The sequence below is a fragment of the Elephas maximus genome, chromosome 3, assembly GCF_024166365.1.
Source record: "Elephas maximus indicus isolate mEleMax1 chromosome 3, mEleMax1 primary haplotype, whole genome shotgun sequence".
In the NCBI taxonomy this organism is placed as follows: domain Eukaryota; kingdom Metazoa; phylum Chordata; class Mammalia; order Proboscidea; family Elephantidae; genus Elephas; species Elephas maximus.
Window position 1 is genome coordinate 33,021,056 of NC_064821.1, and position 231,293 is coordinate 33,252,348.

Genomic DNA, 231,293 nt, shown 5'->3' on the forward strand with positions numbered 1-231,293 from the left:
TCATGTGGCCCTTTCTGTGTCTTGGGCTCGTAATCGCCTTGTGTCCTTGGTGTTCTTCATTCTCCTTTGCTCCAGGTGGGTTGAGACCAATTGATGTATCTTAGATAGCTGCTTGCTAGAGTTTAAGACCTCCAGGGGCTTCTTAGTGCAGGGTCCCATATCCAAAGACACACTCTGCCCTTGGCTCTTCCTCCTTGATGGTGGTGAGTTCCCCCCCTTCCTGTCTCTGGGATGGCTCATTGTAAGCCTAGAGGGATGGCAAAACCAACCGAGTCCATTGGTGGGCCACAGTTATCTTATTTTCACAGTCCCACCCAATGACTTAGGTGGGAGGCACAAGACCATGGCAAGAAAGGCCGCACAAAAGCAATCCATCATACCGCACGCCACCCCCTGGCTTTCTAGAGTGGTTCCTTCGTGTTGTTGTTGTTACGTGTCATTCAGTCAGTTCCGACTCATAGCGACTCCAAGTATAACAGAATGAAACACTGCCCTGTCCTGTGCAATTCTCACAATCATTGTTATGCTTAAGTTAATTGTTGCAGTCACTGTGTCAATCCATCTCATTGAGGGTCTTTGTCTTTTTTGGTGACCTTCTGCTTTACCAAGCATGAGCGCCTTCTCCAGGGACTGATCCCACCTGACAACATGTCCAAAGTATGTGAGACGGAGTCTCGCCATCCTTGCTTCTAAGGAGCATTCTGGATGTACTTCTTCCAAGACAGATTTGTTTGTTCTTTTGGCAGTCCATAGTATATTCAATATTCTTTGCCAACACCAAAATTCAGAGGCATCAATTCTTCTTCCGTCCTCCTTATTCATGCTATTCATGGTGGACAGGGTTCAGCTGAACTTCCAGACTAAGACAGACTAGGAAGAAGCACCTGGCAGTCTACTTCTGAAAAAAATAGCCTGTGAACACCTTATGAATAGAAGCAGAACATTGTCTGATGTAGTGCTGGAAGATGAGCCCCCCAGGTTGGAAGGCACTCAAGAGACAACTGGGGAAGAGCCGCCTCCTCAAAGTAGAGTTGACCTTGTTGATGTGGATAGAGTCAAGCTTTCAGGACCTTCATTTGATGATGTGGCGTGACTCAAAATGAGAAGAAACAGCTGTAAACATCCATTAATAATAGGAATGTGGAATGTATAAAGTATGAACCTGGGAGGATTGGAAGTCATCAAAAATGAAATGGAATGCATAAACATTGATATCCCAGGCATTAGTGAGCTGAAATTAACGAGTATTGGCCATTTTGAATCAGGCAATCATATGGTCTACTACACCAGAACAACTTGAAGAGGAATGGCGTTATATTTGTCATCAAAAAAAAATTTCAAGATCTATCCTGAAGTACAACGCTGTCAGTGATAGGATAATATCCACACACCTACAAGGAAGACCAGTTAATACGACTATTATTCAAATTAACGCACCAACCACTGAGGCCAAAGATGAGGAAATTGAAGATTTTACCAATTTCTGCAGTCTGAAATTGATCGAACATGCAATCAGGATGCATTGATAATTACTGGAGATTGAAATGTGAAAGTTGGAAACAAAGAAGGATCGGTAGTCGGAAAATATGGCCCAGGTGATAGAAATGATGCCGGAGATCGCATGATAGAATTTTGCAAGACCGACAACTTCTTCACTGCAAATACCTTTTTTCACCAACATGAACGGCGACTATACACATGGATGTCACCAGATGGAATGCACAAGAATCAAATTATCTACATTTGTGGAAAGAGATGATGGGGAAGCTCAATATCATCATATAGAACAAGGCCAGGGGCCGACTGTAGAACAGACCATCAGTTACTTGTATGGAAGTTCAAATTGAAGCTAAAGAAAATTAGAACAAGTCCACGAGAGCCAAAGAACGAACTTGAATATATCCCACCTGAATTTAGGGGCCATCTCAAGAACAGCTTTGATGTGTTGAACATTAAAGACTGAAGACCAGATGAGTTCTGGAATGACATCAAGGACATCATACCTGAAGAAAGCAAGAGGTCATTAAAGAGACAAGATAGAAAGAAAAGACCAAAATAAATGTCACAAGAGACTCTAAAACTTGCTCTTGAATGTCGAGTAGATAAAGTGAAGGGTAGAAATGATGAAGAGTTGAACAGAAGATTTCAAAGGGTAGCTCAGGAAAACAAAGTATTGTAATGACATGTGCAAAGACCTGGAGTTAGAAAACCAAAAGGGAAGAACACACGCAGTATTTCTCAAGCGAAATAACTGAGGAAAAAAATTCAAGCCTTGAGTTGCGATATTGAAGGATTCTATGGGGAAAATATTAAACGACTCAGGAAGCATCAAAAGGAGATGGAAGGAATACACAGAGTTACTATACCAAAAAGAATTGATTGATGTTCAGCCTTTTCAGGAGGTACTGATGAGCAGAACCTATCGTACTAAAGGAAGAAGTCCAAGCTGCACTGAAAGTACTGTTGAAAAACAAGGCTCCAGGAATTGACAGAATGCCAACTGAGATGTTTCAACAAACGAATGCAGCACTGGAAGTGCTCACTCATCTATGCCAACAAATTTAGACAACAGCTGCCTGGGCTAATGACTGGAAGAGATCCATGTTTATGCCTATTCCCAAGAAAGGTGATGCAACAGAATGTGGAAATTATTGCACAATATCATTAATATCCCACTCAAGTAAAAGTTTGCTGAAGATCATTTAAAAGTGGCTATAGCAGTATATAGACAGGGAGCTGCCAGAAATTCAAGCCAGATTTAGAAGAAGACTCAGAACCAGGGATATCATTGGTGACGTCAGAGGGATTGTGACTGAAAGCAGAGAATACCAGAAAGATGTTCCCTTGTATTTTATTGACTATGCAAAGGCGTACAACTGTGTGGATCATAACAAATTATGGATAACATTGCAAAGAATGGGAATTCCAGAACACTTAATTGTGCTCATGAGGAACCTGTACATAGATGAAGAGGCAGTCATTTGAACAGAACAAAGGGATACTGAGTGATTTAAGGTCATGAAAGGTGTGCATCAGGGCTGTATCCTTTCACCAAGACTATTCAATCTGTATGCTGAGCAAATAATCCAAGAAGCTGGACTATATGAAGAAGAACGGGGCATCAGGATTAGAGGAAGACTCATTAACAACCTTCATTATGCAGATGACACAACCTTGTTTGCTGAAAGTGAAGGGGACTTGAAGCACTTAAACTGATGAAGATCAAAGACCACAGCCTTCAGTATGGATTATACCTCAACATAAAGAAAACAAAAATCCTCACAAGTGGACCAATAAGCAACATTATGATAAACAGTGAAAAGATTTAAGTTGTCAAGGATTTCATTTTACTTGGATCCACAATCAACAGCCATGGAAAGCAGCAGTCAAGAAATCAAAAGATGCATTACATTGAGCAAACTGCTGCAAAAGACCTCTTTAAAGTGTGGAAAAGCAAAGATGTCAGCTTGAAGATGAAGGTCCGCCTGACACAAGCCACGGTGTTTTCAATCGCCTCCTACGCACGAGTAAGGAAGACTGAAAAAGAATTGACGCCTTTGAATTGTGATGTTGGAAAATGATGAATATACCATGGACTGCCAGAAGAATGAACAAATCTGTCTTGGAAGAAGTACATCCAGAATGCTCCTTAGAAGCAAGGGTGGTGAGACTATGTCTCACACACTTTGGACGTGTCAGGAGGGATCAGTCCCTGGAGAAGGACATCATGCTCGGTAAGTAGAGGGTCAGCAAAAAGGAGGAAGACCTTTGTCATGGATTGAACTGTGTCCCCAAAAAATATGTGTATCAGTTTGGCCAGGCCATGATTCCCAGTATTGTGCGACTGTCCACCATTTTGTCATCTGATGACATTTTCCTATGTGTTATAAATCCTATCACGATGATGCTATGAGATGGATTAGCGGCAATTATGTTGATGAGATCTATAAGATTAGATATAAAAGACAGAACAAGCAGAGAGACAGGGAGACCTCATACCACCAAGAAAGTAGCACTGGGAGCAGAGTGTGTCCTTTGGACCCATGGTCCCTGTGCCTGAGAAGCTCCTAGACTGGGAGAAGATTGATGACAAGGACCTTCCTTCAGACTCGAGAGAGAGAGAGAGAGAAAGTCTTCCCCTGGATCTAATGCCCTGAATTTGGACTTCTAGCTTACTAGACTGTGAGAGAATAAACTTCTGTTTGTTGAAGCTATCCACTTGTGGTATTTCTGTTACAGCAGCACTAGATATCTAAGACAACTCTTTATGAGATGGACTGACACAATGGCTGTAACAATAGGCTCAAGCACAACAACGATTTTGAGGATGGCCCAGGACAAGGCAGTGTTTCGTTCTGTTGTACATGGGGTTGCTATGAGTTAAAAGTGACTGGACGGCACCTGACAACAATGGATTGAATTGTGTTCCCCCCCCAAATTTGCATGTCAACTTGGCTAGTCCATGATTCCCAGTATTGTGTCATTGTCCACCATTTTGTCATATGATGTGATTTTCCTGTGTTATAAATCCTACCTCTATGATTTAATGAGGTGGGGTTAAGAGCAGTTATGTTAATGAGGCAGAACTCAATCTACAAGATTAAGTTGTGTCTTAAGCCAGTCTCTTTTGAGATATAAAACAGAGAAGTGAGCGGAGAGACATGGGAACCTCAAACCACCAAGAAACTAAAGCCAGGAGAATAGTGCATCCTTTGAACCTGGGATCCCTGCGCTAAGAAGCTCCTCAACCAGGGAAGATTGGTGACAAGGACCTTCCCCCAGAATTGACAGAGAAAAAAAGCCTTTCTCTGGAGCTAGCACCCTGAATTCGGACTTCTAGCCTCCTAGACTGTGAGAAAAAAATTCTCTTTGTTAAAGCCATCCACTTACGGTATTTTTGTTATAGCAGCATAGATAACTAAGGCAACCCTGTTAATAATCACCACTCCCAATTGAATCATATAATCCTATCAACATCTTCCCCCACCCTTTCTTCCACAGACCCATCAAGAAAAATGTACTCAGTGAGAATCCTCACTTGGTCCCTTATTTTGAGTGTGAACACACTCATGAAAGTTTGTAAGCCAACCACTTCATGCATTTATCTCCCCTCATTTTAGATAGCCAATGTTTAAATTGCCTGTCCCTATCAAACCAGTACTCTGAGGAGACAAGCATTGTCCTGGTCTTGAAGAATCTTCAGTTTCAATTGGAACTTTGAGCATCTGCATCCATAAGCAAAGTTCAGTCTGGAGCAAACCATCAAATTCCAGCAATCTACACCAGGTCCTGGTGTCAAACATCATTCTCTTCATTCAGTTGGGTTCTGGTCAACTCATCCCTAGCCATCCAAGCTAGGTCACAATGGGTAGCCTCTTCCCTCTCTCTCACCCATAGCTCACTTGGACTAGGTCGATGGGCTCCACCCATAAACTCAACGATCCACACAACTCCCTGCACTTCTGATCAGCCAGGCGTTTCCCTCTCTCTCTCTCATCCCTGTCCCTGCAGGCTAGGCTAGGCCAACAGGTGGCAAAGAACATGTCCAAACTCAGCCCATCTCTTCATTTCTGCATTCCCCTCACTTCCACCCACTGAGTGGATCCAGATGGCCACCACAAACCAGAAAACCAAGCTGTCTACTTGCCAGCTCTCTTTAACTTCCAGTCCTGGAAGGGGGTTCCTTCTGATGGGCACAGACTTTTCCCGCCTCAGTGCACCAAATGTAAACACCTTTGTTGCTCAAAATTCAAAGAGCAAAACAGTCATTTGTTTTTCTGCAGGTCCTTCCTTCAAATCCAAATTTTCTGTTCTCTGCATGTGTTTCAAATACAGATTTCCTGATGCTCAAAGGGTTCAGGTGAGGCTCAGGTATGTGAAGGCCAACTGCATTCCAAACAACAGCCTGTGTTTCCCTTAGGCAAATCTAGTTCTCCTTTAGCATATTCAATCAAGTACTGGCTAAAAGCAGCATTACATGCCATCTGTAATTTATAATACCCAATATTCATTTCTATCATACATATAGGTCTGTTTTACAATACTAGGAGGAGAAACATTCAATATCTATAGTACATTCAAATAAACACATAATCCTAAACATATAACCCTTTCTAAAAACATTCCAGTTTCATCTTCTCCACCCCATCCCTTGAATATCTTCCCATTGATATGCATATGGTCTTGGGCCTCTGACTGCATGGAACCAGAAGACCTGAACTCCTATTAATCATTTAACTGGCCTGGCCCTTGGAGAGCCACTCCAGATGCACTTTTTCTCCCCTCAGCTGTAGCATAACTTTCCTTTCAACTATTAAAAGTAACAACAACCAAGGTAATCTTCTAAGAATCAAAAGTTTCACTACCCAAACCTCTTTGTTTTTTCTCTTACAAAGTCCCATGGTTCCATGAGTCTGGAGCCATTGCAAAAAAAAAATCCCACTTCTGACACCAACTGTAAAAATGGAGTGACGGAGGTATCTGATCTCCTCTAACTTCAGAAGGAAGGAGAATCAAGATCAACAGCCCAAGGCTGATTCCTAAGAAGCAAAAGTCAGATATGCTTCTTCTCTCCACCATCTTTACCAATTCTTACACCAACTGTTCCTCCCATGGCACTCTCTACTTCTCAGCTGGGTTTGATCATTCATTGCAATGGCTACACAGAACTCACAAACCACACTTATAGTTGCGAGGTTTATGAGGGAAGTAAACCAAACCAAAAACCAAATCTGTTGCCATTGAGTCGATACCAACTCATAGCGACCCTATAGGACAGAGTAGAACTGCCCCATAGAGTTTCCAAGGAGAACCTGGTGGATTTGAACTTCCGACCTTTTGGTTAGCAGCTGTGGTACTTAACCACTACACCACCAGGATTTCCATAAGGGATGTAGCAGGTTATAATTCAGGTTCAGGATGGTTCAGGATATAATTCTTGCATCAGGACAGCCTATTCTCAGTCATGCGTACAGGCATGCCTCTCTCTGGCCCCTCAGCCTCTGCCCTGCTTGCACAAGTGTTTTAGCTTTGCCTAAAAGTGCCCAGTACATCTCAGCCATAAGGTGCTCAGCTCAGTCCGTGGGTCAGCAAAGCTGGCTCCACCAAGTGCCCAGAGGCACCCTACTCCCCCCACAAGCCTCCTGCCCAAAGGCACTCAACATTCTCACTCCTTGGGCTGGGAAGCCCACTGCACCGTCTCCTGCTGCCATTTTTCTGCCATTGCTTCTCACCATCTCCAATGTTATAGCTCTCTCCCTCTGTCTCCTGGTTCCAGGAACTTCTCAGCACAAGGATTCTGGATCCAAAGGACACACTTTGCTCTTGGCTCTTCTTCTTTCGTAGTTGTGAGATAACCCCCTTCCTGCCTCTGGGATGGCTCATTTTAAGCCTAGCAGGATGGCAAAACCAAAAAATCTCCTTCGTGGGCTACAGTTACCTTATTTGTACAGTTCTACCCAATCACTTGGGTGGGAGTTACAAAACTGCGGCAAGAAAGGCCACGGAAAGTGACCCATCACACCACAGGAGAAAATATTTCACTTGGGTCCATAAACAATGGCTATGCAACCGCAGTCAAGAAATCAAACAATGTATTGCATTGGGCAAATTTATGTCAAAAGGCCTCTTTAAAAGGTTAAAAAGCAAACATGTCATCTTGAGGTCTAAGGTGTGCCTAACCCAAGCCATGGTATTTTCAATTGTTTCATATGCATGCAAAAGCTGGACAATGAATAACGAAGACTGAAGAAAAATTGATGTATTTGAATTATGGTTTGGTGAAGAATATTGAATATACCTTGGACTACCAAGAATGAACAAATCTGTCTTGGAAGAAGTACAGCCAGAATGTTCCATAGAAGCGAGGATGGCAAGACTTTGTCTCATGTACTTCGGACATGTTATCAGGAGGGACCATTCCCTGGTTAAGGATATCATGCTTGGTAGAGGGTCAGCGAAAAAGAAGACCCTCAATGAAATGGATTGACACAGTGGCTGCAATAACAGGCTCAAACACAGCAATGATTGTGAGGATGGTGCAGGACTGAGCAATGTTTTGTTCTATTGGACATAGGGAGTTGGAACCAATTTGACGGCACCTAACAAGAACATTGGTTGGGAGTTGACAAGCAAGTCATACATGACAAGCCTGATCCAGCCTTCCAATCTCTCTAAGCCACTGGTATCTTCCTCGACCATCTTTCAAGAAAGTTCTAGCATTTCAGCTTCATTTTGTGTAGGTCACTTTTGGGTCCATGTCTCAGCAAACAAACTCTGAGGGCTGAAGTCCTAAGAGGGATAACTTCATTCAAAAAGTCTAATGAAACCAGTTAATCCAAGCTAACCAGCGTGTCTTAGTTATCTAGTGCTGCTGTAACAGAAATACCACAAATGGATGGTTTTAACGAACAAATTTATTCTCTCACAGTTTAGGAGGCTAGAAGTCCAAATTCAGGGCACCAGCTCCAGGGGAAGGCTTGCTTTCTCTCTCTGTTGGCTCTGGGGGAAGGTCCTTGTCATCAATCTTCCCCTGGGTCTAGGAGTTTCTCTGTGCAGAGGCCCTGGGTCCAAAGGACTCGCTCCACTCCTGGCTCTTCTTTCTTGGTGATAGGAGGTCCACATGTCTCTCTGCTTGCTTCTGTCTTTTATACCTCAGAAGAGATTTACTCAAGATACAACCTCATTCTGTAGACCGTGTGAAGATTTTTACCAACTTCTGCAGTCTGAAATTGATCAAATATGCACAAAGAATGTATCAATAATTATTGGCGATTCGAAACAAAGAAAAAGGATCTGGAGTTGGAAAATAAGGCCTTGGTGATAGAGATGACACCGGAGATTACATGATAGAATTTTGCCAGACCAGAGACTTATTCATTGCAAATACCTTTTTTCAACAGCATAAACGGTGATTATACACTTGGACCTCACCGGATGGAAAACGCAGGAATCAAATCAACTACATCTGTGGAAGGAGACGATGGAAAAGCTCAATGTCATCAGTCAGAGCGTGGCCAGGGGCCAACTGTGGGACAGACCATCAATTGCTCACATGCACATTTAAGTTGAAGCTGAAAAAAAATTAATAAAAAAAAATTAAAATGTGAGCACCAAAATACAACCTTGAGTATATCCCACTTGAATTTGGAGACCATCTCGAGAATAGATTTGACACATTGAACACTAATGCCTGAAGTTCAGATGAGTTGTGGGATGATATCAAGGGCATCATACATGAAGAGAACAAAAGGTCATTAAAAACACAGCAAAGAAAGAAAAGATCAAAAAGATGTCAGAAGAGACTCTCAAACTTGTTCTTGAACATAGAGTAGCTAAAGTGAATGGGAGAAATGAGGAACTAAAAGAACTGAACAGAAGATTTCAAAGGGCAACTTGAGAAGACAAAGTATTATAATGAAATGTGCAAAGACCTGGAGTTATAAAACCAAAAAGAAAAACAAGCTTGGCATTTCTCAAGCTGAAAGGACTGGACAAAAAATTCAAATCTCAAGCTGTAATATTGAAGGACTCTATGGGCGAAATATTGAATGACACAGGAAGCATCAAAAGAAGATGGAAGGAAAACAGTCACTGTATCAAAAAGAAATGGTCAACATTCAACCATTTCAGGAGGTTGCATATGATCAAGAACTGATGGCATTGAAGGAAAAACTCCAAGCTGCACTGAAGGCATTGATGAAAAACAAGACTCCAGGAATTGTCAGAATACCAACTGAGATGTTTCAACAAACGGAATCAGCACTGGAAGTGCTCACTCGTCAATGCTAAGAATTGTAGAAGACAGCTACCTGGCCTGCCAACTGCCTGGAAGAGATACATATTTGTGCCCATTCCAAAGAAATGTAATCCAAAGAAATGCAGAAATTATCGAACAATATTAACATCACATGCAAACAAAATATTGCTGAAGATAATTCAAAAATGGTTGCAGTGGTGCATCAATAGGGAACTGCCAGAAATTCAAGCTGGATTCGGAAGAGAATGCAGAACGAGGGATATCATTGCTGATGTCAGATGTCTCTTGGCTCTTGAAACCAGAGAATACCAGAAAGATGTTTACCCGTGTTTTATTGACTATGCAAAGGCATTTGACTGTGTAGATCATAACAAATTATGGATAACATTGCAAAGGGTCGGAATTCTGGAGCCTTGGTGGCACAGCGGTTAAGAGCTATGGCTACTAACCAGGTCGGCAGTTTGGCAGTTCAAATCCACCAGCCGCTCCTTGGAAACCTTATGGGGCAGTTCTACTCTGTTCTATATGGTCACTATGAGTCAGAATCAACTTGATGGCAACATTTTTGTGTTTGTTTTGTTTTAATTTTGTTCATGTGGAACCTGTACATAGACCAGCAGGCAGTCGTTCAAACAGAACAAGGGGATACTGTGTGGTTTAAAATCAGGAAAAGTTGTATCCTTTCACCATACCTATTCAATCTGTATGCTGAGCAAATAATCCAAGAAGCTGGACTATATTAAGAAGAATGCAGCATCAGGATTGTTGGAAGATTCACTAACAACCTGCAATATGCAGATGACACAACTTGGCTTCTATAAACAAAGAGGACTTGAACCACTTACTGACAAAGATCGGAAACTGCAGCCTTCAGTATGGATTACACCTCAACATAAAGAACACAAAAATCCTCACAACTGGACCAATAAGCAACATCATGATAAATGGAGAAAAGATTGAAGTTGTCAAGGATTTCATTTTACTTGGATCCACAATCAACATCTGTGGAAGCAGCAGACAAGAAGTCAAATGATGTATTGCATTGGGCAAATCTGTTGCAAAAGAGCTCTTTAAAGTGTTGAAAAGCGAGCATGTCAGTTTGATGACTAAGGTGCGACTGATCCAAGCCATGACATTTTCAACCACCTCATGTGCATACGAAAGCTGGATGATGAATAAGGAAGACCAGAGAAGAACTGATGTCTTTGAATTGTGGTGTTGATGAAGGATACTGAATATACCATGGACTACCAGGAGAATGAACAAGTCTGTCTTGGATGATGTATAGAGTGTTCCTTGAAAGTGAGGATGGAAAGACTTCATCTCACATACTTTGGACATGTTATCAGGAGGGAAAAGTCCCTTGAGAATGACATCATGCTTGGTAAAGTAGAGGTTCAATGAAAAAAGAAGACCCTTAACGACATGGATTGACACACGGGTTGCAACAATGGGCTCAAACACAACAACGATTGTGAGAATGGCACAGGACTGGGCAGTGTTTTGTCCTGTTGTACATAGGATCGATACGAGTCAGAGTCAATTCAAGGGCACCTAGCAACAACAACATGGCAAAAGGGAAAAAGAGGAATATGGATACTGTCTTTATTTGGATTTTTTGCATTTTTTTAAATATTGTATTAAAATAATGTTTATCTTGAGTTTTTTGATGCTCAAGGCAAGTGCCTTGCTTGCCTCACCCTAGGCTTGGCCTGGGTTTCCAGCCTTGTTCTGAGTAGTCTAAATATAGCAACAAATTTACTGCCCACACCAAGGCCACCAGGTGAGTGTATTAGCATCCCCATTGCCAAGTAAGTGACCTGAGGCCCAGGGAGGAGAAATACCAGGCTCAAGCTTGCACAGCCAGTAGGGATTCACACTCAGGCTATCTCCTTCAATTAGACTCGGTTGCATCCTCTGAAGGTGGAAGAGACAGATTTTTAAGCCAGGTAACTGGAAACCAGTTTCCCCAAGGGAGAGGAGGTGCCCCAGGAAAGCAGGTGGGAGGTGAGTTTTGAGTAATTAGATCATCTAAGATGAGGCTCTGGAGTCCATTATGGAGATCTGGAAAAACAGAAAAACAACCAGCATACCCACCATCCATACAGTCAGGGGACCGTCTACTTTTCAAAAACAAAAACTAACATTTCCTTTTAACACAGAAAAAGATCAATTTCCTAAACTAATCAACCCCTCAAGATTAACAGATGTGAATATTTTGTCATACTGGCTTGATAGATTTAAAAATTTTCTTTAAGATGTAAAAGATTTAAAACACATCCACCTGAGTGTCTAAAAAGAAAAATGACTGACATTACAAAAGGATGGAGAGGCTGTGGAGCAACTGGAACTCTCATCCACTGCTAGTGGGACTGTAATATGGTAAAACCACTTTAGAAAACAACTTGGTTAACCAGGATTTCTGAGGCTTGGCACTTTGGGGCCAGATCATTCTCTGTAGTGGGGACTATCCTGCGTATTGCAGGATGTTTTGCAGCATCCCTGACCTTGACCCACTAGATGCGAAATAGCACCTCCCTCCTAATCATGACAACCAAAAAGGTCTCCAGACATTGCCAAACACAGGGCAGAGATGGTGGCAGTGCAAAATTGCCCCAGTTAAGAACCACTGCGTTAAACAGACACCTAGTCATGCGCAGTACTATGGATCATTTGTATGCACTGTCTCACCATGGTCTTGTAACTCCCACCCAAATGATTGGGTGGAACTGTGCAATTAAGGTTAATTGTGGCCCACCAAGGGAATTGGTCAGTTTTGCCATTCTGCTAAGCTTAAAATGAGGCATCCCAAAGGCGGAGAGGAAATGTTCTCACCACCAACAAAGAAGAAGGGCCAGGAGCAGAGAATGTCCTTTGGGCCCAGGATCCCCACACTGAGAAGCTCCTGGAACCAGGAGACAGAGAGAGAGACAGAGACAGAGAGAGAGAGCTGTTTAACACTAGAGACGGCAAAAAGCGGTGGCAGAGAAATGAAGGCAGGAGACAATGGCAGGATACTGTGTGGTGAGCTTACCAGTCCAAGGAGCAAGAAAGCTGAATGCCTTTGGGCAGGAGGCTTACTGGTGGAGTGACTGCCTCTGGGCACTAACAGACAGAGCTAAAAGAGCTTTGTAACACTTGTCCGAGCAGTGCAGAGGTGGAGGGGCCAGAGAGGAGGCTGTCCGCGGGCTGAGAAAGACTGTCCTGATGGAAGAACAGTATCATGAGCATTCCTGAACCTGAGTTATAACCTGTTACTTCCCTAATAAACCCTGTAACTGTGACTATGGTCTGTGAGTTTTGTTTGGCCGTTGCAATGAATTATTGAACCCAGCAGAGACATAGAAAGCGCTGTGGGAGGGACGGTTGATGAATTACACCTCAACATAAAGAAAACAAAAATCCTCACAACTGGACCAGTGAGCAACTTCATGATAAATGGAGAAAAGATAGAAGTTGTCAAGGATTTCATTTTACTTAGGTCCATGATCAACGCCCATAGAGGCAGCAGTCAAGAAATCAAACGATATATTGCATTAGGCAAATCTGCTGCAAAAGACCTCTTTAAAGTGTTAAAAAAGACAAAGATGTCACTTTGAGGACGAAGATGTGCCTTAGTCATGTATCATGGATCCAATTGCATCCCCTTCAAAATACCTGTCAAATTGGCTAGGCCATGATTCCCAGTATTGTGCGATTATCCTCCATTTTGTGAGGTGTTGTAAATCCTAACCTCTGCCTGTGCTTAATGAAGCAGGATTAGGTTGTGTTAAAGAGAATTAGTTGATGTTTGTTATGTTAACGAGGCAAGATTGGGGGGGATGCAACACCCTTACTTAAGTCACTGCCCTTACTTAGGTCACTGCCCTGATCAGATGGAAGGGGACTTTCCCTGGGGTGTGGCCAGCATCACATTTTATCTTACAAGAGATAAAAGGAGAGTGAAGCAAGCAGGGGGCGAAAGACTTCAGTACCACCAAGAAAGAAGGACAGGTAGTGGAGTGCTTCCTTTGGACCCGGGGTACCTGTGCTTAGATCTCCTAGACCCAGGGGAAGATTAATACCAAGAAACATGGAGAGCTCCAAGGCCCACATATGTTGAAAGGAGACATGGATCTTCCCCCAGGGCTGACAGAGAGAGAAAGCCTTCCCCTAGAGCTGGCTCCTGAATTTGGACTTCTAGCCTCCTGACAGTGAGAGAATACATTTCTGTTTTTAAACCTGTCCACTTGTGGTATTTCTGTTATAGCAGCACTAGATAACTAAGAAACCATGGTATTTTCAGTAGCCTCATATGCATGTGAAGCTGGACAGTGAGTAAGGAAAACCAAAGAAAAATTGATGTCTTTGAATTATGGTGTTGGCAAAGAATATTGACTATACCTCGGACTGCCAGAAGAATGAACAAATCTGCCTTGGAAGAAGTACAGCCATAATGCTCCTTAGAAGCAAGGATCGCAAGACTTTATCTCACATACTTGCATGTGTTATCAGGAGGGACCAGTCTGTGGAGAAGGACATTGTGCTTGGTAAAGTAGAGGGTCAGGGAAAAAGAAGAAGACCCTCAACAAAATGGATTGACACAGTGGCTATAACAATGGGCTCAAATACAGCAATGATTGTGAGGATGGCGCAGAACCAGGCAGAGTTTTGTTCTGTTGTACGTGTGGTCACTATGAGTCAGAACTGACTCAACGGCACCTAACAACAACACACCCAACAGTGAATGAAACACTTTTGTCCACAAAAAGACGTAAGGAACGAGCATTCTTTATTAAAAATGGCCCCAAACTGAAAACAACTCAAATATCCATCAATAAGCGAATGGATAAAGAAAATTGTCATCTATACGAACTATAGAACGCTGCTCAGTAATGAAAAGGAACAGGCTATCCATACAGGCAAACTTATGGATGAATCTAAAAACATTATAGTCTTTGGGAATATACTGAACCCCACTGGACTGTACACTTTCAAGGAATGAATTTTGTAGTATGTCAGTTATATCTCAACAGACACCGAAACATGATGTTGAATAAAAGTAATCAGACACAAAGAGAACATACGGCGTGATTCCATGAAGTGTGAGGATCAAGAATGGGCAAAATTAATCTATGGTGATGGATTGATTGGCAATGGGCATGAATAAATTTCATGGGGAGGCTGGAGTGGGTGGTGGTCTCAGGAGAATATACATATACTAAAATTCATTGAGTCACACACCAGATCTGTGTACTTTTAAGTATATAAGTTGTACTTCAATCAAAATAATTCATAATTAAAAACAAAAGAAACAAAAATTACAGTTAAAGTGGATATCGCTCGTGTTCATCTCCCAAATGTGTTCATCTCCCAAATGTGCTCACCTCCCACCCCTAGAAACAACATCCCAAATAAAAATCATGAGACTGAACCATTATGACACACCTGTGTGTGTTTTACAGTATCCCTGGGTGGCGCAAGTGGTTTGCAATAGGCTGCTAACCTGAAGGTTGGTGGTTCAAACCTACCAGTGGTTCCTTGAGAAAAAGGCCTGGTCATCTGCTTCTATAAAGATTACAGCCAAGGAGACCTACTCTGTAACGTAACTGACTTCATGGAAACAGCTTTGGGGTTTTTTAAGCCTCCCAGCAACCCTATAAGATAGGTGCTGCTATTATCATCTTCCTGTACAGATGAAGAAACTGAGGCACAGAGCAGTGAAGTAGCTTGCATGAGGCCCCATTGCTAGTGTGTGGAGGCAGCAGGACTTGAACCCGGGCAGCTTGACATGGAATTTCAGGCTGCACAATCGCACTTTTACTCCCTACACATTTCCTAAACTATATAGTTTCACTTTCTGTTTTTAAGTCCTTGATACAAGCTGTATCACATTATATCATTTTTCTACTTGTTTTCCCCCATCCCCCTCAACATGATACTTTTGAGATTAGTCTTGTTGATATATTTTGGTTTTCAGGCTTCCGGGCGTGTACTCTGAAATCTATCCCCATTTGATTCTCTGCCTCCTACTGCGGAATAGCTTGGTTTCCAAAGAGGCTTCATCTTTTGACAAACACAGTCCTGCTCAGGTTCCTCTCCTGCTAAGAACCTGCTGATGGCTCATGCTGTCCTCAGGGTCAAGTATGAACTCCATGGAGGCTCTGAAGCCCTCCCTCCCCCGACATCTGCAGCATCTAGAGCCCTCCCCCACCACCACACCCCAGCCATCCCCTATGATGCCAAGTTTGTTCTTCCATCCAATCATTCAACAGCTATTTATTGAGCATTTACTGTGTGCCAGACCCTGTTCTGGGAGCTGGGGACCCAGCAGTGGACAAGATGATGGCCCTGGTCCCAGGAAGCTGACAGTCCCTTGGGGGAGACAGTGGAGAAAGAAAATAGTGAATTTATTAAAATTTGCAAGAAATAAAAATCAAGTCATGTGAGGGGTAGAGGGGGATAGGGATGGGGTGGGGCTGTTTTAGGTGGGGGTGTGGTCAGGGAAGGCTTCCCTAAGGAGGCAACATTTGAGCAAAGATGGCAATGAAACAAGGCAGAGAGCATGCCAAGATGAGAAGGAAAAGCATTGCAGGCAGAGGGAGCAGCCAGTGCAGAGGTCCTGAGGTGAGTACAAGCTTGGCATGTTTGAGGAACAGTAAGGAGGCCAGTGTGGCCTAGTGGAGTGAACTAGGAGGGTGGGGTGGGAGATAAGTGTAGAGAAATCAGGAGTCTCCAGAACATGCCGTGTTCTCCCTCACTCTGTTCTGGGGTTTGCCCCTTCTGTTCCTTCTATCAGACACTCTTTTCCTCTTTACCCACCTGTCTATTTCCTTACTTGTCTTTTACAACTCAACTCCCATGCCAACCCTTCTGAGAAGCCTGTACTTGCCGGCTCCTCCACAGTGGGGTGGCGGCCTCTTCCAGGCCCCCACAGGCCTGGGATACCTCTCACCTGACACCTTAATGTGTCCATTCATTCATTCCACAAAGATTTAGTGAGCATGGGCCAGGCACTGGCAATTTCAGAGAGGAGTGTCGCTCAAAAGAAATAAAGTAGGGTCAGGCCAGACATGACCAGGCATTGGGCGTGACCTGGGAAGTTCTCTTTGATGAGGTGACATTTAAAGAGAGACCTAAATGATCAGAAGAGCCAGATTGGGGAGTAGTGATGGAAGGGCGTTCCAGACCAGGGAAGAGCCAGTGCAAAGGCCCTGTGGTTGAAAGTAAGGTGAGAATATTTGACATGTTGCTGGAAGGGGGTGAGGAGAGTGGAGAGAGATGAGACTGGACAGGTGGGTGAGGCGTGGGGTAGGAGTTTTTTCTAATATTGCTGAGGAACCAGGGGAGGGTTTTCCAGCAGGGAGAGGTGGGATGTGATTTAGGATTTCCAACGCAGCTATCATATTTTGTTGCAATTGTACAATTAGCCCTTGGCCTCCTGGTTTCAAGCCCAGAGTGCCACCAAAGCCCCCAGCACACATCGATAAGTGTTCACGGAGTGCATGTGGGTAGTTGGCAGGGTTTCCCAGCTCCATCCCAGGAGGCGCCTGGAACTTGGCAGGCAAGAGAGGGCCTGTCCCTAGAAAAGGGGAGCTCCCGCCAGCCCAGTCCCCGGGTCAAGTCAGAGCCTCACTCTGCCTAATCCTCTTCATCTGTAAAATGGGTCTGCTGAAGAATTAGAGGGAGACACCATATCCCTCAGGGCAAGGGTAATAAACATCCAGGTTCCATGACTGCAGTGAAGGGCTACTCTCTGGGCCTCAGTATGTTCACAGGTGAAAAGTGGGCGGGCTCTGGGTCGGCTTAATTCTTCTTTTTCTCTGTTAAAATTCCCAGAGAGTAGCTCAAAGAAAAATGCAAAGAGAAAACACCGCGCCTGGGTCTCTGGGACAATGTAAACCTCCCAGAGCCACGCGTAACCAAGGTACCTGCAGCCGTCTGTATTTCAGCAGGTCCCGGGAGGACGCCGACCGCATGCAGGACCCACCGCCAGGGAGTGCTCCTGGCCCGAAGCCTGGAGCCCAGAGCCCGGATCCTGGGGACCTTGGAGAAATTCCCCTGAGGTCTCGGCTCTCCCCAAGGGTAGAGCCCGTATTTATGGAGCGCCACCTGCATATGGGGTTCCTTGCAGACCCCATCAATCTTCACAGCCGGCCCCCAAGAAGAGGTTTGTCCACATTTTACAGGGAGAAACTAAGGCCCAGCGGCCACAGGGTCGACAGGGCCTAGAGTCAGCAGCTGAGTTGAGATTCGAACCCCTTCTAATAATATTAAAAATGACAGCAGCTAACATTTATTGAGTGCTTACTGTGTTCTCAGCACTTGACATGCACTATCTCTTTATTTTACCAAATCCCAGAAGTGGGTAAACCCTTTCCATGCCTCAGATGTGGCGCCTTAGGGGTGTGGGTCGTCCTTGAGCCTTAGGGATTTGAACCCAGATCTGTCCAGAACCGTGATTGTCTTCGGGCAGTGGGGAAGCTCCCGTGCCCTTGAATGGCAGACTCTTCAGCAGAATGGGTCCAGGAGGCCTGAGTTTGCAAACGGAGGGGTTAGGTTAGTTGTTATTGTTATTTTTTGGGTTTCGAGGGGATCCCCGGAGGCCCAAAGGGCCCTCCCGGCTGGAAGCGGCTCGCCCTTTGCTTCAGGCAGGGTGAGGAAGTTCCCGCGCGCTTCAGCGCGGGACCCGGCGGCAGGGCCAGCGTGGGAGGGACGGTCAGGGGGGCGCAGACGCTGGACCCCACAGCCCCAGGGGCCGCCGGGAGCCGCGCCCCCTCGCCCCGCCCCCTCCCCGGGCGCCGACCTCGGCGGTCACGTGACGCGGCCGGCCGCTGGGCCCGAGGGCGCGGCGCGCGGACGCGGCGGCCTGGCCGGGCAGGCCGGAGCCGAGCAGGCCGGAGCGGGCCGCGCGCCCAGGGTCGCGCCGCGCAGCCCCTCCGAGCCCCGCCCGGGCGCACGCGCGCTCCTCCGCCGGCCCCTCCCTCCGCGGGGACCCCTGGCGGGCGGCGCGAGGACATGGCCAGCGACGCCGTGCAGGTAGGCGCACCTGCGTCGGCAGCGGTGGGGCGGCCGGACGGCGCCAGGACCCCCGCCCGCGGCTGCCGGGGCCCCCAAAGTGGTACGGCAGGGCGGGGCCTCCGAGCGCCCGGTGCCCCTTCCCTGGGCCGGGACCCCGGAGCCAGCGCGGCCCCCTTCTCTGCAGGTGGAGGTACGGACTGGGAGGGTTAGGGAGGACCAGGAGCCCCGCTGCACCCCAAGCTCGGCCCGGCCCCGAGGACCCGAGCGGGCGCGGTGGAGGCGCGACTTCGGGTGGTTGGTTGGCTGTGCGTCCCGGTACCTGTCGGCCCCCATCTTCCCCCTCCGCAGCGATCAGTTCCCGGGAGATGCAGCTCTCCACCTGGGGCAGGTGGCTGGCGCGATGCCCGGGGAGGGAGGACACCGCCCGGCCCCTCCCCCTCCCCCGCACAACAAAGCTCCAGCGGCCCTGCCTCCGGACTGAGATTTACGATGGTCCCGACGCCACCCAGATTGGCACCTGTTGGCAGAAATGCCCGAGTCACCTAATTAGGTCGGGGGGACGGGGGACCCTCAAGCCTAATCTCCGGGGTACCGGCTGCGGGGTGGGACCTTACCCAGGTGGGCTGTGTCGGGTCAACAGGGAGTGCTCCAGGATTTGGGATTCTACCTGCCGTCCGTTGGCATCAGGGCAGGTTCACCCTGTATACACATACACACACTCATGACTGGCACCAAGCTGCCAGCCAGGGTCTCCCCTGGCCTCCCTGTGCCACCTTGAGGATATCACTGCCTTGGACTCACCTTCCACCTCTGGGACAAGTAGGGCCAGGTTGATCTCCGACTTTCTTTGGCTCAGTGATCCAAGTCTGAGACATGTCCTGTGCCTAGAGGCCCCTTTAGCATCTCACCATGCAGTCGGTTGTCCTGTGGTCTCTGTGTAACAGGTTTTCATCTCCTTTTGCACCTGCCCCATTCCCTCTGTGTCTCCCCATGATCCCCTATGATACCCCCCCCCCCAGTCCTGCTGATGGCCTGCCAGCCTTGCCGAGGAGCTGGGCGTATCTGGTGTTGCCGATCACACAAGGTCAGACCTTGGGGTGGGGTGGGCCGAGGTCCCTGCCTCCACCCCCGGCCCAGGAGGGCTGTATAGGAGCCCCCCTCCCCCGCGCGTGCATGCGCTTGACATGTACCACACATGACCCAGATGAAGGCTGTGATTCCTGCCACGAGGCTCCACCTGTGCCTGGCTCCCCCGCTTTCTGCCCCCGCCCCCCACAATTCCATTCTTGTGGCTGCCTGGGCTGCTGCCCTGTCCCTCTGTCTTCCCCGATGTGTGCCTGTCTATTCTGTGTCCGGCAAACGGATGTCCTGTGCAGATTCCGGAAACTCCCAAGGCATTGAAATCTCCAGACAAGGGGGTCTAGGTCCCAGACTGCTCTGGGGAGAGGGGGTTCTGGGAAGTGGGTGCCCTCGGCTTGGAGCCTCCTGCTTCAGGGTGAGGGGGAGCAGGGATTCTTTGAGGCCAGGTCAGGCCCCTGTGTCCTGGGTTTGCCTTCTTGGCCCTCAGGTGACCCCTCGTCCCTGGGTAGGAGTGAGTCACCCCAGAGAGGAGGGCCCAGGAGGCTGGGCCTCCTGCCCTCCCTCCCTATTCTCAGGGCTCAGTGGCCAGAGGTGGGCCCAGAGCAGCACTCCTCCTCTCTGCCTGGACTTCCCCAATTTAAGCTGGCCTCGCTCCTGGCTGTACCCCTGCTCTGCCTGCTGGGGAGGGTGTGGGGCTGGCCTGGTTGGGAGGGGGTATGTGAGTGCTGTCACTTCCTGTGTGCCCTGGCCACAGTGCCTTTGCCTTTCTGAACCTCCATCCTCCGTTCTGTCATTATAAAAATGGGCTAAAAAAGGTGTTTGCAGAGGAGAGAGACAGATACGGGGCCACTCATGGCAGATGGGGCTGCTGTCAGATAGCTACTGAGGAGCAGTGATGGTCTGGGGTTGAGTCTCTGTCATTTAACCCAGGCTTTCTCAGTCTCGGCCCTCTTAATGCTTGGGGCTGGATCGTTCTTTGCTGTGGGGGACTGTCTTGGGCGTTATAGGATATTGAACAGCATCCCTGGCCTCAAGCCACTGGATGCCAGTAGTGTACCCCTTGGTTGTAACAACCAGAAACATCTCTGGACATTGCCAGGTGTCCCTGGTGGTGGGGTGAAGTTGCCCCTGCTTGAGAACTGCTCTTACCTCTCTAAGCCTGTTTCCTCACCTGTAAAGTGGGAGGATGATAGCAGCTACTCAGGGTTATTGCGAGGGGTGGTCTTGGCCTGCAGCAAACCCTCTCTTGGGAGCAGCTGGCCTTGAGTTTGAGCAGCAGCTAGTGATGACTTTCCTCATCTGTGAAATGGGTTCTCAGAGTGGAGGGAGATAACACAGGTGCAGCACTTAGCCAGTGCTCAGATACTGGATGTTCCTTTTAAAATCCTGGCCTGCCTCCTGCTGGCTGAGGGACCTTGGGGCAAGTTACGGCACCCTCTGGGCCTAATTCCTCATCTAGATGATGTGGTGAAAATAGTGCCTACCTCGAGGAGTTGCATTAGTTGACCTGGGTGGAGCTTCTAGTAACTACTATGGTTAATAGTTGTATCTGAGCATTAGTGCGTGGTTAGCAAGTGTCTGTGGGCTGCTGGTTTTGTTCCTTATCCTAACCCCTCGGTGCTGTCCCCCACAATGTGTTGGTCTCAGGGAGACGCACTGGGCTGGCTGGGTCCCCAGACCTCAGAGCTGTGGTCAGCAGCAATGGGCAGCTGGACTGGGAGGAAGCAGGAAGTTAGACAGCCTATGCCTGCAGGAAGGGGCCCCGCCTCTGCAGAAATTGCTGTACCAACCCCAAAGGGGAAGTCGGGGACAGGGGGCGGGACAGGGGGGCCTGGCCAGAGGGACACGTGGAGCCGTCAGCAGGGCTGCAGGCCCTTGGGAGTGTGGGCAGGTTGTGGGGCTGTGGGGAGCATGTGTACATGTGTGAGGGTGTAGGCTTGTCCACACGGGCAGATGAAAGTGTGTATGTCCAGGTTCTGCAGTGACTCCTGTACACACTCATAGGTGTGTGCATGCAGGTGTAAATGTGAGTAGGTGTGAGAATGTGCACACACTTGTGAAACCTGTGTTCCATGAACACACTCACAGGTGTGGGAGAGTGCACACGTGTGAGCCTGTGTTCTATGTGCACACAGCCATAGGCGTGGGAGTGTGCACACACTTGTGAGTCTGTGCTGTGTGCACAGACATGTAGATATGTACATGTGCACTCAGCCTGTGTTCCTTCTGTACACCCATAGGCACTGGAGTATGCACACGTGTGAGCCTGTGTTCTGTGTGCACATCCATAGGCATGGGAGTGTGCACACATGCGTGGAGCTTGTGTTCTACGTGTACACCCATAGGCATGGGAGTGTGCCTGTGTTTTTGAGCACACCTGTAGGTATATGAGAGCATGTACACATCCAAGTCAGTCCCTGGAGCCTGCATACACTTGTGGAAGCCTGTTTGCCATGTACACAGTGAAGTGCACACCCGTGTACCTTGGGCACCTTCACAGGACAGGGAGTGAGCACAGTCCCCTGGTTGCCTCTGGGAAGCAGGCTTGACCCTGGAGTGGGGCTAAGGGGAAGCTCCCCTGGATGCCCCAGAGCCCCAGAGCTGGCCGGCCGCGGGGGGTGCTGGGAGGTGGCAGGAAAGAGGAAGTGGTGGTGAGAGGCCCTGGCAGGGCTGAGGCTCAGGAAGAGGGCGGGGCCCTCACCCTGGACCCAGGATGGCGGAGCCCTGTCCCCCTTTGGACCAGGAGCTGGAGGTGGGGGCCGGGTACCTGTGGTGGGCTGGTGGTAGAGGACCCCAAATGGGACAGGCTAGGGTGTGTGAGAGATGGCGCCCTTGCCCTCCACACCTCTTACTTTTAGACCAAGGAAAGGAGATGGGGCCCTGGCCTCAGAGCTCTCAGTTTGAAGGAAGGAAATATTTACGGCCCTTTGGGGCTCCCAGGTTTGTGGGGTAGAGGAGGAAGGAGGCGGGGCCTCTGCTCCGGAACTCCTAGTTTGGAGGGCAGCGGAGGGGCAGTGGTCTACCTTTGAGACCTCCTGTGTAGGGAAATGGGAGGGAAGACCGAGCCTCACCTCAGGACCTCCTGGTTTGGAGGAGACAGCAGAGGGTAGGCAGGGTCTTCCCTTGAGACCTCCTAGTTTGGGAGGACAGCAGAGAAAATTGGGGCTTACCTTCGAGACCTCCTAGTTTGTGGGAACAGCAGAGAGGAGATGGAGTCTGTAATCAGGACTTCCTAGTTTAGGGGGAGGACAGATGAGAGATGGGAGCTACCTTCACGGCCTCCTACTTTATGGGGGATAGCAGTAGGGCCACAAGACCTGTCCTAGGGATTTTCTGATTTGGGGTGGAACAGTAGAAAGGAGATGGGGTCACTTATTGGGACTTCCTACTTTGGGGGACAGCAGAGGGGAAATAGTGCCTACTTTCGAGACCCCCTAGTTTGGGGGGACAGTAGTGGGGCAGTGGGGTCTGCTTCCCAGAATCCCACCGCATGAGGAATAGATAAAGAGAGACAAGATTGTCCCTTGGGGACCCCTAGTCTGTAGGGATGGGGGAAGGGAGCAGGCCCTGCCCTGGGCCCTCACAGTTTGAGGGAGTTGAAAGCAGGGACAGGGCCCTGCTCTCACCTCCCAGTTTTGGGGCTCTGAGGAGGTAGAGCAGGCTCTGTCTTTGGGGGTACCTAAGGAGGCTGGGCCCAGGTTGGCTAAGGTGGTCTGCATCCCAGAGCCATCCCCCACTGACCCTGTTGCATCCTGCAGAGTGAGTCGCGCAACTGGTCCCTGCTGGAACAGCTGGGCCTGGCAGGGGCGGACCTGGCAGCCCCTGGGGTGCAGCAGCAGCTGGAGCTAGAGCGTGAGCGGCTGCGGCGAGAGATCCGCAAGGAGCTGAAGCTGAAGGAGGGTGCGGAGAACCTGAGGCGGGCCACCACTGACCTAGGTCGCAACCTGGGCCCCGTGGAGCTGCTGCTGCGTGGCTCCTCGCGCCGCCTCGACCTGCTGCACCAGCAGCTGCAGGAGCTGCACGCCCACGTGGTGCTGCCCGACCCTGCGACTGCTGCCCGTGGTGAGCCGGGGCTGGGGATGCAGGACTCCAGGGGCTCCCACTACCCAGGTGTGCCCCCACTGCCCTCGCAGCCAGGCCTGCACGAGAGGTTCAATACCATCTCCACTGGCCTCAGAGAGACAGACTCTGTCACAGCAACTCTGAGTCTCCAAACACAGTCATAGCAAAGAGCGAAGTCCACATAGCCACCTGACACCCAAAGACTCACATCGACAACCAGACGTACATGCTGTCAACACCCGGTCTCACACAGTCATTCCAACAACCAGACGGCACCCAGAGATGTACCTGCTGTCACACCAACACCCTGACACTCATGCACTTAGTCACACCAACACCTGGATGACACCCCAAAGGCTTTATACTGTCACGTGAATACACAGAGACTTTCACGCACGGTCACACCAGCCTCCAGAGATTCACACACATGGCCTCACCAACACCAGCCAGCACCCAAAAACTTATCCACTGTCACATGAACACTCAGAGACTCCTGCATCCTGCCACACCAACACCTGGACAACACCCGAAAACTCTCACACACGTCACGTCAATGTCTGAAGACTCACACACAGTCTCACCAACACCCAGTGACACCCAAAGACTCACACACATCACATCACATCACATCAGTATCTAGAGACACACGCAATCTCACCAACACCCAGACAACACTTGAAAACTCTCACACACGTCACATCAATGTCTAAAGACTCTCACACACAGTCTCACCAACACCCAGTGACACACAAAGACTCACATACATCACATCACGTCACATCAGTATCTAGAGACACACGCAATCTCAGCAACACCTAGACAACACCCAGAAACTTACATTCTGTTGCATAAATACCCAGAGATTCACACAAAGCCACCCAGCGTGTATGGACCTATATAGTCCACCAACAGCCAGAGATGTCTGTGTACAGTTATAATGCCTAAGGACTCGTCGTCACTTACACCAACACCTAGCCCTTCCATTCACCAGGGCACATCAGCACTCCAAGACAGAGGAAGTTAAGCCCACACGCAGGATCACATACAGTCACGTGATACCTGGAGACCCCCTCACAGTCACACCAATCTCCAGAGACTCCCCCACACAGCTGTCCAGCTCCCAGAGATGCACCAACACCCAGACTCCCACACAGTCATACCAGCACCCAAAGATCTGAGTGCATAGCTGTGCTCACAGTCAGGAATGTCTGCTGTCACCCCAACAGCTGGAATCCCACACAGCCAGGGCCGGATTAACCAAAAAGCAAGGTAAGCTTGGGTTTACTTGTGTGTACCTAGTAATCTGTAGTGAACAATTTCACCTTTTTTCTACCACGTCAGTGATGTGGTTAAACCCTTGTGAGATTGTTCACCACGGATTAGTAAGTAAACACAGGTAAGCCCATGCTTACCTACTTACCTGGCTTAATGTAAGCCAGTGAGTACCTTGCTTACTGGTTAATCTGCCCCTGCACACATCCATTCTAACATCTGGAGCCACCCATAGTTACATAGCACCTAGGGGGGCACACACTCAGTCGGGCCCACACCCTGCGATTCACAGACATAATCACATGCAGCCATGTAAATAGTTGGGGATTCACAGTCACACCCACACCCATGGACTCACACACACCTGGAGACTTGCTGAGCTCTGTCATGCTGGATCCTGCACCCAGCCCTGAGGGGTTGCCTGGGAGGACCAGGGTGCTTGGAACCTTCCAGGCACTTGCCTTCCCCTCCTGCCTGTCTGCTGGCCCACCGTGCCTTGTCTGCCTGAACCTTGGGGGCAGGAGATATCTAGGCTGGGCTGAGGGCAGATCCTGCGAGCTAGGGCAAAGCCCCCGCCCCGAGGAGACCAAGCTAAGGGCCTTGGTGACTCTCTCCCACTCTTCCCCTCCAGATGACCCCCATTCGCCAGGTGTGGGAGGCCCAGCCTGCTTGGCCACCAACCTGAGCCGTGCGGCTGGCCTGGAGAAGCAGCTGGCCATTGAGCTGAAGGTGAAGCAGGGGGCGGAGAACATGATCCAAACGTACAGCCACGGCAGCACCAAGGTGGGGATTGCTTGCGTGGATACCCCCGTGTGTGTACAAACCTCACATGCGTCCTCGTGTGCACACACATGCGTACCTGCCCACACATGTGTAGACAGTGGGAGGCAGAGGGCCACTTACAGCAGCTCCTGTGGGAGGCTGGGACCTTCTGGATTGGGGACAGAGGGGCTGACCAGGTGACTCAGAAATAGGACTGGGGAGTGGGCAGCTCATGGGGGCATATGGAAAATGGTGAATGTGGGTGATGTCAGACAGATGCACAGCAGAGACTGTCCCCAACACTCACTCAGTCACCCCAAGAGACTCAAGGACACCCATAGTTAGGGCAACACACAGACTCTCACTGCATGTGGGGTGTGTCTCTCACACACATACACACAGCCATGTCAACACTGGGACACACAGACACTCGAAATCATAACAACACCTAGACACACACACATCGTCCTAACATCTAGAGACACAGCGTGGATAACCACGCATAGTCAAATCAGCATCTAGATGCACATAGACACATGCACCATCTTGTACTACCCAGAGACTGACCATAATGGCAGCTAGACACACACACATTAAATTCACACCAGAGTCTTGCATTGTTCCGCAAACACACACACATCCCTGGTCATAGCATCACCAGGCAACACACAGAGATTCTCACCCAGCCAGACCTACAGCAAGAAACTGGATGTGTTCACGCTGTCAGGAGAACAGATTCTCAACCACACGTGGTCACATACATGTGCTCATGTAACTGAATATTGCATCGCAGGACACAACACTCGGATTATTTTTGTACCTTTTATTGGGGTGTTAATGTATGTGCAGTAGAGTGTACAAAATTTAACTACACAGCCCAATGGATTTTTACTTGTGCATGCATCACCCACATCAAAATATAGAACATTGCCTGTTGCCCAGAAGGTTCCCTCATGCCCCCTCCAGTCAATACCCAGACTTCAGTTGCCTCAGATTAGTTTTGCCTGGTTTTGAGACTCTTATAGCACGAATCAGGGGCCCCTGTGTGGCACAAACTGTTAGCATTCAACTACTAACCTTAAGGTTAGTGGTTCAAAGTACCCCATGGCACCACAGAAGAAAGGCCTGGCAATCTCCTTCTGTAAAGATTAAAAAAAAAAAAAATTACAGCCAAAAAATCCTAAAGTCCACAAGAAAACTTCTAGAGCTCATAGTGGAATTTAGCAAAGTTGCAGGGTACAAGGCCAGCAAACAAAAATCAGTTGGGCATCTATATAGCAGCAACAAGGAAACTGAAAGGGAAGTTAGAGAAACAGTTCCATTTAGAATAGCGTCTAAGTAGGAATAAATCTAACCAGGGATGTGGAAAACAGTGTGACGCTTCCTCAAAAAACTAAAAGTAGAATTACCATATGACCCAGTAGTTCCACTCCTAGATACATACCCAAAAGAATTGAAAGCAGAGACTCAAAAAGAGACTTGTACGCCAATGCTCATTGTGGCACTATTCACAATCACCAAAAGGCAGAAACAACCTAAATGCCCATCAACAGATAAATGGATAAATAAAATGTGGTATATTCATACAATGGAATACTACTCAGCCAACAGGAGAAATGAAGTCTTGATACATGCTACAGTACAGATGGAGCTTGAAGACATGCTGAGCGAAGTAAGCCAATCATAAAAGGGCAAATATCGTATGACCTTGCTTATATGAAAAAACAAATGCATAGTGACCAAAGTTTGTTAGTGGTTACCAGAGGTGGAAAGGAAGGGGAAAAGCGATGGAAAAATTGCACTGATTAAGGGTAGGGTTGCCCAGTCAATTACTGTAAGTAATGTCAGTGAGTTGTATACCTGTAAAAAGTTGAATTGGCAAAAGTTGTGTGAAAGATATATTTATTAAAAAAAAGAGTAGTTGCTGAGGCTGCTTATATACAACCAGACACCTCATGGGATTTGGTTCCTTGGTTTGGAGGTATAGGGTCATGGTTTCTTGGGACATCCCAGTTAATTGGCCTAGTAACATATCTAATACTTCTATGTCTTAGTTCATTGCATAGTGCCTGGAGTCTCAAAAGCTTGCACGGGGCCATCCAAGGCTCAACAGTTGCTCTCTGTTCACTTGGATCAACAGAGAGAGAGAGTCAGGAAGAGGAGGAGGATATGGAATGTGTGGCTAATTGCCTCCATGAACAACTGCCTCCTTTGCCATGAGACCAGAAGAACTGGATGGTGCCCAGCTACCATTACTGAACATTTTGATCAAAGATTCCATAGAAGAATCCTGATCAAAAGGGGAAAAATGCAGAACAGAATTTGATATTCTTATGGACTCTAGACTTTTTCTGGAGCCATGCAGGTTAGATGAACCCCTGAAACTGCTGTTCTGAGATAATCTTTAAACCTTAAACCAAAAATACCCTGTGAAGTCATCTTAAAACCTAACAATTGTTTTTAGCTTAACTGGTAAAAAAGATTTTCCTTGAGCTTTATGCTGTTTTTAAGAACTATGTATACAGAATCAAACTGATAACAATAACTCAGAAGATTAGATGGGAACCTCAGGGAGCAGTAAAGTTCATGTTAATGAGGGAGGGACAACTCAGAAAAGGAAGATCAGAGTGATTGCACAGGTGGAGGGATGTAACCAGTGTCACTGAACTGTACGTGTGAAAATTCTTGAAGTGGTTGGTGTATGTTCTGCTGTGTATATTCTCAACAACAACAGAATAAAATTTAGGAAAAAAAAAGGATTACAGCCAAGAAAATCCTGTGGAGCACTATTGTCTTCTGTAACACACGGGATCGTAAGGAGTTGGAATCAACTCGACAGCAACAGGTTTAGTTTGTCCTCTTTTCCTGCCCTTAGTTGTTGCTCTGGGTTTATTGAAACAGCCAGGGAACACCTGCCTTGGGGTAAGGATTCTCTGGGAAGTCCCAGCTCTCAGCTTATGAGACCTGGTGAGCTGGTTCCCGAGTCAGGGCCCGGGGTTTCCTGGCAGCACATTCTTGGGGTCAAATGGTCCAAGTTGTTCATCACCCCAAACAAACTCATCTGTCCCTTGAGCAATAACTTCCCGTTCTCCACCACTGTCCTTCCCCCCCTCCGCCCTGACAACCTCTAATCTATTTTGTGTCTCTAAAGATTTGCCTGTTCTGAACATTTCATGTAAATAGACTCAAAATATATGGCCTTTTATTTCTGGCTTTTTTCACTGAGCTTAATGTTTTCAAGGTTCATCCACGTTGTAACAGCTACCAGCGCTTCATTCCTTTTTCGGTCAAATAGTACTCCATTGTATGTCGATACCGCATTTGTTTATCTATTCATCTGTTGATGGACACTTGACTTGTTCCCACCTTTTGACTATTGTGAACAGTGCTTTTATGAATGTTGGTGTATAACTTTTTGTCTGAATATCACTTGTGAATTTTTTTTATTACAGTAAAAATATATACAACAAAACCTTTAACTCAACAATTTCCATATGTACAAATATACTGTATGAAGTTTTTACACATAAGCCATGTATCTGTTTGTGTACTGTGTGTGTATGTATGCTTTATACATAAAAAGAGCAAGAGTTTTTATCCCCCCAGTTCCAATTTCCACTCCTTTGGGGGTGACATAAGGAGTCCTGGTGATACAATGGTTAAGTGCTCAGCTGGTAACCTAAAGGTTGGTGGGTCAAATCCACCAGCCACCTGCAAGAGAAAAGACCTGGCAGTCTTCTCGCATAAAGATTACAGCCTTGGAAACTCTATGGGGCAGTTCAACTTGGTCCTGTAGGGTCACTGTGAGTCAGAATTGACTTGATGGCAATGGGTTTTTTTTTTTTTGGTTTGGGGATGACATGACCCCATTGTGCATGTTTGGACTAGACATAGTGTCTTATCTAACAGAAGCATAGTACAAAATAGATGAAAAAATCCACAACCAATATTCCAACACAGGAGGTCATGGACTGTGTCTGGTCATGGCCATACCTTGAACCCCACACACGGCCCCTTGCTTATTGCACACTCCTAGTCATTCTCGGAGACTCACCCACGTGCTGCAGCCAGGGCTACCCCGGCCATAGGGACCACCCTACCAGGTGCACGCCATCCTAACAGCTAACAGACATGGTGCCTGCTGTGTGCCAGGCTGGCTCAGCCCTACCCTCAGATCAGCTTCTTCAGTCCTCAGTCAAGGGGGGGGGGAGGGTCGGCGCTATCAGTATCCCCATTGTACAGATGAGGAAATTGAGGCCCGCAGAGGTTGAGTGGCTTGCTCAAGGTCACCCAGCTGGGAAGTGGCTGAGCCAGGATTTGAACCTGTGTGCTATATCACTCCACCCAGGAACGTGTAGAACATGACATGGATGTACATATTGTCATACCCCAACACATGGTTTCCTGGGGCCTGTGCTGTGTGAACGAAAGGGCAGTAGTCCAACCTTGGCCTCCTAGCCTCCCCCTCACGCCCATCTTTGCCCCCAGGACCGGAAGCTGCTGCTGACAGCCCAGCAGATGCTGCAGGACAGTAAGACCAAGATTGATATCATACGGATGCAGCTCCGCCGGGCGCTGCAGGCTGGCCAGCTGGAGAGCCACGTGGCTCCGGACGAGGCCCAAGGTAAGGCCCAAAGTGAGCCCCTATCCTGAGACGGCTGCCCTGTGACCTGCCTTATAGGGCTCAGCTCCCAGCCCATGAGAGGCCCGTTTTCGAGGCAGGGAAGTGGGTGCTGTGACTCACTATGCAACTGGACCCTGTTCCTGATGCTCTCTGGGCCTCAGTTTCCTATTTGTCCCAGGCGAAGTTTGGGACCTGTTCCTGAATCTCTGGGTCTTTGTTTCCCATCTGTCCCAGGTGAGGCTTGGACTAGATCAAGTGTTGGTAAACCACAACCTAGGGAGCAAATACTGCCACATTGTGTGTTTTTTTTTTTTTAATATTTTATTGTGTTTTTGGTGAAAAGTTTACACAGCAAATTAGGTTCTCATTTAACAAGTTCTGTACATATTGTTCAGTGACATTGGTTACATTTTTCACTATATATCAGCAGCCTCATTATTTCCATTCTGGTTGTACTGTTCTCCATAATCTAGCTTCCCTGTCCTCTCCTTACCTTCTCATCTTTGGTCTAGGGAAAATGTTTACCGTTTGGTTTTACTTAGGTGATTATTTAGAGTGATACTTTTTTATGAGCCAAGCTGTCATTTGGCTGAAAGGTGACCTCTGGGAGTAGTTTGAGTTCCAAGTTTAAAGGGTATCTCAGGGCAATAGTCTTAGGGGTTCATCTAGTCTCTACCAGTCCAGTAGGTGTGGCCTTTTTGTTTTTAGGAGTTTGAGTTTTGTTGTACACTTTCTCCCATTCTACCTGGGACCATCTGTTGAGTCCCTGGTTAGAACTATTTGTAGTGGTAGCAGGGCACCATCTAGTTCTTCTGGTCTCAGGGTAGGTGAGGCCATTGCTTGTGTAGACTGTTAGTTCTGTAGACTAGTTTCTCCTTTGGTTTCCTTCTTTCTCTTTTGCTCTGGATGAGTAGAGACCAATAATTGTATCATAGATGTCCAATCGCAAACTTTTAAGATACCAGGTGCTGCTCATCAGACCAGGTTGTATAACATTGTCTTTATGGATTATATTGTGCCAATTCACCGATGTGCCCCATATGACTATGATCCTAAGCCCTGAAACCCAGTAAACCAATCCCATGAAATGCTTGGTTATGTCTAGTAAGTATCCATAACTGCACCCCCACGTGCTTTATTTATATTTGAAAATATATGCAGCACACATAAACACGTATATACAAATGCCTGCAGTTACACCTATACACGCACACCCGTATATTCGTATGTGCCTTCCTGTACATATATACATACATATCTATGTAACCTTATATTGCTTAGTTATTACTGTTGTTGCAAAATTGTATAATGCCCAATAAATTTTTTTGGACAAATTTCCACACCAATTGTTCACTGACATTATTTACATGGATAGCATCTACATTTACATTTTAGCAATTCAGTCTAGACCCTTCTATTTGTGCTCAAACACTTGTCATTACTGCGGCTGTGCTGTGCTCACTACTTCCACTCTAGTGCCACTTTTCCCATCACAAAAAATATTAAGCCCCTATGTTCTAAAGCACCTGTCACCTATTTTTGTAAATAAATTTTTATTGTATACAGCCATGCCCATTTATTTACTATCATTTATGGCTGCTTTTGTGCTACAGTGTGGAGTTAAGTGGTTGTGACAGAAACCATGAGACCCGCAGGCTCTTTCCAGAAAAAGTTTGCCAACCCCTGGACTAGATGGGATGGTTGTCTTTTCATGTTGGCCTCATATCTGTGGGTGTCCACAGTGCGTGTGCGTATGTATGTGTGTGTGCACATGTGTATGTGTCTGTGGATGCCCAGAGGTGTCTCACATGACTGAATGTGTTGAGATCATCACCTGAATTTGTGATGGAGTCTTGGTGTATTATGGGCAGGGTTGACTATATTTCTGTGTGTCAGTATTGTTGTGGCTTTGTGCAGACCAGGGTCCTGTGTATGCCCTTGTAACAATAAATGGTTGTGGCTGTATGCCAGTAAACCTTTGTGTGTCCTCATGATGGGAGGACCCTCAGTTGGTGGAGGGGCTTATAACTGGAATGACAGTGTATGTGTCTCTGGGGTTATCAGTGTGACTGTCCGTATTATGAATTTCCCACCACTTGTCTGTCAGTTTGTCATACTGCAGTGGCTTGCATGTTGCTGTGATGCTGGAAGCTATGCCACAGGTATTTAAAATGCCAGAACAGTGGACAGGTTTCAGCAGAGCTTCCAGACTAAGACAGACTGGGGAAAAGGACCTGGTGATCTACTTTGGAAAAAATGGATCAGTGAAAACCTTATGAATAGCAGTGGAACATTGTTACAGTACCGGAAGATGAGCCCCACAAGTTGTAAGGCACTCAAAATACCACTAGGGAAAAGTTGCCTCCTCAAAGTAGAGTTGACTTTAAGGACATGGATGGGGTAAAGCTTTCAGGACCTTCATTTGCTGATTTGGCACAACTGAAAATGAGAAGAAATAGCTGCAAACATCCATTAGTAATTAGAACATGGAATATATGGAGTGTGAATTAGGAAAATTAGAAGTTGTAAAAAATGAAATGGAATGCATGAAGATCAGTATTCTAGGCATTAAAAAAAAAATAGTGAGCTGAAATAGACTGGTATTGGCCATTTGAATCAGACAACTCAGTGGTCTGGGAATGACAAATTGAAGCAGAATGATGTCACATTCATCATCAAAAAAGACCATTTCAAGATCTGTCCTAGAGTACAACGCTGTCAGTGATAGAATAATATCCATATGCCTACAAGAAGACCAGTTAATATGACAATTATTCAAATTTATGCACTAACTGCTAACGCCAAAGATTAAGAAATTGAAGATTTTTACCATCTTCTGCAGTGTGAAATTAATTAAACATGCAATCAAGGTACATTGATAAATATTGGTGACTGGAACGTGCAAGTTGGAAACAAAGAAGAAGGATCAGTAGTTGGAAAATGATGGCCTTAGTGATAGAAACTACGTGAGAGATTGCATGATAGAATTTGGCAAGACTAACGACCTATTCTTTGGAAATACCTTTTTCAAGCATCATAAATGGTAAGCATACACATGGATCTCACCAGATGGAATACACAGGAATCAAATCAACTACATCTGTGGAAAGAAGCAATAAAGAAGCCCGATATCAACAATCAGAACAAGGCCAGGGGCCAACTGTGGGACAGACCATCAATTGCTCATATGCAAGTTCAAGTTGAAGCTGAAGAAAATTAAAACAAGTCCACGAGAGCCAGAGTACAGCCTTGAGTATATCCCACCCGAGTTTACCGACCATCTCAAGAATAGATGTGACACATTGAATACTAATGACTGAAGACCAGATGAGTTGTGGAATGACATCAAGGACATCATACATGAAGAAAGCAAAAGGTCATTGAAAAGACAGGAAAGAAAGAAAAGAACCAAAATGGATGTGGGAAGAGACTGAAACTTGCTTTTGAATGTAGGGTAGCTAAGGCAAAACGAAAAAATGAGGAAGTAAAAGAGCTGAACGGAAGATTTCAAAGGGCGTCTCAAGAAGACAAAGTAAAGTATTATAATGAAATGAGCAAAGACCTGGAGTTAGAAAACCAAAAGGGAAAAACATCCTCGGCATTTGTCAAGCTGAAAGAACTGAAGAAAAAATTCAAGTATCAACTTGCAATGTTGAAGAATCCTGTGGGCAAAAAATTGAATGACGCAGGAAGCATGAAAAGAATATGGAAGGAATACGCAAGGTCACTAAACCAAAAAGAATTGGTTAACGTTCAGCCGTTTCAGGAGGCAGCATATGATTAAGAACTGATGGTATTGAAGGAAGAAGCCCAACCTACGCTGAAGGCATTGGCCAAAAACAGGGCTTCAGGAATTGACAGAACACCAGTGGAGATGTTTTGACAAACAGATGCAGAGTTGGAAGTGCTCACTTGTCTATGCTAAGAAATTTGGAAGACAGCTACCTGGCCAACAGACTTGAAGAGTTCCATATTTATGCCCATTCTAAGGTAAGGTGATCCAACGGAATGTGGGAATTATAGAACGATATCATTAATATTCATACAAGTAAAATTTTGCTGAAGATAATTAAAAAATGGTTACAGCAGTACATCAACAGGGAACTGCTAGAAATTCAAGCCAGATTCAGAAGAGGACGTGGAACAAGGAATATCATTGCTGATGTCAGATGGACCTTGGTTGAAAGCAGAAAATACACCTCAACCTGTGTTTTATTGACTATGCAGAGGCATTTGACTATGTGGATCATAACAAATTGTGGGTAACTTTGCAAAGAACAGGAATGCCAGAACACTTAATTGTGCGTATGAGTAATCTGTACATAGACCAAGAAACAGTCATTTGAACAGAACAAGGGGATACTGCGTGGTTTAAAATGAGGAAAGGTGTGTGCCAGGGTTGCATCCCTTCACCATACTTATCCAGTCTGTATGCTGAGCAAATAATCTGAGAAACTGGACTAGATGAAGAAGAATGTGGTGGCATCAGGATTGGAGGAAGACTCACTAACAACCTTCAATATGCATATGACACAACCTTGCTTGCTGAAAGTGAAGAGGACTTGAAGCACTTACAGATCAAAGACCACAGTCTTCAGTACAGATTACACCTCAACATAAAGAAAAGTTTTCACAACTGGACCAATAAAGCAACATCATGTTAAATGGAGAAGAGACTGAAGTTGTCAAGGATTTCATTTTGCTTGTATCCACAGTCAACACCCATGGAAGCAGCAGTCAAGAAATAAAGAGACGCATTGCATTGGGCAAATGTGCTGCAAAAGACCTCTTTAAAGTGTCAAAGAGCAAAAGATGTTGTCTGGAGGACTGAGGTGCCCCTGACCCAAGCCATGGTATTTTCAATTGCCTCATATGCACGCGAAAGCTGGACAATGAATAAGGAAGACTGAAGAACTGACAACTTTGAATTATGGTGTTGGTGAAGAATATTGAATGCAGTGCCAGAAGAATGAACAAATCTGTCTTGGAAGAAGTACAGCCAGAATGCTCCTTAGAAAGGAGGATGACGGGACTTCGTCTCATGTATTTTGGATAGTTTATCAGGAGGGACCAATCCTTTGAGAAAGGCATCGTACTTGGTAAAGTAGAGGATCAACAAAAAAGAGGAAGGCTGTTAATGAGACGGATTGACACAGTGACTGCAACAGTGGGCTCAAACATAGCAACAATTGTGAGGATGACACAGGACCAGGCAGTGTTTCATTCCGTTGTACACAGGGTGGCTATGAGTCTGAACCAACTTGGTGGCACCTAACAACAACAACATGAATATCCACGTGGGCTTCTCCATAACTGTGTCATGGTCATGTTTGTGTGCCGCTGATGACATAGTAACCATGGGTGACAGTGTGGCTCTGTCCCTGTCAGTGTAAAAGTCTGTGATTGCCTGAGTGCTATGTGACAGCAGGCCTGGGGTGACAGCGTGATTGTGTAAGACACTGTGCCTGTGAATATCAGGGTTCGTGTGACTCTGCATTGTGAGTGTCCAGGTGAGTGCCACATACCTGTAGGTGACAGGTGTGTGACCCTATGACTGAGTACCACCGTGTGAGCCTGGGCCATTACACAGGACAGGGAGATTGCCCTAGTCACTCTTAGCCATGGTGTGACTGTGACCTTGTGCCTATAGGTGATGATTTCCCTGTATCTGTGTGACAGTGTGTGCTTGTGCCAGTGGGTGATGTGGCTGTGTGCTGTGTGGCCTGTGACTGTGTCCCTGTGACTTCACGCTTTGTGTGACAGCCAGCCTGTTTCCCTGTGGCGTAGGGTCTCTGTACCTGTATCAGTGACACTGCCCTGCCCGTGTGACAGTGTAATGGCATTTCTTTGCCTGTCCAGGAGCCTCATCCATATGGCAGGATGATGATGCTGCTAGGACCCTCCCTGGGCTGAGGTTACAGCCCTGAAGGTTTGTGCACAGTGTTATTGAGTCCTTTTTCTTGGCCCTGTGCCTAGGCACAGAGGTGTTGGTGTCATTGTGAATGTGTCCCTCTGCCCCATGATGGTGTGTGTCTGTTTGCACAGAGTGATGAGGCTGTGTCTGTGTGACAGCAGTTATGGTGTTCTTGTTCCCTCGGAGTGGAGGGGATGGGGCAGGGGGTGACTGGTGATTTGTCTGTGTCACGTGCCTATTCCTGCCAATGGCTATGTGTCTGGACCAGAGTTAGTTGATCCTAGGCCCCAGGCTGGCCTCACAGTCCCATTTTCGCAGGAAGTCCAGACCTGGGGGCCGTGGAGCTGCGCATCGAGGAGCTGCGACACCATTTCCGAGTTGAACACGCGGTGGCAGAGGGCGCCAAGAACGTGCTGCGCCTCCTTAGCGCCGCCAAGGCCCCAGACCGCAAGGCAGTCAGTGAGGTGAGGGGTGGGGCTTCAGCAGGGACAGTGGCTTGGTAGACGTGGGGCCTCAGCAAAGGGGATGGGGCCTGGGGACCTTAGCTAGGGGGGCCTCGGTGGGGCGTGGCCTCAGGGAGGGGCGGGACCTCTGCAAAGGGGTGTGGCTTCATCAAGGAATGGGACCTCTCCTCTGCTGAGCCCTGAGCGGAGGCCTAAGCCATTGGCAGGTGGTTGCAAAGGAAGGGACCCTGACGGGGGGCGGGGGGGGCAGGGGGCGGGGGGGGTAGAGAAGGCCATCGTGGGGAGGGGCCTCAGCGAGGGGAAGGGTCTCCTTTTGGAGGAGCACATGGCTGGGATCCAGGCCTCTAGGGAGAAGGCGCCTAAGACTAGACTCAGCCACTGTGGGACGGGGCCTGGGTCTGGGTCTGTACTTGGGGGCGCCGCATATAGTGCCCCCAGCCCGACTGCCCCCCCAGCCCAGCCTCCCCGCCGCAGGCCCAAGAGAAGCTAACCGAGTCCAACCAGAAGCTGGGGCTGCTACGGGAGGCGCTGGAGCGGCGCCTCGGGGAACTGCCCGCTGACCACCCCAAAGGACGGCTGCTGCGCGAGGAGCTCGCCGCTGCCACGTCCTCCGCCTTTAGCGTCCTCCTGGCTGGGCCGTTCCCTGCCACGCACTACAGCACCCTGTGCAAGCCAGCGCCCCTCACAGGTGGGCCTCGACCCCCCCCAGCTTTGGACCCACCACCCATCCGATTCCCCCAGCCCTGAGACTCCTGGCCCTGGTAGTCCAGGACCCCCAGCTCCAGACCCCAGCACTCCCATCTGGGATTCCCACCATCCACAGCCCTAGGTCACCACTCTCCCCAACATGGGACTCCCATCCTACTTTCCCCTCTTCACCATTCACCCCAGCCCTCTAGCCCTAGACCCCATTTCTCCAGGCCACACACACCCTGGAATTTCCTCCCCACACACCGCACCTGAGCCTCCAGACCAGCCAGTCTCACCTTCCTTAGATCCCCATAGCCCCCACCCCTCCGACCAGCTCCACCCTAGACCCCCCACCCCCAGATCAGTCCACCCAATCTCACCCTGGACTCTCCCAGTTTAGGGCTTTGAATCTGTCCTTCCCGATTCAGTCATGGCTGACAAAGTGAAGTCATAATAGACCCGAATTTTTAAAACGTGGATGAACCGGAATAAGAACTGGAATGGGAAAAATTACAGGTGGAAACACTGCTAGAAACATAATTTCCCTCTTAGAAAACAAGGACAGCATGGGCATTGCATAGCAACCAAATCTTTTGACTGGCATAGTGGGAAACAGTGTTGCCCAGCTCAAAGATGGCGGCCGACTGCAGTGCTTTGAAAGTATGTTGCCTCCATAGTCCTGCTGATAATCCAGCCTCCCTCTTCAGGCTCCTGAAAGGGCTCACTATGTCTCTTCTGAGTCTCCCATTCCAGGGCTTCCACCTGTAATTTTTCCTGTTCCAGTTACTGTTCTGGTTCACCCAATTTTTAAAAATTTGGGTCTGTTGTGATTTCACTTAGTCACCCATGACCAGTTCAATGGCCTGCCCCAGTTCTACACTGCTACACCTTGCCAGGACCCCCGGCCTCTGCCCTGAACGTCCTCTGTCCCTAAATCCCAGCATCAAGCACCCCTCCTCCCCTAGCCTGGCCCACCACAGTCTCAGTCACCAGGTCTCTTGTTCTGTATTTCTGGCATCCAGGCACAGCTGTGCGTGCCCCTCAGCCTGCCCCAGATGTAGCCCCCACTAAGTCTGCCCCTTCCACAGGGACACTGGAGGTGCGTGTGTTGGGCTGCCGGGACCTCCCAGAGACCATCCCCTGGAGCCCATCACCCTCAGGAGGGGGACCTGGGGCCTCTGACAGCCGCACCCCCTTCCTAAGCCGCCCAGCCCGAGGACTTTACAGCCGAAGCGGGAGTCTTAGTGGCCGGAGCAGCCTCAAAGCAGAAGCTGAAAACACCAGTGAGTGGAGCATCACAGGGCCTTGAGGGTTGAGGTGTGGAGGTTGGGGTCCTGGGATACCCCTCATTTGTAACACTTTAAAAACTAATGCATACATACAAAAAATGTGTGTAAAAAGAAAGAATGACAAGAAATAGAAGATCGCCAGATCCTCAGAAGCCCTTCATGCTCACTCAGTTCTGTCCTAGAAGTAGCCAATCTCCTCCTTTATGATTCTCATACCCTTGCTTTTTTTTTTTTTTTTTCCAATTTATTGTGCTCTAGGTGATCCCTTGCTTTTCTTTATAGTTTTAGCTCCACTGTATGCTTCTCAAAACACTATAGTTTAACTTTGCCTTGTGTTTAAACTTGATATAAGTGGAGTCATACAGAATGTTTTTCATAGTGCTGGTTTCTTTCATTCTATGTCATTTGGGAAACTCACCCATATTGTTGTATGAAGCTATTGTTCATTCATTGTTATTGCTGTATAATTGTCTGCTGTATTAGATGGAGCCATGTCATATTGCTAGATATTTTTAAAAAATAGTTAAATACCAGCAATTTCATAGTCCAGCCCTAACAAGACTGTATAACTATTCATATCTTAATTCTCCTGTTAATGGACAGTGAGATGTTTTTAGTTTGAGGTTATTATGTAAACGTTATGTATACGTGTGTCTCCTACTGTACACTTGCATGCATTTTTCTAGGGTAAATACTTAGAAGCATATTGCTGGGACTTCCATATCAAATAAAAATTAATTCCGATCCCTACCTCACACCACACACAAAAATCAATTGGAAATGGATTAAAGGCTTTAATGTCAGAGGCAAAACTATAAAGTTTTGACAAGATACCATAGCAGAGTGTTATCAGGGGCGTAGGGGATAACCTCTCTAACGAGGCACAAGAGACCCTTCCCCCAGCATTTTTTGATGTCCTCTCCAGGTGAGGTCAGCACTGTTCTCAAGCTTGATAACACAGTGGTGGGGCAGACATCCTGGAAGCCATGTGGCCCCAACGCCTGGGACCAGAGCTTCACCCTGGAGCTGGAGAGGGTGAGCCGAGTTGAGGGATGACAGGGATTTTAGGAGGAGGGGTTCTGAGCCTCAGGTGCCCCAAGTGACAGCCCTTTTCCTCTCCCTCAAGGCACGGGAACTGGAGCTAGCTGTGTTCTGGCGGGACCAGCGAGGCCTTTGTGCCCTCAAATTCCTGAAGCTGGAGGATTTCTTGGACAACGAGAGGCATGAGGTGCAGCTGGAGATGGAACCTCAGGGCTGCCTACTGGCTGAGGTATAGCCCTGACCCCTGACCCCCAAGACACATGGAATCCCAGGGCTGCCTAGTAGCCAAGGTACAGCCCCAACTCCTGAGAAAATGCTTCCTCCCTTCCTGCCCTCAATTTTCTAGAAGGGAAAGATATTTTTTTCATTTGGTCTCTGCACTTTGATAGAAAACTACATATAATCTGTCACATCAATGATATGATTTCAGCTGCGATTGATTTTGTCCTGAGGCAGACTATTTAAAAAAAGACAAAAATTTTAACAAGCCAGAAGAAACAAACAGCAACAAAGAAAAAACAGGTATTATGTCATGGAGATTGCTACCAGAACTGCAGTCAAGTAGAGAGGTATTCTTCCTGCAGTGGCTTTGGGGTTAAGGTCTGAATCGAAAGTTCCCCACCGTGGTGCTATAGACATTTTGGGCTTCTCCTTCTCTTTGGCGGGAGCCGTCCTCTGCGTTGTAGGGTATTTAGCAGCATCCATGTTCTCCATCCACTAAATGCCAGTAGCATCCCTCCCTCCCCAGTTGTAACAACCAAAAAAAGGTCTTCAGCCATTGCTAAATGTCCCCTGGTTGAAGACCCCTGATCTAAATAATACTATTTAGAATAATAATAAAATTATTAGTAATAACATTATCAGCCGACCCTTTACAGCATGAGCCAGGCCCTGTTCTAAGTGCCTTACACACATGAACTTACTAATTCTCACAACAACCCAATGAAACAGGGACTGTTACTGGTTACATTTGACATAGGAGGAAACAGGCACAGAGAAGGCAAGGAACTGGTGCCCTCATTTAGCCAAAGTAATTCTAGAAAATTCATAAAATTTGCTCCTAACATACATGTATGCTCCATTTTACATGTCTTCCTTTAGCCCTATCCCTGTGCAAAAATTCTTACATGATCCAATAATTGAGGACCGCTGAAAGGAAGGAGCACAGAGAAAGTCTAACTTCAGAGGGCGGGGCGGTGAAATTGTTCTTCCATTGGGAAAGCGATCTAAAACCAAGTGGGGGATGGAGGTGGGTGACCTAGGGGACAAATTCTGAAGGATTCCTGCTAGCCTGTGAGGTTTACGTGCAGGATTCTCTTTTATTCTCACGCCTCTATCAAAGTGCCATCCAATAGAACAACAATTCTGTTACGGAGGAGCCTGCAATAGATGGGTTCTGTTGTTGATGGGAAGGTTCTATAACTGTGCTGTCCAATACAGTAGCCGCCAGCTAATTGAAGTGTGGTTAGTGTAACTGGGGAACACTGAAGCTATAATTTTACTTAATATAATTCTTTAAATAGTCACACATGGCTAGTGGAGACTATATTGAATACCGACTGCAGTTCTGTAATGTTAGCACCTTGTAGAAGATATGTTTGAGTTGGGAGAATTAAATTAGAACAGTGGTTCCCAAATGTGGGTGGGCATCAGCATCACCTGGAGGACTAGTTGGAACAGACCTCCAGGACCCCCAATCACATCCTCCTCCTGTGTTTCTGATCAGTAGGTCGAGGTGGGGGCCGAGAATATGCATTTTTAATGTGTTCCCAGGTCATAGTGATGCTGATGCTGCTGGTTGGGGGCCACACTTGGAGAATCACTGCACTACATATTGTAGGACCTGTTTGTAGGATTTGGATGTCCATCTTAATGGATCAGACCCCTCTCTGGTTGCCTACTTCTTGCCTTTCCAAGATGGCACCTTAAGCGGTTGCTCGCTGGACAGTGGATTGGTTTTATGACTCCTTAATAACATCCCATGGCACTATGGGATTGGATATGATCCCACAGTAATCTGAACCCCCCAAACATTGGGTGCACACATCTGTCCTCCTAAGGCTTCCTCCTTGAACTGCTCAGTTGTAGGCAAGGAGTCCTTACTCTTCCCCCTCTCCCCAGGTCACCTTCCGGAACCCTGTCATTGAGAGGATCCCCCGGCTCCGAAGGCAGAAGAAAATCTTCTCCAAGCAGCAGGGTGAGGGGGTGGGCCAGGATGAGTAAGGCCTGGGCTTCTGGGCAGTGTCACGGAGGGTGACGCCTGCCCCATCCCCCCAGGGAAGACATTTCAGCGTGCCAGGCAGATGAACATTGATGTCGCTACGTGGGTGCGGCTGCTTCGGAGGTTCATCCCCAATGGCACGACCACAGGGACCTTCAGCCCAGGGGCTTCGCCAGGGCCCGAGGCCCGGTCCATGGGGTAAGAGGGAGGGCCCTGGGGTCCTGGCTGCCCCTCGTTGCTTCCCAGGGTACTGGGTCCAAGACATGCTGCCCCTCCCTCTGCAGCAGTGACATCTCTGTGGAGAAGCTGAACCTTGGGACCAACTCAGACAGCTCACCCCAGAAGAGCCCGTTGGAGCCTCCTTCCAGCCCATCAAGCCTGGTGAGTGTCCCCCTCCTCCCCGCTAGGGCAGCAGCTGGGGCTGGATGGTCCTGCTCCAGGCCTTCTTCTAACTCAAGGCTCAGAAATCTCTAGGAAGTTCCGCAGGTCACACAGCACGTCTCTGGCAGACATGGGCCCAATAGCTCAGCTTGGGAGCCAGGCTGCCTGGGTTCCCAGCCCTGCTCTGCCACTTCCTAGCTGGATGACCCACGGCAAGCAGTTTGACCTCTCTGTGCCTCAGTGCACTGCCAAACAAGCATGTTTAAAACACAGTGTCGATGATAGAAGTCAAGATAGTGGTTACCTCTTGGTGGGGATATTGACAGGGAGGGGGCACAAGGGAGCCTGCTAGGGTGATGGAATGTTCTGCATCTTGATCTAGGTCACAGGTCAGCAGACGTTTTCCGTAAAAGGCCAGATAGTCAATATTTTTGGCTCTGTGGGCCAGACGGTCTCTGTCATAACAATTCAACTCTGCTCGGGTAACACAAAAGCAGCCACAGACACATAACCAAATGGACGAGGCTGGGTTCCAGTTAAACATTTATCACCAGTTGCTGTCTAGTTGATCCTGACTCGTGGCAACCCCATGTCTGTTCAAGTAGAACTCCATAGGGTTTTCGATGGCTGATATTTTGGGAAGTAGATAGCCAGGCCTTTCATCCCAGGTGCCTCTGGATAGACTCAAACCTCCATCCTTTTGGTTAGCAGCCAAGCATGTTAACCATTTGTACCACCCAGAGACTCCAAAATGTTGATGGACACTGAGGTTTGGATTTCATGTAATTTTTCTGTCATGAAATATTGTTCTTCCTTTATGTTATTTGTTGTTGTTGTTTGTTTTCTAACCATTTAAAAAGGTAAAAACCATTCTTAGTTCAAAGACCACACAAAAACAGGTGGCGGGGTGAATTTGGCCTGTGGGATAGAATTTGCCGACCCCACTCTAGGGGATGGTCACATGGTAAACACATATGTCAGAGCTTGTCCCTTTGCACAGCTCACCCAAGGTATTATAAAAAAAAAAAAAACCCAAACCCAGTGCCATCGAGTCAATTCCTACTCATAGCGACCCTATAGGGCAGAGTAGAACTGCCCCATAGAGTTTCCAAGGAGCACCTGGTGGATTCGAACTGCTGACCCTTTGATTAGCAGTGGTAGCACTTAAGCACTATGCCACTGGGGTTTCCAGGTATTATATATCTCATTAAAAAAAAAATTAATGATATGTCTTCATGAGATTCAAATGAACGAGATACTTATCAGATTGGCAAAAAATCCAAAAGTATAACAACACCTAACGCTGGGGAGGATGTGGGAAAACAGGCACTGTTGGAGGTGGGTGAATCGCTGTATCTCCTTGGGAGGGCTTTTGATTTTAACTGATTGCGTTACAAATGAACATTTCTTGACCCAGAAATTCCACTTCTGGGCAGTTATTCTGGATATTCATGCACGTGCAGAAAACTGTGTGTCCAGGCTGTTCACTGCAGCAGCTTTGTGTGGGCAGAAGAGTGGAAACAAGCTTGAGAGCTGGTGTCAAATATTACAGAATGGAATAGTAGGCAGCTGTTAAAAAGGAGGCAGCCTCCATGTGCTGGTGTAGAATGATTTCCAAGAGAGATTGTCCATTGGGAGATGTCAGATTGGAAACTTGTCAATTTGTGGGTGTAAGAGAAATGGAGCTTCTACTGGCATTTTTGCTTCCATGGTTACAGAATATGTCTAGAAAGATACCCAAGAAATTATTAACAGTGACGGGCTTAGGGGGGGTGGCTGGGGCAGGAGGGAAACGTGCCTCCGCTTGTGTGCTCGTTTGCACATGCTGCACATTTAGAACTGTGTCTGTGGGACCTTCTTATAAGAGGAGGGTGATGGACCAATAGGAAATAGTTTTTCCATTAAAAAAATAATTTTGATTCCTTCCAAAGTGATATATGCATGTGATGTAAAGAATTAAGTAGTTTCATAAGGCTTAACACCGCTAAATGAAATAAGGAGTTAAGTGATAAAATGTACTTGGAATGTGAAATGTGCTGTGGAGAAAAATAAAGCAGGGAAAGGGTGGGTGGGGGTGGTTCTTTAATGCAGTGGTCAGCTGACCTCCTGCAAAGGGGACACTGAGTAGAGGCCTGAAGGACTTGAGGGTGGAGCTGTGCAGTGTCTGGGGAAAGAGCCCTCCAAGCAGAAGGGCCAGCAGTGCAAAGGCCCTGAGGTGGGAATGTGCCTGGTATGTTCAGGGAAAGAGGAAGGGAACAGTGTGGCTGGAGAGGAGCGAGTGAGCGGGTAGTAGGGGAGAGGGGAGGGCAGAAAGGTGATGAGGAAGGTTGTGTGGAGTCTTGGTGGTCACTGTGGTTTTGGGACACCTCTGACTCTGCTTACTCTGACCTCTTCTCCCTGCTGCAGAGTTCCCAGATCCAGGAACCACCCCCCACTTCTGAGCCACCTCCAGAGACCCAGGAGACCCCAGGCCCCGCCCTATGCAGGTGATGCCCCTCCCCCAGCCTCCCTCCATGGCCCCCACTGCTGTTCTTGTCCCCACCAGTATCCTCTCTCCATAGCCCTTTGAGGAAGTCGCCCCTGACCCTCAAGGATTTCAAGTTTCTGGCAGTGCTGGGCCGGGGTCACTTTGGGAAGGTGAGGCCAGGGCTGGGGAGTGGGAGGCTGGGTGGGAGTCCAGACCTCCAGCTCCCTGGGCTGGGCCCTAAGCCCACCCCTACCTGCTGTGGTTTCAGGTGCTGCTCTCCGAATTCCAGCCCAGTGGGGAGCTCTTCGCTATCAAGGCTTTGAAGAAAGGGGACATTGTGGCCCGAGATGAGGTGGAGAGGTGGGTGACCCTACTCAGGCCCTCTGGAGACCTTGGTCATCTCTTCTGGGAATTGGGAAATAAAACAGTTCCCCTCCTTGGAGCTGCTGTGAAAATGATTCATAACAGTGACTCACACTTATTAAGCTAGTATTTACCAACACCAACTCTTACAAAGCACCCACTGTGTGCTTTACGTTCAGTAACTTTACATTCAGTAACCCTGTAAGGTAAATACTCTTATTGTCACCATTCTGCTCATGGCACAGAGAGGTTGTGTGATTTTCTAGAGGTCACAAAGCCAGTAAGCAGCAGAGCCAGGATTCAAACCTAAGGAGTCAGGCTTTGAAGCATTTGCTCTTAGTGGTGTTGCTACACTGCCTCTACTTTGGGGTCAGGGGTCCTGGGTTCAAATCCCACCCCTGCCACTGATGTGCTTGGAGATGCCAGGGAAGTCATTTCACCCACTGAGCCTCAGCCTCCCAGTCTTAAAGGGGGAGAATAATGCCTTCCTTGCAGGATTGTTGGGTGGATTAAATGAGAGGATGGATGCATGTAAAGCACTCTGCACAGTGCCTGCCCCTTGTAAGCTCTTGATAGAGGCGCTGAGATTATCCCCAATCTTCCCAACATCCTTTTATTAATCTAGAACCCAACTCAGATAGGCTTAAGCAAATAAAGGAATTTATTGATCTAAACTAGAAAAGTCCAGGAGTGCTCTACCTTCAGGCATGGCTGTATCCAAGTGTATCCAGGTGAAGATGCATCTCAGTTCTGCTTTCCCTTTAGTGGGCTTTGTTTGCAGTCCCCTTGTGGGGGCAGAAATGCCCCCTACCTCACCAGCTTCAGGCTCACCCTACTAGCTTTAGTCCTTCTTTCCTGATAGTTCAGCAGAAATCCTGGGGTACAGCCCCATTAGCTTGGATTACTTATCCCTGAACCAGTCTTTGGCCAGAGAGATGGGGTGTTCTGATTAGCTTGGGCCTCATGCTCATATCTGGTGGTTCCCCAAAGGGACATTAGGGGCCTGTTATCAGGAGGAAGGATGGATTCTGTGTGCTCGTTTAAGCAGACAAGACTGCCAGGGTTCAGAGTTGTTAAGCAACTTGCCCAAGGTCACTCAGCAAAGCAAGGTCCAACACAGAGCCAGGCCTGGCCCATGGAGGCCCTCCACAAATATCTGTTGATGGAGGACTCTGGAGGGTGAGGGTGGGGGCAGCTGTGGCCTCTAATCCCTGCCCTCGCCCGCCCAGCCTCATGTGTGAGAAGCGGATCTTGGCAGCTGTGACCAGCGTGGGGCACCCCTTTCTGGTGAACCTCTTCGGCTGTTTCCAGACGCCGGAGCACGTGTGCTTCGTGATGGAGTACTCGGCCGGTGGGGACCTGATGCTGCACATCCACAGCGACGTGTTCTCTGAGCCCCGTGCCGTGTCAGTCCCACTGCTCTGCCCCTGCCCTGCCCAGCCCCCTGCTCCGCACCCCTGACACCAGCCCTGGTCCCGCCACCCCCCCGGCCCCCTGCCTGCTCCCCTTTCCACCCCTAGCACCGCTGACTCCTCGGAATTGGGAGCCTCGCAGTCCCCTCCCCACCCGTCCACCCTCAGACCCCACTACCCCCAGCCTCCTGGAGTTTAGGGGCTGGGGGCCTTGGAGGATGGGGGAGCCAGGCTTATGTGATGCGCCCTTGTCAGGCGGCCTGGCCCCCTCACACCAGCCTCTCTGCAGCTTTTATTCGGCCTGTGTGGTGCTGGGGCTGCAGTTTCTCCATGAGCACAAGATTGTCTACAGGTGTGTATGTGTGCACTCGCGCGTGCCACTGGGGGGTCCTTCGGCTTCAGGCAGGACCCAGCCTCCCTACATCCCTTTTTACATCCCCTAATTCCCCACAGGGACCTGAAGTTGGACAATTTGCTCCTGGACACCAAGGGCTACGTCAAGATTGCAGACTTTGGGCTCTGCAAGGAGGGTGAGGGGTAGCGGAAGGCTGGATTTGGGTGGATGGGGCCTAGCCTGTCCAGAAGGGGCTGAGCTTCAAGGAACTAGATTTTGGGGATACCACTTCAGTATAGACTTGCCCGCCACCCAGCCCCTGGGATGGATTGGCTGTCTGGAATGCCCCCACTCCCATTTCAGGCTGGGCTAGAGCTAGAACCCCCTCATAACCTTGCGTGGTTCTGCCACCCCCAGGGATGGGCTATGGGGATCGGACCAGCACGTTCTGTGGGACCCCGGAGTTCCTGGCACCCGAGGTGCTGACGGACACGTCGTACACGCGGGCGGTGGACTGGTGGGGGCTAGGCGTGCTGCTGTATGAGATGCTGGTTGGGGAGGTGAGTACCCTCCCTTCCCTGCCCCATGCATCCCTTAGACCTGACATGGAACCCTCCTGTGTCCAGGGGTGGGGGTTGAAATCTGCCTCCACAATGTGTGTTGTGTGGTTGGGGGCAGGTGGCTTTGCTCTCTGGCGTCAGTTTCCACCTCTGTAAAATGCGGGTACTTACCACCCCCCACGTAAGCAAACACCATGTGAAAGTTTAGAGGGCTCAGCTGGGGCTAGGCTTGCAGGGGCCAGAGGAGGAGGCCTGCTTCACCTGTCACTCCCTGTCCCCAGTCCCCGTTTCCAGGGGATGATGAGGAGGAGGTATTCGACAGCATCGTCAATGATGAGGTTCGCTACCCCCGCTTCCTGTCTGCTGAAGCCATTGGCATCATGCGAAGGGTGAGGACCCCCCAGTGTCGGGGGAGCCCCTGTGGGCCTGGGGAGGGAACTTGGGGGCCCAGAAGGGGACAGACCCTGACATAGTGCTCCTTCCCCCTAGCTGCTGCGGCGGAATCCAGAGAGGAGGTTGGGGTCCAGTGAGAGGGATGCGGAGGATGTGAAAAAACAACCCTTCTTCAGGGTGAGATCCCCCGCCAGGACACAGCCACCCCCACCAGGGCCCAGCCATCCCACTCAAGAACCTGGGCATCCTTCCCAAGGGTTAGGTCACCCCCCCCCCACAAAGCCCCAGCTGTGCCTCCAAGAGCCTGGTCATCCCCACCTAAGGACCTGGTCATCCCCCTGAAGGGCCTGGCCATCCCCCCCACCTCCATTGTCACCTCCCCTTGATATCCCTACCTCCTTGGCCATCCCTCACCCCTGCTGACCCTCCTTCACCCACCCCACCCCAGGCTGGTTGGTGTGAGCTCAGGCTTCCCCCACTGGCCACCAGGCTCCCCCCTGCCCCCCAAGCCCCCAGTTCCACCCCTTTTTTCCTGTCTTGACTTCTGCTGGTCCCCACAGACCCAGGCCTGGACAGGGCCAAGGGTCTAGCCCCTTCTGGCGTCTGGCCCCCAGCCTTCCATGCTGACCCCACCCCCTGCCCAACAGACACTGGGCTGGGACTCCCTACTGGCCCGGCGCTTGCCACCGCCCTTCGTACCCAAGCTGTCAGGTCGCACCGATGTCAGCAACTTCGACGAGGAGTTCACGGGGGAGGCCCCCACGCTGAGCCCGCCCCGCGATGCGCGGCCCCTCACGGCCACGGAGCAAGCGGCCTTCCAGGACTTCGACTTCGTTGCGGGGGGCTGCTAGCCCCTCCCTACCCCTCCCCCACCGAGCTCTTAGTAGTTTTTAAAAAGGCCTTTGGGGTTTACCCCATCCATGCATTTTCTGTCTCTCCTTGTGCGCAGTACTGGGGTGGAGGGAATGCATGCAAGTGGAGAGAATTGGTGGGGGGGGGGGGCGGGGTGGCAAGGCGTGTAGGGAGTGCTGGGGAGGCGCTCAGGGCTAAGGTGGGGGAACATTTGAAGGTACCAAGGAAGGGTGAAGACACAGGATTGTTAGGAGGAGGGTGGCCGTAGTAGAGGCTCGTGGGCAGGTGGCAGTGGAGGGACTTGGGTCTGTGGTGGGGTAGCTCAGGGCCGTGATGGACAGAATGGTTGAGAGAGTCCGTCCTGGCAGTAGGAGGAACAAGCAGCGCCCCCACCCACTCTAGCTCTGAGTCTAGCTGAGCCTGTGCTCAGCGCAGCGGCGACGACGTTCTGCGAATGATCCTGGGGCTCTAGCTCGGCGGGCCGGGCACCTGCCGCCTGAAGACAGAACATCGGTGTGTACGCCCCCGCGTGGTCAGTGCCGGAACCGCACCTGTCCCAGCGACGAACGGGCGCCTCAGCCGCCCCTGCGAGGCCGCAGTCGGCGCTGTAGCCCCAACGGGACACGTCGCGCTGGGCTCGTCTGCAAAGTGGCTTTATTCCCTGAAGGCTCCGCGCCGCGTGCCCGGCCCGGGATGGTCTGACTTAGCCGAAAGGCCTCAGGGAGCGTCTAGAATTGGCCTAGGCCACTGTGCCGGGAGCTGCGCAGCGAGCTGATTTCCCAGGCACTCCGGGTCAAGCCGAGCCCGACGTGGCCGCCCTTGGTGCCCGCCCTCGGGGGCAGGAGACGAAGCAGCTGGCGCAGCACGGCCTGGCGCAGCAGGATGTACACCCAGGGGTCCAGGATCTGGTTCCAGGAGGCCAGGCGCACGGCCAGAAACAGCTGCCGCTGCAAGGAGCTGGGGCCCCAGCCCCCGACGGCCAGCACCACCAACACCTGCGGAGAAGGTGGCGTGAGCGGCCGCGGGGGCGGGCCTAGGAGGGGAGGAGGCGTGAAAAAGGATGCAGGCTGTTGGGAAAAGCGGGTGTGAACGCGGAGCAAGGTTGAGAGAGGAAGGCCACGTTGGACAGTGAAAGGGCTGTGAGGAGGGGCGGGCGTCTTGGGGAGGGTAAATGGGGGAGTACATGGAAGCTTTGGAAGGCGGGCGAAGAAGCGGGACTTTGGAGGGCGTAAACAAAGGCCTTCAAGGGTGGGATCTCCGGTAAGAAAGAAGTCTTAGCAATTCCGTAGGACAGAGGGTATAACATAACTGGCGGGGCCTAAAAGGGCGAGGGGTAGAAGGGCGGGGCCGGCGGCAAGTCCCTGGGGAAGGAGGAAGGTGAGGAGGGCGCATATGGAAAGGAAAAAGGGCAGGGCTCGACCGAGAAGTCAGAGCCAGGTCTAGAGGGGAGTGACCAGGAAAAGAGAAGGGTGGGCTCCAAGGACCCTAGGGGAAGGAGAAGGATGAGGAGGTTGTGAGGAAGGGCGCGTTCTGGCAGGGCAGCGTTGGGTGAGGGAGAGGCGCCGGGCATCCCAGGAAGGAGGTGGTGGGAGGCTGTGAAGGGGCAAGCCAGGTCGGGAGAAAGGGAGGAGCGTGACTCGAGGGGCGCTGCGCCCCTCACCAGCAGCGGGCTCCAGCAGATGCACGACACCATCATGATGCCCACTAGCTGGCCCACCATCTCCACGTCGTGGGCTCGGGCTCTGCGCGTCGAGCCGCCTCCCGGGGAGCCGCTGGGGGCGCCGGAGGCAGAGGCGAGGGACGAGGCAGACGAGGAGGAGGCCGAGCGCGCCCCCCAGCGGCGGCGGCCGCGGAGGCCATCTGGGCTTGCGGCCGGTGGGCGCCGTCGAGAGCGGCGGCGCCAACGGGCGCGCAGCAGGGTCAAGCCGCTGAGCGTGTTGCACACTAGCGCCGCAAGCAGCGCGGCCAGGCCGAGGCCGGCGAACAGGCTGGCGAGCAGCGCCTGGCGCCAGTCGCCCGCTGGGCCCAGGCCGATGAAGCACCAGGTGCCTGGGTACTGCAGCTCGTAGCGACCCACGCGCGCCAGCGGCAGCAGCGCAACCGCCAGGGCCACAGCAGCCAACGCGGCGAGCGCCAGGCGCGCACGGGCCGTGGAGACGCGCGCCGCGTGCAGCAGCGGCCGTGTGACACCCACGCAGCGCTCCACGGCCATGCCGCAGCCCAGCAGCAGCGGGCACAGGCCGAAGAAGACCATGCAGCCGCCAAGGAAGTGGCAGGCGCCGCCGGCCGGCGATCGGCCTGCTGCGTACAGGCGCAGCACCAGCGCGCCCGGGATCACGTGGCCCGCCAGGTCGGTGGCCAGCAGGCTGGCGACGAACAGCAGGAAGATGGCGGCAGAGCGGCGGCGCCGCAGACGACCCGCGGCCTGCGCCAGTAGCGCCAGCGCCAGCATGTTGGACACAGCGCCCAGTGTCATGGAGAAGATGGGCAGCGCCGGCGACCTGCCCGGACGCCCCGACGGCTGCGTGACGGATGTGTTGGGAGCCCCGGGTGCCGCGCACGTGGTCGCTTCGCTGACCAGGGTCACGTTGAAGGGCCCGCAGGGGCCCATGTCAGGTTCCAGAGGGCTGGGAAGAGGAAAGGAGGTCAAGGTGAGGCAGCCAAGGGGCACAGCGCTGCCACTCCTGTTGGAACCAGCTGGAGACTCCATCAGTGTCTGTCAGGTTCAGGGCCCATTTGACCACATGGCGTTCCTGCGCGGCCCCTCTGCCGGTGGTAATTCTAAAAGATCCGCACTGCCCGGCTCCTGAGCCCCTCCTCCTCCTCTGTCTCTCACCACCCCTCTCTGCCCTCCACTGCATCCCTGCTCTGTCCCTCTCAGCTCCTTTCGCAAATTCCAGAGCTCCATCTCTCTGTGTCTCTGCTCCTCATCTCCTCCTTATTACCACCACGGACCCATTTCTGGCTTCAGGGACCCACTCAACCCCACTGCCCCGTCTTTGACCTTCTCCACATCATCTACACTCCAGTCCCATCCTTGAAGCTCACTGCCCGACTCACAGCACTGTCTCTATCTCACTCTGCCATGTCTCTGTTCCCATGGCCACACATGTTCCCATCCCCTCAGCTGCATCTCTGACCCCATGACTGTGCCTCTGTCCCCACAGCCCCGTATCTGTCCCCTCAGTTACATCTCTGCCCCTACACCCCTCTGTCCCCACAGCCCCATCTCTGTCCCCTCAGCCACATCTGTCCCCATGACATTTCTATCCCTGTCAGCCACATCTCTGTCCCCCGATGATGTCTCTGTTCTCAGAGCCCCATTTCTGTCCCCTCATCTCTGTCCCCATGGCCATGTCTCTGATCCCATGGCCCCATTTTTGTCCCCTCAGCCACATCTCTGTCCCCATGACTAAATCTCTGTCCTCACAGCCCCATGTCTGACTCCATGGACCTCTGTCTGCTGTGGTCTAATCTCTATCCCTTTCAGCCACATCTCTGTCCCCATGGCACCTTTTGTGTCCCCCAGGCACAGCTCTGTCCCCATGGCCATGTCTCTTTCCCCCACAGCTCTCTGCCCCCACGACCCCGTCTCTTGCTCCATGACTATCTCTTAAACAAGCCCTGCTCCTGACCACCATGCCATCACCTTGGATGCCCAGTTTCATTCCTGTCCTCTGCATGCCTGGGCCCTGGAGGCCTCAAAGCTGACCCAGGACAGTCCAATCCTCCCTACCCTGGTGGTGAGTCAGACCAGCAGGGAGGGCGGACAGACTGTAAGACCAACAGAGACAGATGGGGCTGAGAGCCTAGGAACCCAGGATAGACAGGCAGAGGTAGCGCTGCTCCCATCCTTTCATGCCCTCTTCCCCCACCTGAGGTCCTGCACCCCAGCCTCTTACCCAGCGCTTCTTGGGACCCCGGGTCCCCATCGCCTGCCACACAGCTCTTGCTGCTTGCTTGCTGCACAACCCTGGCTCTCAACAGGCCGCTCCCTCCCTCTCTCCCTCCTTCCTTTCCTCCCTCCCTCTGGGGCGGCTCCTCTGCTCCCTGCCTCCTCCTGCCGCCCCGCCCTCTAGGGGCTGTTCCCCGCCTGGCTCTTGCTGGGGGCTGGGATGGCAGAGACCCCCTCTCTGTTGTTCTGGCAATGAGTACAGCCCTCTCCGGGTCCCACCTCCCCCATGAGTTGGCTTGGCCCCTAGGACCCCCTCCCCCAGCAGGGCAAGGTCAGCCCCCTCCTCCTGCAGGCTGGGCTTCTCAGTTGCCTCATTAATAAAGTGGATAAAATCTAAACACTGGAAAATGTGAGCGTTGCCTGAGGCGGTCCTGGACGGCTTAGGCGGGTGCTACCACCCTTAGGGGAGCTGTAGGGTTGGGGGCCAACCCCGCCCATGGGCAGTGGGACCCCCCCCCCCGCTTCTCCCCCACCCCATGGAGCCTTCATGGATATTGGAGTGAGTGGAAGAAGGCAGGCAGTGCCTTGAGTGAAACCTGGTGCCTTGGGTCAGGCCCAGCCTGGCTAGGGGATCCACCCACTATTTATACAGGGGCTTAAACCCAGGCCAGGGCCCAGCGAGTCATACCCTGGAGGGGGAGGAGTGAGGAGGCCGAAGGGGGACAGGAGCCAAGTGGCCTGGCTTCCCAAGGGATCTTTTCCCCCTCGATGGCTCCACCAGTTCCTAGGTTCCACTTTAGGATGCACTGACGAGCTCCTGGGACACATGGCCTGAAGCCAAGGCAACAGCCACACCCTTAATCCTGGAGACACTGCCTCACCACCTAGCCCTAGAAGTAGGGTCACGCCCCTGGGGTACACATACAGTCTCACACCCTGAGACCTGGGTGCAGTCACCTGTCAGCACTATTCTCAATGCCTCAGGTCTGGTGCCATTCCCCAAACTCACTGAGACTGCCTCACCCCCAGCATGGAGCCGAGGCCAGTGTCCAACTAACACCAGAGACACCAGGGCAGCCACTTCCCTCATCACCCAGAAACGCACCCCCCCTTAGCACTGCAAAAGTTGCCTAGCATGGAGACACAGTTGTATCCCTTATCTCTGAGCCAGGCCCCTGCCACCCTCCATGCCATCTGGACACACCCTTTAATCCAACACAGGTCCCCAAAGTACACTTCACACACCCAACATATGATGAGTGCCTCACCTCTGAATACTCCAAGACCTAGCCAGTCACCTCCTTGCCAGAAAAAGCAACTCTGAGACATAAGGCTCACGTCCCTGACCCCTAACACCTAGCTGGCCACACTATACCAGGAACAGCAACACTGAGACACATGCTCACAACCCTGAACCCCGAGACCTAGCTGATCACCCCTCCCAGAAACAGCAACAGCCATACTTAACACCCCAAATACCCTGAGACACGACACCCTCACTCCATGCCACCAGAAACCGCCAGTTATACCACTGGACATTCTGGGACACGGTCATCACACCCCTTACTCACAACATACCCAAGTCACAGCCCTCAACACCAGCACCAACCATCCACACCCCTTCACAACTTTACAAGGTCTACTGGTGCAGACACGTGGGGAGGAGCCCAGAGTAGCCCAGATAGCGACTGCCCCCATTGCACCATGCATCTGGTGGAGCCTTCTCCCCCAACAAGCCAGCGTGCACATCCAGCCCAGTCTCCCCACCACCCCTTCATAGCTGCCCATCGCCCTGCTGGTAGTTGGGAGAGTGGGCGGGCTCAGACTTCACAGCCTCTGGGCTTGCCCCCAAACATTCCTGCAGGGACCTCTGGCCTGGCTCCCCTTGCTTCAGTTCTGGCCCATCCCCTCCAGGTCTGGCCAGGGTCCCGTCCCCTTCCCTGTGCCCTGCAATCCTTGAGGATCAAATGGTCTGTGAAAACAAGCAAGCTGGGTTTATGTCTGTTGCGAAGCATCTCTTCCCATGGACGCCAGAGACCCTGCATATCCAGGAATCCACTGGGGTGGGGGGTCAGCATCAGGAGGCCCCTCTGCCCTGGGGTGGCAGCATCAGAAGCCCCCCTTTGCCCTGGGTGGGGTGGGAGGCAGCATCAGGAGCCCCCTATGCCCTGGGTGGGGTGGGACGCAGCATCAGGAGTCCTTTCTGTCCTGGGTGGGATGGGGGGTGGCTCCTTCTCATCAGCACTTGCTAGGGCAGGCCTGAGGCTCCATCTTAGGGCCAGCTGCCTGGTCATTCCTTTTCCAAGTCCAGCCTGGATGCCCTCCTGCCCTGGTGCTCCCCAAGGTCGGGGGTCCCCTTCCTCCCACCATAGACAACAGCCTCATGCCCATGTGACACTGGGCTGGGGCACAGGAGGGCTCGTTCTGGAGGCTCGCTTGGAAGGGGCAAGATTTGAACCCTCAGTAGGCCAAGCAGCGCCGGCCCTGCCTGGAAGCGCATGGCTTGCAGCCAGGAGCCTCATCAGGCGGAACGGTGGGAGGGGGCGGGCGGGCAGTTCCTGATTCAATTTGGAGTCCAAGGACGATGGATTTCAGCTGCTACATTCTTTCCCAGCCTCAGCACACCCCCTCTCCCACCCAGAGCACACAGGTCCAACAGCAGATAGATTCTTTATGTTCAGACAGCAAATTCAGATACAAAAGCCCACTGCCTGGTCCCCCGTCCCGTCCCAACAGGTCCGGGCTGGGTGGGGGAGAGGCGGGGGAGGCTGGGGTTCACAGCAGACTCATTCAAATACGGAGGTAACAGACTTCAGAGCAAGGGGCTCCTCTGGGGGGCAGCAGGAAGGAGGGTGTTATTGCATCTGCTGAAGGGGGATGCCCCCCTTCTGCATTCCCTCCGTCAGGAAACAAGGGAGGTCATGGCCCCAAGAAGAACCCGAGGCCCCAGGGAGACACAGGGACCAGTTTGGCAGCTGATGTGGAAAGTGTTGGGGGCAGGAATGGCCGCCCAATTTGGCCGGGCCCTCCCTGTGGCGCTTAACCCAGCTGAGGTAGGTGGGGAGCAGGGTAGAGGGCCTGGGAATTCCAGCCAGGCTGGGGAATGAAGAGGGGGTGGTACCGATTGGAGTGGGGCAGGGGCCCGGCCCCACCTCTGTTCCACACTGCCGTCAGGCTGGGGTCCAGGGCACGGTGGCTGCTCTGGGGGTCCCCACCAGGCCAGGCTAGGCCCAGGTCATTGCAAGGTCCAGCAGGTGGCCTAGTAGCGGCCGACCTTGGCGTCCCCGATGGCACCCCAGACATCAAAGACGAACTCGTCGGGGAAGGCGAAGTCACCAAGCCGCTCATCCAGGGCCTCTGCCAGCTCGTCTGGGTTCTTTTTGTCCTTCCCCAACTCTACCATGGTGGCCGCTAGGGAGAGGGGGAATGGAGACATAGATAGCCCGAGTGGCAGAGAGCCAGCCCCATGGGACCTAGAAGCTGCTTCCCCCAGACTCCCACCCACCCCCAGCCCCAGGTGGCCCACTTACCTAGCTCGGTGTCTCTGATGCCCATGTAACTCTCCAGCAGGTCATCTACCTTCTCAATTGCCTTCTCCTCAAAGGCTGAGGGCTGGGGCAAGAGCAACATAAAATATGAACATAACAGTAATTGTACTCACCAAGTATCAGGGCCTCTTTTAACCACTTTACTTACTTATATTAACCCACATTTAATCCTCACAACAACTCTGAAAAGAAAGCATTGTTACTATTATCCCCGTTTACACATGGGGAAACCAAGGCTCACTTGCTCAAGGTCTCAGAGCAGGAAGGTGGCAGAAGTGAGATCGGCATGTACACAGGGTGGAGAGGCGCGGGGTTACGGCTGGAATACTCACCAGATCCTCCACTGTGGCAGGGCCCCGGGATCGGAGCCGCAGGGTCCCTCGGCCTGTACCTAGCTGGGGACCAGAGCCAGGGCGGCCACCCCCTGAACGCTGGCTGATCATGTCTGTGGGAGGCACGGAGTGGGTGAGGGCTGGGGAACCTCCTTCCAGCATGCTCTGGGCAGGAACCCACCCTCCCACCGCAAACTTTTGCAAGCTCCCATAGGCTCCCAGGGGTGGGGGCTGAGGTGACTCCAGGAAAGCAGGACTCCTGACTCAGGCTTGGCATGGGCATAGAATGGGTTGCCAGATGCTCGAGACAGAAAAGAGCTGGAGGGGAGACTGCAGGGGGCCCCTTTTGCTCCCAGGAACAAAGAGAGGAAGGGGTTGGGGCCTGGGTCCCCAGCTGCTCCCTCTACCACCAAGGAGTATATAGCTGTCAGGCCACAACCAGCCCTACCTGCCAGGGAAAGGTTTAGCGTCCCCCACCCCCACCCCTGGGGGCCTCGGGCCCATTCCTAAGAGTTAGTGAAGCCAGTTACTGAAGTGGGGGGGCTAGCATGGTGCAGTCAACCCTGGCTCCTCTGGGCTGGGGGGCTGGCCTGGGTTAGGGGCGCTTGGCTGGGCTAATGGCTCCTGGAAGCTGGGTGTGGGGGCAGCTTCCTCCTCCCCTGCCCCCCGCCCTCCCCACAGGCTGGGAGGATAGCCAGCACCCCCTCTCTGGGGCAGGGTGCGGCTGCTCCCATTTCCTCCACAGCCCCCTGGCCTTGGGTGCCACCTACTGGCAGCTCCCAGCACCGCAGCCTGGACCCAAGAGCAGGCCATCTCACCAAAGGCCTTGCGGGGCTCGGTGAGCTTCAGTGTGAAGGTGCGGCCTCGGGGCAGCTCCTTTAGCAGCCGGGCTACCTCATAGTGCCTGCAGCCCAACAGGCTCTGCCCGTTGATGGCCTCGATCATGTCCCCCACGCTGATGAGCTGGATGTGGTCAATCACGCTGCCCTCCTTGATGCGCTGGCGGGGAGGGTCACTGTCAGCCTCTGGGGCTCCACCCAGGGTCTCAAGGGCCGCCCTCACCCTAGGACAGGGGGGCTACCCATCCCAGGCACCTTGATGAAGGCGTAGCCAGCCCCATTGTCCGTGATGGTGAGCCCCAGTGCCTCCTCCGACTTGAACACCTCCACCTCCTTGCGCTGCCCCTTGACGTGGGCAAAGATGAAGTCCTCCAGCCCAATCTGCCCCCCCAGGAGCTTGTCCATGTCCACTTTGTGGGTGTTGAGGGTACAGAACATCACCTGCAAGGGTGGGACACACTCAACCCTCACCTCCCTTCCTGAGGGGGAAGGGGAGAGTAGGGGAAAGCTTGAGGGTCTCTGTCCCAGTGACTGGCCACCCTGAGCCAGGGCAGGGCCCCACTAGGATGTTAGTTCTGCTGGGACCAGGATTTCTGAACTCCCTTTTTCCAGGGCATAGAACAGAGCCTGAGCCACAGTGGGAGCTCAGTAACTGCCTGGGGAATGAAGGCAGAGGCACAGATTCCCACCATGCCTACTGAGACCCCTGTGTCTACTTCTGCTCAATCCCAGTCTCCTGGTCTCCCTCCCTCCAGCCCCCACAATCCACTGGGGTTCAGGCCTCCTAATGAATGATGGCAACTCGGCATCCAGCCCTGACCTTGAGTTCCCCCATAATCCACTGGGATCCAGGCCTCCCAGGGCCTGATGGGAACTCAGCATCCAGCCCTGACCTCCAGTTCCCCATAATCCACTGGGATCCAGGCCTTCCAGGGCCTGATGAGAACTCGGCATCTAGCTCTGACCTCCAGTTCCCCATAATCCACTGGGGTTCAGGCCTCAGCACCTATAACTTCAGCATCTGAAGCTCAGAACCCAGCATCTAAGCCCCAGCTCATGAACAGGGTGCAGGCCCAGACCTCTAGTCTGCCATCCGGGGCCCTGTGGTCTTGCCCAGGGCCCCAGGGCCCTGGTACCCAGCACCCCAGTGGGTACCTCAGCAGCTGGTAGTCGGAAGGCCTCAGCAATCTTGCCATACAGCTCCTTGACGTTGGTGAAGCCCTCTATGCGGCCAGTGGGACTGCCGTGGGCCAGCTGGGTGTGGAACACGAGGCGGGGCCGCAGGGCTGGGGGAGGTGGGGGCAGGCCCATCTGGGGCCCTCCTGCCCCAGCCCCGCCCAGGGGCCCTGGCTCCCCCACACCCAGCCCACCACGGCCTGGCTCGGCCTCCTCATTTTCCACCAGCGGTGGCGCCTTTTTCCGCCGCCCCAGTCCCAGCGGCATGAGCAGCAACAAGAGGGGGCACGCCCAGGAGATCTGTAGGGCAGGAAGGTGGGCTCAGGGCCTGGCGGTGGCCTCAGACAGCCCCTCCCCCATTCCCAGTACCCGACAGGCCCAGTGAAGTGTTTAGGCAAGACACTGGCCTCCAATCGAACCCTCACACAGACATAATAAGAGCAATTAATATTTATTACAACCCCATGCTAACTGCTCCATTGCCTTATTAAATCCTTACACACCACGGAAACCATCTTATGCTATGGTTATACCCATTTAACGAATGAGCAAACGGAGGCTCAAAGAGATTAAATTTCTGTCTTCCCATCTGTTGCCATCATCCGTGTAATGCACTTAATATTTCTGTCTCTCCCCCTTCTAAGCACACAGGTGAATGGTACTTGCCGGCCCCCTTGTGACTAGGTGGGCACTTGACCAGTTCTGGCCAATGAGCTGTGAGAAGGGAAGGGACACGTGACACTTCTGAGCTAAAGCATTTCAGTGCTGCTGTGAAGCTCTCCAAAACTCTGTTAATCTCTGGCAGGGTGACCAGCCACGTTTGATATGGTGGCTGCTCCACCAAGCTAAGTCCAATGGACGGAGCCTCCTGCTAAGCTGCAATGAACATGTAGCAGGAATAAGAAGTTAACTTTTGTTGAGTTCAGCCACTCAGATTTTGGGGTTGTTTGTTACTGCAGCAAAACCTGTCCTGATAAACTTTCCTTTTTTTTCTCTCTCTCTCTCTCTTTCTTCCTCCCTTCTTCTCCCCTTTAAATAAACATCTTATCAAAAGCTTACTATATTCGAATCACCTTTTCAGATGCTGGGGACACTGCCTTCAGTAAGAAAAGCAAGGTCCCTGCCTAGGGTCACCATATGAGTTACACAGGTTGTTCACAGTGCAAAAGCAGTAGACCTAGGTGGCGGGCGGGACTGAACTGCAGTCTGCCAGGCCACAGTCCCTGGTTGGGGATGTCTGCTGGAAGAAGGGCTGTAGTTTTCTAACTCACTCATAGGTGCTACACCGGCTAGTTGGGTTCTGTCCATGCTCTCCCAAAGTGTACAGACGGGGAGACACACAGTGAACAAGCAAATGTGTAAATATCTAGTATAATTTCTAACAGTGCTATAAAGTCAACAAACAAGACAGGTCTGCTAGACAAGGTCAAGGAGGGCCCCTCTGAAGATCTGCGCAGGTGAAGTTGGACCTAAGGCCTGAACAAAAGAGGAAGAAGCATCTATGCAGGGACCTGGGGCAAGAGTGCTTCAGGAAGAAGGAACAGCCATGCAAAGGCCCTGGGGTGGGCACATGCTTAGCACGTCTGAGAAACAGTGAGGAGACCTGTGTAGTTTGAGCAGAGTGAGAGAATAAAAGTGAGGAGGCGAGGACAGGGAGGTGATGGAGCCTGGTGGGCTGCTGGAGAACTTTGGTTTTGCGCTGAGTGAGGTGGGAACCCTGGAGCACTGTGAGCAGAGGCGGGAAGTCCCTGACTTAGGTGCTCACAGGCATCAGTGAGGAGACCAGTGCAGCTGAAGTGGAGGGAGCAAGGGGAAAGAGGGAGGCAGTAAAAGAGATGCCAGGGCCAGGTTATACAGGGCATTGTAGAGCAGGGTGAAGAGTTTGTATCTCATTGTGAAGTCACATGTCCAAGACAGAGCCCAGTCACACCCCCAGGTCTGTCCAATCTCCAAGTCCCAGTGCACAGCAAAGCTGTCCCCTGAGTGACTCAATCTTCCTGGGCCTCAGTTGCCTGTCTGCAAATGGGATACTGCACCCACCTCATTGGGCTGTGGTAAGAATGAAACTATATGATTCTCTGTAAAGGGGACTTCCTGCGTGCTCCCTCCAGACCACCTCTTCCAGCGGCTGTCCTGGATTCAGTCATGCATCCACCCATCTGTCTGTCCACCCATCTGTGTTAATTTGCTTCTCCGTCTTCTGGCATCTCCTGTAATGTCACATACCATCGCTCACCTAGACTAGTACAGTCGCCTCCTTCTGGTCCCTCGGCTTCCACCTCGCCCCCCACGGTCTCTTGTCAACACAGCAGCCAGAGTGATCCTGTAAAACGTCAGCCAGAGCATGACCCCTCTCTGCCCAGAACCCTCCATGGCTCCCACCTCACTCGGAGGAAACACTAACATCCTCCCTGTGGCCCACAAGGCCTTGCATGCTCTGCCCCATCACCTCCCTGCTTTTATCTCCTTTCACTATCCTCCTTGCTCACTCTGCTCCAGCCACAAGGGCCTCCTGGCTGATCCTGCATGAAAATGGGTACAGTCAACTGGGCTCAACTGAATCCAGGATGGCCTCAGGGCTTTTGCACCATCTGTTCCCTCTGATATCCACAAGACTGCCTTATTATTTGTCATCTCTGTATTCTCATTGCACAGAATACTGCCTGATTCATAGTAGGTATCCAATAAATACTTGTTGAATGAACGAACAATCCTAATACTCACTAGTCTACTAGTCCCTGTGCCAGGCTTTAGGGGGACAGATGGGCATAGGTATGGTTCCTACCCTCAAGAGGGTCTTGTTTCCCCTGGAAAAGCATAAGCCCATTTTTGAGGTTTTTCTCCCACCCCCACTTCCCAGCATAACAGTGGGCACGTAGTCAGTAGGTGCTTCATCTACCCAGTGAGTTCCTCGAAGGCAAACAGAGGGTTTCCTTCACTTTTCATTGTGTTCTGTTTTTCACTACCCTGATAATTAATGGTACCAAACACCTTTTTATATATGCATTAGCTGTTTGGGTTTGCCCTTTTGTGAATTGCCTGTTTTAGTCTTTCACCCATTCCTTTTTAAATTGCATGGTCTGTCTTTTTCTTATTGATTTGCAGGAACTCCTTATGTATCAGTTCCTTCATCTCTCTATCCCTAGCACTTGTCACAGGGTCTGGGATGAGTAGGCACTCAATGAATATTTAACAAACAAATAAATTCTAAATGAAAAAACCAGCACAGCTCCTTCAAGTTGTTTAATCACACTCAATGACGCTAAAGAAAAGGACAAAATGAAACATGTCATTTCCTCTCCCGTATACTCCATCCACTGGAAGGCGGGATGCTATGATCACAGATCTGGAATCTGACTTCACCTCTTACTAGCTGTGGGATCTTCAACAAATGTCTTAACCTCTCTGAACTCTGAGGAAACCATGTGTGCCTGGACTAGTTCCTGGCACACAGTAAAAGCTTCACAAATATTTGTGATGATTATTACTATCTCTATCTGAACCATCTTCCATTCAGTGGCCAAGATTCAAACTTCCTCCTTTTCCCTGGACTACCACATCCCAATCGCCAATTCCCAACTTCTTTACTTTCTCTGGCTTTCTCCCCTGGCCCCCAGCCCTGGTCCAGGCTGGCTTCTGTGTCCTCACTTGTGAGGTGGGAATCATGCTGGTGAGCAAGGTGTGTGCTTATTGAATTTGTCTTCCAAGCCAGAAACGCAACATGGCCTGTGTTTGAAGTCCACCCTGCCACTTACCAGCTGTGTGGCCGTGGGCAAGTCACTTCACTTCATAGGGTCTCAGTTTCCTCATCTGAAAAATGGACAGAATACCTATCTCTCAGGGGGCTCATGGGAATCCAACAAGATTATACATGCAGCCCACTTAACACTTTGCCTGATAACCCCTTTTAAAACCAGTTGCTGTCGAGTTGATTCTGACTCATGGCGACCCCATGTGTGTCAGAGTAAAACTGTGCTCCATCAGGTTTTTAATAGCTGATTTTTCAGAAGTAAACTGCTAGGTCTTTCTTTTGAGGTGCTTCTGGGTGGACTCGAACCTCCGACCTTTTGGTCAGCAGTTAAGCGCATGAACTGTCTGTACCACCCAGGGACTCCAATATTCCATTTAAGGGAGTTATTATTATTATTATTGCCCCCTCACCCACCCTGCACGGGAACATCCCAGTCCTCTGTCTGCCAAGACCAACTCCAAGCCACCACCTCCAGGCAGCCTCCCCTGCTTGCCCCCGCCTGCTGGAACTGCCTCTGTGGCCCAGCCTCTGTGGTCCAGCAGGCTCAGGCCCATGAACTTAATTACAAGCTGCCCTGGCAAAACTCTTATCTTCCAGCCTTGGGCTGTTATTTAACTTTATGACTCTATTTTAAAACATAAACCAGATCATGTCACTCCTCTGCCTCAAACCTTAGAACGGTTCCCACCTCACGGAGGAAAAACTCCAAACTCCTTACTGTGATCCACAAAACCCTGCAGAATCAATGCTCTGGCCCTGTCTCCTCCTCCCCAATCACACTGTTCCAGGCTCGTTCCAGCATCACGGCCTTTGCCCTGGCTTTGCCCTCAGCCTAATTTTCGCAGGGCTGGCTCCTTTGTGTCATTCAGGCCTTGGTTCCATAATCACCTCCTCCGAGAGCCACCCCCCCGTGCTCCCAGTAACTCTTTATCATGTCACCCCCTTATATTTTATTCATAGCACTGACCTCGATCTGAAGGTACCTCCTTTACTTGTTAGTTTGTGGCCTGCTCCCCCCCACTAGAATGCCAGCTCCCCAAGAGCAGAGATTTTTGCCTGTCTTGTACCCTCTGTGCCATTGTAGATGGCACATAGTAGATGATCAATAAATATTTATGGAATGAATGAATGAATGTCTTATGTCCTTACTCTGCTTTCTGAGCCCCCCATTCTTAGAAGAGTGCCCCACCATGCCTACTGTGGAGTTGCTAACTGCTGCCACTTCCCTGCCTTCCCAGAGTCTCCCCTCGAACCTGAACACAGAGATAAGAAGAGCTTCAGCCCTGGCACAGAGTGGGGTGGCCCGAATTCCAGTATTCCCACCCTTTCATCCCTGGGAAGGCCGGAAACTTAGCAACCCCAGAGCCACACAGAAGCACAGTTGAGGAAGTAGGAAGTGGGGAAGGGGGTTCCTGGGAGCTCACACAGGCTGGAGGGGACACCACGCCCAGGCTCCCCCTTCCAGCAGTGTTATTGCTTTGGCAAGACGGAGGGCGGGAGACCTCTGATTCAGCCTTGAAAAACCGGCTCCTGGGTGTTTCTTGGGGAAATGCCTACTGCTCTAGTCTCGGCCCAGGCTGCCCAGGGAGCCCAGTGGGCACAAGACCCCAGCGTCCTGGCCCCCTGCCCATCTGCCCCCCATCCCCCAGATGTCACCTCTTCTCAAGACCCAGGTATTTGTATCTTCCCTTTCCAGCTCAGTGGAGAAGGCACACGAGGGCAGCTTCCTGTTCGAGTGGCTGGTGTTTAGTGACCTCTGGGTGAGGGATGAAAAGCCCAGCAGGTGTGGCTGGGTGAGGTGTATGTGGGGTGCGGGTAGGGGGGCTTGGCTGGCAGAGGAACCAGACAGGGACGCCTGAGCTATGGAGCCACAGGCCATCTGGTCTGGTGGTTGAAACCCCAGTTCTGGATTTTGAAAAGCATGGGTTCGAGTCCTAGCTCTGCCACTGACCAGCTGTGTGACCTTGGATGAGTCTCTCCACCTCTCTGGCGCTGCTGCCTCACCTCCAAAAGAAGTAGCATCACCTCCCACGAGATGTTTAGACTCCATGATACCATGGTAAATGCCTGACGCGGAAGCAATAAATGCTAGCCAGTGTGATTTCTTCATGATTAGTATCGGGACTTCTATTCTCCCCGGCTCCCCAGCCCCCCAGCCCCTGGAGGGCTGAGACACGCGGCGAGTTCCAGGGAGGTGCCAGGGCAGGGGGCAGAAATACCGACCCTGCGCCCATCCCCAGCCGGACAGGGCTGCCCAGGGGGACAGGAGTTGCGGCCTGAGACCCAGCCAGGAGGCGGAGAGGCCTTTGCCCCCTGCCCTCGACAGGAAGAGACGCACCTCGCTGGGAAGGAGCCTCAGACATCCCAGCACCGGGCCTCGAACTCCAGCGGGCTCCACGGGGCCGACCCCACCCCGCGCGCCGCATCGCTCGGTAGGCCGTATTACTTCGCGTCCACGACTCCGTGTAACCCGCGTGTCCCCGCCGGGGTCCTCGAGCGGCCGACCCTCCCCAGGGTATACTCACCTGCGACGCCGCCGCCGCCTCCGCCGCCGCCTCCTACCAGCTCGCGCCCCTCTCGGCCCTCCGCAAACTCCGGCCCGGGCCTCTGCCGCAGCCGCGGCCAGGGGGCGGGGTCCACACCGTGCGTCCGGCCAATCAGCTGCTGCGGCCCAGTGTTCGCGACCAATCCGCACCGCCGCGCGTCGGGTGGGTCCGACGAAAACATTCCAGAGGGATCCCTCCGCCTCACCCGGTTCTTCCCTACCCCCCCCCGCACCGCGGAGCAGTGGACCGTCCCGCCTGCCTGGGCCGTGCTGGGCTGTACCACCGTGGGGCTGCGGAGGGGTGGACCGTGGCTGGGCCCAGGCCAATCGCTGGGGAGGAAAAAGGCGAGCGGCCAATGGGAAGCTGGGACCCCTGGACCACGTGCTGTTTGCTGAGTGTCGGTCTGGGTTGTCCTGAGTGGTAAGCAGCAGAAAAGGGAGTTGGGGCGCTGGTCGTGGAAGTCAGGTGGACGAAGGTGAATTTCGCGGAGAGGATGAGAACTCCCAAAGTCCCGAAAAGCAGACTCTTTAGGAGGCCTGAGAGGGCGCCGAGAGCAGCCACCAATCCACTCCCCCTCCCGGCCTGCCCCTGCTCCATTCTGGCTATCCTCGGAGTGGATAAAAGGATGCATTCATTTCAGGCCTGTGTGCGTGTGCGGGGACCGAGATGAATAGGGAGGCTCCCGAGTGTCCCTGCTTCCTGGGGGTGCACAATGGACAAGGGCAATTATTCATTCATTCACTCATCAGATATTTAATGTGCTCCTGCTCCGTGCCAGGCTTTGTCTTAGCTCTGCAGACACATCACTGAATATGCTTCTCACGGAGGGAACAGCCTGTGCTGAAGGTCGGACGGGGAGATACAGCACACCTAAGGAAAGCATCTAGTACAGCCGTTGCTGTCCAGTCGATTCCAACTCATAGTGACCCTGTAGGGCTATATAGAACTTAGAACTGCCTTATAGGGTTTCCAAGGCTGTAATCTTTACGAAAGCCGACTGCTGCATCTTTCTGCCGCGGCTGGGGGGTTTGAACCGCTGACCAAGTGCTTAACCATTATCCCTCCAGGGCTCCCTGCCCAGAAACCCAGTGCTGTCGATTCGATTCCGACTCATAGCGACCCTATAGGCCAGAGTAGAACTGCCCCACAGAGTTTCCAAGGAGCACCCCCTAAGCATCTAGTTATTGAAAACAAACTTGTTGCCATGGAGTTGGTTCCGACTCATAGCGACCCTATAGGACAGAGTAGAACTGCCCCATAGAGTTTACAAGGAGCGCCTGGTGGATTTGAACTGCCGACCCTTTGTTTAGAAGCCGTAGCACTGAACCACTACGCCACCAGGGTTTCCTAGCAACCCTATAGGACAGAGTAAAACTGCCCTATGGGGGGTTTCCAAGGTTGTAATCTTTATAGGAGCAGATCAGTAGGTCTTTTCTCCCGTCAAGCCCCTGGTGGTTTGTAACCACTGACCTTTTGGTTAGCAGTCAAAAGCTTTCCCATTGCACCACCAGGAGTTAAGAAAACAGTGCAAAAAGCCCAGTGGATGGGTAGACAAGGGCGAGATGTCTCATGTGCTTGTTGGTTCATTCCACGGCTATGTATTGAGCATCTACTATATGCTAGATCAGAGCCCTCGTGGTGCAGTGATTAAGAGCTCAGGCTGCTAACCAAAAAAGGTTGGCAGTTCGAATTCACCAGCTGCTCCTTGGAAACCTTGTGGGGCAGTTCTACTCTGTCCTACAGGGTCACTCTGAGTCAGAATCGTCGAGGATTTGTTTTGTTTTTTGGTTTTGCTTTTATATGCTAGGTCACAGCTAGCCTAAGCCTCTGCCCTCAGGAAGCAAACGTTTTGTGGATGTGTCTCTTCTATCTGACTGTGAGTTCCAGGAGGGCAGAGCCTGGCACAGGGCAGGCCTGTGTGGATGAATGGACCAGGTGAGAGTTTACCATTTCCAGGTTTGGTTTGTATCTGCAATTTCTCCAACAGGAGCAGATCAAGAAACAAAGACACAAAAGCACCTGGCAGGCTTGGACATTCTCAGACCAGGTGAGGTTTCCTCGTTCTACTTCAAAGCCAGCCACTCAGGCAACCGGGGCTCGGCCAGGAGTTCGATGTGCATTCTGGGAATTGTATTTCCTGGTGACCTCTAGCTGCTGCCACCCTCCTCAGGCCTCCTTCAATGACTGAGTCTTTGCACCCTCCAGAGTGAACTGCTCTGCATCCCAACCCCACCCAGGCCTGCAGAGGGGCAAAGTAAAAGGCTCAGCTGCTGAGTGCTGCCCAACCGGCCCCACCCAGCTGGCAAACACCGAGACTGCCATGGTAGGCCAGGCAACAGACATGGCCATTGTCCCTGCCTTCCTGTTCTCCTGACTTCTGCCACTCTTGCTGAGCAATTGGCTGCCTGGGCCCGGCCAGTGCCTTTCTGTGGCTGCTTGTGAGCCTGGCATCTGAGCTGCCCCCAGCACACCTGGAGAGGGGAGGGCGTGGGGCAGCGGGCATGTGATGGCCCTGCTCAGAGGCCTGAGCCAGAATCCACCTGCTCCTGTTCAGTGACAGGGAGGTGCCCCCAGAGAACAAGCCAGGACTCCCCCTGGGAACAGAGTAACGCTGGGCACCTCTGACCCGATTTTGTAGCTCAGGAGCCATGCCTGAAAACTGAGTCTGAAGGCCTAGCTGGTGAGGAGTTCATATTAGAATCCCACTCCTGCCCCTTTGGAAAAAGAAATCCCATTCTGAAATGCCAGCTCAAGGGTTGAATTGTGTCCCCCAAAAAGATATGTTGAAGTCCTAACCCCCTGGTACCTGTGACTGTGAACTTATTTGGCAATAGGGTCTTTGAAGAAGTTATTAGTTAAGCTAATATGAGGTCATACTGGAATAGGGAGGGCCCTAATCCCTTATGTGTGGTGTGATGCTGATGCTGAAATTGGAATGATGCATCTAGAAACAAAGGAATGCCAGGAATGTCTTCCTCAGCTCAGGGGGACTGGGGACAGCAGCTGCAGTTGCCTGAGGCCCCAAACCTTGCCGTTGGCCTAGATTCTACTTTCTCTGACACCCCACTTCTGATCCACCAGCAAATACTTTCAAAATGTGTCTCAAATTATTTTTCACCCCCTCCACAGTCCCCACCCTGGTCTGGGACACCAGTGTCATTTATTTCCTGCCTGGACCAGTGTGTGGACCAGCATAGTCAGTCACCTAGTTCTGCTCCACGCCCCACCCCACCCCACCCCCACTTATCCCCACAGTCTGTTCCCCCTACAGCAGCCAGAGAGCCCGTGAGCATCTGAGTCAGGGCACATTCCACCTCTGTTGAGGACCCTCCCCATGAGGCAACACACCCTCAAAGAACCCTTCCGTGAGAGCTGAAGCGTTTCTTCTGGAATCAGGCCTGGCCATACTGATGTTCAGCATAATCTCCCCACAGAAGATGGGACCCCTTGGTCAAAAAAACCACCCAGGTCTAGGCTCTGCTTCTAGGCCATGTCCTCCTGACTCAGACCCTTTAAACTGGCTTCTCCTCCACCCCAGGCTGGGGCCTCCCTCAGCAGGGCCCTGATGCCCTGGCTTGGTTCATCTCTGGACATGCCCTACGCTGGTCTCCTGCATGGACCACATGAGGCTTCTGGCTGACACTCCCAGGTTGGCCTTGCTCCTCCTCACCCTCTTCTTCCTCTTCCATGGGGTCTCTGGTCAAAAGGCCTGTTGGAGCCCTAAGCAGTCCTGTTCCCTGGCCATGTGCTTCCCACTTCTGCCAGGCCTTCTCCTGCCAAGCTCTCAGCTCACAGGAAGTGCCTTGCCCACTGTAACGGGTCAAATGATGGCCCCCTCAAAAGATATTGCCCACCCAGAACCTAGGAATGTGGTCTTCTTTGGGATATGGGTCTTTGCAAATGTAATTAAGGATCGCAAGATGAGGTGATCCTGGATTACCTGGATTTAGGGGTGGGCCCTAAATCCAATGACTCCTTATAAGAGGAGTAGACACAGATACAGAGGAGGAGCCCATGCGAAGATGGAGGCAGAGATTGGAGTGATACAGCCACAAGCCAAGGAATGCCTGAAGCCACCAGAAGCTGGAAGAGGAAAGGAAGTCTCCTCCCCTAGAGCCTTTGGAGGGAGTGTGGCCCTGCTGACACCTTGATTTCGGACTTCTGGCCTCCAGAACTGTGAGATGACATTTCTGTTGTTTGCACCACCCAGTGTGTATGTTGCTTTCTTATGGCAGCCACAGAACACCCAAGTCCGTGTTTCCCAGGAGGCTGTGAGATTCGTGAAGTGTCCCTGGACTGCTGTGTTCAGCCTCCCTGGGTCTTTGGCCTTGCAGTGAGCTGTCCCCCTAAATCACCAGCAGACCCCCGAACTAGACTGTCCTTTTTCTGCTCACTCCCTTACATAGTGGTCCGAGGACAAATGTTGCAGGCCCTCTTGTCTGGGTCACTTGGTCACTTATTCATTCATCCATTCACTTGCCCAAGGCCACACAGCTAGAAAGTGGTAGAGCTGGGACTTGAACCTAGAAATCAGAACAACAGCCAGAGAAGAGGCAGGGGCCACCACTGAACTGGATTTACACACCTACCCAGACAAGGCTGGTGGAATAGAGATGTGGCCTTAACAGAAACGAGGAAAATTTTTATTTCCACAATATAGTCTGTGAAAACAGAAAAAGATGCAGGAGTGTATAGTGTGTACTGTTTGTGTGAGAAAAGGCAGAAGCGTGTATTTGTGCAGCATCCCAGGAAAGACATATAGAAACTGGGAACACTTGCTGGGGGTGTGTTATGGATTGAATTGTGTCCCCCGCCTCCAAAAAACATAACACTTTGATGACTAAGGAGTGCCTGACTCAAGCCATGGTATTTTCAATCACCTCATATGCAGTTGAAAGCTGGACAATGAATAAGGAAGACCGAAGAATTGATGCCTTTGAATTATGGTGTTGGTGGAGAATATTGAACCTACCTTAGACTGCCAGAATAATAAACAAATAGGTCTTGGAAGAAGTCCAGCCAGAATGCTCCTTAGAAGCAAGGATGGTGAGACTCTGTCTCACTTAATTTGGGCATGGTATCAGGAGGGACCAGCTCCTGGAGAAGGACATCATGCTTGGTAAAGTAGAGGGTCAGTGAAAGAGAAGAAGACCCTCGACGAGATGGATTGACACAGTGGCTGCAATGATGGGCTCAAGCATAGCAAGGATTGGGAGGATGGTGGAGGACCAGGCAGTGTTTCATTTTGTTGTGCAGAGGGAAGATATGAGTTGGTATCGACTCAACAGCACTTAACAAAATACTGTTGAATTCCTGGGTCCTGTACATGTGATTGGAGCCCTGGTGGCACAGTGGTTAAGAGCTCGGCTGGTAACCAAAAAGTCAGCAGTTCAAATCTACCAGCTGCTTCTTGGAAACCCTGTGGGGCAGTTTTGCTCTGTCCTATAGGGTCACTATGAGTCGGAATCGACTCAACAGCACCAGGTTTTTTTGGTACCTGTGATCATGTTTGGAAATAGGTTTTGTTACATCAATGTGGTCATATCAGTGTAGGGTAGATCCTAAACCTAAAAAGACCAGGACAGACACGGGGACACACACACAGGGGAAGACAGGTGCTTTGTGAGGAATGTCTGGGCTACTGACAAGGAAGGAATCAACATGGCTGAGACCCTGATATGGACCTTTGGTCTCTAGGCCGTGAGAAAATACATTTCTTTAAAGCCAACCACCGTGGTATTTGTGTTACAGCAGTGCTAGGGAACCAAGTATCAGGGAGGGAGGAAGGGAGGGAGGATTTCCACTCTGTGTACACTTTTGTTTTGTACTGTGATTACACGACCGAAATATGAAACTGAAAATTTAGAAATTACGCTGGTGCTTACGTAAGCAGACTCTTTCTTGGAGGATGCATTAAAAATGTTTTAAAAAAGTCTGTGATGCAAATGTTTGTCTGTAGGCAGGGAAGAGAACTGCAGGCTGGGGCAGGGGGGGCTGACTTCTCCCCACAGGCCAAGGGTACATTTCCAGCTTTGTACCATGTCCAACTCACATAAAAAATAAAACACTCACTGATGGCAGAATGGATTATGTAGGTGGGCAAAGAACGAGGCAGCTCTGTACATACCTACACGGAAAGTGCTCCGCCAAGTGCTTAGAAGTAGTGTGGGAAAACAAAAATAAATGTATTACAGGGAAGCCAAGGAGGTGGGAAGGCCAGGCTCATTTAGGCACCAGAGACCTCTAGAAGCACACAATCAGGCCCAGCGGTGGTCCCTGGGCAGGACCCCACATGTCCAAGGGAAGACTTTCCCTCCTTGTCCTGTTTTACCATGAACTTTTCCCCAAAGTTACCACCTCCCCCACCCCCATCACCACCTCCAACCCAGGCACATTGCTTGGCATATTGTGGAAATTTCCCAGAACTGTGTGTACATGCAGGTTTCATGCATGTTTGTGTCTGAGGCTTCGCTATGACATCCACAGGGACCCTGCTGTATAACGGACACCAGAGATGGCAGCCCTGGGGACCTGAGACCTGGCCAAGGCCAGGCCAGAGCCAGTTCTAAACTGTCCATGATCCTGGTGCCTAAGGGCGTGTCCTGAACATGTCTTTTAGTACGTCCGTTTTGGCTCTCAAAGTCCAGGGCCACCCTCTGACTAGGTGTCTCCTGGGTTAATGTTATTAGCTGTCATTTGAGTTGGTCCCTGACTCATGGTGACCCCATGCACAAGGGAACAAAACACTGCCAAGCCATGATCAGTTGTGGATCAGACCGTTGTGATCCACAGGGTTTTCACTGGCTGGTTTTCAGATCACCAAGGCTTTCTTCCTAGTTCATCTTAGTATGGGAGCTCTGCCGAAACCTGTTCAGCATCATAGCTACATGTAACCCTCCAGGGTCAGTACACTGGCCAGGAATCAAATCTGGTCTCAGGCCTGGAGGGCGAAAATCCTGCCATTGAATCACCCATCCCCCCCGCCATGTTTAAAAAACCACCACGTTAGTAAGAAAAAGCCCTCTACATCTGCGCTGCCAGTCACAACTAGCTATGTGTGGCTGCCAAGCACTCGAAACATGGCTAGTGCAACTGAGGAACGGAATTTCTAATTTTATTGAATCTTAAAGAATTTAAAATCAAATAGCAGACATAGAACATTCCCATGGTCACAGAAACTTCTACTGGCTAGCAATGCTGCCCCCTAGATGGTTTTCAGTGGTAGGACTGTTTCAGTCGGAAGAGAAAGGACCTCCTGGTTGGACTTAAATAGACAGTATAAATTTTTACTTTAAAACATTTTGTAGCAAAGCAACAATACATTGTCTCAAGTCTATTTGAAATTACTTATCTTACAATTAAAACCAGGTTCTTAAAAAAAGTTACAAAGAAAAAAGCTAGGTCAGTGGCCTGCAAATCAAGTGAGGGCAGCAAACAGAGTGGAGGCGGGAAGTGGGTCTTCTCCATGGTGGGCCTGGCCCTGGGCTGGCTCCAGTTCTGGTTGGGCCAGGCCTGCCTGAGACCTAGTCTGTTTTAGCAGGAAAGGAGGGAATGGGAACTACACCGCAAGCACCTCCCCTTGATCTCAGTCCCATCACCAGGTAGGAGGGAGTCGGGACCCCCAAAGGACAGGAACGGGAAGCCCAGGGGCCCAGTCCTCTCCCCTTAACTCTGGCCTCAACTTTTCCTAAAAATACAACTGTAAATGCAAGGCACTCAAGCCTCTTTGGATGTCTGGACCTGGTCCAGGGAGACTTCTTTCTCCTCCAGTGCAGATGAGTCCTTCTGCCTGCTCACCCTCCCCAAATGTTAAGTGACCACTCCCTCCAGCCCTGGCTGTGGCTGGAGAGATGCCCAGCCCATGCCCCCCCCCCGCCCCCAGCCAGCAGTACCCTCAAACAGAGTCGCAGGACCGCTCCCCTGAGGTTTCGCATCAGTCTTTAATGCCTTTGCGCTGTACAATGACAAGTCACAGGCTTTAGTCTTGGGTCGGCAGTGGCTACTTACAATGAGTCTAAAGGGCTGAGCACCAGACTGGCCTCCAGGGAACAGACACTTGTTCCAACTCCCCCCACCCCCCAAAGTTTCTTCTAGACTCCAATATGGCCCTATACAGAGAGCAGCGGCTGTCCTGAACTGGCTTTGTATGAGTGCACACCAACTTTACATGGAATTATAAAAACATATTTACAGACGTTCCACAGTGCTTCTGTAATCAGAAGCAAAGACCCTTTTATCAAAAGGGATTATATCTAGGGCTGGCTGTGCAAAATTCAAAAGGATCAGATCCCTTTGAAAGAGTCCAGAGTCCATTAGTTCAGAAGGGAACAAAAAATTCCCCAGGCTCCCATGAAGCCCAGGTGTGCCAAAAGATTGCCTTACACAGAGGGAAGAGTGTGACTCCTAAATGAGCACGCTTGGCCTCACCAGCATCAGGGTTCCAGGGCCCCCAGACTCTTGTAGGAGGCTGTGGTGCAACTTGCTGGCATGAGGCCGGCTCCCTTGGTCCTACTGGAACGAGCGGTATTGCTTGTGGGTGCCGGCTAGGCAATTCTGCAGAAATGGTCTAGGTTCTCAATTTGAGATGGCAAAGGAAAAGACACGATTCTGCAGGGAGACAGCAAGACATGGGAGACAACACAAAATAAAACAAACCGAGCACACAACAGATGCTGAGGAGTGTACAGGGTCTGATAAACAAGACAGTGGGAAAGCCAGAAGGAAGCACAGGAACTAGACGGATCAAGTCCAGCTGTGGGTCGGCCTCTGCCCCTGGACGGGGCCTGAAGAGGAGGAGGGGAAGGGCTGCAGGACCCAGATGGGCAAACTGGAGTACCTGTTCCTGCTGTTCCCACCACCTGCCGCCCTATCGCTCGAAAAACCACTTAAGTCTAGTGCACGACTTTGAAAGATTGTAATATATTCTCTGGGAAACATTCAGCAGTACGAAAGCCCTCCCTAGGCCTTCCCCGCCCTCTTGCGGAACCACAACTGGTGGAACAATCTGGAAATCCTTGAGCTCTGAAAGGTCCCTAATCAGTCCTTGGGGAGTGCACGTGGCTATATTGGAAGAACCTGCTCAAGTACGGTTCTTGATGTCTGGGGAATCCTTTCAGGGAAGATCACTTCAAACTCAATAATAAGATCCCCGCGTTTCTCCGGTGTTTTAGGAAGGGGGAGGCCTTCTCCGGGAACTTTTCGCCGCATGCCAGGCCTGATGACGTCTTTGAACACGACGGGTATGGTCCTGCCGTCCAGAGTGGGGACGTTCACCGTGCAGCCACAAAGAGCCTTAGAAAACAAAGGGACGGTATTAGATAGAGAATAGCTTAAGAAGCTTAATTCCTACCCAGGGACTGTTTGCTGTAAGGAAGACTCATTAGGCCTCTGCAACTAAGAGCCTGCCCTTAAATCTACTGGGTTAGCAGCATGGAAGTCATGGAAGAATAGGGCCCTGGTCAGTCTTTTTCATGCGGCACCCTGAGCCTGGCCCACAAGTAACTGTGCAGCAAACACTGCCTAAAAAGCAGCCCACTCCCATCCTGCCTAGTGCCTTACCTCCCGAAGGCTGATCCTGGCTGGGTAAATGACGTCAGAGCCATCTCTCTTAAAGATATTGTGCGGCTTGTCCTTTAAAACAAAGACGATGTCAGCTGGAATGTTGTTGGAAGTCTGGTCTCCTTCCTTGGGGAAGGTGATTTTGGTTCCTTCTTTCCACCCCCTCTTCACTTCAATGGTCAAGATTTTGTCTTCATTGCGAATGCTCTTTCCATCGGGGTTCAGTCGCTTGTGGGAGATTTTCATTTTCTTGGTACAGCCGCTGTAGATCTCTTCAAGCGAGACCCGAAGGTCGTGGGTGACGGGAGGATCTTGCTTCTTTCTGGTGGGCTCCTGGGTGGGGCGGGAACGGCCAAAGTTCATGTTGGTGAAGCCACCCATGCCCATGGGGAAGCCAGAGAACGGGTCATCGATGTCCATGCCTTCTTCCCCGTTCCGCTGCCCAAAAAAGTTATCAAAGGGGTTTCGGCCACCGAAGAGCTCAGCAAACATAGCGTGAGGATCTCCATGGAACGTGTAGCTGAAAGAGGTACCGTTAGCACCACCGCTGCTCCCGCCACTGGGACCGCCACCCTTTAGGCCTGAAAAGCAAAATCAGAAGTTGTTAGATAGCTGACCAGGACGTTCTTTTTCTAAGAGTTTTCCTTAAGGGGAAAAACCCTGGGAACCATTGAGTAGGAGTTGTTTTTTTTTTTTTTTTTTAACTTGTCAGGAAAGAGCAAGGAAGAGCCCCAAACTTTTGCCTCCTGATGCAGCAGCACAGACAGACCCTCCATGGCACAACAGAAGGATGAGCTCATCGGGCATCTCTAGGTACCTGCCACTTCTTGGCTAACCCATCCTCCCCAAAACATTACAAGGATTCACCAAGAGATGAGGTGAAAAAAGCATGATTTAAGGTAAGCCTTCAATAAGTATTTACTCTTAATACTTTAGAGATAGCGATGCCAACGAAGAACCCTGATTGCACAGTGGTTAAGCACACTCCAGCTGTTGACACCAATATCAGAGGTTCAAGCCTATCAACAATCTGCTTTGCAAACATTAACCCGTAAAAACCCGATGCTGTAGAGTGAATTTGGACTCATAGCAGCCCTACAGGACAGAGTAAAACTGCCCCATAGTTTCCAAGGTGTGGCTGGTGGATTCAAACTTTTGACCTTCCGGTTACCAGCTGAGCTCTTAACCACTGCATCACCAAAGATTATAGCCTTGGAAACCCTATGGGGCAGCTCTACTCTGTCCTACAGAGTGCTATGAGCCCAAATCCATGGCAAGTGGTATTGGATGCTAATGACAATGTGGAGAGTAGAAGTGGAGATAAAAAGTACACAGATTTTTCAAATGCTCACCACCACACCCTGGCATTAGTTAACACCATCTTATATAAAGTCGATTGATTTCTTGAGACTAGAGTCCAGAAGCCAGGCTGAGTCATCAACGGGCAAACTGACAACAAGAAACCCTTTCTTGCCGAGAAGACTATGCAGGGAGGCCAGGCCTAGGGGACTCGCTGCTCTTGCACGGCCGCAGTCGGTGATGGCTGCTTCCTACGTGCCTGGCACGGCTAGGTAAGCACTTTACAGGGATTACCTCACTCCACCCTCACGGCCCGGGAGTGGGGTCGGTGCCAACCGGCGCCCTCATCTCCGGTCCCACCACCGGCAGGTTGTGCCCGGAGCGCTCTGAGGCGCCGCCCCTCAATCCACTGCCCGGCCGAGCCCAGGTGGGCTCAGGTGAACCTGCGGGCAGCGGCGCGATGAACGAGCTCGGTCTCCGTCCACACCGGCACCCCCGTCACCCCGGGCCGCCAGGGGACGTGGGTGGCGGCTCCCAGGGAGTGGCAGCCCCAGACATGCTAGAACCTTCTGGGTGAGAGGTTTGGCCAGGGCTCCTCCTCCCATCAGGCGGTCGCCAATCCGAGGGCGGAAGCCCGCGGGGACAGACAGAGGGGGCTGCTCGTCCTCCGTGCCGGGGCGACCCCGGAGGATGCTGCAGGGGGTCCGTCGCGTAGGACCGCCGTGCCTCGGTTTCCCAGCTTGCCAAACGGCGGGGGCGCGCCCCTGCCGCGAGCGCACGCACGTACTCACCTTCCTCCCCGTAGCGGTCGAAGATCTCGCGCTTGCGCGGGTCGCTGAGCACGTCGTAGGCCTCGGCGATCTCCTTGAACTTCTCCTCGGCGCCGGGCTCCTTGTTCTTGTCTGGGTGGTAGCGCAGCGCCTGGCGGCGGTAGGCCCGCTTGATCTCCTCGTCCGAGGCGCCGCGGGCCAAGCCCAGTATCTGGTAGTAATCCTTGCCCATGGCCCCCACCTACGGCCTACCGCCCCGCTCTCGCCGTCCCCCGGCTCCGCCACCGCCCGGTCCCGGACTCTATATACCCGTCCGGCGGAAGCTTCCAGAGCCCGCCAGGCCCCTCCAGAACCTTCCGCCACGCCCCCCGCGCCGCACCGGCCAATCGCCGTCGCCCAACCCGCGACGCGCGAAATCCGGGGCGGGGCCTCGCTGCCAACGGTCGCCCCGCGCGGCCACGCCCCTTCCCGCTCTCCCCACCCCCTCGGCAACGCCTACCGTGGCGCACGCCCCCGACGCCGGAGGCCCCGCCCATCCTTTGGGAGATCCAATCGCGGCCGCCTGTACCTTGCGCCCGGTGACCTAGCTTTCCTGGAGCCCCTCTTCATGCCTGGGTCAATAGGTTACTGATACCTTCTGCCCCAGGGCGGTACGCGCCGCTCCGGGAAGCGGCAGGGCCGGGCAGGTCACGCTCCCTTGAGGCCCCGCCCCTTTCTGGCAGCTTTCACTCTGCCTGTGGGAGATCTCACACGGTTTGGGCCTGGTTGGGTGGGGTGATTCTGGGCAGGTTGGATTCCTGCCCAGGTACTTCTTTCTGTAAGGTGGGAATAAAAATACCCACCTGCCTGGTGGCGCAGTGGTAAGCGTTGGGCTGCTAACCAGAGGCCGGCAGTTTGACTCCACCAGCCGCTTCGTGGAAACTTTATGGAGCAGTTCTACGCTATCCTACAGGGTCGCTATGAGTCAGAGTTGACTGGATGACATCCCGTTAACCGGCCCTTTTCTCTCGGCTGTGGGAGAATGCAACGGGGTGCCCCAAGACTGTCCCTGTCCTTACTATGCAGGTCCCTGTAAACTGAGGTAAGGATGGCATCTTTTCCTGCCTAAGCGTCCCGACCGCCCCTCATGCCTTGCACTCAACCCAATTTTCTCAAGAGCTGTGAAATCCGAAATTGTCTTGTTCCTTGGTTTTCATGATTACTGCGCCCCTCCCCCCCACCTCCTGAGTCTGTGACCTGTGTGATCTCCACCAGGGCAGGGATTGAGTCCTGTCCCCGCTGCGTCTCCCATACTTGGAAACAGTGTTGGCATGCTGCGGACGTTTCATGAATATTTCTGGGTTTTTTTTTTTTTTTTTGCACCTGCTTCTTTTCCTCTCCCCACTACCTTTATGATTTGGGGGTTATGGGCCTGTCATACACCTGTTTCCTCATCCTTAGGTGACCACATCCTATTTGGTCCTGAGAATTTGTGGTGCCTGTGATTAAGGACACATCTGATGGGGAAAGCAGGTACAGAAAAGGGTACCACCTGAGAGGGGCATAGGGAGGAAGGGACAGGTAGTCACTCGGAGGGGTGGGGGGTCCTGGAATAACTGCTTGGAAGGTCAGGGCATCACAGTACTAGCTCTGGAGCCAGATGACAGGGTTTGATTCCCGGTTGCACAACTTCCTGTCTGCCCGACCTAGGGCTGGTTACTTAACCGTTCTAGGCCTTGGCCTCCCTATGTGTACAATGAGGATGGCAGTTGTATCCACCTCATTGGGTCTTGAAGTTTACAAGAGTTGACAGCTCTGGCATAAAGGGAAGTACTACCTGCTTTGGTTAGTGGTAGGCTGCTGAGCGTGCCCCCCTTCTCAGTCAGGACTTCAGCAAAAGCTTCTGGTGACTGCCTAGCTTGTGCAGGCTGGGACCGCTGAGAAAGAAGACCATTGGCCTTGTCCTGCTGCCCAGCAAGTAGATTCCGTATCTCCCTGCCCACTCACTGACTCCAAGATAACCGTGCCAGCAAGGACTCTGGACTGAGACATATACCACAGCAGGGGTCCAGAGCCAATGCGGGGAAGAGAATTCAAAATTCAAAAAGTTAGGTAAATAAATAGCAGGAGAGTTGTCATCACGGGGAACAAACCAGAGCTGCCTGGACTTCTTTACACTTACACTCTAGTATTTTATAATATTAATTTAATGTAGAATTACAAACATGGTGGCACCATCCTTTGTTAGGCCTCCAAAGGTATAACATGATTCTGGGTAGGCCTTTCTAGTTTTACTGATGTTTCTTTCCACTCTGGTGGACAACCCTTTGCCAAAAACATCAGGCAAGGGGTATCCTTGTGTTTTGGTGGTAACCTTAGTAAGCCTGGGACATGATCAGGAAGTTTTAACTTAGAAAAAACACAAAACTCTCCTTAGGGCTGTGGGTTTTTGACTGGGCATTTCAGAATATTACTGGAAAAGTGGCCCCAATGGACACCTTAAGTAAGAGGGCGGGTTTTGAGTCAGTTCACTTCAGTTCAAATCCTGGACCCATTATTTACTTACTTACAGCCTTTGCAATCTTGCACAAGTTGCTTGACCTCTCTCCCCGCTTTAGGGCCCTCCTCCATAAAATGAAGAGTAGATTTTTCCTGCTAGGGTTGCTATGCAGACAGCTTGAGAAGGGCCAGGTAGTGAACATTTTAACAGCGAGTGTTGACATGGCCTTGCTGTGTGCCAGGCCTGTTCCAAGCACTCAAATGTGTATTATTTAATCCTTACATTGTTACCTCCATTTTACAGGTGGGGAAACTAAGGCTCCAAAAGGTTGCATGACTTGCCCAAGGTCACCAAAATGCTGCGGTGTACAGTGCTTAGCACACCGAGTACTTACGGCAAGCGCTTTGCTTGTGTGACATGTGAGTCAGATGATGAGAAAGCTTTAGTTAAAAAAAATTGTGTTACCACTCATCAATTGTTCAGCTGTTCATCAAAAAGACTTTAAAAAAAAAATTAATATCACCCGTAAGTACTGTGTTCCTTTAAAAAATCACCGATACGAGATCAAATAGTCAACAATTACTTTAAGAGAAAGATGAGAATGTAAGGGGGCAGGGAAATTAGATTAATGGAAATGAAACAACCAGGAAGGAAATTGTGAGAATTTTCATGCATTAATATAACCAATGTCACTGAACAACTTGTGTAGAAATTGTTGAATGGGAACCTAAACTGCTGTGTAAACTTTTACAAAAAAACACAATAAAATATTATTTATTTAAAAAAAGACCTTTAAAAGCAAGATGGCCACACAAACCAGCGATCCCACTCCTGCAAAACCAAACCTGTTGCTGCTGAGTTGATTCCCACTCATAGCAACCCTCTAGGACAGAGTAGAACTGCCCCATAGATTTTTCAAGGCTGTAATCTCTACAGAAGCCAACTGCCACATATTTCTCCTGCAGAGCCACTGGTGGGTTCAAACCCCTGACCTTTTGGTTAGCAGCTAAGTGCTTAACCACTGGGTCACAGGGCTCCTTAATCCTACTCCTGAACGAAAAAAACCAAATCCGTTGCCATTGAGTTGATTCCAACTCATAGCAACCCTCTAGGACAGAGTAGAACTGCCCCATAGATTTTCCAAGGCTGTAATCTCTACAGAAGCCAACTGCCACATATTTCTCCTGCAGAGCCACTGGTGGGTTCAAACCCCTGACCTGTTGGTTAGCAGCTAAGTGCTTAACCACTGGGTCACAGGGCTCCTTAATCCTACTCCTGAATGAAAAAAACCAAATCCGTTGCCATCGAGTTGATTCCAACTCATAGCGACCCTATAGGACAGAGTAGAACTGCCCCATATGGTTCCAAGGAGCGCCTGGTGGATTCGAACTGCCGACCTTTTGGTTAGCAGCCTTAGCTCTTAACCACTGCACCACTAGGGTTTCCAACCCTACTCCTAGTGAAATAAAAACCTTCGTTAACATAAAAAACTGTGCACAATTGTTTATCGTGGCTTTATTTGTAATTGCCAAAGGTTGGAATGCTTTCACCAGTGTGGTGTAGGGAATTAGTTAGCCATAGTCTTTGTAACTCTCACCATATGACTGGGTGCGACTATGGAAATGAGGTACTTGTGGCTCACCAAGGGGATTGGATAGCTTGTTAATAATGTTAATAAGGTGTGTGGGACCCTTGAGGGAGTAACCAAAAAAACCAAACCCATTGTCATCGTGTTGATTCCGACTCATACTGACCGTATAGGACAAAGTAGAACTGCCCTGTAGGGTTTCCAAGGAGTGCCTAGTGGATTCAAACTGCTGAAGCCTTTACGTTAGCAGCCATAGTGCTTAACCGCTATGCCACCAGGGTTTCCCTGTAGGACCATGCAGATAAGGTATATGAAACCATAATGAGTGGATTGGTCAGTTTTGCCGTGCTGCTAGGCTTAAAGGGAGACACAGAGAGAGGGAGACAGGAGCTGTAACATGGTAGACAGCAAGAGATGGGGGCAAGACATGGCAGGAACCAGGAGACCAGCAAGAAACCAGGAGATCAGGGAGAGACTGTTGTGGTGCGGCTTGCTGACTCAGGGAGCTAACACTTGCCAGAGAAGATGCCCAGCAAGGCCTGGCAGCAGAAGGTGAGAAGAAGCTGTCCTGATCAAAGAACTGTATCCTGAGTTGTGTCTGATCCTGATTCTGAATTGTACCCTGTTACTTCCCTAACAAACCACTTAACTGTAAGTACGGTTCTGTGAGACGTTATAGCAAATTACAGAACCCAAAGATGGGAGGGAGGAGAGTACTGTAGGAGGGGGAGTAGTTGATGTTAGAGATGATGGAGCGGTACAGCTATTTGGAAAAGTTGGACATTTGGGACCTCTTTAAGCTCTGCCTCATAGGAACCAGCTTTGTGCTGATCCTTATAAAAGAAATTATTCATTTAACTGGTGAATGAATTAACAGTGGTCCATCCATACAATGGAATACTGCCCAGCCATAAAATGGAAAGGGCTATTGATATAGTAAACAATGTGGAGGAACCTCATGGGCGGAGCCAGAGTCAAAATCACTGTGTGATTCCATTTATGTGACCTTCTGCAAAAGGCAAAACGACAGTGACAGAAAGCGTATCAGTGGTTGCCAGGGCTGGGGTGACTCCAAAGCAGTCTGGGGGAATTTTGAGGGAGGATGTAAATGTTCTGTAATATCTCGACTGTGGTGTTGGTTACCTGAGGAGATATGTTCAGAACTGTATACTAAAAAGTGTGAATTTCACTGTATATAAATTGTACCTTAGTTAAAAAAAAAATAAAACAAGGGAAGAAAAAAAATCCTATGGATTTAAAATAAAAAGCAAGACAGGGTAGGTCTTGGGAAACCTCTCTCCCAGGCTCCTGACACAGCAGAAAGTTGCTAACCAGCCCTGGCTTGTCCTGTCTTATACCTTCCCTCACACCACTCTGGACCAGCCCAATCACACACCCCAGAAATAAGCCAAGCCGAGTTTCAGGAAAAGCAAGATCCTACCTAACCTGCACATAGGAACTACAAAATCAATGTATGAGACAGACCAAAACCAAAAACCGAACCCGCTGCTGTTGAGTCAGTTCTGACTCATAGTGACCCTATAGGACAGTGTGGAATTGCCCCATAGTGTTCCCAAAGAGGGGCTGGTGGATTTGAACTGCTAACCTTTTGGTTAGCAGTCAAGCTCTTAACCACTGTGGCACCAGGGATCAGATAGACACTACCAAACACACCAGATTTTTGGCGCCGAAATAACCACTGGTTCCCTCAAAACTGCCACAGACAAGCCCTCCCTGGAGTTTCCCTTTGGAAACTGCTCTAAGGGACTTGTTACAGTCAGCTCAGCCAACACTCAGCGTATCTATCAGTCTCTGTTATGAGTCAGACACAGAAGCAAGCAGGAACTAGCTGTCCCCATAGACTGGCACAGTGCAGTGTCACGAGTGGCTTGAACGAAGTGGTCAGTCTTCATTGTGAGGGTGGATTTGATTTCTTTCAACAGCCTGGTTACTGAAAGCCAGATGAGGTGAACAAGGGGTCCTTAGGTCTGCAATAATTGTCAAAAACAAGAGGAATTCTACTCTTGAGGCCTGGATCCTGCCTTTCTGTGAGCTTCTTGTGACTGGGCTCAACTTCTTTGCATGCCCTGGCTGGCACACAGCATAGTAGGTGCACAACAATGATTCTGGGGCCTGTTAAAGTCAGTGTTGGGAGTGTAGAAGCAGTCTCAAAAGGACATTCCAGAATGTTCCAAGTCCCTAATAGTATGTGTGGAGTCTCTCCTAAAATGATGCCTATTTGGCCACCAGAATGCCTTACCTAGCTGGAATCTAGCCATACTGAAGACTCACCTACTCAACACATCAGAGAATGTGGAAATCGGCAGAACTGGCAGAAGTAGCAAAACATGGCTAGATTTTAGAGGATCAACCCCCCCTCCCCAAGCCTCTCACAATTAGACACTTCAAGTAACTCAATTTAGGATTTTAACTTATGACCTCTGAGTGAATAAACCCCACTTAGGGTTTTTTTTTAGGGAATGAGGCCTGTCTGGATGCCAATAGCCCCAAGACACTGTGAGGCCCCAAACTGCCAACAGAAAAAGATCTGTGCTTTTGAAAGCACCGTTGTAAAACACCTTTATGTTTCCACCTGTTTTGCTTGGATAGATAGGTTTCCTTTACTCAGACCAAAACCTGTTGTTGATTCCAACTCATGGAGACCTCATGTGTTACAGAGTAGAACTGTGCTCCATAGGGTTTTCTTGGCTGTAATCTTTAGGGAATCAGATCGTCGCGGCACCGTTAGGTGGGATCGAACCACCAACCTTTAGGTTAGTAGTTGAGTGCAAAATACGTGGAAACAGGGCTCCCCAGAGGCTATAACTTCAGAAGTTTCCAGAGCCAAACCTGGATGACTCAGTGCCAAGTGATGATTCACCCTCACCCTGCTCTGTTCCCCTGTGAATCAGAGATCTACCTTTGAGGCCTTCTCCCTGACTCTCTGACGCCAGGCCTCTAGTTTCTGGGGTTCAACAGTTGTTGGAGGCTATCACTGTGAACTGAGGGGGGTTGCTCCGAGGCTCAGAGGCAGAGTCTGGAACCAGAATAAAAGGGAAGAGGTGATGGAGTGTGTCAGGTGCTGCCTACTCCTCTACCTGCCCTGTGCGGGTATGTTGGCACCCGACCTCCCAGCTCTCTCACAATGGATCAGTTAAGGGAGCTAAAGCATATGGTGACCCCAGACCAGCCCAGTCTAATAGAAATAGTATGTCATGGATTGAATTGTGTCCCCCCAAAATATTTGTCAACTTAGCTGGGCTATGAACCTAGTATTGTATGATTGTCCACCATTTTATGTGATTTCCCTAAGTGTTGTAAATCCTATCACTATGACGAAATGAGATGAATTAGTGGCAGTTATAATGATGAGATATACAAGGTTAGATAGTGTCTTAAGCCAATCTCTGAGATATAAAAGAGAGAAGCGAGCAGAGAGACACAGGAACCTACACCACCAAGAAAGGAGCACGGGGAGCAGAGCACGTCCTTTGGATCTGAGGTTCCTGTGCTGAGATGCTCCCAGACCAAGGGAAGACTAATGACAGGGCCTCTCTCCAGAACTGACAAAGACAGAAAGCCTTCCCCTGGAGCTGTTGTTGTTGTTAGGTGCCGTCGAGTCGGTTCCGACTCATAGCGACCCTATGCACAACAGAACGAAACACTGGCCGGTCCTGCGCCATCCTTACAATCGTTGTTATGCTTCAGCTCATTGTTGCAGCCACTGTGTCAACCCACCTCGTTGAGGGTCTTCCTCTTTTCCGCTGACCCTGTACTCTGCCAAGCATGATGTCCTTCTCCAGGGACTGATCCCTCCTGACAACATGTCCAAAGCATGTAAGACGCAGTCTCGCCATCCTTGCTTCTAAGGAGCATTCTGGTTGTACTTCTTCTAAGACAGATATGTTCGTTCTTTTGGCAGTCCATGGTATATTCAATATTCTTCGCCGACACCACAATCCAAAGGCGTCAACTCTTCTTCAGTCTTCCTTATTCATTGTCCAGCTTTCACATGCATATGATGCGATTGAAAATACCATGGCTTGGATCAGGCGCACCTTAGTCTTCAGGGTGACATCTTTGCTCTTCAACACTTTGAAGAGGTCCTTTGCAGCAGATTTGCCCAATGCAATGCGTCTTTTGATTTCTTGACTGCTGCTTCCATGGCTGTTGATTGTGGATCCAAGTAAAATTAAATCCTTGACAACTTCAATCTTTTCTCTGTTTATCATGATGTTGCTCATTGGTCCAGTTGTGAGGATTTTTGTTTTCTCTTTGTTGAGGTGTAATCCATACCGAAGGCTGTGGTCTTTGATCTTCATTAGTAAGTGCTTCAAATCCTCTTCACTTTCAGCAAGCATAACACTTTCATCTGCATAACGCAGGTTGTTAATGAGTCTTCCTCCAATCTTGATGCCCCGTTCTTCTTCATATAGTCCAGCTTCTCTTATTATTTGTTCAGCATACAGATTAAATAGATATGGTGAAAGAATATAACCCTGACGCACACCTTTCCTGACTTCAAACCAATCAGTATCCCCTTGTTCTGTCTGAACTGCCTCTTGATCTATGTAAAGTTTCCTCATGAGCACAATTAAGTGTTCTGGAATTTCCATTCTTCGCAGTGTTATCCATAGTTTGTTATGATCCACACAGTCAAATGCCTTTGCATAATCAATAAAACACAGGTAAACATCCTCCTGGTATTCTCTGCTTTCAGCCGGGATCCATCTGACATCAGCAATGATATCCCTGGTTCCACGTCCTCTTCTGAAACCAGCCTGAATTTCTGGCAGTTCCTTGTTGATATACTACTGCAGCCGTTTTTGAATGATCTTCAGTAGAATTTTGCTTGCGTGTGATATTAATGATATTGTTCTATAATTTCCACATTCGGTTGGATCACCTTTCCCGGGAATAGGCATAAATATGGATCTCTTCCAATCAGTTGGCCAGGAAGCTGTCTTCCATCTTTCTTGGCATAGACGAGTGAGCACCTCCAGCACTGCCTCTGTTTGTTGAAACATCTCAATTGATATTCCATCAATTCCTGGAGCCTTGTTTTTCACCAGTGCCTTCAGAGCAGCTTGGACTTCTTCCTTCAGTACCATCGGTTCCCGATCATATGCCACCTCTTGAAATGGTTGAATATCGACTAATTCTTTTTGGTATAATGACTCTGTGTATTCCTTCCATCTTCTTTTGATGCTTCCTGCATCATTTAATATTTTCCCCATGGAATCCTTCACTATTGCAACTCGAGGCTTGAATTTTGTCATCAGTTCTTTCAGCTTGAGAAACGCCGAGGGTGTTCTTCCCTTTTGGTTTTCCATCTCCAGCTCTTTGCACATGTCATTATGATACTTTATTTTGTTTTCTCAAGACGCCCTTTGAAATCTTCTATTCAGTTCTTTTACTTCATAAATTCTTCCTTCTGCTTTAGCTGCTCGACACTCAAGAGCAAGTTTCAGAGTCTCCTCTGACATCCACCTTGGTCTTTTCTTTCTTTCCTGTCTTTTCAGTGACCTCTTGCTTTCTTCATGGATGATGTCCTTGATGTCATTCCACAACTCTTCTGGTCTTCAGTCACTAGTGTTCAATGCGTCACATCTATTCTTGAGATGGTCTCTGAATTCAGGTGGGACATACTCAAGGTCATATTTTGGCTCTCGCGGACTTGCTCTGGTTTTCTTCAGTTTCAGCTTGAACTTGCATATGAGCAATTGATGGTCTGTTCCACTGTCGGCCCCTGGCCTTGTTCGGACTGATGATATTGAGCTTTTCCATTGTTTCTTTCCACAGATGTAGTCAATTTGATTTCTGTGTGTTCCACCTGGCGAGGCCCACGTGTATAGGCACCATTTATGTTGGCGAAAGAAGGTATTTGCAATGAAGAAGTCGTTGGTCTTGCAAAATTCTATCATTCAATCTCCAGCATTGTTTCTATCACCAAGGCCATATTTTCCAACTACTCATCCTTCTTCTTTGTTCCCAACTTTCACATTCCAATTCCAATCACCAGTAATTATCAATGCATCTTGATTGCCTGTTTGATCAATTTCAGACTGCAGCAGCTGATAAAAATCTTCTATTTCTTCATCTGTGGCCCTAGTGGTTGGTGTGTAAATTTGAAGAATAGTCATATTAACTGGTCTTCCTTGTATGGATATGGATATTATCCTATCACTGACAGCGTTGTACTTCAGGATAGATCTTGAAATGTTCTTTTTGACGATGAATTTGACACCATTCCTCTTCGAGTTGTCATTCCCAGCATAGCAGACTATATGATTGCCTGATTCAAAATGGGCCAATACCAGTCCATTTCAGCTTACTAATGCCTAGGATATCGATGTTTATGCGTTCCATTTCATTTTTGATGATTTCCAATTTTCCTAGATTCATACTTCGTACATTCCAGGTTCCGATTATTAATGGATGTTTGCAGCTGTTTCTTTTCATTTTGAGTCGTGCCAGTTTGTCGTACTGTGGGGGCTTGTGTGTTGCTATGATGCTGGAAGCTATGCCACCGGTATTCAGATACCAGCAGGGTCACCCATGGAGGACAGGTTTCAGCTGAGCTTCTAGACTAAGGCAGACAAGGAAGAAGGACCCGGCAGTCTACTTCTGAAAAGCATTAGCCGGGGAAAACCTTATGAATAGCAGTGGAACATTGTCTGATATAGTGCTGGAAGATGAGCCCCCCAGGCTGGAAGGCACTCAAAAGGTGACTGGGGAAGAGCTGCCTCCTCAAAGTAGAGTCGACCCCTGGAGCTGGTGCCCTGAATTCAGACTTCTAGTCTACTGGACTGTGAGAGAATAAACTTCTCTTTGTTAAAGCCATCCACGTCTGGTATTTCTGTTATAGCAGCACTAGATGACTAAGTGTGCAAGGTCCAAGTACCAGCCACAAATGCAAGCCAGGTCTGTGACTTTAAATTCTACTTGGCATATTCAAAAGGTAAAAGGAAACAGGTGAAATTAATTTTAATGATATCTTTTAACTGAATATATCCAACATATAATATTATCATTTCAAAGCGTAATCAGCATAAAAAGTTATGAGCTATTTTACAGTCTCTCGTATCAGTGTATGTTTAACACTCGTAGCACATCTCAGGTTGGACTAGCCGCATTTCAAGGGCTCAATAGCAAGGTGTGGCCAGTGTGATCATATTGAGCAGAGTAGGCAGAGACAAACGGCCCCTTGCCCACAGCGCCCAGCAAGGTTGGGTCGGGGCTTGCATTGACAAGAGCAGTGAAGACACCCCCAGAATGGGACAGTTGCAGGTTAGGGGGTCTCGGGAGGGATTTTCACCACACCTTCCCCATTTCTCCTTTCCTCCATCCACGTCAGATTGGATCCCCTCGCTGGAGAGCCTTCGGTCTCTAGGAGCCTCAGCCCGCTCCCCGGTCCCCCAGCCGTCTCTCGCTGCTCTCCGGACCCCCGGGGGCCGCCCACATCAGAATCCACCCCGCCGCGCCGCCAGCCGCGTGTATGCTGCCCTACCTGTCACTCAACGTCTTGCTCCCGCCCGGAGCCTTGCTGTAACCTTCGCGTCCCTTGGTTTCCACAGCGACGCCACCAGGGGCGGGGTCAAAGGGCGCGCGGCGAGGAGGCCCCTCCGTTTTGATTGGTGGACAGCCAGGCCCCCCCCACTTTCCTCCCACGCTTGCTCGCGCTCCGCCCCCTCGATGGATCCTGCTCCCTGACTGGCCAGCCACATGGCACGGGCGGCTAGTTCTCGTTCGGAGTGGCCTCCCGGGCAGCAACGAAGGTGGGCCCCCCGAGTGTTGATTGGCTGGCGAGGAGCGCGCGCACTGAGGGGCGGGGCGGGAGCGGGGCTGTGGTTAGTCTCGCGCCGCGACAGCGAGCGCGTGAGGCAGCTGGTACTGCGTTGCGTGCTGGTCGGACGTAGCAGCGAGAGCAGCAGCCACCGTGTGAAGGAGCCATGAAGCACTATGAGGTAAGAAATAAGGCTCCAGTGGCTGGGTGGTACCGGAGACCATTGTCTTTTCTTTGGGCGAGCATAGGACCCCCTTTTTGTCCTGTTCGCCGAAGGGACGAGCCGAACGGCGCAAGCGCAGTGGGCGCGCGCTGCTCCCGGGGGGGCCACTCGTAAATCACAGCGCGCATGTGCGGGAAAGGTATTTATAATTCTGCAATCCAGGCTGTTTTGGGGGTGCCTTTTCTTGGGTCTCTGCAGGACCCGGGAAGCGAGTAGTTTCCTTGCAGTTCCCCCAGCGGGCCGAGCTGCAGGGTTTGGCGGGGGAAGAGGACCCTCGCTCTTGACCGAGGGAGTCTTCCACAAACCTTGCATGATGCCGCCTCCCCGGGCTTAGGGAAGGCTATGCAATCAGCTCTCACTTGGATGACTTTTGGACCCCTTCCCTCGCATTGGACGTCCTGGAGAAGCTTAGGCGGTGATGGAGGTGCAGCAAAGCTTATCTTGCTTCATCATTTTAGCCAAGCCCTGCCTGGCACTGAGGAGAAATCTCATGCCAACGGCCACTCTTGAAGACCAGGTCTTTTGACTCCAAACTTGAGTCTCTTTTTTCGCTTAAAAACGAAGTCTTCTGATGCGCTTACTGACTTGGTAATAGACTATTAATAATTATTGATTTTTAGGTAACGATCGTTTACTACTAAATGTGGTTATTAATAACAAGAATAATTTATATAACTAATCGAGTGCTTACTCGTGCTAGTTGAAAGCTCTGTTAATTTGTTGTCCTTTGATATCATCCTCATTATTATTATTCCACTTTTTTATAGATGAAGTAGTCTTAGAGCTGTCAAGTGACTTGCCCAGAGGACCCCAGCTAGTAAATGCATAACACAGAGGAATTAAGGAATCTGGAGTCCAAGTTCGTAGCCACTGTGCCTTGCCGGCCCTCAAATGAAAATTAGGAGGTGGAGAGGTTTCTTGATTTTAGTCACAAGCCGAATACTGCTACCTCTCCCGCTCTGTTTATTGCTATTATTAATTTCACAAATTGTCCAGAACCCTTTAACCCAAAAATCCTCAGTTATTTTTGACATGGTACCAAGAATGAGGAGGTAGGATTAAATAATCCCTCATTCCTCATTCGACTTTGATTCTAAAATAAAGTTCTTCTAATATAGTTTTCTATCTCAAATCCTCTGTTTAACCCTGGAGAAAAAGCTGTGTTTAGTTTGAAAGATGCAAGATGGAAGATCCACATGGAATTTGCAAAATGATGTTAGTTTATCTTTGTTAGTCAGCAAGCAAATTAAGTAGGTCTCTGAGGACACTATAGTTGCTAACCAAAAGGTCTGCAGTTTGAATCTGCCAGGCGCTCCTTGGAAACTCTGCGGGGCAGTTCTGCTCGTCCTATAGGGTCGCTATGAGTCGGAATCAACTCAACAGCAGTGGGGTTTGGGTTTTGTTTTTGAGGACACTTGGGAACAGCCTGATGCCAAAGGCTTGGATCAGGGAACATGCTTTTCCTTATCCAAACTTTTTCCCTCCCCAAAAGAAAAACCAGACCAAACCCAGTGCCGTCCAGTCCATTCCGATTCATAGCGACCCTATAGGACAGAGTAGAACTGCCTCATAGAGTTTCCAGGGAGTGCCTGGTGGATTCAAACTGCCGACCTCTTGGTTAGCAGCCATAGCACTTAACCACTATGCTACCAGGGTTTCCCCCCAAAAGAAGGGGAGCTTCAAATTCACTGTTCAAAGTGACCTTGGAGAAAAAAATAGTTATTTTGCTGTGTATTTCTTTGTTATCATTTTCTGGTAATACTTGCTGGAGAGGGGGTCCCCCACTGAGGTGATAGCTCCCCAGTTTCTGTAAAAGGAGCCTGTGTCTCAGCTGAGTTTGCAGAAAGCAGATTAGTTTTACTCAAGAGTGTTTGCTGCAGATGAAGAATAGCAGAGATGCTTTTGTTCACATATAGCAAATCTCTCAGAGAAGATTTCAGTTATCTGCATCAAAGCATACATTTCTATTTGGGACTAAATCAACCCCCACCTCCTACCAGGCCCCCACCCCACCGAAAGGTAAAACCAGTGGTGTGGACTCCGACTTACGGTGTGACTCCATGTCCGCCAGTGCAGAACTGTATTCCATATGCTTTCAGTGGCTGATTCTTCACAAGTAGATCACTGGGCCTTTTCAGCCCCCTCAGAAGGCTTTTTGGGACCCCAGGAGAGACCTTGGCGATTATGAACTCCAGTTTACAAGTGACACAGTGATGCCCAGGAAGGTGCGGACTTGTTCAGTGTCCCATGGCCAGTGAGTTAGCTTTGGGTTGAGGGCTGATGTCATGCAGCAGGTGGACAGATTTGTTGCTGTTTCAGTAACAGTTTTATATCACTGCCAGTCTCAGCTCTGTGATCTGGGAGGAAAAAGTGGCCTGCTTCAGTGGTAGGAGCAGTCAGAACGGTCACCCTGAGGCCTTGGCTGAAGCAGTCTCCTTGGAATGCCAGCGCAGGACTTAGGATTGTCTCAGGTCAGAGCAAGGTTAGTTCAGAGAAGAACTGCTTATTCTGTACAATCACCAGGAGCAGTTTTTTTTTTTTAACTGCTGTTTTTGCCGTCACAGATGAGACTCGAAGATCCTAGTAGCAACTGGAAAAACAGCTACTGCCTCTTGTAAATTTCTGGAAACTAATCGAGGGCAGCCTCCTTGAACTCAGATCACTGCCCATCCTCTGCTTCCCCCTGCAGCCAGGTATCTGGAGGCGAGTAACGGTAGCTATATTGGTGTCCATCTTGTACACTATCCTAGACCAACATAGTATCTTGCCTCAGGCAAGTTTCTTCCTTCAGCCATCTCCACAGGAGTAAATATATGAAAGTTCGAGACATACATTTCTAATCAAGAGGCAATTGTTGGAAGCCAGAAAAACTGAGAAGGAAGGTGAAAATTAAGGAGAAAGAAGGACTAGTGTGTAATGGTGGTGTAGGTGTACAGATTTGGGAATCAGATAAGCCTGAGGCTGAATTCTGGCTCTGCCATTCAGGAAATAGTTGTATGCCCCGGGACAAGTTGCTTAGTGTCTCTGAGCTTCCCTGTGGATGTTCCTTAGAGCTTAGCCCATTTGATTATGAAAGCAGAAATTAGTGTTGAAGAACATATACGACCTTGCTAGGTCTTGGGTGGTGCAAAAAGTTTGTGCTCAACTGCTAAACTAACGATGGGCAGTTCAGATCCACTCAGTGGCACTATGGAAGAAAGGCCAGGCAGTCTGCTTCCGGCCCTCAGCTTCTGTAAAGATTATAGCCAAGAAAACCCTGTGGAGCTCAGTTGTGCTCTGTAAGAGCTCAATTGTGCTCTGTAAGAGCTCAGTTCTGCTCTGTAAGAGCTCAGTTCTGCTCTGTAGCATATGAGGTTGCCATGAGTTGGAATCGACTCCATGGCAGTGGGTTTGGTTTTTGGTTTTGAAGTTGCTAGAAAATAATAGCAAAGGTTACGCATAAAAGGCGTGGTGTTACATGTACCTCTGAGTCCTTCATTTAACTGTTATACACAATTCCACAATATAAAAGATCTGGTTTGATTTACCCAGTCCTTTAATAAATCTTCAAACAGTAGGTTGAGTGGCAGGAAAGCAAGTTGCAAAAGATTCTATAATTTAAAAGTGTATTAAGACTTGTATGTACTGTTTATAGATACATAAATAGTACAATGATAAATTATGGTAAGAGGTTAGAGGAGCCCTTGTCCAGAGAGGGAGGGGGAAGTGAAGAGAAGCCATGTCTGATTTTTAAACATGGGGTTGGAGGGGAGAGGAATCAAAAGTAAATAGAGTAAAGCCTGGGAGGTGGGATGATAGGTGTCCGCTTCTGTTGTCAGTACTGTTTGCATCTGAACTGTTGTGTCTGTTTGAAATAGGTGAGGGATAACTAGAGTTTCTTGGGCATTGAGCCCTATTTTGATTTTTAGCTCTCCTTGACCTCTGCATGGTAAATTTGGGCTCGTTTGATGGAAGGTGCTGTGTCCTGAGATGGGGGCCTGCTTGCTGTCTTCACTGTCGTGGCATTTCGCGCCCGCATTGAACAGGCCTTCTGAAAACACTATGGGGATTGATTTTGCCTTTGCAGACAGGATGGGACCCTGGTTGTGATTCTCTCTTCCTATGCTATTTTATTGTTGTTGCTGAATGATAGTAACAGTGACAGTTAACAGGTACTGCTGTGCCCTTCCACAAGCCCTGAGGAGTGGGCACTCTTTCTGCTCCCATCTTGTGGATAAGGCCAGGGAAGCAGCCCCAGGTCACATCCTGTGCAGGTGGGATTTGACTGAGGTGTGTCAGTGGAAGAGCCAGAGCCACAGTAGTGACAAGGAGGATGGTGCTGTGGGGTTAGCAGCGATTGAGTTCGGTGAGTGCCTGGACAGGGAGCACAGCTCTTCTACTTTACAGATAAGGAAACCAAGGCTCAGAGAAGTAGATTAAGTTGCCCAAGGCCACAGAGCTAGGACTGGGCCTTGGTCTGGGTGTGTCTAATTCTAGATTCCATCAGTGCAGATGACATCCCTGCCCCCCCCATGACATCCCTGAGTGGGGAGTGGGTGTGGTGGGCCCTGGCTGAGGGCCCCTCCAGATATCGATGGGCTGCCAGTGGGGCTCTGGAGGTGATAACTTGACTGGGACTGGTGAGCCACCAAAAGGGGTGAACTTTAAAGACCTTTCCTGTGTTGGGGTGCCTCAGACTGAGAACTTGTGGGGATCTTCAGCTTTTCCATGCCCTGCAGACTTCTTGCTGTGAGGAGGCTGCAGTAATTCAGGCAGATTCCCCAGGTATCCTTTGGCATTGTAGCTCTATCTACACTTCAGCCACTTCCTTGCTGTGGGCCCTCTCAATCTCAGACCCCTGGGGCTGTGAGAGCTCCAGAATCCTCCAGTTTAATTTCTGCACTCTACAACTGAAGGACTGAAGTCCACCCCGAGAAGAGGCACTGTACCAGGGCCACACAGTCAACCCTGCTTTGGGTTGAGTAGTATTCGTAAGTGATACTCCACCTTGGGAAGACCGCAAAGCTTGTGGGCTTTGGAGTCAGAGCGACGTTCAGATCCTCACTCTGCCACTCAGCTGTGATGCCTACAGGCAAGTGTTTTAACCTCTCTGAGGCAGTTTTTCTCATCCATAAAATGGGTGTCGGGTGTGCATCAGCTCTAATTGTGCACATCTTCTCAGCTCTAACTTCAGGGACATGAAATTGGCCATGGTGGGGATATTTACACTAAAGTCATTTGCCAATGCTACAAGTCAGACCCCTCCCACTCCCCAGCCTCCTGGGATTATCGCTTCCAGGGTTTGTCCTGCTGAGCATAAGAGGAGCAGATGCCTGGAGAGTGCTCAGCTCAGGGCCAGGCCAGCACAGCATCCTCCTCGCCTCTGCATACTTGCATCTGGGCACTGGGGCTAAGGTGGATGAGCCTGCCCAGCCTGTGGTGGGTGCGTGGGGTGAGGAGCTGCTTCCACTGCACCTGGGGAGTGGCGAGCTCAGAGGGCCCCTGAGCCCAGCAGAGCCTCTGTGGTTCCTGAGGAAAGAGGAGGAGGCAGCCCTGAGTTGGGGGGAGTGCATTGGGTTGGGGTCAGAATCCCTGCACTTTCACTGACAGGCCTGGCTGGGTGAGAAAGGTCAGAGATCTTGGTCTGGTTGGTCAAGTTCAGGCTGGGTCTCGCTGATATTGACTATGTCAGCTGTGAATGTTTTAATACCTGGAGATACTTTCTGTAACAGCCGGAGCATAATAAAAGAGCTTAACTATTAACAGTGCTGACCGCTGACCACGTTCTAAGTACTTTTTAACTATTCACTCACTAAACCCTCATGGTAAGCATATGAAATAGATATTGTTCTTACCTGTTTGACAGATGAGGACGCTGAGGGACAGAAAAGCTGAGTACCATGTCAGGGTCAGGAGTCCTGGTGGCGCAGTAGTTAAGCACTCTGTTGCTAACCAAAAAATTGGTGGTTTGAACCCAGCAGCTGCCCCGCAGGAGGAAGATGAGGCAGTCTGTTTACATAAAGATTACAAGATTGGAAATACTATGGCGCAGTTCTGCTCTGTCCTACCCTGCTGTCAGAATCGACTTGACGGCAGTGGGTTTAATTTTCTTTTTTTTTAATGCCAGGGTCACACAGCACAGCCAGGATTCCAGGAACTCAAAATGGGATTCCCCGTGGCTGGGCCCCGGTGGCTGTGCGCTGAGGAAGGAGTGTGGGGTGGAGGACGGGGCCTTGAGGGCTGCTGGGTCGCCCTCGGGAGAGTGACTGAACCTGCCCGAGCTTCCATGTTCTCCGTGAAGCCTCAACAGGACACTGCCTTGTGAGGCTTCTGGGGAGCCCAAAGTGCCCCACCACGTCCTGTCTGAGGAAAAGTACAAAGCAGTGAGCGGAGGAGGATGAATTGCTTGGTGGGCCGGGACAGACCCTCATCACCAGGGCTGCCTGAGATTGGGCTGCATGCGGCCTGATTTGAAGGCCTCCAACTTGTTCTTGTCAGTGAGAAGGCCCAGCAGGCTCTTAGAGATAGACTCCTGCTAAACAATATCCTGGAAGATGGAGGAAGAAACCCAAAGGCCGGTGTATTTGCCAGTTGTGATAAAATGTCTCCCAGATTGGAAGTTGAGTTTTGGCATGATCGGCTCTTCTCTTTGGGCAGAGTCAAGGTGCTCTCAGAAACTGCTTTTTAACTTACAGGGAAAAAGAACTATCCCAGGAACTGGGTGCTCGAAGTCCCCTGGGTCACCCTGGGTTGCCTGTCACAACCTCCTCACTCAGAAGCATACCCCGCCCTGTTCCTGGCAGCCCCTTCAGTTCTGTCCTGCCTCTCTCACTTCCCCCACCCTGGCAGCAGCCAGAGGCTCTTTTCCAGCGTCAGTTGGAGGGTCTTGGCATTTCTTTGCAGCAGATTTGCCCAATGCAGTACATCATTTGCTTTCTTGACTGTTGCTTCCAGAGGCATTGATTGTGGATCCAAGTCATATGAGATTCTCGACAACTTCAATTTCTTAGCTCCTTAGAAGCGAGGATGGTGAGACTTAGTCTTGCTTATTTTAGACACGTCATCAGGAAAGAGCAGTCACTAGAAGAGGATATCATGTCTGATAAAGTGGAGGGGCAGTGAAAACGAGGGAAACTCTCCATGAGATTGGTTGATACATGGTGGTTGCAACAATGGGCTGAAACATATGAACGATGGTGAGGATGGCGCAGGACCAGGCAATGATTTGTTCCATTATAATTAAAAAAAAAAAAAATTACAATAAAGCTGCTGTAAATTGAAGCAGACTCGATGGCAGATAATAGCAAGAAGCATTTCCCTGCTTCACCTTTCTCCCAGAGCCTTCCTGTCCTCATCTCTCCTGTTTCTTCACTCTTTACTGCTCCCTGTGGAATTGGCCTCCTTCATTTCAAACCCTGTTTCTGCCTTGGCACGTCCTGGGCCCTCTGCCCCTGACTTCACACACCCATTTCCTTCTTTACTGAGACCTCAGCTAGATGTCATCCCAGAGAGGCCTCAGGTGACCATCCAGTCCGAGTATGCCCCTGCCCATCTCCTCCAGAGCACCTGTTACGGGCCCTGCTTTTTTGTCTGTTGGATACTTGGTGCTCTTTCAGACGGAGTGCTATGTGAGGGCAGGGACCCTGGGTGCCTGCTCCTGCTGTCGCCCCGGCATCTGGCACCATGCCTGGCACGCAGTAGGTGCTTGATACATGTTGTTGGGTGAGTGAGTAGGTGAGTGAATACCTCTTTCCCTGCGGTTGAGCTCCTGGGGAGCAGGTGAGTCCGTGGCTCCTCAGTGGCAAAGATGGCCTTGAGCGGCTGGTCATCAGAGCTCTTGGCACAGGAAGCGGCTCCTTGTGCCCCTTGGCCACGAGCCCTGGGACACCCTGCGCTTGGCCTGTCCTGTCGACTCTTCTTCTCACTTGGACTGTGCTGAGGTAGAGCTGCCAGGTCCGCACTGGGGCCTCCCTTTGCCTTACAGGTACAGGAAGGTTCCTTCGGTTCAGGAGTTCTCCTGCCTGGAGCCTCGTTTGTCTACTCTCCCACCCATCACTTATCTATCAGTTTTGTTTTTTTCTCTATGTCTTTTTTTTTTTTTTAATAATTTTTATTGTGCTTTAAGTGAAAGTTTAGAAATCAAGTCAGCCTCTCAAACAAAAACCCATATACTCTCCCCCTAATGAGACAGCCCGCACTCTCCCTCCAGTCTCTCTTTTCGTGTCCATTTCGCCAGCTTCTAACCTCCTCCACCCTCTCATCTCCCCTCCAGGCAGGAGATGCCAACATAGTCTCAAGTGTCCACCTGATCCAAGAAACTCACTCCTTACCAGCATCCCTCTCCAACCCATTGTCCAGTCCAATTCACGTCTGAAGAGTTGGCTTCGGGAATGGTTCCTGTCCTGGGACAGCAGAAGGTCTGGGGGCCATGACCACCAGGGTCCTTCTAGTCTCAGTCAGACCGTTAAGTCTGGTCTGAGAATTTGGGGTGTGCATCCCTCTGCTCTCCTGCTACCTCAGGGGTTCTCTGTTGTGCTCCCTGTCAGGGCAGTCATCGGTTATAGCCGGGCACCATCTAGTAGTTCTTCTGGTCTCAGGATGATGTAGTCTCTGGTTCATGTGGCCCTTTCTGTCTCTTGGGCTCGTAATTGCCCTGTGTCCTTGGTGTTCTTCATTCTCCTTTGCTCCAGGTGGGTTGAGACCAATTGATGCGTCTCAGAGGGCTACTTGCTAGCGTTTAAGACCCCAGATGCCACTCTTCAAAGTGGGATGCAGAATGTTTTCTTAGTAGATTTTATTATGTCAATTGACTTAGATGTCCCCTGAAACCATGGTCCCCAGACCCCTGCCCCTGCTGTGCTGGCCTTCGAAGCATTCAGTTTATTCAAGAAACTTGTTTGCTTTTGGTTTAGTCCAATTGTGCCGACCTCCCATGTATTGTGTACTGTCTTTCCCTTCCCCTAAAATAGTTCTTATCTACTATCTAGTGAATGCCCCTCTCCCATCCTCCCTCCCTCCCTCCCCCATCTCACAACCACAAAAGAATGTTTTCTTCTCAGTTTAAATTATTTCTCAAGTTCTTATAATAGTGGTCTTATGCAATATTTGTCCTTTTGCAACTAATTTCACTCAGCATAATGCCTTCCAGGTTCCTACGTGTTATGAAATGCTTTACAGATTCCTCACTGTTCTTTATTGATGCGTAGTATTCCATCGTGTGAATATACCATAATTTATCCATTCATCCGTTGATGGGGACCTTCGTTGCTTCCATCTTTTTGCTTTTGTAAACAGTGCTGCAGTAAACATGGATGTGCGTATATCTCTTCGTGTAAAGGCTCTTATTTCACTAGGCTATATTCCAAGGAGTGGAATTGCTGGATCGTATGGTAGTTCTATTTCTAGGTTTTTAAGGAAGCCCCAAATCGATTTCCAAAGTGGTTGTACCATTTTGCATTCCCACCAGCAGTGTATAAGTGTTCCAGTCTCTCCACAGCCTCTCCAATATTTATTGTTTTGTGTTTTTTGGATTAATGCCAGCCTCCTTGGAGTGAGATGAAATCTCATTGTAGTTTTGATCTGCATTTCTCTAATGGTTAATGATCATGAACATTTCCTCATATATCTGTTAGCTACCTGAATGTCTTCTTTCGTGAAGTGTCTATTCATATCTTTTGACCATTTTTTAATTTTTGCAGTTGAGTTTTTGCAGTATCATGTAGATTTTAGAGATCAGGCACTGATCAGAAATGTCATAGCTAAAAACTTTTTCCCAGTCTGTAGGTGGTCATTTTACTCTTTTGGTGAAGTCTTTGGATGAGCATAGGTGTTTGATTTTTAGGAGCTCCCAGTTATCTAGTTCTCTTCTGCATTGTTAGTAATGCTTCGTATACTGTTTATGCCATGTATTAGGGCACCTAACGCTGTCTCTATTTTTTCTTCCGTGATATTTATCATTTTAGATTTTATATTTAGGTCTTCGATCAATTTGAGTCAGTTTTTGTGCATGGAGTGAGGTATGGGTCTTGTTTCATTTTTTTGCAGATGGATATCCAGTTATGCCAGCACCATTTGTTAAAAAGACTGTCTTTTCCCCATTTAACTGTTTTGGGGCCTTTGTCAAATATCAACTGCTCATACGTGGATGGATTTATGCCTGGATTCTCAATTCTGTTCCATTGGTCCGTGTATCTGTCGTTGTACCAGTACCAGGCTGTTTTGACTACTGTGGTGGTATAATAGGTTCTAAAATCGGGTAAAGGAAGGCCTCCCACATTGTTCTTCTTTTTCAGTAATGCTTTATTTATCTGGGGCCTCTTTCCCTTCCATATGAAGTTGGTAATTTGTTTCTCCATCTCATTAAAGAATGACCTTGGGATTTGGATCGGAATTGCATTAAATGTATAGATCGCTTTTGGTAGAATAGACATTTTATAATGTTAAACAGTCTTCCTACCCACGAGCAAGGTATGTTCTTCCACTTATTTAAGTCTGTTTTGGTTTCTTGCAGAAGTGTACTGTAGTTTTCTTTGTGTAAGTCTTTGTGTCTTTTACATCTCTGGTAAGATTTATTCCTAAGTATTTTATCTTCTTGGGGGCTCCTGTAAATGGCATTGATTCAGTGATTTACCTCTTCGGTGTTCTTTTTGTTGGTGTAGAGGAATCCAACTGATTTTTGTACGTTTATCTCGTATCCCGATACTCTGCTGAACTCTTCTATTAGTTTCAGTAGTTTTCTGGAGGATTCCTTAGGGTTTTCTGTATATAAGATCAAGATCATGTCATCTGCAAATAGAGATACTTTTACTTCTTCCTTACCAATCTGGATATCCTTTATTCCTTTATCTAGCCTAATTGCTCTGGCTAGGACTTCCAGCACAATGTTGAATAAGAGTGGTGATAAAGGGCACCCTTGTCTGGTTCCCGATCTCAATGGGAATGTTTTCAGGCTTTCTCCATTTAGAGTGATATTGGCCGTTGGCTTGCTATAAATGACCTTCATTATGTTGAGGAGTTTTCCTTCTATTCCTATTTTGCTAAGAGTTTTTATCATGAATGAGTGTTGAACTTTGTCAGATGCCTTTTCTGCATCAATTGATAAAATCATGTGATTCATGTCTTTTGTTTTATTTCTGCAGTGGAGTGCATTAATTGTTTTTCTAATGTTGAACCATCCCTACATAAAAAAAAAAAAAACTTTTTTTTTTTTGGTATGAATCCCACTTGGTCATGGTGAATTATTTTTTTGATATGTTGTTGAATTCTACTGGCTAGAATTTCTTTTGAGGATTTTTACATCTACATTCATGAGGGATATAGGTGTATAATTTTCTTTTCTTGTGGTGTCTTTATGTGGTTTTGGTATCAGGGATATGGTGGCTTCATAGAATGAGTTTGGTAGTATTCCATCCTTTTCTTTGCTCTGAAATACCTTTAGTAATAGTGGTGTCAACTCTTCTCTGAAAGTTTGGTAGAACTCTGCAGTGAAGTGTCCGGACCAGGGCTTTTTTTTGTTGGGAGTGTTTTGATTACCTTTTCAATCTCTTCTTTTGTTATGGGTCTATTTAGTTCTCCCTCTGTTTGTGTTAGTTTAGGTAGGTAGTGTGTTTCTAGGAATTCATCCATTTCTTCTAGGTTTGCAAATTTGTTTGAGTATAGGTTTTCATAGTAATCTGATATGATTCTTTTAATTTCAGTTGGGTCTGTTGTAATATCGCCCATCTCCTTTCTTATTCGGGTTATTTGCTGCCTCTCCTGTTTTTCTTTTGTCAGTTTGGCCAGTGGTTTATCAATTTTGTTGAGTTTTTCGAAAAACCAGCTTTCGGTCTTGTTAATTCTTTCAGTTGTTTTTCTGTTTCATTTAGTTCAGCTCTAATTTTTATTATTTGTTTTCTTCTGGTACCTGTGGGTTTCTTTTGTTGCTCTCTTTCTATTTGTTCAAGTTGTAGGGATAATTCTTTGATTTTGGCCCTGTCTTCTTTTTGGATGTGTGCATTGATTGATATAAATTCGCCTCTGAGCACCACTTTTGCTGTGTCCCAAAGGTTCTGATACGAAGTGTTTTCATTCTCATTGGATTCTATGAATTTCTTTATCCTTAATGTTTTCTATAATCCAGTCTTTTTTGAGCAGGGTATTGTTCAGTTTCCAAGTGTTTGATTTCTTTTCCCTGCTTTTCCTATTACTGATTTCCACTTTTATGGCCTTACGGTCAGAGAAGATGCTTTGTAATACTTCAGTGTTTTGGATTCTGCTAAGGCTCGCTTTATGACCTAATATGTGGTCTATCCTAGAGAATGTTCCATGTGCTCTAGAAAAGAAATTATACGTGGTTGCTGTTGGGTGGTGTGTTCTGTATATGTGTACGAGGTCGAGTTGGTTGATTGTGGCATTTAGATCTTCTGTGTCTTTATTCAGCTTCTTTCTGGATGTCTGTCCTTCACCGAAAGTGGTGTGTTGAAGTCTCCTACTATTATTGTGGAGTTGTCTATCTCACTTTTCAGTGGTGATAGTTTGTTTTATGTATCTTGCAGCCCTGTCATTGGGTGCATAAATATTTAATATGGTTGTATATTGTTGGTGTATTGTCCCTTTAATCATTATATAGTGTCCTTCCTTATCCTTTCTGATGTATTTAACTTTAAAGTCTATTTTGTCAGAAATTAATATTGCCACTCCTGCTCTTTTTTGATTGTTGTTTGCTTGATATATTTTTTTCCATCCTTTGAGTTTTAGTTTGTTTGTGTCTCTAAGTCTAAGGTGTGTGTCTTGTAGACAGCATATAGATGGATCTTGTTTTTTAATCCATTCTGCCACTCTCTGTCTCTTTATCGGTGCATTTAGTCCATTGACATTCAGGGTAATTATGGATAGGTATGAATTTAGTGCTATCATTTTGATGTCTTTTTTTGTGCGTTGTTGACAGTTTCTTTTTCCCACTTGATTTTATGTGCTCAGTAGATTTTTTTTTATATATTGTCCCTTCCTCATATTTGTTGTTGTTGATTTTGTTTTTGCTGAGTCTGTATTTTTCCCTTGTATTTTATTTTGATGAGTACGATAGTTTGTTTCCTTTGTGGTTACATTATTACTTACCCCTATTTTTCTAAATTTAAGACTAACTTTAATTTCTTTGTATTGCGGTATCTTTCTCTACATATGGAAGGTGTATGATTATATTTCTTTGTCCCTCTTTATGATTTTAATGTTGTCTTCTTTTATATAGTAACATCGCTGTTACCCTGTTTTGGGCTCTTTTTTTTTTTTTTAATAATCTTGCTTTGTTTTTTTTGATTTCCCTGTCTGGGTTGACTTCTGGTTGCTCTGCCCAGTGTTATAGTCTTGGGTCGATACCTGATATTATTGATTTTCTAACCAAAGAACTTCCTTTAGTATTTCTTGTAGTTTTGGTTTGGTTTTTACGAGTTCCCTCAACTTGTGTTTATCTGGCAATGTCTCAATTTCACCTTCATATTTAAGAGACAGTTTTGCTGGATATATGATTCTTGGCAGGCGATTTTTTTCCTTCAGTTTTTTAAATATGTCATCCCATTGCCTTCTTGCCTGCATGGTTTCTGCCGAGTAGTCCGAGTTTATTCTTATTGGCTCTCCTTTGTAGGTGACTTTTTGTTTATCCCTCTCTGCTCTTATAATTCTCTCTTTATCTTTGGTTTTGGCAAGTTTGATTATAATATGTCTTGGTGACTTTTAAAATCTACCTTATGTGGAGTTCGACGAGCATCTTGGATAGATATCTTCTCATCTTTCACAATATCAGGGAAGTTTTCTGCCAACAAATCTTCAACTTTCTCTGTATTTTCCGTTATCCCTCCCTGTTCTGGTACTCCAATCACTCATAGGTTATTTCTCTTGATAGAGTCCCACATGATTCTTAAGGTTTCATTTTTTTAAATTCTTTTATCTGATTTTTCTTCAGATATATTAGTGCCAAGTGGTTTATCTTTGAGTTCAGAAATTCTGGCTCTACTTGCTCAGTTCTGCTCCTCTGACTTTCTCTTGAATTGTCTACTTCTGTAATTTTATTGTTAATCTTCTGAATTTCTGATTGCTGCCTGTCTATGGATTTAAAAAAAAAAATTTTTTTTTTAATTAAACTTTTCATTATGTTCCTGAATAATCTTCCAAATTTCTTCAGTTGCTTTATCTGTGTGTTCCTTGGCTTGTCCTGCGTATTGCCTCATTTCCTTCCTGATGTCTTGAAGGGTTCTGTATATTAAACTTTTGTATTCTACATCAGGTAATTCCAGGAATGCACTTTCATCCAGAAGATCCCTGGGTTCTTTGTTTCGAGAGTCTGTTGAGGTGATCGTGGCCTGTTTCTTTATGTAACTTGATATTGACTGTTGTCTCTGAGCCATGTGTAAGTTATTGTATTAGTTTATGCTTGCTTACTGTGTTGTAGCTGCTTGCTTTGTTTTGTTTTGGCATACCCCTATGGGTTGGTTGAGTGAGCTAGCTTGATTATTTTCACCTTTGGAGCTCTGGTGTCCTATCCCCAGCTGGCTAGAGCTGTTATCAGGTATATCAGTCTAGGAGTCCATTCAGTTTTCTTGTATGAATTCAGCTCAGGTTTCCAGGTGGGTGATATCAAGTGTGTGGTACAGGCTCTGTCCTACAGTGTTAGAGGGGCAGGGGTGATTGGCGTATATACCGGTATCTGATTGCACAGGGAGTCACTCTCTGAACAAAGGAGGGGCCTGAGAACCGACCCCCAAGTGTCTCTGAGGAAAATGTGTCTCTGTTCCCTAGAGCATGCTGGTGGGTGGGTTCTGCAGAGGGACCATGGGCACCCAAAGTTTTTGGTTCTAAGGACTGTGAGGTACCAGTTATCTTTGGACCCCTGTTGTGGGTGGCTGGGTGACCTGAGTGGAGAGCTACCAGTCCTTAGGTCCCTGATGTGGGTAGGTGAGGACCTTGTTTAATAGGCAAAGCAATGTCAAACGTCAAACACCCACGTCTCCATGGCACAGCTGAAATTTTCGGAGTCTGCCAACCAGGGCCTGTTCTCCCGAAATTGGCCCACATGGGTCCATGCAGAAGGGAAAGGTACTCAAGGTCCACAGACGGTTTATGCCTGGACAGGAGCCGCTTCTATCCTGAGCTCCCCCAGTTAAGGGAGCTAGCAAGTTATCTTTCCCCCCAGTTGCAATTTTTTTCCTTCCCTAAGGCCAGGAGAACAGCTCCAGGTGCTCACCAGGGTCTATCTCAGGCCCAGGGATTCAGCCAAGGGGTGGGGGGAGTGGGGGCGCGGTAAAATATATGCAAGTACTTAGCTTTTGCCGAGAGTGCCGTTCTCAGGTTCTGGAGGTGTGAGTGGTCTGTGTGGCTGGCTGCTTCTCCCTGTGGAAACTGTGGCCGAACGCTAGGACCAGCCCGCCTCCGCCGCCATTCCGGGAATGGTGCCTGAGGGTTCCCTGCGATTCAGGTCCGGTAACTCCTCCCCACTTCTGAACGGCCTGTTCTTCCCCTGCCCCTCAGTTCTTTGTCTAAGCTTGCCTTTGATGCTCAGGGCTCCCAGCTTGTCACAAATATACTCGTTTCACTTGTTTTTTCGGGTCTTTGCTGTAAAGAGGGCTCAACAGAAGTGTCTGTCTATTCTGCCATCTTGGCTCCACCTTCCTCTCTATGGCTTTTGTATGTGAGGAACACTGGAATGAGCAGATCACAGCCTCTGCTTCTCTCTTCATTTGGGCCAAGGCCAAGGTGGAGGGTCGGTGGTCCAGGTCAAGGGCACACTGTATGAGGAGGACTGGAGGCTGGGCTTTTTGTTTACGTCCCAGGACTCCTGTGCAGCATAGATGTCTTGATGGGAGACACTGAATGACAGACAGCCATTGGGAAACCTTTATTCTGAGGGTAAAGAAAGTCTCATTTTTGTTGATTTTACAAACTAAAAGTTTGACTTTCACGTGACAGCTTATTTGACGTTCTCGGGGAGGGGGGCCTCACTATAGTGTTTGCAACAGTGCTCACAAGTGGGCTGGGATGAGCGTTTAGGCTTCGTAGGAGAAGAGGAGCCCCTGCCCCCACCATTTGGTTGGTGAGAGAGGGGCCACAAGCTTTCCCAGCCCTCCGAGGGATAAAGGCTCTCTCAGGAGCTCCTAGGTGACTGGCAGGCTGGCACTGGGCCTGTCCCTGTCCCTGCCTGAGCTCGGCTGTTATGTAAGCAGAGTCCATACTAGTCCCAGAAGCCTGGGAGACTGCAGGGGTCTGCACCGCCTTCTAGGCCCTTCTGAATCCTCTTTTCCCTTTCAGCTGAGCCAGGGATGTGTTGGGCCTTGCTGGAATAGTGCTTGTCTTTGGGGTCGTCTGCTGAGTTGGGGGTACTGGGATATCCTTAAGCTTCAGGAAATAGTTGGAACGTGAGGGGATCACAGGGCTGGAGCTGCCTGTTTTCTTGGGAGGAGAAGCTGGTTACCTGGACCCCTCAAGAGTCTGACTCAGAAGGGGGTGGATGGGTGGTCGCAGCTGCTGAGCCAGCTTCTCAGGAAGGTGGGGCTGGGGGAGCACATCTCTATTGAAGGGGGGTTATGGACAACATCAGAGTTCTTGTGGAGACATGGATAGTTTGAGATAGTATATTTAATACTCGCTCCAGACAGTAAGCCAGCTCTCCCTGGCTAGGAGTGGTGGACCCACAGGGGGCAGAGTAAGGAAGTGTTGTTGGGCTGGGGCTGGAGCACTGGCGCTGGGAGATTTCGGGAGAGGCCATCCTGCCCTCTGCTCCAGGGATCCTGTCCTTCAGGTCTGTTCATATGTTGCCTCCTCCAAGAGGCCCTCCCTGACCACTCAGTCCCCTCATGCTTCTGTTCTCCATATGGCACTTAGCACCATATGAGAATGTTTGTTAATTTACTGAGTGTCTTCTCCCCACTGGAAGGGGAGCCCCGTGAACATGGGTGTCTCGCTTCTCTGTGACCCCTGGCCAGGTCGCAGTAGATGCTTGTGAACATCGAGTGAGGATGTGAGTGTCAGTTGGTGACAGCATCCTGCAGAGCAAGTCACAGCTCAGGCATGGCAGGTAACCATGCTGGCGGTTGACGCCAACAAAGTGGGCACTGTAGTCCACAGATCAGGAGAGGGCCTTTGGGAACCTGCAGGTGGACACCATTCCCTGTCCAGCTTCCTGTGGCACCTGTGGCTGTGTCCATGTGGCTCCTGCCCTTCTTTGAGGCTGGTCACTGCTCATCCTTTGGTATTTTTGACTTTGAGCCAAAGTCACCTGAGGTCTGAGTTTTCCTGTGAGGGTAAGATGGGGATCCCATGGGAAGCGCTAAGCCGAGATCAGCAGACCCGATGATGCTTCCCTATGGCTTCCTCCAGGCGCGGTCTGAGAGGAGCAGCCCAGGAGCTGCGCCTTCTGTCTTATTCTTGCTCACCTGGAGCCCCAGTTGCATGCTGGGGTGAAACCATTCCCAGTCTGATGACAGCCAGGGTGAAGGTGTGGGAAAGGAGGCCCACGCCAGACTCCTGGATACCTTTCCTTTCTCTTGACTGTCCTGTCAGCCAGAGGAGCCGAGCTGAAGCAGCTGAGACCACGGAGGCTTCGGGAGCCTCAGCCTTTGCATGACAGGTGCAGGTGGAAAGGTGACTGTGGGTGTCTTTCTGAGCCCCTATCAGGCAGCTGAAGCTGAGCATTTTCTCCTCATTTTCCTTTCCCTTTACAGATGAGGTGGGGCTGGCAACCCATGTAGCTCTGGAAGCCTTGTGCCCCTCTGCTGAAATATTCTTCCACATTTTAACCTCTCAAGTTGGGAGTCCCTTGGTGATGCAGATGGTTAAGTGCTGGGCTGCTAACTGAAGGGTTGGAGGTATGAGTCCACCCAGTGATGCTTTGGAAGAAAGGCCTGGTGATCTACTGCTGAAAAATAAGCCATTTAATGTTAAAAACCCTATGAGCACAGTTCTCTGACACACATGGGGTTGCCATGAGTTGGAATCGACTCGACGGCAACTGACTTTAGGAGTCCCTGGGTAGTGCAAATGTTTAAGTGCTCAACTGCTAACCAAAAGATTGGCAGTTTGAACCCACCCAGAGGTGTCTTGGAAGAAAGGCCTGGCAATCTGCTTCTGAAAGATCAAAGCCTATGGAGTGCAGTTCTAATCTGACACACACGGGATTGCCATGAATTGGAATTGACAGCAACTTTTTTTTTTGTTGTTGGAATGCATCCGTCATACGACTGGCGTTTATATTTCAAATTGATATACGTAGCTTTTTTTCCCCCTGAAATTTAGCAGCTTGTTTTAAAATCAGTGGTGTTTTAGAATCCAGGAACGAGGCTGCCTTTTTCACCTTCACCTGTAGTCACAGGCACCGGCGCCTTGCCTGGGTTATTTCAGAACTCCTTCCCACTGTCTCTGCTGCCACCTGTGCTCCCCTCAACCCTACCCTGCCCTGAGAAGCGAGAGAGATCCTTCTGGAAACCAAACCAGACTGTAGCTTCCCATTGCTTGAGTGTAAGACCCGAAGTGGTTGTCTTGGCCTTGTCGACGGCCTCCTCCTTGGCCGCTCTCCCTAAAGCTCACTCTGTTCCAGCCTCGTGACCTGCCAAGCACAGTGCTGCCTCGGCCTTTGCACTTCCGCCAGGAGCCTCATGCTGGCCCTGGCTTGGTTCTGGCTGTGGCGCCACTTGCACCTCCCTGTGGCCTCTGCCCTGCTTTCTTTTCTTCATAGCTCCTTATACATCCTGACCCTGTCTTCATGATAGATGTTTTGCCTGTGTTCCCCTCGAGCGTGAGTTGGGAGCGGGGAGGACGTGGCCTCTCTCAGTTGTGCTCACTGTTGTATCCCAGCACCTTGAACACTGCTTGGCATACAACCATTGTCACAGGTCTTTCTGGCTGGGGACCAAGTCCTGTTCACCACTGAGCCCAGCATAGGCCTGCACAACGGGGTGCTCTGTGTATTTGGATGCTAAGGAAGCTAAGAGCCACTCAGGTAGCAGAAAAGGTCTTGGGGGTTACAGACGGCACCCCCACATGCCAGGGGCGGGTGCCCTTTGTAGACCTTCTCTGGCAGCAAGCACTCCTCCTCTGCTCAGGAAAGGTCCCTGTCTCCAGGGCTGTGGGGGCTCTCTGGCCTGGGCCTGCAGTCTCCACAGAGCTCTGGGCACAGGTGACCCAGAGACCATGGTGCAGAAGGAGGCTGCTGCAGCCACCCTCAGGCGGAGCTCAGGGCTAACATTACACACGGGATGGAAGCGACAGCATGGTGGGCTTCACCAATGTGGAGCCAGGGAGGCGCGGCCCACAGGACTGAGGCTGGACTGGGAACACAGGTCCGATGGTCCATCGTGACCGATAACGCCTGACTGGGCCACTTGGCTCTTGGGGACCAGTATGGGGGTGAGAAAGTGAGTGACTGTCATCACAGGGGAACAAGTCCTGTTGTTGCCACACAGGTGGTACCAGTCTTTGCTTGCAGAATAATCAAGGGTGACCTAAGATTGTTACAGATTTTTCCTGTAATTGATCCCTGAGTGAGTTTTTGGCCATACATCCCAGGAGTTCATAGAGTTGGGGCTTTGCTCTAACAAAATTGTCCATTCTCATCTGCTTACTTTTGTGAGCACAGTTTCTTAGTGTTTACATTAAAAGAGAGAAAAATAAAGAAATGTAAGAACATTGTTGAACTCTTTCTCCTTCTTACAATAAGAAATACCATGTGACGTGAACTGAAGGGAAAAGTGACATCCATCCCGCTGAGAGACGCAGTGCCAATAACCCAGTATTGTGATGTATAGCTCTTACTGGTTACTATTGTGGTAGAGTTCTATTGTGTTCATATGTTATGGTTTATGTTATGCTAATGGAGCTCTAGGAAACCCTGGTGGGCATAGTGGTTAAGTGCTATGGCTGCTAACCAAAGGGTTGGCAGTTCAAATCCGCCAGGCGCTCCTTGGAAACTCTATGGGGCAGTTCTACTCTGTCCTATAGGGTCACTATGAGTTGGAATTGACTTGACGGCAATTGGTAATGGAGCCCTGGTGGTGTCGTGGTTAAGCGATCAGTTGCTAACCAAAAGGTCGGCACTTGGAATCTGCCAGTCGCTCCTTGGAAACCCTATGGGGCAGTTCCCTTCTGCCCTATAAGGTCGCTATGGGTCGATTCCAATTGACTCGACAGCACCTAACAACAACAACAACAATGTAGTAATGATAACTCATAATGAAAGAGTTTTCTTTTTATACCTAGAGCCCAAGGTGTTTTTAAACAATGAAATTTCAATTTGATCAATATGGGAGGATAATCAATAATAACCTACAAGCGTAAAATATATGTATTGGAATAAGATCCCATGGGGGAGGAGAATAGAATTAAACTTCAAGTCAAAATGGAGCAAATGTTGAAGAACTCGTTCACATATATGTATTCTTTAAAAGGAATGATCAGATTACTAAAGTATTTAGACTCTATAGTTTCAGATGCTCTGGTGGCACAGTGGTTAAGAGCTCAGCTGCTAACCAAAAGGTTGGCAGTTCGAATCCACCAGCTGCTCCGTGGAAACCCTCTGGGGGCAGTTCTGCTCTGTCCTGTAGGGTCTCTATGAGTCGGAATCGACTTGATGGGAGTGGGTTTGGTTTGGTTTTCTATAGATAGGTTTTGCTCAGCTGCTAACTGAAGGGTCCGTCGTTTGAACCCACCAGTGGCTCCTTGGGAGAAAGATGTGGCAGCTGCTTCCGTGAAGATTTATAGCTTTGGAAACCCTGTGGGGCAGCACAAGCCTGCACATCAGGGTGCTCAGTGTGTACTCTGTCCTACAGCGCTGCCCTGGGGTCGGAATTAATGTGACAGCCATGTGTTTCATAGGAAAAAATGCTTCTATTAAATTGTCAGTATTTACAGTATTACAGGAGGCCAGAAATTATATCTCTTGCAACAGTTCAAGCTCAGGTGAAAAAATAGCTTAAAAATGTAGGAGGGAGGTACATGAAGTTTTCCAAACCACCTTAGGGGATACGCAAGCACTGCATGTTCTCACTTGCAGATGCTTCACCTGATTGGGGGTGGGGGAGAGGTTGGGCTGGGGAGTGGCACCTGAGGGGGTGGGGTTTCTTAATGGGTGGGTATTCTCTCCACTTGGGTGCTTAATGAAACTTACTGTGTCCAAAACTGAGCTCTGACTCTTTCCCCCAAACCTGGTGTTTCCCAACCTGTGAGTGGCGGCTGCAGCCTTCCAGTCACCAGGTCTGAAGCTGTCTGCCTGTCCTTTCCCTTACACCTTGAATCCAAAAAAAACCAAACGTGTTGCCATCGAGCCCATTCCAACTCCCAGCAACTCAATGGGACAGAGCTGAACTGCCTTATAGGGTTTCCAAGGACTGGCTGGTGGATTTGAACTGCCAGCCTTTGATTAGCAGCTGAGCTCTTAACTGCTGCGCCACCGGGGTTCCACCTCATGTCTAGAAGTCAGCAAATCCAGAGCTCAGCCTTCACAATACATCTCAACTCTAACCACTGCTCACCACCCTCACTGCCTTCATCAGCTCTCAGCCAGGGCTTGGCGAGCTCTCTGGAAAAGGTCAGGTAGCAGATGTGTCCGGCTTTGGGGGCCATACGGCTTTGTGGCAATGATTCAACTCTGCCATTAGAGCTCGAAAGCAGCCATAGACGATGTGTCCACCAAGGAGCGTGGCTGTGTTCCAAAACAATTTAACTATGGACACTGAAATTGGAATTTCACAGAATTTTCACATTATGAAATATTAGTCTTCTTTCGATTTTTTTTTGGATTTGTAAACATCCCTTTTTACAAAACTGGAGTTAGCCCGTGGGCCATAGTTTGCCAACCCCTGGTTTAAGCCATTGTCATGTCGATGGAATTATCGCCCTAGCCTCTTACTGGGCTCCCTGCTTCCACCCTTATTCACAGTCCAGAGGGATCCTTTAACAACCCGAGTCAGCTCACAGCCCTCCTCTGTTGAGAAGTTTCCATAGCTCCCACTTCATTCATGGTAGAAACTGACATGGCCCCGCATGATACCCTCCCCTCCCCTCACTCTGCACCAGCCTTGTGGACCTCCTCACTGTTGCTTAAGCTCCCCAACCATGTCCCCACCCCAGGGCCTTTGGGTGGGTGGCTCCTCTGCTTGAAATGCTCTCCCCACCACCTGAGCATCTCTCCTTCACCCCCTTCAGGGTTTGGCTTAAAGTCCACTTTAAGGCCACTGGGCCTTTTTATGTAAAACTGCACACCTTTCACTTGCCACTCCCTGCCGCCTTTCCTGCTCTGTGTTCTCTGTGGCACACGTCACTTGATTAAAAAAAATACTCTGTTGTTCTTTATCTAATTGTCTCTGTTCCCCCCAAGTGTCATCTTCATATGGTCAGGGATTTCTGTGTCTGCTTCTGCAGCTGGGTCCCCAGAGCCCTCATCAGTGCTGCCCTAGAGTAGGGGTTCAGTCAGCATTTGTTGAGTGAGTGAATGAGCCTCTTTTTCCTGATCCGCAAAAGGGGATTCGTAGTAGTAGATGAGGTAATTCCTGTTGGGACGCGCCTCGGTGTTCGCTATGTGGTGAGCATGCGAGAGGTTTGAGCCATGCAGGCCCAAGCTGAGGTGTGTGCCAGCTGAGCTCAAGGGTGGGACTAACCTGCCTCCATGACTCAGGAGTGGTGGACCAGGTTGGGCGTCCGCTGGGTGCGCTCCTCTTGCTCCTCTTGTCAGCTTGTGTCCACAGGCCTCAGAGTTGGCTGGTGTCTTCCAGCCTTCTGGCCCAATAGCACCTTCCTGCCCAGAGATGGGAGAGAGGCCCAGACATGGTCACCGACCCAACCCTGCACGGGCATGCTGGGGTGCAGGTCTAGGCTGTCCTCCAGGGGTCCGGGGCTTGGGGAGGTGAAAGAGAGTATGAGGGGCAACTTTTGAAGAGTGGGCCCACACTGGGCATTCAAGGGTGACCCCCCACCCCCACCCCAGCCTCGAACATTCGGCTCTAAGGGCCCTCCCCTGGATCTGGAGCCTGCGTGTCCTGGGGCTGTTGCTTGTGCTCCTGGAGCCTCGGCTGTAAAATGAGGTAGCAGTGCCATCTAACAGTGTCAGCGGGAGTGTGGTGGGAGAAAGTGGAGGCCAGGCACTGGCACACTCCCTAAAGAGCTGCGAGGAGGGGGAGGGGCAGAGAGGAGCTTCTTGGGGAATCTGATTTCCAAGGCAGGACTGAGAGCCAGGGATAGGACAGGCGTCCTTCTCAGTGCGTCCAGCTACCCTGTGCTGGGTCCTCTCGGACAGGCCATGGCTCATGAGACCTGGTAGGTTGGTCCGTGCCCCCGCACACGGCCTTCTCAACCAGCACTGAATCTCTCTCCGCCCCCCTCCCCATGGCATTGGGTTGCCAGGCCCAGTGACAGCTTCCATCCACATGCAAAGGAGAACATGTAGGAAGCGATGCGGCTGCTGCCAGGTCCTTGCTGGGCCTTCTGTGGTGTAAGGAGGTGACAGGCCTTTCCCCTGGCACGGCCTGACCATGTGAAGCCAGTGGGCAAGTTCCTTGGCCCAGGAGAGACTGAAGCCTGGGGGGCAGCAGACTGTGTACTCCCTACCGGGTGTCCTGCACATGCGTGAAAAAGAGTCAGCACCGGCCTATGAGCCCTCAAAGTTGGAGTGTCAGCTGCAGGGCCGCTTTCCAGATAACCAGATCCAGTGCGTGTGTGTTTTTCCTTTTTGTTTTAAAGCAGTCAGTTCGTCTCTTCAAAGTGGAGGTGATGTTGCATCATGGTTGTGAGCGGGTCTTTGGGCCCAGGTTGACAGGGTCGGCACTGGCTTGGCACTTCTTGGCTACGTGCCGTGTGCCAGGGTTGTCCCAGCCCAGGTTCTCTGAGCTTCTTGACGGCATCACAGCCTTAGCGTCCACGGCTTGGGTGAGGATTGGGTGAGATGGTGCAGGTGGAGGTCTTAGCACTGTCTTTGGCACGAGGTAAGCATCTGGTAGATGTTACTATCCGTGCCACTTGCCTGGATGCTCAGGGTGGATGCCTCTGAAGGAAACGGGACCTGCCGAGCTGTTCTGGGTGGATCACCACCCCTTGAAAACCCGCCTTAGCAGAGGCCCAGAGGCAAGGTGGGTTGTGGGGAGTGAAGAGCTGGGCCATAGAACGCAGGCCCCCTGACCCCTCTGGATTCTGTTCAGCGCCCCTTTTCTCGGGCCTTCTGTGATCACAACACCCAGCCGGGGTGCACACAGCCATGTGATGAATGTTCCCCGAGGCTGGATTGCGTCCATGCTGCACACACGGCTCCGCCAGGCAGTAATAGCAGTGCCAGGTACTTCTGGTTACCCCCCCACTGCCTCTGTCCCCTCGTCTGGCAAGTGGGGGTGCAAGCAGGAGCAGACTGGTCAAGGTCTTAGGTGTGGGTGCTTAGCATGTTCCTGGCACTCCCTAGCCTGGTGACATCCTGCTCCCAACAAGGCAGCCACGGGGGTGCCTGGCACAGCTATTCTCTGGACATCAGGGAGAAACGAGGTCAGAGCAGAGCTGCTGAGCTGCTGTTGTGGGGAAGGAAGTATTTCTGGCTCAGCAGGTGTGGCCTGTGCTGGCTTCCCAGCAGCTGAACTTAAGGTGTTTTCAGCCATCCTCGCATTGGCAGTGTGACTGGATATTTCTGGAAAGTGGAAGGGAAGACAGCTAAAGTGCTGAGCTGGAGTCCAGGCAAATGTGGTCAGGCCTGTCTGTGAGAGGTGGTATGCCGGAGGGGAGCTGTACTACCCAGAACAGGCTGGCTGGGGGCCGTTGGAAGGACTTGTTGGGCCTTTGCATTTTGTCTGGGTTCCTTGGTTGTCCCAAGCAGGACTTGCACCCACAGCCAGGCCTCTTGGGACTTCCAGGAGCTTCTGCCACAGCCCCAGGAGAAGATGTTGCATGGTCATGGTACAAGCACCCTCCCCACAGGCTTGTGCAGGCCTCTTTTGGGTAGAGCCAGGCGGCCCCGGACAGGCGGCCCCTTTGGAGGGCCCTTTCCAGGCAGTCTGTCCCCCAGGGTCTGAGCCAGCCTGCTGGAGAGCTGGGTCCTTAGCAGCAGGGTCTGCCACAAGGTGCCAGCTCTGCGTGGGGCCTGTGTTTTGATTGGTGGGAGAGGGAGGACCTTGCCATGTTGGGGCACAAGCATTTCCTGCTAGATGACCAGGGTGCACTCCCACTTCCTCATCTGTGACATGGGGCTCAGGGCTCCTGCACCCTCAGGGGGTTGTGGGATGGAAGCAGGGCATCTGGAAAGTTCTAGCCTAAGCAGGAAGTGCGCAGTGATTGTCAGCCACCGTTCTCACCGTGATCATCAGGATTTACCACGGGGAGGTCACATTTTAGGATACATACAAGGTCCAAGTGCATAAGCGGGAGGTGATGAGGGTGGCCTGGAATCTAAGTCGGCTCCTCTCACCTGTGCTTGGCCCTTGTCTTGGAGCCAGAAGGCTGCTGGGCCTCATGATGTGGGCTGTGCAGCAAGTCTGTTGAGTCTCGTTTATGAATTGGCGAGGGTCTAGGAAGCATCAGGCCAGCCTGCATTGTCAGGATGGGGAAACCGAGGCTCAAGCAGTTCCCTCCCCCAGGCTCCTGGCCTCTGGTGCCTGGATCCTGTGTGCAGCACCGGCTGGCCATCCCACCAGCTGTCCAGCAGGAGTTGCAAACTCAGCCCTTCCAAACTGGGGCTTGGTGGTGCTTGCTAGACCTGCCCTCCTGGTCCTGGGACTCTGCACCTCCCTCCTGGGCCTCAGACTCCTACCACTTTTCCCCTCTTCCTCCCTCCATCCAAACCATCAGTGGGGTCATGTCAGTGCCACCTTCACAGTCTGTCCACAATCCACCCACTTCTTACCCCGCCACGGTCCCCACCTGGTCCAGTCCCGTCGTGGCCTCCCTGGACCAGTGCAGTTGTCTCCACCCCTCCCCTCACTCCTCACCCCTCACCCCTGTTCCTCTGCAGAACTCAGAGGGCGCCTGGGAGCACCTGCACCAGAGCATGTTCCCTCTGTGCTCACAACCCTACATAGTTCCCACCTCACTAGGATAAAAGCCCAAGTCCTCCCTCAGCCCAGGAGTCCTGCGCAATCTGCCCTGTTACCTCTCTGCCCTCACCTCCCACCCTCCCCCTCACGTGTGCTGTTTCAGCCTCACAGGCCTCCTTGCTAACATTCCAGGCACAGTCCTGCCTCAGGGCCTTCGTACTGGCTGTTCCTCTGCCTGAAATGCCCTCCCCCCAGATATGCACATGGCTTGTTCCCTCCTGTCTCTGTCAGATGTCTCTTTCTCAGGGACCCCTTCCCTGACCACTTTATTTAAAATGGCCACCCCCTAATCCTGACCCCCCATTCTCTGTGTTTGCTCCACAGCACTTATGACAGCAGTGCCACTATTGTCTGACCCTCCTTCTATCCCGCTTCCCTGAACTCATAGTCCCTTGAAGGCAGGTCCCCTGAAGGCAGGGGTTGCTTTTGTTTGCTGCTGTGTCCCTGAAATCTGGAGCAGTGCCTGAAGCACTGACCATGGCTGACTGGGGCTAGAGCTGCTCGCTGTCCCACCGTGCACCTGAGTCGTCTCCTCCCCTGGCCTTGGGATGGGGCCTTCCCAGGGAGCCAGGTGGCTGTGGGCCCCCTTCCAGCCGTGGAGGAAGGCTATGGCCACAAGGGGGCAGTGGAGAGGTTCGCCGCCTCAGCCACCTTGCAGGCTGGGAGCGAGGCCCTGATCCTCTAGGCTGTGAATGGTGATGGTCCGTAGAGGTGGTCCCATGGTGTGAACCGCCCAGCCCCACCTCTGCTAGGCAGCAGAGCCGTAAGACTCTTATAGATCTGTTATCGCTCTCTGTGGATGGGCCCATCTTCACGGCCACAGTTAGGATTCGGGGGCGGGTGTGAGTGCTCAGCCAGGGCCCTGCCTGCGACCACCATTGCCGTTCTGCTAGTATTTGTCTAATAATATTTATTCTTAATATTGTTGATGTATTCTGTATTGGGCATGCTAACATATTACCTAATTTGTTATCGTCATCTTTGTAATTCTTACAGTAACGCTGTCAGGTAAGATTTGGCAGGCCCAGAGGGGTTGGGCAACTTGTCCAGGGCCACACAGCCAGGTGAGTCTTTTTCACCTCAGAGCCTGAGGAGTGTGAGCACAGCTTAGCCTGCTGTTGGCCCTCACACCCTCACCCTCCTTTGAGGGAGCTATGGGGCATGGGGTGCTGCCTTAGAGGGCCCAGCCATGTTAGTCCATCAGTATGGAGCCCCCTTTATGTGGGGGTTGCTGATAAAGGAGAGCCCAAGTTCCAGGGAGCTGCAGCCCCTGTGCCCCTGTTGGCCAATGCTTTCCTTTGGTGAGGGGCACCCAGGAGCCAGGGCAGGAGGGTCTGTCATCAATGTGCCAGATGGGCATGTCTGCAGGCCTGGCAGAGGGAGGCACCTTGGGGACAGGCACAGCGAGGTGTGGTGAGGGAAGAGTGGGAGTTGGTGGATGGGGAGGGGCCTTGGGGTCCGACTCCTGTGACCTTGGGCAAGCCAGGTGCCTCAAGCCCACCAGATGTTTGCAGAGACAGTGCCACGCCACCCCTGTTCCGGTGCTGGGAGAATGTAGACCCACCGCATTCAGGAGCAGACCTCTAGTGGGGACACAGTCGCTCTCTTGAGCAGATGGTCAGGAAGGCCTCCCTGAGAGGACATCTGAAGGCCTGAGGGGGTCAGGGGAGCTGCTTGGGTTTCTGGGGGAGCGCTTCAGGCAGAGGGCACAGCCCACAAAGCCCTGAGCCCCCACCGTGGCATAACCGGTGGTGATCTTGGTAGCTTCGCCCTGGACAGCTGGGACAGCAGGGCCCCTACTGCTTCTTCTCCATCTGGGTGCCCACCTGCAGGTGGAGGTCCACAGTCTGGCCCCGAGCCCCTCCTATAGGGTGGGCTGTGGGCATTGCCCCTGCCCCCGGCCCTGGGCCATGTGCCTTGACCTTGTGCTACCACGAGTTGCTGTTGGTCGGGCTGTGGAATCTCTGGCCTCCGTGTGAGAATTCCTTCCCAGCTAGTGGAACTATTATCACAAGCCACCCACCCACCCCAGCCCAGGGCACCTGTGCGTTGTTGTCCTCTGCCTGCCCATTGTGCCCCTCTGAGGCTGCAGGGTCACACTGTCTGTGACAGTGCCCGGACCATGGGCAGATGACTCCCCTCCAGGCCTCACTTCATCCATTGAGAGCCCTCGGCCCCCTACTCTGGCTTTGGGAGCAGCATCACCTGTTCCTTGCTGCCCCTCCTCTCCGTGGGGACAGGAAGGGGTGCGGGGGCTCCCTCCAGGAGGGCCCACCACTCCTCCCTGCCCACCTCCTCCCAGGGATGGGGCCGGAGCCCGCTGCCTGCCCTGCCACTGGCTCCCTTTGACCCCAGGCCTGGGCATACCCTGGGCCCCTACCCCAGCCCTCCTTAGGTGGTGTGGGGTGCAGCACAAAAGGAGTCCCCCACATTAGGCTCAGGGTCTCTGGGGGCGGGTGGGGGTGGGGAACCTCTGCTGTTCCCGGGCACGTCACCCAGGTCCTTTTTTTTTTTTTTTTTAACTCTATTCGGAAACAATTAGAGATGTATAGGAAGTTGCAAAAATAGTAGAGACGGACCCTGTGCACCCCCAGGGCCTTTTAATCTTTGAGAGAAGACAGCTGCTGGGTCTGGGGATTTGGGGGCAGGAATGGAAAGGAGCAGACTGGGTCCCTTACCTCTTGGGCGTGCGGGTGGCTCCTGTGCAGGCTGGGCTGGGCACTGCTGCAGACTCCAGCCCCCTCCCCAGCCCCTCGTTTCTGCACCCTTCTGCCGCCCTGCTTCCTTTCCCAGCAGCCAGGCCTTCGACGGTGGCTCTCCCTCCTGGGCCCTGGGCCTGTGTCTGGGCTGGGGGAGAGGATAGGGTTTCACCCCTCCCCTCGGCAGTTGTATTTTAAGCTGTTGAGTGGTTCAGCAGGAACTTGAGGCTCCTCTTCCAGCGGAGGCTGGTGCTGCCGGCCTGTGGGCCACACGGACTCCCAAAGTGTACAGGCACTGCCTGCCCGGGCCCAGGCCCTATTAATAGACCTGCAACCCCGGTGCCCTCCCAGGGCCCTGCTGTTCTAGCCCTTCCCAGCTCATCCCACCTGCGCCCTTACCCTCGCCCACAGGTCCCCTTGGTGGGCCTGGTGCTACCCTCCATGTGCCAGCTCTCCGCCCAGCCCTTGTTACGCCTGGGGCTCAGAGGGGTTGAGCACCCCAGGCCCCATAGCCAGGCAGAGCCTGGTGACAGCGGGCTCTTGAGTGGGGGATGGTAGGTGGTGTTCCCAAGGGGGCAGTATGTCATGGATAGGCAGACAGGCCATGTCCTGGCAGGGACCTGGTGGCCTGCAGGGGGACAGAGACCTGGTCCCAGGCCCATGCTCCACCTCGTGGCAGGATGCTGCACTCCCCATGGGGACTCTCTACACCTGTCCTGACAGCCTGCATCTACTCAGCCTCCCCTGCCCCCTGCCGCTTTGCAGTCCTCCCCCTAGGCAGACACCTCCCTATCTCCCGTGGGGCCAGGCCGTGCACGTGCCTCTCCCGCTGTCGGGGCCGTGCATCTGTATGTGTGTTTGTGTGTTAAGTGTGTGTGTGCACTTACTGGGACAGGGTGCGAGGGGAGCTCAGCTTCTCTGGTGTAATGGTGAAGCCCCTTGCATTAGGGTGGGCTCTTGGTGCACTGGTCCTGTCTCCCTGTCTCCCTGGCTCTGGTGGGTGGTTGCATCCTCAGATGGCCCCTGCCTGCCTGAGGCCCCGCCCTGGGTTTGGCACAGAGCTCAGGTCTCAGAGCAGTGTGTCTTGTCCCTTGTCCCCATTCTGTCTCTGACCAAGAGCCCACCTAGGGCTGTGGGTGGGAAGGGTCTCCAGCAACTGCTGGACAGTGGTTGATTTGGGAGCAAACCTAGGCCTGCCTGCATGGTCCACCTCTAACAGGGTCCCTGCTGTGGCATTCAGGCCTTTTGGCATCTGCAAGATGCTGTTGGACCTCACTCTGCCGCCTCCAACAACTCACACCCTTTCATTGCTCTTGCCCGGTGCCTTCTCCAGCCTACTTGGGTCAGGTGTGCCACATGCCCCTGGGGACTCCCTCTGCCCCTGTGTCTGGCATCTCACCTGTGGGGACAGGGAGAGCAGGCCAGGCTCCCCAGGCCCAGCATAGATCTGGCTGTGGTCTGGGAGGTACAAACAGGCTGAGACTATGTACTCTGGGCCTCTGGAGGCTTCAGGCCTGGAGGTGGGTATGATACTGGGCAGATGTGCCAGAAAACTGGTCCTTGGAGATGGCCTTGAACCAGGCCTGGGTGGACCTGGTGAGAAATGGGTGGAGTGAGTGGTAGGGCAGGGTCAGGGTGGCCGCCGTGCAGGGATTGAGGCTTCAGCAGCCCTGCTGGGGGCCCTGGCCTGGAGTTCCCTGGTTTCTTGACCCTTTTCATGCTAAGAGCTCTCTGCACCAATAGCTCTGGAATCTGTCACCTCCCTGGGAACACAATGCACAAGGAAAGTAATCCGGAGTGGCTCTTACAGCTCAGGAGGGGAAATGGATGATCTATCTCACGGATTCTCAAAATAGCTGAGGTTTCTCCAGGCTTGGTGGACTCCTTTGCTGGCCTCTCACCCTCTCCCTGCCCTGGGGTGGCCCCTCCCTGCCTGGGTTGGAGCTCTGTGGCCCCTGATTTGTTGGGAGGCCATACCCACTAAGAAGCTTCTCTGTCTGGGTGCCCTGGTCCCCCATAGAGCCCCCCTAGAGGAGGTCTGTGGCATGGCCCCTGGGGGCTGAGTCTGGGCTGGTTTTATATTTAGCTGGACTGTGGCTGTGGTGCCACTCGGGTTACATCTGGCAGAGAAGTTGGCCTCGCAGGGCAGGCATGGGCTCCCTTCCAGCACCGCGGCAGAATTTGATCGGCTGGCCGGCTAGCCCAGCGCTGCTTCCAATGGGGAGGTCTGGTGGGGACTGACGGGCAGCAGATAGGCCACTGGCTGAGGCGGGTGTGGAGTGGAGTGGGCAGGGCTGGTGGCTGGTGCTGAGGGTGGCATGGACATGAACATGGTGGCCCGAGAGGCCAGCCAGGGCCTTGCCCTTGGCCTCATCAGCCTTCCTGGGCCTGCACCCCCCAAGGCGGCCAAGAAACCTAAAAAGGCCGTTCTCTTCTTTGAGGTGGAGATTCTGGACGCGAAGACGCGGGAGAAGCTGTGCTTCCTAGACAAGGTAGGGCTGTGGCCGCCAGCTCCCTAAGCCAGGGCACAGGTCCTGGGATCCCACTCCTTCCCATGGCTTTAGCCAGAACTAGGGAGTAGCGCCCTGCCCAAGGGAGCCGTTCAGTGACCCCCAGTTCCCCCAGGGGACGCCTAGGGTGCTGCCCCAGCCAGCAGGCCACTCGTGGTTATCGGCAGCCCCTCACCCCGGGTAGATAGGCATCCTGCCTGTGAGAGGCAGCGAGCAGCAGTTGTAGAACCCTGCAGGGCTTTGGGGTCTGGGAAGGAGGTGGCGAGTCAGGCCTGGGGGAAGGGGCTTAGACCCTTCCAGGGGAGGTCTGGTCCGGACCAAGGGCTTCACCGGGGGAGCTGTGGGTGGGGTGGAGAGGAGAGGACAGAGGCGAGGTTGAGAGAAGCAGGCCCAGCTTCCCAAGCTCAAACCGTCTTCTGGCTAGGCCTGGAGTGTCACAGCCAGGGTAAGACTGGAGCCCCAGGCCTAGCGGCTGACCCCACTCTGGCAGGGCTCTTACTGCCATAGCCAAGGAGCTGCAGTTCCTGCCCTGACCCTGGATAGGGGCCTAGACCTCCCTCTCCGCTCCCCTTGCCCCCAACTATAGGGCTGCCTAGGCCCTCAGCCCAACAACCCCTGACCAGGAGGGGTCCTGGCTGATGGCCCTGTGGCCTGTGCTTCCCCCAGGTGGAACCGCATGCCACCATCGCTGAGATCAAGAACCTTTTCACCAAGACACGTAAGTCGGGGCGACCACACTGCCCTGTATGAGCCCTCTGGACAGGGCCTCAGGACAGAGGCTCTCCCCAGGTGCCTGCAGAGCTGCCCCTGAGCATCACCCAGGCTTCTCTGGGCTGCACTGGAGCAGGCGCCCTGGGTGGCCATCAGCAGGAATGCCCTTGCTGGGCTTCCAGAAGGACAAGATCCTGCTGCCCATGTTCTGTGGGCTTATGTCCTGGGACCACATAGCCTCAGGCCTTGTCTGGTGGGGTGGTGGAGCTGTGGGGCTGAGACCCAGGGCCCACAAGAAGCAGGCGGTGGCACACTACGGAAGGGCACGGTAGGGTGGGCCATGGCCAGGCTGGCACTGTGACTGGTGTATGCCCTCCCTACAGATCCGCAGTGGTACCCTGCCCGCCAGTCCCTCCGCCTGGACCCCAGTGAGTATAGCCCACTCGGCCGTGCCTGGGCTCAGGGGGTGGGGGTGAGGAGCTGGGCAGCCCTGAGCTGCTTGTTTCCAACAGAGGGCAAGTCCCTGAAGGACGAAGATGTCCTGCAAAAGCTGCCTGTAGGCACCACGGCCACACTGTACTTCCGGGACCTGGGGGCCCAGATCAGCTGGGTGACGGTGAGTTCTGATCCCGCCACAGCCTCCTCTCCCATCAGCCACGTCAGGGTGGCTCATCTTGGCCCCCACCCACCACAGGTGTTCCTGACAGAGTATGCAGGGCCCCTTTTCATCTACCTGCTTTTCTACTTCCGGGTACCCTTCATCTATGGCCACAAATATGACTTCACATCCAGTCGGCACACAGTCGTCCAGTGAGTAGGGGTGGCGTGGGGCCGGGTGGGGTTGGGGTGGGGGCTGAGGGCCAGACCAGCCACACTGAGCCCGCTGCCCCTGCAGCCTCGCCTGCATCTGCCACTCATTCCACTACATCAAGCGCCTGCTGGAGACACTCTTCGTGCACCGCTTCTCCCATGGCACCATGCCCCTGCGCAACATCTTCAAGGTGAGCCCCCGCACCCACCTGCCGGCCCTGCACGCCCCCCCTGCCGTCCCCAGGAGGCACCAGCCCCAGCCCCATCTCTGCTCTTTCTCTTTCAGAACTGCACGTACTACTGGGGCTTTGCTGCCTGGATGGCGTATTACATCAACCACCCTCTCTACACGCCCCCCAGTAAGTGGCCTCTGCCCTCCTCCAGCCCCACCCCCTCCCCCTCTCAGGCCCTGGGCTCCCTCAACAGCATCCCCTCTCTGCTGCTTCTGTAGCCTATGGAGCTCAGCAGGTGAAGCTGGCGCTCGCCATCTTTGTGGTAAGGAGGAGGTTGGGGAGAGGGAGAGGCCTGGGGGTGGTAAGGCAGGGGAGGCTTGGAGACTCTGGGCCTGGCTGGGGGGCCTGAACCTGCCCCTGCCCCTCCCACAGACCTGCCAGCTCGGCAACTTCTCCATCCACATGGCCCTGCGGAACCTGCGGCCGGCAGGTGGGTGCTCCCCAGGTGGGCAGGTTTGGGGGTGGGGGGCCGGGCTGGCTGACTCATCCCTGGTCCTTCCCACCAGGGTCCAAGACGAGGAAGATCCCCTTCCCCACCAAGAACCCCTTCACATGGCTCTTCCTGCTGGTGTCCTGCCCCAACTACACCTATGAGGTGAAGGTCTTCCCTGCCCCTGGCAGGGCTTGCGTGCCTAGATCAGGGCAGCTTTGGCAGCACGAGCTGTGAGCATTTGGGGAATTGGCTTCTCTGGGGCTGGCATGTGTAACGCTAGATGCGTGTTTGTGGTGCACACAGGCACTCCCCCCTGGCTCTGCACAGGGGTGGGCACTGCCCCAGTCCCACCCACACACACCCTCCCTGCTTACCCTGCCCACAGGTCGGCTCCTGGATTGGCTTCACCATCATGACACAGTGTCTCCCAGGTGAGCCACAGCTCCTCCCCCAGCAGCACCCCGCCCACCTCCCTGCTCACCCCCCCACCCTGGCCCTGCTCCCTGACCCCTTCCTCTGCCCCACAGTGGCTCTCTTCTCCCTGGTCGGCTTCACCCAGATGACCATCTGGGCCAAGGGCAAGCACCGAAGCTACCTGAAGGAGTTCCGCGACTACCCGCCCCTGCGTTCACCCATCATCCCCTTCCTGCTCTGAGCTGCTGCCCCTGCCGCCTGCCTGCTCACCCTGGGCCAGGGCCCCAGGCTCAGCCCAAGCCAGGCTCTTGTCCCCCCGACCCCACTGTCACTCTGGGGGAGGGCTGGGGTTCACAGCTTCCCAGCACCTGGAATAAAACCTGCCTGCCAGCTGGACCTAGGCTCTCTGCGCTTCTTTGGGGGATTGGGGAGTTGGGGGTCCTGGCTAGCACACTGCCCTTCCCCACCACACAGTCAGAGGCAGGGTTGAGGATCTGGAGGCTTTTATTTTTTTGACTGGTCTACAGGGTGGCAGCAGGTCCCTACAGGGCCACCTCAGGGGCCACCTCTCCAGACCCATGGCCCCTGGCTGCATCCGCCTCCCTCTTTTCCCGCCGTTTCTTCCGCTGGAGCAGCCGCCGCTCCCGTTCAAACTCCTTCATGCGGCTCACGTAGCTGGGGACAGAGAAGGGTTGTCAGGCTCTCTGATCCTGATGTGTCCCTCCTTTGGCCCTGGGAAGTGGACGGGACAGAAGCAGGTGCCCCAGAACATTCAGGGACAACTCCAGTACGGAAGACCCTGTGGTTCTAAGCCTGATCTCTGCCCACGCCTGTAGGCCACACAACCTTCTGAGCTGGGGCTGGCAGGGTGACCCCAGTGAGCCTCCAGAGGACGTGGGAGCTTCTCTGCCAGGCAGGGCAGGACAGGGCCTCCACTTGTACCACTCCAGGCTTTTCCTCTGCCCCACCTAGTGGGGCCAGCTAGAAACCCTACAGGGACTCCTCAGCCCTCTGCCCTCTGGAGCCACATCCTGCTGCGGGGCGCTGGTATGGGCGGGATCGGGTTGGGTAGGCTCTGGGTGGGGAAGCGGGGGTGCAGTGGGGCGGGACTGGGCTCACTCAAGGTGCTCGCAGTAGTCCCAGTTGTGCCGCTCATGCTTGCAGGCCAGGAAGTTGGGGAAGCTGTCACGCTTGCACTTGAGAAACTGGATGAGGTAGTGGGCGCAGTAGTCCCGCTGCTGCACCACCAGCTGAGCGTCATTCATCTGCTGCTGTGTGGCCACCATCTCTGCAGAAGTGGGTGAGGGGTGGGCTCAGTGGGCACCCTCCTGCTCAGTGCCCCCGCCCGGCCCCCCACTCCACACCTGCAGCCCCCACGGAGCCATGTCTCAGGGGCATTACCCATGGACAGTTTGGTGGCAGATGGAGGTGAATCAGGGCCGTCCTCTGACAGACTCAAGTGTCAGGAGGAAACGGTCCTTTTCCTAACAGGTGTAGAGACAACCCCGGGGTGGGGGTAGAGGGGTGTTTTCTCCCTATCACCCCAGCTTGCACTCTATACTTGCCTCCAGTTCCCCAGGTCTCCCCGGCCCCCATGGTCACTCTGAAAAGCCATACTCTGTACAGTCCCGAGCCAGGAGCTCCACTTTCTCACCTGGCCTCCGCTCTCCCACGACCCCTCCCCACCGTCCACTCTGCTGGGCACGATGCAGTGTGGGGCCAGGTGGGGCTCAGCTCCATACTGGCTGGCTGCGTGGCCTTGGACACATTTCCTATCCTTCACCTCGGCTTCCTCACCTATGTAATGGCCAAGGGTCAGCTCCTTGGTTACTGTGCGAGGTGACTGAGCTCATAATGAAAGGGCCTCAGAAAGAAGGCTGAGTGCCCTTGGCCTCAGTGCCCCACCTGCCTGGCAAGCCCTACCCAGGACAAAACCTGCTGGAAGCCACTGGGGCAGTCTGCCCACTCAGCTGATGACCCTACTCTCAGCCTCTGGCCTCCTGCTAACCCCTGCCTCAGGGGAAGAGACAGACTCAGCCTCCTTTGTCCTCCAAAGCAAAAAACCCATTGCTGTTGATTGCGACTCACAGGGACCCTATAGGACAGAGTAGAACTGCCCCATAGAGTTTCCAAGGAATGCCCTGCGGACTTGAACTGCCGACCTTTTGGTTTTGGTTAGGAGCCGTAGCAATTAACCATTATGCCTCCAGGCCTCCTCAAACCTCCCTCCGTCCTCTTCCTTGGTCCCAGTTCCTTGCCATGAACTTGCCCACGTCTCCACTGCAGTTGTTCCCTGCTGCTTCTCTCCCCCTGCTTCCTGGCCCCGTTTCTAGCTGTCTAGAAACAGGACTCATCTCCCACCCCCTCAACCTGCCCACCACTGCGCAAACACAGCTCTCACCAGGGCCACCCAGGATCTCAGGACCCCATGCTGCCTCAGCCGCCTTCAAATGTTCTCTCCCCATGGCTCCCCTGCGCCCCACCCTCCCTGCTCATTCACCCAAACATTCAGTGCTGGTTTCCCAGGGATTGTCCCTAGAGCACTTGTTCTGGCCAGTGGCTTCCATCGCCACCCCATCTGCTTAAGAAACAGACCCGACTTCATCCCCCTACCCGCCCCTCTCCTGAGCCACCACCACCACGTGGTGCTCTCTCGTCTCAGCAACAAGGGTTTACTGCGCACCTACTGGGCACACATGCACTCCGGCCCTTGAGGCAGGCAGTCTCGGGTAGGGAGACGTGGACAGAGGGTGCAGGATGTGGCAGTTTCCGACAGTCATGGGGAGGAAAACGAACCAGGGAGAGCAACAGGGAGTACTGAGAGATAGATCACAATTTTAGACTGGTCACGAGAACTGGTATCTGAAGAAGGTGAGGGAGGGGTCCTGCAGATATCTGGGAAAGGGTGTTCCTGGAAGAACAGCCTCGGGCAGAGGAGAGGTCTCGGGGATGCCCCCAGGGTTTCTGGCCTAAGCACCTGCAAGTTACCAGAGAGGAAAACGGAGGGAAGGGCAGGTGGGGGAAGACCAGGAGCTCTGTTTGCAACAGATGACTGAGATATGTGCTGACATCACAAGGAGAAGCACGGCAGGCAGTGGGATCCATGAGTCTGGAGTTGAGGGTGAAGACCTGGCTGGAGATCTAACCAGGAGCGTCTGCATGCTGAAGGCACGTGAAGCCAGGGGACTAGCTGACTCCCTGAGGGTGGCAGTGTAGAGACTGGAGAGAGAGGTCTGCGCTCTGAGGAACCCCAACATTTACAAAGGGAAGACAATCAGTGAAGGAGCTGCTGGGAACATGGGCGGGGGGCCAGGGAAGTTTGGAGTCCTGGGGGCCAGTGAGAAGGGGCTCCCAGGGGGCAGAGGAGATAGAAGGAGTGAAAGGGGGGCAGTCACTGGAAGCCTTCCTCGATATCCCCTAGGTTTCTCCCCACAAATGTGCCTGGTTCCACTGTCCACCCCACTAGGCTGTGAGCTCCCTGAAGACAAAGGCTGCGCCCTCTATAGTTCCCTGCTGTATCCACCGTGTCCAGTGTGGGGCTTGGTCCAGGGTTGGTGCTCAATGTGATGTACTGTTACATAAAAAAGCAACGTGCAGAGGAGTATGCGCGGTCAGGCCCCCTCATACAACCAAAAGCAGCCGTGAAAGGCCAGAAACGGGGCAGTCACTGGAGGTAGGGCCAGGAGGGCATTTTAAAACTGGAGAAATAGCTCTTCGTGCACATTGATGTGGAAAACCAATGTTGCAAGGAAGAGAGAATGGATGTGGAAGCGTCCTTGGGCAGATGGGAGGACAGGACCCAGGGCTCAAGGGGTAGGGACTTAGCTTGGGCAGGGACAGCTGATTAACAGGAGTAAGGTGGAGTCTAATGGTGTGCAGGAAGAAGGGGTGCAGGCAACCCATAAGACCTCTTTTCTGGCTGTGTCTATTTTCTAAAAAAATCAAGGGCTGAAACGGGGCGGAAGGAGGTGCTGGAATCTTAGGAGAGGCAGACAGCCATCTAGGAAGGAGAGAGGGAGGGAGAGCAAAGGACTAGCTAGTGGAGGGCCCGTAGTGGAAAGGCAGACCAGTCAGTGAGGTTGGGTTTTTTTCTCTTGTCACTTCAGCTGCACAGGGGTAGGAGTCAAGGAGGGGGAGAGAAGGGTTTAACCAGGGTTACCGTTTAGCCAAACAAGAGACAGCAGCAGGGGTTGTGGGTGTTTGCAAAGATAGTTATGAGTAAAGCAGGGTGTGATGGGCAGTGAAGGGGGGGTGGCCAGGAGTCAGGATGTGAGAGGAGTGATTACACCCCATCCCAAGTCTCTCTCAAACCCACTGACTTCTGTGCACACCCACCACTTAGAGGTCTCCCAGTCTCCAGTCATTGTTTACCGCGCAGCCAGCGCGACCTTTTGGCAAAGCAAATCTGACCGTGTCCCTCCCCTGCTTAGAAGTGCTGGTTCTGCCCTCTCCTTGTAGCCCTCTCTACCTGGCCAACTCCTACTCGACCCCCCTCCGGTCTCCACTTCCAGCCACCACCTCCTGGAAGCCTTCTTTGATACTCCCCAGGTTCCTCCCCCCAAGTCGGCCTGGTTTCACTAGGCTGTGAGTTTCCTGAAGAGAGAGCCTCCGCCCCTACAGCTCCCTGCTGTATCCGCGGTGTCCAGCTTAGGACCTGGTTCGGGGTTGAAGCTTGATATGACAGATTACATAAAAAAGCAACGTGCGGAACAATACGTGCGGTTAAGCAGTGCTACAATGAACACGTCCCTTCTCTGATAACCCCGCACGTCTTCCGCGCCCCCTAAATCGCAACTCTCTTTTGCTCCCGGGCTTTTACTCAAGCTGTGCCCTCTTCCAGGTATTTCCCATTCAGGCAGGGGCAGTGCCTCCTGTGGGATCTTCCAGGCCGAGGCCAAGAATGAGCCCAGAGACAAAGGCGTGAGGCCCAAGTCCGGCCCTGGGGTCCCCGGGGTTGGGGGGGTATCGCCGTGCGCGCACCCCACGCCTGCGCACTGGGCCTCACCGCGCTCCTTGCGCCCGGGGATGCCGTAGTCCGGCGGAAAGGTGGGCATCCGCAGGGGGTCAGGCTGCCCCGAGCTATCGCCCAAGTATCGCCGGCCCAGATGCGCCCCCATGGTTGCTGCCACCGCAGATCCCCGGCAGCCGGGGGTCACCTCGCTTCTACCCGGAAGCACTCCTTTACCGCCAGCACGGCTTCCGGGTCGTGCAGGCCGCCTACGAGGATCATAGAGATGAATGGCTTCGAAGGCCTTCGCGTGCTGCCTGCGCCACCTGGCGGCCCGGTGAAGGCAGGACAGGTGTGGCGCGCCCCCTCGGGAGATGTGGTGATCGTGGCTGAGAGGGCGTACTCAGTCTGGGCGATTTGGGGCCTGGGACTTGCCTCCACTCTCTCTGGGGCGCCCTGGTACCGAGAGGCTAGAGTACAAACAAAAATTATTTTTCATATTTTTTTCAAAAGAATATTTTCTTCTAAAACATTCAAAATAGTCTTTAAAAAACTGCACAATAGCAATTATTATAATTCGTGAATATAAAAAAATTTAATGAGGTATTTGAAGTATATATTTTAATTAACGAGATTTAAATTAAACAAATAAATAAAAGTTATTTATTTTTAAATAAAAGATATCATTTTTGAGGACTAAGATGCCCCTGACCCAAGCCATAGTATTTTCAATTGCCTCATATGCTTAGGAAAGCTGGACAATGAATAAAGAAGACAGAAGAATTGATGCCTTTGAATTATGGTGTTCACAAAGAATATTGAATATACCATGGAATTCCAGAAGAACAAACAAATCTGTCTTGGAAGGACAGCCAGAATGCTCCTTAGAGGTAAGGATGGCTGGACCTCGTCTCGCTTACTTTGGACACGTTATCAGGAGGGGCCAGTCTCCAGAGAAGGACATCATGCTTGGTAAAGTAGAGGGTTATCAAAAAAGAGGAAGACCCTTAGCTAGATGGATTGACACAGTGGCTGCACCAATGGGCTCAAATATGTCTGAGGATAGCATAGGACTGGGCAGTGTTTTTTTCTCTTGTACACAGGGTTGCTATGAGTCAGAACTGAGTTGATGGCACCTAACAAGAACAACAAAATCTGTGAAAGCCAGAAACTACATAATGTAAAAACCTGTCAGAGAAGGAAAACTCAAATATTTTCCAATAATAGCCACAGAAAAGTGATAAGACTGCATCCTGTCAAAGGCAGAAAACTTGTGAGATCAGGAAAAACAACGCTGTCCGGTTGAATTCCCTTTTCACCGCATAAGTTGTTGTTAGGTGTTGTTGAATCGTTTCTCATTCATAGTGACCCTATGTATAACAGAGTGATACTTACCTGGTCCTGTGCCATCCTCACAATCCTTGCTCTGTTTGAGCCCATTGTTGCAGCCACTGTGTCAATCTATCTCGTTGAGGATCTTTCTCTTTTTTCAATGACCCTCTACCAAGCGTGATGTCCTTCTCCAGGGACTGATCCCTCCTGATAACATGTCCAAAATAAGTGAGACGAAGTCTTGCCATCCTCGCTTCTAAGGAGCACATATATATATAATTACTACATACTCATATGAAGGAGTGTTCCAGGTCTTGTGAACACAGAGGTGAACAAGAGATACAAGGGTGGGGGCTTTAAATACCCCATGTAGTGGGTTGAATGGTGGCTCCTAGAAAGATATGTCCAAGTCCTAATCGCTGGTACCTGTGAATGTTCTTGGGAAAAAGGGTATTTGCAGATATAAGTCAGTTAAGTGCAAATAAAAATTATTTTTCATATCTTTTTCACCTTGAAAAGAGATCATCCTGGATTACCTAGGTGGAGCCTAGATCCAATGGCAAGTGCCCTTGTAAGACACAGAAGATTGGACACAGACACAGAGGAGGAGGCCATGTGAAGATGGGCAGAGATGGGAGTGATGCAGCCACAAGCCAAGGAATGCCTAAAGCCACCAGAAGCTGGTGGCAAGGAAGGATTCTCCTCTAGAATCTTTGACGGGAACCTGGCCCTACCAACACCTTGATTTTGGACCTCTGCCCTTCATAACTGTGAGAGAATGCATTTCCATTATTTTAAGCCACCCAGTTTTTGGTAATTTGTTGTGGCAGCCACAGGAAACCAATACACCACCTTTATGCTAATAATCCTCAAATTTGTTTCTAGGTATGTCCTCTCCCCCGAACATATATGTAACCAACCAGCTACTTCATGTGCTCAAACTAAACACTGGATTTCCCCGTGTGCTGTCTTTCCTAGACCTGCCCCTTCACCATCTTTCTGCCTCGGTAGCTCTGTCCTTCCAGGTGCTCAGGTCCCAAACCTTGGGTCATACTTGACCCTCATCATTGGCAAAGTCCGATGGCTCTGCCATTGAAATCTATCGAGAACATGATCCCTTTCCACTCCCTTCATGGCCACCAGCCTGCCCAAAGAATTGTCACCTCTGGCCACTGTGATTGTAGAAGCTTCCCTAATCTCTCGCCTGCCCTCAGGGTGCACTTGCCAAAAATGGAGATCACGTCATCCATCTGCTGAAGAATCTCCCATGGCTCCCCAATGCGTGTGGGGTGAAAGCTGGGCCACAACCTAGAGTGTCTGACTCAGTAGGTCTGAGAAGGGTCCCAGGCGATGCTGATGCTGCAGCTCTGGGCATCACACTTGCAGAACTGCCGCGTTAGAGCTTCATGTGCTCACTTGAGGAAGTACTCCTGAGATACAGTTGGGTGAAAAGTGCAGGCTGTCGAAAATAGACCAGTGGTGATGAACACTTCCTTTCCAGGGCTCCCTGTGACCTAGCCCTGTCTCCAGGCCAATGTATAGATTTGTGATTCTTGTGTCTTTCTTGATTGCAGGGGGCACCATTCACATTGTGGTCTCTGTGAATGGTGCAGCCCTGGAGTTGAGCAGTGAGCAATTGTGCAGCTGCACCAGGCAGCCCTGCCATGTCCTGGGTGTCTCTCCTTCCTCTCCCTTTCTCTGTGCTGGGACAAGATCCAGGGAGGAAATTATGGTCCCAGCTGATTCTTCCTGTGTGACCTTGGGAATTAACTTCCTCTCTTCGAGACTCAGTTTACCCATCTCTAGAATGGGGCCAAATAACACCTACCTTGAATTGATATCTTTGAATTATAGTGTTGGGGAAGAATATTGAATATACCATGGGCTACCAGAAGAATGAACGAATCTGTCTTGGAAGAAGTACAGCCAGAATGCTCCTTAGATGGGAGGATGGCAAGACTTTGTCTTGAGAACTTTGGACATGTTATCAGGAGGGACGAGTACCTGGAGAAGGACATCATGCTTGGTAAAACAGAGGGTCAGCAAAAAAGAAGACCCTTGACAAGGTGGATTGACACAGTGGCTGCAACAATGGGCTCAAATATAGCAATGATTTTGAGGATGGCGCAGGACCGGGTAGTGTTTCGTTCTGCTGTACATAGGGTCGCTATGAGTCAGAACCAACTCGATGGCACCTAACAGCAACAATGTTCCCAGCCTGGGCTTCTAAAATTGTACCTCCTCCAGACACTCCCCACCCTTTTACTGCTTTATTTTTCTCCTTATCCTGTAGCACTAATGTGCCATAGGAGCCCTGGTGGTGCAGTGGTTAAATGCTTGCCTGCTAACCAAAAAGTTCAAACCCACCAGCCACTCCATGGGATAAAGATCTGCAGTCTGCTTCTGTAAAGATTACAGCCCTGGAAACCCTATGGAGTACTTCTACTCTGTCCTATAAGGTTGTTCTCTATGAGTCGGAATTAACTTGATGGTCATGGGTTTAACAGGCTATGAAGTCAGTTGGTGGCAAAAGCAGTTTGCAATCAACTACCTACCTGAAGGTTGGTGGTTTGGACCCACCCACTGATGCCACAGAAGGAAGACCTGCAATCTGGTTCTGTAAAGATTCCAGCCAAGAAAACCCTATGGAGCAGTTCTGCCTATAACACATGGGCTTGGCATGAGCCAGGATTGAGTCGAGAGCAACAGATTTGATTTGCTTTTTGTTTTTAACATACTATATATTTGATGTAAAGAGCCCTGGTGGCACAGTGGTTAAAGCGATCAGCTGCTAACTGAAAGGTCGTCTGTTCGAAACCATCAGCGGCTCCTCAGGAGAAAGATAGAGCAGCCTGCTTCCATAGAGATTTATGGCCTTGGAAGCTCTGTGGGGTTTCTGTAAGTTAGAATTGACTTGACAGCAATGTTTTTTGTTAAAACTGTATTTGATGTATTTATCTTGCTTACTGTTGGTTTTTCCCTTTTGAGAGTCTGGTCATGGGACAGGATTTTTTTTTAATTTAGTTGAGGTGAAATTCACATAACTTAAAACTAACCATTTTGAAGTGAACAATTCAATGGTTTTTACCACATTCACAATGCCATGCAACCACCATGTCTAATGAGCTCCAGAATATTCTCATCACCCGAAATGAGACCCTGTGCCCACGAACAGTCAGTCACTCCCCTCCCCAGACCCTGGCAACCACTAACCTACTGCCTGACTCTATGGATTTACCTATCCTGGGCATTTCACATAAATGACCTTTGTGTCTGGTTTCTCTCACTTGGCATGTTTTCAAGGATCCTCCACGTTGTGGCATGGTATCAGAACGTCATTCCTTTTTATGACTGAATAATATTCCATTGTGTGCATATACCACAGTTTCTTTCTTCATTTGTTCTGTCGATGGACATTTGAGTTGTTTCTACCTTTTGGCTACTGTGACTATGTGGCTATGAACACGTGTCTACAAGGCTGTGTTTAAGTACCTGTTTTCAGTTCTTTTGTGTAGATTCCTAGGAGTGGAATTGCTGGACCATATGGTAACTTTTTGAGGAACCACTGGACTGTTTTCCAGGGGCAGGGATTTTTGTGTGTTGTTCACTTCTGTTTTCCCTGCACCTAGAGCAGAGCTGATACACAGTAGGTGCTCAATAATTATCTGTTGAATAAACAAGTAAATAAATGAATAAGCAAATAGGGTGACTGAGAGGAGTCAGATGGTTGCATGAAAACCACTCACTGCCTGGCATATAGTAGGTGCTCAATACTTGCTTGCTGTTATTATCTTTGGGGCCCCTGGCTGGCACAAATGATTAAGCACTTGGCTGCTAACTGAAAGGTTGGTGGTTCAAGTCCACCCAGAGGCACCTTAGAAGAAAGGCCTGGCAATCTATTTCTGAAAAATCAGCCATTAAAAACTCTGTGGAGCACAGTTGTATGCTGAGACACATGGAGTCACCATGACTTGGAATCAAGTCATCGGCAACTGCTTATTCTTATTTTTATTCAGGTCAAATGTTCTAGCCAGGAAGACTGCCTAAAGTGCCCTCTCTGTGACCAGTTGTTTGAATACAGGCTGAGGGGTCCAAGCCAGGGATGACCCTTGCAGGGGGCATGTGGCCCATTTTGTTCTCAGGTCCCTGGACTCAGCCATTTCAGCCTGGCTTGTCTTGCTCAGAATTGGGGGCCTGGAGGCAGTCAGTTCAGGGTGAGGAGGGAGTAGGTGTCAGTCTGCTGCATTCCTTGCCCTTCATTTTTTCCCTACTGTCTGCATAGCTCTGTTGTGCACAGGGTCGCTATGAGTTGGAATGAACTTGATGGCACCGAACAACAACAGCTGTCTGTCCTGGTGGAGCAGTGGTTAAGCCATCAACTGGTAACTCAAAGGTCAGCGGTTCAAAACCACTAACGGCTTCATGGGAGAAAGATGTGGCAGGCTGTTTCCATAGAGATTTATAGCCTTGGAAACCCTGTGGGGTCACTATAGAGATTTATAGCCTTGGAAAGCCTAGCCTTGGAAAGCCTGTGGGGTCACTGTGAGTTGGAATCAACTCTATGGCAGTGTGTTTGGTTTTGGTTTTTTTTTGGTTACTATCTGACAAAAAGAACTTCCTTTTCCACCCTGCCTCCCAGCTGTCCTGGTTGCTTGCCATGGCTCCCTTCCCCCTCCCTCCTCCTTCCCTGGTCTACCCCTGCTGTCCTGACTGGCCTGTACCTGGCAGGGTCTGCGTTAGCATTTCGTGAGCAGATCAGCCTCAGAGGCCTGGGATCAGCTCTAATGGGGCTGGGGGTGGGAAAGGAAATTCAGGGCAGGTTCCTGGCCTTGTCATGGTTGGCTGGATAGGAAATCGGGTACCCGGGGTAACTCAGTTCTGGGAAAGGAGGAAAATCAAGACCAGTGAGCCCTTGCCTCTGCCTATGGGGCTGATCAGACCCTTGCCTCAAAGCTAGTCTGAGGATGGCCCCGCCTGAGGGGGCAGGGGGTGGGATTGCTGCTGCCTTCAGTGAGGCAGGCTGACTAGCATTGGAGGGATGAGTGAACCTGGAGGGCCTGGCCCTGAGGGTGGCTTGAGTCAGGATTTAGCAGGCAAGTTGGTCACTCAGTCACTCAACAAACATTCATTGAACACGTAATGTGTGCTAGCAGTAAGGAGAAATGAATAAGACAGACAAAAACACCTGCCCTTGTGGAGGTAACCAGCTAATGGGCGTGGGGGGTGGGGGAGATAGGCAGTAAGCAAGATAAATAACTGAAATACAGTCAATCCCCCTTATTCATGACGTCGGTACTTGTAAAATTCTCCTAACTGCTAAAATTTATTTGTAACCTCAAAATCAACGCTCGTGGGGCTTTTGCAGTCATTTGCGTACACGTGCAGAATGGCAAAAAGCTTGAGTTGCCCACACACATGCCCCCAGCCGGAAGTGAACAAGGTGATGCTCTACCTTCTTGTTTTAGCTCTCATCCTATTATCAGGTGTCCTGTTTGTGGTCTCTTTTGTGCCACATTTTTTGCATTTTTCTGCTTTTTTTTTTTTTTGGTGATTTTGCTGTTTAAGATGGACCCAAGCCTAGTGCTGAAGGGCTGTTTTATGTTCCTAATGGCAAGAAGGCTATGATGTGTCTTACAAAGAAGATATGTGTGTTAGATAGGCTTCATTCAGGCATGAGTTATAGCGCTGTTGGCCATGAGTTCAATGTTAATGAATCAACAATATATATTAAATAATGTTATGTACTGATCCATCAAAAGAAACCTAACCTTGTATTTCCTCTTGGAGCAATGGCTCAGCATTCGCTAATTCAGTCTTTGTGGTGACTTTATAGAACACATCTAAAAACTGTACATAGACAGTCAGGTGATGGTCACTGTTAAAGAGAAAAATACAATGTGTATTGTATGGAGAAGGCTGGTTTGGAATTTTAAAGGTCTTACTTGGAAACCCTGGTGGCATACTGGTTAAGAGCTATGGCTGGTAACCAAAAGGTCAGCAGTTTGAATCCACCAGGTGTTCCTTGGAAACCCTGTGGGGCAGTTCTGCTCTGTCCTATAGGGTTACTATGAGTCAGAATTGGCATGACGGCAAAGGGTTAGTTTTTTTTTTGGCACTCAGAATATGACATTGGACCCAAGACTTGTTCCTTAAATATACCAGGAACTTGCTGTCTTCAGGGCATTTGTGCAGACTGTTTCTTCTGCCCAGAATATGTATCTTCCAGATATCCACAAGGCTTTCCCTTCACCTCCTTCAGGCCATTTTCAAATGTCATCTAACCAGTAAGGTCTTTCCTGATCACTCCTTTTAATATAAACATTTTGCTGCTATGCTTTTCCCTCTTAGCACGGCTTTTGCTGCATCCCACGCATTTTGATATGTTTTTACTTTCATTCAGTTAAAAATATTTCTTATTTCCATTTTGACTTCCTTTTTGATCCATGGGTCATTCAGAATTGTGTTATTTAATTTCCAGATACTGGGGATTTTCCAGATATTATTCTGTGACTTACTTCTACTTTAACTCTGTTATGACCTGAGGGCACACTTTCCATGATTTCAATTTGATGGCTCTCGTTTTTGTTGTAACCTCCCAGCTACCCTGATTCTCCCCTTGCTGATTTATTTTTCTTCTTTTTCCACTTATTACTATGATGTAACTTCTAAGATATTTGACTTAATTCATTGTCTTTCTCCCTGTTACTGTTTCTGAGAGTAGGGAATTTTTGTTGTAGTTCACTAATGTGTCCCTAGGAGCCCTGGTGGTGCAGTGTTTAAGAGCTCGGCAGCTGCAGTTCAAATCCACCAATCTCTCCTTGAAAACCCTGTGGGGCAGTTCTACTCTGTCCTACAGGGTTGCTATGAGTCAGAATCAACTCAACAGCAGTGGGTTTGGTCTTTTGGTTTAATGTACCCCAGTACCTAGTGCCTGACGCATAGTATGTGGTCAATACATATCTACTGACTGAATAAACTAATGATCTTCATTTGACACATCGGGACACTGATGCTCAGAGATATTGTTCCACTCCTCTGTGGTCACACAGTGAGAAACGAACAGAGCCCAGGCCTTCTAGGGATATAGCCTTGTGTTATACCCAGTTGATGGTGTTGGATGGAGTCCACCACCAATTCCTGAACAAGTACTGTGTGCCAGGTCCCAAGGGATGACATGTAACCATCACTCCTATGCAGTCAGACCTTCATGCAATTATCTTGCTCCAGGCCTACCCATCTTCTATTATTTTCCTAGGGCTGCTGCAACAAACTACCACAAACCATGGTACTGAACGAGAATATCATTGCTGATGTCAGGTGGATCTGGGCTGGAAGCAGAGAATACCAGAAAGTTGTTTACCTGTGTTTTACTGACTATACAAAGGCATTTGACCGTGTGGATCATAGCAAATTATAGGGAACATTTCGAAGAATGAGAATTCCAGAACACTTAATTGTGCTCATGAGGAACCTTTACTTAGACCAAGAGGCGGTTGTTCCAACAGAACAAGGGGATACTCCATGGTTTAAAGTCAAGAAAGGTATGCATTAGGGTTGTATCTTTTCACCATACTTAATCTGTACACTGAGCAAATAATCTGAGAAGCTGGACTATATGAAAAAGAACTCGGCATCAGGATTGGTGAAAGACTCATTAACGACTTGCGATATGCAGATGACACAACCTTCCTTGCTGAAAGTGAAGAGAACTTGAAGCACTTATTGATGAAAATCAAAGGCTACAGCCTTAAGTATGGATTACACCTCTACATAAAGAAAGCAAAAATCCTCACAACCAATAAGCAACATAATGATACACGGAAGAAAGATTATAAGTTGTCAAGGGTTTCATTTTACTTGGATCCACGATCAACGCCTATGGAAGCAGCAATCAAAAAATCAAACAACATATTGCATTGGGCAAATCTGCTGCAAAAGACCTTTAAAGTCTTGAAAAACAAAGGTGTCAACTTTGAGGACTAAGGTGCACCTGACCCAAGCCACGGTATTTTCAATCACCTCATATACATGGGAAAGCTGGACAATGCATAAGGAAAAGGGTAGCAAAACTGATGCATTTGAATTATGGTGTTGGTGAAGAATGTTGAATAGACCATGGACTACCAGAACCAACAAATCTTTCTTGGAGGAAGTACAGCCAGAATGTTCCTTAAAAGCAAAATGGTGAGACTTTGTCTCACTTACTTTGGACATGTTATCAGGAGGGGCCAGTCCTTGGAGAAGGACATCATGCTTGGTAAAGTAGAGGGTCAGTAAAAAAGAGGAAGACCCTTGATGAGATGGATTGACACAGTGGCTGCAACAATGGCTTCAAACATAGCAACAATTGTTGGGATGGCCCAGGACCAAACAATGATTTATTCTGTTATACGTAAGGCAGCTTTGAGTCAGAACCAACTTGATGGCACCTAACAATAAGTTTTAAATCACTGGATACATAACTGATCCAGTGGCTTAGCACTTTACTCTGTAACGTGGGAATACTTAGTATCTATTACTTTATCTTCTTATTGCAAATGTCACTGCCTCCAGGAGGCCCTCCTGGTCATCTTCTCTACATTAGCCCCCATCTTATCCCATTGCCCTGCTTTATTTTTTAGAATGCTCAGTGACTATTGGAAACTATGTTGTTTATTTCTACCTTTGTTTACTTGTTTATTGTCTGTCCTGTCTAGATTGAAAGTTCCATGAAGGAAGGAGTTTATCCATTTTTCACCCAGGGCTTGGCACTTTGTAGGAGCTTCATTGCTGATGCTATCATCCACACACCAATCCAAGCTGGGGAGATAGACGAGTGTGTCTGAGTGTGTGTGTATGTGTGTGTATGTGTGTATGCAAGTGGGTGGGGGTTTCCCTTCAGGCTGAATTTGCATGTCCTTGCCTTGAAGAAAAAAGGAACTTAGAAAGGCCCAAGACGTTGGAGTAGAAGGCACAGGGGTAGAAGCTGCAAAGCTCTAGCAGCCCCTTCTCAGGCTCCCCTTATTGGCTGCAACCATGTGCACCACGTATACTAACGCTGGCTTCCAGGACCTGTCGGGTACAAGCTTGGCCATACTCATATATATTCCATGTATATGAGGCGATTGAAAATACCATGGCTTGGGTCAGGCTGGGGTGGTCAGGACCCAGGTTACAGCATCCCGATCCTGGGGTAGCTGGGTGGGAGGCCAGGGCTTGAGGGACGGAGGAGGGAATGGGCTGGGCCCTGACTTGCTTCTTTCCTGGAAGGAGCGAGGGAGGATGAGGATGATGATTACGAGAACATGACACCACCCTACAAGGACCTTCCTCCTAAGCCAGGTAAGCGGGCTTCAGTGAGGCCAGGTGGAGGGATGTGGGGCTGGGGGGTGGGGGAGTAGGGTCCTCAGGGGCCATTGACTATATGCCCAGTCCCATGCCAGACACCACAATGGTGGGGACATCCTTGTCTGTGCCCTGCTCCCAGTCCAACGGGGGAGGAGGTTCTGAGCACAGCCTTGGGTGTGCAGGGCCGAGATGTGATAGACAAAGGGATGAGGGACTCCTGAGGGGCAATTGAAGTCTCTGCCTGCAGTGGTGGGGGCTTGGGAGCCAGGGAAGGCTTCTGTGAGGGAGCATTGGAGTAGAACTAGAAGGATGAGTAAGAATTTGTTAAGAAAACAAACCCAGGAAGAAACCACTGGGTGCAAAGGCCCCGAGATGTGAAAGCTGATGTGTTTGAGGAACTGAGAGTGGACGGTTGGTTCTCCAGCCCCCATGCATTCACATCCAAGGCCCGGTCCTGTCCCAGAACTCAGTAAGTCTGATAAGTGCATATAAAAGTGCAGGCTTGGAGGGTGTCTGTGTATCAACTCCTGCCAGGGCCCTGGAGGCTATGAGATCCCTGGGGCTCAGCCAGTCAGGCCAACTGTGTCCTTGAAAAGTAGCCATTCCATGTGGGGTGAGACTCTGCATCCCCCATTTATGAGTACAGTGTGGGGCTACCCTGAGAAATCCACGGACAGTGTGGGGTTCAGCATGAGGTAGGAGGTGAAACGGGTTCTGCTGTTTGACTGCCTCATCTCCAGCTCCAACCCCGGCCACAACATGATCTTCAAATTTAACTCCAAGACCAAGTTCACCCCCAACTTCAGGGCTACCCCCTTCCCAATGTAGACCCTCTCCATCCCAAAATGCAGACCTATCCCAGTCTCCATTGCCAACTATAACCCAACCTCAACTTCTTTTTCTTTCCCAAAGCCAGCTATGACTCTATTCTGCATTCCAACCACACCGAGTCACAGCCCTATCCACATCTCCATCACCATCCCCAAACTCAGCTCATGTTCAACCCCACCCCACCCCATCTCAGTCCAAACTCCAATCCCGACCCTAACTCCAACCTTGCTCCATGCCAAACCCCATTTTTATTCCTATCATCATTCTAACTCCATCCCCACCTCCAAACTCAACGCTGTTTTTAACTTAGGGTGACCAATTATCCCAATTTTTCCAGGGCTGAGGGGTTTCCCTGGATGTGAGACTTTCATATTAAAAAAAAAAAAAATCATTTATTGATGGATTAAAAAGGAAAAAATGTTATGTATGTACCACATAGTTATAAGAATTCTAGAAATGAAAACTCTACAAGGAAAACACTGTTTTCCCGACTTCAAGAATCAAAACTGGGGGCATGAGTAGGAAAGTTCTATTATATCCTATTAGCACGAGAATGCTTAAGGTAAAAATCCTGCAGAGATGTTCATGTCTGTGGTATACCATCGAACCAGCAGCAGGAGTAGTTTTCAGGGGCACAGGTCAGACTCTGAAAAAAGAGGCAGAAAAAGTCAGGTTGTTCAGATCTAGCTTTTATTAGGGAACTTACAGACAGAGGTCTGCACCAAGATTCCCGTGATGGATGGCGACATACCAAGTCACCCGGGTAGGGGCCTGCATAAGGCATGCAGGGTGGGGGTTTAGATACTTAGTGTTTATGTGCAAGGATACGAGCAAAGGACTCAGGAAAAACTATATCTAATCTACGATGGATGGGCTTGTTTTTGTACTAGTTAATGGGTTCTGTCTTAGTTATCTAGTGCTGCCATAACAGAAATACCACAAGTGGGTGGCTTTAACAAAGAGAAATTTATTTTCTCACAGTCTAGTAGGTTACAAGTCTAAATTCAGGGTGTCAGGTCCAGGGGAAGGCTTTCTCTCTCTGTTGGCTCTGGAGGAAAGTCCTTGTCTTCAATCTTACCATGGTCGAGAAGCTTCTCAGGCACAGGGACCCCATGTCCAAAGGACGTGCTCTGCTCCTGGTGCTGCTTTCTTGGTGGTATGAGGTCCCCAACTCTCTGCTTTCTTCCCTTTCCTTTTATCTCTTGTAAGAGAAAAGATGGTGCAGGTCGCACCCCAAGGAAACTCCCTTTACATTGGAGCAGGGAGGTGACATGAGTAAGGGTGGTGTTACCATCCCACCCTAATCCTCTTTAGCATAAAATTACAATCACAAAATGGAGGACAACTACACAATACTGGGAATCATGGCCTACCCAAGTTGACACATATTTTTTGGGGGACACAATTCAATCCATGACAGGTTCCAGTTGAAGTTACCATGATGTCAGCTGTTTGGTGTATTTTTTCCTGGCCCAGGTCGCTGCTCAGTAAGGTACCCTGGTTTTTTCCCAGAGTTCTTTGTAGGCAGGGTCCATCTTGTATTTTTTATGGCCCTCTCAACATCCAAATATTACCATAATTATTTTTAAAATATTAAAAAAATCAATTATATCTTTAAAATTTTTAATTATATAGATATTACATGGTCATTATAGAAAAATTGGAAAATTCAAGTAACCAGGATGCATGTAATAATCACCGTAATCCCTCCAAGTAGAGAAAACATTTTTAACATTCTAATGGACCTTCCTCCCCACTCCATCTCTCTTTCTCTGTATGTGGGAAAACTGGGAAAGTCGCAGGAAATTCAGGATGACTAGTCACTCTACCTTAACCCTGTTGTTGTTGTTAGGTGCCGTGGAGTCGGTTCTGAATCATCGTGACCCTATGTATGACAGAACCGTGTGTTCATGCCTAAATTCGATTCTCACACTGAACCCCATCTTCACCTCCCATTGCAATCCCAACTTGATTTTCATCACTTTCTTCAATCTTGTTCCCATCCTCAGACAAGTTTTAACCTGAGCTTCTCTTCTCAGGTTCAATGGCTCCTCCAAGACCTCCAAGGGCAGGTGAGCTGGGGCTGGGGGTACAGGAGACCCAGTGCTGACTTAGCCCTGTTGAGACTGAGCAACCATTCCTCCCTCCCCAGTAAAGAAGATGAAGAGTCCCTCAATTCTGTGCAAGCCCCAGAAGATGGCAGGTGAGAGTCTAGAGCTGGGACATCTGGCTCACCTGGCTGGTTGCCTGCTCTTCATGATCATTTTCTTTCTGACCCCTTCCAGGGCTGGACCTCACCCCTATCTCCTGCACATATCCTCAACAAGGTGAGTAGTAGAAAGACCGTTTCAGAAGCCTGAGAGAGGGGGCACCTGGAAGCATCACAGCCCACTATTTCTCCAGTTCCCCCATTCTGACCAGAAAACAAAGCTGAGAGATAGGGAGACTCTTTGATGATGGAGTCTTTTGGTAAGTTGTCCATAAATCTCTCTGCCTCTTTCTCCCAGGTATTGAACTGGAGCCTCCTCCATCCCGGCCGCCCCCAGCCAGCAAGTCCTTATCTCCTCCTAGTATGCACCATATCCTCTCTCATCAGCCAGGGCATTTGAATCAGACATATAGCTCCCAGGGTAAGACATGGGGCCAGAGGGAACTTTTTTCCCTTTCAGAAGCTTCTCCCCACTGAGTATAGGCAGACCCCCAGGGTCCCAGGGTCCCAGGGCTTAGAAGAGATGAGACATCTACAGCACTGAGACCTGCCAGGTACTCTTCAGGCCCAACCTTTTGCTTGAATAAGACATGGGGAACATTTGCTGCCCAGATGTAAGAGCCACTGGCTTCTTTGGACAGGGAGCAGCTTGGGCAGCTGATGGTTTATCTTTCCCCATCCTTTGTATAGTTGGGCCTTTTTTTTTTTTTCAATCCAATCTGACAATCTCTGGCATTTAATTAATTAGACCGTTTATGTTTAATGTAATTATTGATAGAATTGGATTTAGGTCTACATGTTATTAATTTTTTTTCTGTATGTCCTCTCTATTTTTGTTCTTCTATTTCGTAGTATCATTTGTTAGGAGATAACATGTCCTAGATGTTAAATAGCACAGCTGGTTCTTATTTGCAAAATGGGAATAATACACTGATGTCCTAAGAGCGAGGATCCAATAAGATAATAAGGATGTTAACATGATGCTTGGTGCACAGTAAAGTTCCATAAATGTTCAGGCCCTCTTTGGTGTTTGCTTTCCCTGTCATTCTCTTGCTGACCCCATCTGGTGATACAGCCATGACTACATACCTCTGTCCCCCCTCCTCTTGGATAAAGGCTCAAGGGTCCCTTCCTCACTCTCCAAAGCACTGGTAGCAGTCTTTCCACTTCCTGTCCCTCTACAGCAACTCCAGTACCCTACCTCAGCCAGAAGCCAGGGGGTTCTGGGCGCTGCTGGGAGGACAGACTGATGGTATGGCTGTGTGCGCTGGTGGTGGTTTCACTGCTCCTGGGGTGCATTAGCCTGGCTGTGACCCTGACTAAGTGTGAGTAGGGCCAGGATGGGGTGTGGGGGAGATTGGTGTAGGGTACAGGATGACCCGGGCTCAAACTGGACTCCTTCTCGTAGACCAGGCAGTGGTGGAAGAACTGAGGATGTTAACCTTTCAGCAGATGGCGTGGCAAGCAAATGGTGAGTGCTTTCAGTCATTCCTTCATACTACTGATATTGAGCACCTACTATGTGCCAGGCACTGTGCTAAGCACTGGGGGTAGAGTGGTGAACACATCAGAAAGAGTCCCTGTCCTTATTCACTTAGGCAGTTTGTGTCTAGATCTGTACTGTTTAATATGATTGCCATGAGTCCTGTGTGGCTATTGAGCACTAGAAATGTGGTCAGTCCTAACAGAGATGTGTTGTTGTTGTTGTTGTTGTTAGGTGCCGTAGAGTCGGTTCTGACTAATAGCGACCCTATGCACAACAGAACGAAACACTGCCCGGTCCTGAGCCATCCTTACAATCGTTGTTATGCTTGTATCTTTTGAGTGCCTTCCAACCTGGGGGGCTCACCTTCCAGCACTATATCAGACAACGTTCTGCTGCTATTCGTAAGGTTTTCACTGGCTAATGCTTTTCAGAAGTAGACTGCCGGGTCCTTCTTCCTAGTCTGTCTTAGTCTGGAAGCTCAGCTGAAACCTGTCCTCCATGGGTGACCCTGCTGGTATCTGAATACCGGTGGCATAGCCTCCAGCATCACAGCAACATGCAAGCCCCCCCAGTACGACAAACTGACAGATGTGGGGGAGAGTTGGGTTGTAAGTGTAAAATACACACTGATTTCAAAGACTTACTATGAAAAAATCATGTAAAAAAGACTCATTAATAATTTTTCAGGTTTATTTCACATTGAAATGACAATTTTGAATATATTGGAATAAGTAAAAATATCACTCAAATTAATTTTACCTGTTTTTTTTTTTTTTACTTTAAAAAATGTGGTAGTAAAAATTACATATGTGGTTCACATTATTATTCTGTTAGATTGTGCTGGTATAGATAGACAGTCATTAATTGAATTCCACTCAAATGGGTATAAAATTCCAGAATTTGATAAATAGTCCAAAGGAAGAAGAATTTGGTCTTATAAAAATGTCTAAACAGGGGTCTTGATCTTCTCTTGGGGGGCCATAAAGAGCTTCCCTAATGAAGTGGTGGTGCAGCTGAGTGAAGGAAGGGAAGGGGTTAACCAGGTGAGGGGTTAAGGGTCTTAGGCATGTGCAAAGGCCCTGTGGTAAAAGGCAGCATCTCAAGTACAAGGGAGGAGGATGGTGCAGTTGAGCAAGTGAGAGATTATAGTGGCTTGGATAAAGATAGTGGCCAGGGAACAGAGAGAAGTGGGTGGAGTAGAAAGAAGTTTAGGAGGCAAATTTGGCAGGACCTGGGAATGGATTGGGAATGGTGGTGCGTGAGAGGGAGCGGTGTCAAGATAACTTATGTTTCTGTCTTAGGCAATTGAAGCACTATCCATTGAGCTGGGAATGTTGGAGGAGGGTCAAGTTTGTGGGGGAAGGTCACATATTAGTTGGAGAAGAGTTTTCTGGGTTGGGCTGGGCTTCGCCATGACTGCCGAAGCCTAGGAATTACTCCATTCCACATGCCCCCTGCCCCATACCTCACATCAAGCCACTTTCCTACTCAAATCCCATCCATGACTCCTCAGTGCCCAGAATCCAATGAGAAACCTTGGCTTGGAGTTCAAGGACCCAGCCATCAGACCTCGCCCTACTTTGAGCTCAAGCTTTTCCGGATTCCTCTCTGTCCCTTCCGTACCAGCCTTCCTGAGCCTACTTGCCCCTGCAACTTTGTTCCTGAAGTGGTCCCTGCCTGCTGTGCCTCAATTTTCTTCTCACAGTTACTGAATCAAAGCCCACTTCCTCAAGGAAGTCTTCAAAAGCTCACTTCCTCTAGGAAGCCCACTGCCCTCACTCCTCCAAACCCCAGGGATTACTCCCTCCTCTGAGCCCCTCTAGGGCTCCTTCTGGGCACTGAGCATGGTTTTGTGTTTGGTTTTTGAGCTTTATCACTACCCCCTAGGACGTGGGTGTGATAGGAGCACAGCTCTTGCTTCTCTCTAGTGTGTCTGCAGTTAGCAGGGGGTGGGTGAGTGGGTGGGAGCTCTAGGTCTCTAACCCTCAAGCCCATCCCTGCTGACAGTGACTGGAATGGCAGGGCTAGCTGGCCTGAAGAAGGACACTGATCGCTTAAGAGCTGACACTAACCAGTCCCTGGTGGAACTTCGGGGCTTATTAGGTGAGTGGAACTTGGGGAACTGCCCAGAGAGGGGGGCACGGCCAAGCCAGCACATTGCATAAACTCCATGAGAGCCATTCTCAGTGCAGTCTGTGTGAATAGTGCCCTCTGGAGATGAGCAATGCACAGCTTGGACAGCTGTACATGGCATAGCACGTACATGACCCTGGCTCTGGGGCCACCCTGACAAAATCCTATCCTGTCCCCAGGCTGTACCAGGGTCACCTGCCCCGACGGCTGGCTCCCCTTCGAGGGCAAATGTTACTACTTCTCCCAAGTTACCAAGTCATGGGAGGAAGCCAGGAAGTTCTGCCAGGAGAATTATTCTCACCTGGTCATCATCAGCAGCTTTGCTGAGCAGGTGAGCTGTCCCCGTTGAACCCCTGTGAACGAGCAGGGCCAGCCTACCTCTCTTCCAGGATTCACACATCCTGCTCCGGATGGAAAGAAATTGGAATGGCTTTTGAGTCACTAAGAATGTAGCATCATGCAGAGATTAAGAGGGTTTTCTCTGCTGGAGTTCAAATCCTGATTGTGTTGTTGTGACCTTGGCTCTCCAAGCCACAGTTGCATCTCTAACATGGGATATAATTATGGTTATCTTTTAGGTAGCACTTTCTATTCTTTAGGCTGTATTCCAAACACCTTACATGCATTAACCTATTTATTCCTCACAACAACCTTACGTGTGGTTGTTGAGGTTAGGAGAGGTTATATTATGCTGCAGTAACAGTCTTCGAAATCTTAATGATACACCGTTGGAAGAGTATGAGGCAAACGATGCATTGGCTCTTAAAGCTTCCACCAAGATACAACCCACATACTTCCACTCACAAAGGAAGTCACGCAGGCAGTCTTATTCTTTAAGGTGATAGGGAAGTATAGTCTTACCTGTGTGTATCCAGAAGGAAAACCTAGAATATTTGTAAACAACTTTAACGGCTTACTACTACTACAGCTAAGTAGCATTATCATTTGTACACGGTATGTATCACTTATACTTCACAGGTGAGCAATTTGAGGCACAGTACACTTAAACAACTTGCCTGTGTTCACTCACAACTAGTAGGTGTCAGAGCTGGGATCTGAACCCAGGTAGCTGTCTTCAAAGTCCACAGTCTTAACATAGCAGTATTTAATTATTGCTAGCATGGTTTATCTTTTCCCATCATTTTACTTTTGACCTATCTATATGATTATATTTAAAGTGGGTTTCTGTAGACAGCATATAGTTGGATCTTGTTTGTTGTTAATGTCTTTTTAATCCAAACTGACAATCTTTGGCTTTTAATTGGTGCATTTAGATCATTTACATTTAATGTAATTATTGATATGGTCGAACTCATCTTATTGTTTTTTTTCCTTGTGCGTACCCTCTTTTTTTTTATTCCTCTTTTCCTCTTAGCATCACTTGTATGAGTAGCTAACATAGAGGATTTTCAGAAGGATTAAATGAAATAATGTAAGTAGGGCAGGTACAAATCATTCTACCTAAACTGAGGGGCACAAGAAATATAATTTACTTTCCTTTAAGTAACTCATGTTAGTCCTTCTTTTGAGGATAAAAACTAAAACCAAACCTGTTGCCATTGAGTCACTCCAGGCTCATTGCAACCGATGGTGGACATTTAATTTGAGTCAATTGGGGTCTCCATTTTTCTTCTGAATGGGCACAGCTCATGTGGGGTCAAGGTGAAAGGGAACACATGGCTGTCCTTGAAGTCTTTACCTCAAACTGGTATCCACTGGGACATCTACTGACTGTGTGATCTTGGGTGAGTTGTTTACCTTCTCTGTGCTACAGTTTTCTCATCTATAAAATGGGGATAATAATAATACTTACCTCAGTGGAGTGGGTCGTGAAAAGGATCAAATGAGATAATCTGTGTAAAGTGCATAGCTTGCTCATTAACTCGTTAATACAACCAAATTTTCTGAGCACCTACTGTGTGCTAGGCACTATTCCAAGCACTGGAGATCCAGCAGTGGCCAAGACAGACTAGGTGCCTCTTCTCAGAGTGTCCTCATTTTGGTGTCTGGCAGATAGCAAGGACTCTCTGTATTTCAGCTTTTCTCCTGGTTATCTGATTCTCAGTCATTGGACCACCAGGGCTGTCCCTGAGGTGTCCTACTTCCCTGTCAGCAAGGTCTTTTGGGTTTGGAGGTGTCCCCACCTCTTCCCTGCTATTCTTGGGCACGAGGGGCTTTACTGCTTCTTCTACCATATGCTGGGGTGTGAGAGCCTGTGAAGCCCCCTAAGGTTCCATCTAACACCCCTGACAGCTAACTGGGGCTTTACCCAGGAAATGGGGCCCTGGTCTCCTCTGCTTTTGGAGCCCCAAACCATCTGTGGTTTTTGCCATAACCTGGGCTTCACCAGGGATGACTTGCAGGGCCCCACCCACACCTTCGTAATTTCCTACTGCTATGCTTCCGGTTCACCATTTTAGGCAATCTATTTTTGGTGTTGAGATTGGTGAGGTGTGATTTGCATAAGGTAAAATGCACAGATCCTAAGTGTAGGTTCAGGGAGTTTTGACAGATATATACACTTGTATAACCATCAACCTAATCAAGATATAGAACATTTCCACCACCCCAGAAATTTCCCTCATGCCCCTTTTCCAGTCAAAACCCCCTCCCACGCCCACCCCAGAGGCATCCACTGATCTGATTTCCATCACCATAGGTTAGATTTTGATTTTAATGAGACATTTTCATCCTAATCTTTTGTCTTTGACGTAAGTCCCTTCTTTTCTCCCAAAGGCTTTTAAGCATTTGAAATACAAATGCCAGGAAAATTCCCCCTTTCCCCTTTCTCTTTTCCCTTCACTTTCTGTTCCTGAGGCAATGAAATTGTTTGCTGCCTAGGTGCACATTATGGATGTAGGGTGGCGTGCAAGTACCAGGGAAACACCAGTCGTGTTAGCTGTTTTCCGGTCAGCCCCAACTCATGGTGACCCCATGCACAATGGAATAAAATGCTGCCTGGTCCTGCGTCATCACCATGGTTGTGGATTGGACTGCTGTGATCCATGGGATTTTCACTGGCTGATTTTCAAAAGGAGATCACCAGTCCTTTCTTCCTAGTTCGTCTTAGTCTGGGAGCTCTGCTGAAACCTGTTCAGTGTCATAGCAACATGCAAGCCACCACTGACAAAGGGTGGTAGCTGCACATGGGGTGCATTGGCCGGGAACTGAACAGTCTCCCACATGGAAGGCAAGAATTCTACCACGGAACAATCAATATAGTTAAAGTGTTACTTAAGTGTTATAACATTAAATGTTAAAATGTCACAGTCCTTACTATGTGTCTGGACACTATTCTGATGGCTTTATACCTATTAACTCATTTAAGTCTCACAAAAGCCATAGGAGGTAGCTACTGTTATTATCCCATTTTACAGATGAGGAAACTGAGGCACAGAGTGGTTGGTCACGTGCAAAATCTCGTGGCAGGGAAGGTTATCCTCCCACATGTGGCAACGTGGGAGGTTGGTGGTGATCTTGTTCTACATGTCGTATGCCCTGGAATGTGACTGGAGGATGGCATTCGAAAGTGTTAAATACTTGGAGCAGAGTGGAGGCGGGGCGCTCACCCTGAGGGTCATGTAGTGGAACTGGTGGCTGACTTGAGTTTGTACCTGCAGAATTTTGTGGCCAAAGCTCATGGCTCTCCGCGAGTGTACTGGTTGGGGCTGAATGACAAGGACCACGAAGGGGACTGGCACTGGCTGGATGGGTCGCCTGTCACATTAAGGCAAGTTCCCAGGGCCCCTGGGGTCTCTCTGCTTCTTCTGTGCCCCAGACCACAGGGACAGAATAAGGGGAAGAGGGTGCGTGGCTGGGGACCTGGAGCTGATTCTTACTGGTACAGCTGTTGTTGCTGTGTGCCGTCGAGTCAATTCTGACTCATAATGACTCTACAGGACAAAGTAGAACTGCTCCATAGGGTTTCCTAGGCTGTACTCTTTATGGGGGAACCCTGGTGGCATAGTGGTTAAGTGCTACAGCTGCCAGACAAAAGGTCAGCAGTTCGAATCCACCAGGCACTCCTTGGAAACCCTATGGGGCAGTCCTACTCTGTCCTTTAGGGTCGCTATGAGTCAGAATTGACTCGAAGGCAATGAGTAATGAGTAGTCTTTACAGGAGCAGATTGCCAGTCTTTTCTTCAGCAGAGCTGCTGGTGGGATTGAACTGCCAACATTTCAGTCACCAGCTGAGCATTTAACCATTGACCCATTAGGCCTCCTTGGTACAGGTGTACTGGCTGCTACATATAGAACAATTTCTTTCCTGGTTGGTAAATTGCAATCACTCTTAGCCCCCTGAGTGTCCCTATCCTGCCTCCTGGAATACCCCACCTCTCCAAAACTAAAGGCATGGAAGAGGCCCAGGCACTCTGATTGGGGGTACAGCATTGGTGATCCCTCCTGGGCATTTCCTCTTTCCTGTGTCCTTGTCACCTTTGCAGTCCAAGCCAGCAGACTCTCTAGAACCTCAGGCTGGGCAGAACAGGGGCAGCAGGAGGGTGCTGTTTTGTGACAAGACCTTTATTTTCCTCCATTGTAATATCTCAACCTTTTAGTAAAAAAAACCCAAACCAAGCCCATTGTCAAGTTGATTCTGACTCATAGTGACCCTATAGCGTAAAGTAGAGCTACCCCGTAGGGTTTCCAAGGAGCACCTGGTAGATTTGAACTGCCAACCTTTTGGTTAGCAGCTGTAGCTTTTAACCACTACGCCACCAGGGTTTCCAACATTTTAGTAAAACTGCTCAAATATATCAAGTCCTCAGGCCAATGGCTGGACAAAGAAGGAAAGGAGGGGTAGCCACAGGGTGGGAGGAAGAGGAAGATTAAAACATTTTTTTTTTTATCAGGGTGAAAATATATACAACGAAACATATGCCAATTCAATGATTTCCACACGCATAATTCAGTGACACTGATTACATTCTTTAATGAAGACATTTTTAATTAGACTTTTTCTTGTGAGGTAATTGTATATTAACATGCAGTTGTAAGAAATAATGCAGAATGTCCCGTGCTCTGCTGTTTTTTTTTTTTTTTTCTGAAGAGAAAGATTTTGATTTATCCAATGATGAGCAGCGTCTCCTTTTTTTACTGAAGATCCTAGAAGGATGGGCAGCTCTCCCATTAGAGATAACGTGGCATGACGTGGCACTGGTATGGCGTGACTCAGCTTGGATCCTCTCACGGGGCTGGTGCATCCATTCCCCAGCTGTGTGAGCAATGGCTGCTAAGGGCTCATGGTTACGCCTTCTCCAGAGAGTTGCCCTCAACTGAATGGGTGCCTCCTCACCTAGGAGGTTCCTTGCCTCCCACTGGGTCAGGCACAGCCAATGACTAACTGTGAGAAGCCCTAACACCTTATCTCAAGTTGGTATAGCTCTGTGGTGCCTTTCACCCGCCAGAGCTCCCCGTGGGATTAGGTGGAGGCTGGACCCAGCTGAATTCATATTCTTGCTCAACTTCTGCCCCTGTCTCATCCTACTTCCCTTCACCAAACCCTTTACTAAACTCATTGCCTTGGAGTTGCTTCTGACTCCAACTCATGGCAACACCATGTGTGTAGTTTCTTTTTTTAAAAAATAATTTATTTTATTTTTGTTGTGGTTGAGAATATACACAGTGGACCATACACCAATTCAACAGTTTCTACATGTACAATTCAGTGACATTGATTATATTCTTCCAGTTGTGCAACCATTCTCACCCTCCTTTTCTGAGTTGTTCCTCCCCTGCTAACATAAACTCACTGCTCCCTAAGTTTCCTGTCTAATCTTTTGAGTTGCTAATGCCGATTTGATTCCGTACAGATAGATCTTCAAAGAGCACAATGCTCAAGGCCGACATTCTTTACTAGTTAAGCTAAATGATTGTTTGGTTTTAAGAAGACATCAGGGGATATTTTTGGTTTAAGGTTTAAAGATCGTCCATAGGGTTTTCAAGGCTGTGAACTATCAGAAGAAAATTGCCAGGCCTTTTTTCTGAGGGACCTCTGAGTGGGTTCAAACTGCCAATCTTTTGGTTAGTAGTCGACTGCTTAACTGTTTGCACTACACAGGGACACCGCTTCCCTCACAGCATCCCCTTAATAAATCCCATGTACCTAGATCCCTCTGCTTTTGGGAGCCTGACCTAAGACATTACAACATATGGAAGGTTGGAAAGATTGGGATGTAAAGGAAGGGCTCCTTAAAAGAGATGGAGGAGACTGACCAGATGCAGGAAACTAATTCAGGATGGTGAACCGTCCTGGTGAACAGGGAGATGGGGCTGAGCTAGGATGTGCAAGCCAGGGCCAAGGGGATGATCGAAAGTTTGGTGGTTGGAACCCACCAGCCACTCCTTGGGACAAAGATGTGACAGTCTGCTTCCATAAAGATTACAGCCTTGGAAATTCTATGGGGCAGTTCTACTCTGTCCTATAGGGTAGCTATGAGTTGGAATCAACTTGATGGCAATGAGTTTTTTTTTTAACAGTGCATTAGTGTAGTACCTTTGTTATAATTTATGAACCAATATAGATATGCTATTATTAACTAAAGTCCATAGTTAATGTTAGTGTTCACATTCTTGTTCATATTCTTTTCTATGGGTTTTGAAAATGCATACTGTCGTGATGCCACCATTACAGTATTATATGGAACGGTTTCACCACCTAAAAATGCCCTGTGCTTAACATGTTCATCCCTCCTTCCTCTTCTCCTCCTTTTCCATGTAGTTTCTGGGGCCCAGAGGAACCCAACAACATCCATGAAGAGGACTGTGCCAGCATGAACAATGATGGTACCTGGAATGACCTTGCTTGTAGTAAAACTACATATTGGATTTGTGAGCGGAAATGCTCCTGCTGAAGCTCAGGACTAAGGCTGGGGGCTGTACCCAGTGCCTCTCAGCTCTTGGAGATGAGTACCTCCTGCCCTTCCACAGAGGCCCCGCCTCTTCATGAACAGACATGGATGTGGCCAAATTGGAACAGTAGCCTGGAAGTACAAGTCCCTGGGATGCAAGACAGGCCAGTTCTAGGGCAAGGACAGGGGCTTGCTCAAATAGATGGTGAGCTGGAGGGACACTCAGGACTTGGTGGTGGTCTCCAGTCCTGGGCCTGGTGGGCATTCACCAAGTTTGCCATCATGGGTCTTGGGAACTGGTGGCCCCAGGGCTCTGGGTCTGATGTTGAACCCAGGACTGAAATGCCCTGGTTTCTCTGAACCATGATGAGCTGGGACTGAGCTCCCTTATTTCTGACCTGGTGTGGACCAGCTTCTGGGATGTAGGTGAGGCAAAACTATTCTTGACAAGCAACTTTCTTGATGAGGTTTGCCCAAGTCAGATGGTAGAATTTGACTTCTTCTGAGATCTGGCCCGTAGAACTTCTAGAAAGCCAGACCAGCTGAAAGACAAGTCTTCGGTCAGGTCCATAGGACAAGCATGGAGATATCTACCCATACGTGCCCTCAAGCTGTCTGTGGGTTATAAAGATTCTTGATGATATAATTCATTTTACTTCTGTATGGACTTTCTTGGGCTATTAGCTCTTGTAATGTTCGTGTTTCTCAAAATTCTACTTTGTTGTATGGGACAGTTCTGGTCGTGGCAGGATGTTTAGTGTCCCTGGCCCTTGCCCACTAAATGCCAGAATTACCCCACCTTCATCATCATGACAACCAAAAAATGCACCCTGGAGGGCTGGTACTACCCTGAGCTGAGCACAACTCAACTGAGCAACCCCTTTAGGCAATCATTGAACTCGATCCTGAGATAGGTGCTGTCTTAGACATCTAGTGCTGCCATAACAGAAATACCACAAGGGGATGGCTTTAACAAAGTGAAATATATTTCCTCACAGTCTAGTAGGTTACAAGTCCAAATTCAGGGCACTGGCTCCAGGGGAACACTTTCTGTCTCTCTTGGCTCTGGATGAAGGTCTTTGTTCTCAATTTTCCCCTGGTCGAGGAGCTTCTCAGGCGCAGGGACCCCATGTCCAAAGGATGCACTCTGCTCCTGGTGCTGCTTTCTTGATGGTGTGAGGTCCTCAACTCTCTGCTTGCTTCCCTTTCCTTTTATCTCTTGAGAGATAAAAAGTGGTGCAGGCCACACCCCAGGGAAATTCCCTTTACCTTGGATCTGGGAGGTGACTTAAGGGTGGTGTTACAATCCCACTCTAATCCTTTTTAACATAAAATTACAATCACAAAATGGAGGACAACTACAGAATATTGGGAATCATGGCCCAGCCAAATTGATACATATTTTGGGGGGAAACAATTCAATCTATTACAGGTGCACATTCTCTAAACCAAGCAATTTATTTACCAACAAGTTGCCTTTGACTAATTGTAGAGTCTTTCCTGTTTTGAGGGAAAGCAGGTGATTAAGGCGAGGAAGCTCTGAGAAGAGGGGGCTGTGGGGAGGCTGGGACTCACTTCACTTTTGCTTCCTCTCCCTTTGTCTCCTCCCACCTCCACACCCTTGCCTCAATTCATGAGTACCCAAACCAGCCCACCATACTCTCCACACTTGCAGAGTGGGTGGAGGTCCTGTTCTATGCCCTGCACCCAGGGGACCCTTGGTTCACGTAACTGCTTCTCTGGGGCCAGGGGAAGTTCCCACATCTCAGAAGAGGAAACTTCAGTTTCCCTCAACATGTGTGTGAGAAATGAGGAAGCAGGGGGCTGTGGTCACAACTATGAGTCACACTGAGGTCCCCCAAGTGGAGATGGCTCCAACCTATCTTACTTTCATATATTGCAGGGAGGTAAACAGGAAAGAAGTCCCTTTTTAACCACTTTCGGACCAAGGGATCAAAGGTTGAAGGCTTTTGCTAATAAAATTAATAGCCATGGTTTATCAAGCACATATTGTTAGATGCATGCAGTGGTTCTTATTTAATATTTGCTACAACTCTGTGAGGTTGGAATAATTACCCACCCCATTTTACAAGTGGGAAGACTGAGGCCCAGAAGGGTCTCATGGCTTGTCCATTGTCATTCAGTGGATAAATGGCAGAGCTGTGATTTGGTCTCAGTTTGTCCCTCCAATGGTTGGTCTCTTTCTGTAGCATCTGCTGCCTTCCAAGGGATTATTGGTAAATTTCAATTATCCCTGAGGACCCTGGACCTTGTAACCCTGCTCTCAGCTACCTATTATGGGAAAGGAGCAATGTGGTATGTGTAGTGGAAAAGAATAAAATATTTACTATCTGTCCCTTTAGATAAACGTTTGCTGGCTACTTTTAGCATATTTATGCTAGGCTAAGAGAGGAGACAGGGGCTGAGTTGCTAATTGTGTGGTTCTCCTGGGACTATTACAATAATCCAGGTGAGTAATGGTGATGGCTTGGGCCAGGGACTATGGAGGTAAAAACAATTCTGGATCTAGTTTGAAGGCACAGCCAGTAGGATTTGTTGATGGACTGGATGTTGAGCGTGAGGGAAAGAGAAGAGTAAAGAATGACTCTAATGTTTTCAGTTTAAGCAACAGGAAAAGATGGAGTCACCGTTAACGGAGACAATGAAGAAAAATGTTTATGAACACAATACATTTAAATTTTGGTGGTTTTTAAACTCTTGCCGACGTTCTTAGAACTTCCCTTGTCAAGTGAGAAGTGGGTCAAGAGTAGAATCCTGCTTGTAGCAGATGTGGTCATATCATTCCCATGTCTTTAATTCTCACCTTCTTGGTGCATGCCAGCCTGAGTCCACTTGGTTTCCCGCATGGCAGGTGGGAACTGCCAGGGAAAAATGCTTCCTGGAACAGCCTGGACTTGATATAGGCATACCCCAGCTCCCTTGCCCCACAGGTGGAATAACTCAGAGGTGTGTGTTCCATGGTATCCCCCCGACACCGCCAGGCTCCCAGTGAGATTAAGCTCCAGTTGCCGACAGTGGTAGCCTGCTTAGTAACACATCCTTAACACCTTTTTACTGGCTTTCTTTCTCTGACTCACTTCTCCAATCACCTACTGGTGTTGTGGGATTGCCTCTAAAATAAACTACTTGAACTTGAATCTTTGTCTCAGTGTTTGTTTTGGGGGGAACACAAGCTAAGACACTACAGGGCAAGAGAAGACTAGCTTGCAAAGTTGTTCCAGTTTGCCTAGGACTGAGGGGTTCTTGGGAACCTGGATTCTCCGTGCTCAAACTGGGAAAGCATTGGGCAAATTCAGATGGGTTGGCCACTCCAATAGGGGAGTGAGGTATCAGGAAAAGGAGATCAACAGAGTCAAATGCGACCCAAGTTAAATAAATAAGACTGAGAAGCAGCCAGTGGACTTAACGTTGAGGAAGCCTTTGGCACATTGAGTCATTCTTTCAAGTGTTGGAAGCAGAAGTCAGGCTGCAGTGTGTTGAACAGTGAATGGGTGGGAGGAAGTGGAGACAGCACAGTGTAAATAACATTTTCTAGAATTTGGCTGTGAAGAGGAGGAGGGATGTAGAGTGGTTATTGAAGCAGGAGAGGAGGTTGAGGGAGGATTTTTTTGGGTAGAAGGGGCCTGAACATGTGTCTTCCCCCCTACTCTTTCAAAAACTTCTGTTATTCCCATACTAGATCTCCTAGATCTCCAGTTTGACTTTTCTTCTTCATGATTTTCATCCTTTTGCATTTTGTTCTGTGATTTGAGATGTTTGTTCCACATGGTCTTCTAAGCCACTAATTTAGCTCTTGACAGTGATCACCCAATTCTTTAATTCATTCAGCAGAATTTCCCATGCAGAAAGCATGCCTTTAAGCTTTAGAGAGCTTTTTTGGTGCTGTGCTTGAATATCCTTAAGTCCTTATTTTTAGTATTCTCATTTAAAGTTGGGGCCCGTAGCCCCTGGGTAAGCATTTGGCTGCTAACCAAAAGACTGGCAGTTCGAATCCACCAGCTGCTCCTTGGAAACCCTATACAGGCAGTTCTACTCAGTCCTACAGAGTTGCTATGAGTTGGAATCGACTCATGGTAATGGTTTTTGTTGAAAGCTGTTGTCTCTCTACTTTAGCAGCTCTATTTGTTGGATGTCAATTCAGATGAAGCATCCTTTTTTCAGCTGCTGGGCCTTCTCACATGTTGTCATTTTTTTGGGGGGGCCTCAGATATAGGGTCGAGGCAGTGACAGTTTCCCAAATGATGGAAGGAGGTGGGTTCTCCAGTCCAGTGGGTCCATGTGTGCACCAGTGAGTTGTGTAGAAGTGCCTCTCTGCTCCTCAATCCCCTTACTTCCTGCCAGATACAAGAACAGGGTTCTTCTTGGGGTTTTTCGGGACCAGAGAGACCATACACACATATACGCACACACTGCGGCTGATGCTGACCTTATCCAAGAAGTTCATAGACTCCTGTGGTCCAGACTTTCCCTAGGATGGATTGTGTCTTGTCCTCATCCCAGAGTACTCTTCAGCATGTCTCAGGGCTCTCACCTGGTATGTGGGGGAGAAATTCCAACTCCAGCTGTCCCTTCAGGGATTCTCCCAGAGACAGAAACCTTACTCCCACCCAACTGCCACGGGTCTCCAAAGACTTTTGGTTCAAAAAGGACAGATATATTGGGATTGGGAGGGGAGGGGAATCGAGACATGTTCAGTGGCTGTTTTCTTAGAATCTCCCGTTTCTCTCTCTTTAGCACAGGGGTTGGAAAACTACAGCGTGGAGACCAAATTCTGCCCGCAGCCTTTTTTTGTATGGCCAGTGAGCTAGGAATGGATATAGTCCCAGGTATATTTACATTGTTGTTGTTAGGTGCTCTCGAGTTGGTTCTGACTCATAGCCACCCTATGTACAACAGGACAAAACACTGCCCAGTCCTGTGCCATCCTTGCAATCGTTGTTACACTTGAGCCCATTGTTGCAGCCACTGTGTCAATCCATCTCGTTGAGAGTCTTCCTCTTTTTCACTGTCTACTTTATCAAGCATGGTGTCCTTCTCCATGGCCTGATGCCTCCTGATAACATGTCCAAAGTAGGTGAGAAGTAGTCTTGTCACCCTTGCTACTAAGGAGTGCTCTGGCTGTACTTGTTCTGAGTTGAATTTATTCTTTCTTTTGGCAGTCCATGGTATATTCGATATTCTTTGCCAACACCATAATTCAAAAGCATCAGTTCTTTGGTTTTCCTTATTCACTGTTCATCTTTCACATGCATATGTGGTCCTTGAAAACACCATGGCTTGGGTCAGGTGCACCTTAGTTTTCAAGGTGACATCTTTGCCTTTTAACACTTTAAAGAGGTTTTTTGCAGCAGATTTGCCCAATGTAGTGTTATTTGATTTCTTGACTGCTGCTTCCATAGGTTACTTGTGGATCCAAGTAAAATGAAATCCTTGACAACTTCAATCTTTTCTCCATTTAGCATGATGTTGCTGATTGGTTATTTACATTTATATATGCAATATATATTACATATTCTCTGATTTTATATCTATAGTCTATCTATCTGTCTAGCTACCATCTGTTTATCCAGTGTGTGTGTGTGTGTGTGTGTTTATGACAGAGAGTGTATATGGCCTGTAAATAATATTTACTATATGGCCTTTTACAGAAAAAATTTGCTGACTACTTTTAGCATATTTAAATACTACTGAGGAGGAACTGAAGAGAGGGCATGGGTGAGGTGGAAGAGAGAGGTGACAATCAATGAACGAAGGTCTCTGAAGAGGCAGTAGGGGATGGGATCCAACACACAGATGGAGGGGTTTGGCTTAGATAAGGGGAGGGGGCCTTTGCCCTTGTGGCAGAATGGAGGAGGAAGCAATAGGTACTGATGGGAGAAGGAAGCAAGGATGGGCATGAATGCAGATAAATTTGTAAGGGAAGTCAGGAAGTTGAGTTTCTGACTGCTTGTGTTTATTTGGAAACCCTAGTGGCACAGTGATTAAGAGCTATGGCTGCTACCCAAAAGGTCAGCAGTTTGAATCCACCAAGCGCTCTTTGGAAACCCTGTGGGGCAGCTCTACTCTGTCCTGTAGAGTTGTTATGAGTTGGAATCAACTCAACGGCAATGGGTTTGGTTTGGGTTTTTTTTTGTGTGTGTTTATTTTCTCTTTGAAGCAGAAGACAAGGACTTCTGCCTTATGTAAAGGGAAATGTGATGATGATTGAGGAAGGAGGTGGAAACCTGGAATTTCCCATGTGGGGAAGTCGACTAGGGATAGGCAGAGAGATCCCCAGGTAGCATGGAGGGTCTTGTTTAAATCAGAAAGCATGAATTTGTGATGGCTCCAAGCTGAGTGATCCTGGGGTCTCACTGCCTTGATGGAGAAATGGAGAACATACATAGTTCATGAGAAAGGATGCTTTGAGGCTGCAACCAGCAGATCCCCTGACTCAAAATGGCTTAATAATAGGGATTTGTTTGTCTTATATAGCAAAAAGTCTAAGGTTTGTTTCAGCAACTCAACAATGTCATGAAAGCCCAGATTATTCCCATTTTTCCATTCTTCCATTCTTAGTATTTCCATTATTTCTTTCTTCCAAGAATCATATTGTTTTATGACAACATCCAAAAGAAGGAAGTCATGGGCAGGCTCTCCTTGAATTGTCTTTGTTTTCATCAATGAAAAAAATATTTTCCAGTAGGCTTTTCTTATATCTCATTGGCTAGAAGTTGTCCAAATGTCCATCCTCAACCCATCTCTAGCAAATTAAACCAGGATTTTTCAACCTCAGCATTATGGATATTTGGGGATGAATAATTGCTTGGTGGGCTATCCTATGCGTCGTAGGATGTTTAGCAGCATCTATCCACTAAAAAAAAAAATTTTTTTTATCCACTAGATGGCAGTAGAGCTACCATCCCCAGTCATGATAACCAAAAATGTCCAACGCCAAATGTCCCTGTGTATGTGGGGAAATTGCCCCCAGTTGAGAACTGATGGCTTAGACCAATCTCAATTGACCCCTTAGGCCCAGGCACATTACTCTCCCAAATCTGAGAATAATCAAGGTTGTTGCTGAGTTGACAATCTGTGGTGCCTATCATAGTTGGATTGGTCTTAGATTGAGTGATTATAAGGATTCTGGGTAGGTAGAAAATGGACATATAAGTAGGGAATAGAATCAGAAAAAGGAAGCAAAGATGTTGAATAAATAGGAGAGAATTATTTGACGTGGTGGCTCATGAGATTTAGGCTGAATAAAAAGGAAGGTGAAGCCAAGAGGAAGCTCATGATTTGGGAGAAGCCAATAGTTTGAGGTGCTAGATGAGTTTCAAGAGCAATTTTAGGAGAGGTGAGAGTAAAAGCTAGATGAAAGACCTTGGAAGGGGCCTCCTCAGTTACAAAAAGGCAAGGAAGTATTTGCAACGGGCATAATTTGGGTATCCAGGTCCAACATTGCCTGGACACATCATAGCAAAGAGAAATGCAATTCAACACATATTATCAGGAGCAGCACCACACTATGCAGAAGAAACACTTTTAGAAGTAAAGATTAAATATTTCCTCCAAGGATGATATGTGTAATGAGTCCACTTGCCCTGAATTTATTCTTCATGATGCCAGCCAGATCCGTGGAGTTGAATGTTGTACTCTTAATATTTTCTCTTCATTTTTCCTGCAAACCCCCCCACCCCCGCAAAAGAGATGTTTAGGTTAAAGGTGGTTATAAGGATAAAAACAAAAAAAAAATAAATAAATAAAAAAACAAAAGCTGAATGAAAGGTCAGGAATGGGTTAAAGGCAGAGAGCTTCATTTAGCAGACACGTGGGCAAAATGGCACATCTTCCAACATTTAGAGTCCTAGGGCAGGTGCGATCTTTTTAGCTTATGTTGGGAGGACTTTTCAACAACCCAGGCCAAAGAATTCTACCCTTTGAAAAATTTTCGGATATAGTGTTTCACACAGAATTTTTGGCTCTCGGAATGTTGTTGTTTTTCTATGAGGATAGGCTAGACTCTAAACTCCCTGAAGACAGTAACTGAGTTGGTCTCGTTTCTTTCTGGATGGCCACTGCCTAGCAGAATGCTGACACATTGTCGAACTTCGCAAGTATTCTTTTTGGTTCCCACAATTACAGTTAGAAGACTTATTTAGATGTGGAGCCAGCATCTCCTGTAGCAGCCCACGGGCATAGCTTCTAGTAGTCCTGGCAAGAGACCCAGCCAGTTATAAGAGTCATTGTATGCAGGAAGCCCAAAGTTAATGACTTCCCTCCAGGAGTTTCAGATTCATTGTCTGGCCATTTACCAGTTACGCATAATTTTTACAATAAATAATGCTGTCTGGTTACACAGCTGACTTCCTTCTTTATCTAGTTTCTAGGGGAACAGAGCCAGAAAGTTAAACAAAGATCAAGTTTGTCTACAGAGAAAGAGAAAGGCTTCTAACTCTTTACTCATATCCTGTGCCTGGGGAGGTGGAAAAAAGAGCTTAAGAGATTCTTTTAATTAAACCTGATGTATTTCTTACAGGGAGATTCATAGTGTTTATTTTATATTTTCCCTTTTCAAAGATATACTCATCTTTTAGTTTCTTGAACGTTAAGTAATCATAAAAACAAACCTCCTTATTTCACCTTATTTCACTAGCAACCTGGGTGTGAGTGGCTTTGGGAATTATTTTGGATTATCTGGGAAATACTTTATAGGCCACGGTCAGTTGTCAGCACCTAGCACGATTTTACCCTGATTGAGAATGATTAAGCCTGATATTCATAAAAAGTTTTCAGATTCCTTGACAGAGTCCCTTTTCCTCTTGGCCCTTGTGGAAAGACATAATTAATTCACCACCCCTCTGGCACAATGGTCAAGCACTTGGCTGCTAACCAAAAGGTTGTAGGTTTGAACACACCAGATGTTCTCTGTGGGAGAAAAGACCTGGTGATCTGCTCCCATAAAGAGTACAGCCGAGAAAACCCGAGGGGGCAGTTCTACTCTGTCCCACAGGGCTGCTATGAGGTGGAATCCGGTCAATGGCACACAACAACGACGGCCCTCCAATAAAAGACAGAAGTTTCTTTAGTGACCTTGATATAGCTTTTCACTGCTAAGGAAAATCCCAAATTATCTTAAGAAATACAGAAGGTGATTTAGCAGAATTTTCTCCATGTAAACAAAGTATTCAGAGGCTCTTTGGTGAAGGCATGAAACCAAACAAGATAGGAAGTGAGTTTATGGATTTAGAGCTTTGGAGCCCTTCTTGCTCATTCACACATGCCTTCTTGGAAGTATTTTCTATTTTCTTTCTAACAGGGCAAACAAGAAAGAACTACGAAGAGAAGTCTCAGATCAGGCTAGAAGCTCATTCCTTGTGTGCTGAGCCTGAGTTAGCGCAATGGAAGAATAGATGAATACCAGCGACTGAGTTCCAGAGGTGTTCCCTTTCTAACAGGGCCATTTCTTCCCCTGGAAAGCCCCATCATTCCCTGCATGCTTTCCCTATAATTAAGTAGAGCATCTCAGGTGGGATCCCTGTCACAGAGCCCTTTCCAGGCTATCTGCCGACTCCACTGGGCCCATGTCCACCTTTCTACAGGATGGTGGAGGTTTGGGGGATGATGACTACCTGGTACTTATGTCTCCTTTCATAGGGTTCTACTTGACATGGACACCACACGGTGTTGCCAATGTTTTACCTTGCCTCTTTGCATGCTGTGGACATATGCAAAAGTCAGTTCAATATTGTTAGTGAGCAGAGAAGAGTAACTGAGGAAAAATATCTGAGAATGAGAGATACAAACCAAGTGTTCAGGACAAGAGTATAACTCTTCCTTCTACTTTCCATTAAAGGAGCTCTGGACTAAGACATAGAGAGGCAGTTAGGGACATCAAGGGGGTGAGACAGTAGAAAAAGCCACAGGTTCTCTTACTTTTGAGTCAGGACCAAGCTTGCTGGAAAGTGTATAAATCTCAGGCTCTGACTTCGATTTCACGATCTCTCTAAACCACGTTTGGTATTGTTTTCGGACCTGGAACATCAAAGGAAATACCAAGATGGTTTTTATTAAATTGGTGAAGAGGAGAAAAGAGGGTGAGTGAGAAAGAGAAGAGACTTATTATTAAAACATTTTTTTCATATTACAGAAAGGTCCCTGGGTGGTGTAAACGGTTTGGACTTGGCTGCTAACTAAAAGGTTGGCAGTTCAACCCTACCCAGCGGTACTGCAGAAGAAAGGCTTGGCTACCTGCTTCCATAAAGATTATAGCCAAGAAAACCCTATGAAGCTCAATTCTACCCTGTAATACATGGGGTCACCATGAGGCAGAATTCACTCCATGGCAATTTTTTTTTTGTTGTTTCATATTACAGAATACATCTTTGTTATAGAAAGTGTACAAAATATGCGTATGCAAAATAAAGAAAATAGAAGTCACATATAACTTCTCAATCTAGAGAATGCTACTGATAATGTTTTGGTGGTCTCCTTCCAACTGTCTTTGTTTGGGGTCCCCCAGAAGCCTGACACAAGGGTTTTAGTGTAAGAAGCTTATCTGGGAGCTGATTCCAGGGAAAAAAGAGCAGGACATTTGGGAAGTGAGAGAGGTAAGAGAAGGCAGCCAGTAAAGGGTGTATTTTTATCAAGGAAGTTTCCACTATGGGCAACCAGGGCTCAGTTCCGTTAGGGACCTCAGGGAGAAAGCATAGGACCTGCACCTCAGAGTCGTTCCATTCATGGGGCTAGGGAGCTGGGGTATTGACCCACCAACTCTCGTGAGACATTGGTTGATGGCCGCTCTCAGAGGACATTACTCTCTGGCACCATCAGCTTGTCTTGTACAGTAAGACCTCCACAGGCAGAGACTCATAGGTACTTGTTTACTTTAGAAAACCTGAGGCTTGTAGAGGGGAATGCCAAGGGGATGTGGGAGGGCCACCGACAACATCTTCCATACCAAGGTTTCCTAGGCTTGGCACTATGAACATTTTGGACTGGATAATTCTTTTTGTAGTTGAGGGCTGTTCGTGCACTATAGGATGTTTAGTAGCATCCTTGGCCTTTACTCACTTTATGCTTGTAGCATTCCTCCAATTGTGACAAGCAAAAACGTCTCCAGATACTGCCAAATCGCCCCTGCGGGGGGGGGGGGGGGCGCAAAATAGCCCCCGGTTGAGGACACTGTGCTAAACCTTATACACCTACACGTAAATGAATATATAACTATAACATATACATTTTCATACACGTTATATAAACAAAATGGAACCCTTCTGAAGTAATGTTTCATAACTTGCATTTCCACTGAATATATTTGGAATGTCCTTCCCATCATAGTATATTCTCTGGCCTGGACAAAGATGAACATGTGAATGGTCTAAGCCTGTGCTCTCTGAGGATCGTCTGCTGTGCCAGCTCAATTTCTTCCCCTCCCTCACCCACTGAGGAGCTGTTTGGTTCTTCAGGTCCCTGGATGCCGAGTGAGGAAAAGAAAGAGGGAGGAGGGAAAGAAAAAGGGGGACGGAGGGAGGGTGAGTTACAGAGCAGGGGGCAGGGGAGAAGCTGGGGGTGGGAGGTAGCTTTTGGGGGGGAATTTTGAATAAAGGAGGGCCAGGACAGCTATGAGGGAGAAGAAAATGTCTGGGAAAGGAAAGGAATATGCCTGAACCGTGTGCCCTCTTCATGGTGTTTGAGAAGAGCACGTCAAGAACTTGAGTGCTTTTGCATTTCTCCTGGTTGATGGATGAAGTTTATTTGGCCATTATGCGTCCTGATCCACACTGTGTGGATCCCAGCTTCATTGGGGTTTCAGGCTTTTATAACATTATTTTTAATGGTTGCATAGTTTCCTGTTCTATAGATGTAGTATAATTTAACTGTAGGTAGAAGTATGCCAACAAAGTTCAATCGCATACAGTGGAACTGCATTTTTCCTAGGGTTAAATTCCAGAGCCAGCACACTGCTCAAATTATCTGCGCACACCTCTTAGGAAAGCACCATGTTGGAGGCTGATCCCAGTAAGTCCAAAGCAGTCAGTATTTTGAGAGTGTTGGAATACATTGTTTTCTTTCGTTCGCTGCAGACAGATGAATAGGCCTTCATTTAACAGCCATATTGAATAAAAAATAGCTATCTTTAAAAACTAGAAGCTCACACTGTGAGATGTCTCAGGGGCTGGAACAAACTGAGGGAAAAGTAGATGTAAGTCTTTTGCATTGTGCTCACTCAGGGCATACATCCATTGAGAGGAGCTGCCTGCATGTTTCTTTGGCTGAACATGCAAGCTACACTTGCTTATAATGAGAAGGATGAATGGATGGAAAGAGGGATAGATAAATGGGTAGATATGTAATAATGCAAACATAGCACAATGTTAATTATAGCATTTAGGTGTTCACTGCAACATCATGATAAACAGAGAAAGGATTGAAGTTGTCAAGGATTTCATTTTACTTGGATCCACAACCAACACCCATGGAAGCTGCAGTCAAGAAATCAAAAGACGCACTGCATTGGGCAAATCTGCTGGAAAGGACCTCTTTAAAGTGTTGAAAAGCAAAGATGTCACCCTGACCCAAGCCATGGTATTTTCAGTCGCATTATATGCATGTCAAAGATGGACAATGAATAAGGAAGACCAAAGAAGAATTGACGCCTTTGGATTGTGGTGTTGGCAAAGAATATTGAATATACCCATGGACTGCCAAAAGAAGGAACAAATCTGCCTTGGAAGAAGTACAACCAGAATGCTCCTTAGAAGCAAGAATGGCGAGACTGCGTCTACATACTTCAGACATGTTGTCAGGAGGGATCAGTCCCTGGAGAAGGACATCATGCTTGGCAGAGTACAGGGTCAGTAGAAAAGAGGAAGACCCTTAACGAGGTGGATTGACACAGTGGCTGCAACAATGGGCTCAAGCATAACAACAATTGTAACGGTGGCGCAGGACCGGCCAGTGTTTCGTTCTGTTGTGCATGGTGTCGCTATGAGTTGGAACTGACTCGATGGCACCTAACAACAACAACATTATGTGATTTCATTGTAGAACTATTAAAACATATTAGTACAGAGACTATGCCAACACATGGAAATTGAGGATTCATGTTAAGTGATGTGGTGAATTGCATTATTGATCTCAATCATTCACTTCTGTGCAGTAGTATTATACCCTTATCCTAGCCTCACAGTGGGTGGAGTATTCTTCTCCTACTGACTTTGGGCTTGGTCATGTGACTTGCTTTGGACAATGCGGTATTAGCAGATGTGATGCAAGGAAAAGATTGAAATGGCCTGACCCAGTAGGGTTTGCCTCCTGTGCCAAGCCAGGCCAAGCCCAGCCATGATCAGCTGAGCCCCAGCCGATCTGCAACCCCAGAATGAGAAAAATAAATACTCATTGTTTAAGCCATTGAGATTTTGAGGATTTTTGTTACACAGCAATAACAACTGACTACTGCAAATGGAAAAGCTGAAGAAAAACACAATATTTCCTTGATGTAGCAATTCCTTACTTTCTGAAGATATTTTACAGTCAACAGCATCTTAAAATAGAGGACATTTGGTCTACATACTGATTACAAGCCCATACGGAATTTAGAGAACAGAGCTTTAAGCGTTGATTAATATCTGTACTTCCAAACTTTTCTTAACTTTAAAACAATAAACAGTTGATGTTTACCTGCTGGCTGAGGAGGCAGTAGACCAGGAAGATGAAGACGCCCTGCAGGCTGTTGATGATGGTGAAGAGGTAGGCCATGACCTGGGCAGCTGGGCCCACCTGCAAGATACCCAAACTCCAGGTGCAGCCCAGGATGAAGAGCTGAGCCATCGCTTTGAGTGTCAGCATCCTGAGAGGAGTCAGAAATGATGCTGTCAAAAACCTAATAATGGGGATGAACACCCCTATGGTGCAGTTGTTAACGGTGAGGATTCTGGAGCTAGAATGTCTGGGTTTAAATTCAAGCCCTGGCACTAACTAACTGTGTAAACTTGGGCAATTTACTTTACCTTTCTGTAACCTAGTTTCCTTATCTTTGTAATAGCCCTACCTCATAGGTTTGTTGCAGAGATTAAATGAGAGTTTAATATATGTAAAACATATAGGACAGTATCTGGAACAAAATTAGCTCTGGATATATGTAAAGCATTCTAAAACTGGGTGTTCTTTATCTCTCTCTCTTTAAACACACAGGGTCAACAGAGGGTGCTATTAATAATTACAATGGGCCAACAGGAATAAATTGGAGTTGTTCCAGGCAAACTAAGATGTATGGCCACCCTACTTATAAAAACAACAACAACAACAACAACAAAAAACCCAAACCTGCTGCCGTCGAGTTGATTCCGACTCATTGTGACCCTATAGGGCAAAGTAGAACTGCCCCATAGAGTTTCCAAGGAGCTCCTAGCAGATTTGAACTGCTGACCTTTTGGTTAGCAGCCGTAGCACTCAACCACTATGAGTATATAAAAAACCAAAACCCATTGCTGTAGAGTCGATTCCAAATCATAGTGTTTCTAGGAAGCTGCTGGTGGATTCGAACTGCAGACCTTTTGGTTAGCAGCCGAATGCTTAACCACTTTGCCGCCAGGGCTCCACTTATAGTACATACGTATATCCTTAATTTATTAATATAATATAAATGAGAAAAGCTGGTTGAGGAATGATTTGTACAGTGTGATCCTATTGTATACATGCCTGTGTCTGTTCTATAGAAAGTGCACAGATAAAGGCCTGACAAAGTGTCACAATGTCGTAGCATACTGTTTGTTAACTCTGGTTTCCTTGGAAAGTGGAAGTAGCAGGCAAAGGAGGAGTTAGTCATTTTCAGTTTTTACTTTAAATATTTTGAAAAAATTTCCGAAAATTTAATAAGCCTGTCATATTTTTGTGATTAAAACAGCAACAACAACAAAGATACATACAAATTAAAATGGATGCTGCAAAAGTAAAATTCTCATAGCTCCAACTTTTTTGGGAAGGATTTAGATTAAAATATGATCTTGTATAATAATACACAAGATTATATTTTAATCTAAATCTTTCTTGAACCTATTATACCCAACTATAGATACACTTTTAAATTTGCTACAAATATCTAACTTGGGTCTACGTCCACACCACCCTGAACACGTCCAGTCTCGGAAGCTAAGCAGGGTAGGGCCTGTTAGTACTTGGATGGCGAAGAATGTTGAATATACGATGGAGTGCCAGAAGAATGAACAAATCTGTCTTGGAAGAAGCACAGCTAGAATGCTTCTTAGAAGCAAAGATAGTGACACTTCATCTCAAAGACTTTGGACATATTATCAGGAGGGACAGGTCCCTGGAGAAGGCCATCATGTTTGGTAAAGTAGATGGTTGATGAAAAAGAGGAAGACCGTCAATGAGATGGATCGACACAGTGCCTGCAACAATGGGCTCAAGTATAACAACGATTGTGAGGATGGCGCAGGAATGGGCAGTGTTGTACACAGGGTCGCTATGAGTCAGAACTGGCTTGATGGCGCCTAACAACAACAACAAAGCTAACTTGGTCCCTACCGGCTGGGTGGGTACAGTTTTGTTGGGCTATCCTTCAGTAGCTCAATTCTTAGGATTCCTATAGACTTTAAGCTGTCAGTGACTGATGGGTTAGCAAACCCGAGTTGGTTGTCTTTGACAAAGAAAGAGCACCCCTGTATGCATCTTGTGTTGGGTGGCAGAAACTGCTGGTTTTGTCATTCTCCTCTCCTTCCTTTTTCCTTTTAGTAGTAAGTCCCTTCTCCCTTTGAGTTCTATCAGGGCACATGGATGCCCAGCTAGAGACTATATTTCCCAGCCTTCTTTGCAGTTAGGTGTGACTGTGTGAGCAAGATTAGCCAATGGGAGATGATCAAATGTGGACTGTGCAACTTCCATGTCATCTCCTTGCCATGGATGGGATACTGACAAAGACAACATCCTAGGGGATGCTGGAGTGACAGATGGAAAGAAACTGAGTCTCTGGATCACTTTGTGGAGCAGAGCTTCCTTACCAACTCTGGAATGTTCACCTCTGGACTGTGACATGAGAGTGAAATAAGCTTCTACCGCACTCTGTTTTGGGTCTTTGTTTCTTTTTAGCCTGTACTCTAGCTTGTGAAAGTGGAAGATTACAGGGGCCTTGCTAGTCCCTGGATCCTGACAGTGGGGTGTGTGTGTGTGGGGAAATGCAGGAGGGAGGAATATTGGGTGGGCAGAGAAAAGGAGAGTGAGAAGGACCATTTGTCGCATCTTACTTTGTGTTCTGGATGGTTGACACTTCACTGTTGAGGGAGGAAATTTTTCTTTTCAAAATCCAAAGGACGAAGAAAAAAAATACTAAATTTATCTGCAGGGGTGACACAAAGAGTGCAGAATGCAAGTTAAAATATGTACCATGTCAAGTGGCAAAAGTTGTGTGATAGATATATTTATAAAAACAACAACCAAAAAAGAGCAGCTACCGAGGCTGCCTATGTACAAGCAAACACCTCATGGGATTTGGTTTCTTGGTTTGGTGGTTTAGGGTCATGATTTCATAGGACACCTCAGTCAACTGGCCTACTACTGTGTTTAGCGCTTATGTTCTACCTCCTAGTTCGTTGCGTAGTGACTATGGTCTTAAAAGCTTGCAAGAGGCCATCCAAGTTACGACAATTGGACTCTATTTGCCTGGAGCAGCAGCAGAAGAAGGAGACCCAGGAATTGGAGGAGGAATTGGACTGCAGGTCTGATTGCCTCCATGAACACCTGCCTCCTTTGACATAAGACCAGAACAGGATGGTGTCTAGCTACCATTACGGAACATTTTGATCAAAAGTTCTATAGAAGAATCTTGATCAAAGCTTGGAAAATGTAGAACAGAATTTAAAATTGTCATGGAATCCAGACTTTCTGGATCCATGAGGCTGGACGAACCCCCCCCCAAACTATTGCCCTGAGATAATCTTTAAACTTTAAAGCAAAAATATCCCTGGGGTCTTCTTGAAACCAAATAATAGTTTTGCTTAACTAGTAAAAAATATCTACTTTGCCTTTTTAAGAACTATCTATGTGGGATCAACAGTGGCTTAAAAGATTAGATGGGAAACTTGGGGTACAACGAGTTTAGGTTAATGGGGGAGAAATAAATGGGAAAAGGAGGGTGAGAATGGTTGCATGGTTGCACAACTTGAAGAATGTGATGAATGTCACTGAATTGTTCATGAAGAAATTGTTGAATTGGTGTATGCTCTGCTGTGTATATTCTCAACAACAAAAAATAAAATAAATTAAAAAAAATGTACCGTGTCCACAGGGAGTTGCACACACCTCCTACCTTCTTGGGCATGGGTTGGAATAGGTGGCAGGTGGAAAATCAAACCATACATCCGAGAAAATGTATGTCCCTGGTGCTATCTTGCACCTAGTACATGTGGAGTTTCTCCTTTGGTCAGGAATGTTGGAGCCACATACTCACACAGATAATGGCGCAGATGGGGCCGAGGAAACCCCAGATGAATCCATGGTGCAGATGTAGCCAGCAGCTGGGAAAAATGAGAAAAGTGAAGCGGGGGAGATCAGAGAAAACACATGAAATGAACATAAAGTGATGACACTTTTCCAACAGAGGAGCACTGAAAGTAGCAGCTAATGCTACCCCGCGTTACTACAGAACCGGTTGCTATTGAGTAGATTCCAACTCATGGTGACGCCATGTGTGTCAGAGTAGAACTCTGCTCCATAGGGTTTTTGATAGCTGATTTTTTGGAATTAGATCACCAGCCCTTTCTTCCGAGGTGCTACTGGGTGCCAACACTTCAGTTAGCAGCTGAGCATGTTAATAGTTTGCACCACCCAAGGACTCCGTATCTGTACTGCGTTAAGCATTTTGTGAGCACAGTCCCTGTTATGAATTGAATTGTGTTTCCCAAAAAGATATGTTGAAGACCTTAACCCCTGTACCTGTGAATGTACCCCTGTTTGGAAATAAGGTCTTTGAAGATCTTATCAGTTAACACGAGATCATACTGGAGAAAGGGTGGGTCCTAGTCCAATATGAATGTTGTCCTTACAAAAGAGGAGAAAAGCCCAGATGGGCCATGTGATGAAAGAGGCAGAGATTCGAGTGACAGCATCTACAAGCTAAGGAATGCCAAAGATTGTCAGGAACCACCAGAGGCCGGAAGAGGCAAAGAAGGGTTCTCCCCTAGAGACATCAGGGAAGGCCCTGACAACACTTTGATTTCGTACTTCTGTTATCCATAACTGTGAGGCAATATATTTCCGTTGTTAGAAGTTGCTCACTTTGTGGTACTTGGTATTTTTTACAGCAGCCCTAGGAAACTAATACACTCCAGCTGAATTTTCACACCAGCACTGTGAGGTTGGGACAGTGGGGATAACTGTTATCCCTATTTCACAAATGAGGAGACTCAGACTTGAGAACTCAAGAGCCCAGAGCATGGGAGGGACAGAGCTGGGATGTAACTGCAAAGCTCTCTCCCTCCAAAACCCAAACTCTTACCGCCATCTTACCTGCTTCCCTGGGAAAGGGGTTAGAACAGTTATAAAGGGGAATGTGGGGTGAATTTGATATGTTTATTCCAATCATCATCGTTAACACCACTCCCAAAAAGCTTTCAGGAAATACGTAACTGTCCATGGCATGGGATGGGAGTTAAGTTTACCGTTCAGGTGTTCCATAAAGGTGAGGTCTGGAAGCTGCAGAAACTGTCACAATCACGGCCGGAACTCCGTAGCCCACAGGGAACATGAGCTTCCTCATGAGTTTGTTTATACCAGAGTAGTTGACCACTGTCAGGTTTCTTGCAGTGAGGAAGAGGTGCAGGCCCACCAGCAGCATCCAGGTGAAGGCAGCCAGGTACAGGTAGTGTAAGGCACCTGCAATGATGGCACACAGCACCTGGAGGAGGGAGAGTAATCAGGAGGGGCCGTCAGGGTGGAGTGCAGCCCAAGAACCTCTCTTTCATCCTGGCATTGAGCTCAGAGCACCTGAGTTTAGACCAAAGTTCTCAAAAGTAAAGGCAAGGAAAGCACTGCCCACCTTGGGACCAATCCCTCCAATGTTCCTTGGGCCTAAGGATAGTTTAGCAGGATATCAGGAACAGCATGGCTCCATGAGCCCAGCCTCTCCTGGGGCAGGGCAGGGAGTCCTTAGGGACACCGTCAGTACCTGGGGCTCAGTTCGGTCAATCCCGACGAGGAAGAGGAGGTGGGCCAGGAAGAGGCAGAGAGAGAGCTGCAGATTGAGTGAGGTGCTGATGTTCTGGATGGCTTTGCACAGGAGGAAGGTGACAGCTGCCAGGAGAAGGCACAGCAGAGAGAGGCCCAGCCCCACATAGGTGATCACAGCCAGCACAGGATCTTCCTCCTGGGACCCAGCAAAGAGGAGTTCACAGTCATACTCTCCTGCTCTGGGATGATAATTTTTCTCTCTTGGAGTGGGGCACCCCAATACAAGAGTGAAGCTTGATGATGGAGAGTATGAGAAATGTCTACCAACTATGTTTCGCTCCCAAAGAAATGCAAGAAATCCTGCGTAGCAGAGGCCATTCTGTTATCCTCTCCATGCTCACCAGTACCTGCCCTCTGGCTGTTTACTGTGAATGCTGGTGACTCTCTGCCTGGGGGTATTTTTCAAGCCGCATGGGCATACTTGGACATACCAGAGCAAGTCACAAGTGCTGGGGAGTTAATGTTCCTGGAAGCTGCCATTAAACAATAAGTTAGGGAATTGGTAGGTAAATACTCCAGCATCCTGGCTCTTGGGTGAGATGACTCTGAGGTACGTGTTCTAGTCTTTGTCCTAGAGTGCTCTAGTGGGACTGAGGCCCTGTTGCCCATGATGATGTTAAAAATTTTTATAGAGGGAGGAGTTAAAATGGCTTCTAAACAGTGAGAAAATAAATTTCTGTTTGTTGAAGCCACCCACTTGTGGTATTTCTATTATAGCAGCACTAGATAAATAAGACACCCCTCATTCACTTTGCTCCAACCACACCTTTGGAACACTTCAAGTTTGTTCTCTCCTCAGAGCTTTTACACCTATGGTTCCTCTTTTTGGGAGGTACTTCCTCAAGACCTTCTACTGACTTAAAAAAAAAAATTGCGGTAAAATTCACATGGCATAAAATTCACCTTTTTAAAGAGAAAATTCAGTGGCATTTAGTGTCTTCACAACATTGTGCAACCACTACCTCTACCTAGCTGCAAAACATTTTCATCACCCCAAGAGGAAACCCTGTACCTATTAAGCAGTCACTCTCTATTCCCCTGTCCCCCCAGCCCCTAGCAACCACAAATCTGAATCTGCTTTCTGTCTCTATGGACTTACCTATTCTGGATATTTCATATGAATGGAATCATACGATAGGTAACCTTTTGTATCTGGCTTCTTTCACTCAGCATCATGTTTTCAGGGTTATCCATGTTGTAGCAAGTATCAGAATTTTACATCTTTTTATCTGTTGATGGACATTTGGGTTTTTTCCATCTTTTGGCTATTGTGAATAGTGTGGCTATGAGCGTTTGTGAACAAGTATTTGTTTGAGTACTTGTTTTCAAGTACTTCTTTCTCTGGGGTATATGCCTAGGAGTCGAATTGCTGGGTCACATGGTAATTCTGTGTTTGACTTTTTGAAGAACCACCAACTGTTTTCCACAGTGGCTGCATCATTTTACATTTCTATGGATGAGGGTTCCAATATTTCCACATCCTTGACAACTCTTGTTATTTTCTTTTTTATTTGATTCTAGCTTTTCTAGTGAGTATGAATGGAGCCCTGGTGGCACAGTCATTTAAGCGCTCAGCTTCTAACTTAAAGGTCAGCAGTTTGAACCCTCTAGCCACTCCATGGGAGAAAGATGTGGTAGTCTACTTTTGTAAAGATTTACAGCCTTGGAAACCCATTGGTGCAGTCTACTGTATGAGTGGGAATTGACTCAACGGCAAAGGGTTAGTGGTATCTCATTGTGGTTTTGAGTACTGATGAAGCCTCTGCTGAGGCTTCCCCTGCTCCGCTGCAGTTCCCTGCCCCCTTGCAGCCCGCCAAACTGTGGCTTCTAACTGCAGTTTGGCCCTAACTGCAGTTTGAATTTGGCGCCAGAATCCCGAATGCCTGAGCCAGGATTTTGGCTCCTGGGCAGGACCTGAAGAGCTGTGTCCTCAGTCTGTCCTTGGTCCTGAGAATCACCAGAGAGGAAGATATTTTCCAGCATATCACAGCGCCTGAGCCCATTTGCAAAGCAAAAGGTGCCTTCCTTTGTAGCATGATTCAGCATCTGGACCTCCAAATGCGGACATGGGAGGGGTCAGGGTGGAGAGTTCAGGGCACCAAACCCAATCTCCAGATGCCATTAGAAATAAAAAGCTCCCCAACCCCTCAGATGGGGAGCTCATGGTCTTTTGGCTGCTAGGTCCCACGTTGCTCCTATGTGCACAGACAATAAGTTGCTACTTTCTGTTTCCCTTGCAACTGGTGGTGTGGTGGTCACCTTATTTTGATTGGCTAATAGGACAGGACAAGAACCCATGTTCAGTGACACTGACTCTTTTTTAATATTCAGATTTCAGCTCAAATATTTAGTTCTGTTAGAGGACCTCTCTGACCACTCTATGTAAAGTCACATGCCTTTCCCAATCAATCCAGTCACTTGCTTTTTTTCTTTTCGCTTATAGCACTTATTACTATCTAATAGGTGCTCACGAAGTATTTGCTGGAGGAATTAAACATTTACATTGTACCTGGCTTGTGAAGGCCATGAGGACCGCGAAGCTGGACAGGTGGGTGGAGTTGCATATGGTGTGACTTTCGTTGACGTGTATCAGGAAACAGCCGTCCATGGACCAGCGGCCGCCGTTCTTGGAGCTTTCCCAGTAGACACAGAAAGCCTTTTCGCTATTGGGCTTCATCTGAAAATAGAATGGGCTTATCATCTTCTTCCTCAGGAGGGACAATTGTCAATGTCTATGCCTGCCTGAATGCCACACTGGAGACACATGGGTTAGGAATGACTCAGGTGATTTTGATTTTAAGTGAATATGATGGCTGCCAAGACTGCTGCCACTGTAGCTGCAGCTCTATTGGGTTCTGCATAACTTAAAAGAAGGCTAAGACTTTCTGGGAGGTAGAATTTTAGGAGATTTCATTGGTCTTAGAATCTTCTCCATCACTGGCATCAAACAAAAACCAAGCCTGAGGCTCACACACTGTGTTCCCAGAAGACTCTCTCAGCCAAATTTCGCTCGTCTCTTCACACCAGTTCTGTCCCTGATACCTCACTAACCTGCTATGAGGAAAGGGGTGGTGTAGGGAAGAAGGGTCATGAAGAGAGAGAGTAAAATTAGCTTTGGTCCCAGGACTTCTAGAGCATCATTTCACAGGGCCCAGGAGATGGTTGGATGCCCTCTTGTTTGGGGGCCTTGTCTCCTTTGATAGCCCAGTGGGCCATTCCTAGACTTCTAATCTGCCACCCCTCCCCATGACATACATCAAAAACTCCATACCTAGACTTATGCACTAGAGGCAGATAACCTACATTTCCCCACTTAATTCTTCTCAACAGAGCAGAAAGAAAAAGGAGCAAATGAATCCGTTATGTATGTGTCCGGCTGTTAACCTCTTTTAAGAGCTTGGGCAGAGAATGTAAAAAGGCAATAGATTAAATGGAAGTTTTTGGTGGTTGAGTTATGTAGTCTTAATACTTAATATCAGGCTTCTGTGTGAGAATGAATATTAGTCTCAATTCAAATTACACAGATTTATGAAATACCTGTAAATAAAATAATTCCATGCTCTAGAACAGTGCTAAGAGAAATATCATGTGAGCCACCTATGTAATTTTAAAAAGCTCCACTGGCCACATTAAAACAAAGTAAAAAGAAACAAGCAAAATTAATTTTAATAATATATTTGGTTTCATCCACAATATCTATAATATTCCTCCCAGTGTATAATCAATGCAAAAAATTATTAATGAGCTATTTTGCATTCTTCTTTTTTCATACTAGGTCTTTGAAATCCGGTGCATATTTTGCATTTAGAGCACTTCTCAATTCAGACTAGCCACATTTCAAATGCTCAACAGCCACGTGTAGCTCATGGCTACCATACTGGGCAATTCAAGTCTGGGAGCACTGTCTGCAGTGTGTATACAAGCTGTTCAGTCTACCTCCCTGAAACCTAAGCAAGCCCAAACTACAGCTTTGGCCCACCTTTGTATGTCGAAAACTCAGAGTGACAGACTGGGAGAGAGAAATGTTCCTTTCCGGTCCAATAGCAGCACTCACTACCTGGGAGTTCAGGTAGACTCGATCTCTCTCATTCATCTCTTCAAAAAAAGTTGCATTTATGATGTCCCCAAGAGAAGCATATGAAATAAAGGCAACTGCATTGGGACCTGAGGAAATAGAAAAATGGAGTTAACCATTTCTTCTACCATTCTTGTCCACCATTCCTCAATCAGGACTTCCTACCCCACACCTGCCACGCTTCCATGATTTTCACACCTGTGCTCAGGAGCTGCCCAGGAAGTTCACACTTCCCCCCATGTTCTTCCTACTCAAATCCAACTCATCCTTCAAGAACTAGATCAAACCCAACTCTTCAGCCTTTCTGCTTCTTTCTCTGAACTCTTGTATCAAGTGCAATTCCTGCAGTGCCAATAAGCATTTGACTATTCACTAAATGAATTGAACTTAATTCTATTTTTCCAACAGACTATAACCTTCTTGAGAGCCAAGACTATATGTTGTCGCTGCTAGGTGCTGTTGAGACGTTCCAACTTATAGCAACTCTATGTAAACAGAATGAAACACTGCCAGGTGCTGTGCCATCCTCACAATTCTTACTATGCTTGAGCCCACTGTTGCAGCCACTGTGTCAATCCATCTCGTCGAGGGTCTTCCTCTTTTTCACTGGCCCTCTACTTTATCAGCCATGGATGTCCTTCTCTAGGGACTGGTCCCTCCTGGTAACATGTCTAAAGTATTTGAGACAGAGTCTTGGCATTCTTGCATCTAAGGGGCATTCTGGTTGTACTTATTCCAAGACAGATTTGTTCATTCTTTTGTCAGTTCGTGGTATATTGAATATTGAATACTGAATGACTATATAGGATACCTCATTTGGGAATCACAGGGATCCTAGCATAGTGCCAGGCATGAGGTAAAAGGTTAATTCTTTTGAAACATTTTTATTTCTTAGAAAAGTTCAAATTACATTTCAAGCACTCAGAAAAATATACAAAAAGACGTAACAGACACCTACATCCAGATGTAACAAATATTCACATTTTGACACTTTGTCTTCAGGATTCTTTTTTTAAAGAAACGAAATGTTTTAGATATGGCTAAAGCTCCCACTACCTCACTCTCTTTCTTACTTCTCCAGAGATAAGCATGGTCTTGAAGTTGGAGCTTACCTTTTCCATGAATGCTTTCATAATTTTACTATATATGTATGTTTACATAATGATATATAGTCTTGTTTTCTGTGTTTAAAATGTTCCCATAAATAGTAGCACATTTTGGGTATCCTTTTGCAACTTGCCTTAGTCATTTCGGTTAATGTCAGGATTTAGCCATACTGATACATTCATTATTCATTTGAACTGCTGTGAAGTATCACATTATTTGATACTCCACAATTTTTTATTGTAAAAATAAATTAGAAAATTTTGAGATAAAAAGAAATGAAATTATAACATTCATACACAATTCCACTACTTTGAGATAACCACTGTTGGAGTTCTGGATTTTTCTAGGCATATATATATATATATATTTTTTTTATTGTATATACATATTTTTTTTTGTTTATTATATATACCTCTATATGTGTATGTATGCAAACATACACGCAGGAAAAATCTTCCAAGACTTAAAATGGGCAAAAGATATGACTGACTGAGTGTTCTCTCCATGGAGAACGGAGCATTGTTCAGTTGGCCTTCTGGGCATTATCTGACTCTATGAGGATGTTGCATCTTTGATTGATTTTCTATTGCCAGGCTATTTTATAGCTCTGTAAGCATGGAGTTCAACATGCAGAAAACCGACGGTAGCGCAAATGGTTCTTTCCATAGGTGCAAATGCATTTTGCCTGGTAGATATGTAGTTGCTTTCCGCCCTATAGAAAATATAACACCACAGATTACATTTTATGGCCCTCTAGGATATTAACCAGTTTTGAATCCCATTAGCATAATTATTTCAGCATTCCTGATTATATATACGAATGTGCGTGTGTATCTGTTCTTTAAATTGCCTTTGTACTAGGCTTGGAAACGCTGGTGGAATAGTGGTTAAGAGCTACAGCTGCTAAGCAAAAGGTTGGCAGTTGGAATCCACCAGGCGCTCCTTGGAAACTCTATGGGTCAGTTCTACTCTGTCCTATAGGGTCGCTATGAGTAGGAATCGACTCGACGGCAATGGTATGGTATATGGCATGGTACTAGGGTTAACGTTTTACTGGTTCCCTTGTTAATTGATGAGTTGAATATGGTTTTTGACATGCATTTATTTATATTGGCTTGAGAGTCATGATTTTACCTTCTTGAAGAGGGTATTTATGTGATATATGTATATATACACATACATATGTATGTGTATACACACACACACACACACACACATACATTGTTGTTGTTAGTTGCTGTTGAGTCAATTCCGACTCATGGCAACCCTTTTATGTAGAACTACTTCATTGGGTTTTCAAGGTTGTGACCTTTTTTGGAAGCACATCACCAGATGGGTTTGAACCGCCAACATTTTGGTGTAACTGCAACACCCAGGGAATGCACATATAGTGATATATATATACACACATTCACACACATACATATAGTGATATTTGTATATATATGTACACACACACACACATAACATATTGGTCAAAATAAGTAGAGGTATTCACAGTGTCTCTTTCTTTCCCAGATTCTAAAGCCGTCTTTGTGTTTGTGGCCCTGAACCCTTTTCTGTGTTTTAAAAAAAAAATTGTTTCCTAGATAAAAATTGGTGTAAGAGAGCTCGAAAAACTAAGAGAAGCTAACTTGATTTACATAAGAAAGGTCACATCTACCCTTAGAAGAAAATGACAGAAGAGGTGGGAGGAGGTGCAAAGATAAGGCAGGTAGAATTTTGAGGGAGGAAGAGAGGAGAGATTGGGTCAGAAGTAAAGAGGACTTTTAGGAAGTTTGGTAAGTCTTGCGTGATACTGTTCTATCCTTTCCCTTTGCTACCTCTTGAAGAAGCTTCAGTAAAGAATGACTTGTTTTTCAAGGCTCTTGGAAATGGATTTGTATTTCGTTTGGGTTAAATGTAATATTGAGACTAACCTAAACCAAAAAAGACCCAAGGAAATCCATTAACAGTTGGGTTACATGTATCTCTCTCTAATCTATCTATTTAACCATTTTCTTTCTATACATGTATGTAAATGAGATCTAGAAATAATCTATATGGAAATAATATATATACCAATACACATACATAAATATATACATAAATATGTATTGGAGCCCTGGAGAAACAGTGGTTAAGCATTTGGCTGCTAACCAAAAGGTCGGCAGTTCGAATCTACCAACCACTTCTTGGAAACCCTATGGGGCAGCTCTACTCTGTCCTATAGTGTCATTGTGAGTCTACATCAACTTGATGGCACTGAGTACATATGCATCCATTTATTCAACACATTTTTAAATGTAATGTCTACTATGTTATAGGCACTATTCCAGGGATACAGCAGAGGGGGTAAAACAAACTGAGTTTCTGCTGTCATGGATTCTCCTTTCTGGTGCAGGATACAGACAAAAAATATAAACAAAGGTGTAAATAAATAAAGGCATATATATTAGTGATTGATTAGTTCTATAGAGAATGGTGAAGCTGGGTAAGGAGACAGAGAGAGACAGGGGGCTACTATTTTAGACAGTTTTCAGACTGCCTGAATAATGCAAGGGGGTGGCCATGGGGATCTCCAAGGACAGAGCATTCTAAGCAGAGGAAATGTTGTTGTGTGCTGTGGAGTTGATTCCTAGTGACCCTATAGGACAGAGCAGAAATGCCCCATGAATGTGTTCTGCTTGTTCAGGAAGTAGCAAGGAGGCCCACGTGGTGAAAGCAAAGAGAAGGAGGAGGAGAGCTGGAGGAGCCTAGGGTAGGGAGGGGACAGAGTAGCAAGAGCAAGGGCCTAGTGGGCCTGGTATAGGGAGAGAGACTATTTTTTAAAATATTTTAAGCCCAGTGGAAAGCCACTGAAGAGTTTCAAGCAGGGGAATGCCATAATTTGATTCATTTTAATGTTGTTATTGTTAGGTGCTGTTGAGTTGCTCCTGACTCATAGCAACCTTACACACAACAGGATGAAACACTGCTGGGTCCTGAGCCATCCTCACGGTTGTTGTTATGCTTGAGCCCATTGTTGTAGACACTGTGTCAATCCATCTCGTTCAGGGTCTTCCTCTTTTTTTGCTGACCTTCTACTTTACCAAGCATAATGTCCTTCTCCAGGGACTGATCCCTCCTGATAACATGTTCAAAGTATGTGAGACGTAGTCTCCCCATCCTTGATACATTTTAATAAGATAAAAATATATACGTATACAATATATTTATATCATATACTAATATATGTTTATTTTGTATTAATAGGATATGTATATGCTATGTACGAACATACCAAGGAGTCCTTGGGTGGCAAGAAGTGGTTAAGTGCTAGACCACTAACTGAAAGGTTGGCAGTGTGAACTCACTCAGAAACATCTTGGAAGAAAGGCCTGGCAATCTGCTTTTGAAAGGTCACAGCCTTGAAAACTCTACGGAGCATCGTTGTACTCTGACACACAAAGGATCGCTGTGAGTCAGAATTGACTTGACAGCAACTGGTGTATATCATGTACATGGCACATGTACATGATATATACCAATAGGACATGTGTGTATATGCACACATACATATATTTGATAGTATGTTATGGACATTTTTCCATGCCAATGAGCATGCATTATTCTTCATGGCCCCTGAGAAGGCCACATGGCAGAGAGGCTATATAGCTGGTGGTTAAGAGTGCAGGTCATTACCCATGGAAGCAACAGTCAAGAAATCAAAAGAAATTGCATTGGGCAAATCTGCTGCAAAGGACTTCTTCAAAGTGTTGAAGAGCAAAGATGTCACCCTGAAGACTAAGGTGTGCCTGACCCAAGCCATGGTATTTTCAATCTCATCATATGCATGTGAAAGCTGGACAATGAATAAAGAAGATGGAAGAAGAATTGACGCCTTTGAATTGTGGTGTTGGTGAAGAATATTGAATATACCATGGACTGCCAAAAGAACGAACAAATCTATCTTGGAAGAAGTGCGGCCAGAATGCTCCTTAGAGGCAAGGATGGCGAGACTGCTTCTTACATACTTTGGACATGTTGTCAGGAGGAATCAGTCCCTGGGGAAGGACATCATGCTTGGTAAAGTACAGGGTCAGCGGAAAAGAGGAAGACCCTCAACGAGATAGATTGACACAGCGACTGCAACAACGGGCTTAAGCATAACAATGATTGTAAGGATGGTGCAGGACTGGGTGGTGTTTTGTTCCGTGGTACATGGAGTCGCTATGAGTCGGATCAACTCGACGGCATCTAACAACAACAAGAGTGCAGGGGCCAGAACTAGGTTTCTGGATTAGAATCCCAGCTTTGCCAGTTACTAGCTGTGCGATTCACCCTCCTGAAATAAATCCCTTGGTGGGTCTCTCTAATCAGCCTTCTCTGGCTTCACTTGAAGGGTCAGAAGTAGAAAGTCCACATCTGTTTTTCTAATTTAATGGCAGTTTCCACTTGTCAGAATGAAACAGCTGTAGGTGGCTGGAAACTAGCAACAGGTGGTAGATCAACCTGTTACTATGCTTGAAAATTACTTATTTATTGTACTGAAATATTTCGATGTAACAGCAAAATCATGGACAGGAAAGAGAGGAGCAGTTGCAGGGGGTTTCCAAGGTCAGTCTCTGTGGCTGCAGGTTTGATCTCCTGGAGTCAGGTGACTACCTCCTCGTTTGCTGTGGCAGTCCCAGTTCACACCTGGTGTCCTGGGGTAATTTTAATAGCACCCCTTTCACTAGGAAGAAAGGCCTGATGATCTACTTCTGAAAATTAGTCAACGAAAACCCAATGGATCACAACCAAACATTGCCGGCCTTGCTTTATTTGGACACATCACCAGGTGGGATTAACTGCTAGAGGAGGACATCATGTCTGGTGAAGCAGACGGCCAGGAAGGGCGAGGGAGACCCTCGTGAAATGGACTGGCACAACGAGCCACATCGACGGATTCAAACATGCCAGCGATTGTGAGGATGATAGAGGACCGGGTAACGTTTTACTCTGTTGTACATATCCATCTGTCTATCAAAGTGTACCAGTTTGGACAATAATTTACATGGTTTAGACCAGTAGTGCTCAACCGGGGACCATTTTTCCTCCAGGGGATGTTTGATGATGTCTGGAGGCATTTTTGGTTGTGATGCCTGGGGTGGGGGTGGAGGGTTGCTACTGGAATCTGGTGGGTAGAAGCCAGGGATGCTGCTGAACATCCTACAATGCACAGATAGCCCCCACCACAAAGGATTTTTTAGCCCCAAATGTCAGTAGTGCCCAGGTGGAGAATCCCTGCCTTAGGCACAGCCTGAAGTACAGAGGAATGTCCCTCTAGGAGCTTGTCATGCATTCATCTACTGGTTCTTCTCTCTTCTTAGGAATGTTGAGGCCTCAACCTAAATGCTGATTTAATTCAATAAATACTTGTCACTGTTCTCCAGGCACTAGGGAATGGTGCCTGTACGCACCTGTTGGCGCTGAGTTAATTCCAACTCATGGCAACTTCATGTCTGTCAGAGTAGAACTGTGCTTCATTGGACTTTAAATGGCTGACTTTTTGAGGGTAGATTGCCAGGCTTTTCTTCTGAGGTGCCTCTGGGTAGACTCAAATCTTCAACCTTTTGGTTAGCAGTCAAGTACATTAACTGTTTATACCACTCAGGAGCTTCAAAATTCATGGTCTCTGCCCTTAAGGGGGTCCCAGCACAGTGGGGAGACAGGGACGTTATAATATATATATATATATATATAATTAATAGTTAAGATATAGTAAGACACTGTGTTAAATGGCAGGACAAGGTATGTTGAAGATGCTAGGGGAAGAAAAAGGAGAGGGGGCCTGACTGGTGCTCTGATAGAAGTTGGGCAGTCCCGGAGGCACCATGAAGGAGGTGACACAAGCTGTGCTGGAAGAAGAGAGAAAGTTCACCCAGAAGTGTGGAGGTTGGCATTCCTGGCAGAGGAACAGTCAGTGCAAAGTCCTGGGGGTGTGAGACAGTAGGGCCCATTCTGGGGAATGGTGACTTGTCTGCTCCTCAGCACTATATGCCAGGGGCTCTTTAAGGCACATGGAGTCCCACTATGATGTCTGTGATTTACATAAGCGGTTCAGCACAGTCTATGTGTTTAAACCATTTTAAAGTTAAATATATGTAGTGGCATTTAATGCATTCACAGCGTTGTGGGCCCATCAACAACAACAACAAAAAAAAAGATTGAGAGACAAACTAATGGTGGGCCAACAGATTATTAATAAGCATTTGTACAAAAAAGTAAGGAGAATAAATCCCCAGCAGAGGCTTCACCACTTATGAGATATGAGGGCTTTGGGCATATTTAAGAAAATAAATAAATAAAAAACAATTGCTATGGAATCAGTTCCAACTCATGACAACCCCATGCAAAGAAGTGTCTTGCATAAGTTTTCTAGTGGCTGATGTTTTAGAAGTAGATCACAAGACTTTTCTTCTGAGGTGCCTCTGAGTGGACTCAGACACCTGTCTTTTGGTTAGCAGCTGAGCCCGCTAACCATTTGTATAACCCAGGGACTCCTTGGACATATTACCTACCCTCAGTGTCCTCATCTATAAAATGGGGCATAATAATAATAACTACCTCATACGATCATTATGAATATTAAATAAGGTAATGCATACAAAGTAATTAAAAGAGTGCCTAGCAAATAGGAATTGGTAAGGCCCTAGGGTCAATGGCTACACGATGCATCCATGTAGGTGGTCAATCCTCTAGGGTGACCCAAAAACAATAGAAGGCTCTTGGATCTCACTTGGACCCCTACAACAGATATCAGTCTTGGCCACGTTGTTGTGAATTAATTAGGAAGCAGGTTCATTCTAGAATCCCTGGCATATGTAAGATCCTGAAATTGTGCAGTATGACCTGGAGATATGCCCTGAAATGACCAAGGCTACTTCTCCTCTATCTAATTCCAGCACATTTTCATCATTCCTGAAGGAGGCCCTGTGGCCATTAAATGGTCACACGTCTTTCTCCTGTTCCCTCTACCCCTGCTGACCACTAATCTGCTTTCTGTCTCTATGGATTTGCCTATTCTGGACATTTCAAGTAAATGGAATCATAGAATCTGGGTCTTTTGTGACTGGCTTCTTTTACTTATCATGTTGTAGCATGTATCCGTACTTCATTCCTTTTTACGGCTGAGTGATGTTCCATTGGAAACCCTGGTGACATAGTGGTTAAGTGCTATGGCTGCTAACCAAGAGGTCGGCAGTTTGAATCCACCAGGTGCCCCTTGGAAACTCTATGGGGCAGTTCTACTCTGTCCTATAGGGTCGCTATGAGTCGGAATCCACTCGACAGCAGCAGGTTTTGAATGTTGCATTGTGTGAATGCAGCACAATTTGTTTATCTGTTTATCCACTGATGGACATTTGGGCTGTTTCCAACTTCCGGCTATTGTAAACAGTGCTGCTATGAAGACCACCACCACCACCAGTTGTGGTCAGGTTGACTTCGACCCACGTCAACTGTGCTCCATAGAGTTTTCTTTTCAATGGCTTACTTTTTGGAAGTAGATTGCCAAGTCTTTCTTCTGAGGTGCCTCTGGGTGGACTTGAACTTCTAACTTTTCGGTTTGCAGCAGAGCATGTTGTTTTCTTCACCCAGGGGCTGCTATGACGACAGCGTGTTCTTATGTGTATTTGTTTAAACAACATCTAAGGCAGACATTGTCCTACTTAGGAATTCACACTCGAGCGCCCATTAGCTTCAAACAGAAGGCTGCGTCTGGTGTCTTTATCTCTGATTAACACCAGACATTCCACTAATTAGCAGAATGAATATTAGAAAAGTTTTTTTTTGTCATTTATATTAGCTACATTTATACTAAAATTCTCCAGAGGAACCCATAGATCAAATCTAAGACGTATCTTAATTACCGTTAGCAACGTAAGCCATTTCATTAAAATCTGTCAGATTTAATGAGTTCTTCCTTAATTTGGTCAGTTACACACAGGACCCTATAGAAGTGGGTTTTCAGTGGTGAAATTAGCTTAATAAGCTTCATGGATGTGGAAACAAGCTGTCCTTAGGGAAATTAGTAGGATTTTAGATAGCAGATTGGCTGAAATATTCCAGAAGCCCTCTATCTTGCACGAACAGGCCTGAGTGCCTAGTTGTGACTGTGACCTTTGTCCTTAGAGGCTTGACCCCTTAACAGACCTGCCTCTGCCATTTGTTTGGAAGAGTAGTTCTCAACTGGAGCTGCCTCAGAAGCCCCTGGAGGACCCCACCCCCAGGAGGTCTGGGAGGGACCTGAGGATTTGCATTTTCACACGATCCAGGTGATGCTGATGTTGCTGGTCCAGGGACCACACTTTAAGAACCACTTGTTTAGAAGATTCTTGGCCTGGCCTCTGAAGCTGGGCCCAACTCAGCCCTAGTCTCTGCCCTGCTCGGGCAAGTTTTACAGCTCTTTAGCTCTGCTGACACATGCCTGGAGAGACCCCACTCTGCCGGCAAGCCTCCTGCCTGAATGTGCTCAGCTGTCTCTCGCTTTGTGGGTTGGCAAGCTTAGCCCTGCAGCCACCTTGCTCCATGGGCCCAGGTGCCCGCTGAAGTATTCTCACACAGGTCTCCTGGTTACCGCCATGTTGTGCCCCTGCTGCTTGTGCTGCTGCTGCACCGTCTCTCGATTTACAGTTCTATCTGTCTTCCGAGTCTAGGAGGTTCTCAGCATAGGGGCCCTGGGTCCAAAGAATGCGCTCTGCTTCAAGTTCTTCTTCCTGATAGTAGTAAGGTCTGTGGGATTGGCTCTTATATAAGCCTACTTCTCCCACCAAGACCACAAACTGACCAATTCTTGTGGTAGGCCACAGTCACTGTATTTGCATAGTAAACTGTCCAATCCCTGACATACATGTAAAATAGACCAATCACTGGGCGGGCTGTGGCCCAATCAATTATTTTGGAAGAACTACAAACCCAGGGTTAGTTAGGCCATAAAGAGAAACTGGTTGCACTGCTGAAGCTTTTATTGAACTTCTCAGACTATAGACCTGCCCTCATCACCTCCCTACCCTCATCACCTCCCTACCCTCATCACCTCCCTACCCTCATCACCTCCCTACCCTCATCACCTCCCTACCCTCATCACCTCCCTACCCTCATCACTCCCTACCCTCATCACTCCCTACCCTCATCACCTCCCTACCCTCATCACCTCCCTACCCTCATCACCTCCCTGCCCTCATCACCTCCCTGCCCTCATCACCTCCCTGCCCTCATCACCTCCCTGCCCTCATCACCTCCCTGCCCTCATCACCTCCCTGCCCTCATCACCTCCCTGCCCTCATCACCTCCCTGCCCTCATCACCTCCCTGCCCTCATCACCTCCCTGCCCTCATCACCTCCCTGCCCTCATCACCTCCCTGCCCTCATCACCTCCCTGCCCTCATCACCTCCCTGCCCTCATCACCTCCCTGCCCTCATCACCTCCCTACACTCATCTCCTCTCCCACTCTGCTGCCCCACTTCCTCCTTCATTCTGCTCCAGCTGCACTGGCCTTTTTGCTATTCCTTGAATATGTCAGGCATGTTCCTGCCTCAGGCCCTTTGCGCTTGCTATTCCTGCTATCTTCTATACCCTTCCTTCAGATAGCTGCATGGTTAGTTCCTGGCGTTCCTCAGGCTTCTGCTCAAATATCATCAGATCAAGGACTCTCTCTGATCATGTATGAAAGAGATCTCCCCCCACCCACTATCCCTTTTTATCTCCTTATTTTGCTTTGTTTCCCAAAACACCTGACAAATGAAATATATGTATTTAATCACTAGACTGTTTGCCTTAACTAGACATAAGCTCCGTGAGAGCTTATGTGTGTGTGTGTTTGTTCACTAGAACAGACCCTAGGATATAGTAGATGAGTTTTTCTGTTGCTGTTAAGTCGATTCCAGCTCATGGCAACCCAATGTGTTACAGAGTAGAACTGCTCCGTAGGGTTTTCTTGGCTATATTCTTTATGGAAGCAGATCACAGACCTTTTTTCTGTGTTGCCACTCGGTGGATTTGAATCGTCAACTTTTAGGTTAGCAGTTGAACGCAAACCGTTTGAGCCACCCAGAGTCCTTGTAGTAAATAACAGATGCTCAGTAAACATTTGTTGGATGATGAGCACACACCTACAGCTACCTTTGCTCATCCAGAGCTGCCCCCGTCTGCTTCTTATTCAGGACGTTTGTACAGTGTCAGTCTGCACTGGAGAACAGAAGCTCTCCTGCTTTGGAATTTTTTTTTTTTTTTAAGAGAAAAAAACCTCAAATGACACACACAGTCTTAGGGTAACCAACTCATTAGGGAGGAGCCTGCTGGGGACATCTCCCCACGGCACACAATGATATCGCTGTGTGTAGAAGTGCAGCCGCCCCACGTACCTCGCGTGTTTCCCTGGACGACGGCACTGCACTGGATGTTCATTGAGTTCATCTGGGCCTGCAAGTTGAAGCTCTCTCTCTCCTCAGAGCAGTTGTCCGTAACAACTCGAGTTACAACAGCTAGTAAGAAAAGCAACAGGCAAGCTTACTGATATCATCAGAAGCTTTCAAACTGCATAGCCAACACAAACAGCCCATATCTACCGAACGTCGGGGATGGGCCAGGTACCAGGCTGAGGGTCTTCTATGTGTCAATATTATAACAGCCTTCCACAACCCCATGAGGGCCCATTATACAGGTAAGGAAACTGCAGTTCAGAAGTTAGGAAAGACTCTGTCTCCTGAAAGCAAGTCTCATCACCTTTGACACATCACTTTTGAAGCAATGATTCCATTTCTAGGAATTTATTCTCAGCAAACAATCAAAGATGAGAGGGCAGACATAGCTACAAGAAAGCTCATGCCTGCATAGATAATGCTGCAAAATGGGAAATTACCTAGATGTTCAACAAGAAGGAACTGGTTAAGTAAATGATCCCACTCCCAGCCCTTATCCTGAGAACCAAGCTTCCAACCCTCTTCTGCCCAGGGACTCTCCTGGGAAGGGTAGGCACCAGATTTTCAAAATCCTACCTTAAAGCCAAAATCTGAGACCAGGGATTGGAAACCGTTGGCAACCTTTTCTTTCTTTCTTTTTTTTTTAAAGAAAACCTCCTTATTGAGGTGTAATTTATATACGGTTTTTTTTTTAAACAGGCACATACTTAAAATGTGCAGTCTGGTGAGTTTTGTGGTGTGTACACAACCAGAGACCATTACCACAGTCCAGATAGCATATATTTCCCCCTACGGTTTCCCAGAAGTTTCCCCATTCCTCTTTGTTGTCCTCCCACCCTCCCCATGGCAGCTACTGATCTGCTTTTTGTCACTAGATAGATCAATCTGCATTTTCTGGGATTTTATATGAATGAACCCATGCAGTGTATTTGTGTGTGTGTGTCTTTGTTTTTGGTAATTGCTTAGACCAGACCCCAGCCGGTGACCAGTACCTGTTGTGTATTGGGCCCTATCGTTGTCTTACCCACAGTACTGTTGTGGACTTTCTGGACTCTCTGGTCTGGGGCTCTCAGGGCAGTCTCCAGAACACTCATTTCCACCCTTTGGAGGATGGAGGTGGCCATGGATGCAACTTCTCTCTTCTCTCTTTTTTCCCAGAAAGTCTTATTGATGACAAGTGACTCAAATTTTTCAACAACGTGTTGCAGCTTTGAAGACAAAAAGAACAGAAGAAATCTACTCTGACATGTCCCCAACCTGAGGGACAGTAGAAAGCATAAGTAAGCAGGTTCTGACAAGATGATCTGGACTTAATTTCCTGGGTTCACCGCTCACTGGTATGTGATCTCGGGCAAGTCACTCAATCACTCTGGGTCTCAGTTTCCTCATCTTAGGATAGTGACAGTTATCATACCTCACAGAGTTTTCGGGAGAATGAAATGAGTTAAGAGACGTTACACTTTCAGAGGGGGCAGTGATGATTCAGTGAAGGAGTTCTTGCCTTCCTAGCGGGAGACCCTGCTTGGATTCCTGGCCAGTGCATTTCAGGTACAGCCACCACCCGTCTGTCAGTGGAGGCTTGTGTGTTGCTATGATGCTGAACAGGTTTCAGTGGAGCTTCCAGACTGAGACAGACTAGGAAGAAAGGCCCGGTGATCTATTTCTGAAAATTAGCCAGTGAAAACCCTATGGATCACAGCAGTTCGGTCGATTATAGGGATGGCACAGTACGGGCAGTGTTTCGTTCCATTGTGTATGGGGTCACCACGAGTTGGAGGTGATTCTGTGGCAGCTAACGACAACACTTATAGAACAATGTCTGCACCTGGTAAACACTATGTAAAGGTTTGTTATCAGTAACGTCTTTTTCCATCAGTGAGGTGGCAGGGCTGCTACAAATAGACTGCTGGTTCTCATGGGGACATTTAGCAATGCCTGGAGAGATTTTTGGTTGTTATAACTGTGGTGGTACTGGTGGGGTGCTACTGGTGTCTAATGGGTAAAGACCAGGGGTGCTGCACAATATCCTATAAAGCATAGGACTGCCCCACCACAGAGAAGTATGGAGCCTAAATATGAATAGTGTCGAGGTTGAGAAGCCCTGAAATAGAATTATAGTAATAAAGACACCGTATCTAGGTGTTTTGTTTTTTAAATCGTAGAAAATATGTATGTAACAAAACATTTGTCTGCCATTTTAAACCCAGAAGTTAGTCTATGAAGGGGAGCAAAGAGGCAGGCCAGTGGCTGGAGAAGTATGAAGGGCCAAGGTGAAGTTTATACAGTTTTAATACAGGAGATTTGAAAGACTATTTTGTGCAGATTCAGTATCTTTGTATTCAAAGTGTGTCCTCGAACCAGCAGCATCAGCAGGACCTTGGCCCCTGTCCAGGTGGACTGAATCTAAATCTGCATTTTAACACAACCCCCAGGGGATTTGTGTGTGCCCTGAAATGCTAGACAGGAAGTCCCAGGAGCATGAGAACCTTGTCTAGTTCGCAGCTGTTTCCTAGCACCTAGGACTAGCCTGAAGGAGCCCTGGTGGCACAATGGTTAAGTGCTCAATCTGCCTTTGTAAAGATTAAAACCCGTTGCCATCAAGTTGATTCCGACTCATAGTGACCCTATAGGACAGAGTAGTTAATGCTCCATAGGGCTTCCAAGGGTGTAAATCTTTACAGGAGCAGACCGCCACATCCTTCTCCCATGGAGCCGCTGGTAGGTTCGACCTGCCAACCTTTAGGTTGTCTTAGCAGCCGAGCTCTTAACCACCATGCTTCCAGGGCTCCTCTGTACAGATTACAGCCTTGCGAACCCTATGGGGCAGTTGTACTCTGTCCTGTAGGGTAGCTATGAGTCGGAATCAACTCAGTGGCACCCAACAACAACAGGGCTATCTTTGGAAAATAGTAGGTGCTTGATAAATATTCATCAACTGAATGAAACCACTTAAGAGGAAAATCCTATTACACCAAGGAGTTATAAGCAGAGTGGCATTTATAAAGTGTTGGAGGAGCTTTCAGAACTGGGTTGCAAGTACATCTTTTGAATGTTCTACTTTTTTAGTCCATTGAGTCTTCATGGGAATTCTGAGCCGAGCTTTCTATTTTAGGAGCAGCCTCCCACCTCCTGCCTGAAATGCAGAGCATCTCTCTCCCCTCTAAATGACCACTGGAGTCTACTTGGCTTAAACTCATTTGTGCAGAGTAATTGTTGAAGGAGTTGCCATTCAGAATTGCTATCGTAGTGGCTGATTCTTCCGTAGTACTGCTGGGTGGATTAGAAGCTGAGCACAAACCATTAGAACCACCCAGAATCTCATATAGTGAGTTGATGCATCCCCTCTCGCCATTCTCCCAGCCTCACCTTTCACTCCTGCCAATTTTCCTGGGCTCCCCCTCCCCCTTTTCATCACCAACACATGCCCTGACCATGGACTTGAGAAAATACCCCGGGCGGGAGGGCGGGGGGTGGAGCAAAAACATGGAAAGAACTTGGGGCCCTTAATGGTCTCACAGAGCGGAATCTCTCCACCAGCCCAGACAGCTCACTTCTGGACTGTTAACAGAGAAAGAAACAAATGCTCAAAAAAAAAAAAAAAAAGCCATTGGCTATTTGGGATTCTTTGCTGTAGCAGCTTTACGCACTCTAATACATTTTTTCTTAGTTTGTCTTTCTTGGGCCAGTGGTAAAGGGAAGGATGAGAAAGATTCGGGAAACTATTCAGCTAGCTTCTCCCATAAATTTGTCAGCTGGCTTTTCTCTGTCTTCCAATTAGATTCCCGTCTTTAGAGGGGCAATATCCCAGAATATATACACCCTGCCCTATATTTTGGGCTTCGTAAATATTTATTACCTGGCTAGGTTCCAGGGCTCAGCCTGCACTCACCTCTTTCTTGCCTTTGGTTGGTGGTGTCTTTGAGGGGGTGACGGCTGTAAAAGACATTGTTGGGGGGGTTACTATTGGAATTGAGAGTGAAGGGTGGAGGGGTGGGCAGGTAAGTTGGGTAACTTTTGCATCTAGATGGTCCGAACTGACACTCTTTATACATGCATGACATAGAGCAGCAATTCTCAACCAGGATCCGTTGCTCCCCCTGCCCCACCCACACACATTGGCAATGTCTGGAGACATTTTTGGTGATCAGTGGAGGGGATATTACTGGCACCTAGTGGGTAGAGGCCAGGGATGCTGCTTAACATCCCGCAATGCACAAGACAGCCCCCCCACAGCAAAGAATGATCTGACCCCAATGCCAGTAGTGCTGCTATGGAGAAATCCTGATATGGAGGAAGCAGAAAAGCGTCAGCTCTATATTCTTGGCTGGAAATTATAACTGAAATGATCGAGGAGACAGAAAATTGGAAGCCTCAGGCTTTTAAAGCGAGCTTGGCTGGGAATAAGAGCTGAAACAGAGGCATCGGTTTTCAGCTATCAGCTGTTAGTGAAGACTTCTGTGTTTTTTCCGGCGCTTTGTGGGGACAGCCGTCTCTATATTAGAGAGAGGAGGAAATGGCAGCAAAGATTTACATATCTAGTACCGTCAGACCGGGGTTAAATCTATATTTACTCTGTATTTTGGTTTTCAGCTGAGTCTCTTTGCTAAAAAGGGCAAGGATCTCATAATATTGAAAATTTTGTCTGAAGAGTTCAAGGACTTTGACTTATAAACCTGAGTCTAGAATATGCTTGCTAACGGAAAACTGCACTTCTAAAAAAAAGTTGTTTAACTGTGGTGAAGATATATATTACAAAACATTTGTCAATTCGACAGTTTTTACGCTTAAAATTCAGCGACATTGATTACATTCATCATGTTGTGTAACTATTATCACTGTCTGTTTCCAAATGACTCCATCACCATTAACAGAAACTCTGTGTGCCCTAAGCAGACCCTTTTCTTCCTCCTTCCTGCCCTTGGTAACCATCAATAATCTTAGGTCTCTAATCATTTGCTTATTTCATATAAGTGGGATCATACAATATTTGTCTTTTTGTGACTGACTTATTTCACTCAACATGATGTTTTCAAGGTCCATCCATGTAGTGCCATGCATCAGGGCTTTGGTTTTCTTTACGACTGAATAATATTCCACTTAGGTATTGTTATGGATTAAATTGTGTCCCCCAAATATATTTATGTTGTGGTTTGGAGCCCTGGTGGTACAGTGGTTAAAATGTTCGACTGCTAACTGAAACGTTGGTGGTTCGAATCCACCAGCCACTCCTTGGAAACCCTGTGGAGCAGTTCTAGTCTGTCCTATAGGGTCGCTATGAGTTGGATTGCCCGTACCCACCAGAATCTGTAGAAGGAGGCCTAAACAAGCAATAGAATAAATCTGGAGACCATGGAGGTACAAACTGAGATTCATAAGGAACTTTCATTCCCTGACGAAAGCTTGCAAAGAAGGGAGTGAGCCTTTCACTAGCTGTATCATAAGAACCACCAGTCATATTTAAACAGCACAGTTGAAACTGACTCTTTCTGTATTAAGTATAGGGTCGCTATGAGTTGGAAATGCATCCAGGGCAACAGGTTTGGTTTTTTGGTTTTAGAGTATTTCTGAAGCCCTGGTGGCATGGTGGCTAAGAACTTGGTTACTAACCAAAATGTTGGCAGTTCGAATCCACCAGCTGCTCCTTAGAAACTCTGTGGGGCAGTTCTACTCTGTCCTGTAGGGTCACTATGAGTCAGAATCCACTCGATGGCAATGAAGGGAGGGGATAGTAAGTCTCACCAGGCTTCTCCCTTAACTTATACTTGTAAATAAAAGGGTTCATATTCTTGGGAAAGGTGGTTGCCAGTCAGCTGCCAGTTGGCCCTCAGATCCATATCCACTCTTTCCATGCTCTGTTCTGTTTCATAGAGAGCTAAATTTTCCAGGGATCTCTTGCCCTCTGGCTTCCTGATATGTTCAGCCGATGTAAGGCACTGGTAGAATAGGGGAGAGCAGAAGAAGGAAGGAGCCAGAGCATTTCTCCCCCATCTCCTCTGCTTCCTGTAGCATCTCCAGGATTGGCCACACTTCTTCCAAGATTCCAGCTCTTACCAGATGAACTTAGCTCTTGGGTTCTGATAAAACCACCACCTCCGCCTGTCCCTCTAGGCATAGGGTAGCAGTACTTTGGTTGCCTTACCATCCTTTTTTTTGGCAGCTCCATCACCAATACCATTCCCTATATAAAATTCCTTCTGTTTGAAAAACTTAGCATGACTTCTATTTTCCAGGACAGGTCTTGAGCTGAATATCTTGCAATTGAGCTGAAGAAAAAGTTACCATTCAGTTGATTCCGATTCATAGTCACTCTACAGGACAGAGCAAAACTGCCCCATATGGTTTCTAAGGCTATAATCTTTACAGAAGCAGACTGCCACATCTTTCTCCTGTGGAGTGACTGGCTGGTTTGAAACACTGGCCTTTTGGTTAGCAGCCAATCTTTCAACCATTGCATACCAGGGGTCCTTTCTTGACTGATAAAGAAGGATAATTTATTTATTTTTTTGCACCAGAAAAGGAGTTCTTTGTCTCTGTTATGGTTTATCTAAGTCCCATGTTACAGTACAGCATGTGGCTGAGAGCAGGTACTGTCAAGGCAGTTTGACTTGAGTTCCAAACCTGCCACCATCACTTATTAGCTGATTGGCCTTGGCAAAGTTACTTAACTTCTTCTTTTTAAATAATATTTTATGGATTTAAGTGAAATTTAACATAGCAAATTAGGCTCCCATTTAACAATTTCTTACAAAAATTATTCCATGATATTGGTTACATTTTTCTCAATATGTCATCATTCTCATTCATTGTGTTCTGGTTGTACCATTTCCAGTACTCTAGTTTCCCTGTCCCCTTACCTTCTCATCTTTGTTTTAGAGTAATTTTTGGCCATTTGGTCTAATACAGATGATTTTTTAAAGGAGCTCATTACTCATGGGTGATATCCTTTATTTTATGAGCCAATCTGTTATTTAGCTAAAAGGTGACCTCAAGGGATAATTTCTATTTTAGGCTTAAAGAGTATCTTGGGGCGATAGTCTCGGGGAGTATTCTAGTCTTAATCAGTCCAGCAAGTCTGGGCTTTTTTGAGAATTTGAGTTCTGTTCCACATTTTTCTTCTGTTCTATCAGGATCCATCTAATGTGGCCGTGATCAGAATGATCCGTAGTGGTAGCCAGGCACCATCTAGTTCTTCTGGTCTCAAGGCAGGTGAGGCCATGGTTCGTGTAGACTATTAGTCCTCTAGACTACTTTCTTCTCTGAGTCTTTGGTCATCTTCTTTCTCTTTTGTTCCAGATAAGTAGTTGTATCTTAGATGGCAGCTTGCAAGCTTTTAAGACCTCAGACACTACTCACCATGTTGGGATGTAGAACATATACTTTATAAACTGTATTATGCCAATTAACTGAGCCGTCCCAGTTACTTAACTTCTTAATAACTCAGTTTCTTTGTTTGTAATAACAATGATTACCTCATAGGATTATTATGAATGAAATAATGCATGGAAAGCATTTAGCTTGGCACCTGGCACATCCCATTGCCGTTGAGTTGACACCGACTCATAGCAACCCTATAGGTCAGAGTAGAACTGCCCCATAGAGTTTCCAAGGAGCTCCCAGTGGATTCGAACTGCTGACCTTTTGGTTAGCAGCTGTGGCTCTTAACCACTATGCCACCAGGGTTTCCACCTGGCACATAGTACAAGTGAAATAAATATAAGCTATTAGTATCATTTTTATCATCTGACCAGCTTTTTAGAATTTATCTTTAAAGTTTCTCTTTTATGATTCTGACTGTAGCCAGTACTTAATGGGTTTCTGCCAAGTCCCATATCTTTTCTGTGTATAGACTTTCCTCATCCACATGTTTTCTATGAGAGTGGCCACGTTTATACAATGCAGCACATCCCCCTCCATAGAGATCCGAGGGTGTACCCATGGCTCAAACTGGGCCAACTTGTCCATTTCCAAAGAATCTGCAACTGAGCTAAAGACAGAGTTGATTAATTTCTCTTTGGGTGGCAGGATCAATAATAAACGTAAGATCTGAAGCTCTTGGTGGCCATATTTTCTGTCCCGTGGATCAGGAAGCAGAGATAGCAAGCCCTCAGTGAAAGAGAAGAAAGGAGCAGACTCAAAGAAGATCAGAGACTGGGGGAAGAAGGTGAATTTGATGGTGCTGTGTTCCTAGTTCATCCCAGAAACCCAGCTACATTCTTGTCCTTGAGTTCTGAGACACATCCATGCATCCTTACCATAAACTTCTATTTTCTGCTTAAGTTAATATGCGTGGGCTTTTCTTTCTTGCAACCCAAAGAATCCTGCCTCAATCTACACTTCATCACTTTTTCCATCTCCAAACACCATTTGCTTCCCTCACCCTATTATTTCCCTGAACTTCCTTTTTCCCTTTGTTCTCTTCCTTCATCTATCATCCATTTCCTTCCAGAAAATAGAAACACATACTGGTCCCACAATGAGAACATCTTTTCTGGTGTTTGGCTCAACAAAAAGCGAGAGAGGGAGACAAGAAGACAAGGATTTTCTTACCCTGACAAGTGTTCTCATTGGAATTCTTGAATTGTATATCCCCAGAAAGGAGTCTGTATCCAGAGACACAGAGACAATGGAAACTTCCTTCAACGTTCTGACATTCAGCATTTAATCCGCAATACACGCTATAGGGTGGTTTACACTCATTAATATCTGAAATATAAAGGATAAATTTAGTTATTCAGCCAACAAAGACTTATCATGCATCATATGTGCCAGAATCTGTGCCCCTTTGTCCAGGGTCTGTCCTGGCTTTCCAAGAAAACTCAGTTTCGGTAATGGTTCATTCAGTGACTTTGGTTGGGTTTTCCAAGAAACAGACAGGAGACAAGGATTCAAGTGTAAGTACTTTATTTGGAAGGTGATCCCAGAAAACAATGGAAGGTAAGTGGTGAAGTGGGTCAGAGACAAAAAGGCAGAATATAAAAGGGGTGTTGTCAAATGAGTTTCCATTATGGGCAGCTGGGGCTCAGTCCCTTGGGGGAACCTCTCGGAGGAAGTGAAAAGCGCACATTTTAGAGTGACTCCCTCTGACTGAGAAAGGAGCTCATCAACTCCCATCATTTAATTGGTTGAAAGATGCTTTCCCCCCAAATAAAACCCACTGCTGTGGAGTCGATTCCGACCCTGTAGGACAGAATAGTACTGCCCCATATGGCTTCCAAGGCTGTAAATCTTTACAGAAGCAGACTGCCACATCTTTCTTCTGAGGAGCTGCTGGTGGTTTTGAACCACCGACCCCTTATCTCTCAGGGAACGGTAGCTCCCCAGTACTTCTGGCCTGTCCTGAGTATGGCCTGAGTGGGCTCCAGCAGCCAGAGAGAGCTGCAGGTATTGGCAGGGTCATCTGAATGGAGCATATCAAGGACGTATAAGTGGGATACTGACCATATGCTTGTTAATTGACACACACTTGACATATACTTGCACACACAAAATGGCTACACTTGATAATTGAGTTAGAATGTCTTTGTTAAGTTAAAATATCTCCAGTCCTGAGGGTCACTGTAGCTCCTTTACAACGGTGATGCTCAGGCAGTGAAAGATGTGTAATCTCCCTGTCTGGTACAAATAAAGGAAATTGGGGACTTTCAGAGTGTGAGATAGTGTGGCAGACACTGTGTCACATACTCAATAGCCATCCCACCTTCTTTTCTTGTTTCTTTGTTTAGGAGGCCAGTCATGGAGATCTTGTTCTCATTTCTCATATATTTCTTTTTCCCAGTATCCCTTTCAACCAGGGTGGCCATGTGATACACCTCCAGCCAATGAGAAGTAAGGGATGGCCTATTGGGGGGCTTCTGGGAAAAATTATGCTCTCTGATAAAAAGGACAGATAGGTGAACTCTCAGGCCCCACCCCTTCCCCTTGGGTTTCTGAATTTGGATATAGTATGAAGATGTGTAGTCAGGAGTTATATCAGCCATCCTGGGACTATGATATGACAGGCATGTTGAAGTTTGTGGGCAGGAAAAATGGAGAGAGCTTGGAGTCCTTAATTCTGTGCACTGCTGAAGCAGGGTCTACCTCCAGTCAAGCAATCCTCCTGAGACTACTAAGTCGTGTAGAGAGGTCCTGGAGAAGGAGAGAGAAAGGGGGAGAGAGAGACACACACACCAAGGAGCATCAAGTTTCCTGACATGTGAAGAAAGAAGGCATATTGGAAGTGGACCCTCCAGCCTCAACTGATACCACATGGATCAGAGGTGGCCCTCCCCCACCGGACAAGTCCTTCCAGAAGTCTGACCTACAAAATTGTGAGCAATACAGGAAAAATTAAAAAAAAAAAAAAATTTTTTTTTTTGTTGAGAATATACACAGCAACCAGCCAATCAACCTGTTGCCATCAAGTCGATTTGGACTCATAGCGACCCAATAGGACAGAGTAGAGCTACTCCATAGGGTTTCCAAGGAGTGGCTGGTGGATTCGAACTGCCAATCTTTTGGTTAGCAGCTGAGCTTTTAACCACTGTGCTACCAGGGCTACACACACAAATTCAACAATTTCTACATGTACAATTCAGTGACATTGATTACATTCTTTGAGTTATGCAACCATTCTCACCCTCCTTTTCCGAGTTGCTCCTCCCCATTAACATAAACTTACTGCCCTCTATGGTTCCTATCTAATCCTTTGAGTTGCTTTTGTCACTTTGATCCCATAAATAGTTCTTAAAAGAACATAATGCCCAAGGCAGGCATTTTTTTTTTACTAGTTAAGCTAAACTGTTTGGTTTTTAAGAAGACTTCAGGGGATATTTTTTATTTTAAGTCTTAAAGATTTTCTCGGGGCAATAATTTCAGGGATTCATCCAACCTCCTTGGCTCTAGAAAGTCTGGAGTCCATGAGAATTTGAAATTCTGTTCTGCATTGTCCTCCTTTTGATCAGGGTTCTTCTATAGAATCTTTGATCAAAATGTTCAGTAATGGTAGCCGGGCACCATCTATTTCTTCTGATCTCATGGGAAAGGAGGCAGTTTTCATAGAGGCAATTAGCCTCACATTCCATACACTCTTCCTATTCCTGACTCTCCTTCTTTCTTTTTTGCTCCAGGTTGCTTGCAAGCTTTTAAGATTCCCAGGCACTACCCAATGAACTGGGAGGTAGAACAGAGGCACTAGACAGGTTATTAGGCCAATTAAATGGGATGTCCCATGAAACCATGACCCTAAGCTTGTAAACCAAGGAAACAAATCCCATCCGGTGTTTAGTTGTACATAAGCAGCCTCAGCAGCTACTCTCTTTTTTGTTGTTGTTGTAAGTATATATATCACACAACTTTTGCCAGTTCTACATTTTACAGGTGTACAACTTATTGATAGCAATTACAATAATTGGCTGTGTGACCCTACTCTTAATCAATACAATTTTTCCATCATCTTTAACCCGCCTCCCCATTTCCCCTCCCTCCTGCACTTTGGTCTCTGTACATTTCCCTTACCTTGTCTTTTTATATAAGTGAGGTCATAGAATATTTGTCCTTTTATGATTGACTTATTTCACTCAGCATAATGTCTTCAAGCTCCATCCATATTGTAGCATGTATCAAGACTTCATTTCTTCTGCTGGCTGAGTAGTATTCCATTGTATGTATATACCACATTTTGTTTATCCATTCATTCACTGATGGGCTTTTAGGTTGTTTCCAACTTTTGCCTACTGTGAGTAGTGGTGCAATGAACATTAGTGTACAAGTCTCTGAGTCTCTGCTTTCAAGTCTTTTGGGGATATGCCTAGAAGTGGAATTGCTGGGTCATACGATAGTTCTATTTTTAGTTTTTTGAGGAACCACCCCACTGCTTTTCACAACAGCTATATCATTTTGCATTCCCACCAGCAATGGTTGTTGTTATGTTGTTGTTAGGTGCTGTTGAGTTGGTTCTGACTCATAGTGACCCTATGTACAACAGAACAAAACACCACCTGGTCCTGTGCCATCCTCACAATTGTTGCTGTGTTTGAGCCCATTGTTGCAGCCACTGTCAATCCATCTCCTTGAAGGTTTTCATCTTTTTTGCTGACCTTTTACTTTACCAAGCATAATGTCCTTCTCCAGGGAATGGTCTGGCCTGATAACACGCCCAAAGTATGTGAGATGAAGTTTCACCATCCTCACTTCTAAGGATAATTCTGGCTATACTTCTTACCAAGGCAGACTTGTTCGTTCTTCTGGCATTCCATAGTATATTCAGTATTCTTCACCAACACCGTAATTCAAAGGCACCAATTCTTCTTCCATCTATCTTCCTTCTTTATTGTCCAGCTTTCACGTGCATATGAAGTGATTGAAAATACCATGGCTTGGATCAGGCACACCTAAGTCCTCAAAGTGACATCTTTGCTTTATAACACTTTAAAGAGATCTTTTGCAGCAAATTTGCTTAATGCAATATGCCATTCATTTCTTGACTGCTGCTTCCATAGGCGCTGACTGTGGATCCAAGCAAAATGAAATTCTTGACAATTTCAATATTTTCTCCAATTTTAATGTTGCTTATTGGTTCAGTTGTGAGGATTTTTGTTTTCTTTATGTTGAGTTGTAATCCATACAGAAGGCTGTGGTCTTTGATCTTCATCAGTAAGTGCTTCAAGTCTTCTTCGCTTTTAGCAAGCAAGGTTGTGTCACCTGCATAAAGCAAGTTGTTAATGAGTCTTCCTCCACGTATTATTATTCATATAGTTATTCATATAGTCCACTTTCTCTATTTGCTCAGCATACAGATTGGATAAGTATGGAAAATGATACAACCCTGACACATCCCTTTCCTGACTTTAAATTACCCAGTATCCACTTGTTCTGTTCAAACTATTGCCTCTTGGTCTATGTACAGGTTCCCCATGTACACAATGAAGTGTTCTGGAATTCCCATTCTTCACAATGTTATCCATAATTTGTTATGATCCACACAGTCAAATGCCTTTGCATAGTCAATAAAACACAGGAAAACATCTTTCTGGTATTCAGCCAAGATCCATCTGATGTCAGCCATGACATCCTTTGTTCCACATCCTCTTCTGAATCTAGCCTGAATCTCTGGCTGTTTCCTGCTGATGTACTGCTGCAACTGCTTCTGAACTATCTTCAGCAAAATTTTACTTGCGTGTGATATTAATGATATTGTTTGATAATTTTCTCATTCTGCTGAATCATCTTTGGGCACAGATATGGATCTCTTCCAGTTGGTTGGCCAGGTTGTTGCCTTCCAAATTTCTTGGCATAGATAAGAGAGCACTTCAGTGCTGTATCTGTTTGTTGAAATATTTCAGTTGGTAATCTGTCAATTCCTGGAGCCTTGTTTTTCGCCTACAGTGCAGCTTAAACTTCTTCCTTCAGTACCATTGGCTCTTGATCATATGCTACCTTCTGAAATGGTTGAACGTTGACCAATTCTTTTTGGTACTGTGACTCTGTGTATTCCTTCCATCTTCTTTTGATGCTTCCTGCATCATTAAACATTTTGCCCATATCCATTATCATCAAGTTGATTCTGACTCATAGCGACCCATAGAATCCTTCAATATTGCAACTCGAGGCTTGAATTCTTTTCCTCAGTTTTTTCAGCTTGAGAAATGCCAACAAGCATGTTTTCTAACTCCATTAAAATTTCATTATAATGCTTGACTTTGTCTTCTTGAGCTGCCCTTTGAAATCTTCTGCTTAACTCTTTTACTTCATCATTTTTTCCATTTGCTTTAGCTACTTGACGTTTAAGAGCAAGTTTCAGAGTCTCTTCTGACATCCATTTTGATCTTTTCTTTCTTTCCTGTCTTTTAAATGACCTTTTGTCTTCTTCATGTATGAAGTCCTTGATGTCATTCCACAACTCATCTGGTCATTAGTGTTTTACGTGTCAAATCAATTATTGAGATGGTCTCTAAATACAGGTGGGATATATTCAAGGTTGTATTTTGGCTCTTGTGGACATGTTTTAATTTTCTTCAGCTTCAACTTGAACTTGCTCATGAGCAATTGGTGGTCTGTTCCACAGTCAGCCCCTGCCTGGCCTTGTTCTGACTGATGATATTGAGCTTTTCCATTGTGTCTTTCCACAGATGTGGTGCATTTGATTCCTGTGTATTCCTTCTGGCAAGGTCCACCTGTCTAGTCACAGTTTATGTTGTTGAAAAAAGGTACTTGCAGTGAGGAAGTCAGTGGTCTTGCAAAATTCTATCACATGATCTTTGGTGTCATTTCTATCACTAAGGTCATATTTTCCAACCACTGTTCCTTCTTCTTTGTTTCCAACTTTCGCGTTTCAATGACCAGTAATTATCAATGCATCTTGATTGCATGTTTGATCAATTTTAGACTGCAGAAGTTGGTAAAAACCTTTAATTTCTTCATATTTGGCATTAGTGTGTATTGCATAAAAATGGATAAGGGTTCCAATTTCCCCACATCCTCACCAACCTTTGTTATTTTCTGTATTTTTTTCTTTAATCTTAGCCATCCTAGTGGGAGTGAAATGGAATCTCATTGTGGTTTTGATTTGCATCTGTCTAATGAAAACTAGTTTTTTTTTAATGGCTAATGATGTTGAGCATCTTTTCACTTGTTTGGTGGCTCTTTGAATTTCCTGTTAGGTAAAATGTCTTTCTAAGTCCTTTGCCTATTTTATGATTGGGTTATTTGTTTTTTTTTTTTTTTTTTGTTGTTGTTGTTAAGTTGCCGAAGTCTTATATATATTTGATTATTAAATTCTTTCAGATATATGGTTTCAAAGATATTTTCCCAGTTGGTAACTTGCCTTTTCACTTTTTTGGTGAAGTCATTTGATGAATCAAGTTTTTAATTTTTATGAGGTCACATTTATTTATTTTGTCTTTTGCTTTTTGTGCTTTTGTTATCGTATTAAATAATTCCTTGTTAAAAGCTAGGCCTGATAGTGTCATCCCTGCATTTTCTTCTAAGAATTTTATGGTTTTAGTTTGCAGGTTAAGTCCTTTGGGATTTGTTTTTGTGTATGGTGTGAGGCATGGGTCCTGTTTCATTTTTCTGAGTGTGGATATCCAAAATGGTTGTTTTAAGTTTGTTATGTCCCAAGAAGAACCAAAACCAGTCACATTGTTATGGATGGAGACTCCAAGGGGCACATGACGAATATTGACAGTTACCTTGTCATGCTTCTTCTGAAGATGTTTCACAGAACCACATGAGATGGCCATCTTTTTGGGTTGGGACAGGGAAATAATTGGAGGATGGGAAAGTTTGGCTTATACAATATGTGAGAAATAGTCTTACCTTGAGTTGGGGTCTTTGTCTGACTCCTAAGGTATGTTGGGCTCCATGTGTTAATAAAAATCTCTTAAAATAGGTTGAGAGGGTTCTAGGGTATTTGATAACTGAACGTGGCTTGTACCCATTCTTACCTCTCTTTGTTTCTCCTGAGCCAATGGCTGCTCAGTCCAGATGGGAAGGAGGCCCGGGTGCCTACAGGGGAACTGGTATACAACTGTCTGTCTATTGGGCTGGGTGAATAGTTGAAGATGAGCTCTAGGGGATTCTAGGGAGGGAACCAGAAAGTGAGGATCCTGAGACAACCTTGAACAAGAGATATGGGAATCCCCAGTTGGTGGGTGGCTGTTGCCTCATATGAATATGTCTAGTCCCCAAGAGGCTAAAATGGAACTGAATCTGTGTTTGATTATGCAATTAAGAACTGAGAATGTTAATAGAATGGAAAAGTGTAGTAGAACTTTCAAATAAATAAGGGGAAAAATGGAATGAAAAGCAAATTGTTCAAAATAAGCACAAGAAAAAGATAAATGTGAAAATAATAATGTAAAATCAATAATATATGTGAAGTAAGATGAAGGGAGTAAATATGCCAGTCATTACACTAAATATAAATGGACTAATATATACTAAATACAAATAAAAATCTCCTAGTAAAATAGACTAGCAGATTGGGTATGTCATTTTTAAAACATGGCCCCAAAATCCTTTGATACTCTTTCCGTTTTAATTATTGAACTGAGAATGAATATTGCATTTTGGGTGACCTCAGGACTTATATTACCTAAGAGTGATTAGAAAAATCTTTCATTTCTGCCCAAGCATTTATTCTGTCCTTGCCATAACTTCAGTGCATATTCTCTTTCCTGTTATTTTTTAAAAAATGTTTGTTTGATGCCTTACAATTCATGAAGTACTGTCTCATTTATTACCTCATTCAATCCCCATATCACCCCCGTGAAGGCAGCATTATTATCCCTATATTATGCAGGAGAAAATTGAGGCTAGCAAGAGTCTGGAAGAGCCCTGGTTTTCTGACTTCATTGTCAGAGTTTCTCTCTTGATGAATATTGAGTTGGAAAAGTTTTTAGCACTGTGCATTTTCCTAGCACCTCCTGCTGCCCCTGGGAGATTTGAAAATTTCCTTTAGTTCATTGCAGCACTTTACACAATAGCAGAAGGTGGAAACAACCGAGGTGTCTATCAACTAATGAATGAATAAACAAAACGTGATATATACACACAATGGAATACTACTCAGTCATAAATAAAAATTAAGTCCTGATGGATGCCACAACATGGATGAACCTTGAAAACATCATGCTGAGCAAAATAAGTCAGTTGTAAAACAACAAATATTGTATGATCTCACTTATATGAAATAAGCAAATATATAGAAACCAAAGATGGGTGACTAGTGGTTACCAGGGATGGGATGGAAGTAAAGGGAAAATTTTTGCTTAGGAGGCACTGACCTTATGTTAGTGGTGGTGGAATGATTTGGGAAAGGATAGCAAGAATGGCTGCTCAACTTGAAGAATATAATCAATGTCACTAAATTGTATATGCAGAAATTGTTGAGATGGCAATACAAACATAAAGAATTACACACACAAAAAATTACCACAATAATAATAATAAAAAAATTATCCCTTTACCATTACATATCTCCAAGGGGAACGTGAAGAACTTTTGCCCAGATCCAGAAGTATATCCAGAGTCACAGGTACAGTAAGTCCCATTGACACAATAGGCATTAGCAGGACACTGAGGGCAGGAAGCTGCAGGGAACAGAGAGGCAGGTCACAGACTATCCTGTCATCCCTTGGCCTTGCTCCTAAGCAGGGTCTCCTGAGGCGAGAAGGCCCATGCCCTTTTCTTTCCTGAGGTCCCAGTACAGTAAACCAAACCAAAGGTACAGAAAAAATGGAGTTCCTGCACAAGACAAAGGACTGGGGGTTGGGGGGAGTTGGTGTTAAATTTATTTTAACACAAAAAATTCAATGCAGTATTATTGTGCTACTCCCAAGGCCATTGCAGAATTAAAAAAAAAAAAAAAAAAGGAGTGAGTTGGTTAAGACTGTGGTCCCAGGTTTCAGTATGTGTCCTTGGGCAAATTTCTTAACCTCTCTGTGCCTCCCTTCCCTCATCTGTGAAATGGGTTATTATGAGGATTAAGTGAATTAATATATATGTGAAATGCTTGGAGCAGTGCCTGGCATGTAATAAGTGTCAGTTAAAAATTTGAATTTGTAGGGTAACACCGGCGGTATGGAGCCCCGGTGGTGCAGTGGTTAAGAGCTCAGGCTGCTGACCAAAAGACTGGCAGTTCGAATCCACCAGCCGCTCCTTAGAAACCCTACGAGGCAGTTCTGTTCTGTCCTTTAGGGTCATTATGAGTCAGAATCAACTCAATGGCAATCAATGGATTTTTTTTTTTTTTCTAGGCGGTACATTCTGATAATAGAACATGTTAAGGTACCTCTTAATTTAGATAGAGATATGTCAAAAGTCTTCATTTGAGATCCCCTGGGAATGAATGGAGTCCCCGGGTGTTGCAAATGGTTAATGCCCTCAGCTGCTAACTGAAGGACTGGAGGCTCAAGTCTACCCAGAGGCACCTGGGAAAGAAGGCCTGGAGATCTACTTTCAAAATATCAGGTGAGAAAAACCCTATGGAGCACAGGTCTACTCTGACACACATAGGGCCACCATAAGTTGGAATCGACTCAATAGAAACTGGTGAGCATGAATGGAAGTAATAGGGTGGAGGAAACATCTCAATCGTAGAGTCTTGGGGGAAGCCCTGGGAGCGGTACAGACTGCAGCAGGTCCAAGGGGAGCAGGGACTGGGGCATGCAAGGGAGGAGAGCTGCCCAGGGCTACTTGGAACGCATGCCCTGGGATCTGGCTAGGAATGCAGAATCTCGGGCCCCACCACAGACCTGCAGAATCAGAATTTGCATTTTAGCAGCTCCCCAGAGGATTAAAGAGAAATTATCATGTTCAGTATCTGTTGACTTGATTAGTGGAATGAAAACGATTATCAGCATGCTCTCTCTCTCCCCACAGAATGTCTACTCCAGGAGACTTTGCGTATTTTATTTATTGCTCTATCTCCACATAGGGCACATGTGGGTACTAGAAACTGACAAAGCAGTTTTTAGTAACCACAAATAAAAACAAAATAAGAAAAATCTAAATTTGGTGAAATTATTAATTAAAAAACAAACAAACCAACAGGAACAAGACCACCCAAGTCCTGCTCCCAGAACAGGTTCTTTTTTTCCAGCTGTTGGAAGACATGGGTGGTCCCCAGTGCAGCCTGGCTCTCTACCCTCCCTAGTTTCTGGCTGTGGAAGGGTCAAACTCTAAGCACTCACCTTTGGCCTTCTGAGCCACAGCACCTGGCAAACTCAGCAGGAAGCAGAGCCCTAGAAGGGGAAACAGGAGGGAGAGGCATGAAAAAATTGAAGAAAGATTCCAGGAGATTCCCCAAGGGCGTGTTTCAGTGATCTTTTGATGTGTTTGTCTTCACTTTGACCCAAAGAGGTGTGGGGGTGTCGCGGGTGGTGAGTCAGGTGCAGCCCGAGGAAGTGAGACTCACACAGAAGGCTAGAAAAGAAATAGAACTTAATACTCACAAGTCCTAGAGAGGAAACTACAGCATGCCTCGATTCAGGACCAGCTTCGATGCCGGGCCGCGTAGGAGATTGCACCCGGGGAGAAGGGAACAGCAAGTTGGAGCTGTAGGAGAGGGCTTATGTATGGCAAGCAGGGTAGGGTCTTGGGGTTAGTTCAAACTGAAGTCTTATTGGTCACTTTTCAAAGTTTCTTCTGCAAGAGGTGGGAAAAGGGAGACGGTTTTTATCACAGGGAATCATATGGGACATGACTAGAAGGGGCAAGGAATAAAGCTGGCTGTTAAGAGACTGGGTTACGTGATAGCAACCAGATCTCTCTCATGGGAAACCGAATGGGGTATGGCTGGCAGGGCTAGGTAGAGACTACAACTGATGACAGGCTGCAACAAAATAGGAATGAATGGGCACGTAGGAAACTGGGTGAAAGGGCAACCAGGAAAAATTAACGGATGCTGAGGTAGCAAACTAGGTAGGCCACTAACTGGTCTCTTGAGAATGTAACAAACCACCACAAAACACAGTGGCTTAAGACAACTCCATTCATTTTATTCTCTCTCATGGTTTCTGTGGAGCCCTCGTGGAGAAGTGGTTAAGAGCTCAGGCCACTAACCGAAAGTTCAGCAGTTTGAATTCACCAGCTGCTCCTTGGAAACCCTATGTGGTGTTCTACCAGTCCTATAGGATTGCTATGAGGTGGAGTTGATGGCACAGAACAACAATAACAACATGGTTTCTGTAGTTCGGGAATCCAGGAAGGGTTCAGCTAGGCGATTCTGGCTTGGGGACTCATCCTCAGAGCTTCCTTGCATCCCATCAGCAACCTAGTGCTCCTAAGAGTCATTGGCATGTCAGAATTCCAGGGTTCTTTTTAAAAGACTTTAGAAACCCTGGTGGTACAGTGGTTAAGCGCTTGGCTACCAACCAAAAGGCTGGCAGTTTGAACCTACCAGCTGCTCTGTGGGACAAAGATGTGGCAGTCTGCTTCTGTAAAGATTACAGTCTTGGAGACCCTATGGGGCAGTTCTACTGTGTCCTGTAGGGTCACTATGAGTCAGGACCCACTCTATGGCCATGGGTTTGGTTTTGAAGAGACTTTAACAATCATCCGCTAACTCATGTTGTAGATGAAGAAACGGGTCTCCAGGAGTTAAGAGGTTGAGACACCGGCTGTGCAAATTTGGGCGAGTTTCTTAACTTCCCTAGGTCTCCACATATGAAACACAGTGACAGTGTCATCTACCCATGGGGTTGTGATGATGACTTAAATGAGGGTATATGTGTAAAGCCCTGTGTACAATATCTGGCAGAGAGCACTCTGCTAATGCGAGCTGTTTCTGTGATCTTTTTATTTGGACTCGAGTCCTGTTCTAACTCCTGATCTGCCGCTAATTCCATCACATTGTCTGTTCCACCTAGGGTGATGTGGGCAGGGACTTCATGGATAACTGAAATTTACACATACTCTATCTCAAAAGGTGTCCAGGACTCCACCTCCAGATGATTCCGTAAATATATACTGAGTTTCTTTTGGATGTAAGTTGCTGTGCCAGGGGCTGCAAAGGTGAGGGAGACACGGCATTTGCCTTCAAGTAGTTTTTTTTTTTTTTTTTTATTGTGGTAAATATACATTTGCCATTTCAACATTATTTACATGTACAATTCAGTGACATTAATTACATTTCTCATGTTCTGCAACAATCACCACTTATAATGGATTGATCTGTGTCCCCCCAAAAGATCTGTCAACTTGGCTAGGTCATGATTCCCTTTTATGATTGTATGATTGTCTACCATTTTATCTTCTGTTATGATTTCCCTATTGTTGTAAATTCTATCACTATCATGTGATAAGATGGATTAGTGTTAGTTATATCACTGAGGTTTATAAGACTAGATAGTGCCTTAAGCCAATCTCTTTTGAGATATAAAAAAGAGAAGTAAGCAGAGAGACCACCAAGAAAGCCACGCCGGGAGCAGAGCATGGCCTTTGGACCTGAGGTTCCTGTGCTGGGATACTCCCAGGCCAAAGGAAGACATACACCACAGAGACCTTCCCCAAGAGCTGACAGAGAGAGAAAGCCTTTCCCTGAAGCTGATGCCTTGAATTTGGGCTTGTAGCCTGCTGGACCGTGAGAGAATAAACTCCTCTTTGTTAAAGCCATCCACTTGTGATATTTCTGTTATGGTAGCACTAGCTGACTAAGACACCACTGTTCCTTTCTAAATTTTCTCATCAACTTTAACAGAAGCTCAGTGCCCCCTTAGCAATGACTCCCTCTTTCCGCCTCCCTCCTACCCCTGGTAACCACTAATAAACTTTGGTCTCTGTGCATCTGCCTGTTCTAGGTACCTCATGTGGAATCACGCAGCTATCACGCAGAATTATCTGTCCTTTGTAGCTTATATTATTTTGATGGCCATTACAGACAGGGTTGACACCCTGCCTTTGCATCTAAATAACTGTGACTTTGAACAAGTCATGTAACCTCTTTGCAATGCCGTTTTCTCATCTGTAATGTGGAGGTGTGGCACAAAAATGAACATAAAAGACTTTGTGTGATGCTAGGAGCAGAGTAGGTGCTTGATAAATGCAAGCTTTGATTGACACTGTGGTTGTTGATGCTGTTATTTGATCTGCAGCTGGAAGGATGGACAGGATTTCAGAGTTGGGATTCCCCAGTTGGGAGTCAATGGCCTGATCAGAGGGAGTGGTTGAAGCCATGGGACTATGAGATTCCTCTACGGACAGGGTGTAGAAAAACAGAAGACCCCCGGCAGAATGGAGTGAGAGGAGTGTTATGGCACAGATCCAGAACCAGGTGGCCTGCGTTTGAATCCTGGCTCTGTCATTTACTAGCTGTGTAACCTCTCTGTGCCCCAGTCTCCTCATATGTAAGATGGGGATAATAATAGTACCTACACATAAAATAGGGGCCTAATAAATGAGTTATTAAATGAATATTAATGGAGTTACTGGGTGGTGCAAACAGTTAATGTGCTTGGCTACTAACTGAAAGGTTAGTAGTTTGAATCCACCCAGAGGCACCTTGAAAGAAAGACCTGGCTATCTCCTTTCAAAAATTCAGCCATTGAAAATCCTATGGAGTACAATTCTACTCCGACACACAGGGAGTTACTATGAGTCAGAGTCAACAGGACAGCAACTGGTTAATACATGTAAGGTGCATAGTGAGTGATCAAAAATGTGGGTTATTATTATTGTTAATATTTTTTGGTGCATGAAAAGGAAGAATGAGGAGAAGGAAAGGAATAGGAAGGGATGTAGAGAAGAAATCTGGGCAGTGCTAGGTCGCAGAAGTTATCAAGGAGGAGAGGAAAATTAGAATAACAACAAAAAACCTATGAAGAGAAAGATGAACAACCCAGTGGACTAGATCATCAGGAAAACTTCAGGGGTATTTGAGAGCATAGTTTCAACAGGGTAGTAAGGAAGGAAACCACAATTCAAGGGGCAAAGGAGAGAGCACTCAAAGCAGAGCAGGAGGATAGAGGAGAGGACAAGACAGCAAGTTGTGGAACCATGTAGCTCCAGCTTAGTGGTCAGTGGGGCACAGCCACTGTCATGTTTGCACGTACCTGGAAGAAGCGATGGCCCTCGCATTCTTATGGTGCAGGTAATCCACACTGGCCAGCTTCGGAGGCTCCCTGTTGTGCTTTACACCAACTACCTTTCCTATGTCAAGGAAACCTCAAGAGATTTGACATACTTGTCTTAGGTCAGCTGGCTTAGGAAATTGTTTTCTCAGAAAAGTGAACTTCCCTGGTCTTTGACCCTCAGATCCTTGCTTCCGCTTTTTGTTTATTTTTGCTCTACTTGTCTGCATTTGTTGAATAAAGTGCTACTTTGCTACAGAAAAGGAGAACATTAGAGGAAAGCAGGTTTTTGAGGAAGTAGAATCGGTTTGGGGAAAGGTGATTTTGAGGTCCTGCCATTTCAGTACATATTGTATACGTAGTCTGGATCACAAAAGAGAGGTTCCCTACCCCTAGCCAATAGATGGTAATTAATGCCAAGGTAATAGATTAAATCATTTAGGGATAGAGCGTAGGGTGAAAGCAGAGCAAGAACAGAGCCCCAAGGAACTCATTTAAGTCAGGGATTGGAAGAACAGCTAATAGAGGAGACAGGGAAAGAGTAGCCAGAGGAAAAAAAAAAAAAAAACAGAGAGGGTGGAGAAAAATGATTAGAGTATGGTGTCATGGAGGCAATGAGAGAAACAAGTGAATCGAGACTGAAAAATATCCACAAGACAGAACAGCAGGGAGTGGTATTCCTAGCAAGAGTAATTCCAGTGGTGATGATGGTGGTGGTGGCGGTGATGTGATGAAGGCGATAGTGGCAGTGGTGATGATGCTAGTGAAGATGGTAGTGGTAGTCGTGGAGGTGACGGCAGTGATGTGGTGGTGAGGATGGAGGTTATGACGGTGGCGCTGAGGGTAAGAGTGATGAAGGTGGCTGAGGTGGTCGTGATGGTGATGGTAAAAGCCAGAATAGATTAGACTGAGGAAATAGGAGGTGGAGCAGTGGAGACGATTTAAGTATAGTCATCTCGAAACAGGTGGAACAAAAGTGTGAAGGAAGGCAGATGAACAGACAGAATTTCTTGGGAGGTTGGAGCCTGGTGAAATCAGCCAGCTCCTGGGATTTTCAAGGACTTCAGTTTTACACGGGAAGTTTTCTGGGCTTTCAACATTCCGCTGCAGCTTGGTAGGCAGACCTAACAGCTGTGCAGTGGGCCTTCCTGTTCTTTCTCTGAGTGGTCCTCTGGGGTGGGGTGACAGTTGGAGGCAGGCACTGATAAGAGAGACAGGTTGTGCCACCTAGTGGTCAGCCTAAGGTTGCTATGCAATTACAGTCTAGCTCTGGAGCCAGGCTGAGTGGGTTCAAATCCTGGCTCTGCCACTTATTAGCTGTGTGACTTCGGACAAGTTACTTAACCTCTCAGTCCCTCACGTTATCTCTGAGCTGGGATAACTGCAAGTCTCCTAACTGGTTCTCCTTCCATTTCATCCCCACTTTGCAGTTGGGAGGGCATCCTGAAAGATAACACCCTGCCTCAGAGCCTCATGGATATGTTATAGGTTTTATGCACTCAGCACAGTGCATAAAGCTCACCCTGATCTGGTCACAGTCTTCCTCTCCAGACTCATCTCCCACCCTTTCCCTTGCCGGCTGCCCACCTGCCCTGAGCCAATTGCTGTTCCCTGAACTCTGCATGCTCTTTCCCAGCCTCCTGCTTTGCATATGTGGTCCTCTCTGTCTGGAACGCCCTTCCTCCCTCACTGCTCCACCCCGGTCAAGTCCTTCAAGTGTGAATTCTCTTGTGTATCCTTCCTTGACAAGCTCTACTCTGTCCCTTCCCTACTCCGAGGTAGAGTTAGGCATCTCCCTCCTCTCTGCTCATATCATATTCCATCACATCAGGTGTCAGCAAATTTAAGGCATGCCATTATTTTACATCCCATCAAGCGAAGAAAAAGACAAAACAAAAAGAAAAAACAACTAATGACTAAACAATGACACAATACTTTCTTATTCCTTAGAATCTGTATTTTATTCTTATTGAAAGACCTACTGATTTATTTCGACATGGATTTTTATCACGTAACACTCCTGCATGCTTGAAAAGGAAAACAGAAGTGGAATAAATTGGTGGAGATATTCTTGAGACTTCTTCATTTTCAGAATCTTTTAAGTCACTTTACAACACAGAGCTATCGATGTCTATGTTTCTCTTCAGCAGTTGGTCTCAAGATGTGGCTCTGGTCCAGCAGCACCAGCATCACCTGGGAACTTGTTAGAAATGAAGACTGTAAGGCTACCTACCCCAGATGTGCTGAATCAAACTCTGGGTCGGGGCTCAGCAAATTGTTTCAACAGGGCCTCTGGGTGATTCTCATGCATGCTTAAGTTTGAGAACTCAGTGCTACACAGTATCATTCTCTGGTCCATCAAGAATTTAGTGATGCATTTTTCAAAAGCATCCATAAAAGAACAAGAAACCACTAATGGCTCCCACCAACCTCACATTGCTTAGTACAAAAACAAACAGAAAACAACAAAATGCCCAACTCATAGCAACCCTATAGGACATAGGAGAACTGCCCATAGCGTTTCCAAGGAGCAGCTGGTGGATTTGAACTACCAACCTTTTGGTTAGCAGCAGTACACAAGTATAACCCAAATCCATCTGTGGTGACCAAATGAGATTACAATTCCTTTTTATAACCAAGGTATTACAGCACAAAACTCTAGGGACCTTCTTGCTGGAAGTTAGGCCCTCTAAAAGTGTCTTCTCGGTGGAGGTTGCAGGAGCTTCCGCTATAATGCTCTGGGTATGTTTACTACTGCCTCAAACATTGCTAAACAGAATATATATGTTACTTCCTCTTCATTTTTGTGATGGTTAAGGTTTTGTGTCAACGTGGCTGAACCATGATTCTCAGTGGTTCGGCAGTTATAATGTAGTTTGGCAGTTGCATAATACATAATCACCTCCATGATGAGATCTGATATGTGATCGCCTCCATGGCAGGATCTGCTGTGAGTAGCCAATCAGTGGAAAAAGTTTCCTTGGGGGTGTGGCCTGAATACAATGTAGGTGGACTTTCTGGCAAGGCTCACTGACTTTTGCTTGCTCTGGATCCTGCAGCTTGTTCCTGTTCACCTGACCTCTGGATGTTGGGACCTGAGCTAGCAGCATGCCTGCTGATCTTGGGATTCGTCAGCCTCTGAGGTCTGGATCTTGGGCTCACCAGCCCCTGTAGCTGTGTGAGTTGGGAGAAACCTCCAGCCTGACCCACTGGTTTAGAATTTTCCAGCCTCTACAAGTGTGTGAGCCATTTCCTTGGTATATATCTTTCTCAATCTCTCTCTGTATATATATGTATACATATGCTTCACTGGTTTTGCTTCTCTGGAGAACCCAGCCTAAGACAATTTTAAAGCATTCAAAATAACAATGATTTCCCATAAGCCATGCTGCACCCTCACATGTTAAAGCTGGGGGTCAGCAGCTTCCACTTGATTCTTAATCCTTTACAATGTCAAGAATTATTACGTTTGGTAGTTGGGCTTAATTCATGTAAGTGTTGGTACAGATCCCTGTCCAAACTGTGCTTTAAAAAGATTCATGATTTATATTTCCTCCCAGTGATGTCAAGTCTAAAGAAGAAAACAATGAATCACTCATAATCTCCTCTCCCAGACACAACTAGGACTAATGCTGTGACCAGCCTCCCAGCCACTCCTCCAGGCACACATGCAGAGAGATCCTGAGCAGATCGACCGTCGGGGGCATGTGCTGCTCTTCTTGGCTGCCCTGCTTCTTCCATCATCTCCCATGCTCCTTACTTGCTGCCTTTCTTTGCCTCTCTTGTGGACGGGGCACAGGTCTAGGTACTACCAAGCAGAAGCACCATCACTTGAATCCCAATCTAAGGATGCAGAAAGAACCTCAGGGAACTCATGCTGGTGAGGGTAGTAGCAGCTACAAGAGGTTTCCCGAGCACCAGTGCCAGAGGATCAAGAGGTGGCACCCATCACCTCAGCTGGGCCGTAGCAGTGTATAGGCTGTGGTGCTTGTGCCTGTCGTGTGGGAAATTACCTTAATGCAGTGCCACCTCCAAGTACATTACCAGGTGTTATGGGCTGAACTGTGTTCTCCCAAAATATGCCAAAATATGTGTGAATCCTAACTCCTACACACCTGTGGATGTAGTCCTTTTTGGAAGCAGAGTTTCTCTTTGTTATGTTAATGAGGCCGTAATCAGTGCGGGGTGTCCTAATCGACTCCGAGTTATAATAAAGAGCAGATTAGACACAGAGGCAAGCACAAACGAGGGTGGGGAGAAAAGATAAATGCCATGTGAAGATCACCAAGGAACCTAGGAATACTGGGGCAAGAGATGCTGAAAGACATAGGCTCTTTTCCCAGAGCTGACAAAGAGCCTTCCCCTAGAGCCGCTTTCCTGAATTCAGACTTGTAGCCTCCTAAATTGTGAGGAAATAAAATTCTCTTCTTTAAAGTCACCCACTTGTGATATTTGTGTTACAGCAGCACTAGGAGACTAAGACACCAGGGAAGCTATCCCAGAGGCCAAAGAATAAAAAAGCTCACAGACCAAATTAAAATACCCAGATCACATGGTTTATTAAATAAATTAGAACACAGAAGCAAGGGGGAAAGAGATGGAGTAAGTTACCACGCTCAGGAAAGGGTGCAAGCGAATGGAAGGATCACACTGCCAGAGCCCTAGGGTTTGCAGTGTTCACATATTCTGTCTTTCTCCCTGCGGCTTCAGACTTTCCCTGCTGATGGTGTGATTATGAGGACCAGAGCTGAGGCTGGAGCAAGGTGGCCCCAAGACGGGAACCCTGTATCTATGGCATACACTTGCTCTATTGGAGAGATGCAGGCGACAGTTTGTTGAGTGGTCATGGTGGCCATGGGCTTTATTGGTATTTTTTGGGCAGAAGACATGTGGGGCCAAAATGGTTGTCACCAATGGGTGGCTGAATTAAGACCCCATGAATACTGAGGGCTTCATATGCCTTGTGTTTATGTAGTACATCACAGATAGCAGGTACCTCTTGGTCCTTCCATTCTTTCTATGTTTAACGCACATGTGCTCTATATGTATCTCCATTTAACATAAAAAAAAAAAACCAAACCCAGTGCCATCGAGTCGATTCTGACTCATAGCTAAGTATCTTAGGAATTTTACCTTTACCTTCTTTAAAGTGCTTGATTACTAGCTACCTATGTCTACCTACCATCTCTCATGATTTTCTTCCATCCTATTTATTTCTTGTTTTCTAACACTCTGAGACAATACAACAAATGAATACTACAGCGTCCAGCTGTGCTGACCCAGGGTCTCCTCTAAGTCAGTTCTGAAGTGTGATTTGGGGCATTAATCCTGGCTGCATACTCTCCTGGAGATTCTCTGAGCTAGTTAATATCCTTTATCAAATTCATTTTCATACTCTAAAGTACTCAGAGTTGGCTTCTATTTTTTGGAACTAAGAGCCCTCACAGATACAGAGAGTGGCTGTAGGCCACAGATCCTCAAAGAAATGGTGATGTGGAGTTGGTCAGTAGGTCTGGTTGGAGCTGAAGGCAGTGAAAATCCAATTAGTGATGAAACAGTTAGTTAAATATGACCTCTGATCATCTGGAATGAAATATGCATTGAACGCTTTGGGGCAAGTGGCCACTGGTATTGAAGAGCAAGGAGAGAACAAGGAATTTGAAGACTGCAGGATCAGCTGGCTGCTTCTGTATGTCATCAAGGGCTTAAAGAAAAAGAAAGACAAGTTCAAAGTTCTAAAATATAGCCACTCAAGTAACTATCAGGAACTTTCTATTACTTTACTAAAAGAATCCCTTCTTTCTTGCAGCCTCAAGGCTGAGATAATCCAAAATTAATCTCAACATTTTATCTTGCAGGTTTCAGAATTGCAGCTTCAGATAAATTGACAGCCTCAGCAGATTCCCAATTATGATAGTATTAGAATGAGATCATGTCATTACCAGGTAGGTCTGTGGTGTGGTTTTGGGGGTTGTTCCTAGAAACTCAGCCTAGCACATGGTCCTCAAGCCATTCTATGCACTCCCCATTAACAGTATTCCTTAACAAATCTCTTCCAGGTTGTAGATACGTGGACTCTGTTGTTGTGACTAAGAACTCTGACCAATACTATAATTGGTTCCAGAAGTGATTGTGGGCAACAGACCCACATGGGAATTAGAATCTGGGATTGGTTATCCAACCTGATTGGGTTTAAAGGCACCAAAGATGTGGTTAACAATAGAGGATGGAAAAATAGGGGCTTAAAGAAAGAAAGGAGCCCTGGTGGCCCAGTGGTTAAGAGCTTGGCTGGTAACCAAAAGACCAGCAGTTTGAACCCACCAGCCGCTCCTTGGAAACCCTACAGGGCAGTTCTACTCTGTCCTATAGGGTTGCTATGAGTCGGAATCGAAAGAATTATTTACTCAAAATTTTCAGTTCTTATTTTGGGAACAGGGCGCTAGGGAGGGTCTATTACTGTCTTAAAAACAAAAAGAACTTTTAAAAATACTTTTAATTTGTATCTTCAGAGCAATGAACAAGAATATTTGCAATGGTGAGCTTTAAGAAATTAAAATTATGGTAGCCAAAATAAATATTTAAGAGAAGGATTAGACTTAAAGTCTGTGACAATCTTCAAGAAAGGAGAGTCAAAAGACAAAGAGTCTGAAGATTCATCCAGGAGGTACACCATCCGAATAATAGTTTCAGAAAGAAAGAAAATTAAAGGAAAAAAAACAAACAAAACCTAGAAAGGAGGATATTATCCAAGAAAATAATAAAAAAAAAATTCTCAGATATGGAAGACATGAGACTGCTGATTACAACATAGTGAAATGCTGTAGAATATTAAAAAAAAAAAACAAACCCATTGCTACTGGGTTGATTCCAACTCACAGTGACCCTATAGGACAGAGCAGAACTGCCCCACAGAGTTTCCAAGGAGCACCTGGTAGATTTGAACTGCTGACCTTTTGGTTAGCGGCCGTAGCTGTACCACTACGCCACCAGGGTTTCCGATTAATATATAATATAAAATATAAAATATATAATGTACTGATAAAGTAGTGGGTCAGCGAAGAAGAGGAAGACCCTCAATGAGATGGAATGACACAGTGGCTGCAACAATGGGCTCGAACATAGCAATGATTATGAGGATGGTACAGGACCATTGCTTCGTTCTGTTGCACGTAGGGTTGCCATGAGTTGGAACTGACTTGACTGCACCTAACAACAAAAACATAATATGTATATATAGAATATACACATTCATATTATATATTATATAATATATATAAACTATAAAGTACATATATGATATGTAGAATATACAGAGAATATAGGATTCATGTAGAATTCAGAGAGACTGCTTTCCTATTTCTTTACATTTTTCTGAACTTTATCTTTTATAAGCAACATGTATGATTTTAACAATAAAAATACAAAATAAAGGTTGTAATTGATAATCAAGAAATAATACCAGTGATAACCTCAATATTGCCTAGTACTTTTTCAACTTAACAAACTGAAAAAAAGAGCAAATTCAGGATAAGATTAAAGAGGCCTGGCTCAATCAACATACAACAAATAAACATAATAGAAAACGTAAGTGTAAAATAAAGTAGCAGAAATAAATTAAATTCAACAATAATCATACAAGATGTAAATGGACTAAATTCCTCTATTAGCAGAATACTATTTTCAGTCTTTGTTAAGAAACAAAATTCATCTATGTACTGTTTATAAAAGATACAACTTAAAATGACAAGAAGCTGAAAACCAGAGACATGCCTGACAAATGCTAACAACAACAACAAAACCTGGTGTGGCAATATTAAAGTAAGTAAAGTTAAAGGTCAACAGCATTGAACTGAAAGTCAGGGAGATTTTATATTGACGCATGGTTACTTTATCAAAAACTATAATGATAATACCCAGTATTCACTGAGCATTTATTAAATGTCAGGCACTATGATAAGTGCTTTACATACAGGCATTGTATCATCCAACCCTTAGCATTATTCCATCAGGTTGGCTACTAATACTGTTCCCATTCAATGGTTAAGGAAACTGAGGCACAGAAGAGATAGTAAATGCCAAAACCAGGACTCTTAACCACTATGCTATGCAAGACTAATAAAACTCTCTACTCAGTGCCGTCGAGTCAATTCTGACTCAGACTCGATGGCACTGGGTTTTTTGCAAGACTAATACACCTTTGAAATATCCACAGCAAAACCTGTTAGGAATACTCTTGTATTTTCTTTTAATATCTTTTTTTTATGTTTAAGTCTTTATCTGGAACTCATTTTTGTGAATGATGTGAAATATAGGAGTCTAACTTAACTTGATCCTTTCACCAGTTGTCCTAATAGTTTTCTTTCTTAAGCTTCAGTGAGAATCTCATATGTTAGAGGGAGTATTTCTTTGAATAAATTAAAAATTTATTTTTAAATGACATCTTCGTATTGTACTGCATTTCCCTGAAATACTGCCTCTAACACATACAAGATTCCCATTTATACCAGGGTCTGCTTCTCTGCTGTTTTGTTTCTTTAAGCTATTTGTCTATTCCTGTGACAATAGCACACGCACACTTTTTTTTTTTTTTTTTAGGTTGTAGAACAATATTTAATGACATGAAAACATTTACAATACTTGCTACATAGAAAAAGTCAGATTGCAAAGCAGCATTCAATATGATCCCAATTTGAAATCAACAATAGGATATTCATGGCAAAGAAGTTGCAGAGACATACACCTGCAATTTGACTATGGTTATTTCTAGGAGGCTATGAGGGAATTGTATTTTATTCTTTGTGCTTTTCTTTCACCATGTTCCAATTACGGATTTAATACATCCTTAATGGTTTGAAATTTAGATCATTTTCTATTTACCATTGTTATTAATGTTTTTTTTTTTTTTTTTTATAATAACTTTTATTAAGCTTCAAGTGAACGTTTACAAATCCAATCAGTCTGTCACATATAAGTTTACATACATCTCACTCCCTACTCCCACTTACTCTCCCCGTCTTGAGTCAGCCCTTTCAGTCTCTCCTTTCTTGACAATTTTGCCGGCTTCCCTCTCTCTCTATCCTCCCATCCCCCCTCCAGACAAGAGTTGCCAACACAATCTCAAGTGTACACCTGATATAATTAGCTCACTCTTCATCAGCGTCTCTCTCCCACCCGCTGACCAGTCCCTTTCATGTCTGATGAGTTGTCTTCAGGGATGGTTCCTGTCCTGTGTCAACAGAAGGTCTGGAGAGCATGACCGCCGGGATTCCTCCAGTCTCAGTCAGACCATTAAGTTTGGTCTTCTTATGAGAATTTGGGGTCTGCATCCCACTGCTCTCCTGCTCCCTCAGGGGTCCTCTGCTGAGCTCCCTGTCAGGGCAGTCATCGATTGTGGCCGGGCACCAACTAGTTCTTCTGGTCTCAGGATGATGTAGGTCTCTGGTTCATGTGGCCCTTTCTGTCTCTTGGGCTCTTAGTTGTCATGTGGGCTTGGTGTTCTTCATTTTCCTTTGCTCCAGGTGGGTTGAGACCAATTGCTGCATCTTAGATGGCTGCTTGTTAGCATTTAAGACCCCAGACGCCACATTTCAAAGTGGGATGCAGAATGATTTCATAATAGAATTATTTTGCCAATTGACTTAGAAGTCCCCGCAAACCATGTTCCCCAGACCCCCGCGCTTGCTCCGCTGAGCTTTGAAGCATTCATTTTATCCCGGAAACTTCTTTGCTTTTGGTCCAGTCCAATTGAGCTGACCTTCCATGTATTGAGTGTTGTCTTTCCCTTCACCTAAAGCAGTTCTTATCTACTGATTAATCAATAAAAAAACCCTCTCCCACCCTCCCTCCCTCCCCCCCTCGTAACCACAAAAGTATGTGTTCTTCTCAGGTTTACTATTTCTCAAGATCTTATAATAGTGGTCTTATACAGTATTTGTCCTTTTGCCTCTGACTCATTTCGCTCAGCATAATGCCTTCCAGGTTCCTCCATGTTATGAAATGTTTCAGAGATTCGTCACTGTTCTTTATCGATGCGTAGTATTCCATTGTGTGAATATACCACAATTTATTTACCCATTCATCCGTTGATGGACACCTAGGTTGCTTCCAACTTTTTGCTATTGTAAACAGAGCTGCAATAAACATGGGTGTGCATATATCTGTTTGTATGAAGGCTCTTGTATCTCTAGGGTATATTCCGAGGAGTGGGATTTCTGGGTTGTATGGTAGTTCTATTTCTAACTGTTTAAGATAACGCCAGATAGATTTCCAAAGTGGTTGTACCATTTTACATTCCCACCAGCAGTGTATGAGAGTTCCAATCTCTCCGCAGCCTCTCCAACATTTATTATTTTGTGTTTTTTGGATTAATGCCAGCCTTGCTGGTGTGAGATGGAATCTCATCGTAGTTTTAATTTGCATTTCTCTAATGGCTAATGATCGAGAGCATTTTCTCATGTATCTGTTGGCTGCCTGAATATCTTCTTTAGAGAAATGTGTGTTCATATCCTTTGCCCACTTCTTGATTGGGTTGTTTGTCTTTTTGTGGTTGAGTTTTGACAGAATCATGTAGATTTTAGAGATCAGGCGCTGGTCTGAGATGTCATAGCTGAAAATTCTTTCCCAATCTGTAGGTGGTCTTTTTACTCTTTTGGTGAAGTCTTTAGATGAGCATAGGTGTTTGATTTTTAGGAGCTCCCAGTTATCGGGTTTCTCTTCATCATTTTTGGTAATGTTTTGTATTCTGTTTATACCTTGTATTAGGGCTCCTAGGGTTGTCCCAATTTTTTCTTCCATGATCTTTATCGTTTTAGTCTTTATGTTTAGGTCTTTGATCCACTTGGAGTTAGTTTTTGTGCATGGTGTGAGGTATGGGTCCTGTTTCATTTTTTTGCAAATGGATATCCAGTTATGCCAGCACCATTTGTTAAAAAGGCTGTCTTTTCCCCAGTTAATTGACACTGGTCCTTTGTCAAATATCAGCTGCTCATACGTGGATGGATCTATGTCTGGGTTCTCAATTCTGTTCCATTGGTCTATGTGTCTGTTGTTGTACCAATACCAGGCTGTTTTGACTACTGTGGCTGTATAATAGGTTCTGAAGTCAGGTAAGGTGAGGCCTCCCACTTTCTTCTTCTTTTTCAGTAGTGCTTTGCTTATCCGGGGCTTCTTTCCCTTCCATATGAAATTGGTGATTTGTTTCTCTATCCCCTTAAAATATGACATTGGAATTTGGATCGGAAGTGCGTTAAATGTATAGATGGCTTTTGGTAGAATAGACATTTTTACTATGTTAAGTCTTCCTATCCATGAGCAAGGTATGTTTTTCCACTTAAGTATGTCCTTTTGAATTTCTTGTAGTAGAGCTTTGTAGTTTTCTTTGTATAGGTCTTTTACATCCTTGGTAAGATTTATTCCTAAGTATCTTATCTTCTTGGGGGCTACCGTGAATGGTATTGATTTGGTTATTTCCTCTTCGGTGTTCTTTTTGTTGATGTAGAGGAATCCAAGTGATTTTTGTATGTTTATTTTATAACCTGAGACTCTGCCAAACTCTTCTATTAGTTTCAGTAGTTTTCTGGAGGATTCCTTAGGGTTTTCTGTGTATATAATCATGTCATCTGCAAATAGTGATAACTTTACTTCTTCCTTGCCAATCCGGATACCTTTTATTTCTTTGTCTAGCCTGATTGCCCTGGCTAAGACTTCCAACACGATGTTGAATAAGAGCGGTGATAAAGGGCATCCTTGTCTGGTTCCCGTTCTCAAGGGAAATGCTTTCAGGTTCTCTCCATTTAGAGTGATATTGGCTGTTGGCTTTGCATAGATGCCCTTTATTATGTTGAGGAATTTTCCTTCAATTCCTATTTTGGTAAGAGTTTTTATCATAAATGGGTGTTGGACTTTGTCAAATGCCTTTTCTGCATCAATTGATAAGATCATGTGGTTTTTGTCTTTTGTTTTATTTATGTGATGGATTACATTAATGGTTTTTCTGATATTAAACCAGCCTTGCATACCTGGTATAAATCCCACTTGATCAGGGTGAATTATTTTTTTGATGTGTTGTTGGATTCTATTGGCTAGAATTTTGTTGAGGATTTTTGCATCAATGTTCATGAGGGATATAGGTCTATAATTTTCTTTTTTTGTAATGTCTTTACCTGGTTTTGGTATCAGGGAGATGGTGGCTTCATAGAATGAGTTGGGTAGTATTCCGTCATTTTCTATGCTTTGGAATACCTTTAGTAGTAGTGGTGTTAACTCTTCTCTGAAAATTTGGTAGAACTCTGCAGTGAAGCCGTCCGGGCCAGGACTTTTTTTTGTTGGGAGTTTTTTGATTACCGTTTCAATCTCTTTTTTTGTTATGGGTCTATTTAGTTGTTCTGCTTCTGAATGTGTTAGTTTAGGTAGGTAGTGTTTTTCAAGGAATTCATCCATTTCTTCTAGGTTTTCAAATTTGTTAGAGTACAATTTTTCATAATAATCTGAAATGATTCTTTTAATTTCATTTGGTTCTGTTGTGATGTGGTCCTTCTCATTTCTTATTCGGGTTATTTGTTTCCTTTCCTGTATTTCTTTAGTCAGTCTAGCCAATGGTTTATCAATTTTGTTAATTTTTTCAAAGAACCAGCTTTTGGCTTTGTTAATTCTTTCAATTGTTTTTCTGTTCTCTAATTCATTTAGTTCAGCTCTAATTTTTATTATTTGTTTTCTTCTGGTGCCTGATGGATTCTTTTGTTGCTCACTTTCTATTTGTTCAAGTTGTAGGGACAGTTCTCTGATTTTGGCTCTTTCTTCTTTTTGTATGTGTGCATTTATTGATATAAATTGACCTCTGAGCACTGCTTTTGCTGTGTCCCAGAGGTTTTGATAGGAAGTATTTTCATTCTCGTTGCTGTCTATGAATTTCCTTATTCCCTCCTTGATGTCTTCTATAACCCAGTCTTTTTTCAGGAGGGTATTGTTCATTTTCCAAGTATTTGATTTCTTTTCCCTCGTTCTTCTGTTATTGATCTCTAGTTTTATTGCCTTGTGGTCTGAGAAGATGCTTTGTAATATTTCGATGTTTTGGACTCTGCAAAGGTTTGTTTTATGACCTAATATGTGGTCTATTCTAGAGAATGTTCCATGTGCGCTAGAAAAAAAAGTATATTTTGCAGCAGTTGGATGGAGAGTTCTGTATAAGTCAATGAGGTCAAGTTGGTTGATTGTTGTAATTAGATCTTCCGTGTCTCTGTTGAGCTTCTTACTGGATGTCCTGTCCTTCTCCGAAAGGGGTGTGTTGAAGTCTCCTACTATAATTGTGGAGGTATCTATCTCGCTTTTCAGTTCTGTTAAAATTTGATTTATATATCTTGCAGCCCTGTCATTGGGTGCGTAAATATTTAATATGGTTATGTCTTCCTGGTCAATTGTCCCTTTTATCATTATATAGTGTCCTTCTTTATCCTTTGTGGTGGATTTAAGTCTAAAGTCTATTTTGTCAGAAATTAATATTGCTACTCCTCTTCTTTTTTGCTTATTGTTTGCTTGATATACTTTTTTCCATCCTTTGAGTTTTAGTTTGTTTGTGTCTCTAAGTCTAAGGTGTGTCTCTTGTAGGCAGCATATAGATGGATCGTGTTTCTTTATCCAGTCTGTGACTCTCTGTCTCTTTATTGGTGCATTTAGTCCATTTACATTCAGGGTAATTATAGATAAATAAGTTTTTAGTGCTGTCATTTTGATGCCTTTTTATGTGTGTTGTTGACAATTTCATTTTTCCACATACTTTTTTGTGCTGAGGCGTTTTTCTTAGTAAATTGTGAGATCCTCACTTTCATAGTGTTTGACTTTATGTTAGTTGAGTCGTTACGTTTTTCTTGGTTTTTGTCTTGAGTTATAGAGTTGTTATACCTTTTTGTGGTTACCTCATTATATACCCCTATTTTTCTAAGTAAAAACCTAACTTGTATTGTTCTATATCGCCTTGTATCACTCTCCATATGGCAGTTCAATGCCTCCTGTATTTAGTCCCTCTTTTTGATTATTGTGATCTTTTACCTATTGACTTCCATGATTCCCTGTTATGTGTATTTTTTTTTAATTAATCTTAATTTGTTTGTTTTTGTGATTTCCCTATTTGAGTTGATATCAGGACGTTCTGTTTTGTGACCTTGTGTTGTGCTGATATCTGATATTATTGGTTCTCTGACCAAACAATATCCTTTAGTATTTCTTGTAGCTTTGGTTTGGTTTTTGCAAATTCTCTAAACTTGTGTTTGTCTGTAAATATCTTAATTTCGCCTTCATATTTCAGAGAGAGTTTTGCTGGATATATGATCCTTGGTTGGCAGTTCTTCTCCTTCAGTGTTCTGTATATGTCGTCCCATTCCCTTCTTGCCTGCATTGTTTCTGCTGAGTAGTCAGAACATATTCTTATTGATTCTCCCTTGAAGGAAACCTTTCTTTTCTCCCTGGCTGCTTTTAAAATTTTCTGTTTATCTTTGGTTTTGGTGAGTTTGATGATAATATGTCTTGGTGTTTTTCTTTTTGGATCGATCTTAAATGGGGTTCGATGAGCATCTTGGATAGATATCCTTTCGTCTTTCATGATGTCAGGGAAGTTTTCTGTCAGAAGTTCTTCAACTATTTTCTCTGTGTTTTCTGTCCCCCCTCCCTGTTCTGGGACTCCAATCACCCGCAGGTTATCCTTCTTGATAGAGTCCCACATAATTCTTAGGGTTTCTTCATTTTTTTTAATTCTTTTATCTGATTTTTTTTCAGCTATGTTGGTGTTGATTCCCTGGTCCTCCAGATGTCCCAGTCTGCATTCTAATTGCTCGAGTCTGCTCCTCTGACTTCCTAGTGTGTTGTCTAATTCTGTTATTTTATTGTTAATCTTTTGGATTTCTACATGTTGTCTCTCTATGGATTCTTGCAACTTATTAATTTTTCCAGTATGTTCTTGAATAATCTTTTTGAGTTCTTCAACAGTTTTATCAGTGTGTTCCTTGGCTTTTTCTGCAGATATCCTAATTTCATTTGTGATATCATTAAGCATTCTGTAAATTAGTTTTTTATATTCTGTATCTGATAATTCCAAAATTGTATCTTCATTTGGGAAAGATTTTGATTCTTTTGTTTGGGGAGTTGGAGAAGCTGTCACGGTCTGCTTCTTTAAGTGGTTTGATATGGATTGTTGTCTCCGAGCCATCACTGGGAAACTAGTTTTTCCAGGAAATCCGCTGCGTGCAGTCCAAATCCCTGTGGGACGGTTCCCCGGCTCGGGTGCTGCTCTTTCTGCTCCAAGATCAGTCACTGCCTCCCGGGGACTTCTCCTAACGGCTGCGTCCCACGCCGCCCGTGGAACCGGCTAGTCCCCCTCCCGGGGTTAGTTCAGGGGGGTGGAGCAGGTCTCTGTGCTTGTGCCGTACCTGACTGGTATGCTGGCTCCAGGCTCTGGAAACAATCGCTGCTTCCCCGTATTAGTTCGTTCTCCGTCTCTAAATCTGTGTTTGTTGTTCAGGGTTCGTAGATTGTTATGAATGTGATCGATTCACTTGTTTTTCCGTGTCTTTGTTGTAAGAGGGATCCGAGGTAGCGTCTGCCTAGTCCGCCATCTTGGCTCCGCCCCCTCAGCACACGCACACTTTTAATGTTTAGTCGTAACATGTTAGTCAGTGTTCCCAGAACACTGAATTCCCCCATGCCTCTGTGGATTTGCCCTCAACCTGCAACATCTCCCACCGACCTCACTAGCCACTCCCCATGCCTCAATATTCATCCTTCAAGACCCACCTTCAACCAACTTTCCTATGTCAAATTTCTTGATTTCTCCTCCAAATCTCCTTATCAGTTTTTAAAAAATATATTCTGCTAATGCAGCATGTACTATGATGTATTGAGGTAGTTTTGTAGGAATGAATCAACCTCATCTTGTTCTCTCTATATCTCCCCTTAGTTCCTGAAGCATTCTTGCAGGGTCTTTTTTTTTTTTAAACATTAAGACAATTTTATTGACTGCATTCTATGTTATATCTTCGTTCAAATTATAGAGAAAATATTTTTTTCAAAATCCTATCTTTGGCTGATAAGCAAGTGAAATGTTTATTTTTAAATTACATCTTCCATACTGTACTGCATTTACACTAAATGTATTCCAGTCATTTGGCCATAGTTAATCAGTACAATAAAAAAATACTTTTCACAACAACTAAGTATAATAATTTGAATGGAATACCTTACCAGCTTTGACAAATCTGGAGAAACAGAGCAACTAGTCACTGGTAAAAATGTAATTCATACATACCCAAACTAATCAGCCTGTATTGTCAAAGAAAGGGAGTATTGCATCGATATCAGGGGGGTCAACTTTTTTTTTTTTATTGTGCTTTAAGTCAAAGTTTACACATCAAACCAGCTTCTCATACAAAAACTTATACACACATTGTTATGTGACCCTAGTTGCTCTCCCTACAATGTGACAGCACACCACTTCTCTCTACCTTGTATTTCCCATGTCCATTCAACCAGCTCCTGTCCCCCTCTGCCTTCTCATCTCGCCTCCAGACAGGAGCTGCCCGTTTAGTCTCACGTGTCTACTTGAGTCAAGAAGCTCACTCCTCACCAGAATCGTTTTATGTCTTATAGACCAGCCTAATCTTTGTCTGAAGAGTTGGCTTCAGGAATGGTTTTAGTTTTGGACTAACAAGAGAGTGCGGGGGCCATGACCTCTGGGGTCCCTCCAGTCTCAGTCAGACCATTAAGTCTGGTCTTTTTAACAAGAATTTGAGGTCTAGATCCTACTTTTCTCCTGCTCCATCAGGGATTCTCTGTTGTGTTCCCTGTCAGGGCAGTCATTGGTGGTAGCCGTACACCATCTAGTTCTTCCGGTCTCAGGCTGATGGAGTCTGTGCTTTATATGGCCCTTTGTTTCTCTTGGGCTCATATTTTCCTTGTCTTTGGTGCTCTTCATTCTCCTTTGCTCCAGGTGGGTTGAGACCAACTAATGCATCTTAGACGGTTGCTTGCTAGCTTTTGGAAACCCTGGTGGTGTAGTGGTTAAGTGCTACAGCTGCTAACCAAGAGGTCGGCAGTTCAAATCCACCAGGTGCTCCTTGGAAACTCTCTGGGCAGTTCTACTCTGTCCTATAGGGTCGCTATGACTCAGAATCGACTCGACGGCAGTGGGGTTTTTTTTTGCTAGCTTTTAAGACCCCAGACACCACTCACCAAAGTGGGATGCAGAACGTTTTCTTAATACACTTTGTTATGCCAATTGACCTAGATGTTCCCTGACACCATGGTCCCCAGGTCCCCACCCCTGCTACTCAGTCCCTCGAAGTGTTTGGCTGTATTCAGGAAAAAGGGCGTCAACTTTTAACCCCCAACGTTGTTGTTAGGTGCTGCCAAGTTGATTCCAACTCATAGTGACCGTATAAGACAGAGTAGAATTGCTCCACAGGGTTTCCTAGGCTGTAATCTTTAAGAGAGCACATTGCTAGGTCTTTTTTCCAGTGGAGCAACTGGTGGGTTTGAACCACCAACCTTTCAGTTGGTAGCCAAGTGCTTAACCATTGTGCCAGCAGGGTTCCTTTAATCCCCTCTACAAAGACTCAACCCTCAAATCTACCACTTCTTAGTCCTATGACCGTAAGCAAATTACTTAACCTCTTTGTCCTTCCAGTTCCTTATCAATAAAATGGAGAAAATAATGGTACTTTTCTCATAATGTTGTTGTGAGGATCACATGAGTTAATCCATCTAGGGTGTTCAGATTCATGCCTGGCACATAGTAGAACACCCCCCCCAACCAAAAAAAAAAAAAAAAAAAACCTAAAATAAGCGAGGAACTAGATACCACTACTCTACACACCCAAACCAGAGTTGTCTAAGTGCCACCAAACTGCTAGAAATTACTGCATAAAACTGACTTCCCATTTGTTTGACAGGTAGCTCTGAATTTACACTTACATGCCCACATTTAGGAGTCCCTGGGTGGTGCAAATGTTTAATGTGCTTGCTTGCTAACCAAAAGGTTGACAGGTTCGAGTCCACCCAGAGGCGCCTCAGAAGAAAGGCCTGGTGATTGTCTTCAAAAAAATCAGCCACTGAAAACCCAGTGGAGCACAGTTCTACTCTGACACATATGGGGTCACCATGAGTTGGAATAGACTCGATGGCAACAGGTGGTAGTGGTGGTGGTGCCCACATTCAGGTCTTCAGTTGCTGTCTCATATTACATCTTTCCTACTCTTAAAAAAAACAAAACAAAAAACCTGTTGCTGTTGATTCCGGCTCATAGCTACCCTATAGGACAGAGTAGACCTGCCCCATAGGGCTTCCAAGGAGTGGCTAGCGGGTTTAAACTGTCAACCTTTTGGTTAGCAGTCATAGCTTGCCATAACTCGTAGCCACTGTGCCACCAGGGCTCCAATTCTGCAGTAAAGCATTAAATGTATCCCGAAGGTCTCAACTATTGTTACACCCTGAGCTACTTTACAGGGGTTTTAGTACTACTACGGAGAAAAGGAAACCCTGTTGGTGTAATGGTTAAGAGCTATGGCCGCTAACCAAAAGGTTGGCAGTTCAAATCCACTGGGTGCTGCTTGGAAACCCTATGGTGCGGTTCTACTCTGTCCTTTAGGGTTGCTATGAGTTGGAATTGACTTGACGGCAATAGGTCTGGTTTGGTTTGGTTTATGGAGAAAAATCAAACTCATCTGTGAGTCTGTTGTACTATGGTGGCTTGTGTGTTGCTGTGATGCTGGAAGCTATGCCACCGGTATTTCCAATACCAGCAGGGTCTCTGATGGTGGACAGGTTTCAGCAGAACTTCCAGACTGAGACAGATAGGAAGAAGGACCTGGTGGTCTACTTCTGAAAAAATCCGCCAGTGAAGACCTTATGGATAGCAGCAGAACACTGCCTGATATAGTGACAAAGAGTCCCTCAGGTCAGAAGGCATTCAAAGAGCTGCCTTCTCAAAGCAAAGTCGACCTTAATGATGCAGGTGGCTTTTGGGACCTTAATTTGCTGATATGGCACGACTCAAAATAAGAAGAAACGGCTGCAAATACCCATTAGTAATTGGAATGTGGAATGTATGAAGTATGAGTCGAGGATAATTGGAAGCTGTCAAACATGGAATGGAACGTTTGAAGATCAATATCCTAAGCATTAGGGAGCTGAAATGGATGGGTTTTGGCCATTTTGTATCAATCATATGGTCTACTATACTGGGAATGACAAATTGAAGAGGGCATCACATTCACCATGAAAAATAACATTTCAAGACCAATCCTGAAATACAACGCTTCCAGTAATAGGATAAAACCCATACGCCTACAAGGAAGACCGGTTAATATGACTATTCAAATTTACATACCAACCACTAAGGCCAAATCTAAAATTGAAGATTTTTATCAACTTCTGCAGTCTGAAATTGACCAAACATGCAATCAAGATGCATTGATAATTACTGGTGATTGGAATGGGAAAGTTGGAAATAAAGAAGAAGGATCAGTAGTTGGAAAATATAGCCTTGGTGAGAGAAACAACGCTGGAGATCCATAACAGAATTCTGCAAGACTGATGATTTATTCATTGGCGATGTCTTTTTTTTTCAACAACATAAACAGTGACCACACACATGAACCTTGCCGGATGGAATACACAGGAATCAAATTGACTATGTCTGTGGAAAGACACAATGGAGAAGCTCAATATCAGTCAGAACAAAGCCAGGAGCTGACTGCAGAACAGACCCTCAATTGCTCATATGCAAGATCAAGTTGAAGCTGAAGAAAATCAAACCAAATCCACAAGAGCCAAAGTACAATCATGAGTATATCCCACCTGAATTAAGAGACCATCTCAAGAACAGATTTGATGCACTGAATGCTAATGACCGAAGACCAGATGGGTTGTGGGATGACACCAAGGACATCATACACGGAGAAAACAAAAGGTCATTAAAAAGACAGAAAAGAAAAAAAAAAAGACCAAAATGGATGTCAGAAGAGACTCTGAAAGTTGCTCTTGAACATCGAGTGGCTAAAGCAAAAGGAAGAAATGATGAAGTAAAAGAGATGAACAGAAAGAAAGAAAAGTAAAATAATGAAACGCGCAAAGACCTGGAGATAGAAAACCAAGAGGGAAGAACACTCTTGGCATTTCTCCAGCTGAAAGAACTGAAGAAAAAACTCAAGTCTTGAGGTGCAGTACTGAAGGATTCTATGGACAAAAATTGAATGAGCAAGAAGTATCAAAAGAAGATGGAAGTAATGCATAGTTACTGTGCTAAAAAGAAGCAGTCGATGTTCAACTGTTTCAGGAGGTAGCATATGATCGGGAGCCGATGGTACTGAAAGAAAAAGTCTGAGGTGCACTGAAGGTATTGGTGAAGAACAAGGCTCCAGGAATTGATGGGATACCAACTGAAATGTTTCAACAGATGGATGCAATTCTGGAAGTACTCACTTGTCTATGCCAAGAAATTTGGAAGACAGCTATCTGGCCAACCAACTGAAAGAGATTCATATATGTGTCTATTCCAAAGGAAGGTGATCCAACCAAAAGTGGAAATTATTGAACTGTATCATTAATATCACACACAAGTAAAATTATGCTAAAGATCAAACAAAAGCAGTCGCAGTACATCCACAGGAAACTACCAGAAATTCAAGCTGGATTCAGAAGAGGACATGCAACAAGGGATATTGCTAATGTAGGCCGTATCCTGGCTGAAAGCAGAGAATACCAGAAAGATGTTTACTTTGTTTTATTGACAATGCAAAAGCACCCTACTGTATGGATCATAACAAATTATGGGTAACACTGTGAAGACTGGGAGTTCCCGAACACTTAATTGTGCTCATGCGGAACCTGTACATAAACCAAGAAGCAGTTGTTCAAACACTATGAGGGGATACCGTGTAGTTTAAAGTCAGGAAAAGTGTGTGTGAGGGTTGAATCCTTTTACCATACTTATTCAACCGGTATGCTGAACCAATAACCCGAGACGCTAGGCTATATGAAGAAGAATGTGCCATCAGGATTGGAGAAAGATTCATTAACAACCTGCGACATGCAGATGTACAACCTTGCTTGCCGAAAGTGAAGAGGACTTGAAGCACTCACTGATGAAGATCAAGTACTACAGCCTTCAGTAAGGATTATACTTTAACACATAGAAAACAAAAATTTTCACAACTGGACCAATAAGCAACATCACGATAAACGGAGAAAAGGTTGAAGTTGCCAAGGATTTCATTTTATTCTGACCCACGATCAACACCTGTGGAAGCAGTAGTCAAGAAATCAAGTGACGTGTTGCATTGGGCAAATCTGCCGTAAAAGATCTTTTTAATGTGTTAAAAAGTAAAGGTGTCACTTTGAGGACTAAGGTGCACCTGACCCAAGACTTAGTATTTTCAATGCCTCATATGCATGTGAAAGCTGGACCATGAATAAGGAAGACCAAAGAAGAATTGATGCCTTTGAATTATGGTGTTGGCGAAAAATACTGAATATACCATGGACCACCAGAAGAAGGAACAAGTCCATCTTGGAAGAAGTACAGCCAGAACGCTCCTGAGAAATGAGGATGCTGAGACTTCGTCTCATACCTTGGACATGTTATCAGGAGGGACCAATCTCTGCAGAAGGACATCATGCCTGGTAGAGGGTCAGTGAAAAAGATGAAGACTCCTCAAGGAGATGGAATGACACAGTGGCTGCAAATGTGGGCTCAAACATAGCAGCGACAGTGAGGATGATGTAGCACGGGGCAGTGTTTTCTTCTGTTGTACAAAGGGTGGCTATGAGTCGGAATTGACTCAGTGGCACCTAACAACCTAAAGATGTATGAAGAATAATCTCCCAAATTATGTGGTGTTATTTGGGAAGGGGCTATTGCTTACTCATATTTGTAACTCTATCATCTATCTACATGTAGTAATCAAGTGATGCCCTATAGGGATTTGTTGAAAGAAATAATACACATATGTGCTTGAGTATACCGTGAAACCTGTGACAGCTGGAATGCAATATGACTGCCTTGTTTTTCCGGGTCTCCAAAGTTTTCAGCCTCTGACAGCGTGCACTCTTACCACTTTTCTATCTCTATTAGTGGAAAGTATTTGAGTTTTTCCACTCTGTAGGTTTCCGCCTTTCACAACTTCTGGTTTTCGCAGGTTTGACTGTATAGATATGAAAGAATTTGTTACAGTCGTTGCATCTGGGGAAGAAAATTTAGCG

General features: G+C 47.4%; 8 protein-coding genes across 15 annotated transcripts; 3 read left to right on the forward strand and 5 right to left on the reverse strand.

Moving 5' to 3' along the window:
* Positions 1-18,639: 18,639 nt before the first annotated feature.
* PKN1 (protein kinase N1) lies at positions 18,640-49,011 on the forward strand. Of its 3 annotated transcripts, none has more exons than XM_049877108.1 (22): positions 18,640-18,775; positions 23,596-23,899; positions 25,803-25,954; positions 30,422-30,557; positions 36,790-36,935; positions 37,410-37,623; positions 38,714-38,908; positions 39,840-39,949; positions 40,041-40,184; positions 42,077-42,152; positions 42,233-42,374; positions 42,461-42,557; positions 44,964-45,043; positions 45,119-45,194; positions 45,293-45,384; positions 46,617-46,793; positions 47,089-47,151; positions 47,253-47,329; positions 47,551-47,693; positions 47,975-48,082; positions 48,183-48,263; positions 48,734-49,011. In XM_049877108.1, the coding sequence occupies exons 1-22, from the start codon at positions 18,755-18,757 to the stop codon at positions 48,935-48,937; spliced, it is 2,838 nt and encodes a 945-aa protein (XP_049733065.1). In that variant the 5' UTR covers positions 18,640-18,754; the 3' UTR covers positions 48,938-49,011. The 3 variants fall into 3 exon arrangements, with proteins under 3 accessions (XP_049733065.1, XP_049733066.1, XP_049733063.1); XM_049877109.1 differs by lacking the exon at positions 18,640-18,775 and adding an exon at positions 18,875-18,947; XM_049877106.1 differs by lacking the exon at positions 18,640-18,775 and adding an exon at positions 21,749-22,589.
* On the reverse strand, positions 49,002-53,310 carry PTGER1 (prostaglandin E receptor 1). Of its 2 annotated transcripts, none has more exons than XM_049877139.1 (2): positions 50,599-52,110; positions 49,002-49,933 (listed from the first exon to the last, which is right to left on the reverse strand). In XM_049877139.1, exons 1-2 carry the CDS (start codon positions 51,646-51,648, stop codon positions 49,667-49,669), a joined length of 1,317 nt encoding a protein of 438 aa, XP_049733096.1. In that variant the 5' UTR covers positions 51,649-52,110; the 3' UTR covers positions 49,002-49,666. The 2 variants fall into 2 exon arrangements, with proteins under 2 accessions (XP_049733096.1, XP_049733097.1); XM_049877140.1 differs by adding an exon at positions 52,841-53,310 and having other exon boundaries at positions 49,844-51,565.
* A 53-nt stretch (positions 53,311-53,363) lies between these two features.
* On the reverse strand, positions 53,364-65,114 carry GIPC1 (GIPC PDZ domain containing family member 1). 2 transcript variants are annotated; one of them, XM_049877147.1, is made up of 9 exons: positions 65,005-65,114; positions 62,484-62,538; positions 60,955-61,051; positions 58,708-59,028; positions 57,808-57,993; positions 57,532-57,712; positions 56,714-56,826; positions 56,364-56,445; positions 53,364-56,244 (listed from the first exon to the last, which is right to left on the reverse strand). In XM_049877147.1, the coding sequence occupies exons 3-9, from the start codon at positions 60,955-60,957 to the stop codon at positions 56,093-56,095; spliced, it is 1,038 nt and encodes a 345-aa protein (XP_049733104.1). In that variant the 5' UTR covers positions 60,958-61,051; positions 62,484-62,538; positions 65,005-65,114; the 3' UTR covers positions 53,364-56,092. The 2 variants fall into 2 exon arrangements, with proteins under 2 accessions (XP_049733104.1, XP_049733105.1); XM_049877148.1 differs by having other exon boundaries at positions 60,965-61,051; positions 65,005-65,113.
* A 7,832-nt stretch (positions 65,115-72,946) lies between these two features.
* On the reverse strand, positions 72,947-76,952 carry DNAJB1 (DnaJ heat shock protein family (Hsp40) member B1). The gene is made up of 3 exons (XM_049877149.1): positions 76,674-76,952; positions 74,584-75,164; positions 72,947-74,316 (listed from the first exon to the last, which is right to left on the reverse strand). Exons 1-3 carry the CDS (start codon positions 76,882-76,884, stop codon positions 74,086-74,088), a joined length of 1,023 nt encoding a protein of 340 aa, XP_049733106.1. The 5' UTR covers positions 76,885-76,952; the 3' UTR covers positions 72,947-74,085.
* Positions 76,953-88,447: 11,495 nt separating this feature from the next.
* TECR (trans-2,3-enoyl-CoA reductase) lies at positions 88,448-122,954 on the forward strand. Its single transcript, XM_049877151.1, has 13 exons — positions 88,448-88,686; positions 119,866-119,916; positions 120,601-120,652; positions 121,029-121,073; positions 121,158-121,261; positions 121,340-121,455; positions 121,541-121,646; positions 121,742-121,814; positions 121,907-121,950; positions 122,061-122,118; positions 122,195-122,283; positions 122,507-122,552; positions 122,649-122,954. The coding sequence occupies exons 1-13, from the start codon at positions 88,672-88,674 to the stop codon at positions 122,774-122,776; spliced, it is 927 nt and encodes a 308-aa protein (XP_049733108.1). The 5' UTR covers positions 88,448-88,671; the 3' UTR covers positions 122,777-122,954.
* A 50-nt stretch (positions 122,955-123,004) lies between these two features.
* Positions 123,005-127,728, reverse strand: NDUFB7 (NADH:ubiquinone oxidoreductase subunit B7). Its single transcript, XM_049877156.1, has 3 exons — positions 127,541-127,728; positions 123,655-123,823; positions 123,005-123,210 (listed from the first exon to the last, which is right to left on the reverse strand). The coding sequence occupies exons 1-3, from the start codon at positions 127,650-127,652 to the stop codon at positions 123,078-123,080; spliced, it is 414 nt and encodes a 137-aa protein (XP_049733113.1). The 5' UTR covers positions 127,653-127,728; the 3' UTR covers positions 123,005-123,077.
* Positions 127,729-137,754: 10,026 nt separating this feature from the next.
* On the forward strand, positions 137,755-153,313 carry CLEC17A (C-type lectin domain containing 17A). 4 transcript variants are annotated; one of them, XM_049877142.1, is made up of 12 exons: positions 137,755-137,873; positions 138,065-138,136; positions 141,013-141,045; positions 141,126-141,176; positions 141,259-141,300; positions 141,481-141,603; positions 142,367-142,507; positions 142,591-142,653; positions 144,676-144,771; positions 144,981-145,132; positions 148,422-148,531; positions 151,523-153,313. In XM_049877142.1, the coding sequence occupies exons 1-12, from the start codon at positions 137,831-137,833 to the stop codon at positions 151,653-151,655; spliced, it is 1,059 nt and encodes a 352-aa protein (XP_049733099.1). In that variant the 5' UTR covers positions 137,755-137,830; the 3' UTR covers positions 151,656-153,313. The 4 variants fall into 4 exon arrangements, with proteins under 4 accessions (XP_049733099.1, XP_049733100.1, XP_049733101.1 ...); XM_049877143.1 differs by having other exon boundaries at positions 138,068-138,136; XM_049877144.1 differs by lacking the exon at positions 141,481-141,603.
* Positions 153,314-159,181: 5,868 nt separating this feature from the next.
* ADGRE3 (adhesion G protein-coupled receptor E3) lies at positions 159,182-209,167 on the reverse strand. Its single transcript, XM_049877116.1, has 16 exons — positions 209,034-209,167; positions 205,176-205,226; positions 203,451-203,573; positions 195,052-195,207; positions 190,394-190,437; positions 187,529-187,712; positions 186,448-186,567; positions 174,877-175,061; positions 173,407-173,574; positions 170,836-171,033; positions 170,330-170,565; positions 169,120-169,186; positions 167,918-168,009; positions 165,336-165,504; positions 161,589-161,687; positions 159,182-159,333 (listed from the first exon to the last, which is right to left on the reverse strand). Exons 1-16 carry the CDS (start codon positions 209,056-209,058, stop codon positions 159,325-159,327), a joined length of 1,926 nt encoding a protein of 641 aa, XP_049733073.1. The 5' UTR covers positions 209,059-209,167; the 3' UTR covers positions 159,182-159,324.
* Positions 209,168-231,293: the final 22,126 nt, after the last annotated feature.

Bases quoted from the DNA above. Each gene is read 5' to 3' on its own strand.
- PKN1 (XM_049877106.1), top strand. From the start codon at position 22,551: ATGGCGGAGCCCTGTCCCCCTTTGGACCAGGAGCTGGAG. The intron at 25,955-30,421 runs GTGGGGATTGCT...CTTTGCCCCCAG, and splicing joins ACAGCCACGGCAGCACCAAG to GACCGGAAGCTGCTGCTGAC. The intron at 45,044-45,118 runs GTGATGCCCCTC...CTCTCTCCATAG, and splicing joins CCAGGCCCCGCCCTATGCAG to CCCTTTGAGGAAGTCGCCCC.
- PTGER1 (XM_049877139.1), bottom strand. From the start codon at position 51,648: ATGGAGTCTCCAGCTGGTTCCAACAGGAGTGGCAGCGCTGTGCCCCTT. The intron at 49,934-50,598 runs GTGAGGGGCGCA...CCTTCTCCGCAG, and splicing joins TCTGCTGGAGCCCGCTGCTG to GTGTTGGTGGTGCTGGCCGT.
- GIPC1 (XM_049877147.1), bottom strand. The intron at 56,827-57,531 runs GTGAGATGGCCT...TGCCTCCCACAG, and splicing joins CGAGCCCCGCAAGGCCTTTG to ACATGATCAGCCAGCGTTCA. The intron at 56,245-56,363 runs GTAAGTGGGCCA...CCCTCTCCCTAG, and splicing joins CATCAGAGACACCGAGCTAG to CGGCCACCATGGTAGAGTTG.
- DNAJB1 (XM_049877149.1), bottom strand. From the start codon at position 76,884: ATGGGCAAGGATTACTACCAGATACTGGGCTTGGCCCGCGGCGCCTCG. The intron at 75,165-76,673 runs GTGAGTACGTGC...TTTGCTTTTCAG, and splicing joins CGACCGCTACGGGGAGGAAG to GCCTAAAGGGTGGCGGTCCC. The intron at 74,317-74,583 runs GTAAGGCACTAG...TTGTTTTCTAAG, and splicing joins CCAGGATCAGCCTTCGGGAG to GCTCTTTGTGGCTGCACGGT.
- TECR (XM_049877151.1), top strand. The intron at 121,262-121,339 runs GTGAGTTCTGAT...CACCCACCACAG, and splicing joins CCCAGATCAGCTGGGTGACG to GTGTTCCTGACAGAGTATGC. The intron at 121,647-121,741 runs GTGAGCCCCCGC...TTTCTCTTTCAG, and splicing joins CCCTGCGCAACATCTTCAAG to AACTGCACGTACTACTGGGG.
- NDUFB7 (XM_049877156.1), bottom strand. From the start codon at position 127,652: ATGGGGGCGCATCTGGGCCGGCGATACTTGGGCGATAGCTCGGGGCAG. The intron at 123,824-127,540 runs GTGAGGCCCAGT...CCACTTCTGCAG, and splicing joins CCCCGGGCGCAAGGAGCGCG to AGATGGTGGCCACACAGCAG. The intron at 123,211-123,654 runs GTGAGCCCAGTC...CTCTGTCCCCAG, and splicing joins GACTACTGCGAGCACCTTGA to CTACGTGAGCCGCATGAAGG.
- CLEC17A (XM_049877142.1), top strand. From the start codon at position 137,831: ATGTGCACCACGTATACTAACGCTGGCTTCCAGGACCTGTCGG. The intron at 142,654-144,675 runs GTGAGTGCTTTC...CCCTGCTGACAG, and splicing joins GATGGCGTGGCAAGCAAATG to TGACTGGAATGGCAGGGCTA. The intron at 145,133-148,421 runs GTGAGCTGTCCC...TTGTACCTGCAG, and splicing joins TCAGCAGCTTTGCTGAGCAG to AATTTTGTGGCCAAAGCTCA.
- ADGRE3 (XM_049877116.1), bottom strand. From the start codon at position 209,058: ATGCGAGGGCCATCGCTTCTTCCAG. The intron at 203,574-205,175 runs GTGAGTGCTTAG...TGTTCCCTGCAG, and splicing joins TGTGGCTCAGAAGGCCAAAG to CTTCCTGCCCTCAGTGTCCT. The intron at 165,505-167,917 runs GTAAGATGCGAC...GACTCCTCTCAG, and splicing joins TCAACCATCCAGAACACAAA to GATGCTGACACTCAAAGCGA.